Genomic DNA, 288,358 nt, shown 5'->3' with positions numbered 1-288,358 from the left:
CTCTTAGTTGTTCGCATGGAAAATTTGTTGATGACACTATTTTTATGGGTAAATCTGAAGTTAAGGAAGCTAGAAGTCTTAAGCAAGCCATTAATTTATATTCTTCAGCCTCAGGTCAATTGATTAATTGGAATAAAAGTGTTGTTTTCTTTTTCAATACCCCTATTCCTAGACAAAATAAAATTGCTAAGATCCTAGGTTGTTTAATAGGGTCTCTCCCTTCAACCTATTTGGATCTTCCTTTAGGCTTGAAAGTCCTTGTTTCCTTTTGGGTTGATCTCATTAATAAATTTAACAAGAAATTGGCAAGTTGGAAAGGTAATCTTCTAAGTCAGACAGGTAAATTAATTCCTCTCAAAGCTTGTCTCCAAAGCATACCTACTTATTCCTTGAGTCTTTTCAGAATTCCTTTAAAATTTGCAGAGGCTATTGAAAAAATTCAAAAAAAAAATTTATGGTCTGGCACTGAGGACAAAAAGAGAATGCATTTAATTGGTTGGGATCAAGTTTGTAAGCCATTTAGTGAAGGAGGATTAGAAACTAGGAAAATTAGAAGTATGAATATAGCTCTCTTGGCTAAACAAGGATGGAGAACTTATCATGATAACAAGGAATGGAGTACCATTTGGAAACATAAGTACCTTTTCAATGTTAATTCTCTAGCTGATTTCTTCTCCTCTCCTGATGTTATTCATCCTTCTATCATTTGGGGAGCTATTTAGGGGACAAAGAAGACTCTTGTAAAAGGATGCTCCTAGAAAATTGGAAATGGGCACAAGGTGAGATTTTGGGAAGATGTTTGGTCAAAGGATCATCCTATGATTGAAGATTTTTAGGATAAGGCTCAGGTTGATATATGCAAATAGAGATATCGCATTTTAGTGTCTCACTATTGGCAGAATAATTCTTGGGTGAATTTATTTGATATTTATCAAGGTTTCAATAACATTCAACTGTCTCTAAATGTTGTCTCTCTCTATTCATCTCTTGAAGATAAGATAATATGGAATGCTGATCCAAGTGGCCTATTTAAATTTTCTACTATCTTTTCTTCTAGGGAAAAGGGCAATCATCCTTTGTGGTCTTATGCTTGGATTAAGGGTCTCATACCCAAAATTAATATCTTCTATTGGTTAATGCTTCAAAATAAAATTTTGACATTGGACAATATGCAAAAAAGAGGCATTAATGTGGTTAACAGGTGTTATTTATGTAAAAATGGCTTTGAAGATAGAGATCATTTGTTATGAATTGTGCTTATACTCAAAAAGTCTGGGCTAAGATTCTTAACTACTAGAGCTTGACCTGGGTTCACCAAAACAATGTTGAACTTTCTTTTAAAAGTTGGAATTGTCCTTCGAAGGATCCTAATGTTCAATTTCTCTGAAAATTAACTCTTCCTCATCTCTGGTGGGGCATTTGGAAAGAGAGAAATAATAGAATATTTAGAAATAAAGAATTATCAGGATGGGTGCTTGGATAGAATATCATTAAAGCCTTGATGGAGAATTTTATTTCTCAAAGGAAAAATGGTCCAACATTTCAATTTCATACTCCTTTGCGATCTAAAGATCCTAATTTGAAACTTGAAAACCCAAGACTGACCATAAGATGGAATACTCCTTCCAATGGTTGGATTAAAGGGAACTCTGATGGAGCTGCTAAGGGCAATCCAAGAAGAGTGGGATGTGGAGGAGTTTTGAGAGATCATGTGGGAAATATAATAGATGCGATCGCAGTTCCTATAGGTCACTCTAACACTCATATTGCTGAAGCTACTACTACCTTATACACTATAAAGATTGCAGTTGATCTGGGATACCCTAATCTACGGTTGGAAGGTGACTCTTTGAATATTGTTAACATTTTGAATAACAAAAATTCAATTTCATGGACGATAGAAGCAACGGTCATGGAGATCAAATCCCTAATACATAAATTTGAAAAAGTTGTCATTTCCCATACTTATCGAGAGGCCAATGGGGCTATTGACTAGATAGCCAATCATGAGGTATAGTCAGGATATAAGATGAGGTGGCTTGATGAGTTAAACAAGCACGTTGATTTAAAAGCTATCATTAATTATGATGTCATTCACTCCAAAGTGGGAAAGATTTTCTCAGATTAGAAAGTTAATGATTTCTTGGAGTGACCTTATGACTGTCAGATCACCTTCCCTGAGAAAGTACACTCATATGAATGTAATGTGGCCTTTCCACATATCATTGAATAAGCAAGCTCCTTTTCAAGTGACGAAAAATCTAGTTTTATTTTAATTTGGCTCTTTATGTTCGTTTGTTTCTAGTTCTTGGCTCTATCTATTTTTTGAATATGGGGGGTGAGCCACAGAAGTAAGAACCTAAAAACTGTGATGAATGGAAGGCTCAGAAGGAAGTTTGGAACATCTTACAGAAAGGGAAGGTGACCAGTTACTTGGAGAGACTACATGGTTTTAAACCCCATATCATGAATGCCTTTTTTATTAACTAGTCCACTGAGAGGGTCCTTCTTCATGGAGTCACTATGAATTTAATGGAAGATTTTATTGCTAAGATCATGGGGCTCCCCACGGATGGCATTAAGTTCACCAAACAAACCAGTATTTCCAATGCTGCCTACAAAAATTTTTGAGGAGAAACAACTAGAAAAGAATGGAAATGTCTTTGATGTGGAGAAGATAAAAGAAATTTTGCAAGATGTACTATGCTCTATTCATGAGTATTTCATTCTCGACAGTAGAAATAAAAGGGTTCATAAATTTCATTTTGTTTTTCTCAATCATTTTAGGCATAAGGATAGACTTTCTTTCCCTTTCCATCTGTGGTTTTCTTTGCTTCAAAGTTTGAATGCTCATAGGAAGAAGGAGTCTCGTCCTATTTTGCATGAAGGTCTGATTCTTATCATAGAGGGTTATTGTAAAAATAAATTTATTTCCTCTACCCCCTCTGAAAAACATAAGGGTTCTCACTCAAAAAATATTAAGAAGGAGTAGTGTAAAAGGAAAAGAAAAGGACCCCAAACGTAAACCCTCTAATACTTAGAAACAAGTTGTGGAAGAGGTTTCTGAGTTTAAGAATATTGTTAGCTCAGAGAATGATATTTGTGAGGAAGAGGATGGTATGGATGTTGGGGACTTTAGCTCAAATTTGGAAGGATATCTAAAGACCAAAGAAAAAATTGAGAAAGGGAATGAGATAGACATAAGTGAAGGAAATTTAGAATAGAGCAACCTTGAGAAGGAGGAAATTCAGACTGTTTTGGGTGGAGGGGTTAAAGACAAAGATATTCTTACTGTGAATCCCATTGAGGTGAGAGAGGAGGATCAAATGGTTAATCCTACCTTACCTGCTACAGCCACAATGGGGAACTTTAATTTAACCTTAGTTGAGGACTATAAATTAATTGTTATCCTCTCCAGCAAACTCATTTTCTGTCTCAACCCAATCATAGGCCGCTCCCCCATAGTTGCCCCCCCCTTTGATTCTTGGTCATCTATAGGGAGGAACATGTAGATATGGTTGGATCCCCTCATGAGTTTGTAGATGGTACCACTGATTCTTCATAGAGGGAAACCAAGCTCTCCTTCTTGCATTCTACCAAGCTCAAAGCTGACTCCATTATCCCTGTTGATTATTGGATTTATAATGAATTTATGGGGCTGAAGAAGAAAGTGGAAACTCTGCAACACATTCAGGATACCGACCATGCCAAAATCAGCCATTTGGAAGAACAAATGGGAGATATTCCTAATAAACTCAAAAACTATGAGCAAAATCTTAGAATGCTTATCAAGGAAAGTGGAACAAGGATGGAACAGGTCACATCTAGTATCTGTGCTGCTACTGCGAGCCTTGGCAAAGAGTCAATGAAGAAATTATATCTCCTAAGGGTCCAAGCAAAAGAACTAGGCAGAGCTCGAGGAAGAAAGCCCTGAAAGATGTTGCTGCTTCGACTGTCGATTCCATCTAGGATACTGTTGTGATTGGTAAACAAGTTGTCAAGATGATTATGAAGCTGCAATAGCTGCCTTGGGTTTTTGTTCTTTGGTTTTATCCTATTCTGGTCCTATTTTCTAGATGTGGTACTTGGTGCTGGTTTTTGGTCCCGTTAACTGATTTTTAGTCTAAACTATTTTAGTGGTTCCAGGTCCCTGTAAAAATGGGTTCTCTTCTTTTGGACTATGTTTGTGGTTTTAGGTCCCTATAAAACCTAATTTTTTTGTTTGTTTCAGGACTTGTTTTCTGGTGGTTTTATTGCTTTATCTTTTCCCTAGTTGTTAAAGGGTTTCGAGGTCCCTTCAAAACTTGCTATTACCATAATCTAAAACATCTAGATACCAAATACAATAAAATATCAAATCAAGATAAAGTCAATGAAAAATATCCACCTTAATTCAAAGGCCACATCTACAAGAATAATAATCAACAAATAATAACTATCATCAATAAAAGTAAACCATCAGTCACTAACTCCAACAATAAAAATACCACCAATGAATAACTGACATTCATCAATAAAAATAAATTATCAAAAATAACTAACATCCAATTAATAAGTAATAACTCACAATAAATACACTAACAAAAGTAACATCCAACAAGTACACCACACTAAATACACCACCAGAGGCAAATATAAAGAAAATGTGAAGGAGACCTAAGATACATACTAGGGAGTGTCATCACATGCTTAGACTACTTCAATTACCTTAGACTAGTCACTATGGACCACAGACCCTCAACATGGCACATGCAAAACTAGAATACCCCCTCATGAAGATGAGGAAAACTAGCCATACCTCTCACTAGGTATCATCCAATTCTTATCCTTCTCACATACAAGCACTTAAGGCATGGATGAGGCAACTTATTTAACTTATCTTTTTAATATTTTCTAAATATTTTAATTAATATGTTATCACTTTTTACACAACTTACAATGAGTTGTCCTGATAACCACTTTGGGTCCCAACTCCTATTGCAAGTCACTCCCATAGACATGCACATAGGCTACCTTCCCAAAACTCACAAGCTAAAATTGTGTATCATGCCACAAAAGTGATACTGTTCAAATTTGGTTCCTTAACAATAAACCCAAAAATAACCTTGGCTCTCAAAACTCAAGTTCTCATAAATGCTCCTTAAAAGAGATCTCAATTTGAATCATAAAATGCATCATGTAATTGAGTCAAATAATCATAAAAGAAATCTCAAAAATGTCTCTAGTGCACATCCTAACATGGCCAACTAAATAACCCACAAAGAAAACCATCACAAAAATAAACATGACAAGACTATAAATAGAATATAAGAAAACACATAGTTTTCAGCCATATGATTTTATTTCATCAATAAGTTTTTCTTTTTAATATCTATAACATAATTCTTTATCCAAAAGTTAATAAGCATTATGCAAGCAACTAGGTAGACATAAAGTAGATAGATCTATCAATAAAATTCTACAATGGGTTTTCAAACCCTACCTCAAAACCACACTTAAAATTTGAGACAATCTATGAACGCATGCAAATCCAAACCCTCTGAAACTTTCACTAATTATTTTAATCCAATTCTAAATTTTGCTCCCTAAAACTTGTGTGTCCCTCAAATGAACTACCAACCCCCTTATAAAGAACCATAACCCTAACCAGGATTTTTTTTCTCCAATATTTCAAAAGCCACTAACTTTATTAAATAATAATTACTTTTATTATTTAATCATTTGATGCACACTTTAATGAACTTATTAATTAACATTATATTTTTTCTTTTATTTTCCTCCACTTTATTAATTAGTTCAAGCACTATTTAATCCGTAGTTTATTATTTAAATTAATAACAATAATTAAAGCTCATTATTGAATGCAACTCCAATTTAATGATTATTATTTGAATAGTTATAATAATGCGATACCAAATCTTTAATCTTTTTGTATTTTAATTCTCTTTTAATGCAACTTCTTAAATTAGACTTTCAAATTAAATATTTTAAATGAAGCACACATTTAATTAATTTCTAATTAATTAAATATTATCATATTTTAATTTCTTTTAAACTATTTTCTAATTTAGAATTTCAAATTAAGCATTTTAAGTTAAAGCAATTTTTAATTAATTAAATGTTCTCATATTTTAATATTTTCTTTCTAATAAAATAATATTTAAGAATTCTCAATATTATATGATTAATCCGAATTTTATAATTAAGTCAAATCCACATAATTTAAACAGCATTACCAAAACTTATCAAAACTCAAAATCAATCAACACAGGCAAAGATAAAAGCATGGGTTTAAAAAGGTTGGAAAGTCAAATACATGTCCTCCTTTTTAGGACAAGTATTAAGCTATGGCTAGGATTGGACCTAAACATTATCTTCCCATTCTTACCTTTGAGTTAATGTTATAGGGCACACTAATCATAGTAATTTAGAGAAGTTGATGTTCGGTACTTACAAATCTGTTTAAAATACGAGCATATGTACATGTGCATTTATATCTAAGCTAAATAGAAAATGGTGGGGAGTAGTACATCATGTAAATCCCAACCAGCAAGTGACTATGACTCCCTCAGCCATATCAGGCAGGGCAAACATAAATGTAAAACAGACATAAACACCACACACATGCAAGTATGAGGTAAATATAACTGTAAATCCTAAATATAAATAACAACATATTCTGACATGAATCTATCATCATCGTAAGGACATAATAAACATCTTTCTAAGACACAACATATGACATCATCATACAAGTAATTTCATTAACTAACTAAGAGCAATTAAAACATCATCACTACAAGTAAGAAATTGTTACAACCTAAGATGATCAATCACACAACATATCAAAATATTGCATTTCAAATATCAAATAAGGGTTAACACATCTATAGAAGATTCATATAGAACTTTAACAATTAAGTCTACAATGATAGTAAAGGAGGGGTATTAAATTACATCTTAATTTATCTTAGAAAATTATATAATTTTTTTCTTTATAATCTTTGTTGCATATATAGAAGTAAGATAAATAATGTATGTTGATGTGCATATGATGCATTACTCATCTCATTATAAAAAATAAGATAGATATATAATTTAAAAATATTAAGTATTATAAAAATGATAATTTATGTAATTAAATATATGATGCATTTATTTAATGGGAGTATTCAATTTTGTCCAATCTATGATAGGGTGACTATGTAATTATTTTACAAGATTGTCAAGGATTTTTTTTAAACATATGTTAATGGTTTTTTATAATATTTATCTTGCTCAAAGAAATAGATATATTTATGTAATATTTTGTAGTATAAAAGTATGGTAATTTGTGTGTGTGTGTGTGTGTGTGTGTGTGAGTGATGTATTACTCATCTGATCATAAGAAGGAAAAAATATGTTTCTAATTTTAAATATAAGATAATATAAAAATGATAATTTATGTAATTAAATAAATGATGATTTATTTCATGGTGAGTATTAGAGGAAAATTATTTCAAAATTATTAAATTTTTATTAATATAATAAATTATAGATATATACACGAAAACCTACCCTGTCGGGAGCAATCATAAACAAGCAAACGATAGTTGCACACATCTATCAAATATTCAAAACAAAACAAGATACAACCAACACTATGCTTGAGTTTTGCAACTCAATGCAATCGAAAAGAAAAGTCATCATGTAACCTCAAAGTAACTTAACAAAGGCAACCATAAGAGACCTTGTTGGTGTGCTTTAGATTGGAGGGTTGTGGGTGTGATCTCCCAAAACACAACTATTGAATCTTTTGATAAAAATACAACATGAAATGATATGATCCTAAAACTAAATGAGTGGAGAAACCTTCAAGAAATGGCTATGAGTGAGCCAATCCTCAAAGGATTCTAGGAATGAAATGAAAATTTAATGCAAGAAAGCAACCTAGAACATCATACTACCATGAAAACTAATGTAAACTAGAAATCTAAGTAATGCTAACAACTACCAAAGGTTAGGTCTAAGCATAAAATCTCTAAAAAATTCTAGAATCACACTAGCATGATAACAATGCAAATGAGGTAGATGAAAAATGCTTGAGACAAGGGCTCTATTTATAGGTTTGAGAGAGGCCTTAGGGAGGTGGCTTCTATGTGACATCAACATAGGTGCCACAAGGGAGACATGGAGACAAGTCATGCAAAGGTCAACATCCAAATGTGTGAGCAAACTTGAAGGAAGGAGTGGGGGACAAAGGTGTAAGAATTGTGGAAGGTGTGAGAGGTGTGAAAGGTTTCTCACACATGTGTGAGCACACACTTGGGAACTAAAAGGGGTTTAGCAAGGTGTTTAAGATAAATAAGTGGGATTAAGTAGTGGGTAGGCTTAGAAGGATGAGAGTGATGGGTGTAGACTAGGTTTTAGGATGGGTTTAAGACTAAATTAAATAGGATTTAATTTAATTATAAGTTTAGAGAATTTAATGGAAATGGAGAAAATTAAATAAATGAGATTTATTCAAAAGGAGATTTATGGGGTATCATGCATTAAATAAATTTAATATATTAAGGAGGTAGTATTTAAATTAAACTTAAATACATTAGGAAATGAACCTATCTAATTAAATAAATTTAATTAAATAAGTAGAAGAATGTGACAAATATAATTAATTAGTAAATAGTTAATTATAATGTTGAGGGAAATATTAAATAAATTAATATAGTGTTTGGAACGATTTTAAGCGTCTACATTTAAACATAAACTTTTCCATTGAAAATCAATTTTTTATAGACTCATTGTTGAATGTACAAAAACATGGTGCTAATTAGACACAGACAATTTGATGAAATACACATATTCCTTAAAAATAGTTAATTGAAAAAAAATCTCAAACCAGAATACATTTGAGAACTATAGTTTCTACTAAGCGATTAATTAATGTGCTCAAGAACCAAGCTTGTGATTTGAATAATAAGAAACATGTTAATAAGGAAAAGAAAAGCATTTCGTATGCAGAACTGCAGAATACATTCAACTATTGCAGCAGATCTGAGAATTACGCTTGTAGAGGATGACTGCTACAGAAGTAGAGGTTCTGCTCACAGTCAACTCAGTATCCCTAATTCAGGTGTTTACATTGGAGAAGTTGGTTCAAATTCTTCTTCTACATTCATATCATCTAGAGGACTGGTCTCATCTGACAGCATCACTGTGTTCCTTGCTATGGTGATGGTCCACCAAGAACTCCTTTCTTTCTAGGGCTTACCACATTGCTTCCTTTCGTAAACCTTAGACTACGCCTATAGCCAGTTTTGCAATCTGAAATGGAAGGGATGCATTTTGATCTTGTCTGCTTTAGATGATTGCTTGTAATGTTAGTCTTCTTTGTCTTCTCTTCCATTTGCTTGGCTCCATGTTTTGGTCCTTGTTTACCCTGTTCTGGTAGGGAATGTTTTGCTCCCTGTTTTCCTTGTTTTGGGCGCCCACGTTTTGTTCCTTGTTTCTCTTGTTTTGGGCGGCTACGTTTTGCAGGCAAATTGTTGCTGAGATCTTCCCTTGAGAATTTCATCTTTTTGTTGGAATTAGATTTGGGTTTTGCAAGTCCATCATTGCTCGTTCCACCTTCCGAATTGTTATTCTCCTCTGCAGCCCTGAAAATATGTACTTTCAGCTTAATAATGGTATTAGTATTGCCCTTGTCTTTCCGCTCAAAGATGCAAATGTCCCCTTTCTGGAGATTGTTTTCAACAGAAAATTGCCTCCATCCTGACCCGAAAGCACCTTTCTTCTTAATGTCACTCCAATTGTACCGCACAGGCCATTCCTCGCAGTCAGAATTCACAAGGAACACCACTCTCACTTCTTTTGGTAGTTGCAGACGCTCTTCAGTAAAATTGGGAAAATTCTGCACATAAAAAACATTATGCAAATCACATTGAATTTTCTTGAAACCCTCTTAAACCCCACTAAGAGAGATACACAAACCCAATCCATTGTAGACTACATAACATCATTTTTTAATCTCAAACAATGCTAAGAACACAGAGGTAGAATAATACAAACCCATTTTGCGGAATAAGCTGCCCTGCACTAGATTGTTAAAACCTTAAACATTTTGGCTTGTTAAACCCCAGTTTAAGCTTCACCCTCTCAAACCCTCGTATTGTTAAGAAAATAGTTAAGACAATAAACACTAACAGTGGGATGCCCCCATATCATCATTACTAAATCAAAGTCGGAAAGAGAAAGAGTCTTACCAGCCAAAATCTTTTGACATGAGATGCTGAAATGTTTAATAAACAGAATGGTTTAGTCGATGTGAAAGAACAAGCAGCCTGGATTGCCTTGTTTCTTTCTCCTACATTACGGCACCTGCGAGGAAGATGGCAGAATTTTGATTTTTGAAAAATCTTTCTCTGAGTCTCCTCAGATTTTTCTGTCTCCTCCTTCCTTCCAGCAAGAGATGGTTTATGGCATTGACGATCTACAGCAAAACCTGCATTAATATATGGGGTGTCACACATTTTAGTAAAACATGTCTTTTGATTCTTGAAGGCTTGTGACTTTTAACTGTGTTTATCTTCTTCAAACAATGTTTTCGATCATTGTTTATAATACACTATCAGAATAGTGAGTGTGAGTCAGCATCTGAGCTCACTATGCTGATGTTAGATCATGGACTCCGAATTAAAACATTGATTCAATAAAGATAAACTCAGTTAAAATCTAGAGTCAATGACAAACTTTGTAAAAATTCAAAAGTCTTTTAACATGGACTGTGGAAAATTAATGTCAGATATCAATCTATCATATCAATCTATCAATCTTTTATGTCCATGGATACGTCACTTTTAACATCCACTTTTTCATGAAAGACAAATATTTTACTTACCATGAGAAGAGAATTTGAATTTTTTTCTCAGACGAAGAACTTTTCCCTCTCTTTGGTCACTCAGTTCCTCATCAAAATATGAAGAAGTGGGTAATTGGGTAGCAGTGGCAGTGGCAGTGTCACTGTCACTGCATCTCTTATCCGAATTATCAGAGCTGATAATAGTTTTTTTCTCACACCCATTTTTCCCAAATACTCTGACCTTGAAATAAGACCTACAAACATACTTGAAAATCACAAAATCCCCTGCCTCGATTGCATAGTCACCCACAAAGTTTCCCCAACCCTGCCTAAACTCCAGTTGTGAATTAGCTCCCCATAATTTGACAACCCATTGCTGAGCACTTGGGCCTTGCAATACCATATCTTTACCGGCCTCCTCCTTTCTGAGCTTTTGAGAAAATGCAGCTGGAATTCTCTGAAGTGAAGTAAACACAATAAGAGTCCTACAGCTACACAGTACAATATAGATTGTTCACAGAGAAAAATGAAATTTGCAGGATAATGGGTACTACCAGTCTTCCAGAGAAATCTTCGAGCATGACTTTGAGAAAGTAGGAGCATCCATCCAAGTCATCATCCATGTTGACATGAATCCTGTATTCACTTTCATCATTATCACTGTCCATGGTAAATCCTAAGCTCCAAGGCACACTTCTCTGAAACACAAACTGAATGGCTGATACCCTTTGGGGTTCATCGAAACCCAATTTTAAGGCAAACTTCCAAGGACGGGACAAAATAAATCTTGTTTCATTCTGAAATGCTCTTGTGATTGATCATCTGGCGCACCAATATTGATTTCTAGCTACCATTTAAAATGCTTATTTTCATGAAAGCACAGACTTAAATGTGGAAAAAGATGCAAACTTGTCAAGCAAGAGATATAGCTGGAAGCGTCTGGGAATATCTCTTAGGGCTGCCCAGGACTAAATTTCTGCATAATTCATTTGAATCAGTAATTTGGTGTTATCAAATTCTAAAATCCAATATCTACATTGAAACTATAAACCACTAATTTAGGGTTTTTTGTGCACTGGCTAAATATCACTCTCAGTTTTTGTGCAAAAACTATCAAATTGATCAAGTTCTCCGTGGTCAAACTTGGTATTTGGAAATTGCATATGGCCGGAATGGTGACATTGTAAATCGTTTGTGGATTGATGTCATTTCAATGCGGAGTAATCAATATAATAAATCGCATCATATCTAAAATCTTTAAGCTAGTTACACATTTGACAGCGTTTCATGAAAACACCTTAATAAAAAGGTTGTTCGTCCAATTGTTCAAAGCTGTAACTGACGGTGTTAAATTTACTAGCAACAAATTTCGGCATTTTATCTTTATGAGAAGTTATAATCAAAAGACATTTCAACGAAAAGCGCCAGACAATGAATAAAGTCAGAGAGTGAGAGCTAAGTGGGCTACCTAAGGTGTGGTTTGAGGTTTCTCCACACAAAATACACTAAAGACAAAATAAAGTCAAACATATTTTTTTTCTGAATTCATGAAAATGTAATGATTGTTTTTCAAATTTGTTGTTGTTTACGACTAAAAACTATGCAGATCATGAAGATCAAATGCTGAATTTTTTTGAAAAATTCATGATGTTTTCGATTATTGGAAAATTGGTCAACTGTACACTTTGTAGGGAGGATAGTCGCATCCTTTGTATCTTCACACTAGCTTTCTAGATCTTTTTGTGTTTTCTTTATTCGTTTTTCCTTTAAATTCATCTTAGAAAGTTATCTTGAGATTTAAATATGCTCATTGTTCATTATTGCAACTATTGCTATCACTAGCAGCAAGGATGGTTTTCAATTGCATTCAGGAGTTCTTTCGAAGGTTTACAAAGAGGCAACTTCTCATGAGATAATGTGTTTCTACTTTATAATTAAAAAATGGTAGGTATCTATTTCGCATAAGATGTTATAGGTTCACACATGGATCAATTAATGAATTTGTTTAGTCTCATTAGGGTAGATCTATAAAACATAGAAACATTTATTGGACTACATTACTAACAAATCATAAAATTTTAACCACTCTAATTTATTAAATTATTTTCTATCCAATTTACCACATGATTCTAGAAGGATGGAATTGTTGATATCATATGAAATGGGGGAAAAATAGTTTAATTAGACTCATCTCCTAAGCATTGGTTGCCCTTTATTTTGCATATACAACATGCAATGGGCATTGCACTTAACATTGTAGTAATTATAGACTAAGCAGAAAATCATACATAAAATATCATATACAAGAACATCAAAATAAGCATTTTGGGTAAATATTGTGATGCTATGAGACATCAAGTTTAGGTGAATTTAGTAGGAAATCCATGCGTGGTCATTAAAACCATAAAACATAGTGACACCTTACAATAAATTAGCTACTTTTTAAATATGTGTGTACATATTTACAATGTAAGAAATTGCCAAAGATAAGATTCTTGTAATTGGATTGAAAAAATGGAAGATGTAAAGGAGGGAGAAGGATTGGTCTTGAAGAAATGTTTAGATACCTTTATGGAGATCCTCGACCACAGATTTGGTGAACTAGAACTAAAATAGATGTGGTACATGATGGATATAGTTCCTTATTAGAATCTAAACAATTATGCTCTAATTTTATTTCTATTTTCAAGCCCTTATACAAGAGATGACACCTAAAAAAAATTGATGCAAAATTTGGAAATTATTACTCATTTTAGAGATCTCCCTATTTTCTTAGCAACAAAAGAGAAAATACTTTTTTGTGTCATTATTTCTTTTCTTTTAACAAAAATAGCAATTATATGAGATATATAATACATATGGATTTATTTTTTTGAAGATTTTGAAGAAGTGGATAGATGAAATTGACCAAAATATCCTAGTGGTTTAGACTTTAATAATTGATAATGGAGAGATTGAAATCAACTAGTTTAGCAATTTCATTAACAAGATGTTGGGATTTGAGGTTGGGTACTCTAAGTTTATTTCAAATGCAAAATGGGGAAAGGTTGTTGAATAAGTAGAATAAAATTGTGGGGCATTTGGTGCCTCAATGAGCTTGATGTCATCGCATGAGAACAAGATTCTTTTAAGAGAAAGAGTTAGCAACGATTATTCCTTACATTTTATTTTGCTAATTTAGTTGTGCCTATGATGTGAATGTCATCAATAGAATTCAAATTAGTTAAATATTTATCTACATGGAATACTTTGCCTGACTCTATTATGCCATGGGTGTTCCACAAAATTAGGAAAAACACTATAGAGAGGTTTGAAAGTAACATGATGTGAATATTGCCTTTGTCTATATGCCAATTATTCTTTTGCTCAAATTCTTTATATAGTTCAAGGACACATCACTAGAGATTTTAAGTTCTTCTTGAACAATTACAAGATCTAATTTTTTATTTCTTTGATGCATCAAGATTAATAATATCACAAGTATCTTTGCCTTGCTAGAGATCAGTTAGGATAGAAATATAATCTTTATTGTTATGATCTATGATTTTTTAAATGATTTGAAGCTTGTATGCATCCTTTATTTTATAAAAGGGATATTAGAATTACATTTGATTTCTTTCAAAACTGTTATCTATAAAGAGGCTAGTAGAACAGTTTTAAGTTTTTACACATCATCGCTTGGATATTTTAAGTTACATAAATGTTTAAAGACAATAACATATATAAATATATTTAGGGGGGAAATGGCATCAATGAATTTAACAACGTAAACTAGATGAGATGAATTCATTAGTTAAACAATTTCACCCCAAGTCATTCAATACAAGAGAAAGAGGGGCTTTCAAACATAATGCTCAATGTAACTCAAATTAGATTAGAAAAACCCAAATAAGATGAAGGGATCCCAATATTAAGCCCATATTATACTAAGGAAGTACACAAGCAATTCCTCTTTCATGCAATGTTTGTTAATTTAAAATGTGCAATGTGAACATAAATTAAACTAATTGATTTAGGATATATATATATATATATATATGCAATCAGACCAATCAAAATAAGAGAACAAATCCATGATATGAAGTGAAAATGAGAGAGAAAATTGACCTCAAAATGTGTAAGGGAAAGTTCCTTTCTAATACAAAATTTGTGGATATGTAACTACCGTAGAAAACCTAACTACTAGTATGTGATTAGAATAGACAACCCTAAAAATATTAGGTAGCTAGGTACAAGTCGATTTGGGTGATATTTGTTGGGCATTCATTTTGCATGAGGTCAACAGCAGGAATCCATAGTGTAATTCCTCTCTTGAAAAGAAAATATTTTTAAGGATCCAATCCAAGGTTCTGTGTTTGTCTTGTGACATACCAAAATCTGCTTAGTAGAACATAAATGTGAGTGTTCACAAGGAGGCCTTTGCTAGTTCTAAAAACTCAAGATTTATCTTCAAATTGAAGTAAAATCTGTTTTCTATCTCAAAATATCACACCAAAAGAACAATATTTTTGTATTTTTTATTTTTTTCAATAAATGCAATTCTAACAATGCAGCTACTATGAGGTCCTATTCTAATAGGGGGTTAGCAAAGCAAATAATGAAACTGAAAGCAAATAACATGAAATCAAATAACTTGAAATTGAAATTTCTAAATGGACATAAGCTACAGAACACAACACGCTACAAGTTAAACCTTCAAAGAAATCGGTAGGAAACCAATGAAAACAAGAGCACCGCTTCCTAGAATCCACTGATGCAATTGTCAATGAGAATCTTTAGCAAATTAAATGATGTTTCACTCTTCATCAAATCGCAAGGCCATGGAAAGTGTGCTCATGCGAGACAAAAAACTATGTAGACACAAATCGGGTGATCTCTTCTCAAGCTCGTTATGTCAACGAAATTCATATATCTGTAGCAAACACCAGAACTAAAAGATCGCACAACCAAAAACAACACAATAAACATTTGGCTCAATCACAATCTCATGAATAAAATTCACAAAATAATGACACATTTAGGAAAGAATAAATACACTCTGAATGCTAGCACCAAAAGCATAACTTTATTGCATAATAACGGTGACCTTTGTTACATTTTACAATAGGGTATTTATAAGAAATTGTCTCCTCAATTTGTGTTGAGAGTGAGAGATATCTTGATGCAATAAAATGCTTTTAAAACATTTAAACAAACTAAATATATACAAACTGATAATCTAACTGGTGCTTAGAGGGACTCCATCCATATTTTATTCATTAATTGGATGCATGAGCCCTTCACATGTCAAAAATAATGAAAGCATGAGAGAGAAAGTAGGAGGAAGCCATTAGTCAAAGTAGAAGTGCATGGAGACACCAAAAATAGAAGTTGGCCCTTCACTTGATGTGTGTCGGAGTTAACTTGCCATCAAAATGTGCTCTGAATGCATGGAAAGTGCTATTTTTGGAACTGGCAGTCAACTGTCGGTGCACCTCTAAATTGTAGACCTTCAGAGCTGCGGAGTTGTAGACCTATGGAGCTGTGGACTTCAACTAGATCAAAATCTCAAAATTTTACTAAGTGTCAAAATTGAAATTCTGGCATTTGGGTTTTGCTCATCTTTATCCTAAAGATATGTTTGGATGTTTGCCCTTGAATTTCTCTATAACCTCAGTAATCTTAGCAACATCTGGAAGATCCAAAGCCTCATACTTGTTTTTGACCTTCTATCTATAGTTGTCCACCTCAATTCGAGTTTCTGCAAAATCTCTAATTTTGGTGTCCAACTCTAACAATGCTTCCTCTATCCTGAAGGCTTATCTGATGTCTTCATCACTGGATGCTTCCTCTAAAGTCTTTATGAAATTTTCCACAACTATCTCAACTGGTAAAAGCTTCTCTCGTTCTTCATCTTCAAAAATGTCCAAGCATGCATCACTGTACAACTTTTCTGCTTCCAAAATTCGCTCTCAGGCTTGGTCCTTGAGCCTATGTATCTCATCATACAATGTTTCCATCACTTTATTTCCATCTGAAATCTTTTCTATCCAATCATCTATCATGTCTAACTCTTCTTCAGTATATACATCAATCAAAATGTGGTACCTTTGCCCCTTTATGGCTTGTAGAGTTTGTAAATCCTTGCTCCATACTCGTACCTCATCTATAATACTAAAGTCCTACCTCAAAATTGCCATGATCTTATCAACATTCTCTTGTGTAGCATGCAATAACTTCAGACTTCTTGTGATTATAGTAACACCCCTATCCTTAAGGCTGTCTCACCAATCTTGACAAGCTCTCAAAAATGGACTAAGTTGTACACCTTCCTCTTCTCTAAGAATGGTATTCAAAGTCTCCTTAGGGCATTCAGAATCAAGGGGACCAATAACTTCAGCTAAATATCCTTTGAAGATCTCAACTTGCCTTTGAAGTGTTATGATTTCAATCTCATCATGTTCCATATGGCTAAGAACCTCCTTGACTCCCATAGTCATCATTTGTCGGGAAGTATCCTGTGTAGGCTTTCCTAACATGATATCTTTCACTTCATAGTCTTGAAGGCTAACAACTTCTTCATCTGTACCTTTCAGAGGGTGAGCCACTTGTGCAAATAAGTCCTGGTTTTGGGTAGTAGTAATGAATGCAAATGGCATTGCATCATGTAATGGAGAGTTAGGCTTGTTCAAAATCTCTGCAATGTCACAAATATCATCCTTTGAAGCAAGGAATTGATGTTTAACACTTCTCATTATCTCTTTTCAAAACCATCTTGGGATATGTCTTTCTACAACCTTGGCTCTAAATGATGAATGGATATGTTCAACTACCTTCTTCCCTTTATCACTCTTGCTTGGAGACTCCTATTGTGAGGGTTCTTCTTTTGTAGTCTTAGTTTCTGTAGATCTTGTAGTTTGATCCTCAACTTCCTGAGAAGGTTGTCGTATGCATTCTACTACTTATGCCTCTTTTGATGGCTCATTAATAACCCTTGGTTCTGGTTCTCCTTGTAATGATGATTCCTTCTAAACATGTTCTTCTGAACTTGAAGGTGGAGGTGTCACTGAAACCTTATCTACCATCATAACCTAAGGTGAAGATGGGGCAGTGAGATGAGGACCTTGTGTCTTGGGTGGCATCTACGTCCAATCTTGCTATTGAAGTTCACCTGTAGGAGTATCTCTAATCTTATCTCCAACCAATTCTGTAGTCACTAGAATGAAATCAAAATTTGGGATGGAGAGAACATCATCACCTAGCTCCCTTTTCTCATTCACCCATCATTGTACTTCATCTTCCAAAGAAGAGAGTTCTATTGTTTCAGCTTGGGTGTGTAGTGGGGTATTTGTGACACTCTTCCTTCTTTCCAATTCTGTGGCTTTGGCCAGTCGAGTTCTCCTTTGTAGAGGCACTTGCTTCTCCTCTTCATCTAACTCTGTTTCATCCTCATCTAATTTGTCCTCGAGAATGGTTTCAGGAACAGACGGATTAGGCACTAATCTTTTATGAACTCTTTGCCTTTTTTTCATTCTAACCTTGATCCTCTTTTGCTTCTATGGAACCATAGGAGAAATGAGCTCTTCATGCACTGGATGAATGGATGTCTCTAGAATTTCTCCCTCTTCTTGTTGACTTGACAAAATAGGAGGTAATGGAAAATCAACTTGAATATGAGAAATTCCAAAGTCTTGGGGCTCTTGGGGACTAGATTCCTGTTGCTGCGAAGGGGCCTATTCTTCAACATGCTCTACCTGAATCCTCTGAGGAGAGGCTCTCTTCCTCTTTTCCTTCTTCTTCTCTGAAGGATGGTAGTATCCTATTGGACTACTAGACTATTTCTGGCCTGATAGGAGATTGGGGCACAAAGATAGGAATTGTGACTTTCTTCCCCTTTACCCTTTTTGGGCGAGCATGTGCATGGAATATCACTGTATCCAGAATTGGATCAACTGGAAAGGGTTTCTTGATCCAAATCTTTGTCATTTTGATGACATGTCTCGCTCGATGATTAATATCATCTCCTTCCTCTCTATCAATTTTTACATTGAGGATGGGCCTCTTGCCAACTTTATTTGTATTGAATAAGGGATCCAGTAGCTCTTGTGAGTCTTGTAGCCTTATCTCATCCAGGATGGTCAAATGGAGAGCCTTCTCTGCTAAATACAAAGTCATTCTGCAATAGTCCGTGATATGAACATCATAGTCATTTGTGGCATTCATCCAATGATCTTCAATGGTGTCCTCATGGTAGAACTCTTTTTCTGCCAGGTTTTCCACTTTACCAACATTGTCAAAGAATGGTCAAGGAGAGTTATATTCTTCAAGATGATAATTCTCTCATTCCCAATTGGAAGTCGAGATATCCTGCTTTCTCTTTACCTGGTATGCTCCTATTACAAAAGGCCAATCCTAACAAGGCCTCTGTTGTTTTTTGATCCTCTCATAGGCTGGCTCAATTTGTCAAGAAATTTCCATTAGAACCAACTTGTCACTTGGGTACCTTGGGAGTTTCTTTGGATTGATGGATGCACCACCAACCTGAATGTATGTGAATGTCCAGAACTGGATGAAATATGCACCGAGAGCTATGATCTACGTTTTGGCTTCATCGAACAACCTCTTCCCATAATCCCCTTCTATGAATTGAATAATGGCAAAGACAAAGGCATCATTCACAATTTTGTACTCCTTTCTCTATGGTGAGAGCTTCTTCTTCACTAGCTAAGGATAGACTATATACAACCATGCATTAGGATCCTACATACTGCCCTTTTTGTACAACCCAGGATAGTCGATGGCCCTTGTTGCAATTAGATATACCACATAAGAAGTCATATAAAACTTCTTCTTGTCCTTTACTGTCCATAATTGGTCACACAAGTTCTCACTAAGTGTGGTGGCCCAATCCAGTGGCATCTTTGCATGTCTGATGGTCTCAATGAAGTTGACCATGAATGGAGCAAAATGACCTACTGCAAGCAATCCCATAACTCTGCTCAGGAGAATGATTGAATATCCAATGTCATCCTTCATGTATCCTCGAGTCATGTCCACTTTGCTAATTGTCTTCCCCCGAGGTGGTTTCTCAATGAAGTATGAGGAATATATGATGTCGATGGCCTCTTGGTAATGATCCTTATGCCACCTCTTAGCTGCTTCATATGAAAGCCTGATGAACTGATCAACTCTAGGTAGATGAAAAACCTTCTCACTATTATCAGGTCATAGATTCAAGACTACTTCCCCAGTGACACTTTTTACCACCCTTTCATTAGGGACAAAATGCTGAGATAGGGTCATAATTAATTCAGCTGACTGCACGGTCTCGAGATGTGATGCTGCATTTACTAATCCAGAACGGATTAAGGTGGATCTCAAGGATGATCTCTCAGTTGGATTGTTACAAACTCTCAAGAACTCTCCCAAGTCCATGTGTCCAAGTTCTATGTCCTTGATCTTAGAGTATTCATCGTGCAACCATGATTTTGGGGTTAGGCCTTGGAACTTGTACACAACCGATTTTGATGTTGATCTGGATGTGGATTCCATCTGATTATAATACTTGCACGTCACAGGAAAAATAAAACATGATTAATCATTGGATACATAAAAATAGAATAAAAAACCTAAAAGAGAAAAAAAAGGTCCCCCAATGGAATTTATTTATTTATTTTTTTTCAAATTTATTTTAAATTTTAAAATTTTTCACTTTTTAATTAAAAAAAAAAAAAATTAAAACAAAATTAAATTAAAAAAATATGTGTGGGTGGAGGTGCAGCGATGCGCGCAACTAGGGTTTGTATGAGGGCGGCGTGTGCCTTATGCGTGCCCAAAAGAGGGAGCACGAGTGACGCCATGTGCCTAAAAGGGTGCGCAACTATGCCGTCGCACGCCCAAAAGGGTGCACAGCTGTGCCACCGCGCGTAGTACGGGCCACGTGCTACCACCCATATGTGCGCGCGCATGTTTGAGAAGGAAGGAAAAAAATGGAGGGAGGGGGTGTCTCCATACCTCTCCCTCCTTGCTCTTGCAAAAAGAATGAGCAAGTCAAGAAGGGGAGGGAGAGTTTTATAACCCTCTCTCTCTTTTGCAAAGCACGTCATCCCTCGATGCACATGCGCGCAATTTTTTTTAATATTATTATTATTTTTTGACTCTAAAATTCCTAACTAAAATTTCTTTCCCTGACTCTCAAAATACGAGTCCGAGATTCGAAAAAAAATAGGGGGTCCCCATTCCTATTGAGGAATGGGGCGTGTGTTGTGGACACCACAACAATATCTAGGTATAATTTTAGTGGTGAATATTCACCAATAAGAAAATTCCACACATCAACAAACTAGGATTTGTCAAATAAATTGTGCATATGGGACAAGGTGTGTCGCCTAAACTTTGTAAAAATTGGGTCACATGCTTGGGCCCATAGCCCAATGGTTTACACAATTTTCTCTATTTTTCACACGATATAGCTAATCAAATTTTTGTTTTGGAGGGAACAACTTGAGAGTATTCATCTACAATTTTTGGAGGAAAATTTTGGGTGGCCTAAATCTTCCCATGGTTTTATAAAGATTTATTTAGAAGAGGGTCAAAATTTTCTTATCATTTTGAAACTGTGTGTCAAAAACCAATGCCATTTTTGACAACTCTATTATTCATGGAAATATATTGGATAGACAATAATCACCTAAAAAATGAGACAAGACATGTTATTTTTACATGGGTTTCACCAAATATTTGTATACCCTAAAGATTCTTGACAAATTTCCCAAAAAGGATTGGTATAAACATATGCAATGTTTGTTAATTTAAAATGTGCAATGTGAACATAAATTAAACTAATTGATTTAGGATTAGGATATGTGTGTGTGTGTGTGTGTGTGTGTGTGTGTGCGCGCAATCAGACCACTCAAAATAAGAGAACAAATCCATGATATGAAGTGAAAATTGACCTCAAAATGTGTAAGGGAAAGTTTCTTTCTAATACAAAATTTGTGGCTATGTAACTACTATAGAAAACCTAACTACGAGTATGTGATTAGAATAGACAACCCTAAGAATATTAGGTACCTAGGTACAAGTCAATTTGGGTGATATGTAGGTATAATTTTAGTGGTGAATATTCACCACTAAGAAAATTCCACACATCAACAAACTAGGATTTGGCAAATAAATTGTGCATATGGGACAAGGTGTGTCACCTAAACTTTATAAAAATTGGGTCACATGTCTAGGCCCATAGTCCAATGGTTTACACAATTTTCTCTATTTTTCACATGATATAGCTAATCACATTTTTGTTTTGGAGGGAAAAAATTGAGAGAATTCACCTACAATTTTTGGAGGAAAATTTTGGGTGGCCTAAATCTTCCCATGGTTTTATAAAGATTTATTTAGAAGAGGGTCAAAATTTTCTTGTCATTTTGAAAATGTGTGTCAAAAACCAGTGCCATTTTTGGCAACTCTATTATTCATGGAAATATATTGGATAGACAATAATCACCTCAAAAATGAGACAAGACATGTTATTTTTACATGGGTTTCACCAAATATTTGTATACTCTAAAGATTCTTATCAAATTTCCCAAAAAGGATTGGTATAAACAATCTCATAGATTTGTGTTACTTTACACAATTCAGTTTAGTTGGTTCTATTAATTCTAATCGATGGTGAAGTCTATGAATATTAAGAGCATTGGCGAATGTAATTGACACAAATGTGAGTAATTTATTTTTAATGTGTTGTCAATATTTATGTAGCGTGTTATAATATTATTTTGAATTCATCAAAGGTTACACCTCTATGTATCTACAATTTAAGGTTCATTCTTACTTAGTGGGTGTAAGTTAGTGGTCACTTGGCAAACCTAAGACATGATGACACCTATATTTTTTTATTGTAGGTTGTATGGCCAATGAATCATATTTGGACCATAAAATGTGATAGTCTATTGTTACTTCTAAGAGAATTTAATATTTATTTAGAAACCTTTATTTCTTTGGAGACATTGAGCATGAATAAGGGTAAGAGTCTAGCAAGTGGAGAAGCCAAGAAGGCAAAATAAATGCAAAACCTTATTGTCATACTTTAGTGGTAGGAAATTTTGTGGCCAAAATTAGGGAGCTACATCATCACAAGTACATTTACAAGATTCCCAACCTACCAGTATTAGTACACCACTACCACATATTGAAGAAGTTACCAAACTTGATATCTTTGATCACGTTGAGCTTGAAGAAGATTTTTAGGTACATATCTAGAGTAGCCAAAATAATATAATTTACTTGGATGAGAATGTCAGAGATGATGATAGTATACAACCACGAAAGGGAAAAAGGAAATACAACTCAAAAAATAATACAAAATCAAAAAAAGATCAAAAGTGGGATCTATCAATTAGGAATTTTTAAATATAATGGGCCTCAAAGTATCCATTCATTGAATATGTAGAAAATTCAATTAAAGGTGAGCCTGTAGAAGAATACAAATGTAAGATATGCACAAGGAAAAATAAAAGCAAACAGAGCTTGTAGCTAAAAAATGCCATCATAGAGAAGCATATGGGTAAATTTTAAGAGAAGATAATCATAGATAGAATTAAAAAATCAATGATAATATGGAAAACCAAGGAGGAATCTTAGCATGTTAGGAATGCAAAATAACTTGAATTTCACAAGAAAATACAGATGGAGCCTACTGAAGTAAAAAAATAAATTGAAGGTTTTCTTAGAAAAGTGAATGAAGTATAGAAGCTAGAAAATATCTTCAATTAAGTGTTATCTTTTATATTTTGAGAAAAGGGTGCACTATGATAGTGTACCCACCATTAAGTTCTTTATTATATTTTTGTAAAGTTCGTAACTATTCTAATAGTCACTAGTCATTAAACAATACATAGGAATGGGTGGTTTGTCTTGCTGAGTTGAGAAAGAAGATGTAAAGGAAAAAAATTAAAGACTCAAACATTCTTTCATTTTGTTTAGATGAGGTTACAACAATAGATAGTACTTCATATGTATGCATGCATATTTATATTGTACACAATTTTGTCCACCAACGTCATCTACTAAGTCTTGTTAAAATAAAGGATAATGCAATATCAAAAAAGAAATATTAAACTAGTAAAGAGTTTTCTAATTGAATATGGAGGTATAAATGACATGATGATTGCCAAAAAAATGGTTTGTGTTGGAGTTAATGGAGCTTTGATAATACAAGGCCACAAGAATGGTATTTGAATAAAGAGAGAAATTCTTTGTGTACCTTACATTGTTGTTATTCACTGCATGGCCAACAAAATTTATCTAGCTTTTGGAATTGTCAGCAAGTATCCTCAAGTACACAAAATTGATGTTTTAATCAAAGATATATGTTAGCCCCAATTGATATTATAATTGATGATGCTATGAATTTATGTAAAAGCATCATATCAGTTCTTATATTGTCATCAATGTTAAAGTCTTAATTGGCTAGACATTATGCTAACTCAGGAAAGTACCATATCATTTGATTGATGAAGAGGATTTGAAGAAAGTATGATGTTCAGATAGAGTTGATATGTAAGGTATTCAATGGTTACTTAAATGAGTTGGACAATGATCATGTAATATTAGTTTGATTATTCTACAATTATGTATTATTGCACTATGTTGAAGATTATAGGCTTAATTAAGTCCCAAGGTTAATGAAGGGAGACTATATTCACCAAGTGACTACAATATTACCTGAGAGATTGAAAAATGAAATGAAGAACACAGTGTTGCCCAAGAAAGTCAATAGTAACCAAGTTATATGTTTCTAGAGTAAATGTAATATTTACCAAGTGATAGCCAGATGAGCAAGTTTGGGAAATTAGAATCTGAGGCCAACTTTTGATGAAATTTTGGAAAGTTCAGGAAGGTCTATCAAGAGAGTCAAAGTTTATTATAAGATCAACGATATAGAAAAATCATTAAGGATATGATGAAGGAAATTGAAGAAGGGTAAGGATGGACATAAATTTCTATGTAAAATTCTATTTTTTGTGTCTAAATTTATTGTATGAAGGAATTTAGTTGTAAACTTATGATAAATAATTCTGATTAAGTGACAAAAGATAGAAGGATCTAGAAGTGTTGAGAAATCTATTTAAGAAGAAAACTATATTTTTAGGTTGTTGGTTTGAAGCAAATAATGATTTTAGTGTGATGTTATTCGAGATTTGATGAATTTGAAAGAGATATGGTTAACACATGTTGTGGAGAGAAAAGTTGTTGAAGGAGAATAGCTAAGTGTTGAGCCAAGTGAACTGAGCCAGGCAGAGAAAAGAAAAAGAAGTTGTTGAGTGAGTAAAAGACAAAGAAAGAGAAAGAACTAAGATCTAATCAAGAAACAATAATTTCTATTCTTATAGATCAATTTATATTGTTTATAGTTTAACCATTGTAGAAAAAAATCTCACAAGCATCAAGTGGACCTAACAAGTCTGTGAAATCCTATATGGTAACATTAGTTAGCGTTGTTTGCAAGTCCTTTAAATGAGGTCACTCTTTTTGGTCCTAGATAGGGAGTGATAAGGTTTAGATGATCTTTTGGTGAAATCCTCTAACAAGGCCACTTTATTAAAGTGTCTATAACCTTTAACAAGGTAGTATCCTAACACAAATTACTTCAAAAGAGTGAAATTTTTGGGTTGCCAGTCCTAGGTGGGTTTTCCCTTAATGGGGTTTCCACGTTAAATATTAGTGTCAAAATTGTGTGAATGTTATTTGTGCTGCAAGTTGATTTACACAATTTTATAGTTTATTGTAACTTGGTAATAACTAAATTATCACAAGGTAATTGCAAGAAATTTATTGACAATCAGTAGTGCAAGGAACAGTTCGAGAAGAAGTTGATTTATGGGTATAGTTTTATGTTGGGTATATCTACTAATTGATTGGATATATTAAAGTTGTTATTATTGATTTTTTTGTTGCTTTGATGGTGATGAAATTTTTGAAGGGATTGTGAGAAAACTAAGCATAACTAATTCACCCCCCTTCTTCTCAGTTATCTAATAATTTGGTATCAAAGCACTGAAGGCTTAAAGGTACTTAATAAAAAGATCAAGATGCATAAGAGAGAGCCACCAAATTTGAATAAGGAGAATGTTTCCTCATGGAAAGACAAAATGAAGCTACATCATTGAGGTATTGGAGAAAATTTTTACATATTGGTTGAAAAATGAATATGTTACACCTATTGGTCCTTTGACTATGGATCAAATGAATGAGAAGAGAAATCATAACAATATAATGATTGACATTTCATCTTCTCTCACTGATGTTGAATTTGATGATATTAAGAATTGTACCATTGCAAAGAAAATATGGGATAAACTAAAGCTAGTCTATGGAGGAGATAAAAATGTAAGAAGAGCTAAAGTTGAAAGCTTCAGAGGTAAGTATGATGAAATGAGAATGAAAGAAGGTGAAAATGTTGCACAGTATGTGAACTAAATCAAGGATGTTGTGAGTGTAATAAGAGCTGTTGGAGGAAAAATCCTAGAGTCTAAAATTGTAAGTAAAATCTTGAGAACTCTTTTTCCTATTTATGTTATCAAATTTTTTGCTATTCAAGAAGAGTGAGCTACTTGGAAATGATTTGGCACTTGATGGTCTAGTTGGTTGGTTGACTAAATTTGAGTTGAGAAACTATGAAAATAATATGCTTAGGATTGGAAATGCCTCTAAGTCTTCACTAACCATCAAAAATCCCAAGAAAGAGAAAAAATCCAAAGAAGAAAGTGAGTCCAAAACTGAAGATTCTGTAGATGGGATTGAAGCATTTCTTGCTAGAAGGTTGTCACAAGGTAAAGGTAAAATACCCTTGATCTATTTCAAATGTAATGAAGTTGGTCACTTTGCTACTAAATATCATAATTGAGGCAAGTTTGGTAGAAATGATAGAATTGACAAGAAATATTGCAAGTACAGGAAGAATAGGAATTACAAAGACAAAGGAAAGAAGTCATGTTACATTGCCGAAGAAGAGCATACTGAGACAAGTTTTGATGATGAGAAGAAAGTAATTGAAATGGTCTATGTTGCAATCAAGGAAGAGCTAAATGGTGAAAGGTATGTGAATGAAACTGCCCTTATTTCACATATAACAAAGAATGATTCATGGATTATTGATAGTGTTCACATCATATGATTGGTGATCTAACTAAGTTTGAAAAAAATGAAGAAATTGGTGATGGTAGAACTATTGAGTTTGGTAGTGATGTTCCATACTCAGTAAAAGGTAAAGTGCCATTAATTTTGAATGATAAGATAAAATATGATTATCTCTGTTCGGTTCAAGGACTCAAATATAATCTGTTGAGTGTTGTACAGTTTAATAACTCAGATCACAAGCTTGAATTTGAGAAAAAGGAGGTCAAAATCTTTGATGATGAAGGAGATCTGATTGGAACATGAGTACAAACCAAAGGTAACTTATGCTATCTTGATCCTACATTTGATACATGTTTATTTTATAGGATTAAGGATGTTTAGTTATGGCATAAAAGGATAATTCATGTAAACTTTGTGAAAATATGGTAAAAATTAGTTGAAAGAAAAGAGTAAGAGGCTTATTGAATCTTCAAAAACCAGATAAGTTATGTGCAAAGAATGTCATCTCGATAAAATGAAAAAGTCTAGTTTTTCTAGCAAGTCACACACTTCTAACGATATTTTGTAATTAGTGTATACTAATTTACCTAGTCCAATTAGACTTTATAGTTACTATGGTGATAGATATTTTATATTGTTCATGGATGATTATTCAAGGATGATGGTTGTAATGTTCATGAAAGTGAAATCACATTCTTTTGATATGTTTAAATGGTACAAAGAAAGAGTTGGAAAAGAAACTCAAAAACCTTCGAAATGTTTAAGATCTGATAGAGGCGGTGAATTTATGTCTATTGAATTCACTAACTTTTGTTCTAAGAATGGTGTCAAAAGAAAATTATATGCACCAAAGACTCCACAACATAATGGTATTGTAGAAAGAGGAAATAGATCTATCATGTACTATGTAAGGACATTGATGGTTGAGAAGGAGGTCTCTTAGATATTCTAGATAGAAGAAATTAGTACTATTATTTACACACTCAACTAAGTTCAATTGAAGAAAGAAAGAAAAAAGACACCTTATGAGCTATGATATGGTCATACACCAAATATAATTTATTTCAAGATATTTGGAAGAAGATGTTACATTCACAAGGATGTTTGGAATGGTAAACTTGATGTTAAAGGAGATGAAGGTATATTCCTAGGATATTCATTTAAGAGCAAGACGTAAAAGTGTTTGAACAAGGATACTAACAAAATGATTGAAAGTGCAAATACAAGATTTGATGAATTTATAGAGAAGAATGGATTAGAAATCAAGAAAGAATCTAAAGATTATGACAAGTTTATTTATGTCTATGGTCATGGACTAGACACTCCACCCAAGTTAAAACATAGGCCTATTGAGCATCAAACAGTAGCACCCAAATCATAGAAAGTTGTACCCAGACATTAGACAACTTCACCTGAGCATCAAATAGTGGTTATCAAGTCTTAGAAAGATATATCCAAGTACTAGACAATACAACCTGAGTAGGAAGTTGAACTCCCACTAAGCCAAGAAAATGTTGAGAATTAGATAACTAAACATGTATTAGCCAAAAATGTGAGGAAGAACCATTCAAACGAGAAAATAATTGGAGATAGAAGTTTTAGAGTACAAAAAAGAAGAAGAAAAAAGTGAAGGTACATATTTACTAGTTGATTTTGAGCATAGTTCATTTAAAGTTGCATTGAATGATGAATGTTGGATTAATGTTATGAATGAGGAGAATGATCAAATTCATAAGAATAATAGATGTGCAGTTGTACCGAGACCTTCTGATAAGAATGAAATTGGAACAAAGTGGATTTTCAGAAAAAAACTAAATGAGAATGGAGAAGTGGTAAGAAATAAGGTTAGATTGTCTTGCAAAGGTTATACACAAGAATAAGGAATTGATTATGGTGAGAAATTTTCACTTGTTGTGAGATTGGAAGGAGTAAGAACTCTATTGACTTATGCTACATACAAGGAATTCAAATTATATCAAATCGATCTTAAATCTACATTTTTAATAGAATACTTGAAGGGAAAGTCTACATTGAATAGCCAGAAGGATTTTTTGAACCTAGAAAGGACATGGTTTGCAAATTGAACAAAGCATTGTATGGACTGAAACAATAATATGTATTTGAATAATGAATCACAAGACAAGTTGTTAATTGCTGAAATTTTTATTGATGGCATAATATTTGGAGGAAATGATATGTTGAGTAAGTCATTTTCTGATCAATTGAGCACTAAATTTGAAAGGTCAATGTTTGGAGAGATAAAAAAATGTATTGGCTTACAAGTCTATCAAACACCTAGATGCATCTATATTACTTAATCCAAGTATGCAAAAGAAATCTAGAAAAGATTCAAGATGAATGAATCTAAACTAGTCAGTACACCTATGGTGATTAGAGTTAAATTCTCAAAGGAAGACACTACTAGTAAGGTTGATTAAGCATACTATAGATCTATGACTGAAAAGCTATAGTATGTTGTATATAGTAGACCAAATACTGCCCCAAGTGTTGGAATAGTTGTATAGTCTTCATCTAATCCAAGGGAAACACATTTGACAGATGTAAAAAGGATATTCAGATATCTCAAAGGAATTAAATATTATGTCCTATGGTATAAACAAGAAGATGACCTTAATCTTAAAGTCTACACAAATACTGATTGGGATAGAAATGTCAATGATAGAAAAAGAACAAGTGAAGGAGCATTCTTTTTAGGAGAGAAGTTTATCACATGAATAAGAAAGAAAGAAATTTGTATTTCACAATCTACTGTTGAAGCTAAATATGAAGGATTTGAGAAATATATAATAAAAATCCACAAAACCTGAAGAACACATGCATGCAAGAACCTATCACATAGAAGAAGAAGCAAAGAAGAGGCAAGGGTTTTTCTTTGAACATATAAGAACTATATTATTAGACTAGAAAGATAATAGATAATTAAAAAGGATCAATCCTTATAGAAGGTGATTGAAAACCTTAAAGGGAAACCCAAAAAGGAAAATGACATTTAATAATTATTAATTAATTATTAAATGGAAATGCAAGGTGCATAAAGTGAAATCCAAAGAAGGGAGTAAAGGTAATTGAATAAATGAAATGAATTTAACCTTTTACTCTAGCACCCCCCTTAAGATGAGCAACAACGCAACTACAAACAATACAAGGAAACTATAATGCTGAAAGCAAAGTTGGGTCCCAACAACAAGGGTTGATGAGCTACCCAATCACAATCAAATATCTATGAAATAGAGAAATAGAGAAAACTTAGTGGGAAAAACCCTACTCCAAAAAGAGATAGAAAAGGATGCACAAATGAAACATCTCAAGAGAATCTCTCAAGACCATAAGTATAATGAAAGCCCCAATGATAGAAGCTTGAGACTCCATAGCCCCCCTAGAATGGAAGAACTCCTATGTTGATGAACATACTAATGTGGGTCCAATCCAAAGGAAACAAAGGAAATGGAAAAGGATGATAAAACCCATGTATGTAAGGTGGAGTTGGAATTCCAAGCTAATGCTCAAAGGAGAAAGCACGATAATCCTAAAATAGAATCTCTAGTGGAGGTGGGATACCATGTGTGCTAAATCTATCATTTGAGAGGAGATGTTTGTCCTCTGATATATCCTTAACAACTATTGTAGGTGACTTGATGACTAGAGTTGCACCAATAGGAAATGCTGAAGAGTAATCCTGTGTAAGAGATGGAATCTGAATAGGAGGTGGAGTTGTAGAAATCACAACACATAAGTTCAAGTGACATGACTTCACCTTAATAGTCTCTTGTCAAGAAGGAGAGTGTGTCTTTGGAAGTGGAGATGGTGGACCAAAATGTGAGAAGGAATATAGGTGGGAAGCATGATCAATAGTCCCTATAGAAACAATATTTCATGTTTCATTATCTTTGATGTGCACTAAATCTTGTGTAAATTCAATTTTCATCCATGTCTCATTGTGTGTAATCTAATAAATAGAGAGAAGGTTAGAGGATAAATATGGAATAAAAAGTACATCATTAAATATACCATCATCAATGTCAATAGAATATTTCCCACATATAGTCATAATAGTGTTGTTCCCCATCAAAATGTGTGGTGTATGAGAAGCCTCAAAAGAAGAGAACAAATCCTAAGAAGATGACATATGGTGTGAAGCACCTGAATCTAGTAACCATCTAAAAGAATGTGGAGTAGCAGTTGCACATAGTGCATGATCCTTTCCTATATCTTTATCATCTGATTGAAATGATGATGATGAAGATGATCTATGAGAAGTAGAAGGAATATCAATGTAGTCAAATTTGAAACCTATTTGGCATAGCCATCTAACTTCTTATCATAGCAATGTGATTCATCATGATTATGCTTATTACAATAAGAACACTTCGATATTTTTGGATTTGGTTTAGCCCCCCTAGGAGGAGTTGGCCTTGATGAACTATGAGTGCTAGAATTAATTTGAGACTCTATAGAATGAGATTTATGTGTCTTTTCCTTCATCGCTAAAGATGGTCAAGCTATTAACATTATCAGATTTCCATAATCCATTTGTAAATAAAGTGTTTTTTGGATTTAGTTTTGTGCTTTTTTTAACCATAAACATTTTGGATGATACTACATGATCCATCATCAAGATTAGAAAGTGCACGATAGTAGAGATATGCGAATTGAGCCATTCTCAAGAGATATAACAAGGGGAGAACATGCAAATTCGTACAAAGAACAAAAAGTGAGAAGTGCACCACCTAATGAAATAAATGAGACATGAAAGGTAAATGGCACAAAAAAAATAAAAATAAAAGGTGATGATAACAAGAAATTAGAATGAAAGAAAATACAAACCCAAGAAAACCATAAAACACATACACTAACAGAAAAAGAAACAAATCTACATGCACAAGCAAAAACGTGTGTGTATATATATATATTTGCATATATATATATATATATATATATATATATATATATATATATATATATATATATATATATATATATATATATATATATATATATATATATGCAAATATATATATGTGTGTGTGTGTGTGTGTGTGTATAAATATAAACATATATATATTATATAATTTATATATTATATATATTATAAGTATATACTATTATATACTAAAATATACTATTATGTACTATTACATCCTATTAACTACCATAAAACACATACACCAAGAGAAAAATAAACAAATATACATGTACAAATGAAAGCATGTATATATATACAAATATATATATTGTACTATATATATATAATATTATAAGTATATACAATTATATACTATTATATACTATTATATACTATTATATATATAAGTATATACTATTATATATATATATATATATATATATTACCAACTTATATGTGTGTGTGTGTGTGTATAAATGTGTATATCTGCATGTTTCTATACATCTATATACTATATAAGTATATACTATTATATAGTATATATATTATATTATATATACTATATAAGTATATACTATTGTATAGTATATATATTATATTATATATACTATATACATTGTATAATATATATATATGTATATGTATGTATATATATATGTATGTGTATATATGTATATATGTACATATATATATACACACACACATATATATATATGTGTGTGTGTGTGTGTGTGTGTGTGTGTGTGTGTGTGTACATATGCCTATATATGCACAACTCACACATACACACACACACACACACACACACACACACACACACACACATAAATACATATAAATACATATGTATTCATATGTATATATATACATATGTATTCATATGTATATATATACATATGTATTCATATGTATATATATACATATGTATTCATATGTATATATATATATATATATATATATATATATATATATATATGTATGTATGTATGTATTTATATATGTGTGTGTGTATATATGTATAGTATTATATATACTATACATATGTATATACCCACATATATATAATGAATATATACATATTTATATATATAAATACATATGTATGTATATATATATTTATAAATACATATATATAACAAATACACATGTATGAATATATATGTATATATATAAATGTATATGTATGTGTGTATATATATATATATTATATTTTATATATATACATGTATATATATATTATATATATACATGTATATATATATTATATATATATACATATATATATACATGTATATATATAATATATATATACATGTGTATATATATAAATAGATATATATATGTATATACACGTATATATATATATACGCATATATATATATACTTATATATATATATACGTATATATATATGTATACATATATATATGTATGTATATGTATATATATATATATATATATATATATATATATATATATATATATATATATATATATATGGTAACTAAATACATAAGGAGTCAACAACAACAAGAAACTGTTTAGACAAAAGACTAAAGATAGAAAAGGAACTAAGAAGAGAATCCTAATAAAATCCAAACAACCTAAACTCAAGCACTAAAGTAGTGTAAATAAACAAGAACCTAATTCGACATACATGTACGACCATGATGCATGGTTTGTGTGTGCTTGTGTGTGTGTGTGCGTGTGTGTGTGTGTGTGTGTGTGTGAGAGAGAGAGAGAGAGAGAGAGAGAGAGAGAGATCAACACAAACCAATAAGGAGGGAGGTAGACAAGAGCAACCATACCAATCAAACGACAAAAAAGAGATGGAGAAAAGGAGGGTAAGAGCGAGAGAGAGAGGGGGGGAGGGAAAAGGGGGAACACCACTATACAAAAAACCAAAAGAAAGAGCATGAAGAAGAACCATGAGAACATCAAGGATGGTGGGGTTTTTCAAGCATGCCATAATGGGGGTTGTCAAGAGAATCAAGCAGGGGGTGCCATGTATGGTTGATGGACCATCCATCATCACTGTTAAGGTTAATGTGATGGGAGGTCATGACAATGGCCTCTTTCAACTTCTTCTTGAAATAATTGTCCTCCTTGGACACAATTTTGGTATTCTCTAGAAAAATATGATTTTGGTAGAATATGAGTCTTCTCCTAAAGAAAATTTTTGTACCCTCTCATGCTTGATGTCAACACTATGCTCCTAGATCCTAGTGATAATAGAGTGACTGGTTTCCCCAATATAGGGCATGCCACATGAGCACTCGATCTTGTAGATTCTAGAGTCTAGAAGAGATTTCTATGAGTCCTTGAGCAAGGGGATATAATTTCTTAATTTTGAGAGGGGTTTGAAGGCAACCCGAAGGCCCTTTTTGGTTAAGATTTTTCCAATTTTTTGGGAAATGCCTTCTACAAAAGGAAGAGAGATATTACGAGGATGAGGGTTTAGGGGGTCTGATGACTATTGGAAGAGAGATAAGAGGACTTGGCTTAGGTGAGAGCTTTAGATATTTTCTTATGAGAGTACCCATTGAACTTGAAGACTTGATGTAGATGGTCAAGCTCTTGGGGTAAGTTTTATGCATTAGAAATTCTATAGGCTTTGCGGGAAATAGTCAAGCTACCAATGCATAAGTCTATGAGCTTGTTAGAGAATCCAACTAAGAGAGATTAGCTTTCTTTCAAGTCAAATGATCACAGAAAACCTCAAAGAATGGCATGGTAAATCTATTACCCAAAGCATCTTTGGTGGAATAGAAGGTAGAAGCAAAAATCTGAAAGATTCCACGAAGCTTAGAAAGAATTAGGTAAGTGCACTTAGTGTCAATCTTGGTCTTCCCACAACCCTAAAATAAAGATCTATGTTGATTGAACATAATCAAGAAATCCCTAGTGGACAAAAAATAATTTGGTACAAGAGAGGTAAGCTCTGCCTTAATTCAAAGTGCCCCAAACTCATTCACTATACCAAACAAGCCTTTAAGCTTGGTCTACATAGCTAGAGGGGTATTGTACCCATCAACTAGATGAAACTGTAGACTATTGGATACTTATAATGAAATCAATCCTATTGCCTCATCCATCTTGTTCCTATACTACATGACCTTAAAAGGCTTCTATGAAACTAGCTGTACTGCATCTAAACAAGACCACAACCCTTTTGACCGAAGAAGTCATGTCATCAAGGTCTTCCATGGGTGATAGTTATGAGGGGTTAGAAGTTCTAGACAAGAAGAAGTCTCAACCATTGTTTTAGAAGGCATTGGATTATTTTTGAAAAAAAATTCTAGTTTATTGATGTAAAGAACATAAACAAAAATACAAAACACCCCCCACAATGCAAAAACCAAACCTCGGCTGCTAGTAGGAATGCGTAAAAACAAATGCATAAACAAGAAGAGAGAAAAAAAGATTTAGTTTGAGAGTCACATGTACCTTTGAGAAATACTAATGAAAATAATAGAGAATCTAGATAGGGCTCAAGAAGAGCTTTCTGATGCTTCTTTCATATTGAAGCTAAAATGAGCAAGTTATGCCCCCCTGAATATATAAAACATTATTTGACTTCGAACAAAAAAATAGGTACCAAACGCCTAGGGATCCATGCCAAAATAAATTATTTTTTGTGAAAATGAACCTCAATTTGTGTGCCAAAAATCATGATTTATGTGCAAAAAGTATTGATTTTTGAGCAAAAAATATTGTTTCCATGCCAAAAATCTTGATTTGCATGTGGTAAAGCTCAGTTTTCAAACCAAAAAATCTCAATTTGCATGCCAAAAATTAGAAAATTTCCAGCTTGAGAAATGTGCAAAAATTTTGATTTTTGAACTTGGAAATCTTGATTTTCATGTCGAGAATTAGAAAATTGCCACCTTGGAAAATGTGCCTAATCTACAAGCAATATTATTATGCCTTAGATTCCAATTGTGTCCAAATTAGACAATTTTAATATAAATTTAGGGGGTTTTGACACCATTTGAATCCAATCATGTGGTCTTTTTGGCTTCAAAGTGCTTAGAAAATTAGAGACACTCCTATTTCCATAGAAAATACCCACAAAATGCTAGATATGATTTGTCAAACCCCTATTCTTCTTTTTCTCCAAATACTGAACAAGCTACAACAGATCTGACTCTTATACCATGAAAGATTTAAGCAATACACAATACAAATCCACAAAACCTGAAGAACACCCACATGCAAGAACTTGTCATAGAGAAGAAAAAGCAAAGAAGAGTCAAGGGTTTTTTCTCTAAAAATGTGAGAACTATATTATCAGGTTGAAAAGATAAGAGATAATTAGAAAAGATCAATCTTTATGGGAGGAGATCAAAAACATAAAAGGGAAACCCTAAAAGGCAAATGACATTTAATAATTACTAATTATTTACTAAATGGAAATGCAATGTGCATAAAGTAAAATTTTAAGAAGGGAGTAAAGGTAATTTAATAAATTAAATTAAATTAACCTTTTACTCTAATATAATATATTACTGTTGCAATCAATTATTCAAATATTGTATGGATCAAATACTATTGGAAGGAATGAAAGAATAAGTAACTGAGCCTGTCACTATTTTTTGTAATAAAAGAAGTGCTATAAATATATCAAAAACCTCAGTGATGCATGCAAAGAGAAAGCACATATCGATCAAGTATTATTACTTGAGGGAGAAAGTTCAAGAAAAGAAAGTGAGGCTTGAGTATGTAAAGTCTAAGGAGAAAATTTCTGCTAAATTCACCAAGCCATTGCCTAAGGATTCTTTGGATTATCTAAGAGATAAACTCAGGGTCATACCCCTTGTTGGCTCCTGATTTAACAGTTTTGGAAATAACCAAGAAACCAGACCAATACATCTAAGGTTAGAAAATTCCTATGATGGATGCACTTGACTGTAGTCTTGGGCCAACTATAAGGATAAATCCTTCTTCTTCTTCAAGCTCTGTTAGACCTAGGTGGGTGGACCTCAAACTCTCTATATGGCACCAGTGTAAAAGCATACAATTGAATCTAGAAAATAGATAACATCCCTTAGTCTTCTATGGTTATGCAAACATTCATGGGTGAAATAGCTAATAACAGAGCACATGAACTTGATAAACTAAGTGAGGGAAAACTCTTTTATTTCTTAAACACAAAAGGAAAGATATTCAATTAAGATTTGTATCTCAACATCATCTGACTATGCAACAACAAAGAACATGTATCCTTCAAGCTGACTAGTCCCTTATCCATTGGGCATCAACTAAACCTTAACATGCAAATGGATACCTGAAATATACTTATACATTCAGATGCATGATCTATCTATTTGACTTGCAAATAGACATCAATCTTCATAACAACTCTCATACTTATGATGAAATCCCTCTACTATAACATGCAACCCTGTCAATATAAGAAAGCCTTTACATGGACCTTTGTTCCATGAGCAAGTTTATCCTGACATGCAACCTGAAAGGATTGCAATTGAGTTCAAGACCTTAGTTCTTGAGCATAGAACATTGCAAGTAACCGAAGCAGGAGAAGAGAATTAGAATGAAACTAAGAAAGGTGAAGCTCTTGTATTAATTTCACTAAAAATAATACATCATATGCATATCAAAATTTAGAAGAGAACACCACGAATAATTGTATAATATAACAATGCTTCAAAAGAGATACAATATGCTATTCATAACAGGAAAAATACTGAGAAAACTAGTATCACAACTCTAAAAACTGGAGCCAACCTTGTGGTCTCACAAGTCCTAAAAATTGGAACCCTTACAATAAGTAGAAGAGGAAGATATATAGGAGAGAAGATCTTTCAGGAATTGTAATCTGCCCCATTGAAAGAGTCTTCAATCTGAAGTTGTTGAAACTGAACTTCCCCATCTACTTGCACTTGAAAACCATAAATGATGCCAAAATATTTGATATAATTTCACTTAAAAATATGCAAATATCTCATGGAGAAATACCAAGAAATCATCAAACTGTATTGAGGCTCCAAAATCTGATTTCAACATGTTATATTTTCTTTGTCGTGAAATTCACTTGTGTTGCTGCCAAAAAACCAATTACTTCAACCACCTCCAAAAGAATTCAATTCATCCTTCAAATTGCTGGAGAAGTCAAATAAGATGAAAATATCTCTAAATCTGATTGCAATTTCATCTGCAACATTAAATTTGCACAATTCACTATGAAGCTCCTACAATAAAAAAACTACCTGTAGCTACTACCAGCTGATACCTGCTCAAAATCTGACCTTAAAAATGGAAAGTTCACTCTTTTTTGGTTTCAATGATATATTAAACTATATATTTTGGGCAAAAATTGACCCCTTGAGACCATTCTAAAAATTTGCCCTCCATGACTGAACAGAGCAATAAAATTGAAAAATTTAAAAAGCTCATATAGTATAACTATCTAAAACTTATAAATATTTCAAATCCTTCAAATTTGAAACTCTGTGCATTGAAGTCCTTTGAAATTTGATTTTTAAATCATTTTCGACTCCTCCTTATATCTTCAAGTCTATGTGTGGATCATTTATTCGCTGCTCATCATTTGGGTGGACCCCACATATCTTGCCATTTGAAAGGTATGAAAATCGTAATATCGTAGCCCACATTATAAGAGTCTTCGATGGCACGATAGTATTTTGATTACTTCACATAAACCCTTTTAATATATATTTAATATATTTAAACCATTTTGACCACCCCTTTATAGCATCTTATTTCTTTTTATTCCGTCCTCTGACCACACGACATTGCCAGATTCATAACATTAGAGGGTTAAAATTTTTGTTTTACAACCTCTCGACTAGGCCCAGCATAGCATCGGGGCCTCCCATTCTTTTTCCCCCAATCCTATGACCCATCGTAAGATTGGGCCCCTTTGATCCTCCCCCTCCAATCCTATGACCCATTGTAATATTGCAGCCCCTCTATCTAAGATCCCCAACCTCACTACAGGTCAAAATTATTTTGACTAGCTAAGCCCTCCACACAATTGACAACTTCCACATAGAGGCATGTCTTGAAGACACCTCACATAATGTGTAATTGGGTATAAAAACAAATAAAAGGTCCTCACAACAAAAATGTGGGACAAAACACCTACTTCATTTTTCATAACTCCCCCTGCTGCACGCGACTTCCTCTCATGCAACAACTGAGTGCTTGTTTCTTAGGTGTGAAGTGTTGTTGCCATTTCAAAGCTCCTCCTTTAGGACATGTTTTCTTCCTTTGAATGCACGGGCGGCTGTCATGCCCCACCATACAAGTTATGGCCTTTTTTGTGTGGGGATTTCCTTACTGTTGGCATGCAACTTCCTGTTCATGCAACGACTTCCCTCTTATAGCATCCCCTTTGATTTAACATGGGCTCTTCCTATGCATGGTCATGGGCTCCCTGTTGGACGTCGATCACAAAAAAATGTGGAGCTCCCTCAATGCCCTTGGATACCACTTCAATGCCCGTATTCAGAAAAAATGTGGATTGCTATTTTACAACTTACTCCTAACCATGAGAAATATTATGAATGGGGATGCTTCTTATTTAACATGAGGCGTTTGCATCATTCTCCAGCTATGGGCATCCATTGATCTTCTCATTCTTCATGTGGGGTCTGCCTCCATCTTCCTGGCACCTGCAAAATGTGGATTTCCCTACCTTTGGTGTGGGGTGTTTATTTCTTGCCCATATTTCTTTCTCCCAACTAGGCCACAGATTTTGCTTGGCATCCTTCCTTGCATGTGGACCATGATATGCTATAGATCTCCCACTTTTGTTGCAGCAGCTTCATCTTGTTTCTTGTAGATTCAAGGATTTTTGCCCCCTTTTAAGTCATATTTTCCTTCATGATGTCATATCCCTTTGCCTATTTAAAATCAAATGATAATAATGCACCTAATGAAACATCATAACAATTAGAATTATCACCATATCCCCTTTCAAAAACCTCAACTTGCACACAATCCTCATCAGTCTGATGGAATCAGTTGGGCCCCAAAGTGGGTCCGATTTTTTTGTTTTTGTTTTCGAACAACTAATTCTGTAAACTGATCCATAAATCATCTTAAACCATCTGAAATCAAATTTGACCACTGAAACAATCATTAAAACTTATTTTAAACCATTTCTGCATCACTATGAAATTCATGTCAGGAGGCATGTTGGCTGGCTTTAAAAACTAATGAAAACACCTAGTTGAGCTCTAAAAATCTGGGCTTCTATTCTCTCTAACAAATTCAATAGGCTTGCCAAATCTCGTTGCATGAAAACATCGGGGTTAAAAGATATTGACCTCTGAACATACCCACTTAAATCACCTACAGATAAATATGTTAGAAAGCTAGAAATTGTATTTGGTTTTGGCCTTGAAAACTAGGCAAATGAGCACTTGAGATTCTTAAAATTGGGGTATTGATAATTTTTCATGAGGAGAATATAACTCTATGATTTGGGATCATGACGAATCAAGGAAAAAATTTGGCAAAGGTCTAAAGCTGGCTACCTAGATTTGGAGGATAGTGAACATAAGTAAAATAACATTTTTTGCGAATGGAATGGCCCTAGTAAAGTGTGCAGATGGATTTGTCAAGGCTTGAAAATTGACACACTTGTAGCATTTTTAGAGTAAAATATAGGGGAATAAACCATTCGATCTCACCAATCACAAAATCATAGATATAAAACCTCGAAGAGGGCTCCCGATCAATCTGCACTTCTGAATACTAGTGAAACTCTAAAAATTGCAAATGGAATTGCATTTGAAAACTGAACAAATAGATTCATCATAAGCTCAAAACTGGAGCGTAGAAATTATTTGACCCCTAGAAAATTATGTAAAAGGAATTTTATTATTTGGGTCAACTGGTCAAAAGTTATAGTATGTTAAACAGGGCTTCCCAAAATTATAAACAAAATGCAGATTTACAACAAAGGTAACTGACCAAGTTGAGGGGTTTGAAATCTAGTCAAACGGATTCAAAAAGACTTGAAAATTGGAACATAGGTTCTCTGTTATGCATAATAAATATCCTCAAAGTGGTAGGTTATGAAACATAACCAGGTGAAAGATATTCAAAAGAAAATTGGGCCTCTAAACACTATTTGACATAGGCAGAAAATGCAGAACTAAAAACTACTCAAAATGGGACTTTGCAGAATGGTTTGGAATGTTAGTTTATCAATACGAAACATATGGATATGTCAAATGAAAGGTGTTAGAAACATAAAAAACCTCTTAGAGCATCTTACAACAGCCGGGTACAAGCATGAAGATGCATTTATAGGGGCTTGAAGTAACTCAAAATTTGGAATAGGCACTCAAAATGGGAATGTAATTTTAAGCACCAACACCCCTATCCAAAATTCACTAGGCGAAGTTGCATGTTACATGAATTTATTTGAAATAAATTTAAATATCTTATGGAGTTGATGTAGAAGTGTTCACACTTTAGGAGTTTTTCTAAATTTGTGAAAATAACTGTGATGAATTCGATAAAATATGAACATGCAAGGTAAAATGATAATTACAAGGTTTTATAAGCTTTACATTGGAATAAATAATGAACTTTTGCATTGTTGTCAAAGGGGAAATAATGAGAAGATGTACAAAGGGGGAGAACATACCCGAAGGGGAGAGTATGTTGAATGTTGAATATACCAAAAAAGGGAAGAGAAATGGTGAAGAGTGACAAATGAGAGAATATATTGAAAGGGGGAGAATATGTTGAATAGAGAGAATAATCAAATGAAGAAGATTGAAGAATGAATGGCCTAAAAAAGAGATCATAATCAAAGGGGAAGTAATGTTGTAGAAGATGAAGTTTTTCTACCATTGAAGATATAGACCAAGTATTAGTTTGAAGAACCATAATTACAAAGTTGTGTTGCCGATAATGCATATATTTGACTATCTTATGTAATGTTTTATAATATAAGATCTTATGTTATGTGTTTCCATCAATGAAAAAGGGGGAGATTATTAGCCCCAACTGATATTATAATTGATGATACTATGAATGTATGTAAAAGAGTCATATTAGTTGTTATAGTGTCATTGATGTCAAAGTCTTAATTGGCTAGACATTATGCTAGCTCAGGAAAGTACCACATCATTTAATTGATGAAGAGGATTTGAAGAATTTATGAAGATAGAGTTGGTATTTAAGGTATTCAATGGGTACTTAAATGAGTTAAACAATGATCATGTAATATTGGTTTTATTAGTTTACAATCATATATTATTTACAATATGTTAAAGATTACAAGCTAAATAGAGTCACAAGGTTAATGCAGGGATACTGCATTCACCCATTGACTATAGTACTGCCCAAGTGATTGGAAAAAGGAAGGAAGAGCATAATGTTTCTTGAGAAATTTAGGGTTAATCAAGCTATATGTTGCCCAAGTAAATGTAATGTTTACTGAGTGATAGCTAGATGAATAAGTTTGGGAAATTGGAATCTGAGGCTCACTTTTGTTGAAATTTTTGAAATTTTAAAGTCTATAAAGAGATTCAAAGTTTGTTGCAAGATCAACGATGGAGAAAAATCAAGAAGGATGTAATAGAGGAAATTGAGGAAGCATAAGGATGGACACAAATTTCTATGTAAAGTTACATTTTCTATGTGTCTAAATTCATTGTATGAAAGAATTCAGTTGCAAATGTAAGATCAATGATTCTGATTAAGAGACAAAAGATGGAAGGATCTAGAAGTGTTGAAAAATATATTTAAGGGGAAGAAAATGATATTTGTAGGTTGTTGGTTCAAAGTGGATGATGATTTTGGTGTGATGATGTGATAGAGTTGATGAAGCTGAAAGAGATATGATTGATAGTTGTTGTGGAGAGAAAAGTTGTTGAAGAAGAAGAGCTAAGTGTTGAACCAAGAAAAAAAAGGTTCCAAGTGACTAAAAGAAAGAGAAATAGAAAGAACTAAGATCTAATCAAGGCAAGGTAGTTTCTATTCGTACATATCTCTTTTTATTGTTTACAGTTTAACCATTGTAGCAAAAAATATCAGAAGCAACAAGTAGACCTAACAAGTTTATAAAATCCTATATAGTAACATCAATTAGTGGTGTTTGTAAGTCCTTTAAATTAGGCCACTCTCTTTGGTTTTAGATAGGGAGTGATAAGGTCTAGATGATATTTTGGTGAAATCCTCTAAAAAGGTCACTTTAACAAAGTGTATGTAACTTTTAACTGTTGGAATTAAAGGTAGAGTAACTGAGAGGAGGGGTGAATTAGTTACTTAAAAAAATTAATTCATAGATCCCTTAGATGTCTTAAAGATCTAGTTACTGCTGATACTCGATAAACATGAAATGTTGCTTATCTTCAAGCAAACATGCATGCAATTGAAAACAAAATGAACACAAGAGACACCTGATTTAACATGGAAACCCAATATGGGAAAAACCACCAAGTAACTAGTCACCAATTTTTCACTCTTCTGAAGTGAACCCTGTTAGGAGCCAACCCTATTAAAGGTTACAATGCACACTGTTAGGTGTGACCCTGTTAGAGGATTTAATCATTCTATTAGGAGTGGCCTTGCTAGAGGTCTTTTAGAAAAATTCAACTAAACTATAACCTTGTTAGAGGATTTACAAAATGGATGTTAAACCAACTCTATTAAGAGATTTGAAATCATTTCTACAATGATTAGAAAGCAGCAATGAATTGACCTGAACAAGATGTAACTAAATTTGCTGACTACATGTCTCTATTCAACATTATTAGATCCTCTTTGATCAAATATAGCTTTGCTGCTCCTCAATGATCTCTGATCATCCTTCAAATTCACTTCCATAATAATCAATCTTTATATCACATTAATTCCACACATACTTTCACTCCACACTTAGAATTCGCAACTTGATCTCTTAATTATACCATTCAGATTGTCAAGTCGGCCCATTTACATGTTACATTTACCAATAAACCATACATCAGTTGGCTACAAATATTACTCTAAACAAATAAATGTTATTTCATAAAACAATGAAATCATTTATTGGCTGACCCTGCTCGGTAAATACTACTTCCAAAAATTTCCTAAGTTAACCTTCTTGACTTGGTTAACATTGCAATATCCATAAAATCATTTGGCTACTGAGTTTACTTGGTAAGAACTAAATTCCTTCATGAGAGCTCAGTAAGAACTACTTCCTCCACATTTCCTTTGATGATCGAGTGAGCTCAGTAAGAACTGTTTCTACCACATTTCCTTTGATGACTATGTTAGCTTGGTAAGAACTATTTACTCGGTAGGTACTGCAAGTTTTCTTCACTAACCTCCTAGGCTTGGTAGATTCTGTCCTTTTGCCTTGCTGACCTTCTAAGCTCAGTAGACTGTATCCTTTTCCTTGCTGATCTTCTGAGCTTGGTAGACACTGTCATTTTCCTTGCTAACCTTCTGAGCTTGGTAAACTCTATCTGATGACTGATATGACATTTGTGTGACATCAAAGACAACACACAATTGAACAATTGTATCCAACAATCTCTCTCTTTGGCATTGATAGCAACACAACATGTCATAGCATAATGAAATTTGAAAATAAGTCTTTTACTGATAGAATATTTCACTTTCTTCTTCAAATATAACAAACTCCTTTCATAATAATCTCTCCCTCTTGCAAAAACTCTTATTATTTTGAAAATTTTAGAAAGATATGACAATATATTCTCCCTCCTTGACAACACATGCCAAAGACAACTCAAAACAACTGAATAAAATTGTACCTAATGTACTGATTCATATGCAATGTCTTCATTGGTTTGCTGCATCAACTAATAGATCTTCAATTCTATTTCTGTTGATGCATCACTAGAACTATATTTTAGTGAGCTTCAGATAGGGGAATAACCCCTAACTTACCTCTTAGATACAAGAATGCATCCTTAGGTAAAGGCTTTGTGAATATGCAATCAATTTGTTCCTTTGTATGGACATATTCCAAGCTTATTTCCTTTTCTTGCACCAATTCTCTAACAAAGTGATACTTTATGGCAATATGCTTGGTTTTTGAATGCATCACTAGATTCTTGGAGATGTTAATTGCACTTGTGTTATCACAAAACATAAAAATAGGTTCTTTGATTTCTTGTTTCATACCTTCTAATAATTGTTTGAACCACACAATGTTTGAGCAATTTACTACTGCTGCAACATATTCACCCTCTATTGTGGATTTATATGTACAATTTTTCTTTTTGCTTGTCCAAGAAACCAAATTTTTTTCAAGAAAGAAAGCTCCTCCACTTGTGCTCTTTCTATCATGAATATTTCCTGCCCAATCTGCATCAGTGAACACCTTTAAATCCAAATTTCCTCCAAGTTTATAACATAATCCATATTCTTCAGCTCCTTTTAAGTATCTCCTAATCCTTTTGATTGCCATCATGTGATTTTCTTTTGGTTTTGCTAAGAGTCTTGCTATAATTCCTACTATAAGGGCAATGTCTAGTCTTGTGTGCACTACATATTGCAACTTTCCAATCATAGATCTATACAATGTCTGATCTACTTCCTTTGATTCATCATCCTTGGTAAGTTTTAATCTAGTACACATAGGAGTCCCAACTAGTTTGCAGTCTTCCATACCAAATTTTTTCAGTATCTCCTTGATGTATTTAGATTGAGTGATGTAGATTCCATTCTTATTCTATTGAATTTGAAGACCAACAAAGAATTTGATTTCACCAAACATTGACATTTCAAATTCCTTATTCATTTGTTTTGAAAATTCTTTGCAAAGATCATCATTTCCTGTGAACAAAGTATCATCTACAAATATTTCTGCCAAAACAATCTTATTATCTGATCCTTCCTTTATGTACAAACTACTATTGTCATTAGTTCTTTGAAAACCAATCTGAATAAGATAGTTATGCAATCTTTCATACCATGCTCTAGGGGCTTGCTTTAGACCATATAATGCTTTATGCAATTTGCAGACCATGTCCTTCTTGTCTGGATCAACAAAAGCTTTAGGCTATTCAATGTAAACCTCTTCATCCAATATGCCATTGAGAAATGCTGACTTGACATCCATCTGATCAACTTTGAATCTTTTGAATGTAGCATATGCAAGTAAAGTTCTGATACCTTCCAATCTTGCAATAGGAGCAAAGTTTTCTCCATTGTCTACACCTTCTTCTTTAGAGTATCCTTTGCATACTAGTCTAGCTTTGTTCCTTGATACCTTACCATCTTCATTTAGTTTGTTTCTAAATACCCACTTTGTTCTAATCATATTTTTTTATTTGGGTCTAGGTACAAGAGTCCATGTTTTATTTTTCTCTATTTGTTCTATCTCTTCAGTCATAGCTTCAATCCAACTTTCATTGTCTAGTGCATCTTTGACATTTCTAGGTTCAAAATCAGGAAGTAAACAAGTGCCTTTCAACTTACTTCTTGTCACTGTTCCTTCTGATTTATCTCTAATGATTTGATCTGGTGCATTATGCTTTTTGACATACTTGGCTAACATGGGATCCTTTCCTTTTGAATGAATTGCATTGTTATCCTTCTATGTCTCAACTTTTGGTTTTAATTCTAGTTGCTCGGGCTTGATAGATTCTAACTTAGTAGCTTCTATTTGCAACTCGGGTTCTTGTAGCTCGGTAGGTATTGACTCGGTTTGAATTTCTTGTGACTTAGTTAATGAAGACTATGGAGTTAAGGATTCCTGATTAATAGGTATACTTGGCATTGTATCAGGTTCCATGTAAACAAATCTTTTGTAGTCTTCAGGTTCCTTTTTGCTTTCTTCTTCTGTTCTTTCTGCAAACTCATCAACTTTCACATGTGTACTTTCTATGGCTTTGTGAGTAGATAAGTTCAAACATCTATATGCTTTGTTTTTGCAAGAGTATCCTAAAAATATTCCTTCATTACTTTTTATATCAAATTTATCTTTTCTAGATTCTTTCAAAATGTAACATTTGCTTCCAAATACTTTTAGATAACTTACATTGTGTTTGTACCCATACCATAACTCATAGGGTGTTTTGAATGATTCCTTTTTCAGCTATACTTAGTTCAAGGTATGAACTATAGTGCTGATAGCTTCCTTCCAGTATTTGATAGCAATGCCTTTCTTAATCATTAAGGTTCTTGCACAATCCATGATAGATCTGTTCCTTCTTTCTGCTATTCCATTTTTTTCAAGAGTTCGAGGTGCTGAAACCTATCTTTTGATTCCCCTTTCAATTAAAAAGTTATTGAAATTATGTGAAATGAATTCACCACCTCTGTCAAACCTTAAGAATTTCAGTCTTTTGCCTGTTTCCTTTTCTACTCTGGCCAAATACCATTTGAACTTTTCAAATGCTTCTAATTTCTCTTTTAGGTACATGACAGTCATCATTCTTGAATAATCATCAACATACAAAATGAAGAATTTTTCACTAGTATAACTTTCAATGCCAATAAGTCCACACAAATCAATATGCACAATTTCTAGAACTTCTTCAGTCTGATAGTTCTTACTTTCAAAACTAGTCTTTCCCATTTTACCAATTTGATAATTCTTGCATAGACCAACCTTAGGTTTCTTTATGTTAGGAATACCTCTTACTTTCTTGAATTTATTGATCTTTATCAATTTGTCAAAGTTTACATGACTTAACCTCTTATTCCATAACCAACTTTCTTCAATTTGAGCAATGAAACATGAACATTCACCAAGTTCAAGATAAAATAAGTTACCTTTTGTTTGAGTGCCTAATCCAACCAGCTTTCCTTTGCCATCCAACAATCTTGTTTTTCCATGCATAAATTCTACTTTGAATCCATTATTGAGTAGCTATGCCACACTCAACAAATTATGCTTTAGTCCTTCTACCCAATATGCATTATCACATACAAGTTCCTTGGTTAGTGAGATTCTTCCTTTTCCTCTTATACAACAAGGTTCATTGTTACCAAATCTTACACTGCCACCATCATAGTCTTCAAAGTATTCAAACTTAGTTTTATCACCAGTCATGTGATAAGAACAACCACTATCTATGATCCATGTATCATTTCTACTCATATGAGAAATGAGTGCCATTTCATCATCATTATCAGATTCATCTTTCACAGCAATGTAAACAATTTCATCTTCTTCTTCATCATCAGAATCATTAGAATCTTTAGCCATGAAACATGTTTTCTTACCTTTATCCTTGAATGATTTGAAGTCTTTCTTGCCATTTTACTTGTGACCTTTCTTTTCATCTTTGTTTTTCTTATTTGGGCACCTAGCTGCAATATGTCCAATTTCTTCACAAGAAAAGCAGATTAGAGGAACCTTACCTTTGTATTTCTCATTGCCTCTTGAATATTTTCTTGCTAGTGGAGCTTCAACCGCCTCAAGATCACTGTCTAAATTTTTTTTTGATTCTTCATCACTGTCTAATTGCGGATCCTTCATCTTTTTCCCTTTTTCTTTGAGAAAAACCTTGGCTTCAAATGTTGATTCAATGTTCTTGATAGTTGGAACATAATTGTCATAGTTGTCTAGCTCAAATGCAGTCAATCTTCCAACTATGGCCTCTAAATTTATTTTATGATTTGTCTCACATCTTCTTTCTTGAATTATAGAGACTTTGATTGCATAAATGGTAAGTAGAGTTCTAAGAACTTTACTTATAACTATCTCATCATTGATATCTCCTCCAGATGCCTTGATTGCACTAACAAATGCTTTAACTCTTTCAACATACTTTGCAATGTTTTCATCCTCTCTCATCCTTATTTGATCAAATTGTCCTCTCAAACTTTCTACTTTGGCTCTTCTCACATTATCATCTCCTCCTATCATCTCCTCCATAGATCTCTTTCAGCTTGTTCCACATTTCAAAGGCAATTTTGCAATCCTTGATGTCATCAAATTTTTCATAACTTAGAGAAGATGCTATATCTATCATCATGTTGTTGTGAGTCTTCTTTTCAGCAATATCATTGACAGATAATGTACCAGAAGGTTCTTCATATTTTTCATCGAGGTACTTTAGCCATGTATCACCAATAGAAGCCAGATGAAGCCTCATCAATCCTTGCCATGCTGAGAAGTTATCCCTTTTAAGTCTTGGAATTTTCCTTTTGTAAGACATCCTGATCTTTAGCTTAGATCCTTGAAATCTTTTCCTATAAGCACCAAAAGCTCTGATACCAATTGTTGGAATTAAAGGTAGAGTAACTAAGAGGGGGGGTGAATTAGTTACTTACAAAAATTAATTCATAGATCCCTTAGATGTCTTAAAGATCTAGTTATTGCTGATACTTGGTAAACATAAAATGCTACTTATCTTCAAGCAAATATGCATGCAATTGAAAACAAAATGAATACAAGAGACAGTAGATTTAATGTGGAAACCCAAAATGGGAAAAACCACCAAGTAACTAGTCATGAATTTTTCACTCTTCTAAAGTGAGCCCTATTAGGAGCCAACCCTGTTAAAGTTTACAATGCACACTATTAGGTGTGACCCTATTAGATGATTTAATCATCTTGTTAGGAGTGGCCTTGCTAGAGGTCTTTTAGAATAATTCAATTGAAATGTCACCTTGTTAGAGGATTTACAAAACAGTTGTTAAACCAACTCTATTAAGAGATTTAAAATCACTGCTACAATGGTTAGAAAGCAACAATGAATTTACTTGAACAAGATGCAACTAAATTTGCTAACTACAGGTCTCTATTAAGCATTATTAGATCCTCCTCGATCAAGTATAGCTTTTCTGCTCCTCAATGATCTTTGATCATCCTTCAAATTCACTTCCACAATAATTAGTCTTCATATCACATTAATTCCACACATACTTCCACTCCACACTTAGAATTTGCAACTTGACCTCTTAATTATACCATTCAGATTGTCAAGTCGGCCCATTTACATGTTACATTTACCTAAACCATACATCAGTTGGCTACAAATATTACTCTAAACAAATAAATGTTATTTCATAAAAAAATGAAATCCTTTATTGGCCGACCCTGCTTGGTCAATATTGCTTCCAAAAATTTCCTAAGTTAACCTTCTTGACTCGGTTAACATTGCAATATCTGTAAAATCCTTTGGCTATTGAGTTTATTCAATAAGAACTAAATTCTTTCACGATAGCTCAGTAGGAACTACTTCTCCCACATTTCCTTTGATGATCGAGTGAGCTAGGTAAGAACTGTTTCTGTTACATTTCCTTTGATGACTAAGTTAGCTCGGTAAGAATTATTTACTTGGTAGATACTGCAAGTTTTCTTCACTAACCTCCTGGGCTTGGTAGATTCTATCCTTTTGCCTTGCTGACCTTCTAAGCTTGGTAGACTCTAGCCTTTGCCTTGCTGAGCTTCTGAGCTCAGTAGACACTGTCCTTTGCCTTGCTGACCTTTTGAGCTCAATAGACTCTATCTGATGATTGATATGACATTTGTGTGGCATCAAAGACAACACACAATTAAACAATTGTATCCAACATTAACAAGGTAGTCTCCTAATAGAGATCACTTCAAAAGAGTGAAATTTTTGGGTTGCTAGTCCTAGGTGAATTTTCCCTTAACATGGTTTCAACATTAAATGTCGGTGTCAAAATTTTGTGAATGTTATTTGTGTTGCAAGTTGATTTACATGTTTTTATAGTTAACTACAACTCGATAATAACTAAATTATCACCAAGTAATTGCTAAAAATTTATTGATAATTGATAATGCAAGGAATGATTTGAGAAGAAGTTAATTTATGGGTTAAGTTTTATGTTGGATATATCTACTAAGTGATTGGATATATTGAAGTTATTATTGTTGATGTTTATGTTGCTTCGATGGTGATGGAATGTTTGAAGGGACTGTCAGATAACTAGATATAGCTAATTCACCCCCCTCCCAAGTTATCTAACAATACAAACAAACACTTATGTCAAAGTTCAAAATGATTTAGGGAATTTCAACACTTTAATCAAGGCACTCATAAATGGGAACAAGAATCTTAAGGATAATGAAACCAGATGGATCTATTTGGATGGACTAGGACATTGAGTTTTATCTAAATATCCATCATTTCTTAGTTTAATAAACTCAACTCATGACAAGGATAGCATAGAAATTTTTTGCAAGCTACTTTAAATTTTGAGTAATGTACAGACACTCTTAACATTTGTAGATCTTCTCCTCATGCAATAGAAAATAAGTGATATAATGAACAAGGCCCAAAAAAAATCTATGTATATTATAGAATATGCTATGTTGCATGGATTTACATATGTGATCCTTGATAATCTTTATCAATTTCCACCATCATTTTTTAATGATGGAAAATTTATTGATTGGATGAGACTCACAGATTTGGAAAATCTTGATAACATTTTATAGATCACTAGAAACATCTTGTTATGTGCCAGTATACATAGTGTTGAGAAATCAATGCACAAATTTTTTATGGCTGAGTTTGAGGAACTAGGAAAGAAACCCAAAAAAAAATTATCAAGTGTTACAAAGGAAGTCTTTCCCAAGATTATTCAGTTTGTAACTTCTTCAATGAAGGAAATTGCCTATGATATTTTCTTGCAAATTAGAGATAAACTCACTTCATTCAAACTACTTGATGCAATGTCTATTGTGTTTCCTCCTTATTGGAGTCTCAACAATTCAAAAAGATTTAAAAATAAGCTATTCAATTTGATAAATTGGTATTGCAAAACCAAAGTAATCAATGGAGTAACTCTTAAAGGAATTTTAGAGGAAACACTTTTGAGAGAGAAATCACATCATGTTTTAGAGACAATGAAGGAAAATTATGAAAGTATGTTGAAAATCAAAGAAGAAGGATCAATAACTGAGCTTTGGATTAATCTGGCTAAGAGAAACATGTTGATGGATTCAATAATAATAAAAAATTCATATGGTATTGTATAATTCTTGAATAATTTTTTTTTTTAAATATAGAAATTCATGTGATATAATTCATGTAGAGATTATCACTACTTTATTTTCACATATAATATAATTCAATGAGTTCATTCATTACTAGTAGTAAGTAGAGAACTCTAGTCTCTATGTGATTCTATTTGCAAAAGTCAAAGCCCAAACTCATAATCATAACCCTTAGAAAATCACCCTACATTTCCTTTTATATAAAGAAGGGAGAAATAATAGGCTCAAGTCAAATTGCCTCAGGAAGACTCAACATCAAAATTAATATCACAAGCTCTCTACCACTACACATTTTTCATTTTACATGTTGGTTCATTAAATTGGAATTTGGATTCAACTACATTTATCTTGTTCAAGAACAAAAGTTCAAAGTTCAAACTCAATTCAAGCCATTAGAAATAAAATATAGAGATGATTAAAAGTACTTTCACATACTATGATTGATTAATTATGAGATGATTTTATTATTTTTCTAGGGTGAACCATTCTACTTTACTTGGAATGTCAATATTTTTCATCTTATAGTAAATAACCTATAACCTTGTTAGAAATACATACTTGGAAGATTGACTTGAAACCAATGATCCATCCAACATTCCATTCAAATTTGTCAAAGGTATGATGCAATTCAAAATTTCTTTGGGACTTGTGTCTTGGGGAAACTTACCTACTTCAGACTTTATTATGTCCTCCAACATTTTTTGGTAAGCTCCTCTTCTAATGAATTTCCTTGACAAGTAAGTAGGACCAAAATTCAAAAAACTAAGAATTATCATTTTGGTTGTTATTTTATTCATCTTAGCAAGATTTCTCCCATATGAGGTCAAATTTTCCTCTCCTTCCCTTATTTTCTAACATTTTTAGTGATACATGATGTCTTTATTACTACACAAACATGGTCATGAATTCCCTTTCTTTCCAAATCCCTATAACTAGTTATGTTGATTTGCTCCAAAATCTATTTTGTAATTGTTGGAATTCTTTAGAATAACTGAGAGGGGGGATGAATCAGTTATCCAAGGTCTAGATTTACAAATAAAAATTTTCAATTCTTAGTAGACCCATATCCATAAAACCTTATCATGCATGCATCCATTAGATCATATGATACATAAAATTTGTAGGTTATTGTCCTAGGTCAAAACAACTTTGTAGAAATATAAACATGAAACATAGCAGATTCAATAACACATCTGACATAAGGATTTTATGTGGAAACCCAATTTGGGAAACATCACCAGTAACATACTACTAATTCTCACTCTTATGAAGTGATGACATGTGAAAGGCTAACCCTATTAAAGGTTACAATACACATTGTCAAATGTAACCTTTTTAAAGGATTTCAATCACCCTGCTAGGAATGAGCCTTGTTAGAGGACTTTAGACCATTTCATTAGAATGTCACTTGGTTAAAGGATTTACAAATGACTATTAGGTCAACCTTAATCCAAAGGATTTACCCTAGACTAATACAATGATTAGAAAGTAACAGTAAGGTTTGATCTGATAACAAATTACTACTCATTTGTAGATTAAAAATCTCTATTTTAGTCCTCCATTTTTCTTGGCATTCACACACTTCAGCTTTGATAGCTTGTTCACCCTTCAAGAATTCATACTCTTAAGCCTTCTTGCTTTGCATGCCAACTATAGTCACTTCTATTTGGCCACTGAATGAAGCAATACCCTGGACTTCTTTTCTTCCTTATGTTCTCACACATGGCAGTCTTTTCTATTGACCATCTATCCCTATTAATAGAGAATTCAAATCTTTTTCTACTTAGCCACAATCATTTATTTTAGGGTTATGTATGATACAATGAATCTACCCACTTTTCCATTTGGTTCCTCTAGAAACTTTTTCTACAATCTTCCTTGAATTTACCTCAAAAAAATTTACCTTGAATTTTATGCCACTAGCTCTTCATAGTTATCTTCCACATGCTTCACAAAATTAAAGAAAACAAAATAGTTGACTCATATTCATCAAATCTTTGATTTTAAACTATTTTCTATCACTCAACAACTATATTGTTCAGTCACTCTGCAACACTAGTTCACTCGTCAAACACTAAAGTTTATTGATGCTCAACACCAACTAAACTTTATTTGACATATACTAACAATCACTCAGCTTGCATTATTTTTCATCTTTTCTCAGAATCTCTTGATTTTCAGTCAACTTCTACTAATTTCTTTCCAACTTGCACTGACTGCTCAGAAAGGCTTCGCAGACACTTTTCATACTTGATCTTCTTTTAGTCTTAACTTGAGTAATATTTCATTTTGGACTTTAAGTAGATAAACAATACAATATAGTATCAATGTCTTACTTGGTCTTAGTGCTTCTTTTACATACCAAATAACTCAACCTTTCTATAGGTGCTATTGTTATCTCCTCTTTCCAAATCCTCTTCATCAATCAACTAAATGATAGCTTTCAAACCAAAAAGCAATTGTCTAACTAGTAGGTAGTAGGTTTGACATCATTGAAAAAATAATTATTGTTCCATTATAGGTTCTTCTCTTCAAAATAATCTTATATTAATAGTAACATTTTTTATCTGATAAATGTTTTTGTTTTTCTAAACATTCTTTTTAAGATCCCTAAAAAAAAATCTAATACTTCTATTCAATTAAAACCAACCATGCAACTTATCACCATTTTCATTTATTTGCCCCCAAATGTTTTCTTTGATTTCCTTGAGTGTATTTTTAAGTTTTTAATTTGACTCATTCAAGATGTTTTTGTAGGTTTTTTTTGTTTTATTTTCCATACGTAGCCCTTCCCTCAATTCTGAAAATTGATGGTCACCCAAAAAAAAAAAATCCTCTTCATTCTTCTCACTATTTTTCTTGTACTCTCTCATTCTCCAATTCATTATTTAATATATTGTTTGCCTATGTTGTAATCTCTACCTTTGGAATAAACTTAGTGAAAATGCTTTAACATCCTTTATTTTTTTATTGCATTCTTCCAATTTTAATCTTATATTTTTAAATTTTGCCTCTATTTTAATCCTCAAGTTTTAATTGTTTTATTCCAAAATTTCCCTCATATTTTTTAATTCTACCTCAATAATTTTTTATTATGTAATTGCTTCTTGAAATGACTATTTTTCATCCTTTTCTCCAAGTATTTGCACATGTTATCTCTCTCTCTCTCTCTCTCTCTCTCTCACACACACACACACACACACACACACACACACACACACACACACACACACACACACACACACACACATGAAGAGTGAGTTGTATAAATCATCGTTGGTCTTTTTGCAACACTAACTTTTCTCATATTTTTAATTTTAGAAATATCCATTTGTAGGGTGTTAACATGAAGTTCTGATGGATCTATCTAAATCTCTAGTCAATTATTATCTCTACAAGGAGGTACAACAACTATGAACTTTGTAATTTCTTTATTTTAGTTATATGTGGAACATACCCTACTCAGTTTAGGTTATGCGTCATGAACTACAAAAATTTCATCCCTCTTCAATGTCTTATTATTACTTCTATTCATTTTTAATGTTCAAAGTAGGTTACAAAATCATTATAATAAAAATATGGTTTTGTTGATACAATTTAATGTTTTAAAGGAGGAATAAAACTTGTAGTGATGTACTTTCCTCCACCAACCCATGTGGTTCTAATATTTGCATTATGTGGATTAGTAACAACCTAAACCATTCCAGATTATGTCCCACTTTCACTAGAAAGTGGATTTTTTGGACTATACCGAGGGTTTTTCTTGAAGAAATTGTAGTAGTAGTAATTGTTGTACTTACCATTGAATTAGTACTAAAAATTATTGTACTCACCATTGGATTAGTAGTAGAAATTTTTGTACTCACCATTGGCATTGTTGTCTTAATATTTTTCTTCTTTACACTGCCCTAGTCACTAAGATACTCTGTTTCTATGTCTAGTTGTAATGTCCTTTTCAAACCACTTGAACTAACCATGTCATTCCTACTAGTGGTAGTGATACTTAATTAGATTGTATCTAAGTGTTTGGAATAGGTGGGATTATAATTTAAGAGAATAAATGAAGGTGCAAGGGTATGAGGCTAAGTAGTACCTTTTTGTGATGAACCTAATGATTTACCTCCAATAACTAGTTTACTACCATATTTTACTAGATTTGGTATGACAAGTGGATACCATTGTCCATCACTTATTGGACCTAGGCCACCATGATTTGAAATAACCTCTTTTTCTATCACCTTCACCCCTTTGCCATAAATTATCATCATGTCTATAATGAGTACACTAAAATTTGAATAGACTATACTAGTTTTGGGAGTGGAATCATTGGTTGTGGGATCTATTGTTGGAAATGTAGATGGAGTAACTAAGAGGGGGGGTGAATCAATTACCACAAAAAAAATCCATAGATCCCTTAGATGTCTGATAAAAATAGTTACTGCTATGACTTGGTAAACATACTTAAAATGTTGTAACTCGATAGATGCAATGTATGTTAATTTTAACAGATCTTAAACATTCATAATGATTAACATGCAAGCATAAAAGAAATAACATGAACACATGAAACACTAGATTTAATGTGGAAACCCAATATGGGGAAAACCACCAAGTAACTAGCTACTAATTTTCACTCTTATGAAGTGAGCCTTGTTAGGAGCCAACCTAGTTAAAGGTTACAAAACACACTATTAGGTGTAACCTTGTTAGAGGATTTAATCACCCTGTTAGGAGTGGCTTTGCAAGAGGTCTTTAGAACAATTCAATAGAATTTTAACCTTGTTAGAGGGTTCACAAATGGCTGTTAAACCAACTCTGCTAAGAGATTTTGGAATCACTGCTACAATGGTAAGAAAGTAACAATGAAATGACCTAAATGAGATGCAACTAAATTGCTAATATAGATCTATGTTTTGCTTCACACTAGATCCTTCTTGATCAAATATAACTTTGCTGCTCCTCAAGGATATCTGACCATCCTTCGAGTTTGCTCACATTTTTCCTTCTCAAACAATCAATACACTTGCATACTCACTCATTTCACTTTAGAAGCTCAACTTGACCTTTCATATATACCTTTTAGATTATCAAGTTGGCTCAATTACAACTTACAATTACCAATAATCATTACCTTAGTTAGCTAGAATTAATACTTGAAACAATTAAACTTCATTTCTCAAATCAACAAAATCCTTCATTGGCTGACCCTACTTGGTAAACATCGATCCTGAAATAATATCCTGTGTTAACCAACAAAAGCTCAGTTAACACTACAGACCCTGCAAAATCCTTTGGAGACCAAGTGAACTTAGTAGACACTAACTTTCCTTTGTTAACCATGAGAGCTTGGTTAACACTTCTTTCTGCTACATTTTCTTTCAACACTTGAGTTAGCTCGATAGACACTGTCTACGTAGAGTAATGTCCAAGAATGCTCAGTAGACATTGAAAATTGCCTTGCTGACTAACTGGGCTTAGTAAGCACTATCTACCAACTGATATGACATGTGTGTAACATCAAAGACAATACACAATTAGATAATTGTATCCAACAATCTCCCTCTTTGGCATTGATGGCAACACAACATGTCATAGCACAATGAAATTTGAAAACAAGTATTTTTATGATAGAAGTTTTCTCCCTCTGAGATATTATGCCACAAAATTCTCTAATGTAGAAATCTCCCTCTATGAAGGAATTACATAGCTTCTTCTTCAAATAGTAAACTTTCCCTCAAACAAATTTCAGAAAGATATGACAGTAAACTCTTCGTCTTTGACAACACATGCAAAAGACAACACAAACCAAATGAGTATCAATGTACCTTGAGAACTGATTCATATGCAATGTTTCTTTGATTATGTTGCATCAACTGATAGATCGTCAACTTGGTTCCTATTGATGCATCACTAAAACTTTATTTTAGTGAGCTTGAGATAGGGGAATGACCCCTAACTTACCTCTTAGATACAAGAATGCATCCTTAGGTAATGGCTTGGTGAATATGTATACAATTTTCTCTTTTGTATGGACATATTCCAATATGATTTCCTTATCCTACACCAATTCTCTAACAAAGTGGTATTTTATAGCACTGTGTTTGGTTTTGGAATTCATTACTGGATTCTTTGATATGTTAATTATACTTGTATTATCACAAGACATAACAAATGGTTCTTTGATCTCAACCTTCATGCCTTCCAACAACTATTTAAACCAAACAATATTAGAACAATTCACTATTGTTGCAACATACTCTATAGAGAGAGAGAGAGAGAGAGAGAGAGAGAGAGAGAGAGAGAGAGAGAGAGAGAGAGAGAGAGAGAGAGAGAGAGAGAGAGAAGCTTATTTATAATAAAATTCATAGTGATGTGAGAAATGTTAAAGAAGAAGAGAGAGAAGCATCTATTAAATAGAGATGAGGAGAGGAGTTGTGTGTGCAACTCTGAAGTCTATGAATGTCATGGTTTATAATAGGAGTGTGCAAAGTGTCAACATCCTCTTATGGAAGATAATCTAATTTTATTATTTAAAGGAATTTTTAAAAATGACTTGTCCTCACACATGTACTATATGATAAAATATTTGTAGGGATCCTTGAAATATCCCTTTAATATTTAATACATCTAAGGAAATATTATTTTTCTAACCCCCCCATAATCTTACTAACATCAATGGGTGGAAACCTAATTTATTATAATAAAATACCATAGTTTAATATATGCAACTTGATCTTTGTCTTTTCAATTCAAATGAGAGATTTAAATGGCATCTCCTAGAATTAAATCCAAGTACATAATTGTTGTCTTATTTCACTAGATTCTTGATTTGGTACATGAGAAGATGTACAAGAGTATATGAAAGAACCAAGAGAAGTGACTTTTTGAGTTTGAAGGTTCCATTATAATTGACCTAAATCAAAGGAACTTCCATAAGTAGATTGTCAATAATTGGATCTATGCTAAAAAAAAATTAGTATAATCTTTGGAGATAAATATCATAAATGCTTTAACTTTTATAGGTTATTGCATTCAAGTGAAATCAAGATAGAACCATAACTATGGGATGCAACAATATTACTCATGCTCTTATCTCAAAGAAAAGATACTAATGCACAAATGACCATAGAAAAGGTAAACTAATGAAATTTGCATCAACATTCAATCAACCATATGGATATAGATAGTCAACAAATGAGTCATCTTACAATGAGTGAATGGGTAGAAATTCCATAACTTGCATGACATGTGTTCTAAGAAAATTCATCCTTAAAGTTATAATATACAAGGAAATATGATAGAGAAAAATTCATATAGTTTAGTAAATGGAAATCAAGTATTTGCATGGGTCATAATCAACAAATCATGAAGGAAGAAGAAATTTGAAAGAATAGAACAACTATTCTCTATTGGAATCCAATAATTAATACCAATGAAAGAAATATTAGTGATATATGCTATTTCTTAAGAATAATGAGTGAATAAAAAATATTGCCTTGGAAATATATAAATGAAATGCAGCAAAGTGCAATAAGGAAAGGGAGAGAAATTCCACAAAAGTAAGTGTAACTCAATCTCTAGGATGGAGGGAAACTCCATGGGTCCCTTTGAAAAATAAGGTAACTAGGACTCAAATAGAACTAATTGGTCCTTAGTAGTTAATGTTGAAAATTGGGTACCCTTCACAATTACCAAAAGATGCAACCAAAGGTGCATACAAAAATATGGTATCAAGAACTAGAAAAATGCAACAAAGTGCATTTGAAGATACCATAACAAGTGCAATGAAGTGCAAATAATGATGGTCTAAAACAATATAGATGGTCTCAAAATTTAGAATGCAATGAAGCACCAATCTATGTATGATCTAGGACCGTATAAGTATTGAAATAAATTTATGCTACTTAGAGAAAGAATTAATAAAATTCACCAAGGCAATAATATAGGATAACTAGTTATACTTGAACAATCATACTTTAGGATTAGAAATGTCAAGAATTTCTATAGATAAATTATGTGCCACATACTTCATGGCTAAAACAAAAGATATATCTTGAAGAAAATAAATAATGGATAGGGAACTAGAAGAGATTTCCCCCTGCATGTAGCATAAACCTTTTCTTCTAAAATTGGAAGAGTGATGATAAACTGAATGATATGAAGATCCTTTCATTGGGAAATGGATATTTGAAAAATAAGTGTACGAGAAATGTACTCTAAACAAAACCATATGAGAAAAATGCATGGGTCATGAAGTTGTACAACCACAAAAAAAATTATTTTTCTCAATCTTTCATATTGACACAATTGATTAGAATTTTTTCATGTTGGCACATAATCAAATCATTAATCAAGATTTTTAAAGATAAAACAAATCCATTCAAGTGGATTGTCGAGGAGAGATTGACCCAAAATTGACTATTTACATAATTTGAGGTCAACACATACAAAAAAAGATATTGAATAATTATGTTTGAAATCCATTATCACTAATTCTTCAAATTTAACTTGAAAATATATGAAATTTATATACAAAAAATATGAATATTTGTAAATTAGCTACAATGCAAACCAAAATTGATGCATGATAATAATTTTAAAAGTATTGGTAATGTTCAAGTTGACATGAAAGGCACTTGAAAACACTAAGGAGTGCTTGTTGTTCTTTTTTAAATAAACATATCCAATTTAAAAATAATTAAACATAAAAATATTTAAAAATATTCAAATTAACAATCTAAAAAAAAAAAATTTTAAAAAAGCTTATTTTTATAATGATGAATTTGAATAAATCTAATCTTTTCTACCTTTAAATTTAAATTTAAGTTAAACATATTTTTAAAAAATATTTAAAATGATTAAATGAAAGTAAATTAAAGAGTTTAGTTTTGAAAGGTTACATGAAAGTATAAAGCACATTTCATTTTAAGAAAAGTTTTATTTAAACAATTTGAAAAGAACTTATTTCAAGTTGTTAAAGCTTAGACTTTTTTTAAAACATTCTCAAAAGTCATTTAAAAGAATATTATCTTTAAAAAAACTTAAAAGTCGTACTTTTTATTATAAAGGGTATTAAGAATGTTATTATTAGAAGGTAAGTTTTATTAAAATAATTGATCTTTTAAAAATGTAAATTGTTTTTTTTTTTTTTTTGATGAATAGTCCTTTTCTATTAATAAATTAATATACTTGTTACAAATTCACAAAAAAGGAGCCAGGGGATACAAAATCACCCTGTAAGAGTTTATATGGCTATAGTTAGAATCAACAACCATTCATCAAAAAAAAAATTAAGCAACCCTTCAGGCCACCAAAGTAGTACCATCCAAGGGGGCAGGTTCATCTCAATAATTAAAACTCTAGTCATCCTTGGGGTTAGTAGGTGGACTAGGAACAATCCAACCATCAACAACATCATCAGGAACCTTATCTTTTTCTTTATCCTCTATCCATGATAGAGAGATAGCCAAGTTCAAACAGAAAGGCCATTTGCCAAAAGCAATAGGAGGAGTACTAGTAGGGGAAGCCATTAGACTCGGGGACCATCTAGAACCACATCAAAGTAGAGAAGTTGAGTGATGATGCTGCCAACCGCCATTTCCACAACTAGGAGAGTAGTGACAAGGAGCTTGGGAGTGTGGCAGGTATAAGCGATGAGAAAAGGAGTTGCGCCCCTAATGATGACCCCTGTGTAGAGTATGGTTAGCTGAGGCATCATGAAGCACTTTGGTGACTGTACAAGGTGTGTTACCCAAATGATTAGAGTAGCTCCTAAAGGTGGGTCACCTCTAGAGCCACTTTGTTAGCTTGGTCCTAAATTTGCATCATGAAATTATTAAAATGCATGCTTTAGTGTACATAGACACATTGATATCAAGAAATATGTGAGTGAAAAGAACAACATTCCTATCCTTCCATAAAGTAAACAAAATCTACATCCTAAAGGTATGCCAGATCTAGGCAAATTTCCTAGGAATCCTGGGGAATCACCCAACGCAACCATACGCCAATAAAAGGGTTATAGCCTAATAGGCTTAAAGAAATCATGTATCCATTGCCAATAATTTTGAGCATGCCTATAGAACCAAAAAATTATGTAGAAAGAATTCCAGTTGTCCACAAAAAGAACACTGAGGATCAGGAAACCCAATATGCTTGAGTCATGGCCCGAGGGGTAGCCCTTGAAAAAGTAGGCACCAAGTAAAATGGGCAATCTTGGGCTCAGAGATAGTACTCCAAATAGTATCAAAACACATCCTGCATTGATAAAGAGAAGACTACAAATGCCATTGCTGGTAGAGAGTATCCACCATGTCAATATGAGGAGAAAGCCATTGATATCCTAAGCATGGATAATAACTAGTGAAGGGTGTTGTAGGATACCACTTCTAGTCCTTCCACCAAGGTCGAATAGACTGAATTCCCACCTTTTGAATTAAATGATCTATAATTGTAGAGAGAAGAAGATCAAAAGTCTGTCGATCATGATGAGCAAGACAGAACTAGACATGAATATCCTCCCAAGATCTAAGACTCATAGAGACCCTAGAAAAAAGGCTTTAGGAGTCTTGATTCCATGTTTGAAAAAACATAGAGCACTAGTACCTTGAGTCCCTACCAGAGGAATTCCTTAAATGGAAAATAATGGGGACTACCAAAGGTTCTATCAATTCAGAGAAAGCCCATCACAAAACCCATCACCGGCCTAGCAAAGCCAAGGCTTGATAGCTTCCTAAGCCTTCCATATGCTCTTGATAACAAAAGAGCCCTGGATGTGAATAAGTTCCCACATGACAAGAAGGGTTTTAAATCCAATCCCCTTTCATATAGGCTTGTTGAGAGGAAATCCATAAGAGATATAGTGTTGAACCAAGACTTTCGAAGCTTCATCACTAGTGATAGCATGAATAATCCACTTAGCACAAAGAGAAAGCCCTTATTTCTATGTGGAAAGAAAGACAAGACCTCTAGACTCTTTAGAAAGACAACAAAAATCCCAAGTAGCTCGATGAAAGTTATGGTGATTAGAAAAAGATGCCCAAAGAAAGTCATAGAGTAAGCATTCCAACTTAAGGTAAGATAATTTGGAAGGAGCCCAATAAACATGAGTAGCCACCAACACCTTTGAACAAATCTAAAATTTTTGTGCAAGAGAAATCGGTTTAGTAAGCCAGTAGTCAAGCTTCTTTTTAATTTTCATGAGAACAACATTCCACAAGTCCACCGGTGAAGCTTGGAAAGCAAAGGGAATGCCCAAAAAGTGGAAAATCTCCTCACAAGTGACCCATTTCCACTCAAATTGAGCAAGCCAGGGTGGGGCTAGAAGAAAATATTGCCTATAATAGAGTGTCTTGTGCCATTGAATAGCCAAACTGGAAGCTTGAAAAAAGGTGTCCAAGCATTGTAAGGCATTAGAAATGTTCTCCTTATCTTCCAAAAGAGTGAGAAAAAGAGTCATCATCAAAATGGCCATTGACAAGCTAGGAAAAAGATTTAGGAAAGGAAATACCATGAACCAAACTAGAGGAAATAGAGTGGGCTAATGAGTAACCAAACCCTTCAACAACAAGAACATACAAAGCCAAAGCCAGAGGGAAACCTTGCCTGATGGATCAAAAGAGCTTGAAGGTTTTAGATTGAGAATTGTTAATGGTAATACAAGCAGAAGCATCTCCAAAGAGCATCTCCACAAACTGAGGAAAGTTAGGGCCAAACCCCAAATTCTGAAGCATGGCCAATATAAAGGGCCATTCAATAAAATCATAAGCTTTGGAAAATTCAATTTTCAAAAACAAAGTCTGCTAATTGGATTTATGAGCCCATTCCATGCCTTCCCAAACAACGATGATGTTGTCAAGAATATACTTGGTCTTAATAAAACCAATTTTGTCTGGCCGCACAATTAAAGGAAGGAGATGACAAATCTTAAGAGATATTTCCTTAGGAATAATTTTGTATGACACATTCAACAAGGTGATAGGCTACCAATTATAGATACCCTCAAGGTTACAGGCTTTAGGTATGAATTTAATTTTTCCTTTGTTAATAATGGCTCCTAGGTTCTTAGTATGGTAAGCTTCTAGATAGACTTTGTGCAGGTCTAGACCTATAGACTCCCAAAGTTTTTTGTAAAATTCACAAGGGAACCCATCACACCTAGGAGACTTGTCATCTACCATAGAAATAACAACCTCTTTGAGGTCCCTGATGGTGAGAAGATGTTCACAAAAAGCCCATTGCTCGACCGCTAGGCAGTTTGGAGTTAAAAAAGACACTTTCTAACAACTTCCTCTTGAGTAACCAAATTTCCCTACAAAGAAAAAATATTTTCATAATGATGCACAAAAGCTTGCAAGATGTTAGGGAGATTGGAGAGAATAGTATTTCCCTGTTTAATCTTTTTAATCCCAACTTTGGTATGATGGGCTCTGAGAGCCTAGAAGAACTCTTTAGAAGCTTTATCACCAACCTCCAACCAATGGAGGTGAACTTTGATTTGGGCCGCATGAGAAACATAGTTATCTATAATCTAATTATCATGGCAAAGCATGACAAGTTGGATTTGTAAGTCAGAATCAAACAGGTTAAGGGTAAGAGCTTCAAAAGCTTTCTTGATAGCCTTGGTATTGCTTTCATAAGACCTTTTTTTGAAAACCGTCAACTACCTCCAATAGATGCAAAGAAATCTAGTGGTTCTAGTAATAGCATCATTCTACCATTGAATCTATCCAAATTGAGAATGAGTACATGGCTCTAAATAGTAGACACATAAGATGTGAGCAATAGTGGAAGAATGCATCAACATCAATGTGTTAAGGAAAATTTGCATTTTGATAGCTCGTTGGATAGCTTTTTTCTAAAAAATAGAAAAATAAATAAGATAGTGGTTTTGAAATATCACATTTGATAGAGGAATGATAGGTAACTATTGATCCTTAGAAAAGAAAAAATAAAATTATGTAGTAATCATTGCACGATCAAGAGGTTTTAATATACGATCAGAGCCAACTCAAAAATTAGACCAATTGTGCTAGACCCCACTCTCTTGGAAGTGGTTAGTATTGGGATACAATAGGCCTAATTTATTATGTATGTAGTACCACACTTCCCTTTCCCTAGTTGTTTAGTGAAAAGACAAAATGTCATATTTTTTAGAAGCCAACTCAACCATATTAAAATTACCACACATCACCCAAGTTGTAGGAGGCAAGTTGTCAGCCATCTAGCACCAGCACCATAGTTGAGATCTTTCCACAACATGATTGGAAGAATAAACATTAACTAGACCAAAAGAATGATTATGGAGAGAAAGAAAAAACCAAAAAATTCTTTGTGTGCTGTCAGAACCATGTGAAATAATAACATAATGAAGGCAAGATGATAGGAGAGTAACTACACCACCTCTACCAATTTCATGCTGAGATGAAAACATAATGACGTCTAACCAAATGATGCAATATGTAAAAGAGAGCATGAAACCAAAGATTTTAACCTCTTGCATACAATGAAAATATAAATTGCCAAGTCTATGATAAGTATCCCTAAAAAAGTACTTTCTGTACAGGTCTATGAGATCTCGTACATTCCAAGATAAAAAAATTAATGAAAAATCTTCCATGTGTTCTTCATCCTTGAGAGAGGAGTAGATATTCTATTAAAAAATAGAAATTAGAGTAAAAACAAAAGGAAACTCTCTTGGAATGATAGCCTACCACTTTTTTGGTGGTTCCTTAGCACGTCCAGGAGGATTGTGAGAACACCACACATTTTGTGTTGTAATGGAAGACATGGCAAGTAGAGTGCAAACCATAATAGGAGTGGTATCCCTCACAGGCAGCTTGATCCCTTGTGAAACAATAGGGTGTGAAACCTATGAATCAACAGGATTTGACTTTGGTGAAACCACCATCAAGCTTGTAATGGTTGAGGTTTGTGATCCTATTTGTATAAGAGGAATAGAAACTGTAGCAACATACATCCTATTGGGAGCTAAAGAAGCCTTGTCTTTGCACCCAATAGTGGTCCATTCCTCCTTTTTTTTTCCTTCCATTGGTTTTGTGGGAGCATCCTTGGGTGAGGGTTTAACCCTAGGTATTTCCAAAGAAAAATTCCTAATCTTGTATTCGACTGACTAACACCTAGAACAGGTGTTCAATAGGTTCAAATAGAGAATCTTCTAAGAGAAGATGTGGGAAACAACTTGAATCTTTAAAAAATCATTGAGATCCTTGGAGAGATCAACCTCAATGCTAATATGTTGCTAACGGTGAGAATTAAAAAACCTCTTGTATTCCTTAGTAACAACTTTTCTAATAGTGTTGTCAATGGAATCAATAAACAGCTAGCAAGGCAAGGGTAGACCAGGGAACTCAATCCAAATAGGCACCCTAACCTTTTTGTTAACAGATACGATAAAGTCTCATGACTATTGTTGGAACACAAGCATGGAGGAATAGATCGACCAAGGGCCATTGCTAAAAACTGCATCAACCTAGGATGGGTTAACAAAGTGTAATAAAAAAAAACCTTTTGTAAGGTTTTGCATAGCATCAAGGAAAACTCCATGAGGAGTCTAGCTTTTGTTAACCCATTCTTAGAGCATGGCTTTAGGAGGAGTCCTACCCACAAAATACCCTATCAAAGAGTGCTTTTCTAACCATTCACATGTAGAATCAAATTCTTGTAGAGGAATAATAATATTAGGATTACCTCATGAAAAACCTTCGAGAAGAACTTGCAAGGACATTTTTTCAATGGAGGGATCATGGCTTTCCAAAGTAGCAATGTGAACACCAGTATCAACTACTGGTTCCCAACTAGTCAAAGCCATTATAAACTAGCCTTAAAAAACTTGCCACACTAAATGTGGTATGAGAAATGGAGAACATAGAAGGAAAGATTAGACAAAGATCTGTATGTAAGGAAACTCAAGTGGTGCATGAAACCCTAATAGAGCAAAAAAAATCATGTAAAACCTTTTGACCGATAAATTATTTCTTTTCAAAAACATTATGGATGAATACTTTGAATGTGAAGACTTAGGTAAGGAATACATATTTTAAGAAAAATTTGTGTGATTTTAAATAAATTTGAAAGGTTAAAGTGTTTAAATAAAACTATAATGAAAAATGGAGAAATAAAAGGTGAACAAATAATGGGTAAAGGAGTTGCAGTAATGCAAAAGTGAAATAATAAAGAAAAATTAAGATTTTTTTTCTTGTTTGGTAGAAGTGTTAGATGTTCCTACCAGATGTCACATGTCTTGAGAAAGCCAAAAATTCATGATGGGAATGATGATAAAGTTAGCATGAAACATTAAATGGAGAAGGAGAGGGCAAACAAAATGATATGAAGAAAAGAAGGAAATGCAATATGAAATGTCTATAATAGGTAGAACAGGCATGGGGGAAATTTATGGTGATGCCTAAAATAGCTGAATGGGTGGCATTGGTGGGGAGAAACACCCAAGATATAACTTGTTATGCTTGTCAAGGATGAAGAGATTGAGGCACTTTGAAGGAAGTAGCCTAGCCCACATGAAGTTGGAGTGTTTAGCCTATAAAGGTGTCATTAATTCTTAGCCTTGGAGTTGAGTATGGATACTCAAATATAGTCATTAGAAATTTTGGTAAAATCCAATCCAAAATGATATTATGGTGTCAATATTTTCTTTGGCAATGAATTCCATTTGAAAGCCTTGAAGTTTCCATCTACTCTGTACTGGGACTAATATATGTTCCTTCACAAAATAATAATAGAAGTTGTACTCAAAGATCTAGACCTCACATTTGTAGTATGAGATAATTCTATGAGTGAAAGCATTTTTCAAAAGAAATAAAGTTTCAAAAGGCATCATTTCTAATTTAGCGAACTTGATTTTTTATCAAGCTTATTGAAACATGGAGATATAATATTTGAATTAGATATAATGTAATACTACAATATTATAGAAAAATGTAGAAAAGTATTGATACTTCTAAAAAAATAGTTGTAATATTGAAGTTACTTATTTATGATTAAATTTTTTTTATGTCTCTATATAAATATTTGTATAAAAGGTTTATATAAGAGATGATAGTGAAATTAGTTATATCTCTATAGAAATTATATATTTCAAGTTCTTTTTTGTAAGACAGTATAGTGGCTTTATAAGAAAATAAATGAAGAGATGGATAATTATTTAATTTTTAAGATTTTTCTATGGATAAGAAGAGCTAGAACGCGAAGGCAGGATATGGATTATAGAACCTTACATTTTTCATGTGTGGAATCTCATTTTAACATGGGAATTTCATATCTTGTATTCATATGTGAGGGACAATTTTGAGGTGATATTTGAATCTGTGCTAAGAGAAGTGGAACATGTTATCATATGCATTATTGAGGATGGTGTGTTAATATCATTATTGGCAAGGAACATATACCATATGTAAATATTATTAGTTCATTTCTTGAATGCATGTGTTGTACTTTCAGAATATGTTATAATGTTTAAGATTCAACATAGATGTATAAAGATAACATTTATAAATGTAATAATTTTGGATGAGGCAATCAATAAGTATGATTTGCATGGATCAAAATCATGGGTGGGGGAAATATTTCCTATGAAGAATTTGGAGAGGAATATTATGATAGATGGGCTTCTAGGTATCACAAAGATAGGTTTGTCTTGAAGAGATTGATACTATTTCTATTGTTAAAATAATCATCCGATAGGATTTCTTCCTCTTGATTTTATTGCAGGGATATTTTCCTTATTTGACATAGTTATCCTCTTAGTTTGATATTATGAAAATGGTATGAGCCCCCAAAATAGGCTTTCTTTAGGAGCGGATACCATAAAAGTGGTGGTAGAATCAGTAGGTTCTGCAACATAAGTGAATCTTAGCAAAAGTATGGGTATGGGATTAGATGAATAAACTATATTTTTTAGTTATAATAAGGGTTAGGGGAATAGATTGAGAAATGTCGATTCTATAAGATGTAATGGTTTAAGATTTAGAGACAATGTTGGTTATACTGATTTTATTGAAATGTTTGTCTTTTATTAATAAAAAGTTGTTGGAAATATTTAGGATAAGGTAGGAGACTGAGAGGGGAGGGGTGAATCAGTAACTTATACAACTTTTATCTTATTCAGCATTTTAACCGTTCACCATTCATTTATCTAAACTATTGCATAACTGAAGGAACAAAGATTCATTGGACATGTACACAGAGATTTGGTGACCCAAAAACCTTCCAAATAGAAAGTAAAATTGGGGTGGGGATGATACCCACAAAACTTCAATACTATAGTATAAAGTTGGCCAGTTAAGGCTTACAATGATCACTTCTGGTGATCTACCCTATTAGGAGCAAGTAGGACTGCTAGATCCACCTTGTTAGAGGATTTACAAACATACAGTGAAGTATGCACTCTGTTAGGAGATTTATAGAAAGACTATTAGGTCCACCTTGTTAAAGGATTTATGAACTAATTCACCTGTTAGGATGAAGCAGTGGATCTGCTTACAACTGTTTGTTGATAAGATCCTTTTTGCATTGATCACTTGATGTGATTGATATACCTTTTCTGCTCCTATGTTGACCTTGCTATGTTCCTTTATAATTTTGCTGATAGTTTTAATATCCTCTGTACATGCAAACATCAATATTTTCTTTTATACACATCATGCTCTTTAAAAAAAATAAATGATACCATACATTATATATATATACCATTCCAATATTTACAACTAAAAGGTCAGCTAAAACATAAGTGAACAAAACATTACTGAGTCGACTAGATAGTAGAAAAATTGAGTTCCTTAAGCTGACTCGGTGACCTTCTGATACTCGGCATCCACTACATCTCGGTAGAAGTAGAGGCTCAGTTCATACTAGCTACACAACACTATTGTGAACTCGGTACTCGGTAGATATAGTGTCACTTGGTAGAAGCTAACTTCTTCGTTTACCTTGCTGTGCTCAGTGAACATTGAGTCCTTTATTTACCTTCTTGTCCTTGGTGAACATTGAGTCCTTTATTTACCTTCCTTTACTCAGTGAACACTGAGTCCTTTATTTACCTTCCTGTGCTCGATGAACACTGAGTCCTTTATTTACCTTCCTTTACTCGGTGAACATTGAGTTTTTTATTTAGCTTCTTGTGCTTGGTGAAGACTAAGTCCTTTATTTACCTTCCTTTGCTCAGTGAACACTGAGTTCTTTATTTACCTTGCTTTGCTTAGTGAACACTGAGTTCTTTATTTACCTTGATTTACTCGGTGAACACTACTGAACTGCCCATTCACTCAGTATCCTCTGAAATGCTCGATGAGAACTATTTACCTGCTGAACTTTATAAGGTAACCATTAAATGCTTGGTATACACTATAGACTAAGTGATGAGCTCAATAAGCATTCAAAACCAAATAAGTGTTTGCACTAATGACAAATACGTCATAATTCCAACAATCTCGCCTTTTGGCATTAGTGACAAAAACACTTATGAGCCAAAACTTATGTACAAAATTTGACGTACTGATTTAAATATATCTCCCCCATACAATATGCACATAGTATTTACAAGTATCTCTATATTTACACAAGACTTCCTTTAGTTACATATATCTCTTTTCTCTTCTTTGGTACTCTATCTCCCCCTTTTTGACAATAATGCCAAAGTAAACAATATGTATTTACATAGAAACACCAAAATGAGAGATAAAATCAGAATGTACCTTGAGAATAAGAGCCAAAGTCTTATCCCAATTTCTTTCAAAATTTTGTAGTTGGAGAGTGTTATTTAAACTTCAGCTAAAAGTTCAATCACATGATCTGCAACTGAAAAATCGTTGTCATGGATCAATGTGTTGGAGTAGGAAATGTGTTTCTACATTGTGTCCATGATAGGAAGAATCATATTCTGAATGTCAATCAATGTAGATTTGATCCTTTCTTCCTCTCTCAAAAATTTTGCCTACTTTTCTGACAAAAATTTGATTTTGAGATGATGGGATGAACTTGAATTGGGGCCAAGTTGCAGCATTTGGGCACTAACCTTCATATCCTCATCAATTTTATTCAATTTTTCTTTGATCTCCTTGGTGTACTCGGTAACATCACAAAGTTTGGCAAAAAGTGAAGTTACATTATTAAAAGAATTTTCAAGATTGACCAAAATTGTGGACAATTCTACTTGTTTTATTGCAATGTGTTGAGCAATGTGCTCAAGGGCCTTATTATCAAATTTTCTTTCAACCTTTTCAATCAATCTTTCTTGGCTAGAGGTGTCATCATTGAATTTATTTACAACTTCTTCCAACTGAATCAAAATGTGTTGAGTAGAATCTACTTCAACACCTATAGCTTCTGTAATTATATTCTTGGCATTCTCAATTATTCTGTACTCCTTATCCCTTTTAGACCTTAACTGCTTTTGCATAGCCTTCATCTCTATTAGTTGACTAGAATACCTCATTTCTTTAATGGTAGCATTTTTGTAGTCAATTTTTGGAATCACTATCTCTGTGTCTAAGTCAATATCCTTAGGAATTTCTTTTCCAATGAGCAAAAATCTTAATGGTTGCTTTTGTTTGGCTTCTATGATGATTGGTTTGACCTTGGGAGTGGACACAATAGTGGAGATGGAAGGACTAGTAGTGAAAATTGGGATACTTGAGGATTGAGTACCAATAGGAGTATTTGTCAGATCAAAAATTGGAACACTTCCCAAAAATGATGATACACTCGATAATGCAGTCTCTGATCTAACTGGATTTGAAGTAGATGTAGATAATGAAAAAAAAATTATAGAATAAGTTGGAATATTTATAATGGGAAGACTAACTGGTGCAAAAATTGGTGCTAATGTAGCTGACAAAATTGTAGAACTTACTGCTATACCTACTGAAGATGATGGAGCTAAGGAGGCTGGCTTGATAGCTAAAGGAGAGGGCTGCAACTTAGTAGATGAAGTGGTAGACACTTCCATTGATGATACCTAGAGCTGTGATGAGGAAAGTGCATATGATAAATCTGATGTGGATGTTATCAAACTTGTTGAATCTGACTCTAACCTTGATGATGTGACAGTTTTAGGTGGAGAGTGAGGAAGGGATGCAATGACTGCTACTGCAATTTTTACTGGATCATCTTCCTCCTTATCTTCCTTTTTAGCTTCTTCCTTCCTGTGTTCTCCCACTAATGCATGTAGCTCACCTGGTGAAACTTTGATAGATGGAGTGTCATCAATATCCTCACTATCACTACTATCATCATCCTTGATTTCCACTAGGTCTTCACTGGGCTTATGCAGATGATAGATGTTTTTCCACATGTTTGTAGCATCATTTACAACATGCTTAATGTCTTTGATCAAAATTAAACATGTGTGAAATTTGATCATCATTTTTCCTTCATGGTTTTTCATTGCAGTTTTTACTTCTGCTCCAGTGAGACTTGGTTGAATATTCTTCAAGGATTGCTCATATATGTCTTTTACCATTTGGGTTGCTGACTCCCATCTCGGTTGCAATCTCTCCAATAGTTCCTTTGAGATTTGGGAGGCAAGCTAGTCCGGGTAGTATTTTCATTTACCCATCTTGCTTAGTACCAGTTCCTCTATCTTCATTTTCTTAGCATATGTTCTAGTTTCAAATTTCAATGCTTTGAAATTTGTGATGCCAGCTCCTTCTTCCAATTGTTTGAGCCTTTCCTCAAATGTAGGTGCAAGCTTGACCAATATAGGTTCTTGCTTACCTTTTCTGGTCCTTCTGGTAAATACTGTAGTAGGCTTCCTTTTAGGTTTGGTAATTATTACCTTACCTTTCTTCTTTAGAGGTTCTTCTTCAGTTTCTTGTTCTACTTTTTCTTCTTCTCCTCCTTCTTCATCTCTTTCTTCATCCTCACCTTTTCCTTCTGTTAGCATAAGAGGGCCAAATGCAGTTTTCAATTTTGCTATCTTCCTCTTACCTTTTCTTATGGCCTGTGGTAGCTTGATTTCAAGCTCAATTCTAGACTTTGCTTCATCATAGGTTCCAAAAATTTGTTGCCTTAGGTCTACTAGCTCATTTACCAATGCTTCTATGATGTCTCTAGCTTCATCAATATTTACCTCATAGGGAAGAGGTTTTACCCATGCAACTCGGGGTCTGACTACCTAGATGTACACCTTATCATAGTCAACCATGAAGCATACATCATCTTTGTAATCTTCAACTTACTTTGGTGGAATCCAGAACCTGTTATTCATTCTCTCCTTGAAATCTTCAAAATAGTTGTCCATGATGCTATCAAAATTTTCACCCATCTCTACTACAAACTCATTTATTTGATACAAAATTGGAATGTCTTTTCTCCACATGATAGTTCCTTTAGATGGAAAGAATTTTTGAATGTAAAAAAATAAACAAATCAACAGAGAATTGAATTTACAAGAGTTATTCTTGGGAGTCCTTGTACTATCCATATTTTTATTCAATTGTTTCAGCAGTACCTCAGACAGATCAAGTTCAAGGTTTTTCTTTACAACCTTGAGGGCTAAATCCACAGCTTCACAAGGTACACTATTCAATCTACTAGAACTATATAATTTATATGCAATTACATGAATGCCGAATCTTAGTTTGACATCAGATATAGTGTTTACCTTTAAACCTCTACCATCCCATTTGGCTAGGGTTTGCCTTTGTAAGTCCTCCTGACTTAGGGTTTTGGTGGTTTTGGCTTTGCTGAGCATAGGAAGACCCGTGATTTTGTGAATCATTTTCTTAGTGATTAGCATTGGCTGCTCTAACCATAATTGTCCATTATGTACTTGACTCAAGATATACCTCATCCATTTGGTTTGGAAGTTTCTAGGCATATGCCAGATATGAGTCAATCCTTTGGTTTCAAGATGTTTGAATTCAGGTTTCAAAGAGCCATCTACACTCATTTCACCTAGGGCAATGTTCATTTCTAGGTTTCCAATTTCTTGAATAGAACATTTGAAATGAGTTCGAATATCATTGATAAGAAGTACCTTAGGGGGTATTTGTGATTGAGCTCCAGTTGGGTCGAGTGATTTTGCAATGGTTGGAACAATCTTGAAATTGGGCACTTTCCATTCTATGCCCTTTACTAACATCTCTAAACCTCTTTTTGCCTTGCCGCTGCTGGTGCTTGCGGATGCCATAGCTTCTCGGTAAATATAGGAAAATCTTGAACAAATTCTCCGCTTGAAATTCGTTTGGAATTGCTTGGGATTTTCTCTAGATTCACTAGAAATCTTTTAGCTCTAAGTATTCTTAAGTCGCAGTGAAAAATGAAATCAAAATTTCTCCTTTTGATGAAAATGTTGTCATTAATGCTCAGTACAAAGGTAGATGAGATGACATAGTGCTTGCCAGTTTGTCATCACTCTACTCGGTAAAGCTTTGCAACTCAGTGATCAAAAAAAATCTTTGATACTTCTGACCTAGCTCGATAAGGTCTTTAACCAACCTTGCTTAGTAAATGCAACACGATGAATGATAACTTTTCTTTGGTCCTTGAACCTAAAATATTGATTTGATCATTTGCACTCTTTCACTTTGGAACTGCTTGAGATATGGCTTGATGATGCAGTTCTTGATTCTTCTTAAATCTAATTGGAAATGGTGGAGTCACCCATTTCTTGAGTGACATAACCATCATTTGAACTGTCTTTCTCGGTAGATTTAGGAATCCATTGTTGTCTCATCTGCTTCCAAATGTTATCAGCTTTAGCTTTCTTTTTATCTTCAATTCTTTCAGTACTCATGCAATTCTTGGCTATATGACCAAGTTCTAGGTACATGTATAACATCTTACTATTGTATCTCTTTTCCTCAAGTGATGCCTTGAACAGTCTTTGCCAACATGTCCATATTCTCCACAATAATGACATCTGCACCAAGTATTGTATTCCCATCCAAAGATTGCTTTGACAAGTTGTTCAATTGGATTGAATGATTTGGTTCTGCATTGGAATGCCTTGTGACCATGTTTCTTGCATTTGCGACATTTGCCTTCAAATTTTGGTTTTTCTTTGCATTCATTAGCTTTGTGACCATGCTGATTGCAGTTGAAGCATTTTCTATTGAATTTTCTTTTTCCATTACTCCAAAATTTGTTTGATGTATGACCTATCTTGCCACAGTGATTGCAAGTGGGTCTTTGATTTCTTTGGGCACCTTGTTTGGATGATTCACCTTCTTCCTTGTATCCAAGACCAGCTTTATCTTTTTGTCTATGAAGATTTTGCTCATGTTGTTGATTCAATTGGTTCATGTCTGTTTGAGATTTCATCATTCTTTCATTGACTTGCCTTTCAGTGATCAAGTCATTTTCCAAACTTTCATTGATTTGTCTCTCAGATCTCAGATCACTTTGTAAGCTTGCATTGATTTGTCTTTCAGTGATTAAATCATTTCTCAAACTTTCATTCTCAAATCTTAGATTCAAGATTTCTTCATTTGCATTAGATAGTTGACCTACAAGATCTTCATGCTGAAGGGATAGATTATTTCTTACCTCCAGGTCTTCATTTTCCTTGTTTCTCTATTCCAAAGCTTCACATAGCCTGATGGATTGGATTTCTTGTTCTCTTTTAAGCTTCCTTACTTCTTCCTGTAGAGAACCATTCTTAGCTAGGAGTTCCTTGATTGCTTCATTAGTTTCATTTGAACTGCTTGATGGTAAAAGGTCTTCAATCTTTTCTTCAACATACTGATGATCATTCATTTGTCTTGCAAGTTCCTTCCTTCTTTTTAGAGATTGAGGAAGATGCTCCTTTTCTTCCTTTAGTTGAGCCATGACCATTTCTAGATCTAGCTTTTCATTTTCAATAGATTTGTTAATTCTGAATATCTCCATTGTCCTTGATCTTTGCTCAAGCTGTCAAAATTTATCCTGAGAATCACAAAGCTCTTATACCAATTGTTGGAAATATTCAAGATAAGGTAGGTTACTGAGAGGGGAGGGGTGAATTAGTAACTTATACAACTTTTATCTTATTCAGCATTTTAACCATTCACCATTCATTTATCTAAACTACTGCATAACTGAAGGAACAAACATTCATTGCACATGTACACAGAGATTTGGTGACCCAGAAACCTTCCAAATAGGAAGTAAAACTGGGGTGGGGATGATACCCATAAAACTTCAATACTGCAGTATAAAGTTGGTTGGTTAAGGCTTACAATGATCACTTCTGGTGATCTGCCCTATTAGGAGCAAATAGGACTGCTAGATCCACCTTGTTAGAGGATTTACAAACATACACTGAAGTATGCACTCTATTAGGATATTTACAGAAAGACTATTAGGTCCACCCTGTTAAATGATTTATGAACTAATTCACCTATTAGGATGAAGCAATGGATCTACTTACAACTATTTTTTGATAAGATCATTTTTGCATTGACCACCTGATGTGATTGATATACCTTTTTTGCTCCTATGTTGACCTTGTTGTGTTCCTTTTTAATTCTGCTGATAGTTTTAATATCCTCTGTACATGTGAACATCAATATTTTCTTTCATACACATCATGCCCTTTTAAAAAAAAAATGATATCATACATTATATATATATATATATATATATATATATATATATATATATATATATATATATATATATATATATATATACATACCATTCCAATATTTGGGCTAAAACATAAGTGAACAAAACATTACTGAGTCAGCCAGATAGTAGAAAACTCAAGTTCCTTAAGCTGACTTGGTGACCTTCTGATACTTGGCATCCACTACATCTTGGTAGAAGTAGAGGCTCGGTTCATACTAGCCACACAACACTACTTGGAACTCGGTAACCATTGGTGACTCAATAGATATAGTGTCACTCAGTAGAAACTAACTTCTTCATTTACCTTGTTGTGCTCGGTGAACACTGAGTCCTTTATTTACCTTCCTGTGCTTGGTGAACACTGAGTCCTTTATTTACCTTCCTTTACTTAGTGAACACTTAGTCCTTTATTTTCCTTCCTATGCTCAATGAACACTAAGTCCTTTATTTACCTTCCTTTACTCGGTGAACACTGAGTTCTTTATTTACCTTCCTATGCTTGGTGAACACTGAGTCCTTTATTTACCTTCCTTTGCTCAGTGAACACTGAGTTCTTTATTTACCTTAATTTTCTCGGTGAACACTAAATTCTTCATTTACCTTGCTTTACTTGGTGAACACTACTGAACTGCCCATTCACTCTGTATCCTCTAAAATGCTTAGTGAGAACTGTTTACCTGCTAAACTTTATAAGGTAACCACTGAATGCTTGACTAAGTGATGAGCTCAATAAGCATTCAGAATCAAATAAGTATTTGTACTAATGAAAAATACATCATAATTCCAAAAAAATTATTATGAACTAATTGAAAAAAATACGAAAGTATTATGAGCTAAATATATTTCATTTTCTTATTTTGAACATAAGACTACCAGATCTATATTAACAAGTATAGAACTTGAATTTTTCACTTGATTCTTTTAAGTGTGAATAGATTTTTCTAATAGAAAAAGACTTGATGGTTAGAAACTTGAATAAGTAAATTATTTTTAAGGGTAAAAGTACAAAGTTGTGTCACCTTTCAGCCTAACTTATCAAAATGATTGAATTTGAGTATTTCTATCTAAAAATAAATTTTGTTCAAACATATGATCTAGATAAATTCATTCTAGCTAACTTATATATGGTTTCACACTTTTCCAATTGGAAATGTCTATTAAATATATACTTTATAGTAGTTTGTATCCAATTACTGAAGAAATAAAATTATTTTAGAAAAGTGGCATTTCAATAACTCTTTTTATCTTTTATGACATTTTTTTAATAACATATAAACACCATTTTATAGAGCTTAGAGTCAAGAATATTGTCCTATAGAGTCTATAGTATTTTAATTAGATATAGTATATTATAATTAAAAAATTCTACAAGCACAATAAATATTTTAATGGTGAGTAGAGCAGAATATGCGAAAAAAGTGAGTAGAGAAAAATATGCAAAAATAAAGAATCAACCAAACAAGTTTTCATGGAGAGTTAAGAAGAAAGGATGCCCTAAGGATGGCACAATATTAGATACTGGCGTAAGGCTAAACTATTCATCAAAACCCTTTTCTTTAGATGATTGGAATAGGAAAAAGAGTCTTGCTAATTCTACTCCACCCAACAAATCTAACCCTAAGATTAAATTTTTGGTACCTATCTCAAACATATTTGATGCCCTAAAAGAGCAGGAATAGGTGAATAAAAAGAAGGTATCAGGGGATGCTCAATTCAATCCAACAGGTAATAATTCTCGTTAAAAAATAAATGACATAAATATCAAGGTAGGGAAGGGTGGAAAGTAGATCATGAAATTATCATCTCAAACAATTCCATGCCAAACTTGCTTGGGGGAAAACTACACATTTTAGAATAATTGTCAACTTGTTTATGGAGCTAACCTTAGCCCATCAAATTGGCTGGGATTCCTCAGCAATCGTCCCATCATTTTCTCCACATCAAGCTTGGACCACTAGATCAGAGTTTTCAATCTTACTAAATACACTTGCTTAAACAAGAATAAGTGGTGTTATAAGAAGAAAGGGTTTCTCTTGAAGGACTATCTGAATCTCTCTCATCTATATCAGGATCAACCTAGCAGGAATGAGAGTGCTAGTTTTTTAGTCCCATGTGGTTCACCCAATTCATATGTTCCACCTCATCTTAGGAACTTGATTATGTCTCTTGATTTTCTTGATCCTTCTACCAAGTTTTCCCCTATCTCATTCCCACCTATCACTGATGATAAAACTCTCATCATTAGTAATCAAGAAAGTGAACATTGATAGAGAGATTGCCAAACGGTAGGCATCTTTGCATTCTAGAATGACCCAAAGTGCGAACTACTCAATCTTTCTAGCTGGTTACATGAATTTTTCCAAAATCAAGTAAGTATCTCTCACCACTTAGATAGATTATTATATATTCATTGTAGGGATGAATATGTTAAGAAAGACTTTCTTTTTGTTTCTGATTTTTTTTTCAAAGGCTATGCTATTAAATTTTTTGATTGGATTCTAGATTGTAAGGAAGGCTTTTAGATCTCTTTATTCCAACCTAGTTTATCTTCCAATCCCTTCCTCCAGAACTTTTGAATTTGGAGGTAATTAAGAAAATAGGTTCATCTCTATGTGATTTGATAGGAATAGATTCATCATTCCACTCTTGCAATAATATTAAAGTTTTGATCAAATGCAAGATTAACAATCTAGATTCCAGTCAAATTAAAGTAATCACCAACAGAGCTATTTATAGATTAGATTATTATAAATATGAAGGAAAAATCTTAGAATGCATAAGATTAGATGACAATAGGAAAATTATGTTCAAAACACTACAACATACAACAAATCTTGTTAGGAAGTTCACTATGATTAATATAAGAAATTTGAAAGAGTCTCAAAAGGATTCTACAACTAAGAAAGACATAGCTCAATCTCATCAGAAGTTACAGATTCATTCAGAAATAATTTAGAAAGAGGGGATAGTTAAGAAAGAGAAGGTCACAACAAGAAATCCAACATTAGAGGCTAGAAAAAATCACTTATCAGAGGGAAAGGAGGCTAAAAAGGAAGTTTAAGAATCTAGAATAATAGACAAGACAATAGATAATCAAAGGATTGCAAAAGGAAAATCAGCATTAGCAGATAGTAGCAAAGGAAAAAGTAAGGTAACAGATAGAGGGATAGGAAAAAAAATCAAAACTCCCCCAATGTGGTAGAATTCTAGTAGTAAGTAGAGTCTAATAGGTGGAAATATGGGAAATACTATTAACAACCAAGATTTGATAAATATTCAGATATAGGGAGATAACACTAACAATAGGGTAATCAAGGATTATCCAAAAAAATCAAAGAAACTCAAGAATACAAGAAGTCCAAATGCAAAAGCAGTCCTAGCAGGAAATTTAGAGAATCAACATACTAAGAAGCTACCAGATAATGAGGAAATTAGTATAGAAGAACAAGAAAACTTCCTCTTATTTGAAAGGAAAGTGGTAGGTAATGGGAAGGTTAAGAATATAGAAGAATTTGGATCGCTATGGTATCAGATTAGGAAAGAAGAGAGAGAAATTGATATCATAAATGAAGAGTGTATCAACAGGCAGTTTAAATTTTGGTAGACCCCCCACCTAAATCCGACTCTCTCTAAAAGTAGTCACAAGGATAAGATTAGTGAACAAAGAAAAATTGAAAGACAACTAACTTTAGATTTTTAGGAATTTCTTCATAAGGATTTAAGTTGGGATGAATATGTGGAAAATATGAATCTTACCAAGTCTAAATTAAATAACCTAGATTCTTTAATTGAAGAATTAATCCAAGTATTTAGTTATGAGAATATAAATAACAATAGTGTTACTCAGAAAGAGAACTTGATTCAGAGAGTCCTAAATTTAGGAGGAGATAATTATAATGTGGAAAACCTAAAAAGAGATTTATTAAAAATAGAAAAAGATGATTCAGAAAAGGAATCTACACATAGAGCTGAAGAAAAATTAATAAAATAAAAATATGAGGATTTTGGAAGAAAGGAGATTAAGAAACTACCATTTAAAGAGGACTTTATTTCAAACCATTTAAACATAGAAGAAGAACTATTATAGGAGATGGAAAGTGAAGATAAGGAAAGGATAGAAGAAAACCAATTTGATGTCTCTATAATTGTCCAAAAGAATATTGATTAGTTGGGGATTTAGATGAATTAGGAAGGAATTAAATTACCAAAGCTTGGTAAAAAAAAATCCAAAAGAGGAAGGAAATCCCTCAAAGAACTTAGAGAAGTAGATGGCTAGGTATAGGAGCAACAAAAAATCAGTCGGCTATTGAATGTTGGGAAGGGGAAGTTCCTTCCCAAGGAAACATGAAGATCACAATGTGGAATGCTAGGGGATTAAACACCCCTAGGAAAAAATGGGTATTGAAGGAAAACCTAAAACTATTTGAATATGAAGTTATTTTATTGCAAGAAACTAAATTAAATAAGATAGAAGGAATAAAATTAGGAAGCTAATTAGGTAGTTGGAATATAAGTCTACAAGAATCTAATGGGGCTTTTGGGGGCTTAGGCATCATATGGAATCCAAGGAAAGTATCCTTGGATATTATAAAATAAAAAAAACAATTGGATTAGCAACATAGTCAAAAGTATTAAAAATGACATTTAATTTATCTTAGTAAATATATATGGACCAATATATAACTTAGAAAAAAACTTATTTGGGATGAAATAAGTGGATTCATTAACAATTATAAAAATAATCTCATTTTATTAGGAGGAGACTTCAATACTATTCTAAATTCAAATGAAAAATTTGGAAGTTCCCAACATATATCTCAAGCATCTAAAGATTTTAAACAATGGTGTGATTTTCATAACCTAATTGACATTTCATCTAACAATGGAAATTTTACATGCAATAAGAAAAGGAAGGATTTTGCATTTATAGAAGTGTTGCACCACTTTTCATCCTATCCCTATTTTGCAAAGTGGAAAAGATCTTGTGTCTTAGCCTAGTCAGGGTATGTCCAAGTCTAGTTCTTTCCCCTCAAGTGAAAAGTGTCTTCATTTGGTTTTTCATCTTTTCTCTTCCCCCACATTACATAACTGGGTGGCTTTTCCTTATTGTCATGAGTTTGGGGGTAGTCTAGAACCTAATTAGATGGAGATTCTTGGGTCATATAATGATTTTCACAAAGTTAACTCTGAGGATGAACTTGTCCATGGCTTATCATATTTTGCACATAACGAAAATGAAGTTTTCAAAAAATACAACATTTCCTTCTCCTCTGTGGGTTTTCAACCAGTAAAGGCAATTTTCTATAGAGGTTAATAGATGAGGTTTACAAGCTAAAGCAAGGAAGAAATGAGTTTTTTTATGGATAGATCATCCCTACATTACAATATTCCACCTAGGGAGTCACTTAGGATTCATCATAGTGCTCAGAATCATAGCTAGCAGAAAACTCTGAAGTAGCTTCTCCATGGTAGGCTGTCGACCCACGAAGTCAACTTTTCGACAAAGGCATTTGTGTGAGAGAGAAGTAAGTGGGTTCCTTTTTAACTTTCATAGCCCTTTCTAGATTTTCCGAAGCTTAGAGACACATTGACTTAAAGGGAAAAGCAAAAATAAAGGTAAGGGCAGAAAAATAGAAGTTTCTTTCTACTCTGTGGGTTTCCAACCCTAGAAGGCAATTTTCCCCATCTATTAAAAAATTACTTCTACAAGCATGTTGGGCTCATAGACTAATCACAAGATACTTAAAAATGATAATAGAAGCAAGTTAATTACATTTGGGAAGGTATTTTAAGCAAAATCTAGCTGAGCAGATTTTTCCCTTATGGAGTACTATGTTCTTAATTCTCTGGAACTTGGTGAAAAATGAGAAAGTAAGTATGTCATTAAAGAAAGTTACCGTTGGGCCAATAGAAATAGTGAAAAGACATTGAAAAATCTGTTACAAACCCTCGCATTTACTAATCTAATAGATTTATCTTTTAATTCACTTGTGTGGCATGAATCTTGAAGATTAATGGGTGAATTATGATTTCTATATAGAGATGAACATAATAGATTTTCAAATTACCACTTTCTTTATTGAACTATTATGTTATTGAATTGAATAGTGTTTTCAAGGCACTCACAGCAAAAAAATTATACTCTCTACACTACTTTCAATTTTAAGATTTCAATTCATCTCCATCTTAGATAAAATAGCAACTAGATTTGCCAGATTCAATGGGCTGAATGGAATTAAGTCAACATTATAGAATGCTATAGACACCTTGCTCCATTTCTTTGACATGCAAGATTTTCAAAGGAGGTTGAGGATGGAGCCAATTCATCCTATAATAGAAAAGCTCCAAGGAAGTGAGCTAGTGGATGTAGCTAGATTTCCTATGGCAATTCAAGCTCCTAAACTAATTTTTGAATGCATAAATCACTACAATATGGACACTAAAATTTTTTTGCTACCTGATCATATAGTTTTAATCTTGATTGATAGACAAACTATAGTAAATTGCCTCCAGATTCTAGAGCGAGAAGAATTTTTTGAATTGACAATAGGAGGAGCCATGTCGGAATTCTCTTTGAAGAAAATGGTGTGATGAAAGGAAATTATGAGGTCCTTGTTCCAAAAGCCATGGGGAGCTAAAAGTAAGGTTCCTAAAACTCTATTTGGCACCGATCTCAAGCTTGAGATCGTAGACATTCTGGTTCTTTTACATCGATTGAAAGGTGAGGTAGAAGCACTCAATTTTTTTGAATAGTATTTCTTTTTGGTACAAATCATTTGTTCAAATACACATTATGTTGATTGGGCATATGAGATAAGTGAGCATCTGTCTAGAGCCCTTAGTGTCACAAAGTTTTACAATACTTGCTACATGTCTTCTTTCCTTATTTATATGTTAGCTTCTCTACAATTGTGGCTAGGCCTTCCTACAATAGAGAACTTCCCTAATGATGTGAAAAGTTATGAATTTTATCTATGCTTGCAATTACATAATAGCTATGTAGAATATGTTAGAGTTAATGACTCATTTACAATGAGGATTTGTAGGGAACTTCAAGGATGCCCAAAGAGGAGGTTCACACTAGAAGAAATGATGACCATCAGTCAGTTTGGTAGCTACTTTATTGAGTTCTCATCCTTTTCATAATTTCATCTTGTAGCTTTTGAAAGATTTCCTTTGAAGTTGCCCAGATACCCAAGTGATATGATAGTGCTTATAGAGATTGTGAGACAAGCTATCTAGGTGAACGTGCTAAGTGCTAGTTTAAAAAGGGGTATGAATTCCCTATGAAGGTTGGAGCTTACAGTTGTGAGTCTTGGTCTGATGCCAAAAATATGCTCAAGGCATTCAAGACTAAGTACAAGTTGGAAGAATATGAGGTTGTGAGACCCATGTTCGATCCAAATGGATATGAAAGAGAGGTGCTACAAATTTGGGAGTGTGATCAAGCATGCCACCACTATAGAAGATTATTAAGTAGATTGCAAGAATGAGCTAGAGAGCCAAGATCATGCTTTTTCTAGGCTCATAATCAAACAAGTGAAGACAAATGGTATTGATCTTAATGTTGAATGATTAGAGGATGATGGTCAAAATATGTATAGAAATACATATTTGACCAAGTTAAGGGGTATTCTTATCAGTTTCGAACCATATGTAGATGTGGAAGAGAATCTTGATATCATGATGGCTAAGATCATCAATAGAATGGGGAAATGGATTGAGTGGACAACCAAAAAGAGCCAGAGTAAGGGTGCAACCACACAAGCTTCTCTAGTAGCTGTAATGTGTATTTCATCCTAGAGTGTTACATTAGGCATGACCATAGCTTCCACTCAAGGGCCAGCTCAGCCTTTAGGTAGAGGTGATCAACCTGTAGACAAGAATGTTTCTATAGCCCAAACTTGTCATGATGGTTCTCTCCCAGTTATAGGAACCTAGGTTGGTACTAAGGAGAAGAAAACAAAGGAAACAAAGGACAATGTCTCCACTCTAGTCCCATCCCCTCATACTACTCTAGTTCCATCTCCTCACACTACCCCTATTCCTTCTCCACATACCACCCCAATCCCATCTCCTTACCATAGCCCCATTCCATCAATAAGTGCTTCACTTTTGAAGCCAAGTGGTTCCCCCATATAGATAGTAGACCTAGGGGATGGAAAGAGTAGCAGTAGCGAGTCTACTAAGTCAAATTAAGAGACAATGAAGGCTTCAAAAATGGAGAAGGGCCAAACTTCTTCTAGGTTCATCTCAAAGGATTCAAAAAATTCTTTCTCTTCAACTACTATAATAATGACTCTAGTGAAGAAATAGATGTTCAATATTGAATCACTCAAAATGGCTTCCAAAGTGATAGGAACATATTCCTGGTTGGAAGATACTTTTGAAAGGAAGAGAAAGAGAAAGGATGAAAGTGTTTCTACAAAAGACACTATATCTCTTGTAGTTCATTCCAGGACTACATTTATAAAGGTTAAGAAGCAAAAGACTTTGTCAATACTTGGGCAAGATCCAAAAATTGGGCACTTGACAATGGAAATAGCCAAGCCAAACAAAGGATGGAGAATTGAGGACATGATGCCTGATGATTTTACTCTACATTCAATCAATCTTGGAGAGGCTAGACATGATACAAAAGTTGGCTTGTGGAGATAAAGTAATGAAGTAATAGAAGGACAATTAGAAAATCTTAAGTTATCAAAGATCAAGATGAAAGCTGAGATAGAAGAATTGAACAAATTTATTAGGCAACTAGTCACTCCACTAGAAACTATCTCTAGTATGTCTGTGAACTAGACTCCTACCATAGGTAAAGTGCAAGCACTCATTTCCCAGCTCTAGGAAGACAAGCATTATGGCTAGATTGGTAAAGAATGGATTGAGAGACTCAAATCAAAAGGAGTTTCTCTTATAGATCAAATTGGAAGTGTTATCCTCAGATTAGAAATAGAAAAGGACAACATCTTGTCTAATAGTAATACTTTGGTTAGAGAAAGGGTCAAATGTGATGAGTGCATCTCCCTTTTAAAGATGATCATCCATATGAAAGTGAAAGAAGTAGTTGAAGTAAAGATTTTGAAGAAAGGAAATGAACCTTTGTTTGAATGGCTCCAAAGTATGTAGTTCAAGCTGAAAATGATCCAAGTAGCTTAGAAGGGACTCAACGAAATAGAGGATAAAGAAAAGAAGACTCAAGATAGAGGATTCAAACTTATGAGAGAGCTACATACTGATTCACAAACCAATGGTCAAGGAAAGGCTCTAATTGGAGTACATGTAATGAAAAGTAACTTTTCTACATTTTTGGATAATCTATCCAGAGTGACTTCCAGTAGTCAAAATAGAAATGTAGAACTCTAGAAACTTAGTGGTTGTATACATGTGGCCGTGGAGGAGTTTCCAAATTAGTTGAATTTTGTAAAGGAGTTGGCAAGGGAACATTCAAAATGGCTCTTGAGATTCACTAATATACATGTACCCAACCACGAGGAGCTAATTCCAATAATAGGTTTTGCTAAGGCATATAGAGCAAAAAATAGAAAAGGGGAAGAAGTCTAAATGATTCATATTGTGCCCTCTTTTCATTTTCTTTTGTAATTTTGTAATACATAAAAATTGGCATCTTGCCATTTGTCATTTTAAAAAGATGAACCAATTAAACTTCTATTCTAACAGTCATCTCGAAACTCTATATGTATGAAATTGAAAGATTAATGAAAAGTCAACAAATTTTTGGTGTGAAGTACTTTTCGACAATTGAATGGTATTTTGTGTCAATCATTTTCTGTTCCAATTGATTTTATATTTAGTTTACATTTTCTCTTTTTTTTGAATCGAGATGAGCAAAAAATAGAGTTTTTCCTCGCCTATTTCGAGGCAACAAATGAATGTAATAGGTGTTGTTATTGTTCATTCAAAGAGAAATCCCTTCAACATTTTTCAATTTATTAATCATAGTTCAGATTGAAATTTTCTTAGTTCAATATCCACTATTGTTTAGATAAGTTTTATGAATTCATAAGATGTGTGAGTGAATAAAACTATTTTGGTATTGAGAAACTTCTATTTGCCTAATTTAGATTCTATTTAGGTCTAGCTTGGTTATACCTCTTCTATTCTTAGGTTAACAACATACCCCTAAAGTAATTTATGAAGAAAAACATAATTCACTGCAAATCCATTCTAGGGAGTTGTACCTACCAATTCAGAGGGAAGCCAATTCCTCCACAAGTGGCTTTCCAACTATTTGTGATTAGATATTGTTCATAATTAGGTCTTTAAGAGTTAGAATTTAAAAGAAAAAACTTGTTTACCAACAGATTTTTGGCAACTCTGGTTGGGAAACAAACTGTCACTTGACTAAAAAAGCCTATATCTCAAAGGAAAATGGTACTACCTCATGAAAAAATTATTGTAGTGCTCCAACATAATCTTGGTTTTCAAGATGACCAAGAAGACATAATTTCATCCCTCAACATAGTCATTTGGAGACATAGGAGGAAAGTTGAATGTTACAGGAATGCTAGCCAGGTATAGGAGGAAGAAGAAAGAAGAGCTGAAGCCTTAGAGAGAGTTTTTCAAAGGAAAAACATTCAAAGAGAAGAAAGAAAATTGAGACAAGAAGCTTTGAGATAAACTTAACCCAACATCCTAGAATAAATTAGGTTCGTCAGAAGTACCAAGGAATAGGTTGGGAAAGACCCTATCTTTGATAAGGTTATAGAGCTTGGTTTTCCTATCTTAGACATACCAAAGTAGAGCAGGCCACCTTCCCCTATTAGGAATCATGACAATAGCACTTCACATTCTACTTGTTAGGTGTTAGCACTATAGGGAGTTACTGTTCCTCCAATTGTTAATTTACCACCATATACTACTAGGACAATCATGGTTGCTCCATGGGCAATGACAATAGGAACGTTAATGCTAAACACTTATCATCCACTGCTAGTTGGTTCAAGGAAAAATTTCACTAAATTCTCAAGTGATGGGAAAGTCACTAGAGACAAACACATTAAAGTTTTCTTTGCAGCCACTCATATCTTAGGGTTGGACATGAAGATGTTGCTGTAAGGTTGTTCATAGAGACCCTCACAATTAGAGTAGTAGACTTGTTTTATCATCTGATTGATGGCTCAATAACTGATTGGGATACATTAAGAATGACCTTTGAGATGTAGTTCAAAATTGTGGAAGATGAACATGCTTTGTTAACATAGTTGACCTCAATTAAGAAGCAACCCATTATGAGTATGAGAGATTTCATTGCCAAGTTCAATGAGATTATCAGCATAATTCCAACTACCAATAGACCCATAGCTAGTAATTTCAAAACTTTTTTTATTAGTGCAATGCCTCTAGATGTCAAATATGATTTAAGGAGATCACATTCCATGGATCTAGCTGATGTAAAAAAGAAAGCGATCGAATGTGAGGATGATTGGATTTCAAAAATGGAAACAAGAACTTCAAACTAAAGGAAGTTCTAGTAATATCACATCATCTGAGGAGATGATACATAAATTATCAAATGAGCTAGTAGCAGTAAAGAAGCAGTTACCCAGATTCAATAATTCCTACCAACAAAATTATGAAAATTCACTAGGAAAAAAAAATGAAGGAAATATGTGCATCTTTCACTTAACCACAGATCATGACAGTGAGAGTTGTCTAGAGACTACCCATTTTATGCAGTTGTTATCTACTAATGAATTGAACACTGCAACTCCTTGTTTAGAGCATGATTCCTATTCAAACGGTGACTCTAGAAATTTATTTTTAGAATATGAATTAGATTCTAAATCAAAACATGAATGTTATGTAACCATCGATGGAACTTCATACACAATGCTTACCTGAGGCCAAAGGTTGAAGAATCAATCTTCTGGTCACACTCATAAAAATGACTCTAGTCCTTTGATGAGTAATGTACATATTGATCAAGGAGCATATACTTCACAAATGGGTAAGGAAAAAACATCCTTTGATTTCATTCAATTTTGTGAGGAATCAAAAAATCAAATTTCCACTATAGATTATTTGAAGTCACACCCCTCTGAGCTAAAAAGATCGGTAGATCAGTGTAAAGGAAACACATTAGATTTGAATTATAGTGTGACTGTTAAAAAATAAGATGAAACCTTGACATCTAATCTATTTAATCAAGAAGATTCTGTAGTCTTAGCAACATCTCTAGGGCAAAAGCTTGACCCTTTTTATATCTCATTATATATCAATGGATGTAAACTCAGCAATTGTATAATAGATTTAGGTGCATCAAATAACATTATGCCTTATTCGATAGCCAAAGCCCTGGGTCTCAGTCTCACTAAAGTGAATGGGAGATGTTATTCAATGGATGCTAAACAAGTTCCCTTTCTTAGGTAGATTAAAGATGCTCAAGTAGCCTTACCTTCACATCTCAAAAAGAAACTCTTATTGATCATTCTAGTAGCTAATATTCTAGCAAGCTATGGACTTCTTTTAAGTAGAAGTTTTTGTTGAGACTTAGGAAGAGAAATAAAGCTAGACTAGTCTTAGGAGGTGATACCTATTGGGAATAAGAAAGTCAAATTAGAATTTGAAGAAAATGAAAATTTAATAGTCTTGAAATTTGATGATCCTAAAGCTTAGATTCTATATCAAGAGTTGGAATTTGGCAACTACATGCTATTTACTGAAGAAGTTTTGGATGAACAGAGAGATGAAAATTAGAGTGATAAAATTTCTAATGAAAATAAAGGTGCATTAGACATATGGATGCTTGAATTTGATGGAAGCTATGCCTCTTCAGGATTTGGGGTAGGTGTCATGTTGATATCCTCGAAAGGAGAACCTAAATCCATGGATTTCAAATTAGAATTTGGGAATACGAATAATATTGTAGAATATGAAGCCTTATTACTGGGGATAATAATAGCAAAAGAAACAGGGATAAAGATCCTAAGAGCTCAAGGTGATGTAGAGCTTATTGTGAAACAAGTAAAAGGACAATATTCTATGAAAAAACACAAGCTGAAGAATTACAGAAACAGAGTTTGGGACAAGATAGAAGGACTAGGCACCTTATCTATTGAAGTAGTTTCGAGGGAGATGAACACCAAATAAGATTCCCTGGTAGTCTATGCATCCTTATTACTTCCTCATCCATATTTCAAAGAAAAAAAGTATCAGATTGAAATTGTGTATCGATCTACTATTTTAGAAAATGTGGAATCTTGACAAGTCTTCAATGATATTAAGAGTTTGCAGCTATTCTAGGAAAATGATCAGTCTAGTTTTGAATGTGAATCGTGTGGGAATGAGCATGAAAGCTTTGGTGTAAATAGGAAGCATAATCAAAATGGAGAAGTTCAGTTTAAAGGTAATATTATTCCCCCGTATTTTGTGGCTTTGGAAAAATTGTTTAATAGACATGATGCTTACATAAAGAAAAAAGAGTAGAAAAGGTGCCTACTATGGGTGAATATGAGGGAGTAAACATTGGAGATATTCATAATCCTAGAATAATTAATATTGGGAAATATTGTTCACCTAAAGATAAAGAAGCCGCAAGAAATAAATTCATAGAATATAGAGATATTTTTGCTTGGAGTTATGAAGATTTGAAAAGTTATAGAGATGGGAAGGTAAAACATCAAATTCCACTGAAGCCTGATGCAGTTCCTTTTTGGAAAAAATAAAGGAATTACAATCCTAAAGTCAAAGATTCCATCTTCTAAGAGGTAGATAAAATGCTAAAAGTGAGAATCATCTATCTCATTCATCATTCCACCTGGATAGGAAATATAATACCTATCAGAAAGAAGAACAGAGAGATAAGAAGCTATGCTGATTTTTGTAACCTGAACCAAGCATCTCTGAAAGATCACTTCACTCTTCCTAATATGGATTACCTACTACAAATGGTGGTAGGATTTGAAATGATATTCATTCTCGACGGGTTCTCAGTTTACAACCAGGTTGAAGTAGAAGAGAAGGATCAACATAAGACAACATTCACTAATCCTTGGCATACATTTGCATATCACAAAATCCCCTTTGGGCTTATCAATGCTAGTGCTACATTCCAAAGATGTATGAGCAAGAAATTCACTAATCTGAAGGACCAAATGATAGTTATATACCTAGATGACCTCACTATATTCTTGAAAAGGAGGAAAGATCATATGGAAGATCTAAGAAGAGTTTTACAAAGATGTCAAGAGCATGGGATCTCTCTCAATCCTAAGAAATTAGTTTTTTGTGTGATAGAAGGAAAGCTCCTGGGTCATATAGTGTCCTAGGAAGGCATTAGAATTGACCTTGAATGGGTGGAAGCCATTCAAAGATTAAGCTTTCCTTCAAACAAAATAGGAGTACTTGATTTTACAGAAACCACTAAGCATATAGTGGATATGATGAAAGGGAATTCAAATTTCAAATGGAATGAGGTAGGAAAGTAGGCCTTTTAGGATATAAAGACTTCTATTGCTAATGTCCTAGTTTTATGTCACCTAAATTATAAATGATATTTTATCATTTATTGTTACGCTTCTGAACATACTCTATCGGTGATACTTATGCAGGAAAATGGTGAACGGGTACAAGCCCCAATAGCTTTCATGAGCATACCTTTGAAGAATCATGAACTAAAATATTTGTAGATTGAAAAGAACACTTTTGTGGTGGTTAAGGCCCTCAATTTTTTTTGATTTTATATCTTGCATTCACATTTTGTAGTCTTTGTCCAAGATGTAGTAGTAAATAGTGTGTTGACATAGCAGGATGTAGGTTGTAATGTCAGAGGAGCATGGGTAGAAAAAATATAGGAGTATGACATAGAAATCAAGCCTACCAAGCTGATAAGGGGAAATGCTCTATGCAAGGTGATTGCAAAAAATAAGATCACTGAAGAATCAGAAGAATCAAGGGAGAAGCAGTTGGTGTTAGCTGTAGGTCTCTATGATTCATTGTTTGAGAATATTTCTTATCTACTAACATATGCTAAATGTCTAGAGGGCCTAACTACAAAGAAAAGATGAGATCTTAAACTAAAAACAACTAAGTATGTGATTTGGGATGGTAAACTATTCAAAAAAGCCATTGATGGCACTTTCCTTAGGTGTGTAGACAAACAACAACAAAAAATGTTGTTGAAAACATTTCATGATGAAGCTTGCAGAGGCCATTTTTCATCTTCAATCACAACTTTTAAAATACTAAGACATTGCTATTACTGGCCTAGAATGTTTAAAGATGCCTATGCCTAGGTAGAAAATTACGAGAAGTGCAAGATGTTATTTGGACACCCCCAATTAGCTGCCCTACATTTGAGACCTATCATCATCAAAGGACCTTTTCAATAATGGGGTCTCAACTTCATTGGCCTAATTAGCCTTGCATCCAGTGTTGGTCACCAATATGTAATAATGAAAATATACTACTTCATTAAGTGGGTAGAAGCTAATGCTACCAAGAAAACTACTTTCGAATTGGTATGCAAATTCATAAAGGAGAACATATTGGTCAGGTTTGGTGTCCCCATTAAATTAGTGATGGACAATGCATCTTATTTCTCTTCAATTGAAATTTATAATTTCTACTTTGAATATGGGATCACCATTGGCCATTCATCTAATTATTTCCCTCAAGCAAATGGTCAAGCTGAGTCTAGTAATAAGAATTTGATGAATATTGTTAAGAAATTGGTTTCAGATAATCAAAAGACTTGGCACAAAAAGATCCATGAGGCACTCTGGGCAACTAGAGTGACACCTAAAAGGGAAATCAACATATCTCCTTTTGAGTTAGTTTATGGGATTGAGGCTGATCTCCCCTTGCCTCTAGAATTAGCCACAAATAAACTCAAAATAGTGATTGAAGATGATATTTATAAAGATGGTCTAGAGAAGAGGATTCTGTACCTGAGAAAACTTGAAGAGGAAAGGGAGGAAATTGTAGATCAAATCACACAACATTATATGTGAGTGAAGGACCTATTTGATAAGAAAGCAAGACCACAAAAATTCATGGTAGGAGACAACATGTTACTATGGGATAAGTGAAGCACTCCAAAAGGTATGCATAGAAATTTTGACACTTTATGCAAAGGCCCATCCAGGATTCAACAGGCATTTGAAAATAATTCTTTCAAGTTGGTGTATGAAGATGGAAAAGTACTACCCCTGACCTATAATGGTAAGGATTTTAAGCTTTATCAAATTTCAAATTGAGAAGCAGGTAGCCCATGTATTGTATTACACATAGGTTTAGTGCCTTTTCTTTTTGCTAGATAGTTTCCTTCCTTGTCTTGCTTTCCCATTTTCCTCCTATTTTTGTTTTGTTGTGTTGCCACCTTTTATTTTCCTTGTGAAACCAAAGATTTTGAGTTCCTTGCTTTGGTATGTTCTACCCAAGTCCCTAGTCAGAGCCAGTTGTTGCCCCAATTTTCATCTAGTCCCTATTTTGCAAATTGTAAAAGATTATGTGTCTTAGCCTGGTCTAGGTATGTCCAAGTCTAGTTCTTTCCCCTTAAGTGAAAAGTTTCTCCATCAAGTTTTTCATCTTTTCTCTTCCCCCATGTTACATAACTAGGTGGGTTTTCCTTATTGTTGTGAGTTTGTGGGTAGTCTATAACCTAATACGATGGAGATTCTTGGGTCATATAATGATTTTCACAAAGTTATTTCCAAGGATGAACTTGTTTGTGGGTTATCATATTTTGAACATAAAGAAAATGAAGTTTGCAAAAAATACAATATTACCTTCTCCTCGATGGGTTTTCAACCCATAAAGGTGATTTTCTATAGAGGTCAACAGATGAGGTTTACAAGCTAAAGCAAGCAAGAAATGACTTGTTTTATGGATAGATCATCCCTACATTATAGTATTCCACCTTGGGAGTCACTTAGGATTCATCATAGTGCTCAGAATCACAGCTAGTAGAAAACTTTGAAGTAGCTTCTCCACGGTGGGCTGTCGACCCATGAAGTCATTTTTCGAACAAAGGCATTTGTGAGAGAGAGAAGTAAGTAAGTGGGTTCCTTTTTCACTTTTGTAGCCCTTTCTAGATATTTTGAAGCTTAGAGACACATTGACTTAAAGGGTAAAGAAAAAATAAAGGTAAGGGCAGAAAAATAAAAGTTGCTTTCTCCTCTGTAGGTTTCCAACCCTAGAAGGTGATTTTTTGTATCTATTGAAAAATCACTTCTGCAAGCAAGTTAATTGCATTTGGGAAGGTATTTTAAGAAAAATCTGGCTGAGTAGATTTTTCCCTTATGGAGTACTTCATTCTTAATTCTCTGAAACTTGGTGAAAAATAGGAAAGTAAGTATGTAATTAAAGAAAGTTACCGTTGGGCCAATGAAAATAGTGAAAAGACATGGAAGAATCTATTATAAACCCTAACATTTACTAATCTAACAGATTTATCCTTTAATTCACTCGTGTGGCATGGATCTTGAAGATTAACAGGTGAATTAGGATTTCCATATAGAGATGAACATAATGGATTTTCAAATTACCACTTTCTTTATTGAACTATTATGCTATTGAATTGAATAGTGTTTTGAAATCTCTCACAACTACAAATTTCTACTCTCTACACTTCTTTTAGTTTTAAGATTTCAATTCATCTCCATCTCAGATAAAATGGCAACTAGATTCACTGGATTGATGGGTTGAATGGAATTAAGTCAACGTTACAGAATGTTATAGACACCTCACTCCATTTCTTTGACATACAATATTTTCAAAGGAGTTTGAGGATGAAGCCAATTCACCCTATAATATAAAATCTCTAAGGAAGTAGGCTAGTGGAGGCAACCAGATTTCCTATGGTAGTTCAAGCTCCTGAACTGATTGTCAAATGCATAAATCACTACAATCTAGACATTAAACAAATTTTGCTACCTGATCATATAGTTTTAATCTTGATTTATAGGAAAACTATTGTAAATTGCCTCCGAATTCCAGAGCAAGAAGAATTTTTTGAATTGACAATAGGAGGAGCCATGTCTGAGTTCTTTTTGAAGAAAATGGTGTGGCAAAAGGAAATTATGAGGTCCCAGTTCCAAAAGCCATGGGGAGCTAAAAGTAAGGTTCTTAAGACTCTATTCGACATTGATCTCAAGCTCGAGATTGTAGAAATTCTAATTCTTTTATATCAATTGAAAGGTGAGGTAGAAGCACTCAATTTTGTTGAACAATATTTTTTTTGGTACAAATCATCTATTCAGATACACATTATGTTGATTGGGCATATGAGGTAAGTGAGCATCTGTCTAGACCCCTAAGTGCCACAAATTTTTACAATACCTTCTACATGTCTTCTTTCTTGATTTATATGTTAGGTTCTCTACAATTGTGGCTAGGCCTTCCAATAATAGAGAACTTCCCTGATCATGTGAAAAGTTATGAATTTTATCCATGCTTGCAGTTACAGAATAACTATGCAAAATATGTTAGAGTTAATGACTTGTTTATAATGAGGATTTGTAGGGAACTCCAAGGATGCCTAGAGAGGAGGTTTAGTCCAGAAGCAATGGTGGCCATCAGTCAGTTTGGTTGCTACTTTATTGAATTCTCATCCTTTTCCTATTGATGTCTTGTGGCTTTTGATAGATTTCCTTTGAAGCTGCCCAGATACCCAAGTGATATGATAGTGCTAATAGAGATTGTGAGACAAGCTATCCAGGTGAACATGCTGAGTGAAGGGTTATGAATTCCCTATGAAGGTTGGAGTTTACAATTGTGAGCCTTAGTTTGATGCCAAAAATATGTTCAAGGCATTCAAGACTAAGTACAAGTTGGAATAATATGAGGTTGTGAGACCTATGTTTGATCCAAATGGATATGCAAGAGAGGTGCTACAAATTGGGAGTGTGATCAAGCATGTCACCGCTATAGAAGATTATTGGGTAAATTGTAAGAATGAGCTAGAGAGATGAGATCGTGCTTTCACCAGGCTCATGGCGGAACAAGTGAAGACATATGGTATTGATCTAAATGTTGAAGGATTAGAGGATGATGGTCAAAATATGTATAGCAATACATATTTGACCAAGTTAAGGAGGATTCCTATTAGTTCCAAACCATATGTAGATGTGGAAGAGAATCTTGAGATCATTATGGCTAGGATCATCAAGAGAATGGGGAAATGGGTTGAGTGGACAACCAAAAAGAGCTAGAGTAAGGGTGAAACCACTTAGGCTTCTCCAATAGCTACAAAACCTACTTCATCCCAGAGTGCTACACTAGGCATGACCATAGCTTCCACTCAAGGTCTAGCTTAGCCTTTAGGTGGAGGTGATAAAACTTTGGACAAGAATGTTCCTATAGACCATACCTATCATGATGGTTCTCTCCTAGCTAGAGGAACCTAGGCTGGTAATGAGGAGAAGAAAATGGAGGAACCAAAGATTAGTTTCTCCACTCTAGTCTCATCGCCTCATACTACTCCAGTTCCATCATCTCACTCTACCCATATTCCTTCTCTGCATACCACCCCAATCCCATCTCCTCACCATAGCCCCGTTCCATCAATAAGTGCTTCACTTTTGAAGCCAAGCAGTTCCCCTATATAGATAGTAGACCTAGGGGATGGAAAGAGTAGTAGTAGTGAGTCTACTAAGTCAGATGAAGAGATGAAGAAGGGTTCAGAAATGGAGAAGGACTAGACTTCTTCCAGGCTCATTTGAAAGGATTCAAAAAATCCTTTCTCTTCAACTATTGTAATAATGACTCCAGTGAAGAAAAAGATGTTCACTATTGAATCACTTGGAATGACTTCCAAAGTCATAGGAATAGATTCTTGGTTGGAAGATAATTTGGAAAGGAAGAGAAAGAGAAAGGATGAAAGTGTTTCTACAAAAGATACTGTATCTCTCATAGTTCATTCTAGGACTACATTGACAAAGGTTAAGAAGAAAAAGACTTTGTTAATACTTGGGCAAGATCCAAAAATAGGGCACTTGATAATGGAAATAGCCAAGCCAAACAAAGGAGGGAGAATCAAGGATATGACACCTTATTATTTTACTCTACATTCAATCAATGTTGGAGAGGCCAGACATGATTAAAAAGTTGGCTTGTAGAGATCAAGTAATGAAGTAAAAGAAGGACAATTAGAAAGTCTTAAGTTATCAAAGATCAAGATGAAAACTGAGATAGAAGAATTGAACAAATTTACTAGGCAACTAGTCACTCCATTAGCAACTATCTCTAATATGTCTATGTCCCAGACTCCTACCACAACTAAAGTGCAAGCTCTCATTTCCCAGCTCTAGAAACATAGGCATTATGGCTAAACTAATAAAGAATGGATTGAGAGACTAAAATCAGAAGGAGTTTCTCTCATAGATCAAATTTGAAATGTTATCCTTAGATTGGAAACAGAAAAGAACATCTTGTATAATAGTAATACTCAGGCTAGAGAAAGGGTCAAATGTGATGATTGCATCTCCCTTTTAAAAATGATCATCTAGATGAAAGCAAAAGAAGCAGTTGAAGCAAAGATTCTAAAGAAAGGAAATGAACCTTTGTTCGAATGGCTCCAAAGTATGCAGTTCAAGCTAGAAATGATCTAAGTAGCTGAGAAGGGACTCGAGGAAATAGAGGATAAAGAAATGAAGACTCAAGATAGAGGATTTGAACATATGAGAGGGCTACACAATGATTCACAAGCTAGTGGTCAAGTAAAGGTTCTCATTGGAGTAGATGTAATGAAAAGTAACTTTTCTACATTTTTGGATAATCTTTCTAGAGTGACTTCTAGTAGTCAAAACAGAATTACAGAACTCCAAACGCTCAGTGGTTGTATACATGTGGCCATAGAGGAGTTGCCAAATTAGTTGAATGCTATAAAGGAGCTAGCAAGGGAACATTCAAAATGGCTCTTGTCATTCAGTAATATACATGTACCCAACCATGAGGAGCTGATTCCAATAATAGTTGTTGCTAAGGCATTTAGAGCGAAAACAATAACTTAGGGGAAGAAGTGTTAAATGATTCACATTATGTCCTCTTTTCATTTTATTTTAAAATTTTGTAATACGAAAAATGGGCATCTTGCCATTTTTCATCTTCAGAAGATGAATTGATTAAACTTCTATTGTAATGGTCATCTCAAAACTCTCTATGTATGAAATTGCAAGATTAATGAAAGGTCAAAATTTTTTTGGTGTGAAGTACTTTTTGTTGCAGAGACAATTGAATGGTATTTTGTGTCAATCATTTTTTGTTCCAATTGATTTTGTATTTAGGTTATGTTTTCTCTTTTGTTTGAATCAAGATGAGGGAAAAATAGAGTTTTACCTCCCCTATTTTGAGGCAATGCATGAATGTAATAGGTGTTATTAGTGTTCATTCAAAGAGAAATCCCTTCAGCATTTTTCAATTTATTAATCATAGTTCAGATTCAAGTTTTCTTAGTTTAGTTTCCACTATTGTTTATATAAGTTTTATGAATTCATAAGATGTGTGAGTGCATAAAACTATTTTGGTATTGAGAAACTTCTATTTTCCTGAGTTAGATTCTATTTAGGTCTAGCTTGGTATACCTCTTCTATTCTCAGGTTAAGAACATACCCGTATAGTAATTTAGGAAGAAAAACATAATTCACTGCAAATCCATTTTAGGGAGTTGTACGTACCAATTCAAAGGGAAACCAATTCCTCCACAAGTGGCTTTCCAAATATTTGTGATTAGATATTATTTTGAATTGGGCCTTTAAGAGTTAGAGTTTAAAAGAACAAATCTGTTTACCAAGAAGCAGGGAAACTCAATAGGTTCTTCCTTAAAGGAAATTTGGGGGTAATCAATGTTAACATTAACTCATCTATTCTTCCTATTGTTGGATCTGATCATTTTCCAATTAGAGTTGAATTCTTCAAGGCATTTAAACTAGTTAGAAACCCCTTCAAATGTGAAAAATGTGGTTCTTAGATCCAAAATTCCCCGATTGTATTAAATATTGGTGGTCTCAAGGCAATTTCAAAGGTTCCAAAAAGTTTTTTTTTTTTTTTATTCAAAAATGAAAATGCTCAAAGAAAATATCCCCAAATGGAACAAATAACATTTCAATAATATTTTCAAAGAAAAATTGGAAATATAGGATATATTAAAGGAATTAAACCTAGAATTTATCAAGAAGGGTATGGACAATGATTGCTATCTTTTAGAAAAAGAATTACTCGATAGAAAAGAGATGATATTATCCAAAGAAGAAGTCTTCTGGAGGTAAAAATCTAGAGAAAAATGGCTAGCGAAGGGAGATCAAAACATGAAATTCTTCCACAACTCAACCTTGAAAAATAGAGCCAAAAGAAAAATTACTAAAATAAAAAATCACTCGAGTAATATCTCTGAAAATTTGGAAGAAATTTTTGAGATTTTTCTAAGTCACTTTCAGAAAACTTTAAATAACTATGATGGTTCTAATAGGATAGAGAAAACTAAAATGCTAGAAGTCATTCCTACAATAGTCTTAGTAGAAGATAATAGAGCTTCAAATTAGTAGTTTTTAATATGAATCATGATAAGTCCCCATGCTGTAATAGATTCTAGGCCTTCTTTTACCAAAAATGTTGGGACATTATAGGTTTAGATCTTTAGAAAGAAATTGAAGCATCAAGAAATGGTGGTTCATTATTATTTGAAATCAACCATATCTTTCTATCTTTGATTCCTTAAAAAGAGAATCCATAAAATCCAATGGATTTTAGGCCCATGGCTCTGCATAATACTATTTATAAAATCTTATCTAAAATTTTAGCTAATAGACTAAAGGTCATTCTCCCAAAAATTATATTTGAAGCACAAACAGGTTTTGTTCCTAGTAGATCAATCCTTGATGGAATTCTTATTATTCAAGAAATGTTACATTCAGCCAATAGTAATAAAAGGGCTAGCATGTTCATGAAACTAGTTATCCAAAAAGATTATTATTTGGTTGATTGGAGGTTCCTATGCAAAACTTTGAAAGCTTTTGGTTTCTCCCATCAATGGATTAAACTCATTTTTAAATGCATCTCTACAAAAAATATTTGTGTTCTCATTAATTATACCCCAGAGGGCTTCTTTGAGACATCAAGAGCTATTAGATAGGGAGATCCATTATCTCCATTTTCATAAATTATTATGGTAGAAGCATTTGGAAGAGCTCTCACCAAGGCTTATAATAATGAGGAGATTAAAGGTATTACTATTACAAACAATATACCTAACATTACTCACCAAAAATATGTAGATGATACAATTCTACCTAGCAAAAGCACAATTAATGAAGCTTTGAACATCAAGGCTATCATCCAGCAATACATGACATCATTGGGTCAAAAAGTGAATGCCACAAAATCATAAATTTTATTATCAATACCAAATCAGAGATAGAAAAATAGATCTGCCATATAATGGGATATAAGAAAGGAAAATTTACTTTCAAATATCTTGGTATAGAGTTAAAAAAAGGGTCTAAATCTTGTAAGGCTTGGCAAAGCATTTTGGAGAAAATCGAGGCTAGAATTGGTGGGTGAAAAGACAAGTGGATTTCAAAAGCTAGTAAAATTATCAAGATTAGTTTAGTTCTTTCTGCAGTTCCAACCTACTTACTTTCTTATCTCCTTCTCAAGTTCATAAATCAGAAGTTAGAGGCAAAACTCAGAAACTTCCTTCGGAAAGACTGGGAGGATACAACAAAATTGGCTCTAATAAGATGGGATATTATTTGTAAACCTAAGGAAGTAGGAGGCTTAGGCATTAAAAATTTATGTTGGAAAAATGAAGCATTAGGGGCGAAGTTAGCATCGTGTCTCTTTGCTAAAAGAGAAAATAAATGGGAAAAAAATATGTATAATAAATATCTTAATGCAAAAGATCCTTATTCAATTTTTAGGATGAAGACCTTACCCAAAGGGTCAGAGAGCTAGAACTTTATGGTAAAATGCAAACCTATCATTAGAAAATATCTGACATGGGATGTTGGTAAGGGAGATGAAGCTCTATTTTGGGAAGACTATTAGGATGGGTATGCCCTGATAGATAGCACTAAGATTCCAAGAGATCTCAAAGAGAAATTAGTTCACCTTTGGGGAAGTAAGGTTAGCAACTACAAAACAAAGATTTGCACAAATGGCTGCCCCCGACTAGGTTTGGAAACCTCTAAAGGATATATATGCAGATCCAACTACTAAAAAGGTATATGAATAGATTATACAACAAAAGAAAGTTAAGCAGCTCGAAAGGAATGATAAGATAATTTCAACAGCATCAAATAATGAAAAATATAATGTGAAAATTGGATAAGAACCCCTTATTGAATCCCAAAGATGGGATGAAGTGGAAATTCCCCTAATTCTTTTTTGGGACTCTTCTTGTTTTCCTAAGAAAGGTTTCTTTTTGTTGCTAGATTTTCAAAACAAGAACCTAATGGCTGAGAGATTCTATCAACTAGGTTTTTTAGGTCCTTCTAGATGTGCTCTTTGTAAACAACATAGCGATGATATTGATAAAATCTTATTTAAATGTCCCTTCTCACAAATTTGTTGGGGTTGGCTCAGACATATGTTAGGATGGTACTCTCCTATGCCTTTATCACTTATTGATATTCTTAAAAGCTATCCTACAAATCTCTGTAAAGGTGTATACAACAAATTATGGAACATCTATCCATCCATCATCATGTGGGAAGTTTGGAAAGAGAGAAACAAAAAGATATTCTGTGACCAAGGCATGTAACCAGAAGAAATTATTAAAAAAATAGAAGCAAGTATAGTCAAGGCAATAAATGCTCATCTTAAGAATTCCAATAAAGAAGAAGGATCATTTTCAAGTTGGGATGAGTATATTAAGAAGAAATGGACAACCTTGATAAATCCTCAGCACATGTATCTTAAGTATAGCAAAGAGGCTAGGGATAACTATAAATGGTCCCCACCTCCAAGAAGATGGTCAAAGCTTAACTTCAATAGGGTTCCTAGAGGCAAATCCAGGTGTAGCAAGTATTTGCTGCATTATCACTAATGAATGGATTGCTAAAAATGAAAAATCTATCAATCCCACTAACAATAAATTGGCAAAGCTTGAAGCATTCGTAGAAGGTCTTCAACTCTTCCTAAGGTTAGATTTAAGCAATATCTTCATTGAAGGTGACTCTCAAATTTTTCTGAACAGTATCATAAAAAGAGCTATGCCCACATGGGTTCTTAACTCAAAATTGGAAGAAGTTCTTTAGCATTTTAGACTGGTTCAAAGATATTCGGATATGTCATATCTTTCAAGAAGGAAACCAGAAGACAGACCAGTTGGAAAATATCTCTACAATCAATTGTATTGTTTTTATTTCTTTTTAGCTATGTAGAATAAATTATCTAGGTCTTTTAGGTAGCTTAACTTTTCTTGAGTTATATTGTAAAGTGGTAGAATGATATTCTAAATTAAACTCATAATATATCTTAGTAGCTATAACCAGTTATCATAGACTATCATAAAGTATAGGTTTCATGAGGATAAATAGATACAAATATAGCTTCTTATCCTAGTCATAATCTTTTAGCAATTTAGGGATGAGATTTTTCAAGGGACCTTTAGTTTTATAGGGAGATATAGTGGAAGATATTTAAGTAAGTATCTTATATCTATTCGATAGCCATATTTAGCATTATGTCTGTATCTTCTCTTTGAGTGCTTCATTGCCCTCTAATTATGGATCCTCCTCCAAATTATGGCAAGTTCAAGATGGCATCAAAACAATGATGTTGCTGAAGTAGGCAAGTGTCTTAGACCTTCTAGTGTTATCTTAGGTTGTTCCTTTCGCCTTCATATTTAGATTGGTACCTAACTTGTCTTCTTATGCCTGACTCTTGCTATGGATACTTTTATTAATGTTTTTCATACCATAGAGGTTCATACTATGACCTTTCATGGCAATGTTAAGCTAGAAAGGTGGAATAGGGTGCTCAGGCTAGTAGATGGGATGACAAGAATTGCATTGATTAGGGTTTTAGGAGAAGGTTTTTTCAAGTATGACTTCTTATGGAGGATCAATAGTGATATCATAGGAACCTTTATTGGATGTATGGCTAGGGCTAGAATTTACAAGTGGGACATGGTGAGACTTTGTCATAACATCTTCGATCCTGTCTAGTGCAAAGGATTGGAAGAAGTGATCATGAGTCTAGATGAGAGGGTTAGGGTACCCTTCCTTGAAGATTATATGGACTACCCTCCAAGGAACTTTGAATTGGCCATCACTCCAAGAAGACCAACATTGGTAATATGGGATCCTCTAGCCTTTAATAAGGTATGGCCAAAAATGGAATCCAATTTACATTTCCTCCTTTGATGGAGAGGGATAGTGGTGGATCATAGAAGGGAATGGCTCCATAGCTATCTTGGTCTATTCAATGCTTATATCCATCCTAGAGTAGAGCTAGATAATTTGGATGCCCTAGAATTCTATACCCTCAACATTAAATTGTATATTAGGTTTAAGTTCTCCCTCAAATTTCCTTCATATTTTTAGATGGAACACCCTAAAGACATTGCTAAGGTTATCATGGCCTTTTGGAAGCAATAGAGAAAGTTGGGTTCTTAGACTGGTCTCTCTATTTTTTGTGGTCTTCCTCTCCAATTTTTTTATGTAACTGGTAGCATGGTTAGTGTGTTTGTTGGTATCTATAAATGTTTAGGGCTAAGCATACTCTTGGTTTGTTCAACTTGTTTTGCATAGTCATATGTTCATAAAGGGGTATTTTGATAAAGATGTATATGGTAGTTTCTTCAGTTTGGAAGTTTCTCCGAAGTTGGTTTGTTCATTAGCTTGTAGATTAGATTTCTCCTTTTGAACTCCTATAATATCTTGAAATCAATATATATAAAGGTTATTTTATACTATTATACTCTTGTCTCAGTATAAGGTTCACTCTAGTACTTTTATCTATTTCAAGGTTTATCTGCATGAATGTTCAAATGTGTCTCTATTTTGTTGTGAACATAAACTAGTAGGAAATAGATCTTAAGTTTAGCTCAATTGGTAAATAAGGTAGCAATGCTCAGATGTTTTTTTATGGGTAGTATATCTAGTTTAATATGTAAACTAAGTAATATCATTATAATAATTCCTCTAAGGAAGAAACATCAATAGGATATTGATATAGTATTTAATCCTAAAGTCTACCATTCTTAATGTGTAGATCTTTTTTATGTAACAATTTGGTTTGTATTCCTCTTGTATCTCTCTTACCTCAGAGAAGGAACTGAGTGAAAATGGGATTGCTTTATTCAGAGCTAGTCATTCTAATCTTTCTTATCAGCAGGTGTTGTTTGGATCCAACATTTCTTTCCTTTTTTATGTTTTGTAATCTAATGTGTTGAAAATTTATAATATTTGTAACTTATAGAGTAAGATGGTACTAGTATATTAGCTTAATAAATTATCTTAATAAAGTCTAATAAGTTATCTCCAATTGTAGTCCTATTATAAGATAGGAAGCTTAGTTACATTATTAATTGATTTTTTTTGGTGTCTAGGTAAGATTGCAGATTACTATTTGGAATTAAATCCTTATTAATAATTATATTATTCTAAAGAAGTTTTATTATTGCATGTTTTTTTAGATAGATTTGGCTTCAATATTAATAGTTTAAGGATAAGTAGGATCTAGTAGGGCTAGTAGTACTACTTAATATCTTTTAGAATTTAAGAACTGATCAAGGTTAGCATAGAGTGTTAATAGATGATCAAGTTAGTAATCAACATCACTCACTAAATATACTAATGACTTCTTTTTAAGTGGTGTTATGCTTAATAAATCTATGAGTTGTTGACAAAATAACAGGGAAGGAAGTCAACTAACTATCTAAATTTTTGGCTGGATGGTGCATTTGGAGCAAATTATACTTGATTGTTTTAAATTTCTCTAGAGTGGTCCTATTCAGATATGGACACTTGTCCACTTTTTTTGTAATTAATACTCATTTGTAAAATTGGGGTATGCCCCTTTTATAATGTAATAATAAAGGAGTAAGGTCCTGGGAAAGACTTGAGGTTTTCTTCACCATTCTTTCCTACCAGTGTCCATTTGAATGGAGTAACATAAGTTGTATCTTTCTATTTAATTTTAATCAAAGGCCTCAGCCGTTTACCGATTAAAAAATAAATTAAAAAACCTATAAGCATGTATTTTAACATTAAAAAATATGTTAGTTTTGAGAAAGAAAAACATATTAAATAATTTCATAAAAATTTAAAAATTATATGATGTTCTAGAGGAGAGACTCCTCTTCTAGAATGTATAATTTTTACCCTTGTTAGAATATATTTGTTTTGAAAAATGTGGTGGGAGATGAAAACTATTGATTTTGGGTGAATTGGAATTTGAATCATTATAAAAGAGAAAATATAGGTCTAGAAACAATTTTTATTGTTGATTGTTGTAGCTGTATATGTTATCTATAATAGAGTCTGAGATCAAAGGGAAATAAGTTTATCTCCATATATTTTTGTGGAACTAGACCCTTAATTTTTTGAGTTTTTTAGTAGCTGAAAGTGTTGGAATTATAGATGGAGTAATTGAGAGGGGGGGGAATTAGTTACTGCAAAAACAAATCTATATCCCTTAGATGTCTTAAATAACTAGTTACTACTAATACTCGGTAGCCACATAGAAAAATGATGTAACTTGATAGATTAACTTGTTTAACCATTCATAATTATTAACATGCATGCAAAAGTAAATAAAATGAACACAAGAGACACCGGATTTAACATGGAAACCCAATATGGGAAAAACCACCAAGTAACTAGCTACCAATTTTCACTCTTCTAAAGTGAGCCCTATTAGGAGCCAACCCTATTAAAGGTTTAAAAAACACACTATTAGGTTTAACCTTGTTAAAGGATTTATTCACCTTGTTAGGAGTGGCCTTGTTAGAGGTCTTTAGAACAATTCAACTAAACTGTCACCTTGTTAGAGGATTTCCAAAATGGCTATTAAACCAACTCTATTAAGATATTTTGGAATCACTACTACAATGGTTAGAAGGTAACAATGAAATGACCTAATTAAGATGCAACTGAATTTGTTGATTATAGATGTCATTTCTACACCATTAGATCCTCCTTGATCAAATATAGCTTTGCTTCTCCTTAATAATCTTTGATCATCCTTCAAAATTCACTCTCACGATAATCAATCCACCTTCACATTCATATCACATCAAATTCATCACACTTAAAATTTGCAACTTGACCTCTGATATATACTATTCAGATTATCAAGTTAGCTCAATTACAAGTTACAATCACCTATAATCATTACCATAGTCGACTAGAAATAATACTTAAAACAATTAAGCATTAAATCATAAATTAACAAATTCCCTTACTAGCCAACTCTACTCTGTAAACACTACTTTAGAAACAATTTCCTGAGTTAACCATCTCAACTTGGTTAACACTAAAAATTCTATGAAATCCTTTGGCTGTCGAGTGAACTTGGTGAGAACTAAATTTCCTTCACTGACCATGAGAGCTTGGTAAGAACTATTTTCTACCACATTTTTGTTTGATGACTGAGTGAGCTTGGTAGACACTGAATTTTCTTTGCTAACCTTGAAAGCTCAGTAACAACTGTCTACACAAGGTAAAGTTTGAGAATGCTTGGTAGACACTATAAATCTTCTTGCAAACCAACTAATCTCGGTAAGTGCTAATAGATGACTTGTATGACATTTGTGTAACATCAAAGACAACACACAATTGGATAATTATATCCAAAAATCTCCCTCTTTGGCATTGATAGCAACACAACATGTCATAGCATAATGAAATTTGAGAACAATACTTTCTCTAGCAGAAGGTTTTCTCCCTCTAGAATTTTACACCTCAAAATTTAGTTATCTGTAGGAAAACTCTCCCTCTTTCATAGTAATCTCTCCCTCTTGCATAAACACTCTTGCAAATTTTAGAAAGGTATGATAGTAAACTCTCCCTCTTTGACAACGCATGCCAAAGACAACACAACTCAAATGAATTTCAGTGTACCTTAAGTATTAATTCATATGAAATGTCTTCATTACTTTGTTGCATCAACTAATAGATCTTCAATTCTATTCCTATTGATGCATCACTAAAAATATATTTTAGTGAGCTTCAGTTAGGGGAATGGCCCCTAACTTACCTCTTAGATACAAGAATACATCCTTAGGTAAAGGCTTTGCGAATATGTTAGCAATTTGTTCCTTTTTATGAACATATTCCAATTTGATCTCCTTATCCTGCACCAATTCTCTGACAAAGTGATACTTTATAGCAATATGCTTGGTTTTGGAATGCATCACTAGATTCTTTGAAATGTTAATTGCACTTTTATTATCACAAAACATGACAATTGGTTCTTTAATCTCTACCTTCATGCCTTCCAATAATTGTTTAAATCAAACAATGTTTGAATAGTTTACTACTGCTGCAACATATTCTGCCTCTACTGTGGACTAGGATATACAATTTTCCTTTTTACTTGTCCAAGAAACCAACCTCTTTCCAAGAAAGAAAGCTCCTCCACTTGTGCTCTTCTTTTCATCAACATTTCCTACCCAATCTACATCAGTAAACATGTTTAAATCCAAATTTCCTCCAAGTTTATACCATAATCCATAATCTTCAATGCCTTTCAAATATCTCAAGATCCTTTTGATTGCCTTCATGTGATTTTCTCTTGGTTTTGCTGAAAATCTTTCTATAATACCAAATGCAAGGGAAATATTAGGTCTTGTATGCACTAAATACTACAACTTTCCAATCATAGATCTATACAATGTCTGATCCACTTCCTTTGATTCATCATCCTTGGTAAGTTTCAATCTATTACACATAGGAGTCCCAACTAATTTGTAGTCTTCCATACCAAAATTTTTCAGTATCTCCTTGATGTATTTTGATTGAGTGATGTAGATACCATTCTTATTCTACTGAATTTGAAGATCAATAAACAATTTGATCTCACCAAACATTGACATTTCAAATTCCTTGTTCATTTTCTCTAAGAATTTTTTACAGTGATCATCATTTCCTGTAAACAAAGTATCATCCACAAATATTTTGGCCAAAACAATCTTGTTATCGAGTACTTCCTTGATATACAAGCTACTATTATCATTAGTTCTTTGAAAATCAATATGAATAAGATAGTTATGCAATCTCTCATACCATGCTCTAGGGGTTTGCTTCAAACCATACAATGCTTTATGTTATTTGCAGACTATGTCCTTCTTATCTGGATCAACAAAACCTTCAGCCTATTCAATGTAAACCTCTTCATCCAGTATACCATTGAGAAATGCTGGCTTGACATCCATCTGATAAACTTTGAATCCTTTGTATGCAACATATGCAAGTAAGGTCCTGATACCTTCCAATCTTGCAACAAGAGAAAAAATTTCTCCATAGTCTATTCCTTCTTCTTGAGAGTATCCTTTGCATACCAGTCTAGCTTTGTTTCTTGACACCTTACCTTCTTCATTTAACTTGTTTTTGAGTACCCACTTAGTTCCAATCACATTTTTGTCTTTAGGCCTAGGTACAAGAGTCCATATTTTTTTTTATCTCTATCTGCTCTATCTCTTCATTCATAGTCTCAATCCAAATTTCATTTTCTAATGCATCTTTGACACTTCTAGGTTCAAAATTAGTAAGTAAACAAGTACCTTTCAACTTACTTCTTGTCATAGTTCCTTTACATTTATCTCCAATAATCTAATCTGGTGCATGATACTTCCTAACATACTTAGCTAATATAGGTTTCTTGCCTTTTGAATGCTTTGCATTTTCATCCTCTTGCACTTTAGCTTCATGTTTTGACTATTCTATCTGCTACTCAAGTCCTTTGGACTCAGTAGGCATTGGCTTGGTAGCATCAAAATGTGACTCAGGTTCTTGTAGCTTGGTTTGAATTTCCTGCAACTTGGTTACTAAAGACTCTAGAGTAGAAGATTTTTGATTGATAGGTGTACCTGGCACTATATTAGGTTTAATCAAAACAAATCTCATGTAGTCTTCTGGTTCCCTTTTTCTTTCTTCTTCAGTTCTTTCTACAAACTCATCAACTTTCACGTGCAATTTCTATGACTTTGTGACTAGACAAATTCAAACATCTATATGCTTTACTCTTGCAAGAATATCCCAAAAATATTCCTTCATCGCCCTTCACATCAAACTTACCTTTTCTAGATTCTTTCAAAATGTAACATTTGCTTCCAAATACTTTTAGGTAACTTACATAGGGTTTGTAGCCATACCATAACTCATAGGGCATTTTGAATGAATCCTTATTCAGATGTACTCATTTCAAGGTATAAATTGCAGTGTTGATAGCTTCCTTGCAGTATTTGATAGTAATGCTCTTTTTAATCATTAAGGTTCTTGCATAGTCCATGATAGATCTATTCCTTCTATTAGCTATTCCATTTTTCTCAAGAGTTCCATGGGCTGATACCCATCTTTTTTATTCCTCTTTCAATACAAAAGTTATTGAACTCATGTGAAATGAATTCACCACCTCTGTCTAACCTTAATACTTTTAGTCTTTTTCCTATTTCCTTATCTACTCAGGCCAAATACCATTTGAACTTCTCAAATGCTTCTAATTTCTCTCTTAGGTACATGACAGTCATCATTCTTGAGTAATCATATATAAAAAGAATAAAGAATTTTTCATCAGTATAGCTTTCAATTCCAATAGGTCCACACAAATCAGTATTCGCAATTTCTAAAACTTCTTCAAACTGATAGTTCTTACTTTTAAAACTAGTCTTTCCCATCTTTCCAATTTGACAATTCTTGCATAGACCAACCTTAGGTTTCTTTATGTTAGGAATGCCTCTTACTTTCTTGAATTTACTTATTTTCACCAAGTTATCAAAGTTCACATGACACAACCTCTTATGCCATAACCAACTTTCTTCAACTTGAGCAATAAAGCATGAACATTCACCAAGTTCAAGATAAAACAAGTTACCTTTTGTTTGAGTGCCTGATTCAATCAGCTTTCCTTTGCCATCTAGTAGTCTTGCTTTACCATGCATGAATTCCACTTTGAATCCATTATTAGGGAGTTGTGCCAGACTTAATAGATTGTGTTTAAGTCCTTCTACCCAATATGCATTATCACATATAAGTTCTTTGGTTAGTGAGATTCTTTCTCTTCCTTTTATGCAACAAGGTTCATTATTACCAAACCTCACACTACCACCATCATAGTCTTCAAAATATTCAAATTTAGATTTATCACCAGTCATGTGATGAGAACAATCATGATCTATAATCCATGTATCATTTTTGCTCACATGAGAAATAAGTGCCATTTCCTCATCATTATTAGACTTATCCTTCACATTAATGTAAATAATTTCTTCTTCTTCATCATCATCAAAATCATCACAATCCTTAGCTATGAAACATTTTTTCTTACCTTTGTCCTTGAATGATTTAAAGTCTTTCTTGCCATTGCACTTGTGACCTTTCTTCTCATCCTTGTTCTACTTATTTCGGCACCTAGCAGCAATATGTCCAATTGCTTCACAAGAAAAATAGATTAGAAGAACCTTACCTTTGTATTTTCCTTTGTCTCTTGAATATTTCCCTGCTAATAGAGCTTCAACTACCTCAAGATCACTTTTTGAACTCTATTCTGATTATTGTTCACTATCTGACTGAGAATTCTTTATTTTCTTGCCTTTCTCCTTGAGTAAAAACTTGGTTTCAAATTTTCATTCAATGTTCTTGGTAGCTGGAACATAGTTATCATAGTTATCTAGCTCAAATGTAGCCAATCTTCCAACTATGGCCTCTAAATTTATCTTATGATTTGCTTCACATCTTCTTTCTTGAATTGTAGAAACTCTGATTGCATAAATGGGAAGTAGTGTTCTAAGAACTTTACTTATAATTGTTTTCTCCTTGATATCTCCTCTAAAAGCTTTGATTGCACTAACACTTTCTTTAACTCTTTCAACATATTTTGTAATGTTATCATCTTCTCTCATCCTCATTTGATCAAATTGACCTCTCAAACTTTTTGCTTTGGCTCTTCTCACATTATCATCACCTCCATAGATATCTTTCAGCTTGTTCCACATTTCAAAAGTAGTTTTGAAATCCTTGATATCATCAAATTCTTCATAACTTAGGGTAGATGCAATATCTATCATCACATTGTTGTGAGTCTTCTTTTTAGCAATATAATTGACAAATAATGTGTTAGTAGATTCTACATATTTTGCATCAAGGTACTTTAGCCCTGTATCACCAATAGAAGCTAAATGAAGTCTCATTAGTCCTTGCCATGCTGAGAAGTTGTCCCTATTAAGTCTTGGAATTTCCCTCTTGTAAGACATCCTAATCTTTATCTTAGATCCTTGAAATATTTTCTTGCAAGCACCAAAAGCTCTGATACCAATTGTTGGAAATGTAGATGGAGTAACTGAGAGGGGGGGGGGGGGGATTAGTTACCATGAAAAAAAATCCAAATCCCTTAGATTTCTTAAATAACTAGTTACTACTAATACTTGGTAGCCACATAGAAAAATGTTGTAACTCAGTAGATTAACTTGTTTAACCATTCAAAATTATTAACATGCATGCAAAAGTAAATAACATGAACACAAGAGACACCATATTTAACATGGAAACCCAATATGGAAAAAACCACCAAGTAACTAGCTACCAATTTTCACTCTTCTAAAGTGAGCCCTGTTAGGAGCCAACCTTGTTGAAGGTTTACAAAACACTCTATTAGGTGTGACCCTATTAGAGGATTTATTCACCCTATTAGGAGTGGCCTTGTTAGGGGTATTTAGAAAAATTCAACTAAACTATCACCTTGTTAGATGATTCACAAAATGGCTATTAAACCAACTCTATTAAGAGATTTTGGAATCACTGCTACAATGGTTAGAATGTAACAATGAAATTACCTAATTTTGTAATTATAGATCTCTTTTCTACACCATTAGATCCTCCTTGATCAAATATAGCTTTGCTTCTCCTTAATGATCTCTAATCATCCTTCAAAATTCATTCTCACAATAATCAATCCACCTTCACATTCATATCACATCAAATTCATCACACTTAAAGTTTGCAACTTGACCTCTCATATATACCATTTAAATTATCAAGTTGACTCAATTACAAGTTACAATCACCTATAATGATTACCATAGTTAGCTAGAAATAATACTTAAAATAATTAAGCATTAAATCATAAATTAATAAATTCCTTTACTGGCTGATTCTACTCGATAAACACTACTTCAGAGATAATTCCTGAGTTAACCATCTCATCTCAGTTAACACTGCAAATTCTATGAAATACTTTGGTTACAATAAGAATTGAATTTATTTTGCTGACCATGAGAGCTCAGTAAGAACTATTGTCTACCACATATTCCTTTGATGACCGAGTGAGCTCAGTAGACGCTGAATTTCCTTTGCTAACCTTGAAATCTTGGTAACAATTGTTTGCACAAGGTAAAGTCTGAGAATGCTTAATAGACACTATAAATCTTCTTACAAACCAACTAAGCTTGGTAAGTGCTAACAAATGACTTGTATGACATTTGTGTAATGTCAAAGAAAATTCACAATTGGATAATTGTATCCAACAAAAATATCATCTATAAAAAAATAGGAAAATATATCTATTCTTATTCAAAATAATTATTAAAAATTATAATCCTAAAATTCATCAATTTCTACACACTTCATTAGTTTACTTCATTTTCAAATTCATAATAATAATACCAATTTTATGTCACTAAAGATGAACAAACATACTTTTGTTAGCCTTTTCCTTTACAAAAGGGTGACACAGGTTTGTGCTTTTACCCTTAAACATGAATGATAGAAAAAGATGAAATAATAGGGATGGAGAGAAGAATTTAAATACTAAAATTCAGAGATGTTAGATTTTTGAGGAGGGGGTGGAGGGGGTGAATCAGTTATGTCCAGTTATCCTACAATACTTTCAAACATTTTGCTACCGATAAAAATTCACAATTAACTCCTGTGATAAAATTATTAACTTGCTATCTCTATTATTATCAGATATCAAAATTATAACTTTACTATTTTCCATTTGTTACCAATTTGTAGTAATAAGTAAATATCATGAGAAACAACTTGCAACATAATAAAATTGACACATTGGACACCAAGATTTTTGAATGTGAAAATCATGTAAAGGGAAAAACCATGTGTGACCAATAACCTAAATAATTTCACTCTTCTGAAGTGAGCTCTATTAGGAGCCAACCTTTTTAAAGGTTTATATGTACACATTGTTAATGTGAACTGGTTAAATGATTTACACAAAAAAAATCTAAACCTCATCACTCCTTTATCCTATCTAAAGAGTGGCCTACTCTAAAGGACTTACAAAAATCACTAATTGATGTTCCCATATAGGATTTCAAAGCCTTGTTAGTATTGGAAATACAAATGGGAAATGTATACTATTAACCTATTCTAATCCTTTACACTTTTAACCTTTTCTAATCCTTTAAATCAAATAACTAAAAATAAGATGCATGCATGTAAACATATTAAGTAAAAATAAAACAAACACATGCAATAACACACATAACACCAAATTTGGTAACCCAAAAACCCTCCAGGAATAAGAAGGTAAAGCTGGGGTGGGGATGATACCCACAAAAATTATTGTAGCAATGAATGTTTGACCACTTCTGATGGTCTACCCTATGAAAGGCCTACCCTGCTAAAGGCTTTACACTGTATCAATAGTGACCTAGTTAGAGGATTTACAAACACTTTACATGAAGTGTCACACTGTTAAAGGATTTACAATAGGCTATTAAACACATCTAATACAATAATATTTTTAATCACCTTCTTCAAAGGTCATCCCACCTAGCTGTTAAGCTAGCCTATCAATATAGGATTTCCAACATCTAATATAGTGGCAAGAAAGTATTAGAGCAATAAATTTGACAATATGCAATCTATAATTGCTGAATTCAAGCACTTGATCTGCTCTCTTTGATGTGACCCTTGCTTGATCTGATCTATGTTCTTATCCCTTGTCCTATTCTGATCAACTAGATATGTAATTGGTACTATATTCCTCTAATTCTTTCATACTTTACTCTGAATTTCACTATAATTTCCCAATATGCTATTCTCTTCCACATACCTAATGGGGCTTTTGTCCTCCTTTTAAATATTGAAAAGACTTAGGGTTAGGTATGGATCTACGATCCATATTGAATCTTTAAGTTCCTACTCATTCCTTGCATTTTTCTTATTGGTTGCATGCATTTTCCATTTTTCTAATTGGCTGCATGCTAGTTGCATATGGAATGTAAAAGATTCATCCTTATCCTTTTTCTCCTTTGAAATCCTTCTATGTCAACTCCAAAAATGGTTTACATCTGAGTTTGTGAGGGCACAAACTTATATGCTGATTCTGTGGTGCTCAACACATGTTTGTTCCTAGATTTCTCAGTACCTATTACATTTTGTCTTGGTTGGCACATGTAAAGTTCTAGCTCACTCGACATATTAAGCATTTTGACTTGCTAGGCATCAACTGTGACTTGACACCTATATATCATTCAACACTTATATAATGCTCGACACATGTATAATGTTCCACACCTATATAATGTTTAGAACCTAAAAGAATTCTAACTTGACACATACTATGGCTCGGCATACATAGTGTACTCAACTTCAATATAAAAAGTTTTTAAGTGTATTAAAACTCAAATGTCAAAACTTTCTAAGACCAACAATCTCCCCCTTTGACATGAGTGTCACAAACACTTAACTAGACATTTATTTATCTATGCTTATGAGTACCTTATCCACAAAATTTCAAAATTTGTTCAAAATTTATTCAAAATAACTTGTTACTCTCCTTGAGATGATTGTGCCTTATCATTCATTGCAACCAAAATTATGTGTGCCTGATACTCTTTGTCTTTTTCCCTGTTCCTATATTCTATACCTATGATCTGTATCTTCCATATGATTGCCAAAATTTTGTATCTCACCCTTTTTTCTATCTTTTGTACTCTCCCCCTTAGTTATATATTCATCAAAATAAAAATCTCCCTTATATCTTCCTTAAAACATATATCTCCCCCTTTTTGACACTAATGTCAAAGGGTTCTAAGGATTAATACCATACTTAGCCAAAAAGTTACTATTTACCTCCATTATTGTTTTCAGAGCTACATCCTAATTATCCAAAGTAATTTCAAGTGACTTGCTCTAGATGGAAGTCTCTACAACAAGGTGTACAAGTCCATCAAGTGTAGAAAGATTTGTATCTTTCTTTAGAACTATTTCTGCATAGACTTGTTCTTTGTGGAGGACTTCTAAGTGTGGGGTGATAGAGGATTTAATCTACATTAATTTAGCCTTTATATTGGCTTCCTCTACTATGAGTATAGCTAACTCCCTTTGAGTGTGAAGCAATCGTACAAAATGCTTATCACTTTGTGTTGGATCCTTAGGCAGTTACATGATAGAAATTTTCAAATTTCTTTCCAAGCTCATTATTCTCTGATTTGTTTCTTCTGTGAAATTGGAAAAATCACACAATTTTTTGTATAATGAGAAAATGTTCTCAAGTAAAACTTTGACCTTGTCTATTTTCTTGGCCAATTCAACTTCTTCAAGTGTTAGAACACTTGATATCTTTTCATTTACTTTTCCTTGAAATTTTCTTTCTAACCATTCCATGAGTTTAGCTTTAGTATCTTAGTCTTCATTGGTCACCTAGTCAATTTTATCTAATAGTTTCTCTATTATTGGCTTTGCTTCATATAGTGACTGCAAGCTAAAGGCATCCATAAAGATTTCCTTAATCTCATGTAATGCTTGCTTGCATTTGAACTCTTTCCTGAGTATTTCTTGCCTCATCCTTTTGTCTAATGCATTTTGCATTTCATTGATTTGTTCCATTGTGATGGTCTTGGAATCATATGAAGGTATTACAATATCTTCATCTAATTCAGGGTCTCCATAGTAAGTACTTTGGCCACTCTAGTTGAGTTCAAGCCTGGAGTTCAAATTTGCAAAGGTGTAGCTTCAGTGCTTGGCTTGTGAAGGGTCTTTGTAGGAGTGCCAGTCTTGGGTAGTTCTACCAATGTCTGTATGGTGGCCTGCCCATTTTCTTTTTAGGTATCCTCCTTCTCATCTAACTTTCCTCCCACTGTACTCAGCTTCTACAATGTATTACCTACTACTAGAGGTGGTGGAAGCATCAAAACTTCAATCCTAGTAGTTGTGTAGGTAAAAGGTGGTTCTTGTGGTTTCACCTTTTCTCTTTGTGGTTCTGTTACTACCTATTATAGCTCATCAACACTCACCAATATAGGGGTTGTACATAACTATTCTTGTAGAGTGGATTGGTGAAGGATCTTGGAAAGATCCTCTGCAGTAAGGGGATTGATGTTCTGAGTTGAGTTGTTGGAACATCCTTGATAATTATTGTCTATGCACATGTGATGGTTGCATGAGGTGGACCAAGACATGGCATTTTTGTGTCTTGCACAATTTATTCCTCTTCTTGCAACTATTCAACTATAGGTATAGTTTCTTCCTTTTGTGTTTCTTCCTCCTCACCCTTTTCTTTGTCCTCTTCAACTTTCTTATCTTCCTCCTCTTTCTTCTTTTCTTCTTTAGCTCTTGCTATTACTTCCTTCTCCTCCTCTTGCTTCTCTTCCTCTATTTTTTTTCCCTCTATGTTTACCTTGGTACTAGTTTCTACCTTATTTGTTTCCTCTACCTTATCATTAGTTATTTTATAAATTGTTTTCCACAATTGTGTGGATTTATTCACTACATTCTCAATCTTGTTTTGAAGGATGCTAAAGGCTCTATAGTTAGGTGAAAATTTTCCACCATGTCTCTTATTTTCCTTTGTTATTTGACCCTTTGTTCTATTAGGCTTTACTTGGGCTAAGGTAGATTCTCTGATCTCCCTTTCCATTTTTAGACAATAGTGCCATTTATTATCAACTATCTCATACAGTTCCTTAGGCATGGTATTGTAAAGCTCTAGAGGTGTGTTTTTAAATTTTTCCATCATGGCATACACAAATTCCTCTACTTTATTTTTCTCTTCCCTATTGAGCTAATTAAAATCAAGAGTCTTTAAATCATTTAAATCTGCACTCCTAATCTTTTCACAAAGTTTGTCAATTGCAGACTTAGGAGGGTGACTTACCACTTTGAATTGGCTAATACCCTTTAATTTTGTTCTTTCTTCATCATTTAGTATCTAGTTGTGCCACATACTTTCTTCTCTTCTTTGGCTCTTTAGCAAGCTATTTAGTGGCTTTCTTTCTCTCTTTTCTTTCCTCTTTGGCCTTTTGAGTAGATACTCTTGTAGTAGCCCTTATTGTTGGTGCTAGCTTAGCTTGAGTTGGCTTAGTGACCTTCTTGGGTTTGGGCTAAGCTATAGGCTGAGTTTTAGCCTTTCTTTTCTTTTGCTTGCTAGGTATAGGTACTTCCTTGACTTCTTCTTCCTTGGCACCTTCCTCCTTTTCTTCTCTTAAACCTTGGGTTTGCTCTATTAGTCCTTGCCCTTGCTCTTCTTCTTCTTCTTCTTCACTTTCACCTTCGACTTCTTCTTCTTCTTCCTCACCACCTACTTCTCCTTCAATACTTGCTCCAAATGTCTTGTTTTCCATTTTATCTTTCTTCTTGATAATAGAAGTTATTTTCAATTTAGTTTCAACTTTGGACTTGACAACATCATATGTTCCAAAGTGAGGAGCTACCTTATCAATTTACTCTACAAGAAATGCTATGATTGCTACTAAGGCTTCATTTATATCAAGCTAATATCCAAATGGCCTTAGCCATCTTCCTCTTGGTATTGTTGCCTAGATGTAGATGTTGTCAATGTCAACCAAGAAGCATATGTCATTTATGTGCTTTTCCACTAGGGAAACTGGTATTCTGACCCTTTGCTTCATGGTTTTCTTAAAATCTTCAAAGTAACTTGTATTTGTGCCTCAAAATTGTCACCCATTTGATCAATGAACTCATTGATCTATGTAATTGTAGTTTTTTTAGGGTTGTAATTCACCTTTCCAATAGAAGGAAACTCTTCCATGACATAGAAGAATATACATATGAGAACTAAACCAAATTTACATTGAGCACCTTTTGATCTCCTTATTGCTCCTAGGTTTTCATTAATTTCCTACAACATAAGTTCTGTCAGATCATACATTTGATCTTTCTTCACCAATTTGTATGCTACATCAATAGCTATGCATGGTACACTATTCAATCTGCTAGATTGGTAGAATTTGTGGGATATTATTCTCACAACAAAGTCTAGAAGAGGATCAGTGATAGTATCTATAGTCATACCCCTCTTATTCCATTTGGCTCTAGTATTCCTTTCAATGATTTCTTTGGAATCACTGCATAGGGTCTTAGGCTGATCTAGGTTTGGGAAACCCATAACCTTATTCACTATCTTTTTGGTAATCTTTATTGGTCTTGTCTCTAGCCATAAACATCCATTGTGGATTCTACTAAAAACAATCTATATCCATTTAGTTTTGAATCCTATAGGGTAAACTAGGGGATTGGTCAAACCCTTCTTCTCACCTATTTGGAATTCATCCTTTAGAATCTTGTTCTCACATAGTTTATCATAGGGTTGGAATATTTATAGGTCACCTACTACACCTATCTTGTAGTTATAACATTTTCTCACATCTTAAACTATGACAACTATTGGTGGGATAATGGATAATGTGCCAGCTAGGTCATTTTTGTAGGAGACTTCTAGGATTGGCATACATTTGGGTTGCTTCAACTCATTGCTAACTAACTGGACCTCATGACCCTCCTTTCCTTTGGGGTTTCTTGAGTTTGAAGCCATTTTACCAAACTAGGGTTTAAATGTATTAAAATTTTAACTTCTGCATAGCTCAACACTTGATAAATACCTTTGAATTGATGAGTTTGTGCTGAATTGCTATTAAAATCCATGTAAATGGCTATTAGGTTGCTACTTGATTGCTTCTTTTCTTTTCTTTTCTTTTCTCTGTGTTTGAATGGCATAAAAATGAACAAAATTTGACCTTATACTTGTGAAAGACCCAGCGTTAAATGCTTAGTTCTTACAACTATAAACTTGGCACTTGAAGGTTTCACCATGACTCAGCTCCAATTGTATTTCATTTACTCAGCTTTCACTAGACTTCTATCTCACTCGGCTTCCATTGACATATCTCAACTTGGCATCAACCATCAACTCGATCGTTATTAGAAACTTGACATCCATTGAAACTTTACTCAACATTTGAGGATAGTTTAGCAACAATTGCAAAAAATTCAAATTTTGTCTTAGCATCTTTTGCTCATGCAAATTTCTTCTTTACAGTATTCCTTTGTTCTTTGGAATTGATATATGGCTTTGTATATCAGTCCCATACACTCTACTTTTTCTTAGTTGGATGAAGTGTGATCACTTGACCTTTTGGGTGAAGTGATCCCTCCATCTGATGTGTTGCACTCATCTTTCTTCTTCCAAGTCTTGTTCATTTGCCCTCTTATTTGTTCAACATCAACCTTCTCTTTTCATTTGTTGACTTCTAGCTTGGGTGCTTTTGATTTTTTTGGGTAGTTCCCGCTGATATGTCCAATCTTCAAGCAACTGAAACATGTAGTTTGACTTAATCATCTATTGCAATTCCCTCTAAAATGTGTCCATAGTCCTGACGATAGTGACAGCTATACCTAGTGTTGTAATTCTAGTTGTAGTGATGAGCATGGTTGTTTCCTCTTACAGGAATATTAAGTGTCCACATAGGCTTTAATCTATATTCAAATGCTTTATGTCCATGTTTTTTGTAGTTGTAGTAGTGACCTTCAAATCTTGATGTCCTCATGGTCTTGGTTCTACATTCTTGTGCTTGATGTCCTTGTCTTTTGCACTTATGAAAAAAATTTGCATTTATAGGCTTATCATGTTGATGACCATTCTTGCTCCTACATACATTAGAGGTATGTCCCTTTTTACCATAGAAATGACAAGTAGGTTTAGTGTTCTTACCTTTGTTATTCCTTTCTTCTGCAGTCTTGGATGATTCTCCTTGCTTAGTGATGGCGTAACCAAGTCTTGAAGTATCATTACTAGCCCTTGGTGATTTTAGTAGTTGCTCAAAGTACTTGATAGTCTCATTGGGTTTGTTGAAGCTTTCTACTATCTCCTTCTATCTTTTCAATTCATTTTGCAATTTCTCATTTTGTATTTTCAATGTAGTGATCTCAATGTCCTTCATGTTTAGCTTAGCTCATGATGAGCACTCATCATTTAGCTTAAGTGTCTAGTTCCATGTTTGAGATCCTTTCAAACTAAATTGTCTTTTCCTCCAATCTATTGGTAAGATTTATCTTGTCATCTTCTATTGTGTTCTTGTCTTCAAAGGCTCTCTTATTTTGTTCAGTCACTTCACAAAGCATTATGGCTTGTGATTCTTGTTCAAGCTTGAGAATTCTGATTTCTTCAGCTTGTGCTTTGTTTTTCTCCATTAGTTCTAGTATTTCTACATCAAATTCCTTGGAATATCCATTGGAAAATACTTGTGTGGTATCAATCTCCTTGTAGTGAATGTCATTTTCAGCTATGGCTATATCCTTCCTTCTTTTTAAGGACTTTCTCAATTCTTCTCTAGCTTCTTCCAATTTTTGCAGAGCAAGGTGTACATCAATCACCTGATTGTCTATGATCTTCCCAAGTTTGAAGACTTCCATCTTTAGATCTTTTCTCTAAGCTATTAAGCTTCTCCTTGTAAGAACCTAGGGCTCTGATACCAATTGTTCGAATGTTAAAAATGGGAAGAGTACTTCTGAGAGGGGGGTTGAATTAGAAGTACTACACTTATAACCTTTTCTAATCCTTTAAATCAAATAACTGAAAATAAGATGTATGAATGTAAAAATATTAAGTAAACATAAAACAAAAACATGTAGTAACACACATAACACCAAATTTGGTAACCCAAAAACCCTCCAGGAATAAGAAGGTAAAACTAGGGTGGGGATGATACCGACAAAAATGACTACAACAATGAATGTTTGAGCACTTCTGATGGTCTACCTTGTGAAAGGCTTGCCTTGTTAAAGAGTTTACACTTTATCAATAGTGACCTAGTTAGAGGATTTACAAACACTTTACATGAAGTGTCACCCTATTAAAGGATTAACAATAGCCTATTAAACCCACCTAATACGATAGGATTTTTAATCACCTTCTTCAAAGATTCTTCCACCTAGCTATTTAGCTAACCTATCAATATAGGATTTCCAACATCTAATACAATGGCAAGAAAGTATTAGAGAAATAAACTTGATAGTATGCAATCTATAATTGCTAAATTTAGGCACTTGATTTGTTCTCTTTGATGTGACCCTTACTTGATCTGATCTTTGTTCTTATCCCTTGTCTTGTTCTAATCAACTTGATATGTAATTACTACTCTATTCCTCTATGTCTTTCACAGTTCACTCTAAATTTTTCTATAATTTCCCCATATACTATTCTCTTTCGCATACCTAATGGGGTTTTTGTCCTCTTTTTAAATATTGAAAAGACTTAGGGTTAGGTATGGATCTATGATCCATATTGAATCTTTAAGTTCCCACTCATTCCTTGCATTTTTCTTATTGGTTACATGCCTTTTCCATTTTTCTAATTTCCTACATGCTAATTGCATAGGAAATGTAAAAGATTTGTCCTTATCCTTTTTCTCCTTCGAAATCCTTCTATGTCGGCTCCAAAAATGGTTTACATATGAGTTTGTGAGGGCACAAACTTATATGTTGATTGTGTGTTACTTGACACATAATGGAGTACTGGTGCTTGGGACATGTTTGTTCTTGGATTGCTCAGCACCTATTACATTTTCTCTTGCTCAACACATGTAAAGTGTTGGCTCACTCGACATATGAAGCATTCTAACTTGCTTGACATCAACTATGACCTGACACCTATATATCACTCGACACTTACATAACACTCGACACCTATATAATGTTTGAAACCTAAAGGAATTCTAACTTAGCACATACTATGGCTCGGTATACATAGTGTACTCATCTTCAATATAAAAAGTGTTTAAGTGTATTGACACTCAAATGTCAAAACCATCTAAGACCAACACACTTGACACTAGATATGATTACTTAGAAACCCTCAAATGATAAGATAAAATTAGGGTGGGGATGACATCCACAATTCTTCACTACTACAGTAGTAGAGTTCACCTGTTAAGGTTACATATTTTGACCATTCTCATGATCTGCCCTGTGAAAGGCCTACCCCGTCAAAGGCTTATAAAGGATTATTAGATCCCACCCTATTAAAGGGTTTTAACACCCTGTTAAAAGTGTACCTAGCTTAAAGAATTTAGAATACTCACTTGGAATGTCACCTTGTTAAAGGATTTCATAATGACTATTGAATCAACCTTAATATAAAGGATTTCATTATGCTGATATAGTTGTTAGAAAGTATAGTAGAATGTTTGATCTGATAAACTTACAATTTGGTATTGTTAATTTCAAATCTCAATTTAGTTCATCTTTATCCTTTCTGATCTTATATGAAATTGTTTTATCCTTGATCCTCTATTCTACTAACCGACTCTATAATTCTATCCTTCTTCTAAGTCACCTTAAATGTATACTAATCAATTCACCCCTTTCACTTCCTTCAAATCTTCGCTAGCATCACCTCATCACATGCATTCTCTAATGCTCTCTCTCACATACTAAATTATGGGGCTTTATGTCCCTTTTAAAATATTTTGGTGGCTTAGGGTTAGGTATGAATCTAATGTTCTGATGTTCTGATATGCCCTATTTTTTCTTTTCTATTATTTACTCCCCCTTTTATGTGTTCTTTTCTCTATTTATTTATATCTCCCCCTTTCACATGTCTCCTCCTTTGCATATTTGTCTTCATCTTTTTCTCTTTGTCTTTTAAATATTTCTCCCCCTTTTTGACACTTGTGTTAAAGGTTCTATACACTAAGTGTGTATTTATCCAAGAAGTTCTTATTCACTTCCATTACAATCTTGAGAGCAACATCCCAGTTGTCTATTACAACATCTAATGATTTGATTTGGATGGCTATCTCTACTGCAAGGTGAACTAAGTCATCCAATGTTGAAATATTAAGACCTTTCTTGAGTACTATTTTAGCATAGTCTAGTTCCTTTTGTAGTATTTCCATGGGAGGGGTCAAGGAGGCCTGAATCTAGACTAGCTTGGCTCTTGTGTTAGCTTCTTCTATAATTAATAAAGCTAGTTCCTTTTGTGTGTCAAGCATGGAATAAAAGTGCATCTCACTTTGAGCTGAGTTTTGTGGTAATTGCATACCAGATATTTTCAAATTTCTTTCTAGGCTCAGAATCCTTTGGCTCATTTCTTGTGTGTAGAGTGTGGGGTCACATAATTTTTTGTACAATGAGAATATATTCTCAAGTACCTTCTTCACTTTTTCTATCTTTGTACCTAGTTCCACTTGTGATAGTGTTATTCCACTAGATATCTTCTCATTAACTTTACTTTGAAACTTCTTTTCACACCATTCCATGATTTTTGCATTGGTTTCCTAGTCTTCATTTGTCAACTATTCAATAATTTATGAAAATTGTTCCAATATAGGCTTGGTTTCATCAGGTGTTTGCAAGCTAAATGCATCTAAACAGATGTCTTTGATTTCATGTAGTGCTTTCCTTGCTTATACTCATTTCTGAGTATTTCTTGGTTCTTCTTCATTTCCAATGCTTCTTGCATGATATTGGTTTGTTCTAGGTTCATGGTTACATAGTCATATTTTGGTATAACTATTTCCTCATCTAGTGTTTGGTCTCCATAGTGAAGTACCCTTATACCCTTGCCTTCTTCTTCTCTTTTAGTTTCTCCTTAGCTTTTTGAGTGGTGGCCCTTGTGGTTGCTCTTGTGGCTAGAGTAGTAGGCTTTGTAGGGCTTGGTTTTGCAATTTTCTTACCCTTTGGTTGAGCTATAGGCTATGTCTTAGCCTTTGTCTTCTTTGGTTCTTATTTTCTTGGTGCTTTCTTGACTTGTTCCTCCTCAACATCTTCTTCTTCTTCATCTTCACCCATACCTTGGGTTAGGGCAAGAGGTTCTTGGCCCTACTCTTGTTCTTCCTCTTCATCATTCCTTCAGCTCCCTCACCAAACTTGGCTTTAAGCTTCTTTACAATTTCATCCTTATTTTTTAGAGTTGAGGTAGTTTTCAACTCCATCTCAACCTTAGATTTTACAACATCATAGTTACCAAATATTTTTGCTAACTTGTCAACTTCCTCTACAAGTAGTGTAGTGATGGTAGTTGATGCTTCATCTATGTTGATTTCATAACCCAAAGGCCTTAGCCATTTCACTCTAGGTACTATAGCTTGGATAAAGGTGTAATCAATCTCTACCAAGAAAAAAATGTCATTATAGTACTTCACCAGGTAAATAGGAATTCTTAGCCTCTATTTCATTGACTGGTTGAAATCTTCAAAATAACTACTCATCATTGACTCCAAATTGTCTCCCATTTGTTCAATGTATTCATTTATTTGCATAGCCATAGACATATTGGTTTTCCATCCTATCTTACTAAAAGATGGGAATTCATTTTGAACATAGAAAAATATGCATATCAATATGGAACCAAACTTACATTGAGCACTTTTAGATCTCCTTATTGCTCCTAGGTTCTCCATTACTTGTAGCTTTGCCAGATCATAAGTATGATCTTTTTTCACAATCTTGTATCCTAAATCAACTACAATACATGGAACACTATTCAATTGGCTACTAATAGAATTTGTGTGATATGAATGTCACTACAAATTCAAGAAGTGGATCCTTGATAGTATCAATTGTCATTCCTCTCTTGTTCCATTTTTCCCCTGTATTTTGCTCAATCACTTTTTTAGAGTTGCTCCTTACGATTTTGGGATGATCTAAGGTTGGATATCCTATAACCCTATGCACAATCCTTTTTGATAATTTGATAGATCCTCCTTCTAGCCATAGGCATCCATCATGGATTCTGCTTAAGACAATTCTTATCCATTCTATTTTGAAGACAGTAGTGTAATCTAGGGCATGGGTTAGTCCCTTTCTTTCTACAATTTTGAATTCTTCTTTTAACACTCCATTTTCACATAATTTATCATATACTTGAAAAATTTCCACATCTCCTATTCCTCCAACCTTGCAATTATAACACTTCCTTACATCATGAACCATTACAACCTTGAGTGGAATGATTGATAATGCACCTGTTGTGTCATTTTTGTATGAAACCTTTGGAATAGCCATAAAAACTAGTTGTTTTACCTCATTACTAACTAGCTAAAATTCAAATGGTTCCTTACCCTTAGGATTCTTAGAGCTAGAGGATGTTTTGTAAACTAGGGTTTCAACAAATATAAAACTACGTAATTGTGTAACTTGACACATGAAGAATACCTTTAGATCAATGAAATGATACCAAATCATTGCTGGAATCCATGCAAATGCTTCATTCTTGCTTTGAAAATTACTTCTTTTCTCTACTTGCTCTTGCTCTATGCTCGTAATGACAAAAAATGAGCAAAATTTTGCCTTATACCCATTCAACACATCACATTTAATGCATGGTGCTTATATAGCTATAAAATTGACTTCTATGCAATTTCTAATTTACTTGGCATCCATTGGTTTTTCCATCACTCAACAGCTATTATAATTACCCTTACTCATCTTCTATAGGAATTTCCTTCACTTAGTAGCTACTACTAACTCGACTTCAACTAGCTTTGACTAAAAACTTGGCACACACTAGAAATTTACTCATCATTTGAAAAAGGATTTTTCATACTTGGTAATAAGATGAAAACTTGAAGTTTGACCTTGGTTTTTCCTTGTTGACTTGCATCTTTATTCATACCAGTTTATCCTTTTCAGCACTAGCCTATCTTGGAATTGATGTATGATGAAGCATTTAAATATTAGTCCCACATACCTTTTTTACTTAGTTTTTTGAGATGTGATCACTTGATCTTTTGGGTGAAGTGATCTCTTCATTTGATTTGCTACATCCATCTTTCTTTTTTCATGTTTTGTTCATCTCTCTTTTGATGTGCTCAACATCTATCTTCCCTTTTCTTTTATTGAACTCTAAGTTAAGTTCCTTTTTCCTTGTTGGGCAGTGCTTGATGATATGAACAGTCTTTAGACAACTAAAGCATGCAGTTTGAGTCAACCACCTATCATAGCTACCACTAAAATATGTTCTTATGCAATCCTTAGGGATGTTTCCATACACTTGGCAATAATTATAGCTATGTCTTGTATTGTAATCCAAATTATAGGAACTTTCATAGCTTCTTCCCTTTGTTGATGACCATGTAGACTTGAATCTACATTCAAAAGCTTTGTGTCCAAACTTCTTACAATTTTAGTATCATCCTTCAAATTTTGGTGCATGTATGGTTTTGGTTCTGCATTCATGTGGCTGATGACCTTATTTGTTGCACTTATGACAATGAGTTAGGTTCTTTGTCTGAACATTCTGACTAGCATTCTTACTCTTGCAAACATTAGCTATATGTACTTTCTTACCACAATGATGACAAGTAGGTTTAGAAATCTTAGCTTGATTATTTCTTTCCTCATCTACTTTGGATGATTCTCCTTCTTCAATGCTTGTGTAGCCCAATCCTGATGTGTCTTTACTAGATCTAGGGGTTTTTAGTAGTTTCTCAAAGTACTTGATGGCTTCATTTGGCTTGTTGAAACTTTTTGCAAACTCCTTTTCTCTTTTTAAGTCATTCTACAATTTCACATTCTACAACTTCAATGTAGTTATCTCAATGTCCTTGACATTCAACTCATTATGAGAATTCATCATTTGACTTAGGGTGTCCAATTGCATGTTTGAGATCTTATATAGCTTTGCTGATTTTTATTCCTATTTATTTGCCAAAATTCTTTTGTCTTCTTCAATCATGGCCTTGTCTTCTATAGCTTTCTTCTTTTACTCAGTCACCTCACATAGCAATATTGCATATGTTTCTTGTTTCAACTTAAGATTTTTGATATCCTTAGCTTATGCTCTATTCTTGTCCATGAGATCTGCAATTGTTGCATCAAATTCATAGGAGTTACTATCTACAAGTAAGTTTGTAGTTTCAATCTCTTTGTATTGAGTGTCATTTTCTACCATAGCAATATCTTTCCTTATCTTTAGTGAACTTCTCAAAGCATCTTTGGCTTCAAAACTAGTTACTGCTATCACTTGGTAAACATACAAAAAAATGTTGTAACTTGGTAGATGTAGTGTATGTTAACTTATTACTAATCTTTAAGCATTCATAGTGATTAACATATAACCATAAAAGAAATAACATGAACACATGAGGCACTAGATTTAATGTGAAAACCCAATATGGGAAAAACCACCAAGTAACTAGCTACTGATTTTCACTCTTCTGAAGTGAGCCCTGTTAGGAGCCAACTTGGTTAAAAGTTACAAAACACACTATTAGGTGTGACTTTGTTAAAGGATTTAATCATCCTATTAGGAGTGGTCTTGCTAGAGGTCTTTACAATAATTCAAAAGAACTATCACCTTGTTAGAGGATTTACAAAATGGCTATTAAACCAACTCTGTTAAGAGATTTAAGAAATGGTGAGAAAGTAACAATGAATAGAATTGAACGAGATGCAACTAAATTGCTGATACAGATCTTTTTTCTTCTCTAGTAGATCTTCTCTAATTGAATAAAACTTTGCTGCTCCTTAAGGATATCTGACCATCCTTCAAAGTTCTCTCACACTATCTTTTTCAATCAATACACTTGCATTCTTGCTCATCCATACTTTAGAATTCTCAACTTGACCTTTTATTGATACCTTACAAATTGTCAAGTTTTCCTAATTACAAATTACAATTACCAATATTCATTACATCAGTTGGCTACAATCATTACATGAAACAATTAAACTTTATTTTCCAAAGCAACAAAATCCTTCATTGGCCGACCTTGCTTAGTAAACACTATTCTAGAATTGATTTCTTGTGTTAACCTATAGAGGCTTGGTTAACACTGTGAATTTTGAAAAATCCTTTCGAGATCAAGTGAACTCGGTAAACACTAACTTTCCTTCGTTAACCTTGAGAGCTCGGTTAACACTAACTTCTACAAAAAGTCCTTTGACACTTGAGTGAGCTTGATAGAAACTATTTCCATAGAGTATTTTCTAGAAATGCTCAGTAGACTCTAAAATTTTCTTTGCTGACCAACTGAGTTTGGTAGACACTAATTGATAATTGATATGACATTTGTGTGACATCAAAGACAACACACTTGGAAAATTGCATCCAACAATCTCCCTCTCTGGCATTGATGGAAACACAACATGTCATAGTAGAATGAAATTTGAAAACAAGTCTTTCTCTGATAGAAATTTTCTCCCTCTTAGATTTTATGCCACAAACTTTACTAATGTAGTAATCTCCCTCTATGAAGGAATTGCATAGCTTCTTTTCCAAACAACAAACTCTCCACAAACAAATTCAAATTTTAGAAAGATATAATAGTAAAATCTCCCTCTTTGACAACACATATCAAATTAGTAACAATGTACCTTAAGTACTAATTCATATGCAATTTTCTCCTGACTATGCTACATCAACTAATATATATTCAACTTGGTTCCTATTAATGCATGACTAAAACTTTATCTTAGTGAGCTTTAGATAGGGGAATGACCCCTAACTTACCGCTTAGATACAAGAATGCATCCTTAGGTAATGACTTGGTGAATATGTCAGCAATCTTCTCTTTTGTATGAACATATTCTAACCTGATCTCCTTATCCTACACCAATTCTCTAACAAAATGATATTTTATTGCAATGTGCTTGGTTTTGGAATGCATTTTTGGGTTATTTGATATGTTAATTGCACTTGTATTATCACAAAACATAACAACTAGTTCTTTTATCTCTACCTTCATGCCTTCCAACAATTTCTTAAACCAAACAATATTAGAATAATTTACTACTACTGCAACATACTCTACTTTAGCTGTGGATTGGGATGTGCAATTTTTCTTTTTTCTTGTCCATGATACCAACCTCTTTCCTAGAAGGAATACTCCACCACTTGTACTCTTTCTATCATCCAAATTTCCAGCCTAATCAGTATTAGTGAACACTTTTAGGTCTAGATTTCTTCCAAGTTTATACAACATACCATAATCTTCAGTTCCTTTGGAGTATCTCATGATCCTTTTGATTTCCATCATATGATTTTCTCTTGGTTTTGCTGAAAATCTTGCTACTATACCAACTGCAAGAGCAATATCAAGCCTTGTATGAACTACATACTATAATTTTCCAATCATTGATCTATATAAGGTCTGATCTACTTTTTCTAATTCATCATTCTTAGTAAACTTTAATTCAATACACATGGGTGTTCCAACTAGTTTACAATCTTCCATACCAAACTTCTTGAGTATTTCCTTGATGTACGTAGACATAGTGATGTAGATACCATTCTTGCTTTGCTGAATCTGAAGACCAACAAAGAATTTAATCTCACCAAACATAGACATTTCAAATTTCTTGTTCATTTGTTCAAATTTTTTTTTTTCACAAATCATCATTCCCTATAAACAAAGTATCATCCACAACCATTTTTTCCAAAACAATCTTGTTATCTAGTCCTTCCTTGATGTACAAGCTACTATTATCATTAGTTATGTGGAACCAATCTAAATAAGATAGTTATGTAATGTCTCATACTATGCTCTAGGGCCTTATTTCAGACCATACAATGCTTTGTGTGATTTGAAGACCATGTCCTTCTTGTCTAAATCAACAAAAATTTCAGGTTGCTTAATGTAGATTCTTCATCAAGAATACCATTGAGAAATACTTATTTGACATCCATCTAATATACCTTAAATCCTTTGTATGCACCATATGCAAGTAAGGTCCTAATACCTTCCAATCTTCAATAGGAGCAAAAGTCTCTCCATAATCAATTCTTTCTTCTTTAGAATAGTCTTTACACACCAATCTAGCTTTGTTTATTGATACCTTACCATCTTCATTCAACTTATTCCTGAATACCCACTTTGTTCCAATAAAATTTTTATCTTTAGGTCTAGGTACAAGAGTCCATGTTTTGTTCTTCTCTATTTTCTCTATCTCTTCATTCATATCCTCATTCTAACTTTCATTTTCTAATGCATCTTTGACATTTCTACGTTCAAAATCAGCAAGTAAACAAGTACCTTTTAGCTTAATTCTTGTCATAGTACCTTTAGATTTGTCTCCAATAATCTGATCTGGTGCATGATGTCTCCTAAAATACTTGTCTATTATAGGCTCCTTGTCTCTTGAATGAATTGCATTTCCATCCTCTTGCACTTCAACTTTAGGTTTTGGGTACTCTGACTCAATAGGCGTTAGCTTGGTAGCTTCAAACTGTGACTCAGGTCCTTGTGACTCAGTTGAAACTTCTTGCAACTCAGTGATTGAGGAAGACTCAGGAGTACAAGTCACTTGATTGATAGATGTATCTGGCAATGTATCAGGTTCAATGAAAAAAATCTCCTATAATCTTTTGGTTCCTTTTTGCTTTCTTCTTCAGTCCTTTCTATAAACTCATCAACTTTTACATGTGCATTTTTTATGATTTTGTGAGTAGACAAATTCAAACATCTATATGCCTTACTCATGCAAGAATATCCCAAAAATATACCTTCATCACCCTTTACATCAAATTTACCTTTTCTAGATTCTTTCAAGATGTAACATTTACTTCCAAATACTTTTAGGTAACTTACACTGGGTTTATATCCATACCATAACTCATAGGGGGTTTTGAATGAGTCCTTTTTCAACTATACTCAATTCAAGGTGTTGATAGCTTCTTTCTAGTATTTGATAAAAAATGATCTTTTCAATCATTAGAGTCCTTGCATAGTCCATGATAGATCTGTTCCTCCTTTTAGCTATTCCATTCTCCTCGGGAGTTCCAGGAGCTGATACCTTTCTTTTGATTCCTCTTTCAATGCAAAAGTTATTGAATTCATGGGAGATGAATTCACCACCTCTATCTAACCTCAAACATTTCAATATTTTTCCTATTTCCTTATCTACTCCAGCCAAGTACCATTTGAATTTCTCAAATGCTTTTGACTTCTCTCTTAGATACATAATAGTCATCATTCTAGAGTAGTCATCAACAAAAAGAATGAAAAAATTTTCTCTAGTATAGATTTCAATTCTAATAGGTCAACACAAATCAGTATGCACAATTTCCAAAATATTTCTAGATTGATAGTTTTTACTTCTAAAACTAGTCTTTCCCATCTTACTAATTTGACAATTCTTGTATAGACCAACATCATGTTTTTTTAAACTAGGAATGCCTCTTACTTTCCTAAATTTTCTTATCTTTACCATCTTATCAAAATTCACATGACATAATCTTCTATGCCCTAACCAACTTTCTTCAACTTGAGCAATAAAACATGAGCATTCACCAAGTTCAAGATAAAACAAGTTACCTTTTGTTTGTATGCATGATCCAATCAACTTTCCTTTGTCATCCAACAATCTTGCCTTTCCATGCATGAATTCCACCTTGAATCCAATATTTATTAGCTATGCTACACTCAACAGATTATGTTTTAGTCCTTCAACCCAATAAGCATTATCACATACAAGTTCTTTGGTTGATGAGATTCTACCTCTTCCTTTTATGCAACAAGGTTCATTATTTCCAAACCTTACAATACCACCACTATAGTCTTCAAAATGTTCAAACTTAGTTTTTTCTACAATCATATGATGAGAACAACCACTGTCTATGATCCATGTATCATTTTGGCTCACATAAGACATAAGTGCCATCTTATCTTCCTCCTCATTATCAGATTCATCTTTCATAGCAATGTAAACAATTTCATCTTCACTATCATCAAAATCTTTGGTCATAAAACATATTTGTTTTAACCTTTTTCCTTGAATGATTTGAAATATTTCTTGTAATTGCACTTGTGACCTTTCTTCTCATCCTTTTTTTTTCTTGTTTGTGCACCTAGCTACAATATAACCAATTTTCTCATATGAAAAATAGATCAAGGGAACCTTACCTTTGTATTTTTCTTTGCCTCTAGAATATTTTCTTACTAGTAGAGCTTTAACTACTTCAAGATCACTGTCAGAACTTCCTTTTAATTCTTCTTCACTTTCTGATTGAGAGTCATTTATTTTCTTCCCTTTTTCTTTGAGTGAAAGCTTGGCTTCAAATGCAAATTCAATGTTCTTGGAAGCTAGAACATAATTGTCATAGTTATCTAGCTCAAATATAGTCAATCTTCCTACTATGGCATCCAAATTTATCTTATGATTTGTTTCACATCTTCTTTCTTGAATTGAAGATACTCTAATTGCATAAATGGTAATCAATGTTCTAAGAACTTTACTTACAACTATTTCCTCCTTAATATCTTCTCTAGAAGCTTTGATTGCACTGACACTTGCTTTGACTCTTTCAACATATTTGGCAATGTTTTCATCCTTTCTCATTTTCATTTGATCAAATTGTCCTCTTAGACTCTCTGCTTTAGCTCTCCTCACATTTTCATCACCACCATAGAAATCCTTTAGCTTGTTCTACATTTCAAAGGTAGTTTTGTAGTCATTGATATCGTCAAATTCTTCATAGCTTACGGTTGATGTGATTTCTATCATCATGGTGTTATGTATCTTCTTCTTAGCAATGTCATTAACAGATAATGTACCAGAAGGAATTGTGTATTCTTCATCAAGATATTTCAATCATGTATCTCCAATGGAAGCTAGATGAATTCTAATCAATCCTTGCCATGCTAAAAAATTATCCCTATTAAGCCTTCGAATTTCTCTCTTGTATGACATCTTGATCTTTAGCTTAGGTCCTTGAAATCCTTCTTACAAGCACCAAAAGCTCTGATACCAATTGTTGGAAATATAGATGGAGTAACTGAGAGGGGGTAGGGGGAGGGTGAATCAGTTACCACAAAAAAAAATCTATAGATCCCTTAGATGTATGATAAAACTAGTTAGTGTTGTCACTCAGTAAACATACAAAAAAATGTTGTAACTAGGTAGATGCAGTGTATGTTAACTTATTACTAATCTTTAAGCATTCACAATGATTAACATACAACCAAAAAATAAATAACATGAAAACATGAGACACCAAATTTAATGTAGAAACCAAATATGGGAAAAACCACCATGTAACTAGCTAGTAATTTTCACTCTTTTGAAGTAAGCCCTGTTAGGAGCCAACCTAGTTAAAGGTTACAAAACACACTATTAGGTGTGACCTTGTTAAAGGATTTAATCACCCTATTAGGAGTGGCCTTGCTAGAGGTCTTTACAACAATTCAAAAGAACTGTCACCTTGTTAGAGGATTTACAAAATGGTTTTTGAACCAACTTTGTTAAGAGATTTAGGAATCACTACTACAATGGTGAGAAAGTAACAATGAATAGACCTGAATGAGATGCAAGTAAATTGCTGATACAGATCTCTATTTTTTTCTACTAGATTCTCTCTGATCGAATAAAACTCTATTCCTCCTCAAGGATATTTGACCATCCTTCAAATTTTACTGATACTATCTTCTTCAATCAATACACTTGCATGCTTGCTCATTCATACTTTAGAATTCTCAACTTGACCTTTCATTTATACCTTACAAATTGTCAAGTTGGCCCAATTACAACTTACAATTACCAATAATCATTACATCGGTTAGCTACAATCATTACATGAAACAATTAAACTTTATTTTTCAAAGCAACAAAATCCTTCATTGGCGGACCCTGCTTGACAAACACTCTTCTAGAATTGATTTCCTATGTTAACCAATAGAGGCTCAATTAACACTATGAACTCTACAAAATCCTTTGGAGACTGAGTGAAATTGGTAAAGACTAACGTTCCTTCATAACCTTGAGAGCTTGGTTAACACTAACTTCTACCAAAAAATCCTTTGATGCCTAAGTGAGCTCTGTAGAAATTGTTTCCATAGAGTATTTTCTAGAAACACTTGGTAGACTCTAAAATTTGTTTTGTTGACCAACTAAGTTCTATAGAAATTGACTGATAACTAATATGACATTTGTGTGACATCAAAGACAACACACTTGGACAATTGTATCCAACAGTAGTAAGAGATGTATCTCAATCTACTAATTTTCAATGGTCTATCCCAACTTGTAAGCTTCCATCTCAAGATCTTTTCTGCAAGCTATAAGGCTTCTCCTAATGAGAACTCACCTCTAATACCAATTGTAAGAAATACAAATGGTAAATGTATACTTCTAAGAAGGGGGGGGGGGGCGGGGGGGGCGGGGGGTGTGAATCATAATTACTAATCTCTAACCAATAAAAATTTTAACTTTAAAACAATGCATGCATAAACATATTGAAATAACATGTAAAGTAAATGCATCCACATAAACACTTGACACCAAATATGATTACCTAGAAACCCCCCAACAAGAAGGTAAAACTAGGTTGGGGATGACACCCACAATTTTTCACTACTGTAGCAATAAGGTTCACTTGTTAAGGTTACATAATTAGAACATTCTCATGATCTACCCTATTAAAGGCTTATAAAGGATCATTAGATCCCACCCTATTAAAGGATTTTAACACCCTGTTAAAAGTGTGCCTAGCTAAAGTACTTTAGAACACTCACTTGGAATGTCACCCTGTTAAAGCATTTCACAATGACTATTAATTCAACCTTAATATAAAGGATTTCATTCTACTAATACAATTATTAAAAAGTATAGTAGAATGTTTGATCTGATACACTTATAGTCTGGTATTGCTGATTTTAGATCTCAATTCACTTCATCTTGACCCTTTCTAATCTGATATGAGATTTTTGTATCCTCAATCCTCTATTCTGCTAACTAATTTTGCAATTTTTTTCTTCTTCTAAGTCACCTTTGAATGTATATTGATCAATTCACCCTTTTAACTTCCTTCAAATCTTTGCTAGCATCACCTCATCGCATGTATTCTCTAATACTCTCTCTCACATACTAAATTATGAGGCTTTGTCTCCCTTTAAAAATATTTTGGTGGCTTAGGGTTAGGTATGAATCTACAATTGAGATTCATCCAATTTTCCTACTCAATTCCTTCCATTTTTCTGATTGGTTGCATGTTGATCGCAAAGGGAATCCAAATAGATTTGATCCTATCTTCAAAACTTTGAGATCTATCTATATGTTGGCATAAAAATAGTTTACATAGTTGTTTGTGCCATCATAAACAACTAGGTCAATTCTGTGTTACTTGGCACTTATTAATACTGATGCTCGGCACATACTATAATTCTGTTTAGCTTGATACTTGAACTTGCTTGGAATCTACTGTTCACTTGGCACTTGAACTGCTCAGCATATGAGTGACTGGGCACTCATTGCAACTCAACATCTATACACATTATACCCAACATATGTTACTATCTTGGCATGAACTTAGTAAAAAGATTAAGTGTGTTGACACTCAATTGTCAAAACCAATCTGAGATCAATAGTTAGGTCCACTTAGTTAAGAGATTTTTATGCTAAAATTGTTAGAAAATAATAAGTCAAATGATCTGTGAGGTTTACCACTAGCTTTCTTATTCAGATCTCTATTTTTCTTGGTCTCTTTTTGATCTCTTTCTCCTAATCTCTTATTAGTTGATTCACACCTTCTCACTTTCACTTTTCACTTAACTCTACTTTGATCTTCCTTCTACTCTACTCATTTCTCCTTGCTTCTTTCAACTTCTTTTTTTTCTTCAATAGTTTGCATCCATTTATGATTTATCCAACAATGAAAAACTTTCTCCAACTTCTCCTAAAATAGTAGTAACTTTACTTCCAAATTCCTTTAGATTTCTCCACTTAAATACAATCATGAATCTCATGTTCATACTAAATACAATGTATCTAGACACTCGACAAATAGAACTTTCATATAAATTTGGGCTTATCTATATGCTTCTTCAATCTCCATCATCAGATATTCATTTGTATTATTTCAGCTATAGGTCTTGTAAAAAAAGATGACATGTGCCTTTGAACTTCTTAAACATTCTTAATTTTACCAAAATTTAGCCTCAGATTCCATCTTTATAAACTTATTCTTCCATTTTTTACTTGGTGATCAAAAAAATTCACTCAGGAAATACATCACTTGCTTTATACTAAACTTTCTCAATTAACATTGATCTATTAACTCACTTTGCCAACTACTCAATGATAATTGTATTCACTTGGTCAACATTGTCTTCATTCTTTCACCTTGTCACTCAGTGTAGCTTGTATACATCATTACATTACAAGATTACATGATTGTAAAACAATCAAACTAACATTACATTATCATTGTCCAACTCATTCAAGTGCACATTGAATGCCATACCACTCAATACTCTTTCATCAATAAACTTTCCTCAAATCATTTTCATCAATCAAATGATATGGCACTCTATGGAATTAACATAATTTCTAATCAACTGAGACTTGACATGAATGACTACATAACAAATGATATGACTCTTTTACATACATTTGTATCATTCTTAGTTACATCATCAATTAGGGCTAACAATCTCCCCCTTTGACATTGATGGCAACACATAACATATTGTTTTATATAACCAAATATTACATAAGATAATCAATAATACAACTATTTAGCTGTCTGACTTCATTCATGTTCTTTGCAATAGATTTCATCATTAGGTGTACTTAGTTTGTATCTTTAGTAGTAGTAAACTTCTTCAACATTTCTCCCCCTTAGGATATGATCTTCTTCTATTCAGTAGCATTTTCTCTTCCTCTTTACTTGTTCTTCTTCCCCTTTCATCATACTCTTCCTTGATTCATGTTCAATAGATTATTTTCACAAATTTTGTCTCTTTGCTATTAATTCTTTGACTTAATCTTCCTTACTAATTTTCTCCCTTATTATACTTCTCACTTGATTCATGCCGATCCCTTCAAATTCTCTCCCCTAGTATACTTCTTCCCCTTTGATGAAAATTCTAGAGGTAACTATAAGTTCCAATGTGAAACTTATAAAACCTTGTTGTTATCCTTGTACCTTGCATGTATTGTTTACATTAGTTTTATCACTATCATTGTCAGAATTTTAGGAAACTCCTAAAGAGTAAACTCTTACATCAACTCCACAAGGATATATCTATTCATCCATGAATTGGTGCCACATGCATCTCTATGTAGTGATATTTTTATAGGGTTAGGACCCCCAATTTACCACTTAGATACTCAAAGGAATCTTAATGCAATGGCTTCATAAATATATCTACAATTTTCTCTTTAGACTTCACATATTCAAGTGTAGCTTGTTTCTCTTATATTTTCTCCCTCAAGTAATGGTAATTGATTGATATATTATTTGTCTTTGCAAGCATCACTAGATTATTTGATATGTTTATAGCACTAGTTTTATCATAATAAATAGTAATAGGATCAGTTATCACTTCTTGCATACCTTCCAATAGTTGGTTAACCCAAGAAATATTTGAGCAATTGTTTGCAGTAGAAACATACTCAACTTCAATAATAGATTGTGAAATGTAGCTTTATTTCTTGCTTAACCAAGTTATCAATCTTTTCCCTAAAAAGGAATCTCCACCACTTGTGTTTTTTCTATCATCAACATTGCTTGGTTAAATTTTTGAGTTCATGGATTAGACATCCAAGATAGCATTCAAATATTCTTCATTAGATCCATTTACTTATTGACTAAGGACACAAACTTGAAATGATGTTTGCAAAGTATATTCTTTAAACCTCTTTAATTGTCATTTCTACCCTACAAAATCAAGAATAGAAATACTAAATCTTTATAAAAGTGTAAGAAACTTTATCTAAATGATGGAAATAGAAATACAACTAGGATCCTACACTATTTTCCTTTCCTATAGGAATAACTAATGGTTTTGTTACCAATGGTTGCAAGAGTAACATAGTTCTTAATTAATCTTAACATAATGAAACCTAATCCTATCAACTAAGCTCACTCACCAAGTGGGTCCCCTTGGATGAGAAAATAAAAATTCAAAATCTAATACTTAAAATACAACAATGATAATTTTATTGATATCAGACCATAAAAATAGTATAAATTGGAAAAATGATACTCTAGATCTGAAAATGCTATTGCAATTACAATCTCTCTTTTTTACTCACTAAAAAGGCTTGATTCAACAACTTTATTTAAAGAAACTACAAAAACTAACTTCCTAGGATCTAGCCTCAAGAAATGACGATACAACATCATAGTAAATTACATCATTATGATGGACATCCCAACCAAAAAAATCTTCTAGCAAATATAGCACATAAAAACTTTTGGATTTATGCAATACTTATCAATTATGTTGACCCGATCTTCAGCTATATCATAAATACATAGTGGTTGCATAACCATGTAATAATTATTTTGCACACACTCCTTTCTTTGACTTGTTCCTACAAAATATTAGTATGCATGCAATATACTAAAGACCATATTCATTCTAATAACTCATAATAAGCTTTTAATGCATAAATAAACCTACCTCTTATAAATAAGAAAGGAAAAAGCATTCATATCTTATAAAAACACATATATAATATCATTTATATCATATAAGTCTTTGACCATAGTAGTATGTTCATGAAACTATATAAAGTCAGGAAACCATAGAAAAGAAGTGTAATCATATTCCATTTCCTAAGCCCAACATTCACCCCAACTTAATTAAGGGTTTGTTGGTCCTCTAGCAAGTATGTATTTTTTGACTCTTGCCTTTAGCCTGAAATCCTTTGCTACACTCTCTCTTGATCCTCATGTCTTTTAACTCCAATGATATCCTTTAGATTATTTCAACTTTTCATTAATCTATACCTCTATAGCCATGTCATGCTCATTCACATCCTCGTTGATTGCCAATAGTGAATGCATGAGTATAGGTGTCTAAAATTGGAGTGGAATCCAGAAGCTTCCTCTACTTTGGCCCAAAATTACATACCATTGGGCTCATCGATTATCCATAATGAAGTTTTGGAGAGAATGTGACTCTCAAAATTGAAAACCATGGGTAAGTCTTATCCATAATTGAGTTATTGATTTCTCTTCCTCCTTTGGCTCATTTTTTCTGAAATTACTTAAATTTTGCATAAGCAGCCTTCTTGAGAGGTTTAATGTTATCTTCCCCTAAATCACTAACTGTTGTCTTCAAGAAATCATAATAATATGTGTGTGGGTCTTTTTCCTTAGGCCTTGGATATAATGCTTCCAATTCCTTTGCTTCTCAGTATGGCCTAGCTTGATTCTCTCTAGTAATCTTATTTTGAGCCTAGGACATAAATGCTTTAAGTTGGATATCCCCTACATACATTAAGGGATTCCATTCCCTGTCATCTAGAACAACTAAGTTATGTATGAACAACTCACATAACAATTTTTTAATGGCTAGAGGAGATTGTTGAATTGCATAATAGAATTCATGGGGAGTTTTTAAAGAGGATTTAAGGCTTTAAACAACCTAAGTCATTTTTGTTAGATTAATAAGATATTTCCTTATTAATTAAATCATTTTGATTTAATTATTAAGTCACATATTATCTCTAGTTTACTTAAGCTAAACCACATAATAATTAATTCTTTTATTAATTTCTTGGGACTAAAAATAGCATGGTCAATTTTGAGAACCATTGAAAAAGTCAAGCCCTTAAATGCTTTTAAATGAGATTGTACCTAGTTGTCGGTCTGAGGCCTAAGAGGTGTTTAATATTTCTAACATCTTTCATTTAGTGCGTCTATGTGTTCTATGAAGTTAAACTAACATTTCGAACCATTCTATGAAGTCCCATTTTGAGCTAGTGTCAAAATTTGCAATTCTGCCCGTGTCAAATAGTGACTAGAGGCCCAGTTTACATTTGAATATCTTTTACCTAGGAATGTGTCATGACTCGTCACTTTGGGGATGTTTAGTGTCTGTAATAGAGAACCTATGTTTCAGTTTTAAAGTCATTTCAAATCCGTTTGACTAGATTTTGAACCCCTCAAATTTGGTCATTTACTATTTTGTACATTTGTGTAGTTCACAATTCTGGGAAGCCCTTTTTGACCAATCATATCTTTGACCCAGTTGACCCAAATGAAAAAATTCTTTTTGCATTGTGTTCTAGGGGTTAGACACTTCATATGTTCAAATTTTGAGGTCATGAACGAATCCATTTGATCAGTTTGCTAACATGATAAAAAATGCAGTTTATATTATCTTGTTACGACTAAGGTATCCTGATTGATCCGTACCCTTGTTCGGCACATTATAACTTTGATCCTGTGATTGGTGAGCCTAAATGGAGTATATCATTGTGTTGTCTCCTAAAAATCCTTGAAGTATGCTAGTTTCCAAGTCATGAAAAATCCATTTGCATACTTTCTTATGTCCGTACATTTGCCAAAAATTACTTTTTGACACATTTCTCAATTAAAATTTCCAAGTGCCTGTTTTCGAAAATTTTACAAATGTGCCTTGTGATTTTTCATGAGCCCAAAACATGGAATTATATTCTCTTCATGAAAAAGAACTTATATCCTAGTTTTTAGAACCCCAAGTGATCAATAACTCAGTTTATAATGCCGAACTTGAGCCTAGTTTATGTTTTTTAACATTGTTTGCCTGCAGGGTAATTGAAGTATGGATGTTCAGAAATTAAAATCTCTTGACTGGAAATCCATCATGGGTTGAAAATTTGCAGTGTGATAGAGTATGCAGGATTAAACACTCATGCCAATTTTCGTGGCTTGGTAACTTGGTTGGATCAGTTTTTAGAGCCAGGTAATAGGCCTCCCGATAGAGATTTCACAGTGGAGCCAACTATGTGCAAAGGTGAATCTATTTTGATTTTATAAGTCAAAAGTGTGCATGACAACATTTGAGCTATAAAGGATAAGTGGATGTTTTGAAAATAACATGTGGAAACAAATGGAGTGCATTAATGTTTCCTATTCTAAAGGCAACATTTTAATATGCAACACCGGAAGCATGAAAGTACAGACCATATGGATACATGTTTTAGAATCAAGTTTGGATGATAAAGCATAAATATTCATTCTAAAATGTGGAGAATGCTGATCTTGGGTTTTCTTCCAAATCAAAGGCACGATGATTTCTTTATTTTGTTTTGCCTAAAGTTGCCCTCTTCATCACAGCTTTAAAAACTCTTTGAAGTTTTTAATAAAATCAATATATATATATATATATATATATATATATATATACAAGAAGCCATCCATGTGAGAAGGCTGGGCATGGTAACTTCCATAATGAAGTCCACAAAAAATAAAATTTATTATCTCATACCTCTCCACACAGGTAAAGCCCACACTCATGATAGTCTGAGCTTGGTTAGATACCAAACAAAATGAAAAATTATTGCAATGGCACGAGACTTCTATGTGAGTGGAAGAGAAGAGCTTCAATGCTGAATGAAGAAAGAGAATCATTACATATAGGTAGAGCAACCCACGTTTTGGGGCATCCACATGTTGCAAGGCATCCAAAGAGTAGAACAAAGTTTATAAGGGGAAATACCACTTTCCAAGGCAGCAAAAAATGCAGCAATCCACGGTTTTAGTAAAATGAACAAATTTTCTGTTGAAATAAAGCTCAAGGAAGCATGTATCCATGTTTTTGAAGTCCATGGCTTCCTCCAACAATAGTATCACATTTTTTAAAAGGGGGGAGCTTCATTTTAAATGACCATGTACATAAGAAATGACCATCACTATGAAGAGTGCAGATTCATGGCAAAAAATTGACCAACAAGCAGGGGAAACATGTTGAAAAGGAGCATGCAAACAAAAATGGGCTGCCATGGAAGTCAAAGTCGGTGGTTCTTTTGCACAGGGGTAGAATATAGTATAAAACAATGGTCCCACATTTGCTGAACGAGGGGATATTTCTATCTTTAAATACAAAGGCTTACACATCATAGAATGTCTAAAAGACAAGAGGCTTTTTGAAAGGCAAGTTGTACGTGATGGGCCCCAATTTTTGGTCGGCTAGGTGGTAACGAACAATAAATTTTGAACAAAGATGTAGTTCAATGATTGATAACGTCAAAAAAATTAGGCGATCGAAAAAGGTAGGAAATCTGGCTAGTCACTACCTCTCTAGCTGAAAAATCTTGGCAACTCCAGCTAGCGAAGTAGCGAGGTCATCAAACCATAAAAATCTAGCAAGATCCAAAATGTTATGTGGGTCCCATTACAGTACTATCAGTGAATCAGATCATGACAAGTGGCACCGAGTAGGGGTTGATGCGGCAAGATCCAAATAGTTGAACGAGATCGTGCCACGTGGCACATCCAGTGGTTCTCGTTATCTCGCTAATTGAAGTTTCTCACCGATTAACCATAGTGAAGTGGCAAGAAGATGACACATGGAAGATGATGCAAACCATGTAGGCCAATCAAATACTACCACGTGGCAGTCGGTCAACTGATGGTTGACCCTAGATTCAAAGGGTCAAGGCAATATTGAGGAATTAAAAATAATAATATATATATATATATATTTTAATAAAGATGCACATCAAAATCTTTTAAATCAAAAGGGACATATTTTATAAAGTTGTAAACTTTGGGATGTTTTAGATTTTTTGAAAAATTAAAATTTTTAGTTGCACACTAAGTTCCCTACAAGAGGAGTATTTTTCAAAGGGCTGTCAGAGGCTTGATTTTTAACCAAAATGTGCACTCCAATATACCGTCAAAACTAGGAAGAGCTGAATTTTCCATTTTTGGAGTCAGATTCTACACAAGTATTCACTGGTTCATGCTATAGGTCATTTTGTGAAATCTAGGGCATTGGCGACAGAACGGGCTAAGTTCTTCATTAATGATTAGAATTGGTTAGAGGACAGTTTTAAAGGTTTGTTGCAATTTGAAAGTGAAGAAAATCAACTTGGGATTGTTTTCTTGTCTTCTCAAGACCATTTCAACTGATTTGTTACTTTTCCTTGAGTTCATTTTTACACCAAAATTAGTTACTTTTCTCATCATCAGATTTTGAGATATTTTGATGCCTTTGAGAGGTGGAATGAAAAGGATCTGATATGCAGTTATAGAGAGAAGTTAGAAAGAAGCTTTTCTTCTTCTAGGGAAGGATTTCCAAAGTGACAAGTGCCAATTGCAAATTAAATCTGGGAATTACCTTCTCCATATTTATTCTTTCTTCTCCTCCGAAAAAAGGTTATTGGTTGGTTTTCAATTTCTAGTTCTTGGAGCTTTGCTCAGGCTGTGAAAGCCACAAACCCAACATTTCTCTGTGGTATTGAACAACATTTTATGTTTTATGTAGATAGTTCTTGTCTATTAGGTGATTTATGAGTTATTTTTTGTACGTTTCAAGTAGTTGGTTTCAAGGAAAGCAAATAAAGAGCAACAAAGGTTTGAAGTTCAGTCTGAATCTTGTCTCCTGATTATGGATCTGTTATTTCTTCTAATTTGTGATCAAAGAGCATGAATTAGGTTGCATTTAATTTTGAAATGTATGTGATTAAAATGTCTTGCTTATGGAACAAAGAGCCATGTAATTGCTTGGTGTTTGTCATAGGGTTTGTAGATTTCATGATAGGATGTTCTGAGTATGAGATTCATTTTGTAGCAGATGTCTATTCATAAAGTGAAGGATAGATCAAGGATCTTGATGTAGGAATTATGTCATAGATTTCCAAAAGATGTATGCTTATAATTCATGTAATTTCCCAATGGATAAGGCACTGGTCAAAGAAAGGATCATTAAGTTCTATTGCTCATACTTGGGTCTTGCTATCATCAACATAATTAAATCACTTTTCCCTTTTATGTTGAAAGCTATTCAATGTTAACCCGCACTTAGCTTGCTAGTTTCATGAGTTATGTTCTTAGCTATTTCATGCTTGTGATTGCTGGTTAAGTATAGAAGATTTAGGGGTTTTTATCTGCTTTACATTAGATTCAGTGTATGCTTTGATAACTGGTACCATATAAGGAATCTATAGGTTCACCCGCCCAAGTTTTACAGAGCCTGAAGTACAGAAGGAGTATAGCCTTATATTTGGCCTAGGTTTTTGGTGAAGTGTGTCCATTATTGGAGATAGCTACCCATAGACATATTCTTGCCTTGCATACTTGGTTGTTTAAACATTGTTAAATCAGTAGCCAACATAATTATTATCATGCAACCTAGGTTTTACCCTAGTAGGGTTTTGATCTCCTTTTATAAGGATTGATCTCTTTGTAATTTATTAATTAACTTTTGATTATAGAAATCTCTATTTTTTCTCATCAAGAATGTCTCATCTATGGATTTGAGAATTCTAGCCTCCATATCTTTTTGCTTCTCTCTTCTTTGATAGGTGTTTGCATGCAGGTGATTCTTGGGAGTTGTGGGATTGATCTTTCATCAACTTCAACATGGTATCAGAGCCAAATTTGTTGTAGCTTATTTGGTATTTGGACTTTTGATTGTATTTGTTTTCTTATTTATGCAGTCAAAGCTAAAATTTCTATTTTGCACTTCAGGAGACTTATCTTTGGCATCTAATCTTTGATTTTGGAATTCTTTATATCATTGGAAAGGTCTTTTTGATCTCTTTCCAGTGATGTTGGCTATTTTTCCAAATTTTTCTCCAAGCACATTCTATTTAGTCTTTTTTTTTTTTTTTTTTTTTGTATTCTAGTGGATGTCATGGGTTATACTATTTTTTTATCAGCCTTATGTCTCTTTTGATCTTTTTTGATAACCTTTTGTAGTATTTTTGCAAATGCACTAAGATAAAGTGTCATTCTATTGCATTTCAGGATCTTGCACATCTTTGTGTTTTGTTGTATTCACACTACATTATAAAGTGCCTTAGGGGGGTTTTATGTTGGCCATATTCACCATCTTCCTTTGTTAAGTGAGTTTTCCTTCCACAACATTAGCCTCATGACGTGTCAATGACACATGCTAGTATAGGTGTTTGCACTTCTTTTGTACTCCCGATGTTCCTAGTTGTTCTTTTTGCAAGAGATATTGCATTCAGTTTTAGTGTTCATGTCTTACCTCTCAGAATTATAGCAGGGTCATGTTGATTCTATTGCTTTATTGGTTTGATGAAGTGGCATGTATTCAGTATTTGATCCTATGTACTAGGCAATTGCAGTGGCTAGATACCTATGCATTTCAGTAAGATGGATCATTTACCATACAAACATTCTTTCAAGCCTATTTTAGAAGGCCATGAATATACCTTTCATCTTCAATTGATTAGATTTTCAGACTTAGTCTTCTCTACCTAGTCATATTCATTATAGTGGAGGTTGTTCAGATCAATAGTTTGGTAGTGTTTGCAACTTCATGCTTCAGTGGTGTTCTTCATGACCATCCTTTTGTTCCTATCTTCTGGAACATTCTTTCCATCACTTTTTGGAGTAGGGTTTTTCTCATGTGGTTTTCTCTATTTCTCCTCTTTTAGAGATTTAGTTGAGCTTGGGTACCTCATCAGGCCTTATTTCCAAGACCCAAATTTTCTTTCAGTAGAAGTTTCTATGTTTTTAGCTACTCCCTAAGTTTATCTTAGGGGAGTGCGGGGTGTTAGAGTAATAAGATATTGCCTTATTAATTAAATAATTTTGATTTAATTATTAAGTCACTTCTTGTCTCTATCTTACTTAAGCTAAACTTTAGGTATATAATAATTAATTCTTTAATTAATTATTATCATGCAATCTAGGTTTTACCATATTAGAGTTTTGGTCTCCTTTTATAAAGATTGATCTCTTTGTAACTTATTATTGATTCACTTTTTATTATAGAAATCTCTATTTTTTCTCATCAAGAATGTCTCATCTATGGATCTAGGAATTATAGCCTCCATAGCTTTTTACTTCTCTCTTATGTGATAGGTGTTTGCATGTAGGTGATTCTTGGGAGTTGTGGGGTTGATCTTTCATCAAGTTCAATAATTTTATAATTCAAGATCTCTTCTTTGAGGAACAAAGCATAAAATTGTGTTCGAGGTTTACACTAAAGAAGTTCAAGCAATAATGTAGTCAATAAAGTGACCTTATCTTCCAACACCATAATCTTGCCCTCCTAGTCCAACAATTCTTATTGTTGATTATTAATAATTTTATGTATTTTCCTCTTTTCTTCCATCCACATAGCCTTTTCATTTAAATTTTTTTTGTAAGGACTTAAGCATGCTTCTAATGTGGAAAGGTTTGGTGGAGGCTTTGGTTCCTGAATATGAATATCTACACACCCAAAAACATCATCATTATTTGTTTCATTTCTTTTGAGCTTCTCTAACTAAGGATTAGCAACAAAATTCTCTTTCCATAAGACTATGGATTTCTTTGTATTACCATCTATTACTTGTTATAGTGGAGGTTCTTCTTCCATTTCCTAAGGTTTTCTCTATGAACTAAGGTTTCCAAACCTTCATTAGCCAAATGCTCCACAACTTTTTCAACAATTCTCACATTAACTATAGGAAAATCTTAATCAATATTATGTAGATCATCATTGAGAGGTCATTATTGTTCATTACCAGAAACAAATATGGTATCATTATCAGTCTCATACATAGTTTGAGGATCTTCTCTTTTACTTTAAAAACTGAAGTTACCATGATCAAATACACTATTACTACTGTCATCCCTAATATGAAAAACATATTCCTTAGACTGACTAGGATCTTGTCACACATTTTCTACACCTATTCCCAACTCTTCGGCCTTATCAAGTTTAGAGATTTGTTCATTAATTTTAGAGTCATCTACTTGAGGAATTTCATCAATAGGATTTTCTATAGAACCTTTAGAGATTTGCTTACTTTTCCTCATAGGTGTTTCAACTTTAGACACAATTTTCTTCTTCCTCAAAGATTCTCCTTCAACACAAGCTACAAGATTCTCTTTTTGGAATTTATTTCTTTTAATTGAGGATGAAGTTATGAAATTTTTACCCTTGACATCCCCTAACCCTTTTGTTTGATTTGGGCTAGTTTTTCCCAATCCTTAAACTAGTTCCTTTTCACCCTTACTTTTACAAGACCTAGTTTTTATACCAATATTTAGTTGGGGTGGTGTAGGGTTATCTTTAGTCACAATTTTTTCTTTTCCTTTCCTTTTAGTATGAACATATGGTGATTTTTTGAATGCCTTTTTCTTTTTATGACTAGATGACTTAGGGTTCTCTGAGGACTCAACATATATAGTCTATTTTACAACTTTGATAATACCAGTTGTCATAGCAACCCTTTTTCCTATTCCTAAGCCCCTAGGTCCTCCACTTGTTGGAAAAATAATTACTCATTAACATAAAATCATCCCATGAAAATGTAGAACTTTGAAATAAGTCTCCCTTAACTAGTAATTTAATCAAATAGTGGTTTGAGACTGAATTCAAATTACCTTCTTGAATAGATGCAAGTTGTTTCTTGAAAAGACTAAACAAGAAATGTGTAAGGTTGATCAATCTATTGACATGCCTGAAACAAATGAGAAGCTTAAAATGAATAGTGTGTAATGATAGATGCCTTCACTCACATGTAATGTACTACATAATTAATAGAGCACATTGATTGTAGGCTCCTTGTATAGCTACTGACCATGTACCTTTTTTTCTATATATTTCCAATGGCCTATAAACATGCAAGGTGAAATGTGCTCTTGCCAAACATGGGTCCATGTCTTCTTCAAAAAATTCACATTCCTATCGTAACCGAGAGACTTTTGCAATTATTTCTTGGTTAAATTCAACCTTGAGCCCTTTTACCATGGCTGCCCCATTTTTTAAGGAACTCATGAAATAAAGTGCAATCTCTTCATCCTAAGTTATAAGACTGAAAATATTGAAGTTGTCCATAGTTTTCAAACAATGGCTAACATTTATTATCCTAGAGGATAATATTATGAGCTGTGAGTTCATGCCAAATTAGATCTCCCCCTATTGTTATCTTAACAAGAATTCACCATAAGGACTATTGGCCCTCATTTTCAATTTGCCCAATTTTTGAAAATTTTAATGTGAAAATGTCTTGAAATGTGGTAGGGTCTTGTTGCAATATTTTTTGTTATCTTAACAAGAATTCACCCTAAGAAATGTTGGCCCTCATTTTCACTTTGCCCAATTTCTGAAAATTTCAATATGAAAATGTCTTGAAATGTGATGTGGAATTAAGGTCTTGTTGTAATATGTTTAATCCTTTGCTAAAAACCCCTAAATCTAAAAAAAATTGGCCCATTCCTAGTGCTTAGGGTTCCCTTGAAGTTTCATAAAATTACTTGCTCTAGCAAAAAAACCCTTGTTTTAAGTTTGCACTCTTTTTGAGTTATTTAAAAATTCAAAATTAACCCTTGGGTGTAGTCTTGTTTTAACATTTTGGCATCTTGATCTAAACTCATAAAGTTTTGAAGTGTGTGACTTGGTGACCAAAGTTGATTGTACAGTTAAAACTCTTCATTAGATTTTGGGATCAAAGGGTGTGAATTAGCGAAGGAGTTAAAATTCCTCTAATTGCTAAGTCATGGAGTATAAATTTTTAAGCTATATTTACACCATGATTGAGAAAAATAGTCAATGAAGCCTCAGTCATGAGATCACTTGAATACGAAAGATATAATTAATTGTCATGGGGGCTAGGAAAATGGATATGTTCACATAGTTGGGGTTTCATGAGATAAAGTTTGAAAGGTAAACATGACTATGCAAAATTGGTTAGAAGCTCATAAAAACTCTTTATTCACATGGTTGCAGGGGTGATCAAAAGGTTAGAGGATTTGACTGCAAGGGAGTGACCACGTTAAAATATTTGAAATTAATCTCAGTTGCATGGTCAAGGTAGTTAAGTCATGTTATGCGAAATGAACTATGACTTGGCGAAGGTAGTTAAAGGTTTTTGTTTGTTGGGTCATGTGGTTAAAATAGATATCTAGTCTTTAGACCATGACCAAGCAATATGGCTAAGAAAATGTTTAATTGTGCAGTCGTGTTGTTAGCTAAGCAATAAATAGGATAAGTTATGACTTTTTGATTATTATTGTGAAGAGTATGAAATCTATTATTTTCTTGGTTGTGTTGTCAAGAAAGATAAGAATCGTGAAGTTAACAACTTAGTGACATAGTCAGTTCATAGGAAAAATATAAGTGATCGCACTATCACAATAATATGAAGAAAGTGATAAAGACAAGCTATGACATGGAAAAATTGATTAAAATGCTCATTCAAATGGTAGTTTGGTTGAGGATCAAAATAAATTTTTAAAATACGACTAGGAAAACCAATTCGGGATCAAAGTAGAATATGGTAGACCACACAGTTGTGATGTTATAAAAGTGTTAGTAAGGATAGACTATGAAGCAATAACCAAGTCAAAAGAGAATAAAATATCCTTTTTTCACATGGTCATGAAGAAAAATTATTATTAGATAAGCCAATCTATAACCCACGAAGTCTTAAGGTTGAATTGCAGATGATATCTTGACTGCACAGTCACAGAATTGAAACTTAAAAGTGAAAAGGGTGTGTGAAGCCATGATTTCATGGCTTCTAGGGGCATTCATGTGGTCACAAAAAAAAGTGTAAATGATAATAAGATAGAACAACTACAAGATTAAATTTGTAAAAAGAGTAAGATCCTTAAGGCATTCAGTCACATGGTTAATGGTGAAAAATATTGAATAGACCATGAAGCAACAAAAAGGGTGTAAAGCTATGATTGTCTGGTCACCAGTGTTAGATGTTAAAGTGGAAAATGACTATAGACTGATGACTAAAGGGAGTTATTGGGTTCCAAGAATGATTTTTAATGCAAAAATGGCTATTAAGGAGCCTCATCATGATCTAAAAGTGGTGTCATGTCAAAAGTGCATAAAAGGTTAAGAAAGCCTAGCAGTACAAATAGATTTTGGAACTTTTATAGAAATTGAGTATTTTCATGCACATCAACATAAAGATGCATAAATGCTTCTCTATTAATAAGTGGACATAATATTTTTCTAAGCTACCATATTCTACACAATCTAGATATAGAAATTTGAGTGTTAAGAGATTTCTAGAGCTTTTAGAAGTTTATATTGATAGATATTGTTCAAAGATATTTGATCATAGAAGTCATGGAATGGGAAGAAGGCAAGACAATAGCTCAAATTGACATGGAAGAGTCTTCACAAGTTGCCGAACAAGCAAAATTGAAGTTGGCAACCCTATATACAGAGGAGTGGGTATATTTTCTTCCAGGGTCTTCTCATGTTCATTCTTTGAATACATATTTTTTTAGAGATGTATATTCTTTCTATAGTGATGCCATTATACCTAATATGAATGGAAATGATGCATAGTCACCAATATGAAACCCGTGGGTTAGGAATATGGAAAAATTGATAATGCAAGAAGTTATAGTAGATGTTGATTTAATGAAGGCATTGATAAAATCCTATAATAAAAAAACTAAATTTTTCCATAAGAAGGATATAAGTATCCTATGTAGACTAGATAGGGAGACTTTCATTGAGGCTTTTGACCTAGGAGGACCTATGACAAAGGAAATTGAAATGGAGTAAGATAATGAAAATTGAAAAAGCCATGAAGGTAGTTGCTCCATCATTTCAGGGTTTCTATCATGAGGTAGCATACCTAGAAAGATATAATAGGTGTCTAGATAATTTTGATTAGATTATAGCATAGGTGCCTATTGAAATCATAAACAGGGTAGAGCCTTAATCCCCTCAACAAGAGGGTGTCATAACTATTGAGGTTGATGATGATAACTAAGAAAGTTCCTCATAGGCACACGGGAGGAAGAAGCATAAAATTATTAAGATCCCTAATAAGGTTAGAGGAAAGGCATTGCAAATTCTTCCTAAGTGATCTTTTTTTTTTAACACAATGAGACACAATTTCTTGCTGAATCAAGTAGGGGAGAACAAAAAGATCCCAAATAAAACTAAATTAAAAATTTAGATGTTAGATGAGTTAATCATTTAGGCTCAATAATTTATGAAGGATCATGAATTCATCAAATAAGATAAATTCAATCATTCTTATACAAATTTAAGTAGAATGAGCTTACCCTATAACTACGAGTAGGAGATTTCTCTAAGAAAACTACAGAATTGATACAAAAGTTGCAGGAATGTGATCCTAGAAGTGAGGTCGTAATAGTAGAAGAAGCTAGAGAGATTGCAACAAGAAGTGGGATGCTTCTCTTTCTTGGATGGGAGCTAAGCTCATGTTTTATGTTAGATCAAATCGGAAGGCAAGACAAGTCAGTCTCTAGCATTGTTGGTGAGTTGCAAGGTTTTGGTTTCAACATTGATAGCAAGACAATGGCTATATGGAGCATGGATCATGAAGGAAGTAAGCCAAATCTCATCAAGATAAAGAATTCCCCCAAGGTAATGTCATATTTTGGAATGTCACTACTGTATCTAGTGATCCAATCCATAATTTGCAGAATACAACATTATTAATTAGGAAGAGCAAGATGGATATGTTAGAAGAATAGTTGTATCAAATATACAAAATATCTATTGATGCCAAGAAAGGGTAAGAGGAAGATTTGAAAAGGACTTATGTCCTAGAATAGATGGTGGTTTCTTTAGAAGAAGAGACAAGAAGCCTTAGGAATGTGTCAAGGCCCATCACAGAGATGAAAGACCAATAAGCCTAGATAGAAGGTGATGCAACAAATATGGGAGAGAGTCAACATATGGATATAGATGAATGGGATGGTGCCAAGGAGGTAGAGATAAAGACAATTAAGAGCTTGATGATGCATAAAATAGGTGCATTACAAATTGTTTCACAAAATGTGCATAGTAGCTACATTGCTATGCAAGAAGCTGAATTCCAATGTTCAAAAACATTAGTCTTGTTATCTCCTCTATGTGAAACTTGGGGACCGTATACATAATTTTTTTATGGTATGGTTCCCTTGTTTCTCCAAAAGAAAAGAATTACCTAAGGAAATAATTATTAGTGCCAAAAAAATGATTAATAGAGTAAAAGAATTGCATGGGTTTTTCTCAGGAAAAATGCAATTAATAAAAGTTAAGATGAAAAAAATTGCTATTGGGATTCCAAATCTTATTTCTACTATCCTATATGTTGATGGAGTAATAAAAGAACAACAAGAATGGTCCTCTTCTTTTGAGGATATTTTGAGACATCCATGGTTTATGGCCTATTGCAATAATAAGATAAATGTAACAGCTATCTATGACATAATTGACTTTCTATTTATAATTGAATTAGATATGAATAAGGTCACAAGAGAGTTAAAGGCTATAATTGATACTAAATGGAACAAGAGGATTGGTGAGTTCAACACAATTTGGGATGCCACACAGTCTAGTGTGGATACTGATATTGCCATTTGGGAATTCATTGCTGATATAAAGGCTATACCATCAGTTGACAATGACTAGGTAAATTAGGGATGCAATTAGATGCAAAGGAGACAAGAGAAAGATGAGGAAAGAAACAAAATGTTCAAGAATAACATAATTTTCTCAAAGACATTTGCATAAAGTGCTACCTACCAGTTTTGTAACTACATCTAGTTTTTGATCCATGTATAAAGAATGTTTACAATGCACCAATGTAAAATATCTTTGTATCTTGCTTCCAATAGAATTTTGACATATGTCCTCCCATCTAAATATTTTTGCAATCCTTTCTATAAAAGTATTTCCAAGATGTGGTGTTGAGGCCCAAAATCTATTATTTTTTGGTGTTATGCTATTGAGGTAGTTGATTTAGTAGGTTTTGTGTCAATGTTATATGTTGTATTCAAATTTGCAATCCAGGAATACTAGTGAATCTTGAATGACATTTTGTCATATTCTGAGTTATTCTTGAGTTATACAAAAAAATGTATTATTTTCAAGGAAGATTAATACAAAGAAAAGTTTTGCAATAATTGTATTTCTAAATTTTGTTTCCTTTTTTATATGTTGGTTATGTTGGGATTGAATGAGCAAGGTTCATACAATTTAATGCAACTAGGATAGGTTGCATATCAATTTTTTTTTTCTTTTAATTCAAATAATTAAGTGCTTCAATAAATTGATAGGGTTTCAAGTCATATGAGAGGGATATTCATAAGAATGGGGTTCAAGGTTAATTGATGATGATTTAATTGCAAGGAAATTAAATAGGTCAAGTTTTGTTGGTTAGACTTTGTAGGAATGGATAAGGAAATGATCATCAATTCAGATGCATATTAAAGAGTTCATATGGTTGCACAAAGCATAAATTTAAATCAAATCAACTTTTACTTTCCTGTACAAAGAAACAATTGTTGGTCAGCACTTAATTGCAATAGTACTCTATGTGTTATAGTTGGTTGTTGTAATCAAGAATCATTTGCAAAGCTAAGAAGAATTGTGATCATTTCTACTATAGGGGATAGATTTGAAGAAAATAATATCAGTGAGAAAATTGTGAATCAAGTATCAAATATCCAATCATTCCATCCCTACCTAGGCCCTGTAGAGCCTATAGTGTAGAAAATCCCTATTATTTTGTTAATGTTGGTCCAAATTTGAAGAGTTTTTAGTTGAATATAGGAAGTAGCTAACCCTTAGACTGAATTTTTTCCTTTTCATTATGGTATTAGGTCTTTTTCATCTTGGTAGTTTTCAAACCCCAACAAGGAGACCATAAAATTGGGAAAAAAAAATAGAAGGTGAATTACAAAGATTTGCATAGCACTTTTGAGATGACATCAAGCATAAAGAAATGAAATCTTTAAAACTAGTACCATCATCCCAAATCATGCCATAACATAATATCATGAAATTATTACACTTACTTCTCATCCTCTCATTACATAAATGCCTTTGTTTTCATACTTTTTAAAGGAAGGTAAATGTCACATAATTCTAGTGAGTTTGAAATATTTGAGATGGCTTATCTTTAAATGATCACTCACAATACATAATATTAACTTATCATGCAATCATAAGATATAATATGCATAAAATAAGATTTTTGTATTGTTCCCCCCTCTCCAACTTAAAATAATGCATGGGTATCATCATGCATTGAGAGAAAAGGATAGTAGAGGCAAACAAAAAAAACTTAACTATGAAATATTGTTATGTCATATAGTTGAATGTTGAAGTGCGGGCGAGGTGGATGGGTGGTATAGATAGAAGGTGATATGGATTTATTATGAAGAAAGTAAGGAATTATTATAAAATTTGATCAAAGTTAAAGAATTAGGGATTGGTGGGTAGAAGACTCAAGTACCTTGACTACAGGAGGTCTAGAAAAATTAAATTATTGTAGGAACTCAACTTTACTCTGGGTTTTATTGTAAATTTTAATTCCATGACCATTTACTAGTAATTTAAATCTGTCAAGATCAATTATGGACAACTATAGAACTCCATTATTATACATTTCTTCTATTTCTTATGGTCCTAACCATCTGGTTTGGAATTTACCTAGATTATGTTAGTATCTAGAGTCATAGAGTAGTGCCCAATCATGTGCACTAAATTGCTTATCTATAATAAATCTGTCATGCCATTTCTTCTGCTATTTTTGAATTAATTTAGTATTATGCAACACATATTTTTGAAGCTCATCAATTACATTCACTTACATGATGCATTCTTGTTTGAAATAATGGAGATCAATGTTGAGTTCCAATGTAGTGTGGAGTATTTTGTGTTCAAGATCAATTGGCATCATAGTTTTGTTCCCATCAACCAATTCAAAAGGAGTAAATCATGTTGTTGTCTTTCATATTTTCGTATATGCCCATAATGCCTTTGGAAGCTTGGATGCCTATTATTTCTTATGTATTTGAAAAACCTTTGTCAATATTTCTTCCAGTTCCCTATTATTTTTATCTCTGCTTGACCATTATCTTGAGGATGGTATGGAAATGATTTACCATGCTGAATAGTATATTCATTCATAAGGACATTAATGAGATTATATGTAAATTGGGCACCTTGTTTAGTCACTAATTCTCTAGGCACACTAAATCTTGTAAAAATGACTTTGTATAAGAATTTTGCAACATTATTATCCCTAGCATGTCTAATAGGTTTTTCTTCAGCCCATTTAGTGACATAATTAATGCATAGAAAAATATAAGATTTTTCTTTGGATGGAGGGTCTATTGGTCCAAAAAAAATATTCCCCATCTGTGTAACAATTACTTGTGGTTGCAGGGACATTTCATTTGATTTAGTTGGTCTACCCATTCATCAACACCTATCATATTTATTAGTGTCTTTTGCAGCATCCTTATTGGCAATTAATAACTAGTTCTCAAGATTTTGAATGTCATCCTTTTAGCTAAAAAATGTCCTCCCATATGGTTTATGATGGCAGACCCATAGGATATCAAAAGTTTCATCTTCTCTGAGACATCTATGCATAACTTGATTAGGTCTCGTGTAAATTATGCAATCAACTATCTTAGAAAAATTGAAACTCTTTTTAGATAGATGTCTTCTATCCTTAGTACATGAACGACCTAGGGTTTTCCCTGTGGTGAGATAATTAGAAATGTCATCATACCATGGATTGTGTGCTATCAAAGAAAACAAATGCTCAGTTGGGAATCTATCATCAATGACAGTAGGATCATCAAGCACTTGTAACTGTGAAAGGAAATTTTGCCACTACATTACCCTTCCCTAGATTATCTATTTCTTTGATGTCAAATTCATGTATGGGTAATGACCATCTAAGAATTTTCCTTAGGGAAAAATCAGCCAAGATCAAGAAGCTCAAGCACTAGCACAATATGGACCAATAAAGTATGATTAGAATAACAATATGAAATTGAATTGATGTACATACACACTAGGAGAGCCTATATATAAAGGCCTCTAGAATGACTAGGAGTTAGCAGAATGGTAAGCTTCACAACTAAGCACATGTCCACCGGGAGTGGATTATCATCCATTGAGCACAAAAGTTAGTAAGGTGATGAGAGGATAAGATTACATAGGTGTGTCATGTAAAAAGATGTTGTAGACACCATGTGCTTAATTAGAGTGTGAACAACTATGTTGTCTACATGACAACTCAATTAAATATGAAAAATCTTGTGTTGTAGATACCATATGCTAAAATAGAGTTGCTAACTCCTATGTTGTCAACAAGAAAATGCATATGAGTATGCATACTCCTAGGTTTCTAACTAATAAATAATAAAATAATTCATTAACCTAAGTAAACTTAAGTAAAGTATAATAATAATTAATTATTTACACTAACACCCCCCTTAAGTGCAACTTAGGGGAATGCACTTAAGCTTACAAAAGCTATAATAAAAAATGCATGATGGGTCCCGGCTACTAGGCCCTGTTAGGTACCCATGTACAAATGCAATGCAATCTCTCTAAAAGTGGAGAGATAAGGAAAACCGCATGGAAAAACCCCTCCCCCAAAAAGAGAGATGAAAAAAAAGATGCATGGATAGATGGAGTAATTAAGACCCCCCAATTACAACATATGTCATGTATATACAATAGAGAAGTATGAGAAGGAAAAAACCCTAGAAGAGGAAAAGGTCCCCCCCGTAAGAGAGAAGAAGTAGAAAGGAGACAAGGTAGTCCCCCTGTAAGGTCCACACTCATATTCTATTATAAATCTTAAGGAATGAATGTGATTAGGAGATAAATTAAGTCATGATTGACATTTTTGCTATGAGATTCTCTTGGAGACTGATCTAGATTTTAGATTATCATAATGTTGATACCCTATCCAATAAAAGTAGGTTAAAAGATAATACCACATAAAAATGAGATTCAAAATGTTCAAGCTAAGAGCTTAGCCATGAGATACTAGGGATGATCTACCAGGCAATTAGGAAAGATAAAATAACATTCATTCTACTAAGAACAACCATAAGCATAGGTTATGATGACAATAAGACATATGGATATGTTTGGAAATTGGTTCCAAATTATTATGACATAATTATTGAAACATTCTATCAGTCTGAGGAGTTAACCCTAGAAAGTCACACAAACCCTTCATAATGTGATAAAGGGATATTGCTAGGAACATCACTATACCTAACTTGATTGAAAGGTACTAGTTAACTAGTCTGCACATTAGCGATTTTCACTTAGGACATATATGTTAAGATTCATTTTATATGTTTTCATGATTTACTAAAGAGGACTTAGAGTTTCATTTTTATGTTAGAAAGAGTTGTGATAATATTTAGAATGATAATGAGTTATATTAAGAATGATTATTGTTGATACACATATTTGATATTTCAATGTTTTGAATATTTTATGAGGATTATTAGATGCAAGTTAATCGTATATGTTATGTAAATTATGTGATATTAGGTTATTTTGCATTTATCTATATTTTTTTTCACATTATTTTATTGAGCTACTGATGTTTATGTTGAGTGTGAAGGAAGAGGAACCATGGAACCTCATTGTGATGTGCTTATTTCATAAATGTGAGATGTATGTGTGTGGTATGTGTTCATGTGTAGATCTTGAATGTTTCATGTGTGATGTTTAGTACAATTTGTGTGTCACTTGACACTTGTGCTCATTGTGTGAAATAACATGTTCATTGGTGATTGGTCATGTGGCCACCTTATTCTGAATTAAATGCTTTAATTGAGAAATTTGATTTGTAACCCTAAATTAGCAAGAGATCAAGGTCATAAGCATGGGAAGAGTTTGAAAATTGAATTACCTAGTATTAGGAGAGCCATAAAGTAACTCTAGGAAGAATTGTGACAAAAATAAACCCTACCCATGTTAACACTATAAGTTAGGAAGCTAATAATGACCCCTAAGGTGCCTAGTAAGCCTAGGAAACCTCATACAAGTTGAATTCTTTATGGAATCAGAAAATGAGAGGTTATATAGGGAGGTATGGCTAAATTGGAAGCTCACTTGGCCACTCTCTACCTTTAGAGACTAATAGGGTTTGAAGTAAGAGGAGGGAGCTCTACTTATACAACTATTCATTTCCTTGCTTGGAGGAAGGTTGGTACCATGATCCATGAAGTTTCTCTATTGTGCATATAGATTAGTAATGGTGTTCTTCATTTCATGATGGGATTTTGGTGTATTGTGGTGTGTTGTGAGTAAAGATCTTTGTAGTGTGTTGCATGTGATTAGATTTGTGTGAATCTTTCCTTGATATTGCCTTATTTCTTGTTATGTGTTTTAGTGAAATGGGTGTGAAGCATCACTCACCCTTGGGAGGGAAGAGATGCTTGGGTGAAGGGGTTAGTTGGGCTGACACATGTAGTTGAGGAAACACTCCCATGTGTGGAGATGGATGTATATTTACAATGGAATGTGTTATCTTGCCCACTTACATTTTAAAAGGTATAAGGAGGTGTGTGGAAGGGAAGATATTGTATGCCCCAAAAGAGCATGTTGATAATGTGAAGAATATGTATATATTAGGAATATTGTCTTTGGAAATCCTCCTCATGGTGAGATCCCACCTTCACCCATTATTTGATTCATGTGATGAATCTTTGTGCATGCCTTTGGAAGGGTTGTGATGTAATTATTTGCGTAAATCTATCACTTTTTTGTGGTTATGCATGGCATGTGAAAGTGTAGCATGGAACTATCTATGCCTTGTTTCCCCAAGCTCGGTGGGTGGCCTCCTTGAGGCCTAGGTTGGGAGTTGAGCCTCCATGGTTCCCATTTTGTCTTTCTTTTGCAAGTTTTCACTTGAAGAATTTCAAAGTTAATGGTCATGAAGTTCATTACTTGCATAGAAGAAGACCCCTTTTATGTTGGTGTTGAAATGGAGAAGTGAACTCCATCTTATGAAAAGCATTCTTTGTGTAGCAATGTGTTGTCAGTGGTCTCATGTAGAGAGATTTTGAGACATCTTGTTGTGAGATTCTCCATGGTGTATTTTGAGTAATGTCTCCACCACCTTGTGTTTACTTGATATGGTGTTGATGTTGTTTTATCATTGCTTAAATTTGGTATGTGTTGAGAAAATAAATTGTATCATGTTATATCATGGAGAATGGACTAAGCATTATTATTTGATATCTTTATCTTTTCGGAATTGCATGAGAATCAATTAGTTGTAGATATTAAATACTTAAAGTAAAATTAATTGTAAGATATGCATTGGATAGAATGGAATTTTTGATAGTATATTTGTTGAGATTAGATGATATTAAAGTTTTCTTGATGTATATTTGATGCTTTGAAAATTAGTTTCAAGGAAGCTTGAGTTCTTTATTGCAAATTTTTTTATTTGATAACAACATAATGGTTGCTTCATGATAAATTGCTAATTAAACTAGAAGATGATAAGGTGCAATGCACTATTTGACCATCACAAATTTAGTCTTAATATTCATTAAGAAGGTTTAAAGGGAACTAATTGAATGAACTTGGGCATGAAGTGTAACTTAAATTCAGTCCTGTAGATGCAAATTTTACATTCTGGAAAATGTATGGACTAGACAAAAAAAAACCCTTGTTATTATAGAGCTAGAATTAAATAGACTTAAAAAAATAGTGATACATAATTGATAATAATATTGGTGGGCAGAAAATAAGCTTCCTCACCACCCTTCATTAATAAGGTGACTGACATAAGTGAAGAAATCGATGAGACCATGTTCAAATAAAAGAAATTTTCAAAAGAAATTTAATAGAAAAGAATACATACATGAATATAATTAAATGGTTTCCCCTTGTTTTCAAAATTTTCAACTCATGAACTAAGTAGGTGTCCAATTCCTATCAGCAATTAAACACTAAACAATGATAATTGTATCCTTCTCTGACATGTGTCAGTCCTCTCATTTGGCACCCACCTCATGAGAAGGAAAAGAAAAAGCATAAGTCAACTCATGCTTACATCAATCCATGCCTTGGGAAGAACAAGGAGATCCTTGGTTGGCACCTAAAAAGGAATTCTGATTGTCTTGTCTAATGTCATGATTTTTGCATTAAAGGAACCCTTAAGTTTTCATGGTCAAATTGCAATAGAAAAAGGATTAGTGAGTTTGAGCATTTAATTGGGAACATAGCGCAACATTTAATAAATCCAATGGAGATCTTGTCCAACTTGCATGAAGGAGTGTTGGGGCACGTGTCTAGCCTCTAAGAAAATTTGCATGGGTAGATGGTAGGTTAAATTCGAATGGGTAGACAGTAGGTTAAAGTCTCAAAAGTAGATTTGATATTTAATTTATGTTTTTTTTTATATATGCAAAGCTTGTTAAAAGGTAATGGAGTGATTAGGATGTAGATTGAGTAAGAGGATAAGGTGGGTATAACCTGATGCAGGAGCATCTTGCATGGGAAAATTATTTAAAAAAAATTTAAAAACAAATATTGGAAATTAAAAAAAAAAAAAAAAATCTAGAGGAGAGGGAAAGTGACGAAAATTAGAGGAGAAATAATTAAAAAAATAAAAAGGGGAAAAAAGAAGAAAATAAAGGAAAAGGGGATTTTTATTTTCGAGGTGCATAGGTGGCATAATAGAAAAAATAAAAAAATAAATGGTTGTCATTCCATTTATCAAGGTGTGTGGGAAGAATTCTAGAAAGTTATGAATATTGTAGAAGGTTATGGAAGTTGGAGAAGGTTGTGGATATTCTGTAGGTGGATTTCTAGAAGGTTGTGGATAAGTCATGCATTGGGCGGTAAGTGCCTATTTAAGCAAGGCATATGAGCATTTCTAATCAAGCTTGAGAAGTGGAAGCTCGAGAAGGAGAAGCTCGGGAAGTAGAACCTTTGGAAGGAAAGCTTGTAAAGGTGAAAGTTGTGGAAGGTGAAGCTTGGAAAGCTTGGAAGGCTTCAAGGTGTGAAAGAGAAGGAGGAAGTGAAGAGTGAGTTTTCTTGAGTTTGTGGACAGAGCACTAAATGTGAGGTAGTTTACAGTAGGATTATTGTGGAGTTGTGAGTGTAGACAGAGTGTTGAATGTGAGACAGTTTACACTTGGATCTTGGATAAGGTTAGAGAAGAGCTAGTGATTGTGGTTTAGAAACAAGGAGGTTGCTTGGTGGCTTGTGAGCACAAGTTGAGATCTTGGAGGTTTCTACCAGAGTGTGGATTTGGACTAGCTTGGGTTTGGATTGGATCTTGAGAGATCTTGCAGAAAGGTCATTGTAATTGCTAAGGATTTTCAAGTTTAATAAAATTTCTTGGGAAGCATTTTATCTCTCTTTGTCTTCATGTTATTGCATTCTTGGTTATGAGTTAGTACCTTCATCAAGTGGTATCAGAGTCATACTTCATTAGTGGTATCAGAGCAGGAGTTCCTGAGTGTACAAGAAGATCGTCGAAGTGTGAGGCAATTTGTACTACGACCTTGATTGGGTGAAGTTTATTAGAGTGGGAGTTCCTGAGCATGTAAACAGATTGCCAAAGCTGAGGCAGTTTGCACTACGACCTTGGGAGGACATGCAGATTGATTGATTAATGTGGAGATGGAAGACTAAACTTGTTGAGGCATGATTGTGGAGAGCTGATGGATTGCAAAACCGTTGTCCTAGACTTGTGATGTGGTTCCTGATTGTTTGTGCGAGGTGGTAGGTTGCGATTTGACTTGCAAATAATTTGGTTGTCACAAGCAGCATGGGAAGGATTTGTTGCAGAGGGTTTACAAAGATCTTGGGAGATGGCTCCAAGAGGATTGGACACTAAGATGATTGTGAAAATCCATGATATAGTGGAGAGGAATTTTTCTAAGATGATTTCTTGGTTGGATGCTAGATTGGCTGATCAAGCTAAGAAGATCAAGGTGGAAGAGGTTGGTTTTGTTGATCAGTTTGTGGAGCCTGATGCAGAACCTATAGAGAAAATAGAGGTTGTTGTTGAGGATATTCCTAACCTTGCTGATGTTGGGATGGAGATTGGTTTTCATGATCAGTTGGTTGATTCTAACATGCAGGCTACAGAGCATTTGGTCGTGGATGATCTAGTTGATGTTGGTGGTGACTTGTATGTTGCAAAGTAGTTGGTCATGGATGATCCGGTTGTTGTTGGAGGTGAGTTATGTATTGCAGAGCATCTTGTTGTGAGCAATGATATTGCTAGTTTGGCATGTATTGATGGAGATCTACGTGTTGGTGCTGATATGGAGTTTGTTGTTGCTGATGCGGGGTTTGTTGCTACTGGTGTGGATCCACTAGTTGTTGATGTGAATGAGGGTTTGTTGATGAAGAATTATGTTTAGTTCATTCCTGGGAGTGAGCATGCTAATTGGATGGTTGAGATTCTAGTGTTTGATAGAGTAATGCAGATGTGGAAGATTTGCATGGTGGTTTTCTTGTCCCGTTGAGGTGGAAACCTTTGGTGAAGATGAAGATGGTGGTAGATCTTTCTTTTTTGGTGTCAAAGTGTGGGACACACTTTTCTATCTACCAGGTGAGTCAAATGCAGGAGCATCTTGCATGGAAAAATTATTGAAAAAAAAAATTGGAATTTTTTTTTAAAAAAATAAAAAATCTGGAGGAGAGAGAAAGTGATGAAAATTAGAGGAGAAATAACTAAAAAAATAAAAAGGGGAAAAAAGAAGAAAAGAAAGGAAAAGGGGATTTCTATTTTTGAGGTGCATAGGTGGCATAATAGAAAAATAAAAAATAAATGGCTGTCATTCCATTTATCGAGGTGTGTGGGAAGAATTCTAGAAAGTTATGAATATTGCAGAAGGTTATGGAAGCTGTAGAAGGTTGTTGATATTGTGTAGGTTGAATTCTAGATGGTTGTGGATAAGTCATGCATTGGGTGGTAAGTGCCTATTTAAGCAAGGCATATGAGCATTTCTTGTCAAGCTTGAGAAGTGGAAGCTTGAGAAGGAGAAGCTCAGGAAGTAGAAGCTTTGGAAGGAAAGCTTGGAAAGGTGAAGCTTGGAAAGCTTGGAAGGCTTCAAGGTGTGAATGAGAAGGAGGAAGTGAAGAGTGAGTTTTCTTGAGTCTATGGACAAAGCGCCGAATGTGAGGTAGTTTATAACAGGATTATTGTGGAGTTGTGAGTGTAGACAGAGCGCTGAATGTGAGGCAGTTTACACTTGGATCTTGGATAAGGTTAGAGAAGAGCTAGTGATTGCAGTTTAGAAACTAGGAGTTTGCTTGGTGGCTTGCGAGCACAAGTTGAGATCTTGGAGGTTTCTACCAGAGTGTGGATCTGGACTAGCTTGGGTTTGGATTGGATCTTGAGAGATCTTGCAGAAAGGTTATTGTAATTGCTAAGGATTTTCAAGTTTAATAAAATTTCTTGGGAAGCATTTTATCTCTCTTTGTCTTCATATTGTTGCATTCTTGGTTATGAGTTGGTAGGGTGGTGTGGCCCTTCATCATGTGGTATCAGAGTGTACCTTCATTAGGTGGTATCAGAGCCATACTTCATTATAACCATTGTGATATAAAGTGGGTAGTGTATGTGTTTTAGGACATGGAAGTTAGGAGTAGGAGGAAATTTGATAACGTTATTAAATAAATTTTGGGGTTAATTCTAATATGTATATTATTTTAGAGATAATTTGATTAAGTTATAAATTGATCATGGATATTTGAGGGGGTGTATTTCAAATAATAATTATAATAGAATTGAATAATAATAATAATGGAAATAAAAATTAAAGAAAATAAATAATAATAATAAAATAAAATAAAATAGACTTGATATTAATAAAAATTAAAATGGTAAAATTGATATAGCATCTTCTTGATATAATCTTGGGACTTTCAATAATAGAAAATTGGAAACCACGTATGTAGTTGAAATGTCTCATATAGGGTACAAAAAGGGTAAGAGCTCACAACCATTTCACAGTGCATAATTTTGCAATCAGTTTAGTAAATGGATAACCATCGCAAGAGGATGTTGAGATCTAGTTCTGAGTTAACAACTTTGTACCTCTAGCATTGCACGTTTCCTCTTGGTTCAAGGATTGATTGTGTTCTTACCATTACTCTTCTCATCAAGAAACAAAACAAAAATTATTATTGGTTGTGTTTATTTCTTGTAGAAATGTGGCATTACACCCCCCCTCCCCCCTCCCAAATGTAAAACTTTGATCGGTGATAGTTACTCCAAGATGAACGTAGAAGCTGATCCATAACTACTAAATAATGTTCCTTCCTTTACAAAGAAACAATGCCATAGGTGCATATGAGATGCTTCCCCAATGTGTAGAAAAGGATCCTGAAGATGAATGGTGTCTCTGAAAACTACTCAACTATCCTTGTGTCAACACTAATGATTGCCCCTTCCAACACTTCTAAAAAGAACAAGTTCATATCTAGAAAGGATGGATGTAGAACATATCCCAAAGAACCAATTGTCTCCTCAAATGATAAAGAGACCTCCTACAACTACTGTACATAAGGATCCACAATCATATAAACCTTGTAAGACTGATCATGTGGTTAATGGACAAGAGGGTCAGAGTGTTCCCTTGCAACAACTAAAGAAGGATCTTCTTCATCAAAGAGAAGATGTATATCATTTATGATATCTCATAGATCTACTATGTAGGACTCCACAAAAAAACCTAAAAGATCTATCAAGTAGTTATCCCCTGATGCTAGAACTGGAAGACAAGGTGTACCCAACTATATTGAATTACATGGACCTATCACTATAGCAATGTATGTATGTGGAATGTGCTGATGTTGTGTCCTTGTTCTACATTTGTCAATAGGATCCTGCATATTTGAACTTATTTAATGACTATCACTATTGTCACTATTAGTTTCCACAATGTATGAAGTATGGAGAGGATTAGAGGATAAGCTAGGTGAACTTTCCTCAAAGTGAACATTCCTCTCTATTGATATCTCATGATTCTCAAGATCCATAAGTCTATATGCCCTAACACTTTCATCATATCTAATCAAAGTACAATACCTTGATGGTGGTTCCTTGCATATCCTTCAAGATATGTGTGCCCATGTTGGACAACCAAAAAATTTGAATTGTTTCACAACTGATTTTCTTCGACACCATGCCTCAAAAGGAGTCATTCCATCTAAAACATTATGAGGAGACCTATTAAGGATTTTATTGGCATTGCTTATAGCTTCAACTTTAAGTGATGGATCAAGAGACTTAGCTTGAATCATGCAACTTGCCATTAACTTAAGAGTTCTAATCCTCATTGTTACAAAATTTGTCTTTTGTGCACTAAATGCTACAAGATTTTGAAGATCAATACCCTCAAGTTCACAAAGTTCTCTAAGTCCTGAGTTTACATATCTACTTTCATTGTCTATATGAAGAACCTTGATGGCTTTACTTGATTTCTTCTTAGCATGAATCTTGAAGGCTAGAAAATCATCAAACACTTCATTCTTGCAATTAAGAAAGTAGACCCATGTGTAGCATGAAAAGTCATCAATGAAAGTGAGCACATAGAAACCCTTGCTAACTGATGTCACTGAAAAAGGGTCTATTAGAAGCATTTTTGTCATACTTTTCTTCTAGATGCATATCCATTGAACAAGTTGAACATTCACTTGAAGAAAAGTTGATTGTAGGTAGGCCTTTGACCATATTTTTTGAGTTAAGTTGATGAAGATAGTGGAAGGGATGATGTCCATACCACTCATGCAATTATTTAATTTTTGATTGTAAATGTGTCAACGACACATGTGAAGGAGAATTAAGCACAAAGTGGGAGAAAGAATAAAGCCTTGTGTCATGATTAACTTTACCCGTTGCAACCAATGAATCATCCTTAAGATTGTGCACCATTACTAAATCAAGAAGGAACTCAACTTTATTGCCACCTCCACGGTGAGTGATTTGGTAAATTGAAAGGAGATTAGTGCTAAGGTTAGAAACATAGAGAACATATTTGAACTCTCCATTTTCCATCTCAACTTATCCTTTCCCTTCAACTTCCACTTGTGTATCATTCCCTACAAAGATGTGAGATACCTTGGACTGCTTCAATGAACAAAAATGTCCTTTTGAAGAACCCATATGATATGAGCACCCAAGTCAAGAATCCATTCCCCTGAAGAACTTGAACTTGCCATAAATGCTTGCCCTTTTCCCTATAAAGTGGATGGATTTGAATCCTTGGAAGCATCTGGCACATTGATTTTGTTCTTCCTAAGTATGTTTTCCAACTCATCTATTCTCTTACTCTTGTAATGATACTCATCATGATTTGGTTTCTTGCAATATGCACAAAATAGTTTATCCTTCTTGTTCTTGTTTCCCTTCTTGTTGGAAGAAGAATTTCCTTATTGTAATGAGGAAGATTGTTGTGTCTTTGATTGTGATTTTTTCTTTCACTATTTTTTCTTGTTGTTGGTAAAAAAAAATTTCCTTGATTTAATTGGTTCTCATTACTAGCCACCAATGTTGTTGACTTGGATGACTTGAGAATTCCCATATCTATGAAGTTGGATTGTTCCAACATCAACATTTTTGCAAATGCATCAAATGTAGGCCTAATGAAGGCACTTCCCATGGTCAACCTATGAGTTTTGTAACTCAAAAAAAGAAGATACATACTCTGAAGGTAGCCTCTTCAAGATGTGATGAGTCAATCTATCATCCTTCATGGGACTACCACAATCCAAAAGTAGTGCTCTCAATTCATTGGCTTTGTTGACATAGTCTTGAACTGTGTCAAAATTCTTAGGATCCAATAGAAGTAGATCATCCTCAATTTGGAATCCCTTTTCCTCATCCACCTTACCATATAACCCTTCAAGTTTCTTCCAAGCACCCTTGGCATCCTTAAAGCTGGAAATGTGAAAGAAGAGATCTCTATGAACACAACTTCTAATAATTTCTAAAGCCTAGTTGTCTTTAACTTGACAATCAACTTGTGCATCAACATTAGTGGGTTTTACAATTGTACCATCAACATATATATTTAAACCTTTTTCTAGTCATCGACTCCATACAATATCTTTCCATGTAGTATACTTGTGTGAAGTTAAAAGTGGCATTTTAGCTGAACCCATCATGCAAATAATTAAGAGAGCATAAGAGAGAAAGAGAGACACAAGAATAGAAGACAACCCCCCCCCCCCCCCCCCCCATTCACTCAATCAAAGAGCACCCCCCCCCCCCCCCCCCCCCACCCACCAAAAAAAAAATGATGCTTTTGACATTTCATATGTAGTGCATTTACAATAGGCCACTTATCAAAATGGACAAAAGTGGGCTTCTAATTTTGTTATTTACAACCTCCTTTTGGAGTTCAAATATGGTACTTAGAAATGTACCTCATATATTCAACAATTTTGAAGTTTAATCAAAGCAATACAATGCAAAAAAGGATCTATTTTTGGAAGTCATATTTCTATCCACACAAGCATATAATCTAATTGCATATCTAGAAAGTAGACCAAAAAGATACACTTTCAAAAAAAATAGAATCTAAAAATGTGTCTAGATGATCCCATACAAAGTGTTTGGAGTTGCAAAATGCAAGATTGGACAGGTACAATCCCCAAAAACTAAAATATTTGACAAATCTATGCACCAAAACTAGAAAATAACAACACAACTAAAAAGTTTAGGAAATTCTAGCCAATTTTTTTTTTTAAAATTGCACTTGATATGAAGTCTGGATGACTGAGATATGGCCTCATAAAGTTGGATTGTCAAATCAAAGATACATATGGTGAGGGGTATGATTATCAAAACACTATGTTGAATTTGATGTCCAAATTACTGTTGCAACAGTGCAATCTGGATGATACTCAAAAACATAGTGAACTTGACAATCTTTGGCACTTAGTTGACACTAGTGCTCAGTCCATAATGATCACTCAGGAGTTGGCATGGAACTTAGTTAACACTGTTGACTTGGAAAGCATTGTTTAGAATGGAGAGCTTAGTTGATACTACAACAACTCGATTACTATTGTAGCTTGATCAACAATACTTTTCTCTCTACTCGGTTTACATTCCATGACTATCTTAGTTTACATTGTCTACAAGGTTTACTTTTTGGTGCTCAAAAACAATGTATCCAACCAAATGACTAACTATTTTGGCACTAATTAATAACTAGTCTCGCCACAAGTTCAACAATCCTATTATCCTAGGCATGCCTTGGCCAGCCACAAAAAAATCTTGCATCACTTGTAATTTAGGAAAGATGAACATATATAATGGTTCCAGTACTAAGAAGCTAGCCTTATACTCTCCTATTACACCACTTTTACAAGATGATTGACCTAAGGTAAATTCATTAACTCATCTCATGGTGATTGATAGAAATCTATTTATGATTCCTCAAAATGATGATGATATCCTCATAGCCATCTTATCCAATGAATATGGTAAATATTCTCCTACATATTGACCATAATTATTCATTACAGATAATTCTTCCTCCTAAAGATACACCTCATTTTCCTACAGCCTGTAGCTACCTCCATACATTGTTACCTCATGAGATTAGGTCATCCATCTTTTCTAAGTTAGTAATGATAGACAAGGTAACTTGAGTTGAAGTAAGTCCAACTATGGAGTTGCATGCTAGTAAAAGCCTTACTCCTACCAACCTAGAAAGTATGCTTAATTTTCTATAGGAAAATTAGAAAGCACTCACTCGGGACAACATTGATATAAAAGGACTTGAACTCAAAACTCTATACTCATAGAATTTATATTACACCAGAGTACAAACTTGTATGGAATTCTCAAAGAAGAGTCAATCTAGCATTGGGAGATATAGTGAAAGTTGAACTAGAAAAAAAATTGAGCGTTGGGTTCATCTATCCTATTTCTAATAGTTAGTGGGTCTCACCTTTAGTAATAGTACCTAAGAAAGAAGGTAAATGGAGGGTATGTGTGTATTATAGGGAAATTAATACAACAACTAAAAAGGATCACTTTCCCTTACCTTTCATTGATCAAGTTCTTGACAATCTGGAAAGGAAGAAGTATTTCTCTTTCATAGATGGATTCAATGGGTATAACAAGATTCAAATAGCACCATGAGATTAGGATAAGAAAACTTTTACCTTCCCTTGGGCCACATTCTCTTATTTAGTACTACCCTTTGCATAATGTAATGCTCCTACTCCCTTTCAACAAGTTGTGAAAAAAATTTTCTTTGACTTGCCTTTTGACTATATGGAAATCCATATAGATGATTTTACTATGTATGGATCTAATTTGAAGAAGCTAAATCCATTTTGGGTAGAGTTTTGAAAAGGTGTTAGGAATAAAAAATTTCATTAAATAGTGCGAAATGTTATATGATGATGGAGGAAGGAGTTGTGTTAAGTCACTACATTTATTCAAGTATAATCCAAGTGGATCCTCAAAAGGTAGAAGCGATTAGCACTTTGCCTACACCTAAAAAAAAAAAGATGTTCAAAGTTTTCTTGACCATGCTAGTTACTACAATAGATTCATTAAATATTTTAGCCAAATAGCAACTCCATTGTATAATTTGTTAAAGGACGACTCTAAATTTTCATGGGATTCAAGATTTGATAAATCATTTCATCAATTCAAAGATATCTTGACTAAAGCATCTATACTTAGAGATCCCAATTGGAACACTATGTTTCATATTCATTCTAATGCTTCAGATTATGCCATAGGTGTTGTGTTAGGTCAAAATGAAGAAATTGTTAAGTATTCTATCTACTGTATCAACAAAAAATTATAGGGAGCATAATTGAACTATACTATCTCAAAAAAAGAATTGTTAATTGTTATTTAGGCACTTAACAAATTTAAACATTACAACATTGGTTATAAGATTTTTGTGTACACTTACCATGTTGCCATCAAGTACCTCATGAATAAGCCTACCATTTTAGGAAGATTAGCTTGTTGGTCTATTAGTCTAAATAATTAATTATTATTACACTTTACTTAAGTTTAGTTAGTTTAATGCATTATTTTATTATTTATTAGTTAGACAACTAGGATTATGTGTACTCATATGAGTTGTCTTGTTGACAATATAGGAGTTGGCAACTCTATTTTAGCGCATGGTGTCTACAACACAGGAGTTTACATATTTAATTGAGTTTTCATGTAGACAACATAGTTGTTTACACTCTAATTAAGAACATGGTGTCTACAACATCCTTTTATGTGACACACCTATGTAAGCTTATCCTCTCATCATCGCACTAACTTCTATGCTCAATGGAGGATAATCCACTCCTGGTGGAAATGTGCTTGGTTGTGAGGCTTATCATTTTGCTAACTCCTAGTCATTCTAGAGGCCTTTATATATAGGCTCTCCTAGTGTGTATGTATATTAATTCAATTTCATATTGTTATTCTAATCATACTTTATTGGTCCATATTGTGCTAGTGCTTGAGCTTCTTGATCGTTAGAGATTTTTCCCTAAGGAAAATTCTTACATGGTATTAGAGCTGAGGGAACTTCTCTACATATAGCCATTGGAGACCATTTTTGCTTCACCTCTCGAAGGACCTTGATTTAGATCTAGAGTATCACATTCATTGGGAGCATCTAGAGCTAAAGTGAATGTCACCATTGTGTCCAGAGCATCAATTCAATGAAATTTGACTATAAATTTGCTTACCCTAGGCTATAGTCAAATTTGAGGTAAATTTATTTTGCAGACTGGCACTCGAAGGCCCAATTTGTGAATTTGGTATGATCTTTTTAGATCTCTAAATTTAATTAATAGATCTGCATATTTTATTATTTTAGTCTCTATAATTTTTTAGATCTGTAATTTCCATTTGCAATTCCTTTGCATTTTTGCAGATTATTTTTTTGATTTTTTTTTGGCCATCAGGCTTGTAGAGACAAAAACAATTGCAAGAATTGGGTGGTCAAATCTTGGCCCCCATGGAACATTCTACTAGTATATTCTAAGAGAATTTGACCACTTCATTATAACCCAGTGATGACAACTCAACATACAAACTAGCATATTCCTTCACAAATTCCAGCACCGCTTTCATAACACACAATAGTTACCAATATTACATGGTGGCCTCATTTTATTTTAACTTGATGGCTTTGAGGTTTGCAAGCATAAGGAAGCACCAACTCCATGTGCATGTGGGACTAAAGTCCCACTAGAGACCCTCGCACCAGTGTATTACCTTTCTTGCCAGCTAAAGCACACTCATCAACCCATTCAAAACATCAGCACTTGACCTTCCATGCGGTACACATCTACAATAGCTCCATATAGCTTGTCTACAAATCCACATAGGTGCTAGCTTATTTTCCCAGTCATTTTGACAAGACAGTCAGGACCACATCAGTAGGCTACTGTGCCCCACATCAACCGAACATGTGGCATCACCATGTCAACCTCTATATGCCCAGTCAATAGTGATGTCATCATCCACATCAACACATTTGTACTGCTGACATCAACATTCGTACAGTATGGCCTACCACATCATCTATCAAGCCCATTTTTTGCTAACATCACCTTTTCATGGTATTAAATTTGATGGCCATTTAACTATCACTAGCAGTATATCACCCAAGTGGTCTTCTAAACCTGAGTGTTAGGACTGAGCTGACTAGGTGAAGATTTTCCAATATTGTATTGTAGCCAACTTTAGAAGGTAATTATTTGGATTGGTATAAATGTGAGATATCTTGTCAAATCCAAATATGAGATGAGAAGAAATATGTGAAAAACATAATGAGAATCAAACTAGCAAATATGAAGATTGACTAAAGGCTACAAGTAGTATAAGAGGAAAGGAAGAGTCTCATCCATCACATTTAGGTGATCATTATACATTAAAGGGATCTCATTTAGGAAATTGAGTTGTATAGTAGAGGTCAACTACTTGCTCATCCTAGCAGGTGCATCAATCAAATCCTCTAACAAGGTGGACTTAACAATCTTATGTAGAAGCTCCTAACTGAGTACATACTTCATTGTATTGTTTTCACAAGGTGGACATAATAGTCCTTATTGCTCCTAACAAGGTAGATCACCAAAAGTGATCAATTGGAAGCCTTAACAGGCTAAATTTATACTACAATACTAAAGCTTGTGGGTATTACCCCTACCCTAGTTTTACTTTCTATTTGGAAAGTTTATAGGTTACCAAATATTATGTCAAGTTTTATGAATGTTATAAAAAAATTATTGGTTACTAACTCACACCCTCCCCCCTACTTAGTCACCTAGCCTACTCTACATTCCTAACAATTGGCATCAGAGCATTTGGTTCTCATATTAGGCGTTTAGCAGTTTGAGAAAAGATCAGAGATAATGGAAGTTTATAGACTAGAGAAAGCTATTGGAAATGAAAATTTGGATTTGTATATGACCATGGAACAATTCAAGAAACTAAAGGAGCAACTCTCTCAATCCTTGCAAAGAAGAAAAGAACTAGCAACACAAATAAATTAAAATCTCTACATAGAAGAAAGAATTGGAGACACTTTCCAAGATAAAAGTCTAGATGAAGTTGATACAACAATTAAAGATCTACTTGAAAAAGAATCTCACTCTACATGAAGAAGTCAAAAAACTAAAAAGAGAACAAGAAATTTAGTTAGTTAGAATGTTTGAAATTATGGAACAAAAGGACATGGAAGAAGAAGAGAAAATATTGCTAATTTAAAGGATAGATGAAAAAAAAATGAAATTCTTCACCTATCTCTTCAACAAGAAGATTTGATAAATCAACTCAATTGTGCAAATCAAGAACTTATCAACTTGAGGGCATATAATGTAAGATTTTAGAATGATCTTAGCATAGAAAGGAAAAACAATGAAAGGATGATGAAATCTTAGGAAATAATGAATCAATTGACTAAACAAACTCAATTCAAACACAAAGGAAAAACTAGATTAGGCTATATAGATGAAGGTGAATCATTACAACAAGGAGCTCAGAAGGACAAAAAGCCTACATGTAATCATTGTGAAAAGATAGAGCATACATCAAACAAGTGTTGGAGCAATAGTAAGTCAAAATTCAGTGAAAAATGTTGTAGTTGTAACAAACAAGGACATAGAGCAAGTGAATGCACAAAGAAAACCAAGTTTGAAGAAAAATGTTTCAAATACAATAAAGAAGGGCACAAATCTTCAAAATGCAAAACCAAGAAATGGAGTATAACATAAAAAATTATAAAAGCTATTTTTGGTTGGGATTATAACACATGGTATAGATGTCACTTGTGTGGTGAGCATGGACACATTGGAGAAAATTTTATGAGAATTCACATGAGGAAGACAAACCCTACAAAGAGATGTTTTGTATGAAGAGAATAAAGGATTAAAATATCAAAAATTAAATTAAGTAGTAATAGGTAAATAAATCTCCAAAGAATACAAGTCAAAGTCATAAAGGCATTAACACCTAAGTCAATGAGTTGGGTAATTCAACCACTTCAAGCTAATTAGCCATGGAATCATTAGAACTATGATTGAAAAGAAACATCTTATATCAGATCTAGTCAAGTAATCAAGAAGATCCAAATCAGCATTTTAGATGCATTGGGATCATCGAGTTGAATGTCAATTTGAACCAAAGTTCTTATACCTAACCAAGGAAAATTTGGGTTGCATAACCTAACCAAGCAAAGTTAAGCATAGTCAAAAATTAGTTCTAAACAAGCTTGGATGTAGATGTTGTACACTGAGTTTAGATACCTAATCGAGCTTATGATTTCCTAGTTGAAGACTAAATAGTTACCAAATGTATTAACCAAGCATCTCATGCCTGTCGAGTTAAACATGATGTAACTGAGCTATTTTTCATATGATGCATTTATGGAAACTTAAAGACAAATTTTAATATAAGGAAGAATAAAAAAATATTCATTTTTCACTATGAATTCAAGAGCAAAAAGAATAGAGAAACCTTGAGCCCTTGAGAAATTCAAAGTGAATTTGTCAACGATTATTCTTCCACCACTGAGAATAATGGAATCCTTATCTAGCATCAAGATTAAGAAGGGATTTGAGATGTTACTAAAGAATGATGTGTGTAAAGCCCCGAAGTTTAAGCTTTTTCCTATAATTGCAAACAAATTGGACCCAGTTGGTGCACACTCACAAACTCTATTGAAGGTACTATTAATTCCTATTATCATATCTTTGTATCATTGTTCAGTTTAGGAATTGGCAACAATAGAGATGAATCAAGCATGTGAAGAATTGTGTGTGGATGGAAACCTCAAACCTAAACACATGCACTTGGAAGTGAAGGGATTAACTCATATTCTATATATGCTAAATAACTTTCAATTCAAATGGATTAGGTTTATCTTGAGTTGTGTTCATGATATGCAATTTTGGCTTGACTAACCGATCAAGATAATGAAGAAAATGATTCACAAGGTTATTGGGCTTCCCATGCTTGATAAATTCTAGGCAACAAAAACCCTAAGTCAAGTTGAGCTAGCAAAGAAGACTCTTGCTGAGTGGGATGGAAGAGGAATGAAATGAAATGGTGTCACTAACATGGAAATCAAGTTTGGTATCCATGTGATTGCACATAAGATATACACTTCAAGTCAACCAAACAATGTTCCATGTGAAGCTATGGACTTGGCTTACAAGGTAGTCAAGAGAAATCTTTCCTTTAACCTTATCAAGTTGTAGTTAAACCAGTTGAGGAAAAATATTAAAAGCATTCAGGCATCAAAGAAAAATCCATTTAAGTTTGGTTCAATTTTAATTTACTTATTCTTTTATGTTTAGAAATTATTCCTTTCCAAGGGCAATGTAGTATGGAAGAAGGAAAAATGCATTGTGTATCAAATTAATGAGTACATAACTGAAATGAGAGACAACTTTGAAGGCATCATGAATGCATACTTTGAAACTTTCAAGGAAAGGATGCAAAAAAGATTTAGAATTCCTAAGCAACTAGTAGAAGATTATAAACAAGACATATGTCTCCTTGTAGACTATGATAAGGTACATATTCAGGCAGTTGGACCTAAAGTTTCATGGGTAAGACCTCTTTCCTATAAGGTGAATATTGGTGATACTAAAGACATCATTGAGACTCTTGTCACTGAGCCTATAAACCCTCGAGAACTTTATTTTGGAACCTATGATGAAGAAAAATTTAGGATTTCACTTGAAATCAAGATTCCTCAAATTCTGAAGAGAGGAAGGAAGAAGTTAGAAAAGATTAAGAAGGAGAATGTAAAATATGATTCCCCTCTTCTACACATAGAAGGTAAGTGTGATAACATTGCAAACAAAGGAGAAGTAGAAGGACCTAAAAAAGAAGAAAAAATAGAAGAAGAACCACCTAAGACAAAGGGAAAAACTATATCAAAGAGAATTATAGGGTCAACCCTTTATTTTACCACCAGCAAACCCACTAAATGAAGAATGAAGTTTAGGCTTGTGGATGAAGAAGACAACAAACATATATCATTCAGGAAGAAAATTCCAAAATTTGAAGAAAGGTTGAATCTACTCAAAGAAGTTGGAGGTATGGTAGATTTCAAATTTCTTAAATAGGAGACTAGAAATAAAGAAGAGAAAATGTAGATAGAAGAAGCCTCAGTAGAAAAGATGAAAAAATGAAAATACTCTCCAAATGAATTAAGAGGAAAAGTCCTCGATATTATACTTAAGGAAATATCACATCATTGGGATAATGAACTAATGATTGCCAAGGATATCTATGATCAAACCTTGAGGAAGCTATTTCCAGACATATTAGACAAAGAAGTGAATGAGGCATTGAAAATGCATGAACAAATATTAACTCCTAAGTTCAATGCAATTTTAATTTTTTCAAATAATATTGAATCTGTTGTGAAATCCAATACAATGCATGGAAAAAGATTTATAAATTGATTTTTTTGAAGGTCATTGAGGAAGTAGTATAGATAGATGATGTGAATGATGATGAAGAGGATAGAGGACATCAAATAGTCAGTGGAGATCTACCTAAAATTTAGAACATTAAAGATTCAAATCTAGAAAATATTGTAGAAGAGGTAATGGCCTCCCTCCCTAACTCTCTAAGTAAAGTCTTAGTGATATCAAGCTGAGAGAAGACTCCATCTAAGTATTAGGTTATTGGGCTAAACACAATTAAACCAAGCACTTAATTGGTTGTTGGATCTATCTTATCGAGTAAAAATATGAGTACTATTGTGACTACTTCATCTACTGAGCTACAAGGTTCACTCATCTCAAGATCAAGTTAGATTGAGTTATAGCAAGGTATTGTAAATAATTTTGTAGTAGTTATTCTTTCTCCAATTAGTTATGTTGTTACTATTGCAAGTGGTTCCACAAAAAGTGCAATTACAATTGAAGTCAAGCCTCAACCAAGAATTGAAGATATGAGTAAAGGTAAGGAGATCATTCCTTCACCTATTCCAAAGGCTAAAAGAAAATAGATAGAAATATCCAATGATGAAATTGATTTGGATGAAGAAATAGTAATTCCAAATTGAGATCTCACAAATATTACTTGTTATTAAATGGATACACTCAAAGAACATTGGAATAAAAGAGCCAAATAATAGAAGCTTAGAGCAAAGAAGAAGAAAATAATCAAGTGCTAGAGGACATCAAAGGTATATTTCTTGATGTACTGAGTATTGAAATTGATGAAAAGAACTCTATTTTGGACCAACTTGTTGACCTAGTTCAAAATTTCAATGAAGATTTAAATGGTTAAGAGAAACTACTACAAAGGGGAGAGAGAAAATTTGAAAATAAGGTTTTGAAAAATGTGGCATAGAAGATTACCATAGACCAAGTGGAATTTTCCACTATTCTTATTTCTTTCGAAAGCACTATTACTAATGTTGTTTCCTTGTTTGTAAAATTAAGCAATACCACAAATTTAACCAAGGAAATCAAAGACAATCTGTCAAAGATTAATATTGATCTGAAGGAAAGTGCAAACCAATTGTCACTTGATCCTAGTACTAGGTCAACACATTTTGTCAAGATCAGGTATATGACTGACTTATAGGTAGAGTTTTTGAGAGAAGAAGCAAGAATTAGAGCTATGCTGTCAGATATTTAGAGTATAATAATTTGAGACATGGATGTAATAAAGAAACACATTGTTCATCCAAAGAGATTAATCCATGATAACAACTTTTCTATTACCAACCGCATGATGGAGTTATTAGCTAAAGTTTAGATAGCTTTGCATACTTCTAAAAGTTTGCAAGAGAATTAGGGGAAAACCATGTCTCTAATTTTGAAGGTACATAGAGATTTCCTCTCACATTTTGGTATTATCTTGTAAATATGCATTTTTGACATTTGTATAAAAAACAAGGGGGAAATATAGTTATATAATACTAAAAGGGAAAATATAGCATATGAGGAGATTTATGTACAAGGAAGAAGGAATCCATGCATATAAAAAATCTAAAAAATCTACAAAATAATTTTGAAAAATCAAAGAAAGAATCATTGTCAGTCAAGTATCAGCATAGTAGTCAAAACTAAGCTACAAACCCAAGTACATTGATAGGGGGAATTTTGACTCATCTTTTTGAGTATGATAAGTATTTTTTCACTAATACCAAAGGGGGAGATATTTTATCTTATGGCCATGCTAGTTGTCAATTAGTGCCAAAACACTTAATCATTTGGTTGGTTACATTATATCTGAGCACCATAGAGTAAACCTTGCCGATATTGAAAATCAAGCTAGTCATGGAATGTAAATTGAGTAGAGTAGGAAGTAGTGTTGACCGAGCTCTACAATAGTAACCAAGTTGTTGCAGTATCAACTGAACTCTTTATTTTGAAAAATTCTTGTCAAGTCATTAGTGTTAACTAATTTACACACCAAGTCTTGAGTGATCAATGTGGACAAAGTACCAGTGTCAACTAAGTGTAAAAGATTGTTGAGTTCACTATGTTTTCGAGTATCAATATATCACCCAAGTGGTCTTTTAAACCTAAGTGTTAGCACTAAGCTAACTAGGTGAAGATTATTTAATATGATATTGTAGGCAACTTTAGAAGGTCATTATTTGGATTGGTATAAATGTGAGATATCTTGTCAAATCCAAATATGAGATGAGAAGAAATATGTGCAAAACATAGTGAGAAGAAAACTAGCGAATATGAAGATTGACTAAAGGCTACAAGTAGTATGAGGGGAGAAGAAGAGTCGCATCCATCACATTTAGGTGATCATTCTACATTAAAGGAATCTCATTCAACAAACTAAGTTGCATAGTAGAGATAAGCTATTGGTTTATCCTAATAGGTACATCACTCAAATCCTCTAACAAGGTAGACTTAACAGTCTTATGCAAAAGCTCCTAGCCGAGTGCATACTTCATTGTATTATATAAATCCTTTCACAAAGTGGACCTAATAGTCCTTATTGCTCCTAATAGGGATGATCACTAGATGTGATCAGTTATAAGCCTTAATAGGCCAACTTTATACTATAGTACTAAAGCTTGTGGGTATCATCCCCACCCCAATTTTACTTTCTATTTGGAAGGTTTATGGGTTACCAAATATTGTGTCAAGTGTTATGAATGTTTTATTACTTTTAGTCTTTCATGAATACAATTAGATCAAATTTGTTTATAAAGGATTGAATGGTGAATTGAAGTTAAAAGTATAACCTCCCAAAGTTTCTTTAGGTGATAAGATAGAAAAATTTACTAGATATTCCCAAGAATTTAAAGTAACTATGACATCCTCAAATCATACCATCAGGTTTGACTGTAGAATTGCCAACAAGTTGAAGTATACTAGGAGTTTCTCTTATACCAATAATATTCAAGTATAAAAGTACTTCCTAGTCATTACATTAATGGATGCTCCTTGGTCTATCAAAATATTTTCTACTTGAACCCCATTGATATGAATTGTAATGACTAGACTCCCTAGGTCAACATATTTTGGAACTATAGATTTATTCAGCATGAGGTTAGACAACTGACCCATAACATGGATAGTTTGAGGGCCCTTGAAATTCCTACTAGGTTGTTTTATGTAGGCTTATTTAATAGCTTTGGTATATACTGGAATATCTTTTAGAGAATCTAACAATGGTATTTTTGCTATCATTTTCTTCAACTATATGAGTAGTTCTCCAACAACAAGATTTTTAGGAGGAACTGAGGATTGGGCTAGTCTTTGCAAAAATGGTGGTGTCTTCGATGCACGAGACTAAGGTTGAACAAGAAGGGATTCTTCATTCTAGGCATCCTCAGAAGTAAGTTCAATTATTACTGGACATTTAGGATTTGGAAGAGTGGTTCCAAACCTAATATGAATATCATTGATTGAATAGGTTTGTTGCAGAGTATCATTGGAAGAATACACTTGTTTTTGAGTAGGCATTGTATTCAGATTTGGTGTTGGTTGAGAAACTAATTGAGTTTGTTTGTGTAGATTGGTATTGGTTACCAGATTCATCATTAAATCTTATTTTTGAGGTTGTTTCAAAGGATTATATTATTGATTAGGCTTCCACTAAGGTGGTTGTTGCCAACGATTTTGTGGCGTTTTCCATTTATTGGATTACAACTACCAATTTTGTTGGTGTGGAGAACCTTGCCAATTTGGTTGTTTGCATTTTTTAGTTGGAATTTGTTGCCAAGGTTGGTTATTCCACATGGGTTGACATTGATTAGGCCAAGAAGGATTCCAATGATTTGGGTTTGAAAATTTAGAATTCTGCCATTAATTATTAAAATTCCCAAAATTTTGGAGAGGGCCTTAAGGAATACCTTGTCTCTAAGCCCTTGGTCTTCTTTGAGAAATGTATCATATATCTCCATTGTCATCAATTTATTTGAACTCCACCAGCATCTATTATGGTTGAGTTTCCAAGTTAGCAACCATCTTACACTTGCAATTCCTCTTCTTCTCCCAAGAGTAAGAGAAGAACTCATCTAGCATAGCATCAAATTCTTCATGTTTCCTCTTAGCTTTCATTGTATCCAATTGAGTTACAACATTGTTAATGATGCGGGAGCTTTTAGTGGAAAGCTAAGCAGGAGCTTTTAGTAGTTTTTTTAAAGATTTTTCCTTAGTTTTTAGAAACTTGTTTTTTATTAAAAACCTCAAAATATTACTTCCAAATTCAAATGTTAGTTGGTAGTTCATCTTATCTCAGTTTTAGGAAGCTTCATGAAAAAAATCAGCTTTTTTTGAGTTGTTTTAAAAATTTACCAAAAATGGCAAGAAATAGTTTTATGAAAAAAATTGGAAAAAATGGTAATTTCAGATTTGTATTTAAAATTGTAATTTCTGTCACTGGAGGAGGAGAATTTGGAAGAATAATAAAGAAGAATTTGGAATTCTCAAATTTATTTTGTACTCTTTTTGTATTATGTTTATGTTATTATTTGAGGAATTTTCAGTGATATCATTTGGTATCAAAGCACAAAAGTTTTGGGAAATGGAGATTTTTTTTGGTTGTGTGGTTTTGATTTTATGTTTATGCAAGTTGAAAAGAGGAACTAGTTTCCTAAAGAATAGGTAGAGAAGATAAAATACCTAGGTTGAGGCAAAGGAAAAGTAGAAGCAAGGTTAATGGACTCATTTGAAGAACTGGATTTATTGATGAAGTATTTGCATAAGAGGAGAGAAGGAAATAAAATAAAAGAGAAAGAGAGGAAGAGGAAGGAGGAAGAGATGAGGTGATTAGAGTTGAAAGAAATGTTAAGAAAATTACAAGAAAGTTGGAAACAATTAAGAAAGCTAATAGAATTAGAAATGCAAAAATGGTACGTACTAGTCAAGAAGAAGATCACATGGCCTATTCAGAAGAAGAAAATGAAAGAAGAGACACATAAAATAAAAGAAGAGGTAGAAAATGAAATGGTGAGTATAAATAGAACTATTTTGACATCAATAATTGAAGAAGACAAGGTATACACAATTCTAGAAGAGTCATGTTGTCATTTTCAATTACTTGAATATGATGTTTTTACTAAGCAAGTGGAAATGCATGATGACAATAAGGTTTCTAATGAATATTTTTGAGATTAATATTTTAATGTAGTAGATGCAAGGTTGCAAGGGTATTATGTGAATTTTGGTAATGATCAATATGTTGATATATTATATATTGAAGACATAAATGATTATGGTACAAAGGTTTATACAGAAGTAGTGGAATTTTTTATTTTAAAGGATGAGAAGATGTTGAGTAGATTATGTTAGAGTAAATAATTTATTATTAATTATTTATTCTATTTAATTAAGCTTAGTTAGGTTAATGCATTTATTTAATATTTAGTATTTAATACATGTAGTGATGAGTTATTGACAACACGGGATTTTGTTCCCTTCTAGCATGTTCCACCTTTTTGTGGAAGTGTGCTTGGTTGTCAACTATATCTTCTATCACTTTCTAGCTTGTTCTACAAGCTTCCATGAGGTTGTTATATTTAGGCTTTCTCATTGCATCTCACAACTCATTAATGTAATCTCATTGTAAATACATTTTCATTTTTTTGCATATGTTCTCTCTCATGTCCGTTTAGGGTTTTTCCAAGCTCCACCTCTTCCTTCTTGGTTTCCGTTCAACAGATTATTTGCATGTAGGTGATCTTGGCACACTATGAAGTTGGATTTCATCAACTCCTACATGGTATCAAAGCCTCCTTGCTACTGCTTCATTGAAGGATTTTTGATGTCACAATTCAGAGACACAAACCCTAGTTTGTTTGTGCTTTCTTCTTCAATCCAAGGGAAGAGCATTTTTTCGAAGCACACTAGGCCCAAATGGACACTACCATTAGATTCAAAAGGCACTTTTCAGTTAGGATTAATATTAAATTTGTCAATTTTGGAGATAGAGCTTCGAGAGGCAAAAAGAATTTAGTAGTAGGCCATTTTGTAATGTCGTACGGACGCAAAGCATTTAAAAAATTAAAAATATATAATTTGTGGCACCCACTGGGTGGCAACCACCACACCACCCAGTGGCTACCCACCCATAACTTATGCCCAACCAAGGCTTGGTTTCATTGCTCTTACTACACCTAGCCCCTACCTCTGCCTACACCCCACTTCTTTGGCGGCACTAAGTGTCTCCTCCGCCACAACACTGGTTCTGTGCCCAGGTTCCACTAGTATGCCATTAGCTCATCAGATGTTTTCTGCCTTTGCTCTTCTCTTGTGCTACTCTAGAATAGTCACTCACTTGTGTGGACACTGCTGCAGCCCACGTGTCAATTTTTCCACTTGGCACACCATGGGGGTGACATTTTGCCTAGGTGCCACATGGCACTTTTGCTACGTGGACTTGCCACATCACCCCTGCCACATCATCTTTTCCACATGGCTACCACATGGCATGCCATGTGGCCTCTTTTTTTATTGTGATGGCTGATAGTCTGTCAATTTTAATGGCATAAAATGATGACATTAGCACTGCATCAGCATGCCTCTTGCACATCTCCAAGGTCCTTTTTGACCTACTTATGGTTTTTTGGCGATATCTTGAGCATACGAAGGTATTTTTCTGATCTAAAAGAAGCACCAAAAAGCTAGTTCTATGAGGAAGACATTGGTTTAGGTATTTTTAGGTTTTGATATAGTTTTATTTCCTATTTTTTAGTTGATGTATGAAGTTCTTTTTTTGACTCTGGCATGCATATCTTTTGTGTCCCATGTCAATTTTTTGAAAATGTTATATTTTTGGAAAGCTGATTTTGTCACTTTTTTAGAAATGTAGTCTTTTTCCTTAGATTCTAGGCCATGCTTTTTCTATCATGTTTTTGGCATTTTTTCTCTATGGTGGATATCTTGGGTGTTTCAGGTCCGAGGATTATTTTCTTGGCATGGTTTCTTTTGTTTTGGGCTATACTATCTTTTGTGTTAGCTTTTTTCCTTTTTTGATCATTATAGACATCATTTGTAAGAAATTTTATGTATATGCCCTAAGGTAAAGTGCCACTTTTGCATTTCAGGTTCATGAATGTTGTTTTTTGAGATATTTATACTTATACTATTTTTGTAAAGCACCACGGGGGGATAGTTTTTTGTTGTTTTAGGCCTTCTTCCTTTTGTTTTCCCATGTAGCGTCAGTGTGACCATGTCTTTATAGGTGTTTGTAACTCTTCCTCTCTCATCATTCTTGGTCTTGTCTATAGAGGATTTTGTCCCACCTTCTTAGTTGTTTGTCATCTCACCCCATCTGTATTAAGGGGGGGGGGGGTGTTATGCTATTGTTTTAATGCATCCTTGGTTCAATGGTTTGATAGTGTGAACTATGTATTCAATGGTTGATCCTATATACAAGGTGATTGCAGTGGCTGGCTATCTATGCATTTCGGTTAGATGGATCATCTACCATATAGACATGCTCAGTTCATGCCTTCTTCTTCCATGGAGGTTCTTCAGATCAACAATTTCTTTCAGATGGGAGACTTTGCAGCTTCTTCATGCTTCAGTGGTGCTCTTCATGATCACTTTTTGTTCCTATTTTAGGGGACATTCCCGTAGTTAGAGACTTCTTCAGTTCTTCACTAGGTTCTTACCTCTTTTTGGGGGAGGGTTTTTCCCACATGGTTTTCTCTCTTTCCTTATTTTCAAAGGTTGCATCTCTTTGCTTTGTACATGGGTACCTAACATGGCCTCATTGTTGGAACCCATTCTACATTTTCATCTTAGGTTTGTGAGCTTAAGGCATTCCCCTAAGTTTCAGTTAAGGGGGAGGGTGTTAGAGTAAATAATTAATTATTAATTATTTATTCTATTTATTTAAGCTTACTTAAGTTAATGCATTTATTTAATATTTAGTATTTAATGCATGTAGTGATGGGTTGTTGACAACACGAGAGTTTGTTCCCTTCTAGCATGTTCTAGTTTTTTATGGAAGTGTGCTTGGTTGTCAAATTTATCTTCTACCACTTTCCAACTTGTTCTACAAGCTTCCATGAGGCCCTTATATTCAAGCTCTCTAATTTTATCTCACAACTCATAAACACATTCTCATTGTAAATACATTTTCATTGTTTTGCATATTTCTCTCTCATGTCTGTTTAGGGTTTTTTCAAGCTCCACCTCTTCCTTCTTAGTTTCCCTTCAATAGGTTATTTGCATGTAGGTGATCTTGGCACACTATGGAGTTGGATTTCATCAACTCCTACAAATTATGGGTTAAGAAAAATAAGAGGACGAGGGATCCAATGACAATTGCAAAGATAAATGATAAAATGTCAAAAAATTGGAAGACTAGGAAGAAGGAATAAACTTGCATTCCTTTGAGTCAATTATATCAATGTTTGATACAATGGAAAGAAAATTTCTAAAAAAAGAAACTATACACATTCAAAAAACAACTTGTAGCAGCTACATTCTTTCAACTAGAGGAATATGATGCAGGAGCTTTTAGTGGCTTTCTAAGTAGGAGCTTTTAGTAGTTATTTTAAATCTTTTTCCTTAGTTTTTAGAAAGTTGGTTTTTATTAATAACCTCAAAATATTACTTCCAATTTCAAATGTTAGTTGGCAGTTCATCTTATCTTAGTTTTAGGAAGCTTCACAACAAAATCCAACTTTTTTCGAGTTGTTTTTAAAAACTACCAAAAATGGCCAAAAATAGTTTTATGAAAAAATGGCAAAAATGGTAATTTTAGATTTGTATTTAAAATTATAATTTCTCTCATTTGAGAAGGAGGAGGATTTCAAAGAATAATAAATAAAAATTTGGAATTCTCAAATTTGTTTTGTACTCTTTCTATTATGTTTATGTTAATTATTTGAGGAATTTTCAGCTACATTAGTTGATAATGTCTTGATTGAAGTTAGACAACAAATTTGAAATATCCAATTTTGATACACCAACTCCACTAGTCTTTAATGAATTAGAAAAAAATCCTCTTCCTTTCTTTACATTATCCCTTGAGTAATTCTTGGATACCTCTTAATATCCTCCCATGTGCTTTGTGTAATGTCTACTTTAGCCATGAAGTCCAAAGCTTGTACATAGGTCTCCTCCACATGCCTTAAGAAAAGATTCATTTGAGATGACTCATTAAGCTGATGTTCAATGTTCCTTTCCAAATTATAGAGGAATATTAAAACATACTCTTCAAGATTCTCATCCTCTTTCTATTGCATCTCAAATATATCATCTCCTCCCATATTTCCTCTTCAATAATCTTTGTATTTGGTAAGAAATAAGTCCTTCATGTTAGAAACCATAATTGAAAAAAAAAAATGTTTTTATTGATGTCAAACCTATTGGTGAGACAGTTTTCTATCTAGTCTAAGTGGCATATCTATTTGATTGATGAAGAGGATTTGAGAAGTTGCTCATAACAAAAGCACCTAGAGGAAAGGTTGAGTTATGAAAGGATAATTACAAATGAACATTTGATTAGTTGGACTTTAACAAGGTAAATTGATTATTTAAATCATGTTGCAAGAAGAGAAGACAATAATTTTCAAGTCTTGAAATTTTAAATAAAGATAGATCAAATGCATAGGCTTGACCGAGAAATAGAGTGGAAGACTAAATAAGTTTGATGCACATGACAAGTGATGCTAGTGTTAACTGAGCCACATTAAGTCCTGAGAAAAGTCAATGTTGATCGAGCATTAGTGTCGACCGAGTGACACTACATGTGTTGAGAAAGAAGTTTAATAGCAACCGAGTAATCCAGTGATGACTGACTGTCAAAATAAAATGTTTGCTAAGGAATAAATTTTTGGCTATTTATGAGAAATTGTAATTTCCATCCAACTAGGTTGATATCTTGGAATATGGAAAGTTTGTTGAAGATAATGATCGATGAGTTGAATCATTTAATATCATAAGAGGAATAGGTAAATGACCTAAGGATTGGATTCCAAGAGAAGTTTCTAGAAAAGAAGAGATAAAATGGTGATTAAATTCATTGTAAGTGATGGATCTAATTGTAAACCCTAAGATCTATAGTGGTCTTTAAGCTAAAAAAGATCATAACTACCTATTTAAGGAGGTACAAGGGTGAAATTTCTATATGGGTAGAGAGGATATGCACGTGTGAAGGATTTTTAGAAAGTTGGATAATATTCTAATGTTATTGACTAGCCAATCTAAGAAGAAAGCTGAATCAAGTTGATAGGAACTAAAGGCTGATTTCTTGAAGGGTTACAGAGTGTATCAAAGCTAAGATGACAATGGAGGCCAAATAGTGAATTAGTACATAAGAGCTGAACAAATATCTATACATGCAAAGTGTGTTATATGTAATAGATCAAACCTACTATTACTTTCTAACCATTGTAAATAGTATTTGAAATCCTTTAATCAAGGTTTCCCTAATGGTCATAAGGACCTAATAGTCTATGTAAATCCTTTAACTGGGTGACATTCTAATAGAATTTTCTAAAGTCCTCTAACAAAGCCACTTTTAACAAGGTGATTAAATCCTTTAACAAGGTCAATTTTAAAAATGTGTATTGTAGCCTTTAATAGTGTTGGATCCTAATAGAGCTCACTTTAGAAGAGTGAAAATTAGTGACATGTTTTTGGTGGTTTTCTCAAATTGGGTTTCCATGCTAAATTCTAGTGTCAAACTTGTGTGGATGTTATTATGGTGCTTTACTAATTAATGTTTACATTCTACAAGTATACTATTTTACAAAAATGGACAACTAGTTGATGTTGCTAATAGTTTATAGTTGAGACCAAGAAATGGTATGATGAGATTTGAAGTAGTTTAAGTGTTTTTTTGTTCAATTGGTACATTTTGATCTTGGATAACTAATTCAACCCCCCCGCCTCCCACCCTCAGCTATTCTAAATATTCTAACACTTCATTCCATCCCAATCTACTATAGCATTACCCCATGAACCTTCTTACAGTTTCTTCTTTCAGAGTAGATGGAAACAATTACAGCCTATGAGTATTAGTTGTGTAGTCATACCTTGTACATAGAATGTCAAATTAAAAGAGAAAGGTCTCAGGATCTTTAGTAATTAGGCCATAAAACTTGGGAAGTGTAGATGTAGGATTTTTTTAATTTTTTTTCCTTATCCTAGAGGTCTAGTATGGAAAATGGAAAGGTGGGTTACACCATTCTAGGTGGTGGTGGTTGATTTCCTTGTTGGTAAATGAAAATGGCTAGAGGATTATTGTGATATATAGGGGCAAAAACAAATGTAATTCAAGCCTAATGATTCATCAGATGATGACAAAGGAAGGTTTACATGGTAGGCTACAAAAGGATTCTCAAATGGTGGTTATTCTACAACAACTTGGTCTTCTTCAAGGGGTTGGTCTTCTTTCTCAGGATACACAATTTCTTCTATTTCAAATGGGCCATTTTGAGGAATAAATATCTTGAGAAAATATCTTCACCTATGCATATAGATAAAATAACACTAACTTTGACTTAAATGAAACTATAGACAATTGATTATGTATACAAACTCCTAAAAGTGACCCACAAAAAAGGTTTAAATTGTCACCATCCCCAAAAATAGCACCAAAAATGCTTCGATAAATGATTGAATTGGAAACTAAGGTTCGAGCTCATGCATTGGACATCCAAGATAACATCAAAAAATCTTCATTAAAACCATTTACTTATCAACTAGGGATGTAAACTTGGCATGGTGTCTGTAAAGTATATGCTTTAAACTTCTTTAATTGTTATTTCTATCCTACAAAATCAAGCATAGAAATAATGAATCTATATGTAAGTGTAAACATAATAATCTAAAAGATAGAATTAGAAATACAAATAGGATCTGACACTCTTTGTCTTTGTTGTAGGAACAACTAATGGTTCTATTACTAATGGTTATAGGAGCAATAGAGTTCTTACTTAATCCTAACACAATGAAAACTAATTATATCAACTAAGTTCACTCACCAAGTGGGCCCCCCTGGATGAGTGAACAATTAAAAATTCAAACTCTAATACATAAAATACAAAAATGGTAATTTTATTGATATTGGGCCATAAAAATAGTACAAACTAGAAAGTGATAGTCTATATTTGAAAATGCTATTGCAATTACAATCTTCCTTTTTTACTCACTAACAGGGCTTGATTCAACATTACAACTAAAAAAAAATCACTTCCTAATATCTAAGCTCAACAAATGAGGATACAACAACACAATAAATTGCATTATTATGATTCACATCCTCACTGAACAAATCTTTCATCAAATATAGTACATAACAACTTCTAGATTTATGCAGCAATTATTAGTTATGCTGATCCAATCTTTGGCTACATCATAAATACATAATGGCTACATAACCTTGTCATTAATTCTTCTACACACTCTCCTTCCTTTGACATGTTCCTAAAAAAAAATAGTACAATGCAATATACCAAAGCACATATTCATTCCAATAACTCATAATAAACTTTTAATGCATACATAAACTAATCCGTGTTCACAATATCTAGTTGTAGGAACCTACCCCTTATAAGTAAGAAAGGAAAAAATATTCATATCTTATAAACACACATATATAATTGTATTTATATCATATAAGTCCCTAATCATAATAGTATGTTCATGAAACTATATAAAGTTAGGAAACCATAGAAAAGTAGAGTAAAGGTTTATATAGAATATCATAATAAAAAGTATTCAAACTATTAAAGGATAAACCCCTTTAATAACCATAGAAACCTATAATCCTACGCCATTTCTTAAGCCCATCAAATATTACCAACCCAATCAACATTAATATAGACTTTAAGTGTAAAATCATCCTCTTGTTTATACTATAGTCCAAAATCTTTAGTTCCTTTGAGATATCATAATATCCTCTTGACGACGGTCATGTATGTTTTCCTTGGATTAGATGAAAACCTTCACAAAAATTCCATCAACATGTGCAATATCTGGTGTACTATGCAAAACATACTCTAATTTACCAATTATTGAACTATATTGCATATCATTTACCTCTATAGTAGTATTCTCCTTTGAAAATTTCACTCTAGTCACCATAGGTGTACCAACTAATCTAGACTCATCCATTCCAAAAATTCTCAACATTTCCTTTGCATATTTAGATTGAGTCACATAAATACCATTCTTTGTTTGATGAACTTGTAAGCCAATGAAAAATTTGATCTCACCAAACATAGACATTTCAAATTCCTTCCTAATTTGATCAACAAATGCCTTACAAAACATGTCATTTCCTCTACATGTAATGTATATTAGATAATTTAGGGGGGGTTTGAATCAGTTATGTGTAGTTATCATGGTATCCCTTCAAAAACTTTAGTACGAAAAAAATTTCATAAACGTCATAATCAATCACTCAGTGTTCTCATTCAACTTCTTTTTTCACTCACACAAGCAATTTACTCCAAACTATTCATTCATTCTATTTGTTATTATTGAATGTCAATAATATAACTTAGTTGTTGCTAAGCTGCAGTAAATAGTAAATAACATGATATTCAACTTGCAACATAACAACAATCACACATTTGACACCAAGATTTTAAAGGCAAAAACCCTATAAAGGTAAAAAATACCTAGGATCATAAACCCAAAATTTTCACTCTTTTGAAGTGATCTATGCTATGAGACAAAATTGTTAAAGGTTTACATACACATTATTAATGTGAACTTGTTAGAGGATTTACACCAAAAGATCATCTAGATCTTATTTCTCCTTCATCCTATCTAAAGAGTGGTCTCCTCTAAGGGACTTATAAACATTAGTAATTGATATTACCATATATGATTTCATAGACTTGTTAGGTTCTCAATTAATGATATTTTTTAAACTATAATTATTAGAAAGTATTAATATAAATTATTCTATTAGGTTTAGCACTACCTTGCTTAATCAAATCTCCTTTCTACTTGGTCTTTTTTTGATCTCCTTACACTAATCTCTTACTTGGTTGATTCACTCTTTTAATTTTTTCTCAACTCTTCTCTAATCTTCTCTTTTCTTTGCTCAGTTCTCATGGGTCTTCTTTGCTCTTTGACGACTTTTCACTTTGATCTCCTTCTGGATCATTCAACCAACATCTAACCAACAACCAAAAAATTTATCAACTACTCCTTGAATAATAGTCTATGTGCTTCCATATTCTTCCAATTATCACAACTTAAGTACAATCATTGATGTCAGATTCATTACATGTAACCACTTAGAAAATAGAACTTCATTCTCATCCTTATCCTTCTCAAATCTCCATTGTATTTTTCCAGTCATTGATCTTGCAAAAAACTTTGACTTGCACTTTTCAACTTCTTGAACATTCTTTATTTCCATCAAAAGTTGGCTTCAAATTCCATATTACAAACTTGTTCTTCTTGTTGTGACTCAGTGAACATAACATTTCACTCAGGTAAGACATCATTCATGCAATACTAAACTCACTTGGATAACACTAAATTTTTACTTGCTTAGTCAAGTACTCGGTAAGCACTATGTTACTTGATGAATATAGTCTTCCTTATTTAACCTTGTCACTCATTGTAGCTTGTATAACACATAACATTACAATTTACATGATTGTTAAATAATAAAACCAACATTATATTATCACTGTCCAACACATTCAAGTGTTGATTGAATACCATACTTATCAACTTTTTCTTCAATATACTTTATTAAAATCCTTTTCATCAATCAAATACTCTTCATCAACTTTATATAGCACTCTTCTGAGTTAGCATAATGTCTAATCAACTAATACTTGACATCAATGATAGCATAATAACTAATATGACCTTGTTACATACATTCATAGTATATCATCAACTAGGGCTAACAATCTCCACCTTTGGCATTGATAGAAACACACAACATGTGATTTTATATTACAAATAATTACATAAGATAATAAAATGTATTCATTGACAACAATAAAACCTTTCATTTCTTTGTCTTCATTAGGTTCTCTATAACTTGATATATTTCTTCAGTGGCAACAATCATCAACATTTCTCCCCCTTAGGGTATGATCTTCTTATCTCCAGCTTCACTTTGATTCTTTTTGAATTGATCCCCCTTTGTATAGCATTTTTGGGTTATCACTTATCTTGACTCTCCCTTTGGTATACTTCCCTTATTTACAAATTATCTCACAATACTAAGTCTCATCTCCCCCTCTATTAACTTAGTCATTCACTCCCACTTTGGTAGTAGGGCCAAAGGTCATTATAAGTTCCAATGTGAAACCTACAAAACCTTGTATTTATCCTTGTACCTTGCATGTATATTTTACATCAATTTCTTCACATTTATCTTCACAACATTAGAAATGGTCCTAAAGAATGAACTCTTGCATCAAATCCACAAAGATATTTATGTTCATCCATGAATTGATGTAACATGCATCATAACCTATTGAATTTTGGATAGGGTAAGGACCCCCACTTTACCTTTTATGTTCAAAAGAATCCTTAGGCAATAGCTTAGTAAATATGTCTGCAATTTATTCTATAGAATTCACATATTCAAGCCTCACTTATTTTTGTTGTACTTTCTCCCTCAAGTAATAATACATGATTGATATATTCTTTGTCTTTGCATGCATCATCCGATTCTTGGATATATTTATTGCTCTAGTATTATCACAATAAACAGTAACATGATCAGCCATCTCTTCTTGTATACCTTCCAATAGTTTCTTAATCCACACATGATGAAGGGTGCTCCCCTTAATACCAAAAACACATAATAGAAACAAAGAAATAATAATTCATGGTGAGAACAAAATATGGGATTCTTATTATCCCCGCAAATGCAAAATTACAAAAAATTTATATAATATGAAAACCCACATTGGCACCTTCCTTATAGTAATTTTCAACACAGAGCTATGAACTATCACCTAGAGTCTTTCTAGACAATGTATGATCATTCCTTATATAGACATTTATACACCACTTGGGGAGTTTCTAGACATCAAACCCTAACCCTTGAGACCGACTAACTCTAAAATTACATATAGATTTGGTCTGATACACCTTTAACAATTATTTTTAAAAATTTGGTCAGCCCAACTTTGGAAGGCCATAACTTTTAAACCAATGCTTTGATTTTTTATTATAACAGATTTTCTCAGAATCTATAGCTTATGATCTATAGTGCTCAACTTGTGTAAGCTCTATTAGACCCCATTTTGGAGCCTATCTAGGGCCTCTAAAATCTTCAACACTGAGCCTAAATTTTTAATACCAAAATTGCACACCAAAAATCTACAATAACTTCACAAATAATCATGATATGGCACTGAGCCTCAACTGACAAGTTGAAATATCCAAGATGAACATCCACTTTTGAAATTAGGAAATTCTACAGTTTTATGAATAAATTACTAAGTAGAAAGACTCCATAAAAAAATAATTTTCACTAATACAACCCTTATTAAAGAAGCAAAACTGAAATCTATTTTTGGGTGATGCAAGATTGCTCTTACACCCAAGATGCTTCTGCATCAGACACCCATGGTAATTTAACAAGTGATCTTGTCACATCTTAGGTGTTTAGAGGAAAACCAAGAAAGTCAACCTCCTCCTTTGATAGCCATGATGAATCTTCTATTAGTCTCCATTTCTATTTGACTAGGTACTCTTCATAAGTTTTAATCCTTGTACTTTTTCCAACATGACTATCCAGTATCCCCTTAATCTCCTTTGTAGCTAAACTAGCTATTGGAATACTCCATTGCGCTTCTACAAATTCATCTATCTTGCCTCCTTCATGATATTTCGTTAGATCTAAAATGTTAAATACTAGTGAAAGATTCAGTTTAGAAGGCAACTCTACTTCATAGGAATTTCCAAAATCATGTCTTTTCACTATCATGCATGATCCAAACTTCTTCATTTTTAGCTTATTATAGGTACCCACTGGAAAAGGCTCCTTTCTCAAATGAAAAATTACTGCATCTCCAATCTAAAATTTCTTATACCTTCTTTCCATATCCTTCTTAGTCTTGTATTGCATATTCATCTTCGTAATGTGTTTCCTCACCTCCTCATGGATATTCTTCAAATGGTCAACAAAATCTTCTACTTTAGCATTACTTATTTTTCCTTTATCCAACTTCTTCAATTCAGAAGCATTTCTAGGAATACTCCCATATGCAATTAAATTGGTGATTTACTAGTACTCCTATTAAAACAATTTTTATATGAAAAATATGTCTGTGGTAAAATCAGATCCTATCTTTTTGGCTTATCTCCCACCAAACATCTCAAAAAATTTCCCAAACTCATATTTACCATCTTGGTTTATCCATCAATTTGTGAATGATGTGATGAATTAAACTTCAAATCTTTCTTCAATTTATTCCATAATGTATGCCATAAATACCCAAAAAAATTGGTATCTTGATCAAAAACTATACTCTTTGGAAAACCATGTCATCTCACCACTTCTCTAAAAAATAACTCTGTCACATGAACATCATCACTAGTATTCTTGCAAGGAATGAAATGTGTCATCTTTGAAAATATGTCAACCACCACAAATATTGAATCATGCCATCATTGGGTCTTTGGTAAACTAAGAATGTGTTGGCTCTTGATTTAACAGTGTTTGAACAACCAAGTATGCAAGGCAAGAATGCATCTATGGGAAGCTATCTCCAATAATGGACACACTTCACCAAGAACCTAGGCCAACTATAAGGCTACACTCCTTCTGCACTTCAGGCTCTACAAAACCTAGGCGGGTATACCTATAAATTCTTTATATGGTACCAGTTATCAAAGCATACACTGAATCTAATTTAAAGAAAATAAAAACCCCTAAATCTTCTATACTTAACAAGGAATCAAAAGCATGAAATAGCTAAGAACATAACTCATGAAACTAGCAAGTTAAGTGCGGGTTAACATTGAATAGCTTTCAACATAAAAGGGAAAATTGATTTAATATGTTGATAACAACAAGACCCAAGTATGAGCAACAAAACCTAATGATCCCATTTTTGATTAGTGCCTTATCTATTGGGTAATTAAATGAATTATAACCATACATCTTCTAGAAATCTATGACATAATTCCTACATCAAGATTCTTGATCTATCCTTCACTTTGTGAATAGACATCTGCTACAGAATGAATCTCATACTCAGAACATCCTATCATGAAATCTGCAAACCCTATAACAAACATCAAGCAATTACACGGTTCTTTGCCCCACCAGCAAGAAATTTTAATCACATACATTCCTAAATGAAATGCAACCTAATCTATGCTCTTTGATTAAAAATTAGAAGAAATAACAGATCCATAATCAGGAGACAAGATTCAGACTGAACTTAAAACCTTTGTTGCTCTTAATTTTCTTTCCTTGAAACCAAATACATGAAATGTACAGAAGATAACTCATGAAATCACCTAACCAATAAGGACTATCTGCATACAACTCAAAATGGTGTTCAATACAAGAGAGAAATGCTCGGTGTGTGGCTTTCATAGCCTGAGCAGAGCTAGAAGATCAAAAACCTCTTTCTAACTTCTCCTTCTAATTGAAAATCAAATCCTTTCATTTTGGCTCATAAAATATCTCAAAATGTAATGATGAAAGGATGTAACTGATTCTTGATACTAAAATGAATTCACCATAAAAGTGAAAATTCAGTTCAATGTAACTTCTAGAATGTAAGAAAACTGCTTAAGGATAATTTTCTTCACATTCAGGTTCAAAAAGGTCTTCAAAACTGCCATGTAACTAATTCAAATGCTCAAAGATTAAATCTGCTTGTTTTATTGCCAATACCTCAAATTTCACAAATTGGCCTACAACGTGAACCAATGAACACGTGTCCATAATCTAAATCCAAAAATGGAAAATTCAGCTCTCCTCGATTTTGATGGTATATTAGAGTGCCTATTTTGGATTAAAATAGCCCTAGTTATGTCCCTCTGAAAATCAATCTTCCATTCATAGGTTTGCACATTATTTTGCAAAAATTAAAACCTTTTATATAGTTTAAACTATATTAAAGTTTCAAACATTATTTAAATGGGAGAAATAATAAAATATTTAAATTTGAAATTTCTCAAATTCTCCACCATTTTCTATCTGGGTCAAACTTGGTTGACCGACCTTGACACGTGGCATATTCTGATTCGCTCCTTCCATGCACAGCTATTAGACACCTCCAACTGGGTGCCACATGTCATCACCATATTCATCCATCTCATGGCCATGTCACTGGTCACCATATCATCATTGCCACGTCATAGTCGCTATGTCATTGTAACATGTCAGCATTTGCCACATCATTAGTGACATAACGACCTTGCGCCATGTGGCATCATTACCACATCAGCATCTCGTCAGTGCCACTTGTCACTCATTGGTTTACTGCTCCATATCTAGGTGGGACCCACATGCTCATTTTACCTTTTAATCGGATTTGAAATTTTCTGCCTAGCGAGTACTGTATTTTTGGACTTCTCTAGGCAAGTCGCCAAATCGCTAGCTAAATTTTATGAGATTTTCTAGCTAGCGAGCGCTAGATTTTTGACTTTTTGACGACTTGTAATCTGCTAATGTCATCATTTTAAATGTGCATATTTGTTCAAAATTTTTCCTCTAATTCTGGCCAACTAGGGTCCACCTCACAAGCTTTGGCTTCCAAAAGCCTCTTTCTTTAAGTTACCATGTATAGTGTTTGCTTTTGTATTTAAACAGAAAAATATCCCCTCGTGTAACAAATGTGGGGCTATTGTTTTATACTGTATTCTGCCCCTATGCATAAAACCAGTGACTTCGACTTCCATGGCGGCCCATTTTTGTTTGCATGCTCCTTTTCAATGTGTTTCACCTACTTCTTCTACTCACGTGGGTTCTTTTGCTTGGTATTATCTACTCTTCAAATGCCTACTGTCCATGTGAATGAAGGCTTCCCATGGTAGCTCTCTCTTCTTCATTGTGGTCTTTATTTCTTGCAGCGTGTGTTCTCTTGCAAATTCCTCCACTTTGCATGAGCTTACTCATTCTTACATGGAGCTCTGACCCTGTGATTGATAGCTTCACAATGGAGCTTCATTTTTATGTAGATATCCTTGTTAAAATGAAGCTGCTCCCTTCTTAAAAATGTGATACTATTGCTAGAGGAAGCCATGGGCTTCAAAAACGTGGATACATGCTTCCTTGAGCTTTGTTTAACCAGCAAATCTGTATATTTTGCTAAAAACGTGGATTGCTCCTTCCTCTGTGGATGCTTGCTACTGTACTCTTTATTTTCTCTAGACATAGAGCACATCTTCCATGTTGAAAACTACCTCTCAGCTACAACTTTCAAATTGAGACTACAATGTGGGAGAGAGCAGCCTTTATGCAATCTTTTCCTTAATTCAATGTGCAAATTCACAACAAAAAGCTTCATTGTGCTTGTGGATTTTAACTGGTGTGGAAGTTTCTTGATTAATACTATCTTTTGAATCTACCGACAAATCAGCATCATATTGTGATCCTCTAAACCTCTTTAATGGAACACTTTCCAAATTCTCTCTTTCCTGAATATTCACGTGCTCCTTGTATTTTTCTTTTAAGAAACCATTTCCACCATTTACTTTGTCATAAGATTGAATCATATGCATAATGATCATCAATTCATTATTTTAAACTCACTTTTAATCAATTCTACAAATTGTGAACTAGTGTATAGAGGCCTGCCGGTTGGCATTAAAACTTGATCCAATCAAGTAATCGGGCTATGAAAATTGGCATGAGTGTTCAATCATACACGCTCTACCATACTACAAATTTTCAGCCCATGAGGAATTCTCGATCAAAAGATTTTAATTGCCGAACATTCATACTTCAATTATCTTGCAAGCAAACAATGTTAAAAACATAAACTAGGCTCGGGTTCGGCATTATAAAACTTGATTATTGACCACTTGGGGTTCTGAAAACTAGGATATAAGTAATTTTCCAAGAAGATAATATATTCCATGTTTTGGGCTCATGGCGAATCAGAGGGCACATTTGGCAAATTTTTGAAAATAGGTACTTGGAAATTTGAACTGGCAAATGTGTCAAAAAGTAATTTTTGGCAAATGTACGGACATATGAAAATATGCAAATGGATTCGTCACGAATTAAGAACTGGCATACTTCAAGGATTTCCAGGACACAACACAATGGTACAATCCATTTAGGCTAGACAACCATAGGATCAAAGTTATAACATGCCAAACAGGGGTATGAATCAATCAGGATACCTTAGCCGTAACAAAACAATATAAACTAGGTCTTTGATCATGTTTGCAAAGTAATCAAATGGTTTCGTCATGATCTAAAAATTGGAACATATGAAGTTTCTGACCCCTAGAACACAATGAAAAAATAATTTCTTCATTTGGGTCAACTAGGTCAAAGATATCATTGGTCAAAAAGGGCTTCCCAGAATTATGAATAACTACAGAAATGCACAAAAACAATAAATGACCAACTTTGAGGGGTTCAAAACCTAGTCAAATAGATTTGAAATGACTTGAATACTGAAACATAGGTTCTCTATTATGGACACTAAACACTCCCAAAGTGGCTAGTCATGACACATTCTTGGGTAAAAGATATTGAAATGCAAACTGGGCCTCTAGTTGCTATTTGACACGGGCAGAATTGCAAATTTTGACATGCTCAAAATGGGACTTCACAGAATGATTCGGGATGGAAAAATAACATTTTGGATCACATGCATATGTCAAATGAAAGGTGTTAACCCACTCAAACACCATCTAGGCCTCAAATCGACAATCAACTACATATGCATAAAAAAGGCACTTTAGGGCATGATTCTTCAAGATTCACAATATGTGACTCAAAATTGACCATGCAATTTTTAGTCCCAATAGAATGAAATCGATGCTAATATCCTCCTATTTTTTCTCTAGTATAGGTAATGGTTGATACAACCCAATATTCTTCTTCAAGACTTTTTCCATCTGACATACTCTTCAACTATGTACAAACTTCTTCACATCATTCTATAATTATGGCCAATAATAATTATCATCAACCAACACAATGTTTTATCTCTACCAAAGTTTCCATCTAGTCCTCCATTATGCTTCTCCTTGATGAGATTATCTCTCATAGAACTTATTTGAATGCATAATTGGCTTTCTTTGAATAACATGTCATCTTGGATTATAAAATCCAAACAGTTCATCTTATCAAGTGTAATAGGTTATGTACAAGCTTTCCAAGATTCCCCAAAATTAGCATCCTTTGGATACAAATTCTTGACTCCTTGAACCCAACTGGCTCAATCTGCATCCATGACATGTAAGAAGTCCCCTCAACCTACCATCAATGCCTAAAGTTCCTCTTCAATGGTACTAAAATATTCATTCTAGGGGATAATTCTATGTATATCAACACTCTTACTATTGAATCCCTAGTGCTACATAATAGATTTGTTGATGAAGACAAGATCACTCTTGCTGAATATGAGAAATATTTGAAGATGCTAAATATTGGGATGGGAGAATACAAACTAGATTCTTTTGCTACACATCTAATTTCTCCCTATTCTTATGGTAAACCTTCAAAAGATATAAAGCCTTTATCTTTCTCTATGATAGTCTATGTAACCTTTTTCTAATCCTCAATACCTCTAGAAGATGAAAAAGAGAAATTTGTTAGGGAATGGGTCTATAGAGAGGAAGATACACTTACTACTACAGTCTCTCCCAAAATATATAGAAAAGGCTATGAGTTTCTAACTAAAATGGATTACCCAAGTCATGGCCCTTTGAGTAACAAGAAACATGCACTTGTTGAACTATTGAGTTATACAAATGGAACAAAATCTAAGGATAATACTATATTGGGATTTTCTAATACTAACACGCAACCTATTTTAACCAATCTTCTAATAATTCTAGTGGATCTAAAGAAGAGATTGTGCCTGCCAACACTATTGACCAAGATGGGGGGAAATTTTTCACCTCTAATACCATTCTTTGGAATCAAGAAGGACCTCCACTATAATAGGCTAATGAATCTTCTACTTCTCAACAAAATGAAGAGTAAAAAATTGAAGATCCTAATAGAGAATGTTCACAAAAATGTGGCACATTTTCTACAAAGAGGAGAAAGTACTTTCTCACATGAATATGAATGGGATTCTCTCTTGTCAGAGTCAACAAAATTGGGATTAGATATTTTTTATACTTATACTAACCAAATTGAAGTAGTAGAAAATTCACCCATATGACTTGATGAGTTGAACTTATGTATTTCTTTCATTGTTTAAGTTGGCCATGCTAGGACTTAGATGGATTTAGTACCCTTGAAAGGAACCTCATAGACTCCAAATATATTTTTATAGGAGATAACTTCCCCTATATCAATACTTTGGAACCTTCACTTCCCTCTTTCTTGTTTACCCCAACCTTATTGGTTGTTTGCAACAAGACCAACTACTTGAACTGCGTTCTTTCCAAAATGACTACAACATAGATTGCTACCTCAATATTTTGAAAGCTTGTGTTTCTTCTACTATTGAACCAACTACAAACATGACTAAGACAAATATAAAGTACATTACAATGCAATCCATTTATGACCCATTTGAAACTATCTTTTCATCATTGTATATACCAATATATTCACTTTCATGTCATGTTTCTATTCCATTTCATCCTATTTTATGAACTTATGTTGTATATGTTTAAATATGAATGAGTAATATTTAATATATTTTTTTCATAAATTAATATAATTTATTATTGATTATTTTTATTAATGAATATTATTATGTTATGGCTTGGATTATTATTTTAGCTTATGATCAAATGTTTCTAGTAGAAAATTGCCAGAAAAAAATGTGAATAGTCAGTTTTGCATTGTCATTTCTAAGCAAATGAGGGTGGATCTGAAAAATCTTAGACATGCATATGGTCCAGAATAGGCCCAATTATGTTTTTTCATGAAAAAATCTCCATAAAGTGAATTGTTTAAGAGTTTTTAATGATTTTCTAAACATAATGATTTCAAATCTCTTATTATGATCAGCCAAATCTCCATATTTTTCAGCAATAAGTGATGGCTCTAATCACATGAAAATTGATTTGTGGAGGATCCAATTTTCTAGAAATTATATTGTTGATTGTTTAGTTCTTTGGTGGAGCCAAACCACAAATTTCTAATATGAAGAATGTCATTATTTTCATTTGGTTATGTCATTTTCATCCACAACATCATTATTATCTTATGCACATTTTTGGTTAGAAACTTATTGAAATATGGAAGGGGTTTCCTTGGTTTAGGTGACTACATAGCTAGAGATAAAGACAATAATTTCAGCCTTTATTCGGGCTTATTGGTTTAGCATATTTATTTTCAATTTGTATTAGCTTCCAAAGGATTTACGTGAGCCTCTCATTCGTTTGTTATAGTAAACTATTTATTATTTCCTTAATTTTCTTATTCAATATGTACTTATATATATACATATTATGTAAGCTACGGGAGAGAATATTTATATCATATCTATATATAACAAAAGCACTTCTTCACATAGATCTACCTATAGCAGAATTCTATGTGAATTTTATGTTATTTATGGATGAATAAAATATCACTCTGCCCAAGAAAGAGTAGAAAGTTGTTCAAATTTCATCACTAGGCATACTAAGGAGGTAGGTTCCACTTGTTGGGATGTCTAGTGATTTAGTTTACACTATTTTTTGTGTTTTTATTTTCATTTGATTAATTGTCTAATTCTATTTGTGTTTATGCAATTTATATTTCATTGATATGTTTTATTAGATTAAGCCTTGATTGTAAAAGAAGAGAATATGTAAGTGCATGAGTGCTGAAATATTTTATTTACATATTAATGTTTGTGATAAGGGGAATATAATTCATATAGTCTTTATCATATTTAAAATTCTAATCATTTAGTCTTGTTCAAAGAATTAGTCAATCTCCAAATTATTGAGCTTCTCTTATCTCACTTTCATCCACTTCACTCCATTGTTGATTTTCCATCTTTTAAAAGCACTAAACCTAAACTTCATGTCGCACTTCCTTCCATCACCTACCAACCAAAGTTGTTGTCACATTCTTTTCTTAGTCTTGTTTATTTCAGACTTCCTATAGCGAATCAACCTCATATAAAAGATTGTGTCCTACGTTGATTATATTATTATTAAATATTTAAGAACATTAACGGTATGATTCTCATTTCAGAGTAGTGTTCTTTTAAAATTATTGAAGTGAAATAAATCGGGTGTGATTAGAATTGTGGGTTGTGTGATCTAATCAAAAGCTTGTGTCTATTTTTTATTATTAATTAGGGAGTGATTTTATCATCAGTATTGACTGTGTTCTTAGAATAGTTTTTGTTTAAGAGTCCCAGTTTAGCTCTTGTGTCTAGGAAGTGACAGTTCCTATCACCAATTTTATTTTGGTTTTTTGTAGGTTTTTTTTCCACGTGTTCTAGATGCACTCATCCCCACTTGGTGTGATATCTTCATCCCCTCAGTAGACAATCACTATCCATTTCATCAGTCTATGACCCCAGATTTATATTTAAATGCAAGATTAACTAATTTATAATCTTATCAATTATCCTTAATATTTAAACCACAGTTTGTCATTACACTTTTGGCATTATTTCCAGGGAAAGGTATTAAAGGCATGAAATCATAGTAAGCCAAGTTAGGAATTTTCCACCTTTGGGAGTTTCTAATCAAGTTTTGACCTTGCCCAATCTAATACCTTAGGTTTGTGTTGTAGTAAATCATCTAGGTGCATTATTTTAAAGTCTGCAAGTGGGTATTAGAAGTTGGTGTCACTTTTATGTTATCGCTAGTTTTTGTGAGTAGTTAGAAACAAAAAGGGAAAATTGAAGAAACAATGTTAGAAATGATGCATTTCCAAGTAGTCCAAACACATCAAAATAAAAAATAAAAAATGGTGGAGGAATTGCATCAACCAAAGGTGATGGTTTTACACAATATCTACCTAATGAATGTAACTTAGATGATCGTTATTTTTTATTGTCATGGATATGTCCAAATTTTATTTCTATACGTGAACAAGAGCATATAATCGATGAATTTTTAAAACAACGTGGTTTTGAGAATGAAAATCTAACCATTTTCTATATGTAATAGGAAAAAAGATAAATGCATATGCCTAATCAACCAAGAGTGCATGGTGAATGAAGAAAAAGATCTTTGTGAGCCTCACCTCACTAATGATGCAAGTGAAAATACATTTTTTAGAGCTAGTGAGCAATTTCAAATACTAAATCAAGAAGGTCGAGGTATGAATCATCCCTTTTTTGCATTGCAAAGACAACATGTTCCTTCAAAACATAATTTATCATCTAGTATACAATAAATGTAATCATGCATGCTTACAACAACTCATATATCCATCTTATATTCTACCATCTCCATTATTCCCATCTGACTCATATTCACCTACTCGATATCGAATGCAACCCTTTCCATTATTTTTATTCCATTCATTTCATTCACAATCCACTCCAACATATCCACTAATGGAATTCAAAATTCCTAATAAAACATAACATAATAAGGTGGTTCCAATTGCTTATAATGATGATGTTTTGATGATCCTTTTACACTCTCTTAGTTTGCATGAAATTGATAATATGGCTAACAAATGTGATATCCACTTAAAAGAATTAGAGGAACATATTGGTAAAATCAGAAACTATCAATTTAGTTCTTCTAATCTACTTCTTGCATCACAAAATTTTGATATATTTCACACACATAAAGAAAAAATACACTATGATTATATCATTGAAAAGATACATATGTGTTTTGGAATTAATCATGCAGTAAAAGGTGATCTATTGTATACTTTAATCATTCATGTGTTGTGTGTAATACCAAATGATATCTTACAAGATCTATTCTTTAAAAATATTATAATATTTTCACATCAAGATCTTGTAAAGCCTATGAAAAAAATGTGTTTTTCTCACACTTATTAATTTGGGTCCAAGTCATCAAAAGTGAACTAGACGGATTTGAATGCATTAATGACCAAATAAACTATGGATGATTGATTTATTTGACAAGAATCAAGGTATTAATATCTATATATTTATCATTTTTAATTGTTGTATCTTAAAATGATTATTCCTAGATAATAGATGCTAAATCAATTTCTTGATTCCTTGGATGATTTGAATGCTCGTGCTTTTGTAATGTGACAGTAAGGAGAAATCCATAGAATTATGAAAAGCTCAATAAATCCTTAAATGTGATTCTCACTTAATTTTATTCTTTGGATTATTTTAATGTTCTCATGACCTTGTAGCATGAAGTTAAGTTGGGGGGAAATCTCTCCAATTTTGTGGTTCTTGATTGATTTCCAATAAAGGTTCATTAGATGTTTTTTGGTCCTTCTTGTAAAACTCCACATGTGAGATCTCAACCAACTCAAGGTATGTGTTGTTGTGTTGATTTTCTTTGATATTATATGTATACAATAATTTATTTATGTTTACCCATTTCACTATTATCAAGTATCTATCGGAAATCTAATTGAAAAGGTCATTGTTGTTGAAGATCAAAGAGAGAGATTGTTGCAAAGAAGGAAGTTGGTTGATAAGGAATGTTTTCAATCATTGTTTTGTCATTGATGTCAAATCTGCTATTTGTATGAATGAAAATTTCTTATAAGATCAAAGCACTATCACTTAGTTGATTGATGAAGAAGATTTGATCAAAAAGATGTAACAAGAGCACCTAAGGGAAAGGTTGAGTTATGATGTTGTAATGAAGTGCAAGGATCAAGTAAGGAAATGGTTAAATGGTGTATTGATAACATACTCAAAGATGCAGATGTTGGCCACACTTAGAAACACTAGAGGAATAGGTTGTAACAAGGTCGACTGCAAAGCTTAAACTAAGTTCATCAATGATTTCCTAGTAAGCTAGTTCATGCCAAGAAAATATTTAGTTGGAGTCAAGAAAATGTAAAATCTAGTGTGTGCCGAGTGAACTTTAGGTGCCAAGTGAACTTTAGGTCCCAAGTGAACTTTAGGTGCTGAGTGAATTTCAAGTGTCGAGTGATATACAAGGAGATGAGTAAATAGAAAATCTTAGTGGATGTCGAGTGAATTCATAGTAGGTGCTAAGCATTAGTAAAACATAGTTGATGCTAAGTAACATAGTGTGTGCCAAGCACCAAAATTTCAATAGTGTTGAGTTGCTACATTATTAGAACAGTCAAAGATTCGCTAGATCTGAGCTGACAAAGTTGTTACCTTGAATTTTGGGAACCAGTTTGTGGATAAGGATGATGATCTAGTGGCACAAAATTCTATGAAAACTATTTTTTACTGAATTGAAAAGGATTATTGAAGAAGTTTCTAGAAGGAAAAAAATATGGGTTAGATTCAATGAATCCTACCTAATCCATATGAACTAAAATTAAAGGATAGAAGGATCAAGTAGGAAAAGAAAATTCCAAACTCCTATTTAAGAAGTCACAAGCCAAGAAGTTAGAGTTGTTGAATTTCCAAATTGTGAAGTGGCTGAACAGTGTCAAAATAGAAAGCATCTAGGAGAAGGAAGAACAAAGCATAGAGAATCTACTTTGATGAGTGGTTAGGAAGAGATGACATTGAGCATGGAGAATCAAGGAGACAAAGCTTAAGAGGAGAACAAGCTGTCAGAGCTATAGTGATTGAAGGCCATGCGATGTTATGAGTTGAAGAAGTGATCTAAGATCTACAAGATAAGTTATATACTGCATTCAGGTCATAACCCCTTATTGTTACTCTCTAGCAATTTTATTATTTAGGGTAAAGAAAAATCCTATGGACTTAGATTTTTTTAATAGCCATTTGTAAATCCTTTAACAGGGTGGCATTCGAAGTGAATGTTCTAAAGTCCTCTAACTAGGCCCACTTCTAATAGGGTGGTTAAATTCTTTTACCAGGTCACATTTAATAATGTGTTGTAAGCCTTTAATAGGGTAGACCTTTCACATGGCATCACTTCAAAAGAGTGAGAATTGAGTAGCATGTTACTGGTGGTTTTTCCCAAATTGGGTTTCCACGTAAATCATTGTGTTATGTGGGTATGTGCAGGATCATGGTGTGCCAAAAAGTGGCGATCTGAAAAAATCTATTGTTCTAAAATATCTCAAACCATTTCAAAATATATTCTAACTTTTTTCTCACCCACCTTGATACTAAATGAAAACAATTAATATCTTTATAAGGTCTACTAAATCTTTTGATACCAAACCTATATGGTCAACTTTAAAAAAATCCTAAAAATGTGCTTTTGGCCTATTTTTATGTGATTTTTACTTCAAAAATGTAGTTGACGACTTTTTTTTCACCAAAATTTGATGAAACGAAAAGGGTTTCTTAAGAATGTTCTTATCTTTCCATAAATGTAAGGTTTGTCAAATTATGAGTTTAGTAAGTAATTATTACTTATTTTCTAATGGAGTTATGTATAAAGTGTTGACCGACACACTACTTGAAAAACAACTAGAACTTTCAAATGGTACAACATTTTTTAAATCCAAAAGATGCATCACATTCTATGTTTCTTCTACTATAAGGGAAAAGATGAAAAATTGAATTTTGTAGAGTTTTGAATTAGTTAAGGTGGTCAGACACGAGAGTCTTTTTATTCCAAAAATACTAAAGTCAAAAATTAATTATTTATTATTTACTTAGAATAAAAACACACAAAAATATGTGTCACATCTAGGCATGAGTCTACTACTTATATCTAGAATATTATTAAAAAATATTAGCATTTGATTTTTATTAAGGTGGTCAGACATATGTCTACTTATTTTTGTTCTAAAATTTTTGTAATATTGCATTAAAATTCAAAATTTTGACCAATCAATTTTTTTTTTTTTTGAGATAAGTCCTAGTAGTTTAGAAACTAGATTCAATTTTCTAGAGATACTTTTCTCTCAACTTTTTGATATAAAGTTAATAACAAGTAGAAAATTGCACATCAAGTTGACATAACCTTGATTTTCTAATTTTTTATTGCCACTTAAGAGCATAGTTTGGTTGACCATGATCCAACACATACCTATGTGTCGATCTTCTATGTGTGATGTTTGCATGAAGATCTACAGTAACTTGCTAAATAGGAATTTTTTAAGCTTGGAAGAATGAATGGGTGAATGGGCTTACTATACTTAGTAAAAAGTTTGAAATGGACATTTGGACCTTGAATAACTAATTCCCCACCTCCGCGCCCCCCACCCCCCTGCCCCTCTTAGTTATTCTAAAGCATTTCTAATAGTATCTATTCATATTAATAACTCTACCTATCATTTGTAAAAATGAATTTCCTACTTAATGATAGAGTTATTGAATGGATGATAATTCTTTACTATATCTATTCATATTAATAACTCTACCTATCATTTGTAAAAATTAATTTCCTACTTAATGATAGAGTTATTGAATGGATGATAATTCTTTACTATAATTGATATGCTTGGTCTTGAGAATATGGTTATGGGTCTCTTGTTGTGGTAGGCCAATACCTTTACACCAATGTAACTGATGATACTTATTTGTATGAGAAATAAATAATATAATATGTTGGTTTTTGTAAAATGATGATGTCCTTTCTGTCCATTGCAATGACATCATTTTCCATTTTTCTTCACTACTAGAGATCACAAGAAGATTCTTTCATGATTAATCACCACCCTGAAATGAGATTTCTTTTCTTTGGTGCTAGATCACATAGAGAACAATATGCAAATTGATCTATGAGATTCATGAATCCCATGGTACTATTTTGGGCTACACATCCAAAAATACTTTGAAGACATACATAAGGATCTTGAGCATATTGCAGATCATCACATTCCTTCCTAGAGATGTGTCTTTATCGGCCTCTAGTTTTATGGACATATTGGCAACTATAATTGGTCTTTTCCTTTGTCATCTAGTCTTTAGTAATGAAGGTGTGTTATTTCATGCATTGGATACCTCTTATTATTACCAAGTTAAGATAGCATAGTTTCATGTGTTGTCATCATAGAACAATATGTCTTTTGAGGATTTTCATCATTATGGCTCATTCTTTAACTAGGTGTGCTAGTGTGTGTTCCAAAGTTCTACAAGAAGCTTCCAGATTTAGTGGCATGAGATAAATGGATCAAGATTAGTTCTATGGGAAAGTTGTTATTATGCTCAGGTTATTCTTGGTCATCATCTCAAGTTCATTATGGAATCTAGTTTCAACAGTGCCTTTTGTGGGAACATGAATGAAAATAAAGTTTTTGATGATATCATTATTCATCATCCATATAAGGATTTGTTCATTCTATGCAGTTATTCAAAAAAAAAAAAAGGGAAAAATAGAAAAAATATATATAAAAAAAAGTAAAAAATTTAAATTTTTTTTTTTAAAAAACAAAAAAAAACAACAACAAAAACAATAAAAGAACTAACAATGAAAACTTTTAGGCATTGTTGGCCAATTAATATTTGAAAACTAGTTTTTGGCAGATGTTAACTACAAAATAAATTTGTAATGGTAAAAAATATTTTTATATCACCATTAGGTGGTAAGTGATTGAAAATTGTCTTGCCAACAGTCACTTGTTATTATAAAAAATGAAAAAAGAAATGCAATAATTGAGATGAGCTAACCATTTTTCAGGGACACTCAGTTACTTCTTTGGCTCTTTCTCTCTTAGTGTTTATCACATCTAATGTTTCTTTTTTGTGTGATCACCATGATTTTGATCACCTATAGTATGTGCTACACATTCAGTCTAGGTGCTATGGAAAATAGATCCATGTCCCTTCATTGTAATATCTATTACTTCCCACTGGTGGTGATCTTTTATGCCACAGTTCCAATTAGTTTTTTTGGTTCCTTCTGGTGGTCTACTGTATAGTACTCATGTTAGTTGGAAACATTTTTTAGTGTTACAATTCTTGCTGTAATTCTTGGTTCCTTATTTGTTCAAGCTTCATAGTTATAGTGGTCTTTTCACTTCTAGACCTTGGCATCCATGGAGATGCATTTTGGTAACACATTCAGTTTTATTTTTCATTATCTCTTAACTTTATTAATATTTCTTGTTATATTTCTCATGTGTGCAACATCTCTACCTTTCCTAACACAATGTAAGGTAGGAGAATCCTCAAAAGAGATGTCCTAACCCCCAGAAAATAACCACATAGTGGAAACACAATAGAAAGAAACAATTATGCAAAATTTGATACCAAATTACAATACTCAATTTATAAATAGATAAATGATTACATTCAATATGCCTAGCTATAAGGCCTTCTAGGTTAGGGCCAAATACAAATAGAAAATTATAGAATACGTTCTTCAAGATCCAACAAGATCCAATTTACAACCAATCTCAAAATACTCAACTAGATAAGAACACCAAGAAGAATCCACACTTGTACCTGTAGGTCCACCGAGAGATCCTCTAGTTCCTAAGCTAAAACTCTATCTCTACTCCAAATTTGCATCTATTCTTTCTCTCCAAACTTATACTAATCTAAGCCATAAGTTGTCCCATAACACAAATTAAATACAAATACATAAATTAAATGCCACAAGTCAGCCTGCAACAATAATTAAATGTCCAAAAATTAATATTTGAGGAAAATCATGATATCTCCTAGCTTTGATTATGTTATAAGTCATTCTTAAAATTATAGGTAGAGATCTAGGTCCTCTACGTCCCCTTAAATGCACAAAGTCTGATTCCTCAAGGGAAAGTGCAGATCCATCCTAAAAGTCACCTACATCAACTTGTCACACAATCTGCCAAAAATCGATCCTTCGAAAGAATTGCCAGATCTCCCAAAATTTAAATATTTAGAAATTTCAAACTTGACCATAGATATTAATATAGGACCTCTTTAAAACCCTAAGTTCACAACTTCACATTCATTAAAAAAAAAAAGGTAGACACTCTTCAATATGCACCCAAAAACTAGAAAAATGTAGTTCCAACAACAAGGTTCAAACAGTTCAAACTTCAACTCAATCCATATAATCTCCATGAAATCATGAGGAAAGGTTCCCCAATGTATTTCCAACATATCCTGACCATGAAAATATAGCTCCGCTAGAATCCAAGCTCGATGCTCCTCAAAACTCAACCAAAATCCCTCCAAATATGCAAGATTGCAGAAAAGCCTAGGATGCTCCTCCATCATTTCCTCTTCTTATTTCCCAAAGACAGTAAATCATTCTAGTTGGGGAGAGGTATACCATGTTTATTACATAAATTTTCACTCACTATCCTTTATCCTTTTTCATCCCATCTTGAAACACATAATTTACTACTTCATATTTTTCATTTCATACTAAGGAGGTAGAATCCACTTCTTGGGATGACTAGTGATTTAGTTTAGATTTTTTGTGTGTTTTTATTTTCATGTGATTAATTTTCTAATTCTATTTGTGTTTATCCAGTTTATATTTTATATATATGTTTTATTAGATTAAGCCTTGATTGTAAAAGTAAAGAATCTGTAAGTGCATGAGTGCTGAAATATTTTATTCACATATTAATGTTTGTGATAGGAGGAATAGAATTCATATAATCCTTATCATATTTAAAATTCTAATCAGTTAGTCTTGTTCAAAGAATTATTCATTCTCCAAATTATTGAACTACTCTTATCTCACTTTCATTCATTTCAATCCATTGTTCATTTCCCATCTTTTTCATGCAGTAAACCTGAACTTCCTATCACACTTCCTTCCATCACCTGCAAACCAAAGTTTTTGCCGCATTCTTTTCTCAGTATTGTTTATTTTAGATTTCCTGTAGAAGATAAACCTCCTCTCATAGATTATTCGCTATGTAGTTTACATTATTATTAAATATTTTATAACATTAAGGGTATGATTCTCATTTCATAGTAGTGTACTTTTAAAAGTATTGAAGTAAAATTAATTGGGTGTGATTAGAATTGTGGGTTGTATGATCTAATCAAAATCTTGTGTCTATTTGTTTTTTATTAGGTAAAAGAAGTTTTACAAAGATCTTGAAACCCAAAGTTTTATAGCAAAAAGAGCGAGATGAAGCAGACTAAACAAACAAAAAACTGCCACAAAAGGCCAGAGACAAAAGAAGGCCCAAACCAAAAGAACAAAGGCCAGAGACAGAAAAGAAAAGCCAGGAAATCAGGCTAGTGTTCATCCGTGTCCATGGCCTACAAGGTTTCTACAACATCATTGTCCTTCTAACTGGTTACGCCCTCCTGAATCCTGGTAGGAGTGTTCATCTAGTTCCCCTAAATCACTTGGTCATTGGCCTCTTTCTAAAATTCAACCCAATTGAATCCTTGCTTTGTGTTCTACTCTGCATCCCTTTCAAGGCCAGTTGTAGTCAAATAGTCCACCAGATTGACAATATTCTCATTCAAGGTATGAAGGGTGTCCACTATCTATTTGGTGATAATCTGGTGGATAGAATCCTGCCTTTGGACCTTCTGCTCAAGCTGGGTGAGTCTATCATCCTGATGGTCATTGGAGACTTAGCCTCTATCTTTCTCCTGGCTCCCCACCTAGTATTTGCTTCCTCTAGCTTCTTGGTCCTTTTCAGAATCCTAGTTGTTGGGTTGGTTGCTCCTATCCTTCAGAGCCTCAATTTCCTGAAAAAGCAACTTGATGGAACAAAAGTTGTCAATTAGGCTGTTCTTTGCATTGTTTAGGAAGTTGAAGCCAATTTCTTGCACATTGTCAGAGATGACCAAAAGAGTCAAGTCAATGAGCTCATCGTAGTGGGTACTTTTGTCAAAGTCCTCTAGCACTTGGATTTTAACAGGTTCTTTAACAATACCCAAACTGACCTTTTCCCCATAGAAGTTCCTCTAGGCCCTCCTCTTATTCTTTTTTATTACCTCCCTCCCTTTTTCAACCATGATTTCAATCATCTTCTCTGGGGGCAAAATGAGAACATCCTAAGGTGAATTGGGTAGGGTGGGGCTAGGGGGCACATCAATAGGGTCACTGGGATGATCCTAGGGCAGGGCTTGGTTCATTTTTCTTTTCTTAGGGTAACGTTGGGGTCAATAGGGGTCACTACCTCCTTGTCATTTTCTCTCCCCTTATCTTCTTCCATCTCACTTTCCTTCCCCATCTCTGAGTCCTCCTCCTCAGACTCCACATCATCATCACTGGCCTCTTTCACCTCCTTAGGATGAGGAGAGGGGGGGATAGGGGGAAGACATCTAGGGCTCTTCTTGCTAGGGATGCGGGGATCATGGGTAACAGGGATAGCTTTGCTCGGGATGTCAATTTTCTCTGATTTCACTACAAGCTCATCCCCAGAATTAGAATTGGTACTGTCCTCCAAGGCACTACCCAAATCCCCAATGGTTTTACCTCTAGTTTGGGTTTTCAAGAACTCATAAATCAGAAGCAGGAGACCCTCATGGAGGGTAGGATTTTTGACAGGGCATTTCTTGAATCCCTCTATATTCTTGGCCATGGAGGTGAAAATGTAAAAAGGAAAAGAAAGTTTCACTTTGTGTCTAAAATGATTTAACAGAACAAAATGATGGGTCCTAATTCTATCAAACCTGGGGTCAAGAGTGACATATTCAATGATAATCCTGAGAACATACCTCCAAATTTTTTTATGGAGTCAATGTTGTAGTAGGTGTCAATCTTGACCAATTTTCTTTTCTCCTTATCATCCTTGACAAAGTCATTGACAGCATTGGTGGACATCTTCTTGTCCCTATAGAAGTTCAAGCCATCTTGAGCAAAGCCAGTCACCTCCACAATAAGACCCTTATTGATTTGGTGGGAAACACCATCAATTTTGACCCTACCATTTTGGCAAGAATCAACCATAGTTATAGTAACTTCCACATCAAATCCATGAAGCTTCTCTATGAATTTGGTTATACCTCCCTTCTGGAGCTTTCTCCAAACTTTCTTCTTCTCTTTCCATCTCTCCACTTCTCCCCATGGCTCTCTTCTGATCCTTTCACCCACCATTGCAATTTTTGGCTCAACTAACCCTAAACTACTAGTAGTATTGCTGAGTTCAGAGTAGCAAAAGGCACTGAGATCAAAAATAATTATGTGTGTGTTTATGGGTATATTTCTAGCTTCCTTCAACTTGTGTCTTTCATACATGTGATTATGGAGCGAAGGGGGTTCCACATAACTCCAAATAATTTCCTTTTTGAAGTACAATTTTACAAATCCTAACATCATGAAAAGGACATTACATTGGTGCCATGGATTTTCTCCTTTCGGATTAGCTCAATCGCTGCCGCTGAAAAGTTATTGCTGCTTCCCCACATCATCACCTAGTTGCTAGTAACTGCTTTGTTGGCAAACCAGTCAGTGACCGTGTTTTCTTCACGATAAATGTGGCTTACATGGTATTTTTTAAATTTCCTTAAGTCTGATTTTAGGTCCTCAATAATGCTTTCAATGGTCCACAGGGGTTTTTGTGAATCCTAAAATGTAGTTTATTATATTTAAGGAGTCACCTTCAAGCCACAGCTACTCAATCCTTGAAGCCAAGGCTAACTTAACAGTGAACCTAGCAGCGTTGGCTTCAGCTAGATAATTGGTTTGGTGGCCAATAGGGGAAGAGATAGCAGCAATTCCACCTCTCAAACTATTTCTTATGATACCTCCGCATCCAACTAGACCTAGATTCCCCTTGGCTGCCCTATCGAAGTTAGCTTTATGCCAGTTCTGAGGAGGAAAAGACCAAGTAGCCTCATGTCTTCTTTTGATCCTATCTTCTTTCCTAGCTTTACTGTTCCCTCCAACCTTTATGTCTCCTTCTCTGGTTATGGCATAGTTCTCTGTCATAAGATTTTTGATTTCCTCAGCTATTATAACCTTAGGGGCTTCTCTGTCTCTAAAAATCCTATTGTCATGCTCCTTCTAGATTACCCAGCAGAAGTGTGGGATGATCCAAGAGCTCAATAACTAAGAATTCAAACCTTGGTGGTGGCTTCTCCACTGGCTAAAGAAATCCTATATGCAAGCTAGAGGGTACCAATTGAAGTTTAGGTTAGTAGTCAAATGGCTCCACACCTTGGAGGAGAAGGGGCAGTGGATGAACAGATGATTAACCATTTCCAAATCTTGCTCTCAGAGGCAGCATCTATTAGGTAATATTTTGCCTCTCTTGGCTAAGTTATCCTGGGTAAGTATATTATCTTGAAGGAGGAGCTAGAAGAAAATGTTTATCTTAGGCATAAGCCCAGTGATCTAGGCTTTGGCCCAGATAGGTTTCTCCTCTTTACTCACAAGGGATAGATAGCTAGTGGCCACAAAGTAAAGGCCCCCTGAAGAATCTCCCCAAACTAAAGAGTCACCATTCTGGTTGATGAAGATGGCATTCAGAGAGGACATTAAAGGCTTGAGGTCCTACAAAAGTTCAGCCAAATTGTGCCATTCATTACCATTTTTGTAGTTTCTTACATCAAACCGTATCTGCCAATACACTAATCAGCCCACCTACCAAATATGGGGTGATTAATGAGGGGTTCCTGACACAGCCAGCTATCCTACCAAAAAAGGATTTTATCTCCCATTCCAACTTTCCATTTAGCTTTTGATTTAGCAAGGGGGAGGGCCTTCAAGATCCCATTCCAGATATGGGATCCCATCAGCATCTCAGCCCCTTGAAATATGGAGTTAAGAGACAGTTTACCCAGATATTTCTCAGCCAAAATATCCCTCCAAACACCTATGCTTTAGAAGATTCACCAAGGATGTTTAGCTAAAAGGGATTGATTGAGGTGAGAAATTTTTCTAATACTAAGACCACCCTAGCTTTTGGGTTGGTAGACTAGGTCCTATGCAACTAGGTGGTATCTCTTGTGGTCATCAGTCCCAATCCAGAGAAAATCCCTGTAAATCCTCTCCATTCTTTCCGCAAACTTAATGGAAATCCTAAAAAGACTGAGGGCATAGGTAGGGAGGTTTTGGAGGATAGAGTTAACTAGAGAGAATTTTCAAGCTTGATTGAGGGTGTCCCCCTTTCCAACCTGCAAGTTTTCTGTTGAAATTGTCTATAACGGTTATCCAAAAGGAATCCAAAGTTTTCATCCCAAGAGGTAGCCCAAGATAAGTCACTAGTAGGGACCCGATGCCACATCCCAGGATGCAAGCAATTTTCCTTTACCTCTCCAAAGGGGTGTTGAGGAAGAAAACTGAACTCTTATCCAAATTGATAGCCTGTCCTAAGCCCTTGGTGTAAGAGTTTAGAATGCTTTTGAAAGTCCTGGCCTCTTAGATAGAGGTTTCACCCCCCAAGATAGTGTCATCCACAGATTGCTGGTGGGTGAAAGTAGAGGGTCCTGAAGAAGTCTTTAGACCTTTCAAACTCCTGTCCTAGATCTTCATCTGGATGATTCTACCTAGGCATTCTACCAAGAAGACAAAAAGGATAGGAGATATGGGGTCACCCTACCTTAAACCCCTTGAGGGGGAGAAGAAAGGAGTGGGGAGACCATTAACTAGAATAGACAAAGAGGGAGAAGACACAAGCTGAGAGATGAGCTTGCATACCTGAGCATCGAGACCAAAGGCTTGAAGGATAGAAAAGAGGAACTTCTAGTCAACCCTGTCATAAGCTTTAGACATGTCCAGTTTGAGAAGGAAACCTTCCTTATTTCCTGCCTCAAGAGAGTGGATGACTTCATGAACCGATATGATGGAATCAAGGATCTACCTACCTGGGACAAAGCTAGTTTGCTGGGGTGAGATGATCAGGGGAAGAATGCTGAGGAGTTTGGAAGTGAGAACCTTGGAAATGATCTTGTAGAATGAGTTATAGAGGCTAATGGGCCTAAATTTTTCCAAAGAGTCAGCTCCCAAAATCTTGGGGATGAGGACTAGAAAAGTACCATTAATTTCTTTGAGAAAATTCCTAGCCCCAAAGAATTATTGAACCACCTTTACCACATCCTTCTGAACCACATTCCAATAAGTCTGAAAGAAGAAGGTAGGGAAACCATCTGGGCTAGGAGCTTTATCCCCCAGGAGGGAAAAGAGGGCCTAGTGAATTTCCTCTAGGGTGGGGATAGCTTTCAGCAAGAAATTGTGATGATCTTGCAGTAGGGGGGGATGGCTGCGAAGATATCCTCTTGATCAGACACAGAGAGGGAAGGATCAGCTATGAGGAGAGAGAAGAAGTAGCAAACAACTTCCTTCGCTATCTCTTCTTCCTTAGAAACTAGAACCTAGCCCTTTTTTATATTAGATATCCTATTGTTAGCCCAATTCTTAAGGGTGGTCAGGTGAAAAAATCTGGTGTTACGATCTCCTTCTTTCAACCATCTGACTCTAGATCTTTGTTTCCAATAAAGCTCTTCCTTAGATATGATGTTATGCAAATCTGAGAGGATTGCCTTTTCCTCCTGCTTGTTGTGAGAATTATATTCGAAGAGCTAGATTTCTTCTTGGATAGAATTGAGCTGATTAGTTTTCTCATCTTTCTCTAGGAAAATGTGGCCAAAGTCATTTTTGTTCCAAGATTTAATGTTTCTTTTCACATTTTTTAGCTTCTAGGAAACTCTGTACATAGCAGTACCATCAACCTCAAAGTTCCACCAAGAGGAGATTTTTCCTTCCAGCACTGGATGGGAAAGCCACATTTTCTCAAAGTGAAAAGGGAAGGCCCTTTTGCTAGACATGGGGGAGAAATAGAGAGAAATTGGGGAGTGATCAGAACTCACCCTAGGGAGGAAGGATAATCTGCAAGAATGGGAATGAAGCAACTTAGGAGATAAGAGGGCTCTGTCAAGGAAAACCTAAATGCTATCTCCCCCAACTCTCCTATTAGACCAAGTGAAAATTCCCCCTTGAAGGTCCATATCCAAGAAGGAAAGATTCTAAATGAAAAATGCAAGGTCATGCTTACTATCCTGATCCAGGGCCAAACCCCCCCATTTGTCAGCATCAGAGAGAGGTGAGTTGAAGTCCCCCATGATAATCCCTTTGTTAACATTACAATTGGAAAGGATGTCGAGGAGCTTGACCCAGAAATAATTTCTTTCCTTCTTGGTGTTGGGGGCATATAGGTTTAGGATAAGCCAAGAATCAGTGCTATGGATGTGAGAAACCTCACACAGAAGAGCATTGTGAGTGTTGAAAAGAGTAGATAACTTGAAGACCCTAGAGTTATAAAGGATTAGTACTCCTCTAGAAGCACCTTCTAAATCTGAGGCTTTGCAGCTAAAATCTTTATTGAAGGATATCCTCTTAACTAGGTCCCTTTTCATCTTAGTCTCCTATATCATCATAAAATTGGGTCTATGGTCTCTAATCATATTTTTGACTAGATCCTATTTATGAGCCCCATTGAGGCCCCTTATATTCCATGAAATGACTTTCATTTCTTACTTCCTAAGAAGTCCTTGATGGTTCTTTGGCTCCCATCTACCAGGTTCCTTTTTGTTTCTTCTTGTAGAAGCTAATTTGAGCTCTTTCTTCCTGCTCCCTTGGGGGTTATCCCAACGTCAGCTTTAACCCTACTTCTGGTAGACGGTGGAGATAAAGGAGGGAGGACTTTGTTCTAATTCTTCTAGTTTCTTTTTTTCTTCTATACCATGCACTAGTCATCTAGGCTTACTGTCACACTACTTTCTAACTGACCTTCCCACTGGGTGATCTGGTATGGATCTGTGTTTTTAATTAAAAGATGGAGCTTGGCCTCCAGCCCTTTGGGAACAGAAGGTTCTCCCCCCTTCGACCCAAAAGGGGTCTAGGCATTAGTCAGATTTTGGGAAAGAATCTTATCCTAGCTCTCCTTTACTTCTGGAATAATCTGGGTCAGAGCTTCCTGCCCCAAACTAAGCTTCTCAGTTGCTTAGAAAAGTGGAGCTTGCTCCACTGTGGAACTAAGTTGCTTTTTTGCATCCAAAGGTGGAGCTTTCTCCTCTATAGGTCCCATGGCTTGGGAGTGGGGACCTACCTGCATCTTTGGATCCTTCATCAAGGTCGAGACTAGCATCTCCAAGGTAGGACCCTTCTCAAGGGGGTTAGCAGTTTCCTACTCCTTGGGAATGTCCTTCTTAGGGATATCCTTCAAGGCTTTATCCTTCTTACTGATGGCCTTCCTCCCCTGTGCCATAGAAAGTTTATGCCTCTAGAGTAGCTTTATCTTACCCTTACCAAAAGGGTGAGATGATTGCTTCTTGGCTTGGTTAGAGATGACTGGTTCCATAGGCATCTTCTTTGCTACACTGGGGCATTGGTAGGCCTTATGACCAGCCTTCAAAAAAAGGAAGCATGCAAAGGGGATAGTTTTGTAAATGATTTTTTGATTGTGCACCTCTAGTTTAGAGTGAAGAGCAATGAACTCAAGCATGTCTATTCCTTTACTCACCCCAATGCATATGCAAGCATAATTGAGATGACATTTAGAGGCAGAGATCAGATCTCTTGAGAGGAGTTCCTTGAAGTCCTCATGATCCCCACAAAGACGTCCTCATTCTAGTATTCTAACAGAAATTCTGGCAGTTTGACCCACACAAGAGCTTGAATAAAGAAAGAATCATTCAAGCTCATACTGGATGACCACTTCGGAAGCACAAGGTTAGAGCGGCAAAAGGCCCATTGCCCTTCACATAGAATGCTGGCAAGATCTTCCAAGCATATAAAGTCGAAAGACATGAAGCCTTTTGCCATAGATGTGACTGAGACCTGACCTTTAAGAGTCCATTTGAAATGTCCCTTTTCTGATTTTTCATGGTATTTCAAGCCTCAAATCAGATCTTTAAAATCAAACAACTAATATCCCAAAGATCCACCAAATTCCTCAAGAAACCCCAAATCGGGTATGCTGAAAATAGTACTAAAAGCTTCACAACTTCACAAATTATTAATAAATCTGAAAATGGAAATTTTTACAGAAATTTCAGCAGCATAACAGCTTACAAATTGACATTTCCAGATCCTTATAACCTTTACACAACAGCTCAAAAATGTAGGACAAAAACTATGCTCATCGGGCTCCCGAAATAGCACAAAATATGCCCGAAAACACCACAAAAACACTAATAATCTATCTCAGAAGTTTAATCACATCCCAATACATATATTCAGCTCTATTTTAACATTTAAAAGTCTGATATACAGCAGCAACCCAAATTGATATGAAATACTCAACTAAAAACACCAAACTCATACAAAAACACACCCAAAAATCCACAAATCTGCACTGTTTAGCATAAAGGCAAACTCGGTATGAGCATGCAAATGGAATGGCTTCAAAATCCCATTCTTAGCCTTTTTGGAAACCTACAAACTCTCATTCTTGGGTCTCCTTCTCCACAGGTTTGGCAGCCTCTGAAGAACAACAAAGAAAATGAGCAAAAATCAAGTTCTGGAATGAGCCGAAAATGCCTCCAAACCCCCTTAAAAGAGGGCATAACCCTAACTCACGTCCAAGAGGGGTTAATAAAATATAATTTAATAATAATTTTTATTTATTAGTCCATTGGTTTCCAAAGATTAGCCCCTTTTTTTGAAACTTCACCTTTTTGGAGCCTGCCTGCCTTAGCAAAGTTTATTATTTTTTTAATTATTTGAAAAGGGGACATGACACCATTTTTGTTTGATGAACAACCTGATGTCATAAATGTTCAATCTAGGTCCCAAAAATATCCCAACTGAAGTAGAAGCCATAGCCCATACATTGTGATCCACTATCTCATTCGAAATAGCAATCACACAAGAACCTTTCATAGAATCTTGGATAGTTTTAATAGGCAGGAAAGAGGACTTACCTGAAGGTTTTATTCCAAATAATGAAGACCATTTTATAGTTCCTATCTTTTTTCCTGTGGGAACCAACGGAATCTTAGCCGCTTCCTTGGGATGGATAGCTACGCCCCCCTCCACGCTTTTTGACCGATCCCCTGTACCAAGATTTTCCAGTTTGCCTCCATCTTGCTATCTATGTTCCAAGCCAAGGATCTGAAACTAGCCATCTGAGGAGATCTTGCCCTTGCAAGAATTCAAAATTTGAAAGCTCTCGCTCCCTTCGCCAACTGCCCTTGCTTCCCATTATTTTTATCTTGTGTCTATTTGTTATTATTTATTAGGGAGTGATTTTACTAGTAATATTGAGTGTGTGATTTTCTAGTTCTTATAATAGTTCTTCTTTAGGAGTTTTAGTTTACCTCTTGTTGCTAAGAAGTGACGGTTCATATCGATAGTTTTATTCTAGTTTTGTTTCTATGTGTTTTAGCTATACTCATCCCTACTTGGTGTGCTATCTTCATCCCTTGTGAAGACAACCACTATACTTTTCATCAATCTATGACCCTAGATTGAAATTTAAATGCAAGATTAACTTGTTCATAATCTTATCAATTATCCTTAATATTTTAACCATAATTTATCACTACACCTTAGTCACAAAATAATAATAAGTGAAAAAATAGATACAACGATGGAAAAAATCACTTTTTGGTGATTTCAAAGCCTAAAAAAATAAAAATAAAAGACATATCCAAGGGTAAAATCTCTTTGAGGCACCTTAGGATGAGGTGCTTGGTAGCCTGCCGAATTATTTTTAGGAGAGATCTCTAGTATTGATAGAGATAACATAGCCTATAATCTTGGGACAAAAGAAGCACCTCAAATCATACATTTAGCTCACTATTTGTCAGCAAAAGAAAAAAAAAAATTCACTAAATTCTTTAAAGAAAAGAAAATCAACTTTACTTAGATATATAGATATGCAAGGGCTTGACACCAATATAATTAAGCATCACCTATCCATAACCCTCGTTGTTAAACTAGTTAAATAGAAACTCAAAAATATGCATCCACATGTAGCTCTCTTGGTCAAATTTGAATTAGAGAAACTCTTGAGTGTTGGATTTATATGAGCTATAGACTATGCCAAATGGATCTCAAGTATTGTACTAGTATCAAAACATAATGAATTTTCATTTCCAAACATACACACAATAGTGGATATGATGGTAGGTTATGAGATGTACTCTCTTATAAATGGTTTTTTGGGATATAATTAGATTGAAATGGCCCCTGAGGGCCAAGAAAATATTGCACTTGCATGTTCATGGGGAACGTTTTACTGGAACCTCATGCCATTTGGACTAAAAAATGTTTTAGCTACCTATCAATGATATCTAACCTCCATCTTTCTATTGAAATCAATATAGTTATTCAATTGTATATTTTCATTGATGTTACCCAAATATTAAATTCTAATAAAGTATTGCTAGTATTAATCAAGCTTAGAGGACTCCAATATCAACTAACTAGAAGAAACCAAGTTTAGAGATCTAGTGTCAATTGAGTTGGGTTGGTCAATGAAGGATTCCAGTGTAAAATGAGTCAAATTAGTTACCAAAGGAGTTTAGTGTAAACTAAGTCAGGTCTGTTAACAAAGGAACTCAATGTTAACTGAGTGACTTAGTTTTAGTGTCATCCGAGTGACAACAAAATTATTTTGTTTATTTTTTGGTTTATGCAAGCCGAGTTAGTGTATGTTAACTATTTGTTTGAAAGGGTATTCAAGTCATCTTGACATTGGGCTTCATATATATGAAAGGTGAAGTTGTGAATTGAGATATGGAAGTTGTGGAAGATAAGATAAGATGTGAATGAATAAGGATTTCTAATTAAAAGAAGAACATCCAAGGAGATGCAAAGACTATTCTAATTAGTGAGGATCTAGGGGATAAACTAGAATAGTAATATAAATCTACAAATTAGTTTCTTCATCAATCAGGTCAATCATTATTACTCTCTAACAATTTTAGTAGTGAATATATCTCTCAATAGAATTGACTTAATAATTATTTGTAAATCCTCTAACAAGGCAACATTTCTAGTTTAAAGTTTCTTAAGACCTCTAACAAGGCCACTCCTAATATGGTGATTCAAATCCTTTAATAGGATCACACCTAACAGTGTGTTTTGTATCCTTTAATAGGGTTGACTCCTAACAAGGCTCACTTCAAAAGAGTGAAAAGTTGTAACTAGTTGCATTGGTGGTTTTCCCAAATTTGGTTTCCATGTTAAATATTGGTTTTTCATGTGTACATGTTATTTTCTTACTACTTTATCTTTTTGCCACTAAGTTACTAAAGGTTAATACATATTAATATCTCAAGATTGCTTTGTTAACTGAGTTATAATGAATATCTAATTCTAACTAAGTTATGAAAGGATTTGAGTTCATAAGAAGTTTATATTGACATCTAAGGGATTTGGAATTATTTTAGTGGTAATTGATTCATCCCTCGCCTCTCAGTTACTCCTCTTATATTTCCAAGAATTAGTATCAGAGTTGTTGGTGCTTGTAGAAAAGGTTTCAAGGACCTAAGCTAAAGATCAAACATGTGTTAAAAAAGAGAGATCCCCAAGTTGAATAGAGAAAACTTTAAAGCATGGAGGGAACTCATGAAGCTACATTTAAGAGCCATTGGAGATACATGCATACACTTCTTGGAGAATTAGTATGTGGAACCATAAAATCCTTTAACTATGGACTAGTTGGTAGATAAAAAAGAATCATAACACAATGATGATTGACATTGCTACCTCTCTCAACTATTTTGAATTTGATGAATTCAAAGGTTTTCCTATTGGCTTTGATATGTGAAACTAACTAGAAAAGATCTATGGAGGATATGACAATGTGAAAAGAGCCAAAGAAAAGAGTCTAAGAGGCTAGTTTGATCAAATAAGAATGAGAGAAGATGAAAACATTTCAAAAGACATTGAAAGAATCAAAGCAAGCATGAGTGCAATCAGAGCCATAGGAGGAACAATATATGATCTAACAGAAGTCAGCAAGGTATTAAAAATCTTCTTCATATTTATGTAATTAGAGTTTCATATATTCAAGAGATGAGATGTGATCCCAAAAATGATATAACTTTGGATGCTCTAGTGGGAAAATTAACATCTTTTCTTTTGGATAACTTTGATAACTATCTTCCTAGCTCTCACAACATAGAATTAATATTCAAATCCAAACTAATTCTTGATAAAAAGGAGAGGAAACTCAAAAGGAAAATAGGCTAACAATGAAGAAGAAGAAGAATCAAATGATGACCTTGAATCTATTGAAGCCCTTCTTGCAAGAAGGTTACCAAAAGGTAAAGGTAAATATAAAAGAAAAACTATATTGATTTTTTTCTCTTGCGAAGAATTTAGTCACATTGTTGCAAGGTGCCCAAACAAGGAAAATAAAGATGACAAAAAAATCAACAAGTTCAAAGGCAAAAAAGATTTCAAGAGCTACAAAGACTACAAAGGCAAATATAAGAAATCTTGTTATATTGTTAAAGAATTTGATAGTGATTATGAAGATGAAATTATATATATTGCTATTAAAGATGAATTAGATGATGAGGATAATAAAAAGATGGCAATTATTTCTCATGTTAGAAAGAATGACACATGGATAATAGATAGTGGTTTTTCTCATCACATGATTGGTGATAAAATTAAGTTTGAACACTTGGAACACTATGATGGTGGAAGTGTTAAATTTGGAAACAATGAACCATTTTATATAAAGGGAAAAGGATGCATTGCATTAACTGATGAATTAAAATGTGACAATGCTTATTGGGTTAAAGGAATGAGATACAATCTTCTAAGTGTGGCACAACTAAACAACATTGGATACAAGGTAGAATTCATGGATGGGAAGGCCAGGCTAATAGGTGGTGAAGGAAACCTAGTTGGAACTAGAAATTAGACAAAAGGCCCCCTTTTCTATCTAGATCTCACTAAAAGTTCAAGCTTTTTGGCACAAGTAGAGGAAAGTTGGCTATGGAATAAAATAATTTGTCATGTAAACTTTCATAATCTGGATACTATAAATAGCAATAAAAGAGTTAGAGGTAATCCAAATCTAAAGAAACCTAAAATGGCCATATGCAAACAATGTCAGATTGGAAAGATGGGTAAAACTAGCTTCAAAAGTAAGAATTATAATACTAAAGAAGTCTTGGAACGAGTTCATATAGATATTTGTGGACCAATAGGCATAAAAAGTTATAGTGGAGACAAATATTTCATTTTTTTTGTTGATGATTACTCTAGGATGATGATAGTAATGTACTTGAAAGATAAATATGAAGCTTTTCAAAAGTTCAAATGGTATCTAGATAGAGTTGAAAAAGGAATTAGAAAGAATTATAAAATTCTTAAGGTCAAATAGAGGATGAGAATTCATCTCTAATGAATTTAATGAGTTCTATAATGAAAGATGAATCAAAAGACAAGTATATGCAATACATACACCTCAACAGAATGGCATAATAGAAGGAAGGAATAGATCCATCATGGATTATGCAAGAACACTGATGATAGAGAAAAATATTTCATCCAAATACTAGAAGGAAGAAATCATCACAAGAGTTCATACCTTGAACCAAATTCAATTGAAGAAAGGTATAGATCAAACACCTTATGGGTTATGGTAAGGCTACAAACCTAATGTCTCTTATTTCAAAGTATTTGGAAGAAAATTTTATATCTTGAAAGAGACAAGGAAAGGAAATTTTCATGCAAAAAAGTGGTAAAGGAATATTCTTAGGGTACTTCAAAAAGAGAAAAGCATATAAATGTTTGAATCATGAACATGTAAAAATTGATGAGTTTGCATAAAAGAGTAAAGAACAAAACATTAAGGAATCTAAAGACTACAAAAAATGTATTTAGTTTGAGCCTAATACTTTACTAAAGGTACAAGAAAATATAATTGGGCAACAATAGATTGCACCACCTAGCAGATTATACTACCTGAGTCACCTAAGTTTATAGTACAACCCAAGTGGTAGCTAGTGCAACGTAAGTTAGAGACATTTCTAACCTAGTCTTAGATAGAGGAAGTCAAGTCACAGACTGAGGGAACCAAGTCTTGGACAGTGGGAATAGAGAAGAGTTTGGAAATTCATAGAACCTTTGAGCATGGTGAACCAAGTAAATCTAGTCCAAAATCTAGAAGGAAGTTACATGGATAAGTGCACCAAGTTGTGGTGCCAAAAGGGGGCTATAAGTGGACACCCTTTTTTCTAAAATTAGTAATTTCTAAACTTCAACAAGAATTTGAAGATAGTTATGGTCAAAATTTTAAGATATGATAAAAACAAAAGTAGTAGTCCTTTGAATCTAGTTTCTAAACTACTAATTATTTAAATGGTTTAGTTTTAGGTCCTCAAAAAAGGGGGCCACAAAAAGTGGTACTGTTTATTCCAAAAAAATAACACAGTACAAAGTGTGGCCTCCTAAAATTTTAAACTTTTTTTTGAAATTGTTTAATCACTCTAGTCAAAAGTTACTTAACACTATGTAGTTTATTGTATATTTTTTAGGTAATTTTATAATGTGTATGTATTTTTTATGATTTTTTTAACTAGACACATCCCAAACGTGTGAAATATTTGTGTGCTTCTCCTAGAAATGATTGAAAACTAATAAAAAATCAAAACTTCTTTTTTTCAAAGTGTGTAGAATGGAGTCTATTTTCTAAAAAACTAAGTTGTTGCAAAATTTGACGAACGAGCTAAAATCTATAGCCCAATCAGTACATGTTGGTTTTTGACAAAAAAATGGGCATAAATTCAAAAAAAATGGTAGATGAAAGGCTTGAAATAGTTCAAAAAATAAATTAATTATATGGTTATATAGCTAACACAAAGACCTATAGTGTCATGTAACCTGATCTTATTGATGCTCAAACATGAGGAATCTTGATGGAGAGCACACAAGAAAAATCAATCATTTTTTGTCTGTTTATAGAAAAACATGTCTCAAACTAGTTTATAGAATCCAAACCTTTCGGTTGGATCCCCAAGGAAAAACCAAACCTTAGGCTTGGTAGAATGCAAAGGTTTGAATAGTGCATGCACGCTATAGTGTGCATGCGCTATTTAAAGCTTTTTATATTTGGGTCTTAATAGTGCATGCACACTTTAGTGCACACACACTATTGAGACCTAAATAGTGCATAGAGAGTGAAGAAGAGAGATATAAAAAAAGTGAGAGAGAGGGGAGGATGGGTGTGTGTGTGTGTGTGTGTGTGAGAGAGAGAGAGAGAGAGAGAGCGAGAGAGAGAGAGAGAGTAGGGGATGGGAGAGAGAGGAAGTGAGAGAGAGTAGGGGTGGCAAAGAGAGAGTATGGGATGGGGGAGAGAGGAAGTGTGAGAGAGAGTAGGGGTGGAAAAGAGAGAGTACATGATAGGAGAGAGAGATTGAGAGTAGGGGATGGGAGAGAGAGAGAGAAAGTGTGACAGAGTGAGTAGGGGATGGTAGAGAGAGAGTAGGTAGTAGGAGAGGGAGCGAGAGAGGGAGAGAGAGTAGGTGTGGTAGAGAGAGAAAGTAGGGGATTGGAGAGGGGAGAGAGAGAGAGTAGGGGATGGGGGAGAGAGTAGAGAGGGAGAGAGTGAGAGAGAGATAGTAGGCGGTGGGAGAGGGAGTGGGAGAAGGAGAGAGAGGGGGGATGGGAGTGTCTATGAGAGATCTAGAGAGTAGGGGATGGGAGAAGAGGGAGAGGGGGGATGGGAGTGTGTGTGTGTGTGTGTGTGTGAGAGAGAGAGAGAGAGAGAGAGAGAGAGAGTAGGGGATGGGAGAGAGAGTAGGTGGTGGGAGAGGGAGTGGCAGAGGGAGAAAGGGGGGCATGGGAATGTGTGTAAGAGAGAGAGAGAGAGATTAGGGGATGGGAGAGAGAGGAAGTGTGAGAGAGTAGGGGTGGCAGAGAGAGTATAGGATGGGGGAGATAGATTGAGAGTAGGGGATGAGCGAGAGAGAGAGTAGGTGGTAGGAGACAGAGTGGGAGAGGGAGAGTGAGAGAGAGAGGAGGATGGGAGTGCATGTGTGTGAAAGAGAGAGAGTAGGGAATGGGAGAGGGGGGGAGAGAGAGTAGCCTGAGAGAGAGTAGGGGATGGGAGAGAGTGTGAAAATGTGTGAGAGAGTAGGGGGTATCAGAGAGTAGAGAGGGAGAGAGTGAGTGTGTGTGTGAGAGAGTGAGAGTGAGAGTGAGAGAGAGTAGGTAGTAGGAGAGGGAGTGGGAGAGGGAGAGTGAGTGAGAGACAAAGTAGGGGATGGGAGAGGAGAGAGAGAGAGGGAGGATGGGTGTGTGTGTGTGTGTGAAAGAGAGAGAGTAGGGGATGGGAGAGAGTGTAGGTAGTGGGAGAGGGAGTGGGAGAAGGAGAGAGAGGGGGATGGGAGTGTGTGTAAGAGAGAGTAGGGGATGGGAGAGAGTGTGAGAGTGTGTGAGAGAGTAGGGGTGGCATAGAGAGAGTAGGGGATGGGAGAGAGAGAGTGTGAGAGTAGGGGATGGGAGAGAGAGAAGATAGGGAGAGAGTGAGAGAGAGAGATAGTAGGTAGTGGGAGAGGGAGTGGGAGAGGGAGAGAGAGGGGGTATGGGAGTGTGTGTGAGAGATATAGAGAGTAAAGGATTAGAGAGGAGAGACAGGGGGGATGGGAGTGTGTGGGTGTGTGAAAGAGAGAGAGAGTAGGGGATGGGGGAGGGGAGAGAAAGAGAGTAGGGAATGGGGGAGAGAGATTAGGTGGTGGGAGAGGGATTGGGAGAGGGAGAGAGAGAGGGGGCGAATGGGGATGTGTGTAAGAGAGAGAGAGAGTAGGGGATGGGGGAGAGAGAGAGTAAGAGTAGGGGATGAGGGAGAGAGAGTAGAGAGGGAGAGAGTGAGAGAGAGATAGTAATTAGTGGGAGAGGGAGAGAGATGGGGGATGGGAGTGTGTGTGAGAGATCTAGAGAGTAGGGGATGGGAGAGGAGAGAGAGAGGGGATGAGAGTGTGTGTCTATGAGAGAGAGAGAGAGAGTAGGGGATGGGAGAGGGGAGAGAGAGAGAGAGAGTAGCAGATGGGAGAGAGAGAGTAGGTGGTGAGAGAGGGAGTGGGAGAGGGAGAGAGAGGGGGGGATGGGAGTGTGTGTAAGAGAGGAGTAGGGGATGGGAGAGAGAATGAGAGTGTGAGAGAGAGTAGGGGGTGGCAGAGAGAGAGAGAGGGTAAGAATAGGGGATGGGAGAGAGTGTGAGATAGAGTATGGGATGGGAGAGAGAGTGAGAGTAGGGAATGGGAGAGAGAAAGTAGAGAGGGAGAGAGAGATAGTAGGTGGTGGGAGAGGGAGTGGGAGAGGGGGAGAGAGAGGGGGGATGGGAGTGTGTGTGAGAGATCTAGAGATTAGGGGATGAGAGAGGAGAGAGTGAGAGAGATTAGGGAATGGGAGACCTGAGAGAGAGTGAGAGAGAGTAGGGGATGTGACAAAAGAGTGAGAGAGAGAGCAGGTGGTGGGAGAGGGAGTAGGAGAGGGAGAGCTAGAGAGAGTAGGGGATGGGAGAGAGAGAGAGAGAAGGGGATGGGGGAGAGAGTAGGTAGTGGGAGAGGGGGAGAGAGAGGGGGGGTGGAAGTGAGAGAGAGAGAGTAGGGGATGGGAGAGAGAGTAGGTGATGGGAGAGAGAGAGTAGGGGATGGGAGTGGGGAGAGAGACTAGAGAGAGAGGGAGAGTAGGGGATGGGAGAGGGGCGAGAGAGAGTAGCCCAAGAGAGAGGGGGGATGGGAGTGTGTGAGATAGAGAGAGTAGGGGATGGGAGAGGAGAGAGGGTGAGAGGGAGTAGGTAGTGGGAGAGGGAGAGTGAGAGAGAGTAGGGAATGGAACAGGAGAGAGAGTGAAAAAGAGATTAGGGAATGGGAGAGGAGAGAGAGTGAGAGAGAGTAGGTGATGGGAGAGGATAAAGAGTGAGAGAGTAGGGCATGTGAGAGAGAGAGTAAGAGAGAGTAGGGGATGTGAGAGGGAGAGTGAGAGAGAGAGTAGGGGATGGGAGAGGAGAGAGAGAGTAGGGAGAGAGAGATAGTAGGGGATGGGGGATGGTGGGATATGGAGAGATGCATTTTGCATAGTGCATATGCACTATAGTGCGTACATGCTTTATAGTATGTACACTCTTTATAGTGCATACATGCTATAGTGTGTATGCACTATGTGAAATCACCAAAAAATGGTCACAAAGAAAGTTTGGGTCCCTTTTGATCCATATTTTTCTTTTTGTCTATTGTGCATTCTATTGTTTTGATAGAAAACACGGGTTTCAAGCTATTGGAAGTTAGCAAACATGATTTGAAGCCTTTTTGAAGCTAGCAGACATCATTCAATCATTGGATATGCTATTTGAAGGCTTTTTGAATATTCTTTCTATAGAAAAGGTTAGTGCAGTTCTTTTTAAATATTGTTTGTTGATATATAGAGACAAATTTGATTATAATTTGACATGTTGTTTAATATATTGTGAATTCATTGAAATTTGTATGTTTGAATGAATTGTTATTTGGAAATGGTTAGAAATTTGGCAAATTGTTTGATATATATTGTGCATTCATTGAAATAATTGTAATTTTTATATGTATTTGAATGATTTTTAATTTAGAAATTGTAAGTAATTCAAATGTTTGAATAATTTGACATGTAGAAATTATCATCATGACAAGGAAGAAACCAAAAACACAAACAAATAAAGAGAGGGAGAGAGATTTGGCAATTAAAAGAGATAAAATGAAACTACTATGTGAACAAAGAAAATTAAAAAGAAACAATGAAGAATTGACTTGCAAAGAGGATCAAGAACCATTGATACAAAGAAACAAAGAGGAAGAATTAGAAAGAAAAAGAGAACAAATGAGACTATTATGCTCAAGAAAAAAATTGAATTGTGAAGCTACACCATCTTCCAATGTTGGAGTCATATCATCCTCTCATATTGAAGAGACACTAATTTGTAGATCTGACGATGTACACACTCCATCATTTCAAGTTGATGGCACAACATCAATATATCAAGTATGTGATATTCCATCTTTTGCATCTTATTGCCAAGGCACATCATCTTCGGCTTAAGGTACGCAAAAAACTCAACCTTATGTTGATGTTCAAAATGTTGAGGGAATGAAAGATATTATAACTATTAGTGTAGTTTTTTATTTTTCCTATTTTGCTAAGCTTTTCCTACACTTATAATAATCTCGCTTAGGTTAATAAAGTATGTCTTATTAGGTGAATGGTTGTGAGGTGTCACCTTCCTACATGTGAGAATCCATTAGCTATCATGGGAAGATACTTTGCTATCTTTATTCCAATAGATGGTTGCTCCTCATTGGTTGGTGTTGCCACCTCCTCCCTCTTCCTAGCCTATATAAGCATGCTGCATGGCTTGTATTTGCATCACTTAGTTTTTGCATCCTCTTAATGCTATTTTGCTTCTAGCATTTGCATTACTCTCTTGGAGACTAACTCTATGTTGCTATTCATTCGCATTCATAGTTTAGATATTTATTCTTTGCACTAGTTTTTTGGGTTATTAATCTTTTCAGATTCTAACCTGGTATCAAAGCTTTTCTATGTACAAGAGTAGATTTTAGTTTCCTTATTTGAGAGATTTGGGGAGGTGGTGTAGGGCACCTAAGGCTCTTAGGCATGAATTCAAGGTGTTTAGTACGTTAGAGTTGTTAGGAATGAAGTTTGGTCCATATTTGTAATGAAGACTCAATTGTAAGGTACAATGGCACATTGGTGTGGTTATAAGCCAAGTGACCATTTGTAACCAAGGAGTCATTATTTATGAATTCTTGAGTATTTTACTATTTTTAGGATGTTTTAGGTGGATTTGAGTCATTAGGACACATTTGAATTGAAGGTGTGTAAAAAAAAAATGCAAAGGTGCAAAAAGTTGCAAAATGCAAAAAGTTGCTAAAGAGTAATTTTTGCAAATTTGTTGTCAAACTTAAAAAAAGGAAGTTGTATGGTCTTCCAACCATCCAAATGGAAGTTATAACTATTGGAAGACACTTATTTAAGGTCTCCACACGTGGCGAAGGCCATGGTACGGACGGGTGGACAGCATTTGGTGAATAAAACTCAGAAATTCTGCAATTTTCTATATTTTTTCAATTCCGTACAGACTGTACGGATTTTTAGTGGTACAAATCTTATATTTTTGGAAAGAGGACTGAGTCAAAATTCTAATGCAATTGGTTTGAATTTTTTATCTATTCTGGGTTAAAAGTTATACCTGTTTTAGTAGAGGTAGGTCTGAAATTGCTGCACATTGAGGGTTTCAACAAGATGGCCTCCTAACTTGCAAACCCACCGTGGGATTTCAATGCCGCTTTGTGGAATGCAAGTTAGGAGAGGTGACTTAAAGATGGAAGAGTTTCAGGGCTGTAGGAGTTGGGCACCTATTTTTACCAGCAAGCCCTAGGCTGAACATAGTCTTATGTCTAGTCTAGTTTTGAAGGAAAACGAAGGATCACGCTCCCAAGTTGATTGATTTGACCCAAGTGAAGGGTGTAGAAGGAAAAATAAAAGGTGTAGAAGAGATCCAAGGGGTTGAACCAAGTCTTTGAACCCATTTATTTATGCTTTCCTTGTAACCCAGCCTAAACTGGCCATTTAGGACTGTGACACAAAGCGGGCATAACTTGATGCTGGAGTAGAGTTGGTAATTGATCTTTTGGAATCTCATAGGAGTAGTTGAAGGGTGTTTGGTGATGTGAAAATATTGTATGTTTCTTTGTATTTTTTGGGAGTTTGACCATTGAAACTAGGAATTGTTCTAATAAAAGTGCTGGTAACAATTTGTAATTTTCAGTGTTGGGTGTTGAGAAACTTCAAAGTGGGGGTTTTTCTTGTTGTTTTGAGTTAGTAAGCACCATTTCTATCATAGGAATGGAGTTCTAACCCAATCTAAGAAACATTTTCTATTTTAAGCCTATTTGGTGTTAGGGAATCCGTAATAGGTGTGATTGTCCCAAGTTGTTTGTGAACCCTAGGTTTGAGGGTTGGGCTTGTGAAGTGGAGTCCACTTTGAGGTAGAGTCTACCAATGTTAGAAGCCATTGGGTGAGTCATTAACCTTGGAAGAAAGCCTAGTTGCTGTTTGGAGGTTGGAAGCAAGTTAAGGTGCTGATCGGAGTTGGAAGAAGAGTTGGTGCTTTTGCTGCATACTCTGCATCAGAGTGGTATCAGAGCCACTGAGAGCCTGATTAGAGAGGAAAGATGTCAGATAATGAGGAAGGAGAGAGGGAGATACCTCTTAGGATCACAAATGTGGAATTGGCCAAGTTGGTCAAAGAACAAATGGTAGAAAGTAGAGCAGTAAGGGAAGAAAATAGAAGCATGAAAAGAGAATTGGAAAAATTGAAGGGCAAGATGGCTAGAGGAGTCATGGAAGACTCTGAAGGAGAAGAAGAAAGGACTGAAGTTAGAGAGCCTAGGCAGGTTAGAGATGAAATGCCTGCAGATCAAAGAGCCATGTTGGAGGCCCTAGAAAGGGTAGGAAGAAAGGATCAAAGATCAGACCTACCTATGTTCAGTGGTAAGTTGAATCCAGAAGAATGCATGGATTGGATTGAAGCACTTGAAAATCACTTTGAATGTGATAATGTGCCAAAAAACCAAAAGATAAAGGTGGCTAAGTCTAAGATGAAAGGATCTGCCCTTAGTTGGTGGAATTTTCTTCAAAATGAGAGAATAGAGGAAGAGAAGGCACCCATAGCCACGTGGAAGAGAATGAAATCAGAGATTAAGAAACAGTTTGTACCAGAGGACTATGAGGTCCTAATGCATCAAAAGTTGCAAAGTCTCAGGCAAAAGGACTTGGATGTAGGAGCATATATAGAGGAGTTTCATAAACTCACTCTAAGGGCTCAAGTTCCTGAAAGTGAAAAGCAAAAGTTGGCAAGATACTTGAATGGGCTCAAGTACTCCATCAAGGATGAACTAGTTTTGTTCAATCCTAAGACCATCCACCAATATTATCAAATGGCCCTCAAGATTGAGGAGAAACTCAAGAGGAGAAGTGATTCCCATGGAAGAGGGAGAGGAGGAAATAATAGAGGTGGAGGAAGATTTGGGGGCAGAGGTTCATCTAATAGATCTCAAGGTGAACCTAGCAGCAGTCAAGAAAAATCAGATGGAGAATCCAATCCTAGAGGAGGATTTAGAGGTAGGAGACCTAATGGGAGAGGAAGATTTGGAGGAAGGACTCCAGGGGTATTCACTAGAAGGTGTTTTACCTGCAATCAAACAGGGCATAGATCCTCTAGGTGTCCAGAGAAAGGGGGCAGCAGCAATCAAGAAGGAGATAGAAGAATCCACTTGGCTCAAGAAGAGGATGCACAAAGTGACCAAGGAGCAAGAGGGAATGCTGATCCAGAGTGAGGGGAATCTTTAATGTTCAATAGAACCCTGCTGAAGACAGTTGCAGAACAAGAACCTCCCCAAAGGAAGACCTTATTTAAGACCTTGTGCAAGGTAAAAGGTAAAGTGTGTAAGGTAATTGTTGATTCCGGTTCAACTAATAATATTGCATCAATAGAGATGGTAAATAAGCTTGTATTGAAGAGGTCACCTCATCCTAACCCTTACAAAGTTTCGTGGTTAAGTAAGGAGTAGCAATTTGTTGTTAATGAACAAGTTAATGTTGAATTTCAAATTGGGGAGTACAAGGACAAAATTGTTTGTGATGTTGTAGATATGGATGCTTGTCATTTGTTGTTAGGTAGGCCATGGCAGTATGCTGTCAATTCCAAGCATGATGGGAGGAACAATGTCTACATCATCACCAAAAATGGGAAGGAGTACACTATGACACCATTGCTAGAAGATGGAAAGGAGACCCAACATGCATCTAGTGTAATGATGGCTGGGGAGAAGAAGTTTTTGAAGACTCTTAAGGTGAAGAACACCCCATGCTTTGCCATTGTAGTAAAGCCAAGACAAGAGGAGAAAAAGGAGGAAGGCAGATTAGGAATAAGGAATGTGGAACCCAAGGAAGTGAGGCAGCTTTTGGATAAATACAAGGAAGTTATTTCAGACCCTACTACTAATACCTTGCCACCATTTAGAGAGGTAAGTCATTGTATTGACTTTATTCCAGGTTCTACATTGCCTAATAAGCCTACCTATAGGTTGACACCAGAACAAAACAAGGAATTAGCAAGACAAGTTGAGGAGTTGCTTGAAAAAGGGTTCATAAGAAAGAGCATTAGCCCTTGTGTAGTCCCTGCTTTGTTGGCACCCAAAAAGGAGGGTACATGGAGGTTGTGTATGGACTCAAGAGCCATAAACAAGATAACCATCAGATATAGGTTCCCAATGCCTAGGATGGAGGATTTGATGGATCACTTAGGAGGGGCAAGGTACTATTCCAAGATTGATTTGAAAAGCGGTTGCCACCAAATCAGAATAAGGGAAGGAGATGAATGGAAAACTGCCTTCAAAACTAATGAGGGACTTTATGAATGGATGGTGATGCCCTTTGGCCTTTCTAATGCCCCTAGTACATTCATGAGACTCATGAATGAAGTTTTGGAACCTTTCATCAATCATTTTGTTGTTGTATATCTTGATGATATATTGATTTTTAGCAAATCTAAAGAGGAACATCTAACACACTTGGAATTGGTTTTGAAGAAACTCAGGGAGAAGGAATTGAAGATAAATTTGAATAAATGTGTCTTCATGAAAGAAGAGCTGGTGTTCCTAGGCTTTGTCATCCCCAAGGGCAACCTCAAGATGGATCTAGAAAAGGTGGAAGCAATCCTCAACTGGCCTACACCAAGGAATGCAAGTGAGGTAAAGAGCTTTCATGGTTTGGCAAGCTTTTATAGAAATTTTATTAGAGGTTTCAGTAATGTGTGTGCCCCTATGATTGATACAATCAAGGGTGGAAGAAAATGTAAATTTGCATGGACAGGAGACGCTGATCAGTCCTTTGAGTACTTGAAGAAAAGGGTTGCAGAGGCACCCATCCTTGCTCTACCTGATTTCAAGAAGGTATTTACTATTGAATGCGATGCAAGTAATAGGGCCATAGGAGGAGTCCTAAGTCAAGAAGGTAAGCCAATAGCCTTCTTTAGTGAAAAGTTAAATGAAGCAAAACAAAGATATTCTACATATGATTTAGAATTGTATGCTATGGTTCAGTCTCTAAGAAAATGGAGACATTATTTATTGCCCAAGGAGTTTATTGTCTATACAGATAACCATGCATTGAGTTTCTTGAATAGACAGGAAAAGTTGAACCACAGGCATGTGAAATGGATGGAGTACCTTCAATCATACACCTTCACTATTAAGCATAAAAAAGGGGAGGCAAATAAGGTTGCTGATGCCCTTAGTAGAAGGAATTTGACCATTCAAGAAATGAGGTTGGAGAATGTGGGATTCCACTCCATAAAAGACATGTATGAAAGTGATGAAGACTTCAAAGAAGTTCATCAAGTCTGCAGGGATATGATAGGGCAGTACCATAGCATTTATGCAGATTTCATGCTGCAAGAAGGATTGCTCTTCAAAGGGAGTCAGCTATGCATCCCTAGAGGATCCTTGAGGGAGAACATTATAAAGGAGAAGCACTGTGGGGGTCTAGCTGGTCATTTTGGATTGGACAAGACCCTTGAACTAGTAAGAAGATTTTATTACTGGCCTAGGATGCCTACTGATGTAAGAAAGTTTGTAGAGACTTGTGTGATTTGTCAAAAGGCAAAGGGAAAGACTTCTAATGCAGGACTGTACACCCCATTACCAATACCAAATAGGCCTTGGGATGTTGTAAGTTTAGACTTTGTACTTGGATTTCCAAGGGCCAAGCAAGGCTATGATAGTATTTGTGTTGTAGTAGACCGGTTTTCCAAGATGGCACATTTTTTGCCATGTAAAACCAGTCATGATGCCTCTTATATTGCAGGTATCTTTTTCAAGGAAGTAGTAAGACTACATGGATTACCATTATCCATAGTCTCGGATAGAGATTCTAAGTTTCTTGGGCACTTTTGGAGGACTTTGTGGAGAAAACTTGGTACAGACCTCTCATTTTCATCAGCATACCATCCACAATCGGATGGCCAAACAGAGGTGGTTAATAGATCATTAGGAAACCTATTAAGATGCCTTACTAAGGAACATGGATCATCTTGGGACTCAGTCATAGCACAAGCAGAGTTTGCTTATAATGATTCAATGAATAGGACAACCGGATTGAGCCCATTTCAAATTGTTTATGGCACTCATCCTAGAGGGGTAATGGAGGTCAGAGATGTCAAATCTATGGAAAGAACCAGTGCTCAAGCATGTGATTTTGCTGAGGTGATGAAGGAAATTCATCAAGAGGTAAAAGATAGGCTAGGGAAAATGACAATGAAGTATAAGGAAGCAGCAGATACTAAGAGGAGAGATCTTCAATTTGAAATAGGAGATCTGGTTATGGTGAACCTTAAAAAGGAGAGGCTTCCTAAAGGTAAGTTTACTAAGTTGATGATGAGGAAAATAGGTCCTTTTAGGATCTTGCAAAAATGTGGACACAATGCCTATAAGGTGGAGTTTCCACCAGACATAGGGCTCTCCAATACATTTAATGTCTCTGATTTATATCCTTACAGAGGTTCTCAGACTGAAACCAGTGGCATTGAATCAACCACAGTAGATAAAGAGATCATGAACTCTCTTCCCAAGGTAGGGGTAGTCACTATAGAAAGTGTTTTGGATAAAAGAGAAGGAAAAAGGACTAGGAGGAAGGTGTACGTGGACTACCTCATCAAATGGACAGGTAGACCAGTTGAAGATGCAAGTTGGCTGCCTGAATCAACTATAAAGAAGATGGGATACAACGTGTCCACATTAGCAACTCAAGAGACTTGAGTTTCTTTTGGCCTAGGGAGTATGGTGCAGGGAACCTAAGGCTCTTAGGCATGAATTCAAGGTGTTTAGTACGTTAGAGTTGTTAGGAATGAAGTTTGGTCCATATTTGTAATGAAGACTCAATTGTAAGGTACAATGGCACATTGGTGTGGTTATAAGCCAAGTGACCATTTGTAACCAAGGAGTCATTATTTATGAATTCTTGAGTATTTTACTATTTTTAGGATGTTTTAGGTGGATTTGAGTCACTAGGACACGTTTGAATTGAAGGTGTGTAAAAAAAAATGCAAAGGTGCAAAAAGTTGCAAAATGCAAAAAGTTGCTAAAGAGCAATTTTTGCAAATTTGTTGTCAAACTTAAAAAAAGGAAGTTGTATGGTCTTCCAACCATCCAAATGGAAGTTATAACTGTTGGAAGACACTTATTTAAGGTCTCCACACGTGGGGAAGGCCATGGTACGGATGGGTGGACAGCATTTGGTGAATAAAACTCAGAAATTCTGCAATTTTCTATATTTTTTCAATTCCGTACGGACTGTACGGATTGGTAGTGGTACAAATCTTATATTTTTGGAAAGAGGACTGAGTCAAAATTCTAATGCAATTGGTTTGAAGTTTTTATCTATTCTGGGTTAAAAGTTATACCTGTTTTAGTAGAGGTAGGTCTGAAATTGCTGCACATTGAGGGTTTCAACAAGATGGCCTCCTAACTTGCAAACCCACCGTGGGATTTCAATGCCGCTTTGTGGAATGCAAGTTAGGAGAGGTGACTTAAAGATGGAAGAGTTTCAGGGCTGTAGGAGTTGGGCACCTATTTTTACCAGCAAGCCCTAGGCTGAACATAGTCTTATGTCTAGTCTAGTTTTGAAGGAAAACGAAGGATCACGCTCCCAAGTTGATTGATTTGACCCAAGTGAAGGGTGTAGAAGGAAAAATAAAAGGTGTAGAAGAGATCCAAGGGGTTGAACCAAGTCTTTGAACCCATTTATTTATGCTTTCCTTGTAACCCAGCCTAAACTGGCCATTTAGGACTGTGACACAAAGCGGGCATAACTTGATGCTGGAGTAGAGTTGGTAATTGATCTTTTGGAATCTCATAGGAGTAGTTGAAGGGTGTTTGGTGATGTGAAAATATTGTATGTTTCTTTGTATTTTTTGGGAGTTTGACCATTGAAACTAGGAATTGTTCTAATAAAAGTGCTGGTAACAATTTGTAATTTTCAGTGTTGGGTGTTGAGAAACTTCAAAGTGGGGGTTTTTCTTGTTGTTTTGAGTTAGTAAGCACCATTTCTATCATAGGAATGGAGTTCTAACCCAATCTAAGAAACATTTTCTATTTTAAGCCTATTTGGTGTTAGGGAATCCGTAATAGGTGTGATTGTCCCAAGTTGTTTGTGAACCCTAGGTTTGAGGGTTGGGCTTGTGAAGTGGAGTCCACTTTGAGGTAGAGTCTACCAATGTTAGAAGCCATTGGGTGAGTCATTAACCTTGGAAGAAAGCCTAGTTGCTGTTTGGAGGTTGGAAGCAAGTTAAGGTGCTGATCGGAGTTAGAAGAAGAGTTGGTGCTTTTGCTGCATACTCTACATCAGGAGGCCTAATAAATTTAATTGTAATTTTTTGAAAAAAAAAGTATGCTCTTCTCTTGCATCTTTGGATGATCTTGAGAATTAAAATTTTTTTGACAAAAATGGTTTTTCTCTGGGGTTTCAATCTCAAATTTGACAATCAACTTGCATATTTGGAGTTTCCAATCAGTATTGCAGGTTCTAGCATGCCATTGATGGACTTAGAAAGCTAATCTAGCATTTTCATGTCATATTTTGGTTGCTAGGGTCATTTTTTAATTTTTTGAGCCATTTTTTACTATTAAAAGCGTATGATTTACACTACAGCAACATCTTCTGTACATCAGCAAGAAAAATACTTTCTAAGTTTTGTTCGAAGCATCAAAAAACCATCTAGGTATCTTTTAGTTTTTGCATGCAAGCTGTATATTTTTCAAAATTGAGCATGAAAAGCTACAGCCATACCCCTCTCCATTGGCAGTCACAGATTTGAACGCAATTTTCAAATGTCTCATTCTTGCTCATACGAACTCTAATTTTGATGATTCTTGTTATAAACTTGGCTATTTTTTTGTGCTCTATCCACTAGTGGAGTTGTTTTTTGATTTTCATGCATAAATTCTTCAAAAATTGTAGATTCTCGACCGTGACTATGCACAGTTCTCATTTTGGAAACTTCAGAGGATCATAACTTTCTCATACGATCTCGTATCAAGGCAATTCTTTTTTTGAAAGTGCATGATTTTTTGAGTAGATTGCAGTGGTGCTATTTTTTTCCTCAATTATTGTGCCTAAGTTTCACTTTCAACATATGCTCTTCATGAGGGTTTGTAATGCATTGAAATCAAGACTAATAAGTATTTATTTCTAGTGGTAGTTGTAAACGCACTAAAATAAAGTGCCAACTCATATTTCTTTGGGGGGTTCTTTGATTGAGTAAAAAGGGGGGGGGCATTGTTGTGGTTGGGTTCTCTTCTTTTTAGCATTTCTTCTCTGCATTTCTTCATCATGGATCAAACAAATATGCCCATCCTAACTTGATACAATTACTTTGAGTGAAAATCACACATGACAATTCACTTAAGGAAAGCTGGATTAAATCGGATAACTATGGGACTTGAAACTGAGCCTGCTAAAGATGAAGATAAGCCTAAGTGGTTTAAGAAATGTGATGAGGCATATGGAACATTGTGTTTGTCTGTTTCTCCTGACTTTCTATTTCACATTGAGTCTTTGGATACAACAAATGAAGTATGGACAAAGCTAGAAACACTATTTAGCACACAAGATTCAATGAGGGGTCATATGTTGGAAAATGAATTAATTAGTTTAAGTCTAAGAAATTTCAACACAATCCAAGATTTCTTCACCAAATTAAAATCACTAAGGCTACAGTTAAAACAATGTAGAATTGAAAAGAAAGATGAACAACTGATTCTTAGTATTCTCTCTAAGCTAAGTTCAGAATATTCTCTATTTGTCTCTACCTTCTATGCTACTAAGGGTGCACTTGGTACTCAATTCACCATGCCATCTTTAGATGATTTTGCTGTCAATCTCACTCGAGAACAGGACAAGCTAATCTAGATGGGCACTCTTACGTCCTCTAAGTCACATGCCTTGGCTGCCAACCAAGGCATAAAAGAACAACAAGGACAAAGTAGTAGCAACAATAGTAAGGACAAGAAACAAAAGAATAGCAAGGAGAAGAAGGATCAAATACCAATTTCTTCAAAAGCAACTATTGATACACCATCTTCCAAGGGCGATAAGCCTAAGAAAGAAAAGGTCAAATGTTCCTATTGTAAAAGACCTGGTCATGATGAACATAAATGTTTGTAGAAACAACTTGATCACTTGGCATACATTCTTGAGAAGAATAATATCATTGTTCTTGAGTCTATCAAACAAAGTTCTAATGAAGGGTCTAACAAGGAAAAAGAAAATAGCAAGGGGAAAGGAAAGGGCAAGGCCCTTTTTGTAGTTGCTTCCTCAACATCCACTTGGATTCTTGATTCAGGTGCTTTACACCACGTGGCTGCATCTAAGGAAGAACTTGCATCCTTGGAGCCATGTACTATGCCTTTTGTTTTGATGGGTGATAACACTTTTGTTGAGGTGTGTGGGAGAGGGTATATTGATGTGGGGGGTGGTACATTCCATGATGTTTCTTATGTACCCTCATTGTCAACTAATCTCCTATCGGTATACTAGATCACTCACATAGGTTTAGGCAAGCAGGTTGAGTTCACTCCTGATTCTGTGGAGATACGTGAGTTGCACAATGATTCTATAGTTGTAATTGGGAGAGCAAATCATCAGTCATGACTCTATATGTTTTCTCACTTTGTTTCTAATCCTCCTTTGACTATTTTTCTCACTCACTCTAATGATGTGAGTAGATTATGGCACGAGTGGTTTGCCCATCTTAACTTCCACTACTTGCATCAGCTTAACCAATAGAGCATGGTCGCAGGGTTGCCTTCTACTTTGACATTGGAGTCACTTGGAATACATGATAGATCTTCTAATGGGTCATATTCACTTGAGTAGTCTTCTACCTCCACTTTTGATGTAGAGAGTGATTTAGAGGACTCACCTCCTTCCTCTCCTAGTCATCATTCATAGGTTGATGATTCTTCTCTAGATTCTCCATCTTCTGGTCCACTTTGGGCTAGACAGACCTTGCAGTTTGTAGGTGATTGGGTTGGGGATCCATTAGACACCAAGAAAACTCATTCACAATTCCAAGATGCTCTGCATATCTTCATTGCTACTGCCTCAAATCCACAGTCCTTTCATGAGGCTTCTGGTATTTCTAAGTGGGATATAGTTATGCAGGAAGAGTATAGTTCCTTGATGAGAAACCACACTCAGGATCTTGTCCCTTTTCCTAAGGGAAGAAAATTTGCTCGATGTAAGTGGATCTACCAAACAAAATTTGCAAGCTTTGCTGGGGGTGTGGGATGCTTCATCTTTTGGAGTGGCCTCTTTCTCTCACTTGGAGTCCTAATTTTCTTTGGAGAGTCTCTTTTCTCTCTCTTTTGGGGGAATTTTATGTACATGGGTACCTCATCAAGCTTGACTTGTTGGGACCCATTTCTACATCCACCTAAGCTTCGCTTATGGGGGGGTGTTAGTGTAGATTTTTATTTTTCCTATTTCGATAGGTTTTTCCTACACTTATAATAATCTCGCTTAGGTTAATAAAGTATGTCTTATTAGGTGAATGGTTGTGAGGTGTCACCTTCCTACATGTGAGCATCCATTAGCTATCTTGGGAAGATACTTTGCTATCTTTAGTCCAATAGATGGTTGCTCCTCATTGGTTGGTGTTGCCACCTCCTCCCTCTTCCTAGCCTATATAAGCATGCTACCTAGCTTGTATTTGCATTGGTTAGTTTTTGCATCTTTTTAATGCTATTTTGCTTCCAGCATTTGCATTACTCTCTTGGAGACTAACTCTATGTTGCTATTTTGATTTTGTATCATTTGCATTCATAGTTTAGATATTTATTCTTTGCAATAGTTTTCTGGGTTATTAATCTTTTCAGATTCTAACAATAACACCTTCTAGAATTCATTTTAGAAGACCAAAATATTTGATTGATATTGATACTAACATTTTGAAATTAATGCCTGACAAGACTAGCAAGCATACTTGTCAAAGAAAAGTTAATCGTATATGAAGATTATTCTTTGAAGAATTAAATATTATAGGTCAATGTCATTTATTTGTTGAAATGATGAGGAATTTGAAATTTAGTCCTATCATGAAGATTCTTGGGGTAAGAATGATGGAAAATTCAAATGAAAAAAGCATTGTAAAGAATCTAATGAGTGCTTATGACAAAGTGGGTTCTAAATCATGCACAAAAGATAGCAATATCACAAGACAAGTACTTACATTGACAATAGTAAGTACCCAAATGAAGAAAGCTCGACTAATGAGAAAGACAAGAAAAATATTGAAAATTGGTAGAGGTACCCTAAGGAGAGCCATGCTAAGGCGTGAGAGATTGGATGATCCAATAAAAAATGAGTTATGGACATTTAGCAATAGAGTATCATGAAAGGATAAAGAAGTTAGGGAAGCTTTGAAATCATTGATCAAATATTTTTAGAAAAATAACATATGTGTTTCTCCTAATCAAAGAGATGTTGTAAGGAGGGTTGTAGTCAAAATCATGACCCACATGCGAAACATTTTTTGAACTCAACTCAGACACAATTTTTCGCAAAATTTATTGGTATGCATCCTCAAATTCAAATAAGTCAAAGATTTTTTGAGATGGGTAAACCTTTTTAGTGAAGATAAATCACATACACACAACTTGTTATTGTAGGATACATATTGATTTTTCTAATCATTTTGATGTTTTCAGGCATATATGTGTGTTTTTGCATTCTAAGTTTGTTTTGTAGGATTGTGACATGAATGAGCCACCAAGATTTTCAAAGTAATTCATATCCAACATTTTATGTGAAGTAGGGGATGACCAATAATTTTACAAGACATCATGCTTGGATGGTACATGCTTATTTTGTGGTTCTTTGCAACTTTTATCAATTTGTGAACATATGGATAGTACACATGCAATTAGAAATGAAATAGTAAATTATGGAAAATTTAAGACAGTGACATATGCTCTAAAAGATGGAAAATAGCATAAAAGAAGTGATTTAGTCATTGAAAAGATTCTAGTGTATGATTTCATGAAGATTTTTTGTGAAAAGATTATTTACAAGTATGTAAGGCATACACATAGAGCTCGATGGCTAGATTTGCAATTCAAGTTGTACAAGGATAGGTTTGCACTAGATACCATTGTTTCGGTTGTAGACTTTGCAAAAAATTACACACTACAACCACAAATGAGGTGCAAGAAAAGTATTATACTTCTCAATAGGTTTTCATATTTGTTTACATAACATTCATGCATTCACCTACAAGTATAGAGGACGACAAGAAGATTTTGAGGGGGTACCATTTTTACATTAGTGATGATCGATCACATTTAATAGAGTTTGTACATGGTTGTTTTTAACTATGTTATAGAGATTTGGCTAATAGAGGCATAACATATCATTAGCACATTATTTGGTCAGAGAATTATGCATCTCAATTCAAGAATACATGGATGTTCTATTGGTTGAGCAGGATGCACAGGTTGTGTAGAATTCAATATATGTGGAATTTCACAGAGGCTAGTCATGAAAAGGGAGAGTACGATGGTGTAGGTGCATGCATCAAAAGAGCCTTAGCTCATTAAGAAGTAAAGTACAAAGATGGAGCAATATTGACATATGCAAAATCCATCATCTAGTGGTGTAACACTACAATGGGTCTAGGTAAGGAAGGTGAGTCTACGGTTCATAGATTTTTTTGGTTGATAGATAATATTAACATTGCACCATATGAGGATTGTTGCACACTAACAAGATCTAGTGAGTTATGCTCTTTTAACAGATCTGATGTAGGTTCATCAAGTATCCACACATGAAAAATGACATGCTATTGTTCATCATGTGCAGAGGAAAATTAGGATGATTGTCATTCAACTGAATGGGTGGGCAAATGGGATATATGAGTTTTGGACCCAATTAACACCTATCGTCCCTCACAAGCACTACAAATGGTAGAGATGGATTCGTCTATTGAATTTGACTACTTTTTTGATCTAGTGCAACCTAGTAATATATATATGTATATATCTCTATAATTTCAATATGTAACTTTATAACTTTTACCTAATTATTTTCTAAATTAATGACCACATTTTGTATGTTTGTCACTACAGGCCAAATTTTTGTTGTTATTGCACTTGAAGACAATGAAGAAGGGACAAATTATTATTTGTGTCATTGTGTCCAAGCCAAAAAAAATTAGATCACTTGATTAGAGATGGTGAAGGTTTAGAGTACCATATTGGTGCGGTGGTTGTAACCAGCACATGGTTTAGATGATATTCTATGAAGAACCCTAACTTGTGGTTATTTGAGGATTGGAAAACAAAGAGGAAGATTCTTCATTATTCAAACCTTTTTGTCGCATCAAATGTCCACCTGATAAAATATGGTGGAAAACCACATAAGAAGATTCTTTGGAAAGTTCATGAATCAGGCCATGAGGCAATACTTGAGACATTAAAATGTAGGGCAGATCCAATTGGTTAATTAGATTGAATAAGAAGAGAGGGAGAGAGAGAAAGAGTGATCAATTGGATCCAAATATAATGTTGCAACCTCTTCCCCAAGATAGTCCACATGAAAAGGTGGGTATTGTTATTATGTATAAGTGATGAGATAAGTTTAAATCACAAATTTTATGTTTTGATTTGTTTAGAATCTAGATACATTATTTGAATTTATATTAGATTCTTTAATAGGACCCATTTTCAGATTAGTCATTTGAATAAGTGAAAGTTTAGAATTTTTTGTTTAGATAAAAATGTAATGAAAGAACTTGAAAATTCTTAGAATGTGAATGCTTTGTGATGTAAAGTTATGATTGTGTGCATGTAACCAAAAACTTGAAATTGGCGGAAGCAAGGATATAATTGGAGAAGATTCCAAGACTCATCAAACTATTCTATAAGCCACTTGACCATTTCTAGAAGCTCAAACAAATAATTCTTTGCATTTGGAACATTGCTACCAATAATGATATTATGACTAACATGATTTTATCTTTTATTTGTTTTTTCATATGCAATTATTTTAGATAAACTCGAAAACAAATTTATTTTGAAATCATAAACTTATAAAACCCATCTTATAAAATTTTTAGATGTTGTCTATTTGGAAATGTTAAGACCAAAGTGTATGATCTTTGGTTCACTCCTAGTCACAAGATTCAAGTTTTTAGCATATGTATGGGTTTGGGGGTCAAATCCTTTAAGAATGACCATAGGTTGTTATGTTTGTTCACTCTTAGTCTCAAGATTGTAAGGTTGTGATTGTTTGGAAGAATCGACACCCTTAAGGATAATCATAGGTGGTTCATCAATGTTTGATTTGTAACCTTCCTTTTTCCCTTTAGACTTAATCATGTTTATGTTCTCACAAGTTGGCTCAATCATATGTAGTTGATCTTTGCATCCTATTTTTCTTCCTAGATCTTTCTTCCTATTCATGCTTGGGTACCTGGGTTCATTGAAAACCTTATTATCAGTATTAGTCATGAGTCCATCCACCCCAAATTTCTTATCATCAATGAGATCTTGAATGAGGTATTTAAGTTTCATATAATTTTTAGTCATGACCCTTATTCCTATAATAAATGCAATAGTGATTGTCATTCCAAAATTTAGGCTTAACCTTGGGTTCATCAGGTTTATAGTTATATGGTAGTGTAATGATCTTATTCGATATCAAAGTATTCAACACCAATTCAAGTGAGTCCCCTAGAGGTGTATAGGTGTGCTTAGATTTGGAAACCTATGATGGTTTACCTTTACTAGAATCATTAGATTTTTTGAGTCAATATTTTTGGAGAAGCATATTGTTTTGTAGTTTGAATGTCATTGGTCAAGTTGATCACATTAGGCTCCTTAGGTTTGGGTGTGTCCACTATACCATCATTTACCACATTATTTTTCTTGCTCCATGAGTATGATTTACCCTTTATATTATTGTTGTTTTGATCTTTTTTTTTGTTTTTGTCCTCTATCAATTGAGTTCACCCTTTTTAATTGAAACATCCTCAATTTGTAAGGAATTGGAAAATAGTTGTTTCCTAAGTTCATGCTACAATTAAGGAATGAGGTTGTTGATAAATATATCAATCTTTTCAGCTTCAGGGATTTGCCTTGGATATCATGAATAAAGCTTCCTTCATCACTAAAGAAAGGAAATAGAATATTTTTCTTGGTGTTGTTTGTTGTTGCATAAGTCTAGCATAGTGATCGCATTTTCAATACTATAGGAATAATGTTGGGAATACCTTTTTCCATTTTATCAAATGACATAAGTAGGAGGAGAGAATTTTGTGAACCATTCCATACCTTGCCCACTAAGACTTCTAGAAAAAAATGCTTATGAGAGAAGTGAGTTCATGTAAGAATTTCGTACTTAGTGCCCAAAAATTCCTAATGTGATCATGAGGATCTCCACTACCATCATATTTTTCATAATTAAAACATTCAACCTTACAAGTAAAAGGATACATTTATAAGTATTTTTCAAAAAAATAGACATATAGACTCAAGTGAAAAAAATGTCTTAGGTTTCTCTTGCTCATTTTTCATGTGTAACATATCCTTCCTCATTTCTTCCATTTTTTTCATAACAATGTCTAAAGGTGAAGGTTCCTCCTTTTGAATCAAATTGTCAACATTAAGGTTGTGTGGAAATTTTATTCCTTGAGAGAATAAGTGCATGAAGCATTTATCTATTTCTTGATCCAAGTTCAGTTTCATGAGCTTTTGTTAATATTTATCTTGTTGAAATTGTAAGATCTTTTCCTTAGTGATTTCAGGATCAGGATCATTATCTTGTGAACTATGTCTAGTATGTTTTGACCTTTGGGGTGAAAGTGAACAATGTCTTAAAATTTAATAGGTAAATCCTTGAGAAAATTGTCATGCTTCTTCCTTATAGGATTTTTTTCCTCATTCTATATGTTGTAACAATTTGTCTACCATCCTAGATAGGAGTTTGTTGATCCTCTTTCCATGCTCCTCCCTAGATAATGTCAATGAGACACTATTTTCAAATCTAGGTAAAGAGGGTGTATGCTCACTAAAGGTAGTAGAAAATAGATAAAAAATAAAAAATTATAACTCTCTTCTAGGTGATATGTCAAAGATAGCCTTGGGTCAAATTCATTGGTGAATCTTATATCTAGTTGTAGCTAGCATGCAAGAAGATACAATAATTCAATAGGATAACTAGAATAGACTTGATTTTCAAACTAGGTTAGTAATATTTCCACTTTTCAAAAGTGATGATATAAAAAGAGAAAATATAAATTTTCCAATGTTTAAGTCATGGTTAAATGCCCTATGTACAAAACTTGTGAAGCAAGCAAAAATAAAACAAAAAGAGCCCTCAAATGTTGTCCTCTTGCATTTTTCTCCACATTTTTCCATAACATAAAAAATAAAATTGAAGAATAGGAAACCCATTTTTCTTCTCTATAACATATCAAAAAATGAGGTATGGTTGTTTGGGACCAAGTCTCTGCTATTACACTATGGGCCACTTTTTAGGCATAAAAACCCCTCCATTTACAAATGAACTATATGGGATAATTATCAACCAACCATAAAAATTGGTAAAGTATCTTAATATGATCCCAAAGTGACAATTCTTCAATTGGATTCACCCCATTGACTCTCTATATGTGCCTTTTATGAAACCCTCACCGAATAAGGCCAAAAACTAGGGCCTCTTCAAATCTAACCAAGAAATCACTTCCAAGACCTATTAGTTGATCCTAAACCATATTTATGATGATTAATTTTAATTTTTTACATAAAACTATGGCCTCCTTTAGGTGAATCTCCCACTGTTGTACCTATGGCATCAAATTTAATGCATTTTCATGCACCCAAGCACTGCAAACTTGTCCAGTTGGATGATCATTGGTGTAGGGAACCAATAAAAATAGATAGGTGTCATAATAGTTGTGAATTAGGAACAAGGTTGCAAAATGATGTAATAAGACTCAAGATGTAAGGTCAATTGGACTCTAGGTGTCATTATAAGCCAAAGTGCCAAATTGAACCAAGGGGTCAAAAATGAGCAATATAGGTGATTTTTCAAGAAAAAAAGGATTTTTTATATTTCTTAGAAGGTTATAAAGGTCCCTAGTTTCATTGAGTTAAGTTTTAGGTGTCTAGGAGTTAAGATGTCAAAAATTACAAAAAATTGCAAAAGTTGTCAAAGCAAAATTGCAAAAAATGCTAACTTTGCAATTTTGCTGAAAAACCAAGTGTATGTTACAACCAGCATTTGAAATATGGTTATAAACATTGGAATGGAATTATATATGTATGATATGAATGTACATGCCTTAGTGTGTGATGGTTGTACGGATTTGATATCTTTTGAAGCAATAAAAAATTGATTTTCTACCATTTTTCCAGTGTTTTGCTATTGTACAAATGTGTATGGATTGGAACATGTAAAAATTTGATATGGTTGGATAGGTATTTGAAGTATATTTTATTTTCATTTGATTTGAGGTTTTTATCTATTCATTTGTGTAAGATATTTCCATTTTACTGAGGGTTGCCTGGGTAAGCCTGTAAATTGACTAGATTGCACTCTTGGCCCTCTAACTTGCAATCCAATAGTGGGATCTTCATGACATTTTGTGGTAAGAAAGTTAGCGGTGTATTATTACATATGAAAAAGTTTTAGGGGTATAAAATTTGGTTTACTATTTTTATTTGTAGGCCCTAGGCTAAACATCATCATGTGTTTAGCCAGACTTTGAAGAGAAATTGGTGTAAAACTCTCAAACTTATTGTAATGACCTAGGTGAAGGGTGGAATGGATTTTTTCCATAGTGAGGAAGAGTACCAAGTGGTCGTGCTGATTCTATTACCCCATCTCTTGACACTTGCCTTGGAAAGCCATCCTAATTAAGTCTATTAGGACTGTGAACCTAGTTGGTGTTTTTGGTATGCTAGAGTAGGATCAACCCATGAGTCTTTGGAATCTTAAAGAGTCTAAAAAAGGGTATCCAAAAAGGTGTTTTTTTGCCACATTGTTTGGGGAGTTTGGGAGTTAACCTTGGAAAACTAAAAACACACCTACTAGGATTTCTAGGCATAATTTGGGAAATAGGTCTATTGGAGGTGTGGGAACCCTAGAAGTGGATGAATTCTAGTGGGATAGGAATAAGTATGACAAGAAAAGTCTTTGTTTGAATCTTGAAAGCATTTTACCTAATTTTCCCTATTTGGCCTAGTTGAGGGCTAGTGTCCCTAAAGCCTTCAAGTTTGCTAAGAACCCTAGGGAGAGGGTAAGACCTTGGAGTCCACTTGAAGAGATAAAGGTTAGCACTGGGTAAAGGGTGGAAACCTTGTTTGACATCTTGCAGTGGGTTGGGTGCTACTAGGCACTTAAGAAGGTTTTGGTGGATTAAGGTTGTAGACTCTACACCAATCATCTATATCCTCTGATTGTTCCCTACATAAGTATGCATAATTACATATGGTACATGTTTGTAATCCATCCCCAAGTCATAGTTAGAATAGAAAGGGGATGGTTACATCATTTTTCTTGAAGGAAATTGGTGCAGGGCACCAAGGCAAATGGATCATCAAGTCTAAAATACATAATACTCTGATGATATACATGCTAATATACACCATCATAATGATAAATAGGATTAGTAGACAGAATGTTCCGTCCATGATCTTAGATACTTAATCCCAATCTAGTGGTTTTTACAAATTTCATAGGGACATACAAAGGTATAAAAGGGCCTCTTCAAATACATCATGAGATTTCCTAAAATTTAATGGAATGACAAATAACCATGGTAGAGTTGTCATCATACTAATAGGAAAAAGCATCAACCTCCAATTAGGTGTTATACCAAATTTGAAATCAATAAGCCGATAGGTGCTTGCAACTTGGTTTATATTTTGGTTTTCATGTTTTTTTACCTACTTAGGCTAGAATAAACAACCCTTGGATGAGAAGTCCATGGTTGTCAAAGAAAGACACCATTGTGTATGCTTAAGGCACTTTATGCAATTTATAAGCAAAAGTTTCTCATTAGAAAAATTCTAGATTTTTAATGCTTTTGGTCAAGAGATCATAGGAATGAGTTGTTTTTAGTTTGTTTTAGGTATTTTGGAACCTTTTCCAAGTTGTAGAAGTGGAATCAAGTGAAAAATGTAAAAATTGCACTTTTTGTGCAAAGTTGCATTGTTGAAAGTTGTAAAAGTTGTTCAAATTTGCAAATTAGTGGGAAAAGGGTTATAACTATTAAAATATTGGTTCTAACCATTAAAATATACATAAAAGATATATATATATATACACGTCATTTGTGAGGTCTGGAGGGCATTGATATACGGATTGGAAAAAGTTGCAAAGAAAGAAATTCAGTTTTCAAGTCATTTTTATTATTGTTTGCATGCTGCATGAAATGTAAAAATTTTTAGACTAGATGATGGATTTTTGAGATATAGCTTTGAATCAACTTTCTTTTTCTTCTATTTTCATCATTCTACATGTTTTCTAGCTCAAGTTATTGCATTTTTAGTGAAACTAGGTTTCTAAGACAACATTTTGGTGCACATAGAAAAAATGGGCCTCTAACTGCAATTTCCTTGGTTGAAATTTCATGTCCACTTATGATAGTTAGTAGTGTTTTTTTAATGATTCCATGGTTTCAAGACTGGAGGATGTGTTTTGTGATTTTTTCAATCAAGCCCTAGGTCAAGTACCATGAAGGATTTGACCTCTTGTTGCGTGTTGATTCATGAATGGCAGGATTTTGGAAATTGGTGAAGTGTTGAGCATTTGGAAATAAGTTATTTTAGTGTTGCTGAACCTTTTCCAAGTTTTAGAAGTGGAATCAAGTGAAAAATGTAAAAATTGTACTTTTTGTGCAAAGTTGCATTGTTGAAAGTTGTAAAAGTTGCTCAAATTTGCAATTTATTGGGAAAAGGGTCATGGGATTGAATTGTCTATTCCATTAGCTTTGAGTGGATAGGTAAACCCTAACCTTAGGATTGTCCCATCCTATTTAGTGCTCAAAAGTTCTCAGGAACACTAAACAAAAATGTCCTTAAGGGTCACTAAATGCCATAGGATAGTGATCTTTGATGGGGCATATCTCTGAGCTCATACAAGGCATGGATGTGATTCTAGGTCCTATAGGACTATGTTGCAGACACCTACAATAAGCTCTCTCACTTTTTGGACATCTTACTCCATTTTCATTTTGTGGTGCCATCTTGGGAGATGCTAAAACTTGTAGTGTTGGCTAGTACAAAGTTTGCAACTGCCAAATCTCCCTCACCGTTCATCATCGGATTGAACTGTCTATTCTGTTAGCTTGAGGTGGTTGGGTAAACCCTAGCCCCAAGATCATCCTATCCTATTAAGACCTTGAACATTCTTGAGAATGCCAAACTTAAATGTCCCTAAGGGTCACTAAATACCATAGGGAAAAAAATATTTGACGGGTTATATCTTAGAGCTCATGTGTGGTATGGATGTAATTCTAGGTCCTATATGACCGTGTTTTAAAGACCTATAATAACCTCTCTCACTTTTTGGAGATCTTACTCCATTTTAATTTTGTGATGCCATCTCAAGTGATGTAAAACTCATAGTGTTGGCTAGTACAAAGTTGCCAACTGCCAAATCTCCCTCATCATTTGTTGTGAGATCAAACTATCTATTCTATTAGCTTCGGGTAGTTGGATAAACCCTAGTCCCAAGGTTGTCCCATCCTATTGAGTGCTCGAACATTCTTGGACACATCAAATCAAAATGTCCCTAAGGGTCACTAAATGCCAAAGGGTAGCAATCTTTGACAAAGCATATCTCAGAGCTTATGTAACATATGTATGTGATTCTAGGTCTTATAGGACCATGTTGTAGAGACCTACAATAACCTCTCTCACTTTTTGGAGATCTTATTCTATTTTGATTTTGCAATGCCATCTTGGGTGATGTTGAAACTCGTAGTGTTGGCCAATACAAAGTCACCAATTGCCAAATCTCCCTCACCATTTGTCATGGGATTGAATTATCTATTTAATTAGCTCCAAGTGGTTGAGTAAACTCTAGCCCCAAGCTCATCCCATCCCATTCAGCACTCGAATGTCCTCAGGTATGCCAAACCAAAACATCCCTAAAGGTCACTAAATGCCATAGGGAAGTGATCTCTGATGGGGCATATCTTGGAGCTTGTGTGAGGTATGGATGTGATTCTATGTCCTATAGGACCATGTTGCAAAGACCTACAATAACCTCTCTCATCTCTTGGAGATCTTACTCTATTTTGATTTTGCAATGCCATCTCAGGTGATGCTGAAACTCATAGTGTTGGCTAGTACAAATTTGCCAACTGCCAAATCTCCCTCATCATTTTTCATGGGATAAAACTTTCTATTTTTTTAGCTTTGAGTGGCTAGGTAAACCCTTGCCCCAAGCTTGTCCCATCCTGCTGAGTGCTCAAATATTTTTGGGCACACCAAACTAAAACATCCCTAAGGGTCACCAAATGCCATAGGGAAGAAATCTTTGATGGGTCATATCTTAGAGCTTGTGCAAGGTATGGATGAAAATCTAGGTCGTATAGGACCATGTTGCAAAGACCTATAGTAACCTCTCTCTCTTTTTGGAGATCTTAATCTATTTTTATTTTGTGATGCCATTTCGAGTGATGCTGAAACTTGTAGTGTTGGCTAGTACAAAGTTGCCAACTGCCAAATCTCCCTCACCATTCATCATGGGATAGAATTGTCCATTCCATTAGCTCAAAGTGGCTAGGTAAACCCTAGCCCCAAGCTCATCTGGTCCCATTGAGCACTCAAACATTCTCTGGCACATCGAACTAAAATGTCCTTAAGGGTCACTAAATGCCATAGGGTAGTGATTTTTGATGGGGTATATCTCAGAGCTTGTGTGAGGTATGGATATGATTCTAGGTTCTATAGGACTGTGTTTCTGAGACCTACAATAACCTCTCTCACTCTCTTTTTGGAGATCTTACTCCATTTTGATTTTGTGATGCCATCTAAGTGATGTTGAAACTTATAGTGTTGGCCAGTACAAAGTTACCAATTGCCAAATCTCTCTCACCATTCATTGTGGGATTGAACTGTCTATTCCCTTAGCTCTAAGTGGCCAAGTAAACCCTAGCCCCAAGATCATCCTATCCTATTGAGTGCTCAAATCTTCTCAAACACACCAAACCGAAATGTCCCTAAGGGTCACTAAATGCCATAGGGAAATAATCTTTGACGAGGCATATCTAAGAGCTTGTGTGAGGTATGGATGTGATTCTAACTCCTATAGGACCATGTTGTGGAGACCTATAATAAGCTCTCTCACTTTTTGGAGCTCTTACTCCATTTTGATTTTGCAATGCCATCTCAGGTGATGTTGAAACTTGTAGTGTTGGCTAGTACAAAGTTGCCAACTATCAAATCTCTCTCACCTTTCGTCATGGGATCGAACTATCTATTTTTTTAGCTTCAGGTGGCTAGGTAAATAGTAGCCCCATGCTCATCCTATCCATTTGAGTGCTCAAATTTTCTTGGGCATGCTGAACTAAAACATCCCTAAGGGTCACTAAATGCCATAAGGCAGCAATCTTTGAATATAGCAATTGGATATGTCATCTCATCCAATGATGGAAACTTATGATAGAAGGTAAAGGGGTGATCATACACATCATTTTGAACATGTTATTTTTTATGGTAATAAGGTAATACTTAAATCTTTCTGCTTCATCCCATACCCTATTTTGATACTTCTTCAACCTTGGGTTTTTCACATTTAATATTCCCCTAACAACAAGGCTCGACAATTCCTACCAACAAGGCTTCATACTCCATTTTTGTATTTGTGTTGTTTTATTCTAGCTCAAAAGAATAAGGAAATTTATCACCTTGTGGTGATATCAACACTACACAAACTCCTATATTATTGGATGAATAGATACCATTGAACTCAGTATCCTATAGGGAATCCTTATTATTAAGTTTACATTCAACAACCTCTTCCCCTCCTAAAATAATGTCGTTAGAAATTCAACACCTAGTGCATATAATTTGGGTTCAGGGATCTTCTTATGAAAGGAATGTACATAGACTTTCCATTTGGTTGGAATGTCACAATTTCCTTACCCACTAGTATAGTATCTTGGGACCAATCCAATTTAACTTTTCCTCCTAGGTCCCTACAAAAACTCTTTCTCAAAATGTCACTACTAACTAGGATATTAGGAACCAAAATAGTTATCTTTAGTGTCTTGTCTGGATGAGTGGCTGATACAAATTTAGCATTTTTTATTTGTTGTACTAGGGGGGCCTTCTTATATTCCATAAAAGACCATTTACCAAAGATTTTAGTTAGGGGGGAAGGAGGTGGATCTAAGGATCTCAAAACATACAAGGCATTGTGGTGTCAGAGGCCCTAGAGTCAATTATACAATTATTGATCTTATGGTTGTGTATGAACATAGAAATATAGAATGGTTTGAGCTTCATATTTAATGAGACATATTTGTAATATGAACCAACTTTAATCTCAAATTTAACAATGGAGGACTGAACTGCATAATTTTGACCAATTTCTAAAGATAAAGCATTAGTTAATTATTTATCAACAAATTTAGGCACAAATTGATGACCTATGAGATATTCAATCAACTTATCCAATTTTTTAGGGTTAGATCTAAGGTACTCATGGGGGGATTTTTAACTTTTGGATGACTTACAAAAGTAAGGATTTTTTTAGCAAATGAGATTTTGGAGTCATTGAACTTTGAAATTTTGAAACAAGGTTTGATGAAAATGATGTTTACCTTTGTTCAACTATTTTGGGCACAATGTATTGCCCTGAGTCTTAAGGATCTATTGGCTTCTTGTTGTAATAGTGCATGAAGGATACTTTGATGTTACTAGGATATTGCCCTATTTTTTTAGCCCAAATTTATATTCAAAATGAAAATTTATAGAGTCGACAGACATTTAAGGATTTCCTACATTTTCAACCATCTCTCGATAGGAATTACCATTGAACTTGGGCAAGATTTCCTTAGCTCCTTGGGTAGGTTATTTAGATTATCACTTAAGATGTGAAATATACCCATGGTTGAGCCATTGCAATAATTAGGGTTGAGATAGTGACTTTAGGGGGAAGATTTGTCCCATGTAAAGTTTAAGTTTTCCAAATAGTAGGGTGGGAGTTGACTGGATTTCCTTCAAAGGAGATGAAGGTATACTTTTTGCATTTCTTCTAGACCCTATAAGGTTTGGTGAGAAGTTAAGTTCTTGTAATTATTAAAATATAGAATCAGGGATACCTTCCCTTTTTTGAGATCTATTGTATTGTCTAGAGAATACAAACTCCAATTTTCCCAACAACAATTCACAAACTAGGATATTTGGGATTCTTCGTTTCTAGAGGTTATTTAGTTTTGCTTTTGTCTTTGTTGTTGTAGTTGTCTAAGAACATCATCTATATCTTCTTCCTCCCTGAGAACTCTACTAGCTCTATGATAATCTTCTCAAGTTCTCCTAGACTGCCAAACAAGAATATTTAACTGACTAAGAATATCTTTTTTATTATCGTGAAAACCAATATTGGGTTCCAACATAGGTATAATATTTTCATGTAGTTTGTAAAGAAGCTTTGAAAAATCCCTAAAACCTATCTCTAATCTAAGGAGAAACCTATTTATTCTTGGACGAAACCTAATCAAGGGTTGCCAACTCATTTCTTGTACAAATCCATACTGTTGGAATGTATGCAATAGACTGTGACTATTTTAGCACAAATTTTACTAGTTTTTAATATTGCTTGGAGGTAAATCATGTGGCTAATATCATTTTTTTGCATGTTGCAGTTGTCTTATTGTTTGTTTTCCATTTTCCATACATCAATTATAGTTTGTGACCAAGTTTTGAAGGGTTTGGTAAATTTCTTCAAAGATACCTGTCTACTACTAGTTTTGGAGTTGTATATCATGAAAGGGTTGTAACTCTTGTCTCCACTATGGAAATTCCATGGTCTTATAAATTTCAAGGATATAGACCCTAACATATTATATTATGTAATCAAGGGCCCTTAAAGAGAGTGCAAAGAATTCTTTGACCAATCCCTAAGCAAGCTAGGTAATGCCCAGCTAGGGACTGTCAACAAAGAAATAGCTCTTGAGAGCAAAGGTTGAAGAATGAAGACTTTCCATTCTAAGAGATTGAAGAGGGGTTTGATGAGGTTCTAACTTGTGGAGGAGGAGTCTTGATGAAGTGTGGAAGGTTTCTTAAAAGTGGAGACAACATGTAACTAAGAAAACCCTACCAAACCCTCAATTTTGCTATTTTTGTTGTATAGCCTGTACGCACCCTGAGACCCTAAAAATCATTGAGCATGGATCCTATGTATCAATTGTTCTTAAGGAAAAATTTGTTAAAAATATAATACAAAGGAGTTATTGGCCCTAGAAATCCAGGTGGAGGCCTAATTAAGGGCTCTCCTTGTAGCACTTTTGTGAAGAAATCTTGAAATTGGGTACAAATCCATTATTGTTATCCATTCAAGCATAGTAAAAGTTTTCTAATAACACCTTAGGACATCATGGAAACCACTTGGTTGGATGGGGAGAGTGTTATGGTACCCTAGTAGACCTATAAAACCTTTGGAGGGATATTGTTCCTAGAAGAGTAAGGGAGTGATGCTGCAAGTTTGGATCAGTTAACCTAGTGAGGAGGTTGGGCAAGGTTAGGGGATGTTATAAGTAGCAAGAGATCCTATAGACCATATAGGTGTAGAGAAAAACCAAGATCCATATATAATATAAAAGGTTGCATAGGGATGAGGGTGTAGACACCTAAATCTAATTACATCAATAAGTACTCATATTTAGTCATCTCCTAGGATATCATTGATTAAATATTTACTATTTAATTAATCATCATCCCCTAGTTAATTAATTAATTTAAATAACTATAGTCCAATTGATATAATCAAATGATCACCCAAAATCAATTTATCAATGAAATCCCTATTCCTCTATTAAATTGGATAAATCATCAAATCTATTCAATTTAATTCCATACTCCCATTTTATTGAATAAAAAATTTAATAAAATATCTAAAATCCTAAAACCCTATCCTAACCCCTAATCCAACCCATTCACCCATACTAATCTCACTTAGCTTGCTAATTAATGTCATCCCATCAAAGCTAAATCACTTCTCCCTAACCCCCTTTCTAAGCTAATCTTAATCCCCTTCTAATCATGTGCACAATCATAAACATGGGTTAAAACTTGCTAACCCAAGACAAAGTCAACAAACTCAACCACATCTCTCACATCCTCAAAATATCTCTTACACCTCCCTTAATAACTCTTACAAAGCATTTATGGAGCCCTTATCTCTTGAGCCTCCTTTTTTGACCATCTACCTTTGCTTCCCTTCATCCAATCACCCTTTGACATGTGTCACCTCCCTATTGGTGCTAAACAAGCACAATCCATGTGCTCCCTTTTGAGTGCATCTTGACGCTCCCTCACCATCTCATCACCTTGACATCTTGACCCTCCATTCCTCAAACCCTCGGCCTATAAATTGAACCTCCTTCTTTCACAAAAGAATCCACCTTCCATGCAAAGTTATAATGCTATTTTGAGAGATCATAAACTACCAAAATACCATTATAATGTTGGAATCACTCCATGAATCCATTGTTGAAACCTTGTTTCATTCACTCTACTCATCCATCTAAAGATTGAGAATTTCTTGTGAGCATACATATCTTAAATTAGGGAAAAATCCATTGCATCATGATGTTATACCATTACGAGCCTACCATTCTTGGTTTGCTTCCTTTTGTGGTGATAACAATTAGTCCTATCTTAAGTGTTAATTGCTTTAGTTGTGTTAAAACATTCATTTAATAGTTAGTTTTCAATTTACACTACTAAAACTAGGTGATACATTTTGGAATGATTTGGGTCAATCTAATCATGTTTTTGAGTTTTTTGTGATATACTAACCAAAATAACCTTTTTATGCTTGTGGGTTTTTGTAGGTGGTTTACTAATATTCTTGCAGGTACACAAGTCTCTTGTTGGGAATCATGCTCCTAGCAATCTGATCAATTTTTATTTTTAAAAATATCTAAAATTGCTTTGTTCACGATCCTACCAACCTAAGAACATGAACCCATGATTGCAGGATCACTATCATAAACCCACGAGAATGCAAACTCACAAGGGTGGTATTGCTATTTTCCTAACCACTATTACCACGTGTCATTAAAAATAACCCCCACATTCCTGTTGACAAATTCTCTTGCGAGAATGCAATTTTTTAGTAGTGGGATCACTGTAAGAACATGCAGGCATGCTTGTCCAAAATAGTTGAGCCTAGAAAACTAATTTTATCCGTTTGCCTTCAATCCTGCCGACCCAATTGTCTACGAGAATGCTCTCCCAAGAACCTACAGGATCATTGTTTTGTGAGATTGCTCTATAACTTTTCAACTTTTGGCCTAGTTTTTTATTTTTTTCACCAGCATTTGTATCACAATCTCACTATTCTTGTGCTGCAGAATCACTATTTAAACCTATGGGATCACTCTTTAAACCTGCGGGATTGTTATCTAAACCAATAAGATCATTGTTTAAACCCATGGGATTGCTCTTTAAACTTGCAAGATTGATATCTTAACCTACAAGATCATTGTTTAAACCCATGAGATCGCTACCCTAAACCTGTGGGATTGTTGTTTTATCTGTGGGATCGCTATCTTGAATTCGCAAGATCGCTATTGAATCAAATTTTGACTTTTGGTGGTTATGTAGGATAGGGGTTATTCTGATCATTTTTACGCCTATCAAAAATAACAAAAAAAGTTAAAAATATTTTCCCCATAGTTAAGCATTGATTTTGGAGATTTTTTGGTGACTAATCAAATTGATTTTTATTTTTTGTAGCATTGCAGGTTGAAGCATCTTACAACCCTAATCATTTTTTATTTTTTGTATGTTTTTCTTAGAATGAACTTGCATGTTTAAACACATCTCTCATTAAATGAATGTTTCTTAAATCAATCTAGAATTCCATGGACTAAAATCAACTTTTTATTGGAATGCATGCTTAAAACAACAAATACAATCTTGAATGCCAAAGATCAAATCATCATTGCAATGCCTCACACTTCAAATTTGGGCATAAAACACTTTAACTCAATCCTGAATGCCTAAAAATCAATGAACATTGCTTGATTTTGACACACTTCAATGACACTCACATTTCTTATGTTGATGAACTCTCAATTTCCATTATGCTAATGATGCTATCAAGTTGGAATGAGCATTATATGTCATAAACATGAGTGTCTTCAATCATAGCTTACAAAATCTAAATCATCAAATTGGAAATAAACGAGTGTCCTTTAAACCCAAGATCACTTATTTGGTTTTGTTTTACACTTTGTAGGAGGCCTTCTTAGGGATTTCATCACCCCTTGGGATGACCTCAACTCTAACGTTCTGGCATAGTATAAACATCGAGAGGCGAATCAAAAGACACCTCCATTGGAAGCATAATCTTATGACTCTTGGCTAAGCCCCAAAGAACTTTATACCTTTGGGAAGTGAAGGTGGAGATTTGGGTTATCATCTTCTCTTGGCTGAGTGACATTATTTTCTTTCATCTATAGATTTGGGCCTCACGTACCTTGCATATATCGAGGGCACCTCTTGCTAAGAATGTATATCCTAGCAAAGATCTTATAGGGATGTTGGTGTGTTTTATGTAATTGCATGTTCAAAACCATCCCCATTTTCTAGAATAAATCAAACCTTTTTGCTAAAGAGATCACATATCTATTCTTTGAAACGGTTGTTAGCTCGTCCATTTGCAACAACCCAACCATTGGTCAATTCTTCAATCCAAATGAAAGGCATACTTAGCATAGTCACTGCCTCATCCAAGATTCATCCAAGCTTCCAAGCCTTCCTCTAGTACCATCATTCCTAAGGTCTTCCATTTATAGAGTCTTTCTCTTCTCTCCATGTCTTAACTAGTAACATCCCATCCCTACCCAATTCATCATCCAAATTCAAATCTAAGCTTACCAACTTATCCTAATCTACATTTCCATATACATCCTTCATCCCCATCCAACTCATCATTAAAACATAATTTCACAATCCTATTATGATGAGTTTGGTCATCCCACCTTTTCTCCCACCCCATCCTATTCCAATGATGATGATGATCTTGTCAACTATGATGGGTATATCGAAAGCCTTAGAGATATTCCTCCAAAAATCCTCCAAAATCTAAACATTCCTCCCAACTACTCCATCCTTCCTCCATGCATACCCACTAGTACTCCCTACCATACCTTTGACAAGGGAAATCCATTATTATCCTCATCTTTACCTCCTCCTTATATTGTGCCCACATATTACTCTTATACATCATTCACACCTACATCTTCCTGCACCTTCATCTCCCAATCTCCACCATTCCAGAACAATTCTAGCAGCTACATCCCTAGTCAAAATCCACCATCCCAATATCTTCCAAACCCCTTTCCAAATCATCCAACCAATCCTATTCATACAACATATCACCCCAATCCTTGTACTCCTCCTAGTCTAACACACCCATCTCCAAGGAATTTTGCAAAGAAACCCAAAGTAACTCCATCTCCCACACACATCATTCCTCTTACATCATCCTATCACTATCATCCTTATCTCATCCACCCCATTTATCAAAACCCTTCCATCTCCTACCTCTCATCCATAAAATTCCTCAAAATCCCATCCACATCTCCTCCTCCTAGCATTACCCAAATCCCATATAATGAACCTAATGAGCCCATCCTCCATCAATCCATCCCCATTGCAGAATCTCCCACCCATCCATATACCTCACTTAAATAAACCCTCCACAGTTCACCTATCACACCATCCACTCCCATCCATTCCTATCATGATCTTGTCCAAAAGCATGTCAAAATATCCTCTAACACAAAAGATGATCCCACCATCCCACTTATTCCCTTACATGATCCACTTTTACAATCCTCTCCATCTCTAAATCCTACCATCTTACCTACTCCATCTCAAGATCCATTTCCATCAACCCATCCCTATCAAGATCCTATGCTTTCATCTCCTTTGCTTCATGCTCATACATACCCTATCATCCATGATGATAATATCTATCGAAGAAGAACTAACTGTCATATTAGAAGATTTGACCCTTTAAACTAGTAATGGACTCACATCTTGTGTTCCAAATAATGAACATCATATTGAAAAAATAAATAAAAGTATATCTCTCGATGTTGGTATCCCTCCTACCCCTTCAAGGTCCCAAGTCCTTCCATTTTCAGCCAAAATTTCCCATCCATCTTATTCTCCATCTATTTTGGGCCCTTATCCTATTACTTCTTTTCAATCATCCATTTTGGGTCCATATATCCCTTATCTAAATCCCACACCCTTTCCATCCATTTTGGGTCTGTATATACCTAATATGAATCCTTTATCTCCTCCATATATCTTGGGACCTACTCCTTCCTCATTTCCATCTATTTTAGGCCCATATCCTTCATTCCCTCCATCCATTTTGGGTAGTTATATACATCCATATCTTGTATTCCAATCCATCATTACATCCCCTCAAATCCACACACTAGATCATCAAAGGCACTCATCCTTGAAACCTTTCCAACCTTCAACCTCTATCTTGCCATCCGCAATCCCTCCATATCCCCCATGCTCTTGTTCCCATACCATGGCTAATAGAAGCATATTGGATGCCAAAATCAAAAAGCATAAATCCAAAAATCCACAAAAATCCAAGTCTTGACATGTCCCTTCTAAAATACATGTTCCAAAAGAGAAGCATTTGATTGGAATCAAAGAAAAGGTCAAGAGGCCACAAAGGCCCAAGCTAAAAAAGTCAAAAATCATGTGGATACCTAGGATACTCATAAAAGAAATGCATCTCAAAGAAAAATCTCAATTGGCATCCATTCATGCTACTCCAAAAGCCCCATCCATTCATCCTTTATCCAAATCTCCACATATATCCAAATCTCCATATATACATCCTTCATCCCCCCAACCCACTCTTAATACATGTGCTTCTTATCCTACCATTCCTATCCTCCATCTTCCAACTTTACTATTAGTCCTTATATTTTTCTTCCTTCATTTTCTCCTTAACCTCATGCAATACCATCTTTCCTGCTACTTTATCACCTCTCAAGGTGTGTGCCAATGATGATCTTTCCATTTCCCTCATCTATTTACCCTCAAGTTTTATTTCTTCCCATCCCTTATCTACCAACTCCCACCTACCATACCACCCCTTTAATCCAATCCTTTTTCATCCACCCTACCAACATCTATGAGTAAAAATGCATCAAAAAAGTCAAAAAAAAAACAAAATCATATAAAGAAAAATAATTGTCCAATGGTGAAAATTTGACAATTCAAGCACCTTGGACAAGTACCATGATGAAAACTTGGCAAACAAGTGTCATGCATAACCCCTCCATCCAAATGCCCTATACACTGGGGGGCATGTTCCATCACTCACCATACCTATCTCATCCCACCATACCAACCATATCCTATCCATTTCACCCACCATCCTCCTTCGGATCTTGATAAAAATAAAGTCCACCACCAGATACATGCTTTTGGTCATCCCTTTGACATCCATTTCCCATCAAATTTTGTATCCACCTATCCTTTATCTACCCATTCTGTCATCCATACAATCCCTCCATCAGTCTCATCCACCCCTCCTACTTATCCTCTACCTCATTAACCTTTCACATCCTAGCTTCCATCTATCTCCCTCATCCTTTTTTTGACCAATATTCCATCCTAACACATCCCTCATAAACACTCCTCTTGAATAGCATATTATAGTTGGGGGCACTATATTCCTTGGAGACCGTTTTATGTCCATCTCCCCCCCCCCAATCCTAGCCCTATTTTCATCTTTTCATCCCCAAACTAGTCATACCTTTGTCTCCTATCCTTGCACTTCTCACTATCTCTCCATCTTTCCATTTCCTATTACATCCCTTGTTATTGGTATCTCACTTTAGGCTATCCCCATATACCCCAAAGTTATCCATTCATATCCTGATGTTCCTAAATTCTACCATCGACGGTACCATCCCATCATACATCTTTTTAACTCACCCAATCACCTACTTAATCACTTATCCATCCTTGTTTCAAGCCATGGTCACACCCTAATCATCATCATTGGGATACATCCTTCCCATTCCTTGAGCTTTTCATCCCCTATCTCCTCATCCTGAGGTTTTCTACTATTTACTCATCCTGAGCTTTTTCCTCCAGCTATCTTAAGCTTTTCACAAACTATCTTCTCCACTTATGCTTTTCATCCCCTTTATCTCCTCATCTTGAGCTTTTCTTCCACTATCAACTCCTGTTGAATTTTTTATCCACTATCTTCACATCCCAAGCTTTTCACCCCCCTTATCTTCTCATCCTATACTTTCCCTTTATCTCCTCATCCCAATCTTTTTATCTGCTATCTTCTCATCTTTATCTTTCCTCCTACTATCCTTTCATGTTGAACTTTTTTTCTAGTAATCCTTTGTAAATCCTTTTATCTTTTAGCTGTAAATTCCTTACATGTTAGTCCTTAGCTTGAACCCATTGAATATCTCTCATATTTTCATGTCAGTTCATGTTTGATCAATACTTGCAATTGTCTTGGTTAGGTTTTTTAACAAATCATCATACAAGATCCCTTGTCATCAAAATGTTGTCTTAAAAAAGTTCTAATTGCCCAGCTCATCCTATTCCTTGATATTACCAACAAATCCTTACAGGATGCATCCTTCCTCTCATCTGATCTTGGTTAGTTAGTATCCAATCCTATTGGTCTCTTTGGTAAAAGGTTACTTTTTCATGGATTTACATTTTCTTTTGATTTATTTTCTTTTCAAGATTTCAAGTTTGATTCTTAAAGTATCTCTTCCAAGTGCTTTCGGTTGTTCCATCCTCTAGGTCACCATGATATTTTCTATCATGGTGTGCTGCAAATGGGGCAACTTGAGAGAAAGGTCTTGATCAAGTCTTTCATCTTTTCTTTTCTGCTTGTGAGTTAGTTGGATATGACCCTTGCATATTACACACATGGAATCACTTGTGGTTACATGGTGCACTTGGGAAATATTATTTTCTTGTGGGTTACCTAGTATCATTTCCACTCTGATTCTTTTGGGATTCTTGTGTGATGCTGGGGCAATCCTTGCGTGTTTGTTTCATGTTAGTCCTATGTAATATTGGTACAAATGCCTTGATGTTCTTAGTAACCTTGGCATATCCTCAATATTCCTATATCAAAATAAGTGCTTGACTACATGATGGTGCTCCCTTTTGGAACACCCCCATGCTCAAGCTTCAATGGATTACTCCACACATCCTATCCTATCCAAACATCCCATCCTATCCAAGCATCCCATTTTATCCAAGAAATCCCATCTAATCACTCCTACCATCATGATCCAGCCACTTTATCAATCCTCTGGTATCCAATCCTATATCAATCATAAACCCTATCTCCTGAATCAATCATACACCATATCTCTTGAATCAAATCATAATCCTAGCTCTTGCAGCAATCAAAATCATAGCTCATGCATCAATCATAATCCTAGCTCCTGCATCAATCATAATCATAGCTCCTACATCAATCATAACCCTAGTCCTCACTAATTGCAATCCTAGAATCATAATCTCCAAAACCTTAACATCTTCTAACTCACTTCCTTGGGTTTAATTTCAAACAAACAATCTCCCTCCCCCCTCCCCTATCCCTAGTGTTCTTAACCCTTGGTTATCCTTGTGCACACTATTTTCTTTTTTATCCTTCTCCCATTGTGTGAGTATGAGCTTTCTCAAAACCCCTCTCTTGGCCACTCTCAGTCTCCTCCTTGCCCTTGATTCTTGTACTTTTCAAGAAGTTTTTGAGCCTTGTCTTCTCTCCTTGCCACCTTCTTGAGGGGGCATCATTCAGTCCATTCTCTCCTCTTCTACTCGAGATTGGGGCAACCATGTTGCTTCAAAAAGTCTTCTTCACGTCATTTATATTCGAACTTCTTTGAAGTAGTGTTGTCTCAACACTATGTCAAAGAGGGGCAAAATGTAGACACCTACATCTGATTACATCAATAAGTAATCATATTTAGTCATCTCCTAGGACATTATTTATTAAATATTTACTATTTAATTAATTGTCATCCCCTACTTAATTTATTTATTTAATTAACTATAGTCCATTTGATAAAATCAAATGATCACCCAAAATCAATTTATCAATTAAATCCCTATTCCTCTATTAAATTGGATAAATCATCAAATCTATTCAATTTAATTCCATACACCCATTTTATTGAAGAAAACATTTAATAAAATATCTAAAATCCTAAAACCCTATTCTAACCCCTAATCCAACCCATTCACCCATACTAACCTCACTCAGCCTCCTAACTAACTCATCCCATCAAAGCTAAATCACTTACCCCCTAACCCCCCTTCTAAGCTAATCCTAATCCCCTTCTAATCATGTGCACAATAATAAACATGGGTTAAGACTTGCTAACCCAAGCCAAAGTCAACAAACTCAACCACATCTCTCACATCCTCAAAATATCTCTTACACCTCCCTGAATGACTCTTATAAAGCATTTATGGAGCCCTTATCTCTTGAGCCTCCTTTGTTGACTATCTACCTTGCCTTCCCTTCATTCAATCACCCTTTGACATGTGTCACCTACCTATTGGTGCTAAACAAGCACAATCAATGTGCTCCCTTTTGAGTGCATCCTGACCCTCCCTCACCATCTCATCATCTTGACATCTCAACCCTCCATTCCTCCAACCCTTGGCATATAAATTGAACCTCCTCCCTTCACAAAAGAATCCACCTTCCATGCAAAGTTATAATGCTATTTTAAGAGCTCATAAACTAACAAAATACCATTATAATGTTGGAATCACTCCATGAATCCATTGTTGAAACCTTGTTTCATTCACTCTACTCATCCATCTAAAGATTGAGCATATCTTTTGAGCATACACATCTTAAATTAGGGAAAAATTCATTGCATCATGATGTTATACCATTAGGAGCCTACCATTCTTGGTTTGCTTCCTTTTGTGGTAATAATAATCAGTCCTATCTTAAGTGTTAACTACTTTATTTATGTTAAAACTTTCATTTAATAGTTATTTTTCAATTTACACTACTAAAACTAGGTGATACAAAGGGTACTTGGGGTACTTAGGGTACAGGTATGGATACGGTATAGGTAGAACTATTTTTTATAGTAGGGGATGGGGGTACTTGGGTATGTCAAACTTTATTTATACTTTTAAATTTATAGAAAACCTCAAACTTTATTTATACTTTTAAATTTATAGAAAACCTAGATTTATGAGTCATGACAATGATTTTTCAAATCAAGAATAGTGATAAAGTTTGCAAATGTAATGTAGTTTTTTCAGTTTCAAATGATTTATATGTTTGTAATAATAATTTAAGATAAATGTTTAGATGCATAACGTAGAAGACAGGCTTTAAACATGAACCAGAAGATCATAAATCATATGAAAATGACATATTGAAAATTATAAATTTCTAGCTTTAATACTTATAAAGTTTATTGTTGATCAATATTGTATCAAATTTTCAAACTGATTAGGTATTGAATTAAGCTTGATAAACAAATAACAGAACAAGATAATAAATCATATGATGATGATATATTGGAAATGATAAACTTATGCTTGAACAGTGATAAAGTTTATTGTTAATCAATATTCTATCAAAGTTTTAAATTGATTAGGTATTGAATTAGGCTTGATAAGCAATGGGCTGATACGCAAACAAAAAATTGTAAAAAAAAATCCGAAATCTCAATCAAGCTCCTTAGCTATGATGCTCTCCACCAAGTACCCAATACTTGGGATACATATACCCAGTACTTGGGATATGTGTACCCAGTACTTGGATACATGGGTATGAGTACCAAGGGTGTGGGTACAAGTACCCATGCAACCTTATAACATATTATGATAACCAATAATGTCATACATGAACGAACATATAATATATTATGATAACCAATAATTTCATACATGAAGGAAGATATAATATATTATGTTAACAAATAATGTCATACATCAAATATAAAATGTCATATATACATCAAATGTATATCGAATATGTCTACTAACATAAAATCCAACATATATGTCTATTGATACCTATACATGTGTGTCTATCAACTATATCTTCTCCTTCCCACAAGGGGAAGGAAAAAAATCTCTAGAGGTCTTCAGTCATCATGTGGAGGTAGATGATGGGGATTATGAGGTCTTCCTCACATGCTCACTCGTCCTCTTGTTGAGGCTCTTCTCTAATTCGAGCTGATACAAACAAAGTAGATATGAATCAATAATTATTAAACATTGAAATCGAATATATGTACACATAAAATTAATTATTTTCTTACCGCCATCAAATAGTCACTCTACAAGTCCACCTCAAAGACTCATGGATGATTGGGTGTAACAAGACCCTACAACAATTCAATCAATATAATCACTTATAAATAACATTAGAAATTTTGATACTAACTATTATAAACAACAACTAAAACCAAGAAACTTCTTTCATACCTCAGTCAATGGCTGTGAACTATCCACAGTTATAGCCACTTCATGATCGATGGACTATCAAAGATGAGGAGGAGTCTCAGATGTCAAGAGTCGCATGTAATACAATACATGTTACATGTAACATGAAACATGAAACAAATGTACCTCTATGAAGCTTGTATCACATCTAGGCTCGAAGTCCCTAGTGAATGTCGACAGTCCTGTAGAGAATTGATGCACATGCATAAAAAAATTTGTCAATCCTTCATATGATTACTTAATAAATAAATAAATAAATATATATATATATATATATATATATATTTAAATGATTAAATTGATACATACCTCTAGACTTGTCAACGGGATGAAAAATGGGGCCAAGGGATCGCTACTAGGGCCACCAACACTCTAACCTTGAATTTTGAACAATGTCAATACATGCTAATTAATTAGTCATTCACTATACATATGAAATGTGATAAAATTAGTTTATTATAATTGTAATTTACCTATGTGTCGATGCCAAATGTCTCATTCAAGAGCTGATTAGTGACTAGCCCATCATCTACACCATCTCCAGCATGACTACCAAATGTGCATAAGGATCTGCATGATGTGCACATGAAATCTCGATGCACAAAAGGCTCTTCCTCAACTAATAGACTCACACAATGAATAAGGGTCTGCATCAAAGCATTAATAGTCCTTAGAGTGCCAGCCTCTACATATTCCTTCACAACTAAAGGAATAGTCACATGCTCACCCTGTGGCTTGACCATAGATGTGCTAACTACATTAGGGTCATAATGTGCCCCCGGATTCTCAACTGATGACCCCCCACCTCTACCCTGAGAGTCTAATATATCAAAATAATTAGGGATCTCCCCAAAGAAATACTCACAATATAATTTCCTTAAGAAATACATTGGGACCTTATGATTATTGTAGGGAGGGGCATCAAAAATCATCCACCATCTATCCCAAAAATTATTTCTAATACCATCATGTATGCACTAATGGATGGGGAACCATTTAGTTGTCTCTTTAACAATATTTTATTCACTAGACTTTCTAAACAATGCGCAAATGCTACCTTTTGGTATATCTTTTTCTTTTACATCTTGATATGATCATTTATTTGCATAATATCTTTTTTTTTCATCCCTCTTAATATGCCAAATATTTAATTGACCACTAATAGAAGCTATGTGGGTCATAATGGACTCAAGGGAGGATGCCAATTGAGCTCGGATTGGATTGGTTTGTCCACAAGCTTTCAACCTACCAATTAGTGATTCTCATTCATTTTTGCCTCTTTCTATTTCATTTATTATGTTGTCTTGTGTGCCAGGAGGAGGTCTTCCAATTGATGCAGGTTGCAAAATTTCTTGTTCTTGTTGTGGAGGCTTTTGATTCTCATCTTGTTGAGGGTTTTGGTTTGGATCTTGTTGAGGGTTTTGGTTTTGATCTTGTTGATGATTTTTTGGTTCATTATTAACATTTCCTAATAAGAAACCAATTGCAATCTAAATAAATAAATAAATTTGAAGAAAATTTGAAAAAAACCTACAAAACAATACAAAAACATATAAAACAATGCAAAAAGAAGGCTAGCCAAGATACAACATGATCGCAATCTTGAACTTTGATGATGAGGAGGAATATTGATGAGGCGGGTGGCAACAATCTTCAATTTTCTGAATTTGCATACATGTTATTAGGAGAGGAAGTTGCAAAATCATGAAAAATTAATGGGCTATGGGTTTGCAGCCCATTTATAATATTTTGGCATTTAAAAAATTGTGTACATGCTATAGAGCATATACACTATAGTGTGTGCATGCTATAGCATGTAGGCACTATGGCTTGGGATACCCAAGCCATAGCTCATGTGCGTTATTCAAAGTTAGAAAAAAAAATGGGTGTCATCTTTTTGGCACCACAACTTGGTGCACTTACCCATATGTACTTGCTAGATATGTCAGAAGGCATCATGCACCTAAATAAATAATTGGAGATTAGATATGGGGCATAATGACAAGGAATAAACTAAAAGGTACATGTTTGCTTACTAAATTTGAACCTATAACTATAAAAGATGCTTTAAATTATGAAAGTTGGATTGAGGCAATGAATGAAGAGATTGAAAAAATTGAAAGAAAAAATTCATAGACTCTTGTTCCTAGATCCAAGAAAAAAAAATATAATTGGTACAAAGTGGGTATTGAAAAACAAATTGAATGAAAATGGTGAAGTATCAAGGAATAAGACAAGGCTAGTGTATAAAGGATATGCTCAAGAAGAAGGAGTAGGCTATGGAGAATCATTTTCTCATGTTTCAAGACTTGAAGGAGTTAGGACACTACTTGCACATGTTGCATTAAAAGGATTCGAAGTGTATCTTTTGGTGTAAATATGTATTCACTATTTACACTTACTTAAGTTTACTTAGGTTAATGCATTATTTTATTATTTTGCATTATTTGATTATTTTTATTTGTGAGACACTTAGGATTTTGTGCACCTTTTTGAGTTGTCATGTTGACAACACAAGAGTACGCAACTCTATTTTAGCACATGGTTTCTACAACACTGATTTGTGTGTCACACCCTTATAGGATTATCCTCACATCATTGCACATACTTTCATGCTTAATGGAGGATAACTCATATTTGGTGGACATGTGCCTAGTTGTTGAAATTTCATGTAGCTGATTACGAGGCATTCTAGATGTATCTTAGAGGCCTTTATATACAGGCACTCCTAGTGTACTCTTGACATGGCATATTGAATATTTTGTTATTCTGATCATACTCTCTCTCTCTCTTGGTCTACAATTCTGCTTGTGTTTGAGTTCTTGGTTCCTGGGTGAATTTTTCCCTTAGGAAAATTCTTACATGGTATCAAATCTTGGAGACTTTCTCATCATATAGTCATTTTGAGACCACTCTTTCTTCAGCACCTTAGCTCGAATCCAAAGTATTGCAAAAATTGAGAGTGTCTAGAGCTAGATCTGACCTCGCCATTGCATCTAGAATGCTAAACTAGTGAAGATTAACTATAAACTTGGCTATCTTGACCCAAAGTCAATCATGAGGCAAGAAAAAAATTTAAATAAAAAATCGGAGGCCCCAATTTTTAGTTTAGGTATGGTTATTATTTTCAAATCTGTGATTTAATTTTTGGTTCTGTAATTATTATTTTTCTCTGCATTTTTTTGAACTTTTTCAAAATTTATTTTCTAGCAGAGAATTTGTTTTTAGCAGAACTGGGTAGTTACACCCCAACTCTACCATTTTTGGAGGTTTATTTTATTTGGTCATAGGAATATTCAATTTTATTAATTGGGCATATCACAGTCGATAGTGAAAATAAATATTGGTGGCCATAACATCAAATATTAGTAGAGGTCATTCAAATAATTTTTGGCATCATACTGCCAAATCTGGTAGCCCAACCTCCTTTCACATCCACCGACTGTTTGCTTTTACATTACCCTTCAGAGGCTATTACTTTAAAAAAGCATAAAGTGGCAACCCACATTGAATGTGGGATTAATCTTTTCCCTTGGCGTCATTTAAACCCTTTCTGGCTATAGGAATAATGATCACATTTTCAGCAATCACCACAGGATTTTCTAGCTCGCTCGCCCACAAATTACCCTTTCCGGTGGTAAGCACGATTCCAACGTCATATTAATTCTAGTATCGATGCAAATTATTGGAAATGTTTGGATATTTCAGCACTGCTAAATGTTTTTTGGCATGCCATATAATGACTTTGACCACTGTTCCAGATTTTTAGGCAATTGGATTTTTGATGACACACTACACAGAGTCTACGACAACCTATTTAAAATTTTTTGATAGTGGTTTTAATTCCTACCCATGGACCCTTGCCCAAGATCTGCCATGCAGACCTATTAACCCATGACACATGGAAAAGTCTCATTCATCTATGCAAGCATACAGAGACATACAAGTCCATGTCACAAGATAGTTGTCGTGCAATGTCATGACTTCTCCAGTCAGTGACACATCAGCCAAAATTGCCATGTTAGCCACATGGATAGCTGGATCATACCTTTCTACCACGTCAGCATCCATACATTCCATATAGTATGGAAATTATAGTCAGCAACCTCATCATCTGCCACGTCAACAAGGGGCCCAATTTTTTTGCTAATTTCATCTTTTCTTGAGGTTAAATTTGACAATTGTTTGACCATCAAAACTAGGTCATTTACAACTAGAAAGATGGCCATTTGATCATCAAATTTAAGCTCACAATTTTTGCTCTAGACCCCTCTCTAGATTGCTTTTCAGTTTGGCAGCTTGACTTTGCAAGCCCATATCTTGGACATCTGGACTCAAATTCAGGTGCATTTTTTTGAAATTGAGTAGAATTTCCTAAACTTTCTAGTGGTGGTGTTTTTTTTCTAGTTTTGGTACATATATTTTTTAGAAAATTCATTTTTTGGCAACTGTACTTGCATAATCCTACATTTTGCAACTTCAAATGCTTCGTATAGGCACATCTGGTCACTAATTTAGGTTCCATATTTTTTGAAAGTGTTTATTTTTTCATCTACTTTCCAGATTTGAAGTCAAATTCTAGGTTTGTGTGGACCAATTTCTCACTTTTAGAGTTAGGCCTTTTTTGGCCTTGTAAAGCTTTGATTCTTTTTTGGAATTGTTGTAAATTTGAGCTATAGTGCTTAAGTGATAGATTTGAGCCTCATAAGGTAGTTGTAAAAGAAAAATTAGAAAGTCCACTTTGTTCATTTTGACAAGTGGCCCATTATACACACATTACTTATAAAGTGCCAAAAGCATCCTTTTTGGGGGGTCTTTTTGATTGAGTGAAAGTGGAGGTGTGTACTATGTTTTTGTGTCTCTCTATTTTGCTCTTTTCATTTTATGTATCATGAGTTTTAAATGCCCTCTTTTAACTTCATGCAACTATTCTAATGGAAAAAGGATATAGTCTTTATGTTGATGGTACAAATAATGCTAAAGAATTCATTACTTGGAAAACTCAAGATCAAGAGGCTTTAGGAGTTATCAAGAGTTGTGTACATGGGGATCTTCTCTTTCAAATCAAAAATTGTTTAGAATCCAACGATGCTTGGGATAAACTTGAACAGTTGTATGGTAAAGTGGATGAAGAAAATGAATTTCAAATTGAAGATGATCTACTTCTCTTGGATCCAAATAATTTTGACATAATTCAAGATTACATCATCAAAGCCAATGAGTATAGGGCACTTCTTAAAGATTGTGGAAATCCCATGAAGGATGGCAGGTTGATTCATTACATCCTGAAGAGGCTACCTTCTGAGTATGCTAACTTTGTTTCAAGTTTTAATACTTGCAAGTTGACCATGGGATCTGCTTACCAAAAGCCTTCATTTGATGCATTTACAGAGATGTTGATTGCTAAAAAATCTCACTTGATGGATTTAGGACTTCTCAAGTCATCAAAGACCAAAGCCTTGGTGGCTAGTGATGAGCACAAATCAAGTCAAGGATGGAAAAGTGAAAAGAAGAAGCAGTAGAAGCAGAAAACACAATCTAAGACACAACAATCCTCCTCACAACAAGGTGATTCTTCTTCAAACAAGAAGGGAAGTAATGAAAAGAGGGACAAACTATTTTTTGCATACTACAAAAATCCAAATCATGATGAGCATCATTGCAAGACAAAAAGAATCGATGAGTTAGAAAATCTACTCAGGAAGAACAAGATTCAAGTGCCAAGTACTTCCAAGGATTCATCTCCAACCTATTCAAAGGGTAAAGGACAAGCACTTATGGCAAACACAAGTTCTTCTTTAGAACGGATACTTGACTTTGGTGCCTCTTATCATATAGGTTCTTCAAAGGAGCACTTTTCTTCATTGAAGCATACTAAGGTACCACACATGTTTGTGGGAGATGATACTAAGATGGAACTTGAAGGGAAAGGACATGTGGAAATTGAAAATAGGGAATTCAAGGATGTTCTCTACATTCCAAACCTTAGCACCAATCTCCTATCAGTTTACCAAATCACTCACCTTGGAGATGGTCACAAAGTTGAGTTCCTTCCAGATTCTGTAATGGTGTGAAGTCTTAGAGATGATTCATTGGTTACAGTGGGAAAATTCAATGATGACAAGAGGCTTTATTCCTTCTTCCACTTTGTGCCTAAGTCTCATTCTCAAGCCTTGTTGACTCACTCTACTTCAAACATTAACTTATGGCATGAGCAATTTGGTCACCTTGACTTCCACTCTCTTCAGCAAATTTGCTCAAATCATATGGTCAAAGGTCTACCTAACATCATCTTTTCTAAGGGAGAGTGTTCATTTTTTTTAGTGGATATGAATCTCAAGTAGAAGTATGATAAAGGGAAGTCTTATAAAGCTCTAGTTGTCCTTCAACTAGTTCACATGGTTTTACCAGGACCCTTTGCAATGACTTTAGTCAACCAAGCCTAGTACATCCTCACATTTGTTGATGAATTTTCAAGATTCACTTGGGTCTTCTTCCTTCATCACAAGAATGAAGTAGTTCATAAGTTTGAAGATTTCAAGACTCATGTTGAACACAAGTCAATGAAAGTCATCTAGGTACTAAGGGTGGACAATGAGAACATATATGTACATAGAAGACTTAGAGACTTTTGTAGAATTGAGGAGATTTATCTTTAGAACTCACCAACATTTAGTCCACACAAGATAGACGTTGTAGCTATGAGGATTAGGACTCTCATGACCATGGAAAATTGCATGATAAAGTCCAAGTCTCTTGATCCTACATTAGAAGTTGAAGCCATTAGCAATGCTACTCACATACGTAATAGGTCTCCTCATAATGCCTTAGATGGGAAGACTCCTTTTGAGGCATGGTGCAATAGAAAACTAGTTGTGAGTCACCTTATAGTTTTTGGTTGTCTAGAATGGGCAAACCTATCTTCCAAGAGTTACAAGGCATTGACACCTAGGCCTTGTACCTTCATTGGTTATGAAGACAATGCAAAGTCTTACAAACTTATGGATCCAAAGACACATGAGTTTTTTGTGTAGAAGGATGTTCACTTTGAGAAAAGTTCACCCAGCTTATCCTCTACTCCTCTCTACACATCATACATAGTGGAAACTAACAGTGACACCAGTGATAGTGCTTCAATAGGTTTAGACACATGGGGTTCTATCAACAATTGCAGTGAGAGGTCACATCAGTATAGTCCACATGCTTATATTGCCACAGTGAAAGGTCCATCACAACATGGTAAATCTTGTCTTCTAGCTCTAGCTTTAGTTGACTTGGGGGATAGACTTGAGGACTTCCATCTTCTCATTGATGAAGGTGATCCTTCTGCAGTAGTTGTGAGGACTCACTCTGACCCTCATGTCCATTCTCTACATGATCAATATGTACAAGTTGGCATGATTTTGGATCCTTATGAATAGAAAGTAGTGGAGGTCTCTTTATCAGTTAAGGAGACAAAATGGTTCATTGGAACAAGTTCAACAAACATCCTTTCCAGATCTTCATTCATTCTTTCTAGCACAATTGGAAGGGGTGAGCATCAGCATCAACATAGGGATACTTGAGCATATTTTAGGGCCACCATACATCTTTAGGTTGTACCTTTGCCTTTGTTTCTTCCTAAGGGGAGGAACACCATTTTGCATTCTTGGACCAACTTCTTCATTAAAGTAGCTTTCACTTGTTGGCATTCTTCTTTGGGGGGGGGGAGCCTATTTTGTCTCTCTTTCTTCTCTCATTATCTTATGTATATACTGGATGTATGTCATAATGGGGGGGTTCTTGATTACTCCATCCATCGATGCATCCTTATTTATCTCTCTTTTGGGGGGAGGGTTTTTCCCATGAGGTTTTCCCTCTTTCTCCACTTTATGAGAGATTGCATCTTCATTATATACATGGGTACCTAACATGGCCTAGTAGTTAGGACCCATTATGCATCTTTATCCTAGTTTTTGTAAGCTTAAGGGCATTCCCCTAGGTTGCACTTAAGGGGGGGTGTTGGTGTAAATCTGTATTCACTATTTGCACTTACTTAAGTTTACATAGGTTAATGCATTATTTTATTATTTTTATTTGTGAGACACTTAGGAGTTTGCACACCTTTTTGAGTTTTCATGTTGACAACATAGGAGTACACAACTCTATTTTAGCACATGGTGTCTACAACATTGATTTACATGTCACACCCTTGTAGGCTTATCCTCACATCATTGAACATACTTTCATGCTTAATGGAGGATAACCTATATCCGGTGGACATGTGCTTGGTTGTTGACATATCATGTAGCTAATTACGAGGCATTCTAGATGTATCTTAGAGGCGTTTATACACAGGCACTCCTAGTGTACTTTTGGCATGAAATATTGAATATATCATCATTCTAATCATACTCTCTCTCTCTCTCTTGGTCTATAGTTGTGCTTGTGTTTGAGTTCTTGGTTCCTAGGTGAATTTTTCCCTTAGGCAAATTTTTACAGTATCAAATGGATGTAAAGTTAGCTTTTTTGAATGGTATTCTTGAGGAAGAATTTTACATTGATTAGCCCAATGTTCCATTGATCCAAATAAAAGGGAAATGGTCTAAAAATTACACAAAGCTTTGTATGATCTGAAATAAGCTCCTAGAGCATGGTATCAGAGGCTACATGGATATCTGATAAAGATTGGTTTTAAGAGAATGAATAATAACATTAGTTTGTATATTAAAAAAGGACCACAAAATTAGATATTTTTAGCATAAATATTTGTGGATGATATATTATTCACAAGCCATGATCACTTATGTAAATCATTTTCTAAAGAAATGAGGAAAGAATTAGAAATGTCAATGTTTGGAGAGATAAAATTCTTTGTTCATTTTCAAGTTCATCAAATGATGGATGACATCTACCTTACTTAATCAAAATATATCAAGGAGATATTGAAGACCTTTGGAATGGAAGATACCAAACTAGTTGGTACACCTATGTCTACTGGACATAAGCTATCCAAGAATGATGATTCAAAAGAGGTAAATCAAACTACCCACAGATCCATGATTGAGAAACTTTAGTATGTTCTTCACATAAAGCCTGATATAGCATTAGTAGTTGGTATAGTTGCAATATTTTCTACAAATCCCAAAGAAAATCATATGATGATAGTCAAGAGAATTATGAGATATCTAAAAGGAACACAAGGATATGGTCTATGGTACAAGAAAGGAGGAAAATTTGAGATGAAATCCTTTACTAATGCATATTGGGTTGCAAGCATTGATAATGTTAGCACTAGTTCCATCCAACTTTCCTTCATTAACTAAGTGAGCTCAATTAATGCCACTCAACTTCTATTCAACACCTGAGTGAACTTGGTAGACACTGTCTTCTAAACTTGGAATACACTAGAATGCTTGGTAGACATAGAAAACTTTCTTCATCACCTAAGTGATCTTGATATACACTAACTATTAAAGATATGACATTTTGTGTAACATCAAAGACAATATATAATTGATCAATTGTTTTCAACAATATTCTCCTTCTTTGGAATTGATGGCAACACAACATGTCATAATACAATAAAATTTTAGAGAAAAATAATAGTAAGGATAATATACTTAGTTTCATTCTAATTCTCATCCAAAAGAACTCCCTCTATTAGTGTGAACTCCCTCTAACTTCAAATTCTCCCTCTATCAACAAACTCTATCTTCAACATCTTCTTTTGATATCATAACAAGTTCATTCTCCCACTTTGACTTCTTCAAGAAATTTTTTTGTTATATTATAGTAAACTCTCCCTCCTTGATACATAACTTACCTCTTAGATACATAAATGCATCCTTAGGAAATGGCTTATTGAATATGTCTACAATTTTTTCCTTAGTATTCACATATTCCAACCTTACCTCTTTTCCTTGCACCAATTCTCTCAAAAAATGATATTTTATTGTGTAAGAATTTGGCTTAGGCAAAAATTCACCCAAGAACTAAAGAACTCAACACAACCACACAGTAGACCAAAATAGATAGAGTATGATAAGAATGGCAATATTCATTCAATAACTGGATACGAGTACACTAGGAGTGCCTGAATATAAAGGCCTCAGGAGAGCTTCTAGAATACATAGAAGTCAACATCATGATATGTCATACAACTAGGCACATGTCCACCAGATATGGGATATTCTCCATTAAGCACAGGATTAAGTGTGATGATGTGAGGATAAGCCTACAATGGTGTAACATCCAAATTAGTGGTGTAGACAACATGTGCTAAATGAGGAGTGCAGATAACTATGTTGTCATCATGACAACTCAATGAATGATGAATACTCATGTGTTGTAGACACCATGTGCATAATTTGAGTTGCGTAACTCAATGAGAGTACACAAACTCCTAAGTGTCTCACCTAAAATAATAATTAAATAATGCATTAAACTAAGTAAAACTTAAGTAAGTGTAATACATAAATACTTATTACATCAACACCCCCCCATAAGTGCATTTTAGGGGAATTCCCTTAAGCTTAAAAAATCTAGGATGAAATGCAAGATGGGTCCCAGCTACTAGGCCATGTTAGGTACCCATGTACATAATGATATGCAATCTCCCATAAAGTGAGGAAAGAGGGAAAACCTCATGGGAAAAACCCTCCCACAAAAAGAGAGATAAATAGGGATGCATATATGGATGGAGTAATCAAGACCCCCCCCCCCCATTACGACATACATCTAGTATATACATAAGAGAATGATGAGAAGAGGAAGAGAGATAAGATGGGCTCCCCCCTCCCCCCCGCCCCCAAAGAAGAATGTTGAACAGTGAATGCTCCAATGAAGAAGCTGATCCAAGACTGTAGAATGGTGTTCTTCCCCTTAGGAAGAAACAATGCCAAAGGTACAAATGAGATGCTTCTGCTGTGTGGGAAAGAATCCCATTGATAAGTGATGTCTTTGAAACCTACTCAACTGGCTGAAGAACTTGTCCCAAATAAATGTCTATCTCTACAACTGATCAAGAATCTTGTTGCAACTATTGATCATAAGTATCCACAATCACTTCAACTTGGGAGGATTGATCATGTAGAGAATGAAAAAGAGAGTTAGATGGAGCTTTCATGACAACTGAAGAAGGTAATTCTGCATCAAGAAGAAGAGGTAGATCATGAATATTGTCCCCCAAATCTGTCATTGAACTTGTATCTAGAAGACTGGATGTACCCTATTGTTCTAGATCTATCACTGTGATGATGTATGCATGCAGACTGAATTGATGAAGTGACCTCTCACTGCAACTATTGATAGAACCCCACGTGTCTAAAGTAGTCGAAGCACTATCGCTGAAATCACTATCAATATCCACACTATATGATGTGTGAAGAGGAGTAGAGGACACGCTTGGAGAAGTTTCCTCAAAATGTACATCCTTCTACACAAATATCTGATGTGTCTCAGGATCTAGAAGTCTATATGCCTTCACACTATCTTTGTAACCAATGAAAGTACAAGGCCGAGATGACTATTCCTTGAATCCCTTGGAAGATATATTTTCCCATGCAAGAGAACCAAAGACTTTGAAGTGTATCACAATAGGTTTTCTACTGCACCATGCTTCAAAAGGAGTTTTGATATCTAAGGTTGGATAAGGAGAATGATTAAGAATGCGAGTGGCACAAGAGATTGCTTCAACTTCTAATGTTGGATCTAGAGACTTGGCATGAATCATGCAACTTGCCATAGACTTAAGAGTTTGGATCCTCAATGCTGCAACATCTATCTTATGGGGACTGAATGGTTCTGGAGTCTTAAGATCAATTCCCTCATGTCTGCAAAAGTCCTTAAGTCTTTTGTTCATCAATGTTTCCATTGTCCATGCAGAGTACTTTGATGGCTTTCCTAGATTTCCATTCAACATGTTCCTTGAAGTCTAGAAATTTTTCCAACACTTCACTCTTACTATGAAGAAAATAGATCCAAGTGAACCGTGAAAAATCATCAAAAAAAGTGAGTATGTAGCAACCCTGTCTAAATGCAAAAGGACTTGCTAATACCATGTGAACTATCTATAGAACACCTGTTGCTCTTGAAGACTTCCCTCTTTGTAACTTCCCTTCTGGATGCATATCCACTAAATTTGTTAAACATTCACCTTTATAAAAGTTGATTTGAGGTAGACCTTTCACCATTCGATATTTGCAAAGTTGCTGAAGATAGCGGTAGTCAAGATGACTGTATCACTCATGCCATAATTGCATGTTTGAATTTGATTGTGATAACAAGGCCTTTGAAGGAGACTTGGGTACAAAATGAGAGAAAGAGTACAACCTCTTGTGATCATTCACTTTCCCCACTGCAACCAAGGAATCATCTTTGAGATTGTTCACCTGAACCGAGTCTGGAAGGAACTCAACTCTATGTCCATCTCCAAGGTGAGTGATTTGGTAGATTGAGAGGAGATTTGAACTTAGGTTTGGAACATAGGGAACCTCTTGAAACTCTCCATTTTCCATATCCACATTTCCTTTTCCTTCAGCTTCCATTTTTCTATCATTCCCCATGAAGATGTGTGGTACCTTGGACTGCTTCATTGAAGAAAACTCCTCTCTTGAAGAACCCATGTGATATGAGGCACTTGAGTCAAATATCCATTCCTTTGAAGAGTTTTCATTTGCCATGAATTCTTGCCCTTTTCTCATTGAATCTGAAGATGATCCTTTATCCTTATAAGCATTAGGCAATGGAACATTATGTTTCTTCATGATGTTGGTCAATTCATCAATCTTTTTGAGATAACACTCATGCTCTTCATGACCTGATTTCTTGCAATAAGCGCAATTCTTCTTCTCCTTATTATTTTCCCCCTTCTTGTTGGAATTTGAGGACTTGCCTTGTTGATTGGATTGTGGTGTTGTCTTTTCTACATCCTCTAATTTGCTCTTCCATTTCTTCTTACCCTTTCCTTTATTTGAAGATTGTGCAGTTGAATGTTGAGAACCCTCATTGTTGGCCACCAATGCTTTGGACTAAGGTGTTTTGAGAATCCCCATTGACTTCAACTTCTTTTCTTCATCATCCAATAGTTTTGCATATTCATCAAAAGTGATTTTCTTGTAGGCAGACCCTAAGGTAGTCTTTGATGTGTTAAAAGAAGATACAAATGTGGAATATTCTGATGGCAGCTTATTATGTATAAGATAGATCAGTATGTCATCTTTGATAGAACTCCCACAATCAATAAGCTTTGTCCTTAATTCATTCACCTTAATGATGAAGTCCTGTATTCAGTCATATGACTTAGGATCTAAGGAAACAAGCTCATCTTCTATTTTGAACACATCCTCTTCAAACACTTTCCCATAAAAGCTTTCGAGGGTATCCCAAGCTTCCTTGGATGTAGTACACTTCTTGATTTGATACATGATCTTATCATCTACCCCCAAACATATATCACCTAGGGCTTTCCTCTCCATTGCTACCCAATTTGAAATTTCACTTACTGATACATTATCACCTATTGGTTTAGAAAGAGTACCCTCTACATATTGTGAAACTCCATTATGCATTAAGTGATACAACATTTTGATTGACCATGAAGCATAGTTATGAGGAGTTAATTTAGAAAACTTAAAGTTGCCCATAATGCAAAAAATAAAATAAAAGTTCAGAAAAGAGAGAACACAACACCAAGAACACCCCCCCTTTCACTAAATCAAGAAACCCCCCAAAATCAATGCTTTGGGCACTTTATCAGTAGTGCGATTACAATGGGCCACTTGCCAATTTTGGCCTTCATAGACTTCTAATTTTTCTTGTTACAACCTCTTAATGGAGTACAAATCTAAAACTTTACAATGTACTACAATTTTGAAGCATTACAAAGCAAAGAAAGGCCCTATTGTTGAAAGTGACAATTTTTTCCACACAACACTACAATCTGATACCAGATCTGAAAAGTAGACCAACAAATACACACTTTCAAAAAAAATGGAACCTATTTTTGACTCCAGATGTGCCTGTACAGAGCATTTGAAGTTGCAAAATGCAGGATTATCCAGGCATAGTTGCCAAAAAATGCAAATTCTAAACAATTCATGCACCAAAACAAGAAAATAGCTACACCACTAAAAAATTTAGAAAATTTTACCCAATTTTTTAAAAAATTGTACTTTATTTGGAGTCTAGATGTGCGAGTTATGGCCTCCTAAAGTCAGACTACAAAAACCAAAATGAATTTGGTGAGGGGTTGCATTAATGAAATACAAAGTTAAATTTGACAATCATATAGCCATCACAACAGTTCTATTTGGCCTATTTTGACTTCCAAATAGGTGTCAATTTTAATCTCCTGCAAAGGATGACATCAGCAAAATCTCAGCCTGAGATGGCATCAGTGGTTGATGTGGTGTTTTGTACTGTATAAAAAACTTTGACCTGTAGCCACATGTTTGTAGACTTGGCGTATGGATGTCTGTTGATTGTCCTATTACGTGTTGACATTGATCTATGTGCAGTGTGCCAAAATATTTCTACTACCGAGAGTTTAATTTTGAGGTGCCAGGACTAGAAAGTGGGTGGAACTCACATTTTAGTCCCACATTCATGGGTTATGTGGTCAATTTAGTTTTTAAAAACAACTTCCTGGGATAACCAAATAAGCTTGGAGCTCCCAGATTTTGGAGGTGCCTGGCCGTGCCGAGTAGGTTACTAGAAAATTTGTCTATGCCAATGGGAATAGATGTCTACAGTCTTTAACAGATTTATTTGCAAATATATGGCCTGCAGATCTATGCAGAGGTGTTTGGTGGCTATTAAACCCTGCAAAATAATACAAAATTCCACCAAAAATAATAGAGCCAAGCCAAGGTGTCACTGCCTGGTTCGGTTAAAAATTTTCTCTAACTAACTGAGAAAAAATTCTAAAAATACAGAAAATACCCAAAAACCTTCGAGTTCTGATTTGCAAAAAAAAATTGCCTCATGATCAACTTCCACCCAATATAGGCAAATTTATAGTCAATCTTCATCGAATTGATGCTCTGGTCACAATGGTGAGGTCAGATCTAGCTCTAGACACTCCCAATTCCTACAAATCCTCCAAATTCATGTTGAGGTGCTGAAGCATGAACAATCTCGAACATCTACATGATGAGAATCCTCCTCAGCTCTGATACCATGTAAGAATTTGGCTTAGGCCAAAATTCACCCAAGAACTAAAGAACTCAACAGAAGCACACAGTAGACCAAAATAGACAAAGTATGATCAAAATGATGATATTCATACAATAACTGGATAAGAGTACACTAGGAGTGCTTGAATATAAAGGCCTCAAGAGAGCTTCTAGAATGCATAGAAGTCATCATCATGATATGTCATACAACTAGGCACATGTCCACCAGATATGGGTTATCCTCCATTAAGCACGAGATCAAGTGTGATGATGTAAGGATAAGCCTACAATGGTGTAGCACACAAATCAGTAGTGTAGACAACATGTGCTAAATGAGGAGTGTGGATAACTATGTTGTCATCATGACAACTCAACAAATGATGCATACTCCTTTGTTGTAGACACCATGTGCATAATTAGAGTTTCATAACTCAATGAGAGTACACAAACTCCTAAGTGTCTCACCTAAAATAATAATAAAATAATGCAAAATAATTAAATAATGCATTAACTTAAGTAAAACTTAAGTAAGTGTAATAAGTAAATACTTATTTACACCAACATATTGCAATCTGCTTGGTCTTGGTATGCATCACTGGATTCTTTGATATATTAATTGCACTGGTGCTATAATAGAAGATAACCACTGGATCCTTGATCTATACCTTCGTACTTGCCAATAGTTCCTTGAACCAAACAACATTAGAACAATTAATTACTATTGCAACATACTTTGCCTCTGTTGTAGACTGAGAAATATAGTTCTACTTCTTATTTTTCGAAGACACTAGTCATTTATCAAGAAAGAATACTCCACCACTAGTGCTCTTTCTATCATCAACACTTCCTTCCCAATCAACATTAGTGAAGGCTTTCAAATCTAAATTTTCCCCTTTCTTGTACCATAATCCATAGTCTTTAGTACCCTTTAGATACCTTATGATTCTCTTCATTGCTATCATATGATTTTCTTTAGGATTTGTTGAGAATTTTGCAACCATACCAAGTGCTAATGCAATATCAAGCTTGTATACACTACATATTTCAATTTTCCAATCATTGATCTATATGTGGTATGATCTACTTCCTTGGAATCATCATTTTTTGAAAGTTTATGTCTAGTAAATATAGGTTTTCCAACTAGTCTTGAAAACTCCATTCCAAATTTCTCTAGTATCTCCTTGATATAATTAAATTGAGTAATGTAGATACCATCTTTCTTCTATTGAATCTGCAAACCAACAAAGAATTTTATCTCTCCAAAAATAGACATCTCAAATTCTTTACTCATTTCCTCTAAATAAGATTTTCACAAGTCATCATTTCTAGTAAACAATGTATAAAATCCACAAAGATTTCTGCCAACACAATCTTCTTGTCTGCTCCTTATTTGATGTATAGGCTTTTGCTATCATTTTTCTTTGAAAACAAATCTTCATCAAATAGTTACAAAGTCTTTCATACCAAGCTATAAGAGCTTTATTGATACCATACAATGCTTTGTGCAACTTGTAGACCATATCCTTTTTGCTAGGATCTACAAAACCTTCAGGTTGTTCTATGTAGACTTCCTCTTCAAGAATTCTATTTAAGAATGCATATTTCACATCCATCTGATAAACTTTAAATCCTTTATGTGCAACATATGGAAGTAAGGTCCTAACACATTCTAATCTTAAAACAAGGGAAAAATTTTCACCATAATCAATACCTTCTTCTTGAGAATAGCCTTTGTATACTAACTTTGTGTTATTTCTTGAAACTTCTCCATCTTCATTCAACTTATTTCTAAAAACTCACTTTGTGCCAATTACATTTTTATCCTTGGGTCTAGGAACAAGATTCTAGGTCTTATTCCTTTCTATTTGTTCTATCTCTTCATTCATTACTTCAATCCAACTTTTATTATCCAAAGAATATTTAAGTGATCTAGGTTCAAATTCAATAAAAAAACATGTACCTTTTAGTTTATTCCTTGTCATTGTTCCATCTGACTTGTCTCCAATGATCTATTTAGGTGCATCGTGTCTTCTGACATATCTTGCTAACACATGTACTTTAGATTTAGAACTTGTTCCACTTGCCTCACCATGATCTTTTGCATCATGCTCAGGTCCCTCTATCTATGACTTGAGTCCTTCAAATTTAGACTCGGGTTGTACTAGCTACAACTTGGTAGCCTCTGACTATGACTCAAGTCCTTTAGACTATAACTCAGGTGCTTCTAGAGATTTTGGGGACTCAGGAGGTGAAGTCTACTAACTTCCAATTAGATTAGACAATGTATCAAGTTCAAAGTAAATAACTTTTTTAAAAAAAAATTTAGGTTCTTTGCTACTCTCTTCTTCACCCTTTTTTGCAAAATCAACAATTCTTACATGTACACTTTCTATGATCTTATGAGTAGTTAGATTCAAAAAAATTTATGCTTTATTTTTGTTGGAGTATCCTAGGAATATGGCTTCATAACCTTTGACATCAAATTTACCTTATCTAGTCTCTTTCACAATATAAAATTTGCTACCAAGTACTTTCATGTTACACTTACATTAGGTTTGTAGCCATACCATAGTTCATAAAGATTTTGATTTGAGTTTTTCTTCAACTTTACTTTGTTCAAGGTATGTGTTCACCATTTTTTCCCCCTTTCCTAAAATTCTAATATACAAGGTGATAGCCATGTACACATTCTTTTGATTGGTTCATAAATTTCCATGCAAGGAGGTAAGGGATACAACATACTTTGAATTTTCTTTGTATCTCTAAGTCTTAATCCCTTTGCATTGTATGAAAATATTTAGGTTGCAACAATGCAAAATACCCTATTTCACATGGTCGTAGAAGTTAGTGGAGAAGGTCAATGAGTGGGTCTGATGCAATGCTCAAATATTTTAGAGTTTTTTTCATAGCTTTGCAAGTCAATACAGTCAGTGGAGGAATCAAGTGGCAAAGTTGTGATCAAAAGGAAATAGTTAATGTGTTACGATTGGTCAAAGGTGCTCACTATGACAAAGGGCTTTAGGTATAGCGAGACCATTAGATCTTATTAGATTGATGATTATCACTTTTCTGATTTTAAAAATTACATAAAGTGGTAGTGCTACGAAATGGTCTTGTTCACACAATCACAAGAGGTTAAGGGTTAACCAGAGTTTAGACTATGATGCAGCGATTACTTTGATCACTTGTTTGTAGGGCTAGCATCAAATTTAATATTTAGGTTGTGATGACATGATGGTGGTGAGCCTGATGTCTTCTCATGGTCATAGAGGTTATTGGAGAAGAGTTGATAATACTTGTAAAAATGTGATCATGGTTAAAGGTTTGTCTTCAAATAGGCATAGGTGTCCAACATGTAGTTAGGCTTTAAGTTGTGATCATGTGAAAGGAAACACTAGTAGTTAATTCTACAATGTCACAAGGTTGTAGACATTTGATGCCAACCTGAGATTATAGTTACGAAGGGGCAACAAAGAAAAAAAAACCAATTTTGCATCATCACGTAGTTTAAAAGTTTGTCAAGCCCAAACTATAGTGACGGTAAAAATGGTCAATTTCACATTGATTACAAGGTCACAATAGTTAAAAGGATAAAGTGGAAATAGGTTGTGAAGTAGTGATAAGCATGAAACATGATGACAATCATGATTTTATAGGGTTAGACAATTAAAGAAAGAAATAAGTTGTGAAGCCATGAACAAGGGTAGGCCTAGGCCAATGAATAGATAGATGACTATTGAGAAAGGTGGAAAAAATCTTGACGAATATAGGGCCACATTATAGAAGGAATAGTTGAAATGAGTTGACTTGCTAACATGGTTAATCTGGCACAATGTAAACAAAATTCATGTAGCAGTTGGAAAGGTTAGGGAGAAGAATGATTCATCATTTGCAAAAATTATTTGATGTCTTTAACACCAAAATTCCATGCCTCTTAAATGCACTCCATGATCATTTCTATTTCTATTTTATCTCTTGCAGCCAAGTGCACACCTTTTCTTGTTCTTTCTATCATGTCAAGAAGCAATCGCATTACATGATCATATTTTCTTTTGATTCTCAGTTATTTCTCTTACTTGCAAATATAACCACATGGTCAAGGTGGTACAAATGTAAGGTTATATATGGGATATGCTTGCACCCTTAAAGGAAAGTTTTGTTTCTATTAAAAAAATCTCTCTTTTCTGGTCTTTTACAAATACTCTCTACATTTATTTTGCCTCTTAAGTATTCAATAGAAATTGTCTCTATCAAATCCATTATTAATTAGTTAAGCTTGTGCAATCTATTATGCCTTTCTTCTTTTGGATATATTTTGATGATTGGAATACCATATGATTATGTTCATTTTGATTAACTAATTTGTTAAGTGAATCTATTGTATTCCTTGTATGGTCATGTTATCTTCTTGACTTATCTATGATATTAAGATTGAAGAAATGCAGATAGTGGTGTATCTTGCAAAGTTTATTTGATTCCAATGCAGCAATTAGGAAAGAAGTAGATCAAAATATTATTTGGTGTATCACCCCCTCTATTGTAGAATAGGTAGTTTAATCTTCATGCATCTTCTTCTCCCTTTTCCTTTCAAGAAATAGTTAGGTGTGCCTTGATAGTAAGGAAGTCATCCTTCTCTAGAGACTCAATCTCTAATTAAAAAGTCCCACACTTTTGAAATTGTTTCCATATTATGTAAAATTTTCTTTAGGTCAAAAATTTAGGCAAGGGTGCAAGCTTTTGTGTCAATAGTTTTTGGCATGCTTGGTGGGACAAATATTGAAGCATTTTAAGTCTATTGGTTCATTGGTGGGTATGTGTAGGATCATGGTGTGCCAAAAAGTGGAAATGTGAAAAAAATAGAGTTTGAAAATGTCTAAAAACATTTCAAAATCTGCTCTGACTTTTTTTCACCAATCCTAATACCAAAGCTAAAAAAAGTAGGCCTGAAACCTTATCAGGTATCCGATTTGATATCGAATACTCGATATTATTGGATATCTAATATAAAATTGGATATCCAATAATATCGGGTATCTGATATCAAATTAGATACCTGATAACTATGTTGTTATTTAAAAAAACAAACCTAAGGGTTGTTGTCTTGATAGTGTGTTCACGTTTTTAGTGTGGACATGTGATTGTAAAATGGATACGCGATAAGGTAAGTGAATTTAGGTTTTTTTTATGTTTTCAATCAATTTTATTATAAATTTGTTAGTTTTAATTGAATTTGTTAAAATTTAGGTTTTTTTAATATAAATTAGGTTTTACAAATTAATAGGTATGGCTGACCAAAATGATGATGCTGAGGCAAGGAATATTGTTCCTCATAACCCCCCACCAAATGATCTAGTGCCCCCTCAAAATCATCCACCAAATGATCCTATACCCCCTCAAAACCCTCGTTGAATCGAGGATTTTATGTTTGAAAAATCTCACCAAATTGAGGGCTTTGTGAACAACATATAATACTGTACCCTCATTGGCTCCTATGTTATCCATGTTAAACACCATAGTGGATAACATTGAAACACTTATCAAGGAACAAAATGCCACTCTTTGTTGGGATGACGAAATACATGAGATGTTTGATGATGGGTTGGACTATGATGAGGTTGCGGCCCTCAATATAAGTAAAGATGATTTGGTTGCCCTTTTTGTGAACCCAAAAACTGGTTTACCTGTAGACCTCAAAAAAAACTATCAATTAAATGGTGCACAAATGACACTATACATGTGAACTTTTGGGATTGTTGGTGGATGGTTTTTGACATCCCTCCACATAGCAATTTACAGGTGCCATTTTATTTCCTTAGAAAATTGTATGTAGAATTTGTGTTGGGCCTCAAGGTGAACTATTGGAGCATGAAGCCCAACATGGGTGTAGGATTAGGAGCTCCTCAGGATAGACCTTCTTCCTAGTGGAAGAAAGTTGGCACTTTTGTCCCCCATACTGATGTCTCTCCCCTCCTTGAGTGCAACATCTTGATATCATTCTAGAGGCTAGCTCTCAAACTATTAGAGCCATCCATAGATTGAGTAGCCTATTGATATCCCAGGCTAGGTCAATGCTACCTCCCCATGTTGATGATGTTGCTGCAAGTTCATCATAAATGAGCTCATCACATGTTTGTGTGCCCTATACTTGTATAATGTGTAAAAATATTTGTCTGGGTCCCATAGGTGATCATTCTAAGTATCAATTTGTATTTGATGAGGATGCACCAGATGCACGTGCAGATGCTATAGACCCTTATGCAAGAGAGGAGGGGCATGTAGAGGCATGGACTTCTTTTGTGTCGATATGTGTATACATATTTTTGTTATGACATGTGACATTTAAAGTTAATCTTTATAATAAAGTAATTTTAATTTTTAAGCAATATTGACTTATACATGCATGTGATCTTCATTCATCTTTAATTAATGGCTAAGGAGGAGATGAGATAGGTAGATGATGACATGCTCATGGCTATTTTATTTGGCCTTGAGACATCTATGGTACATTATGTTGTGTTCTCAATGTTTTTTCTATTTGATATTGTAGTATATATGGTTTCTAATCTTTCTTTTATCTTGTAGGTACCAGCTATCCCTGGGGGACAAAGTGCAAGGGATGAGCCAAGACCCATTAACAAAGGAAAGGTAATTAGGTGCTTTCTGTTTCATTAAATATCGATGCATTCTTGTAAAATGTTTGTGGTAATGAAATTTAATTACATTCTTTATTGTATAGGGCATGGCTACTGGCGATGAGCCCGTAAAGATTCCATGTCATAGATGCTCAAGAATTTCCATTCTCACTAAGAGCCCCATTGTATGTATAGGTATCATTTATTTTTTATTTTCATAAATAAATGAACAAAACTAATTTCTATGATATTAACGACTAGTATTTTCTATCTCATAGGAAACTCCTAGTGCACATGAGGTTGGACAAGAGAGTTTTGTATCTTTGATGATGTAGCCACTATATCCTGAGTAGGAGCCTACACTAGTAAGTTGTAGTTTGAATTCTTGATTATATGTTATGAATTTAGCATATTATGAATTATAATGTTAAAGTTCTAGATTCATCTGACAAACATATTTGAACATACATAGGCC

General features: G+C 34.3%; 1 protein-coding gene across 1 annotated transcript; it reads right to left on the bottom strand.

The window, feature by feature from the left end:
- Positions 1-9,202: 9,202 nt before the first annotated feature.
- Positions 9,203-11,505, bottom strand: LOC149549966 (B3 domain-containing protein Os11g0197600-like). The gene is made up of 4 exons (XM_089794401.1): positions 11,392-11,505; positions 10,877-11,294; positions 10,242-10,480; positions 9,203-9,889 (listed from the first exon to the last, which is right to left on the bottom strand). Exons 1-4 carry the CDS (start codon positions 11,503-11,505, stop codon positions 9,206-9,208), a joined length of 1,455 nt encoding a protein of 484 aa, XP_089650527.1. The 3' UTR covers positions 9,203-9,205.
- Positions 11,506-288,358: the final 276,853 nt, after the last annotated feature.

The sequence above is a fragment of the Cupressus sempervirens genome, chromosome 7 (assembly GCF_028749045.1).
Source record: "Cupressus sempervirens isolate cs-2001-9-10 chromosome 7, ASM2874904v1, whole genome shotgun sequence".
Classification (NCBI taxonomy): domain Eukaryota; kingdom Viridiplantae; phylum Streptophyta; class Pinopsida; order Cupressales; family Cupressaceae; genus Cupressus; species Cupressus sempervirens.
Note: the sequence above shows the minus strand (reverse complement) of the source record. Positions and strands in the feature narration are given on the sequence as shown.

Bases quoted from the DNA above. Each gene is read 5' to 3' on its own strand.
- LOC149549966 (XM_089794401.1), bottom strand. From the start codon at position 11,505: ATGGACAGTGATAATGATGAAAGTGAATACAGGATTCATGTCAACATG. The intron at 11,295-11,391 runs GTAGTACCCATT...ACTTCACTTCAG, and splicing joins AAGATTTCTCTGGAAGACTG to AGAATTCCAGCTGCATTTTC. The intron at 10,481-10,876 runs GTAAGTAAAATA...ATATTAATGCAG, and splicing joins ATTCAAATTCTCTTCTCATG to GTTTTGCTGTAGATCGTCAA.